This window comes from Cylas formicarius, unplaced genomic scaffold (genome assembly GCF_029955315.1).
Source record: "Cylas formicarius isolate icCylForm1 unplaced genomic scaffold, icCylForm1.1 PGA_scaffold_7__23_contigs__length_41026272, whole genome shotgun sequence".
NCBI lineage: Eukaryota > Metazoa > Arthropoda > Insecta > Coleoptera > Brentidae > Cylas > Cylas formicarius.
In genome coordinates, this window is record NW_026844352.1 from 5,407,585 (window position 1) to 5,685,355 (window position 277,771).

The 277,771-nt window shown below is 33.7% G+C and overlaps 9 protein-coding genes and 2 long non-coding RNA genes across 27 annotated transcripts; 6 read left to right on the top strand and 5 right to left on the bottom strand.

Annotated features, from left to right (window-relative positions):
• Positions 1–1,293: 1,293 nt before the first annotated feature.
• Positions 1,294–19,365, bottom strand: LOC132704791 (odorant receptor 22b-like). Of its 5 annotated transcripts, none has more exons than XM_060675043.1 (6): positions 19,266–19,309; positions 12,757–13,525; positions 7,791–7,890; positions 5,573–5,665; positions 4,675–4,830; positions 1,294–2,814 (listed from the first exon to the last, which is right to left on the bottom strand). In XM_060675043.1, exons 2-6 carry the CDS (start codon positions 13,503–13,505, stop codon positions 2,761–2,763), a joined length of 1,152 nt encoding a protein of 383 aa, XP_060531026.1. In that variant the 5' UTR covers positions 13,506–13,525; positions 19,266–19,309; the 3' UTR covers positions 1,294–2,760. The 5 variants fall into 5 exon arrangements, with proteins under 5 accessions (XP_060531026.1, XP_060531024.1, XP_060531027.1 ...); XM_060675041.1 differs by lacking the exon at positions 19,266–19,309 and adding an exon at positions 19,066–19,259; XM_060675042.1 differs by having other exon boundaries at positions 1,296–2,814; positions 19,280–19,365.
• Positions 19,366–19,518: 153 nt separating this feature from the next.
• On the top strand, positions 19,519–21,525 carry LOC132704793 (uncharacterized). Its single transcript, XR_009619321.1, has 3 exons — positions 19,519–20,492; positions 20,541–20,847; positions 20,927–21,525. It is a non-coding gene; the product is annotated as an uncharacterized LOC132704793 (long non-coding RNA).
• Positions 21,526–25,905: 4,380 nt separating this feature from the next.
• LOC132704762 (heat shock 70 kDa protein 4) lies at positions 25,906–52,440 on the top strand. 2 transcript variants are annotated; one of them, XM_060674990.1, is made up of 10 exons: positions 25,906–26,207; positions 26,378–26,576; positions 27,063–27,246; positions 29,273–29,564; positions 31,600–31,802; positions 34,811–35,019; positions 37,624–37,804; positions 40,655–40,980; positions 45,009–45,469; positions 49,782–52,440. In XM_060674990.1, the coding sequence occupies exons 1-10, from the start codon at positions 26,092–26,094 to the stop codon at positions 50,107–50,109; spliced, it is 2,499 nt and encodes an 832-aa protein (XP_060530973.1). In that variant the 5' UTR covers positions 25,906–26,091; the 3' UTR covers positions 50,110–52,440. The 2 variants fall into 2 exon arrangements, with proteins under 2 accessions (XP_060530973.1, XP_060530974.1); XM_060674991.1 differs by having other exon boundaries at positions 25,907–26,207; positions 40,655–40,929.
• A 304-nt stretch (positions 52,441–52,744) lies between these two features.
• Positions 52,745–81,145, bottom strand: LOC132705742 (sphingomyelin phosphodiesterase-like). 2 transcript variants are annotated; one of them, XM_060676591.1, is made up of 14 exons: positions 80,909–81,145; positions 75,491–75,624; positions 73,088–73,205; positions 72,867–73,037; positions 69,161–69,291; positions 63,981–64,129; positions 61,610–61,688; positions 61,381–61,553; positions 58,419–58,613; positions 58,259–58,359; positions 56,119–56,271; positions 55,937–56,046; positions 53,009–53,193; positions 52,745–52,952 (listed from the first exon to the last, which is right to left on the bottom strand). In XM_060676591.1, the coding sequence occupies exons 1-14, from the start codon at positions 80,961–80,963 to the stop codon at positions 52,817–52,819; spliced, it is 1,890 nt and encodes a 629-aa protein (XP_060532574.1). In that variant the 5' UTR covers positions 80,964–81,145; the 3' UTR covers positions 52,745–52,816. The 2 variants fall into 2 exon arrangements, with proteins under 2 accessions (XP_060532574.1, XP_060532575.1); XM_060676592.1 differs by lacking the exon at positions 52,745–52,952 and having other exon boundaries at positions 53,022–53,162.
• Positions 53,200–140,641, top strand: LOC132705740 (centrosomal protein of 135 kDa). 4 transcript variants are annotated; one of them, XM_060676588.1, is made up of 21 exons: positions 53,200–55,514; positions 82,574–82,763; positions 82,877–83,003; positions 83,056–83,169; positions 83,621–83,796; positions 83,850–84,187; positions 85,551–85,753; positions 85,807–85,922; positions 88,460–88,678; positions 88,733–88,831; positions 90,673–90,813; positions 92,927–93,022; positions 93,077–93,306; positions 98,583–98,793; positions 101,501–101,616; positions 128,166–128,291; positions 133,937–134,090; positions 137,566–137,763; positions 137,820–137,996; positions 140,104–140,306; positions 140,366–140,641. In XM_060676588.1, exons 2-21 carry the CDS (start codon positions 82,599–82,601, stop codon positions 140,505–140,507), a joined length of 3,351 nt encoding a protein of 1,116 aa, XP_060532571.1. In that variant the 5' UTR covers positions 53,200–55,514; positions 82,574–82,598; the 3' UTR covers positions 140,508–140,641. The 4 variants fall into 4 exon arrangements, with proteins under 4 accessions (XP_060532571.1, XP_060532570.1, XP_060532572.1 ...); XM_060676587.1 differs by lacking the exon at positions 53,200–55,514 and adding an exon at positions 82,378–82,463; XM_060676589.1 differs by lacking the exons at positions 53,200–55,514; positions 82,574–82,763 and having other exon boundaries at positions 82,875–83,003; positions 83,043–83,169.
• LOC132705743 (uncharacterized) lies at positions 101,714–122,726 on the bottom strand. 2 transcript variants are annotated; one of them, XM_060676594.1, is made up of 5 exons: positions 122,366–122,726; positions 116,947–117,111; positions 108,992–109,185; positions 105,639–105,970; positions 101,714–104,074 (listed from the first exon to the last, which is right to left on the bottom strand). In XM_060676594.1, the coding sequence occupies exons 1-5, from the start codon at positions 122,381–122,383 to the stop codon at positions 103,407–103,409; spliced, it is 1,377 nt and encodes a 458-aa protein (XP_060532577.1). In that variant the 5' UTR covers positions 122,384–122,726; the 3' UTR covers positions 101,714–103,406. The 2 variants fall into 2 exon arrangements, with proteins under 2 accessions (XP_060532577.1, XP_060532578.1); XM_060676595.1 differs by lacking the exon at positions 122,366–122,726 and adding an exon at positions 117,615–117,747.
• A 957-nt stretch (positions 140,642–141,598) lies between the features above and the next one.
• LOC132705016 (zinc finger CCCH domain-containing protein 11A-like) lies at positions 141,599–150,725 on the top strand. 5 transcript variants are annotated; one of them, XM_060675416.1, is made up of 7 exons: positions 141,599–141,698; positions 141,939–142,029; positions 142,090–142,209; positions 144,478–144,586; positions 144,643–144,738; positions 147,431–147,568; positions 150,038–150,723. In XM_060675416.1, the coding sequence occupies exons 2-7, from the start codon at positions 141,961–141,963 to the stop codon at positions 150,673–150,675; spliced, it is 1,170 nt and encodes a 389-aa protein (XP_060531399.1). In that variant the 5' UTR covers positions 141,599–141,698; positions 141,939–141,960; the 3' UTR covers positions 150,676–150,723. The 5 variants fall into 5 exon arrangements, with proteins under 5 accessions (XP_060531399.1, XP_060531400.1, XP_060531398.1 ...); XM_060675417.1 differs by having other exon boundaries at positions 141,612–141,661; positions 150,038–150,724; XM_060675415.1 differs by lacking the exon at positions 141,599–141,698 and adding an exon at positions 141,736–141,847 and having other exon boundaries at positions 150,038–150,725.
• A 2,227-nt stretch (positions 150,726–152,952) lies between these two features.
• LOC132705021 (ADP-ribosylation factor GTPase-activating protein 2) lies at positions 152,953–161,920 on the bottom strand. Of its 2 annotated transcripts, none has more exons than XM_060675424.1 (8): positions 161,763–161,920; positions 161,346–161,537; positions 161,159–161,287; positions 160,934–161,050; positions 160,541–160,675; positions 160,161–160,490; positions 156,929–157,264; positions 152,953–153,409 (listed from the first exon to the last, which is right to left on the bottom strand). In XM_060675424.1, exons 1-8 carry the CDS (start codon positions 161,832–161,834, stop codon positions 153,215–153,217), a joined length of 1,506 nt encoding a protein of 501 aa, XP_060531407.1. In that variant the 5' UTR covers positions 161,835–161,920; the 3' UTR covers positions 152,953–153,214. The 2 variants fall into 2 exon arrangements, with proteins under 2 accessions (XP_060531407.1, XP_060531408.1); XM_060675425.1 differs by lacking the exon at positions 161,763–161,920 and adding an exon at positions 161,619–161,732 and having other exon boundaries at positions 161,346–161,562.
• Positions 161,921–163,043: 1,123 nt separating this feature from the next.
• LOC132704736 (uncharacterized) lies at positions 163,044–233,830 on the bottom strand. 2 transcript variants are annotated; one of them, XM_060674944.1, is made up of 13 exons: positions 233,661–233,830; positions 208,217–208,428; positions 205,085–205,255; positions 185,226–185,643; positions 181,853–182,130; positions 181,625–181,796; positions 176,948–177,481; positions 175,008–175,230; positions 171,687–171,832; positions 171,401–171,635; positions 171,063–171,350; positions 165,787–165,925; positions 163,044–165,732 (listed from the first exon to the last, which is right to left on the bottom strand). In XM_060674944.1, the coding sequence occupies exons 2-13, from the start codon at positions 208,349–208,351 to the stop codon at positions 165,568–165,570; spliced, it is 2,904 nt and encodes a 967-aa protein (XP_060530927.1). In that variant the 5' UTR covers positions 208,352–208,428; positions 233,661–233,830; the 3' UTR covers positions 163,044–165,567. The 2 variants fall into 2 exon arrangements, with proteins under 2 accessions (XP_060530927.1, XP_060530926.1); XM_060674943.1 differs by having other exon boundaries at positions 176,948–177,487.
• On the top strand, positions 168,639–170,350 carry LOC132705396 (uncharacterized). Its single transcript, XR_009619419.1, has 3 exons — positions 168,639–169,371; positions 169,448–169,560; positions 169,617–170,350. It is a non-coding gene; the product is annotated as an uncharacterized LOC132705396 (long non-coding RNA).
• A 4,930-nt stretch (positions 233,831–238,760) lies between the features above and the next one.
• On the top strand, positions 238,761–243,391 carry LOC132705222 (uncharacterized). The gene is made up of 2 exons (XM_060675692.1): positions 238,761–238,821; positions 241,966–243,391. Exons 1-2 carry the CDS (start codon positions 238,765–238,767, stop codon positions 242,584–242,586), a joined length of 678 nt encoding a protein of 225 aa, XP_060531675.1. The 5' UTR covers positions 238,761–238,764; the 3' UTR covers positions 242,587–243,391.
• Positions 243,392–277,771: the final 34,380 nt, after the last annotated feature.

Here is a 277,771-nt window from a genome sequence, read left to right on the forward strand (position 1 = left end):
CTGTAAAGGGTTTTAATAAGGAAGATCGATATTTTGCTGGAGTATATGTTGGAGAACCAATGGTGCTGACAATAGGTCGAAGGGGTTATCCTGGTTTGTGAATCTTTGGGAGTCCATAAAGACGAGGAATTTTAGAGTCATGAGGGGTAACACATTTTTTAACGCAGTCTGATAGAGAAGAAGCCTTAATAACGACGACGTAGGATCCTTTTTGAGTTGACGATATGATCCATCTGTAAGAATTTGGCTTCATGGTCAGGAATCCCTAGTAGATTTTCTTAGACATTTAAACTCTATACAGCCTAACATACGTTTTATAACAATCTCCCATTCTTAGATATTCTTATCAATGGAAAATCAGATGAAATATTGGGTCATTGTGTTTACAGAAAACCTACGCACACAGACCGATACCTTAATGCATTGTCACATCACCATCCGGCCCAAAAATCATCGGTTATCAACTCTCTTGTTTACAGAGACGTAAAACTATCTCAGCCCGAGTCATTGAACCCGGAATAAAACACCTAACCTTTGCTCTTCTCTCTAATAATTTCCACATGAAAGATATTAAGCGTTCTATCACAAAATACACTTCACCACAACCTTCCAATAGCAATGAAACCGAAAGTAATCCCACACTTGCCCCTGTTGTCCTTCCTTACATTCAAAACATCAATGCCTCAAAATTCCAGGAGTTTACAGCATTCCATGCATATGCGACAAAGAATACATTGGAGAAACCGGACGATAAATATCAACTAGGCTCAACGTATATGAAAGAGCCTTAAGACTAAGACAAATAAACTCATCAGCATTTGCCGAACACAATCACGAAACCGGGCATAAAATGTTATTCGATAAAACTAAAATTCTTGCATGTTATCAATTCTACCAAAGAAATATCCGAGAGTTTAAGGAGACTCAGGTTTCTACCTGTCACCAATATGGGAATCAGTCATCTGAGACGGTATTTATGCCCCTCAAACAATATATAAGCAGGTACAGAGTAAAATGCGAGCCAGTGTCAGTCAAGCTCTGAAGAAGCCAACTGGATGATTGACTAAACGTGAGCAAGTTCGACTAAACAAAAACCGAAGCAGGAGGAATCCAGAAGTTTTATAAAAAGTTATTACAGTGGCCTGTGAAAGTTACTTGGAAAAATTAACCATGAAACTATCTGTATACAGACAACACTAGAATCTGACAGTCTGACCAAATAAATCAGGCCATTGAATAATATAACCTAAAAACGAACAATAGTAAAGCCAAATTCATGATAGACGGGGCATCTAAAACTGCCAGGAGAGATCAGTAAGATGAGTTTCTCCATTTTTGAGAACTATAATTGATCAGCAATGACAACAGATTAACTGTATATAATAGAAAAACAAGACATACTTTCATCAAAATTTCCCAGCTTTTTTAAAACCACAATTGGAGCCTAATTAGTAGTCAGATTTCTGATACATTACGTACTTCCTCTACGAGTTATGGTCACTGAAAGAGGTAACCCAGTACTAGAAAGAATGGACAAGGAACGAGAAGTAATAAACACAATAAAAAAGTATCTGGACATAAGGAGACAAGCTGGTGACTTGAATGAATTTAAGACACGCCTATTGTAAAGAAAGGGACAATTATTTTCAGCACCTGAAGCACAAGCCAGGGCCGCATTTAAGGTGTTAGCAGACAAGAACTGTGCCGTGGGAACTGTTGTATTTTAAGGGCAGGTAAATTTTCTTTGATTAAACTGTTATATTCATTCATATTAGTGGACTTTTTATTAATCTTCCTAAAAGAGTCCCTGCTTGAGGTAGCTCGATTTCAAGTTGAATTTGCCCATTAGATTAGATGATCTCCTAAGTTAGAAACACATTAGAAAGCTTAGACTGGTTTCCAATTTAACGGTTTAATATAATGTCTCTAAAATATTTTCCTAGGAATGCCATACAAAATCTTATGTAAACTGATTTATAATCTATGTTTTCAAAGTTTGTTTGGTTATAATTTCGAAAAAAATGTTTTTTTTCTGTAGGTAGGTTTTTGATGCCGGATAACTGTTGGAAGTAGAGTTCTCCAAACGATATACCGTATTTACAACCTTTTATGGTTTTGACTTCGGAATGACTTTAAGACCAGCATGCTGTAAAGCGGAAAGAACCATTGCTTTTATTACAGTTTATCCAATCAAATTTATTAAATAAATCAGCATAATTTCAGCATTTGTATGCAAGAAGTACCTAAGTACGGTTATGGAACGTCATGGTAGAATTGCGAATCTATACAGAGTGTTCGGAAACTTGGAAAAAAGATTTTACGTGGTAAAATGATGGTAGTAGATCATGTAACAAAAATTACAAATCTTGTCAAAATTCGTTTTTTTTAATTTTATTTTTAACGCAGTTGGCTTGATTCTCAACGGAATAGGCTGGTATTTTACACACAGCTCCGATTTAGTAAAACATCGTTACGAAATGCAAGTGTTTCAGAAATCTGTCACTAGAGGGCACCTTACCTAGAACGTTTATCGAGATATACTAGACACACTATTTAGATACTCTTTATATACGTCTAATAGTCCGGTTTAGCCTTTGTTTTGTATTAAATATAAATTTGTACTTACCTTTTTGCTCGTGCCTATTTCAATAAAACAAAAGCACTCGAGTTAATGGGTATATTTTTTTCGGACTAATTATGGCCTTGTGCTTTCGCAGGTGGTAGGAGCAATTAAAAAATATCTTTCGACTAGCTGAGTTTTCATTGATAGTTATTTAACATCAACGAAATATACGAATAAGATGCTTTAAGTATCTGAAATCAAAAATCAGTTTTATACTTGGTGTTACTTAAAAGATAAAAAGTTTCTACAAACAAGTGGCCTAAAATGCTTTTTTTTTGTGGGGATACAATGTGTCAAAGTTTTGATTCTTTAATAAGCTTGTTAACTAAACAATAAATTTTTTCCACTTAAAGCTTTGGCGTATTACTTTTTTGGAATGACATCAAGCTGGTTTCAAAAAACGTATGTCTTATATTATTTATATTTTACCAATGATTCCTAACCTCGACGTATACAGTGATGCGTACAGCGCTGACGAAAGCTAACCTAAAATTGCCATTTTCCCTGCAAAAAGTGCTGTAGTTTGTAGAAAATGACAAGTTTTTCAAAACCGAACCAGTTTTGAAAGATCTCGAAAACACCAACAGAATTGGTCCAAAACGATCTTGTAACGTCACAAGATAAAATTTTCTTGTAAAGAAGATCATAAAACTTTGCTTTACTAACATAAATTATTTAATCCTTGCTTTATTCATAAGGCTTGTACCATACCATTTCAATAGCATTGGAGGAAGTCTTAGTATTTTATTGCCCAAAGGTTTCACATATTTGTCCATGTGGAATTCTTTTTTCATTGTTACAATTTTTTTCTAAAATACTCTATATTTCATCCTTTATGTGGGAAGTCAATGTTCTTTTCTTTTAACCATCTAATCAATCTCTGCTTTGTCCATGATTTGCTTGGAATATCCCCTATGAAACTTTTCGGAGGAAGATTTAGTGCCAGCTGATTTTTAAGCCAATTTTTTACATTTCCCCCTTCATATTGTAATGATAATCTCCACTTTTTAGTTCATAAAATGTTTAATTGACTCCCTTAATATATGGAGACTACTTATCTACTGTGATTAAACTCAAATTGTGTCACTCTCTCATACTTTCTCTATCGGGAGGACGTTCTATACTAGCCAGCTTCTAAGTCGGAAAGATCAATGCAGCAGCATGTCCGCCTGAGATACATCTATGGTTTGTGTAAATTTGATTATATAACGAAGTCTGGAAGGTATTTTTTACATCTGTCTACTTTAGTGAATAAAATTGCAGTAACCAATAGTATGTTTCCAAGCATAGTACTGTTGCTTTTCAAATTCTATTAAAAAACTCACTTCTAATAGATGTTATTGCTTCTTCATCAACTTCTACATCCAAAAAGAAATTAAAAGAGTTGTTTGGATTAAGGAGAGGTTTAAATTGTTTTTTGTTTTTCTTTTAATCATTTTTGAATAGTATCCATGCTTTTTCCAATTTGTTTTTCCCCTTTTTTTAGTAATATAAAATATTGATATTCATCTTCTTTTGAAGTGAATTTAAGGGCTGCCATTTATATTTGTTAGGTTTTTTGTTTTTGTTAAATTCGGAATATTCAACATTGTGATTATCAAAAAACTGCGTTTTTTAAAATGAACTAAAAAAAGCTTTTAATATTTTCTGCTTTGCTCAACTCAGCCCAAGCAATATATTTTTTTAACTACTTTAATTTCTTTTTTCTGTGATCATGATTCGTTTCTCCACGTTTATACCATATCATTTTAATATTAGTTTATTATTTGTTGTGTAGAGGATGTACTATATTGTATTAGTGGCTAGGTGGAGTAGCCCTGCTAGACGTCACCATCTGTGTTACTTCTATTGTGATATATTCTTTCGTAGTAATTTAATAAAGGCTATTATTATTATTATCATCATTACTATAGAAAAATGACAACTATTTTTGAAAAAAAAGTTGTCTCTGTCAGTTGAGATAGATAATAACCAAAAATGACGTCACGCCAATAAATTCTTTCGGTGGTCCATTACTTAACGCTTATTCAGAAAACGAATTGTGAACGTACCCTTAAAGTCGATTCTGTAGTCATGGCGTCGAAAGGACCATTTGTCAACACCAGTGGTTTCTGTGCTCGCGTTATCATTGTAAGCAAAAGCTTCCTCACTTCTATGCGCTGATCGTACCATTGGGTGGCATACAAAGCATCAGCCAGAGTTAAACTCTTTAAAATGATAATTTTGTTTGAACTGTTGCTTCTTTACTCGAAATTTCTAAGATTTTAGAATTAGAATTTTAATTTTTTCATCATCAGTGAGAACAAACAATACAAGATGTCAAAAATCACTTATTAATATTAAATTATTAAGTTATTTCAAATATAAATTGCACGATTTGTTACAAAAAGTAAATTACTTGCGAAAATATACTAAAAACAAAACAATAATTCAATTTCTCATAATTGGACAACAGACACCTTCGCATAAAAACAATAAAATAATAATAGTTAATTATCAATTAATTAATTTAATTAATTAATTTCATGCTAACTGAGACGGTTAGTTTCAGTAGCTAGATAACCTTTTAAATTGAAATTTATATCTTACTATTACTTTTTCATCAAATGATGGATGATATCCTACCCAGTGCTAATTTTTTGAAACACAACAAAGCTGACAGTATCCATTGTTGTCAAGTCAGCAATCTGCCTACAAGTGGATAGAACGATATATATTTTTTTTAGAAATAGTTAAGTACAGAGAGGTTGTTTGTTAAAAGAGTGCATTTAACAAAAAATATAAAACATATATCTGTGGACGTGGAAAAACAATTTTAAAATTAAAAATAGATAAATGACTTAAAAGTAAGAGCTTCGAAGTTTTATAAAGGAATGGTTTATGTCAAATAAATGAGAGTAAGTTTTAAAATGATTCAATTAATAAGGAAAATAGTTCTAGTTTACGTACCTGAATTTTTATTTCGTTTGCCATCCAACCCAACGTGAAGGTCTGAACACATAGATAGCAGAAATAAAAAATCGGGGTAAATTCAAGATCCATCTAAAAAAAATAAATGTTCAATTATTCTGAGCGATAATATTGCTCAAATAGTGGACTTCAACAACAACAACGAAAGTGATATTAGTAATTGAATTAGTGGATAGTGGATATAATTACATTTTTGAACACACATAGGTGCCTTTTTGTGTATTTGTCCAAGACATTCGACATAGTTTGCCATACTATGTTGAGAAATTACAAAAATACGGCTTCAGAGATAAAGTTTTTAATTTACTAAAAAATTAATTATCAGAAAGAGAGAACAGTGCGTCAATATTAAAAACGTAAATAATGATTAGAGAGGGGTAGAGTACGATTACGATTACGATGTTCGTGGCATCCACGACTATAGATTTTTGCATCGTTCGATATGTTGACTGTGCAATATAAATGTCCTTGAGAGATCGGTTTCTTGGGAAGCAACCCCATACATGACAAAACAACCGGAATGATCTCGACTTCTTAGAGATTCCACAGCTCTTTTAATATTCTCCCTCTATATTTGTTTAGTTTTCATTATATTTGTTTTCAATATTAGAGTTATTTATTATAATATCTAGCCTGTTCTGTCTTACTGTTAGGTCTGTCATGAGGGTTTTATCCCAATAGTTTCCAACTTTGTTGTGCGGTTTTATATATTTATTTCTCTCTATATATATATTATCTCTCTTATCTCCTGGTTTTCATACCTAGATAATATATGCCCTATGGTTTCTTGGTTTTTGTCGCACTTTCTGCACCTATCTGGTGCTTCAAAGTCCAATTCTGTGCAGGTTCAATCTTATCGATATAAATCGAATAGAAGCTGCGGCAATATTATTATTATTATCGATCTCCGATTTCTTTGCTTTGCAGGTATTACTTCCTCCTATCGCACTACGTCGCTCTTCTTGAAATTTTTTGTAGTTGTTTTAGCTGGATAACCAGGTATTCATATTTTCGAATTTTCTCAGCTTTTTTTCCTATTTATTAATGAGGAGAATATCTGATCTGATGTGAGCGATCGTGGTATTTTGGTTCGTATTTGTAAAATGGTTATTTGTAAAAAGGCGTATCTTTGGACAAAAGTTGCCACTTGAAGCCCAGTTGCTGATGTATGATTGTACCTTCCTAAATAAGCATCATCTGTTAGTGCGCTACACCCTCCCATGATGTGTTGTATTGATTCCCCAGTATTATTATTATTATTATTATTACTGTTATGCATTTTCGTGAATAGATGTTCGTCCAAGTTCTTTAATATCCTTCAGCAAGTTCTTTGGTATAACAGAAGTTGTTCTAACTCTCTATACTTTGCAATCTTCTCAGCGGGTTTCTCAGTCAAGTTGTTAGTGTTTGGAATCACTACCTCTATAAGTGTTGTTGTCTTATCTCCACTATCGACTAAGCATATATCAGGACTGTTTACAGTTTGATCGGTTACGACGGTGCGCTCCCAGTAAAGTTGTTATTTTCTAGCATGGGCTCTGGACTGTAATTATAGCATATGACGCTTTCTTTTTGCAAAAGCTGTCGCGTCTTTGGCTATATATTTCAAACAGTTGCGAATTGGTATTACCTGATCCTGAATTGCAAGTAAGAAATCTTCTATTTCGGGAAACATCTGTCCAGATACTAGCGTAATCCCGTTTTGGTGTCTCTCGTGCAGTTGTTTTTCTCTCCAGTTTTGTATCTTTCCGATGTTCGTCTTATGGTGAACCCGGACCTGTTCTTCTTTTAGTCGTATTGGAGTGGAGTTACTATGAAGTTCTGAATCCTTAGATTTCCTGTAGAAGTAGCTTCGAAGATTTGCCACTAGTTAGTTTAGCTATTTATCTACTGTACGTCTACTAATCGTCTACCACCCTCGTGACGTTGGTTCTCTCGGGTCCACTAATAGGATGGTGGAATCCAAACTTAGTTAAAAGTGCTTAGTTTTGCTCCATTGCACTATTCCAAATGATAAGCCAAGCACTGTTGCCAGTTAGATTTTCTTTCATTCTCCATTCATTCTTCGTTCTTGCAATGCTTCGATGTTATCTCCTTTTTTTTACATTAGATTAGTTCTTTCTGCGGCCCAGTAAAAATATTTCCTCGCGATACGCTTACATTATCAAAACTATTCAAACTTACTAGTTAAACTTACCGATATAAATTGAATAGACACTGCGGCAATATTCATCGAATTCAGTAGATATTCTAACAAAATCAAGAACTTCATGGCCTCGTTTAACTTGTCAGCGAAACTGGAAATAAATAATTTTTCGAGAAAACTTCCACAGGCCGCTGTTATAATATTTACAAAACTTCTGCTGCGTCAGTTGTTTATAAATCAAAGTGTGCTGACGTTTCGAAAAATCATCCTGTTGGCTTCTTCAGAGCTTAACTGAGACGGGTTAAGATTGTTCGGTTACTTATAGATTTCCATTTCGGTGTGATATTAAGAAAGTAATAATTATCCAATTAAATAATGTCCAGTTCAAGAATCAAGCAACAGTGCCTTTTTCTCTGAGTGCATATATTTGTATATTCCACGTGTAGCCCCATCAGCATATTTGTGGGTTTTCTGTCTTCCACGAAAATGAATAAGCGACTCATGAAAACAAATGTGAGAAGTATCTTTTCCTGTGTTCTACATCCCGGGGGAGATTTTGAGATCGCAAATTTACCAACCCAAAAAAACAAAAAAAAATTGTTTGACCAGTCTACGAGAGATGTCGCACATTAAAAGCTCAGGCTTTGATCACCAGATGTCACCTTTAATAGGGGTAGGGGGTAGTTTTTGTGTTTGTGCCCGGCTGGCGGCGTTTATGTCGCGGAGCGAGAGACTCTCATATACAACTTTTTTTACGACTATCTTAAAGCCAAGGACGGCGACAAAGTTGTCTTACTCTACACCGATACAGACAACCTCGTTGTCCAATTTTTTTGCGAAAATTTCTGCAGAGATATGAAAGAAAATTTGGACAGATTCGATACGTTTAATTACTCGTAGAACAACCAACACGGCATTCCTGCAAGCAAGTCCGTTCTTGGCAAAATGAAGGACGTTTCTGACTCGGTTAGTCAGCGCGAACTTAGTCTCGACGACTATAAGTGCACTGTCGACGAGGAAGGCACGCTAATCTTGCGGCAAATGTCGTCGTTTCGCTCACATTTACTTGATATGTACGTCGAACTGACAAATAAGGGGCGTTGTCTTACGCGGATGACAAACAACATCTTATACCAGGATCAGATTACACGCTAACTTTGGGCCATCGAAAGTTGGCATAGTTCAAAGGACATCGGGAACATCACTGACCCATCCGACCACATACGAAACAGATATTTCTTTTGGAAAAATAATATGGTACGGTATACTTTTATATAATGTTTGTGTTTAATGTATGCATATCGTGCGCCTATATTTATTAATATTTGTCTGTCCTGATGGGGTTTTGTATATATTGCATGTTTAATAACACAATTTGTCCGATATAAGTGCCATTAGACGTCTTTTGCGCTGCAGCTTTCTATTTAATCTGCGAATAAGCAAACAAACCGCGAGTAGCATCCAGAGATAAGAAACATATTCGGCACGGGGATCCCGTCATTGCTATCGCAAAACATTAAGAACGTCTGGTTGTTTTATTCACATGAATTATGAGCGACCTCGGTGACGTAAAAATCTCGCTCCGCGACAGTACAGGGAGCGGAAAAAAATTGTTAAAAAAGCACAAACACAAAAACTACCCCCTACCCCCATTAAGGGTGACATCTGGTGATCAAAACCTGACTTATTAATGCGCGACATCTCTCGTAGACTGATCAAACTATTTTTTTTTTGTTTTTTTGGGGTTGGTTGGGAATTTGTAAATTTGCAATCTCAAAATCTCCCCCGGGAGACGGGGGATGTAGAACTTAGGAAAGATACTACTAATGTGTACACTTCTTGAGAATTTTATATCATCAACTCAAGCAAGCGACTGGACTTCTGGACAACTTTCGTTGTCGCTGACCAATAGTTGGACGATGTTGTCTGAGCTGTTTTGTGTGTTATCCAAAAAGCTACCAGCCAACAAATTATATGAAAAAAATAGATAAACGGGTGATCTGGTCACTAATTAATGACTCTTTATTCTGGCCGAGTAAGTACAGTCAAATATACATTTCTCAGAAGCGAAACATCTTATTCTGTGTTGAGGGTCAAAACAGAAATATTCAAATTTTCTAATCTCGGGACACAACTTTTTACCGAAAGATTCGGATTTCAGGGATATAGAATGCAAATTTTAAAAAAGTAAATATTGAAAAAATATTGCAATAGATCGATTCAATTACAAAAGAATGACCCGTTTATAGGCTTAGTTAAAGAATATAATTTCGCAAATGGATACCAGGCAATAAATATTTAAAAAAAATCTAAGAGGAAGACCATCCACAACCATTAGTCTACCTTTCACATCTCTAGTGCCTTTGTGGCTCATTGTTAAACCAATTTCTGGCAAGAATCTTAACGAAACGACGCATCTTATTGCTGTTTTACATTTTGCAAAATCCTACCAAGCCACAAAATTTTTGTTATTTTTGAAAAAATAATAATAATAAAAACCCGTTATACTGTAAAGTAAGATGACACTTGTACTATTGCTACAGTTTTTTTGTATTCAGTTTTGTATGCGTTGACCGCAGGTTTTCTTATTTAGAAAAAAGTTCATTTGCAAATATCTCGAATATTATTGATTTTAGAAGTCCAAGTTTTTTGCATAACAGGGCAAAACGTTCGCGATTGTGTTTTGGTCGTGGTCATTCTGAGGCATTTTATCTGACCAACGGTCATCGAATACGTTATCCCAAATTACAAAGGTCGCTGCCTTTCAAATCTGAGATAGATAGAAATCTATAAGCAACCAAACAACCTTCGCCCATATTGTCCCAAGCATAAAAAAAATAAAAAAATACTTTTTTGCTCTGCAACTATTTATTTTGTTGCACTTAAGAATACATGACATGTGTGAAAAAATAAATAAAAACTCGAAACATACAAAAAAATACTGGTGCGTAAACGAACCACTGGGAAAAAACATTAAATAATGTTTTGAGGCACATAAGATGTAACATATAATTTATACATAAATATACCAAAGAAAGTTTAAATTCGACAGAAAACAACTAAAAGTTTTCCAAATAGAACCTGATTTGATACAAAAAAAACGCATATTAGTTTATTGTGCGCGCCTCTCGTAACACCTGGTTTCATTTTTGGTGATATTTTACAAAGCATGAAGTATGTAAATGTACATTACACTTATTACAAACGTAAATTGTGTGGCTGTGGCAGATTCTACATCTCCTTCGAGCTTTATTAGCATGAACAATCTTGAGGTGACCTTGATTATCATAACGCACTTCATCTATGTTGTTTTATCAGTTTTTAAAAGTCGCAAGGCAATGTAAGATTTAAAATCTAACTGGGAAATCTTTTGTTCGTTGACAATATTATATAGACTCCCAGTCTACGTCCAACATCGGAGATGGAAGGACCTCTGAAGAAGCTCGCCACTCGTGCTAGCGAAACGTTAGGAAGTAATTCCAACCGACGACGGCCTTTAAACCCGAATCAAGATAATAGCTTATCAACGGGCCGCGAAAGCCTTAACCAATTTATTATCCAGTGAGTTACAAAATAAAGGCCACCACCATTTTTTTCCAAATACCTGGCACCTGTAATTAGCAATTCCGTTGTCATATATCTATTGTATTGGGCAATTACATAAGTTTGGGATATATTTACATGTTTACATTCTTGTCTATTATAGTGTTTTACATTTTGGACAGGATCTACACTAGAAACATTACTTGCCACAGTTACAACTGAATTGTAGTGCCAACGGACAATAGAAATTTTTGATTCAGATTGATATGCTGAAAGATAGGATCCGCGGTCTTTTTTTCCAAATGATTTACAGTTTTTACCCTTGAACATTTATATATACATATATTTTACCGAAATCAATCACTTCGTCATCAAAAAACGTAAAAAATATTTCAAGCGGAGTTTTTCCAGCAAGCCTATTTTTTAGTTCCTCACATGATCTAAATTCCTCGGATATAGGTGTGTGAATGTACTCAATCTGACCAATCTTCTATTTGACAGTAAAAGCAAGCCTGTCGTTTGCAGAAAGCATACGACTTCTCTTGAATTCCAGTGTTTCATCATCTGATGAGTCCGATTCAGGTTCAGTAGTTGATGAATTACAGGATTGTTGACAGCTGTATCATTCGGTATATGTAACTCGAAAGTTCCAACTATATCAGTTGGTTCCCCAAACTCTTGTAGGTTTATGTTATCGTTCATATCTTCTTCGTCAGTCAAGGTATCCACGTCGGGTAGAATATAGGCCGCGTCAATATGTTCTGTTCTATGTCAAATACCTCGGAAATGTCATATTTTACGAACTGTAACGTTTACTGCACAAGGCACAAATTAATACTAAAGAACACGCTAATTGTTGGATGTTTATTCTACATGCCCTGACTTGTCTAGACTTGCAATAACAAAGTTTTGTTTCACAGATAAAACCAGTAGTGCATTCACGCACCAGTAAATATTTTCAAAAAATAAAGCATAATCAATATAGTACTTCCAATGTATGTTTTATACGATGTAATCTAACTGGTATAGACTTAACAAAAATGGCAACACAAATCCAAAATATTTTTTTTACTATTTTGGATTTATTTGAAAATGTGATACAAATTTATGTACCGCTTTTGTTAACTTTTGAAATCATATGAGATCTTCCCTTTACACATAAATTAGCGATTTCTACGGTTTTATGTCCTTTAGTAGTGATAATAATAAAATTTCGAAATGGATATGCAAAAATATTTCCTGGATGTGACAAAAAAAATCATATTAACGCACCACTCGAACAAAATGGGTTAACCGCAATTCAGGTCTTTACCTTTCACCAGCATTTCGCCCCCTCAAACTATATGTAAGCAGAGAAGATTGCCAACCGGTAGTTCAATCCCAGAAGATTTGCAAATATTAAATAATAAAAATAAAATAAACTTAATTAAAATTAGCTTATTATTTAATTTATTGATATTCAAATATCACTTACGCTACGATCCGTTGATGTTCGAAGGCAAGTCTCTTTAGATAGTCCTCTGAAAATGCTACTTTCCTAAACCTAATCTGCAGGCCCGTGAGGGCTGACTGTACGAAAATAATGCAAGAAATGAATATCATCTTAGTCGAGGCAACCAGAAAACCAGTGACGACGATGGTAACGTAACTTATCGCTAGTAAAACTTTGTCGTACTTTTCCCGGTCCAGTTCAAAGTAATACAGTTCGTAAGGAAGCGGTTTCACCATGCGCTCGTAGTGATTTCTGTTGAATTTTTCCACCTGGAACCTACGATGCAGGTTGTCGAAGGCCATGGAAACGGCTACGCCAAACGACACGGCAAACAAGTATTTGTTCACTTTTTTGGCATAGTGCAACTGTTCATAGTGATGTTGCAAGAATTCTTCGTCCTCCGATCGAATTATCCGCTCTTCTTCTTCCATTATGTAACGTACGATATCTTTGACCCTTGCGCTTTGGCAGAGAATCGTCGTAACTTCCACGCACGCCAGCGTGATGAGGTAAGAAAAGTGCTTGAACAATTTCCCCGAACTTTTGTCGGCATTTTCATCGATAAATACTATCACGAACTGAATGCACATGGAACTTACAAGCAGCGGGAAATAAATGTTCACCACGGCCGAATAAAAGATATAAATTTTGTTAAAAATGGGGTTGTCCGTGGGCAGAGGCAACCGCCATATACCCGCCGAAATCATACAGTATTTCGAGAAGTTCAGCATCGGTCGAACAGTCAGTTTGCCTGAAAAAAAAATAGTGTTTAACGTAATTTTTCTGACGTTTCGCCAAACATCCTGTTGGCTTCTTAGGAGCTTGACTGGGACTGGCTCGCGTTCTATTCCGTACATTCTTATAAAGGGTGAATGTCATTAATTAGTAATAATATTAATATATTAAACAAATTTTGCCGCACATACACTATTTATCAAGAGGCAGACATTGATGGTACGCCACTGATTTCTCGTAAAATAAAAATTGTTCTTACAATCTCCAATCATTTCTAAAAAAATACTTTACTTTAATTAAATAATTGATTACATGCAAGAATTTCATGTTCTATGAGCTCTGCTCATTTCTTGTTTAACTATTCCGGTACACTCTAAAAAAACAACCTGTCGGGAAGAGTTTTTCTGCTTAATGATTTTTGCGATGCCAGAATTTGTCTCATGTCTTCTCGCGTTCCTTACACTGCCGGATCTCGAAGCAACGTTCGGTACAAAGGGCGTCTCTGTCACAACTTGTAAAACGCGCCGCTGATGTATCTTTATTATTATTATTATTATTACAAAGAATAAAGTGCAGAGGAGAACCTATTAGGCACATTGATAGTTAGTAGCATAATACATATAATAAATATTTAGTTATTGCTGTGAAACAATACACTGTCCAAGGGACATTTAAATACAGACAAGTTCGGCGCACACACAACATCTGGGGGTAAACTATTCCAATAATTGAAAATCCTGTAACTTATAAAATGCAGGCGACGTGAAGTTCTGAGTTGTTCCTTTCTTGTTTTAAATGGATGACCACGTAGGCGTTCATCATTGCTTAAGACCACAAGGGGCACGCACACCTAGATCCATCGAGAATCGACACTTGACACAAAGTTTCCATTGATATAATAATTCAAACCAGGATTGTTCTTGCCAACATGAAGCACAGAGCACTTTTGACCATTCAGCTGCAATAGCCAAGTTGAACACCACTTGGAAATAGGATTTTCAAATAATTTAGTGTCATCAGCATAAGCGCTCACATGAGAATCAATGCTGGAGAGCAAGTCCGTGGTGTACACTAAGAATAGCACTGGCCCCAGCACCGATCCCTGAGGAACACCACTAGGCACGTTTTGTGGCAGTGAAAACGCGTTACCAATTCGAACTCTGAACGACCGGTGGTTTAAGAACGCCGCTATCCACTCTAGCAGTTTGCCCCCACTCCGACCGTATCAAGTTTGAATAACAAGCGTCGACGTGGCACTTTGTCGAAGAATTTGCTGAAGTCGAGGTAAATAATATCCACCGGATCGCCTGAGTCAAGAGATAATGTAAAGTGATTCAAGCATGTCAATGTATTTGATAGGACAGATCTGCCGGGAACAACAGCAGTCGATCAAAAACGGTAACAGCTGATTTACTGTAAGGCGTTCAAGAACCTTATATTACATAAAATACACACTAGGCTGATATGGCGGTAATTTGAAACATCGAGCTTATCACCCTTTTTATAAATCGGTGTTATATTTTCGGATAACCAGTGGGTTGGGAGTATGGCAGAGTCCAAAGATTTTCTCAAAATAATATAAATAGGCTCTGCAAGCACAGGGGCACACGCTTTTAAGATTTTACTGAGAAAAAAAAAGGTAGGGGAGCAGATTTTTCCTTTAACTCACGTCCTCACGTCCTCTTGGTCAAAGCGAATGTCTTCTAATAAATCTAGATTCATAGGACCCTCATAGTGAGACGGTAGATTAGCTGGCTCATCAGCAAAGACACAAGCAAAATATAAAGCAAATTCATTTGAAATGAAGTCCGGGTTATAGGAGACCTCTCCCGAGGTATCTCTAATGACAGGAACGGATACCTTAGAATAAAACGCTTTGTGCAGATTGAGGAGGTCATTTTTGAATGACTGGGGAGGTCTCCATAGTTCAGCGTTTGATCCGTTGGATCGGCTTCAGAAGCGCACGCTCAAAATTATTGGAATAAAGGGACAAGATGCAGATAGACCACTGAGTATCAAACAAGCGTTTGTAGTGAATTCAATATTGTATCAACAGAGTGAATTAAAACCTGGATATATAATCAATCAAATGAACACACTTAATAAAAGCAGGTATATGTATTACGCAGTTAAATATTTTTTTTGAATTACTCAACGAACTAAAAAATCAAAATCAATGTCGAAAAAAAGGAGGTTAAAAAAAAGTTAAACAAAACTTTTGAAGTGTTACAATCGAATAAATAAAATGTTGGGATATATTTCACAATATCTATAATTATTTTTCAGTACATAAAATTCAATAGTAAGCAGTGGTAAGTTATGCTAAGCAGTTGTGAGTTATGTACGTCTAGTATTTGACCTATATAGGTCCTTTTCTGTAAAAAACAGTTTTTTAAAGAAATTTTTTGAGCATTGAACAATTTAAGACCATATCATTAGATCCACAGGATATTATGGTTAGTTTAGCCGTAGAATTCATCTTTAATAAAGTTCCTATTCCTGACACATTATTTAAGGAATATTATTATCTGGAGCGTACTCAAAAATGCTTGTCTGGAACATATTTTTCTTATAACGATCAAAAACGTCGGGAACAGCTATAGGTTCTCCATTATCACCAGCCATTCCGAAATATTAAATTTTATTCAACAAAGCTAACGTTCTTGCCTGTAATGAATCCTTCTACCAACCAACTGATAAGCAACCAAACAATCTCAACCTCGTCTCACAAATATGACATTCAGTCAGCCGAGAAAATGTTCATGCACTGTTTTAGCTCCGCCCTTCTCAAACGATATATAAGCAGGTACAGAGAGAATGGGAGTCAGTTTCAGTCAAGCTCTGAAAAAGCCAACAGGATGATTGACTAAACGTCAGCAAGTTCGATTCATCAACAAATTTGTAAATGGTAGTGTTTCAGGTAATAATTTTAATGCAAAAATGTATTTCGGTACGTTTTTATAAAACGTACGAGTGTTCCTTAATGGAATGTCAACTACTGAGCTCATTTTAAGAGAAAACTTCGTATATCCTACACTACCTAAATTAAACGTAAAGTTTTTAGGATTTTTTTTAATTTGAATTACGTTATCTGATAAAATTGTATAAAATACCAGATAGAAGTGATAATCATTGCATTTTTAAATTTTCCTTGAAATCTTCTGCAGATTATTTTAAATCTTTGTTGCAAGATGCCGAATGCATTTTCCGATATCAACGGTAATTATAAATTTTCTTTTCATTAGTTAAATTTCTTCCTGGATATGGCCTCATTAGGTGTGTTTGTGAAGGAAAGGCTTCATCGGCAATAATATAGGTATAATAAGGAAAAAATAGATTCCTACCACAAAATTGCTAAAAAATTAAAGATGAGTAACTAGTAGCAACTTTTTAAACTGTTTTCAGCAACTAAAGTTGATAGTTTGTATATTTGTTGTAATGTAGGACCTTTGGTATAATGAAATTTCGCGAAAACAATAGACTAGTATAAATATATCTCATTTTTATTCCTTTATTTAATCAAAGTTGATAAATCATGGTGTGGTCTGTTCATAGATATAAAAAAGTGACTAATTGCTTTTGAATGGCCTTATCCAAGGGTGGTCATTAACATACAATGCAACAAGATTATTACCTAAAGTTTCGGAATTTAAATTCAGGTAAAATTGTGGTCCGTAATAGAAAATAATTTTATACCTACCTGTGTTTAATATTCTTTGGTTTGGTATACTACTTAGTTCAAGTTTATTAGTAATCATTCTTATTTCGAGTGTAATACAGCGTGAATTGAATCGTGTGCATCTTTACAAGAAACGGCCACATTGACGAAAATTCCAACATCAACTGTATGGAAAATTGTGAATAATCCCATTTCTCTCGAGTGATCAAGATATAATACGGCGTAAAATTTACCAGTTATACGAGGAACAAAGCTGCCTACATTAGATATCTTAATTGGGAGGCTTGAAAAAGATGAAACCGGTGTTAAATGTGGCAGAACTACCTTATGGAAGTGTATTCAACACATTCATTTAAAAAATTGACAAAAGGCTAGTTTTAATGGAATCTTTTAGAATGCGGAAATGACGACTGGAATATCTAGAAAAAAATAGGATTTACAGAGAACAACAAAGGCCAATTATTTACTTGGATGAAACCTGCTTCGACACTTATGATACCCCGGAAAAGGGTTGGGTTCACTCAACTGATAACTGATGTAAAACAAACGCGCCATCAAAAAGAGGTAAAAGAATAATTATTTTGCATGCTGGCTCTAAGGATGGTTGGATTCCAAATGGACTTTCTCTGTCTGCGAAAAATATTAAAGATCCTTCTCTGGATTACCATGAAGACACCACCGCTGATTTATTTGAAAGTTGGTTTAAAAACAAAGTAATTCCAAACATTCCTCCTAATAGCGTAATTGTAATGGACAATGCAATTTATCACAGTAGACAGTTGACTAAAACCCCTTCCTCATGTGACACAAAAGCAACAATCCAAAACTACATGTATAATAACGACATTTATTTTCACGAAGGTTATACGAAAAAGCAATTAATTGAGGTTCTACAAAGTTTGAGCCTACAAAAGGAATACGTCTGTGATAATTATGCAAAAAAATCTAGGGCATACAGTTTTCCATTGTATATTTAATCCCATTGAACATGTTTGGCACCAACTGAAATCTGCCATTCGTCGTAACAATGTTTTTGCCCGTGTTAACTCCAATGTCCTCAAACTTATATAAAACCGAAGTTTTTAACATCCTTCCGCAAAGTTGGGCAAATTATGTTAAACATATAGAAGAAGCAGAACAATCGTATATCCATATTGCAAATAATATAGAACAAATAATAATTAAAATAGGCGATAGTGATACTGATATATTATATATATTATATCTATGAACAGACTTTAACTTTGATATAGGTGTATTTGAAGGGATCTTATGTTTCTTTTTGTAATTATTTACTATAAAACATTTACATTTCCACCCCCAATAGTACAATTTCAAATTTCAAAAAGTGAGAGTCTACTAATAACAGCAACTTTTCAATACTTTGTTTACTACGTAATTATAGCCAAAATTTTAATTCCTAGCCATAAGTAACTGCAAATTGAAATAATATAAACCATTTAGGTTAAATAATTTTTTGTTAACAGTATAAGATGACGTGCATGGGGCTATTGGAAACTGTAAGAGATACAGCGTCGCATAAAGGGAAGAAATCTAACAGAACTCAAACAGAATCTTAAAACAATTGACAAACATATTCGAATAAATGGATGACTATTCAAGAGAGCTGACATTTCATAAATATTCATTAGTATACACTGCTGGTTTCACAGAAAACCAATACGAATCTCAAGGCACTTTTTTTTTCAAAGTTTATAATAAAATGAAAAATGAAATTTGATCAGTTCCCTATTAAAAAACATTGTTTTCTAATAATAAGGAATTTAAATTACATGAATTACATATTCAAGAGATTTTTCTTTCTTTCTTTGTATTTGTGGATTCGCAAAACTTAAAATCTGTATTTATTTACATACCCAACATATGGGGGCGTCTTCATCTCAAATACGACATACTTTATGAAGGCTTTTTTCTTAAAACCACTTCCGAAGTTCCATTTGGATTCTATTTTGCGACAAAAGCAAATCGTGGCGATTCATTGAATAACATGTATCATTATTTTAGTTTATCAGTTATGTGTTCTAATTATTAATACTTTATTAGCAATGATATTTACTAGGCTTTACTCACGGCAATATTCCTCCGCTGTCTCACGAAAACTATTCTAACTTATTAAAGCTGACTCATTTGGTTCAAAGATTTTTATAAGCGACCTGCTTTGACACGCCCACTAAACTTCAGTGTAACTTCCCTATATTTTCTTCGTGCCCTGTAATTACTGAATCGAAAGGGACTACTTTACCGCATTGCGTGGAATAAAAACAAATAAGCGCCCAACTTTTGTCGACGATATTAACGTAGTGGCTCTTTGCGAAGGTAAAAACGCAAGCTGAGCTGAGGAATAAACGAATACAAAACCAATAGCAGCAGAGACAGTGACATTTTTGAACGATTAAGGCATATTTTTTGAGCGTGAGCGATGAGCTTTTTATTATTTTTATTCATTTACTATGCTATTTTAAGTGTAAATGCCAATTTTCAGAACAAACTGGCGGCATTAACACCGTGGTAGAACGACTTGAATATCCCGTGTGTGCGTATTCCAGTGTAACTTTGCAATTATTAAAAATATGAAAAAGCTGTAGCGACGTTTGTTGTGGGAAATTTAATTCTCTACAAAATCAGTCTCTTCGCATTTCTCATATCTCGCTTAGTTTCTGAGATATAGTGAAAATGAAAAAAACTTGCTAATGACTGAAAAAAATGTGGCGCACCAAGTATTAAGGATCAGGATCAAAAAACCAAGATTTGACGTAAGCAAAAACGAACAAACGACAGCAATAAGAAAAGTGTTAGTGAGCTCTTTCCCGCTCCTGATATATCAAACCAAGTTAGCACCTTCCTGGCAAAAGGGTAACTTTCAAACAACTTCCATCTAGTTCCGCTTTTCTAAAACTCAAAACCATCAATACTGAAAATGAAGAGCAAATTCTTTTCCGTTTGAAAGTTGACATTCGACCAGAAACGTAGAAAACATCAGAGTCGAAACGAGTCTAACTTTGTTAGACCTGTTACCCCTAAGTCAGGTCCTATACTCATATTCCAGATCTTATTGCACAGCTTATCACTCTTAAACCAGATGGAGAAATCTGTGTTAAAACATCATTAGCGAGAACCACGTCCAGCTATAGCTTGTGTAAGCAACTGGTTGCCCTAATTCGAGAAGCATGCAGAAGTATACGTTTTTCAACGAGGGATTTTAATTGTTGGTCAACGTTAGAAAATGTATTTTCAATTTCCCATTACACCAGTTATTGGGGGCGATCATCTTATCAGTCATTAGGTAAGGATGTAATTCGAACACTGGGGCACAGTTAAAAATGGATTTTAGACCCAAAATCAATCAGGAAAAGAGGCTTGGAGACGAGCGGATGTTATGACTATGGTTTCTCCTCTATTAACATGAAGGGATCACAGATAACCATCTGCCTCTGCTGTAAGTTTTTAGGTGCCCAAATATTGGCTCCCCTTTCAAGTAGCCGGTATGGTTAATTCATGTACCGAGTTTGAATAAATTTTAAGAAGCCAATCAGTTATTGATATGATGTCAAATTGCAAAAGGTCAATACAACAAACACCAGCGAATATTTTCCATGATGCTATTTGACATCAAACAAACAATGACATATTAAATAAAGGTTGGTTTACAATAAAGACGTGCACATTCAAATTAAGCTGTGTATGTAGCTATATCATTTATCATTATGTTTTTTTTAGGATCAAACTCATACTTAAGACCTCTTTATCCCTTAAGGCGTTCTTGGCATGAATTTCATTTAAAGGACTGTTTAAGCAATAGGTAAGGAAGCTTCAAGGAAGGGATGTAAATTTGACCCTCAAGTCTTTTATCAAAAATAAATTATAGTTATAATGGAAATGGGGCCACAAAACATTGCTAAATAGAAACTTTATTTAAAATAAACATTATTTATGTTCAAACAACCGTCCATCATCAACACTTACGCAATATCCTGGCTCTAAGGATGGTTGGATTCCAAATGGACTTTCTCTGTCTGCGAAAAATATTAAAGATTCTTCTCCGGAAGGGCTATAAATTTGACCCTCAAGTCTTTTATTAAAAATAAATTATAATTATAATGGAAATGGGGCCACAAAACATTGCCACCTTTATTTAAAGTAAACATTATTTATGTTCAAACAAAAATGTTACGGCATATTTTTATGCTGATGACACCCAGGTATTATATTCATTTGACCCCAGTACTTGGTGTACGGCTCAAAAATTGATCAATGCGGATTTAAAAGCACTAACAGATTCTTCAGCACGTCATGGATTGATAATTAATCCAAGTAAATCACCTGTTATGCTCTTTGGAAAGAATAGGGATCGGTTGTACTTAAAGTTGCTTTATCCGCATCGCCATTTATTTTCTGAGGTTCAAAAGATTAAATTAACGGATTCTCTAGTGTTAAGTTACTTTAACTATTGTGACATTTTATATGGTCCATGCCTAGATAAAACTGACATATATAGAATTAAGAGAGTACAAAAAAATTTGAGGGAGGGGGTGGGGGGAATTTATGGTATAAGAAAATATAAAAAACTACTAACAAACTACAGGATGCTAAGTGGTTGAATATGCAGAATATGAGTAGATTACACTCCTTGGTATTTTTTCACAACATTATTTTTAATAACAGTCCTCCTTACTTGACAAATAAAATAACATATCGGACAGATTGAACCTTAGATTTAGGGGTCTTCTCTCTCCACCACCACACAGGACGTCTCTTTTTCGAAGAAGCTTCTCCTACAACGTTTACAAACTTTACAATGCCGTTCCTCTCTCTTTAAAAGTCTTATCACTATTAAACTTCAAAAATAAAAAGAAGATAAGAAATGTTCAGCCAACAAGCAAATTGCAAGTGATTTTCGATTAAGTTCAGTCCTAAAATTTTCTATCCAATTTTTAATTTTTATATACACGTACACATTTTCTTTTTTTGCTATAGTTATCTCATGTGAACTAATAATTTTAAAATAGTTGCTATATATTATTTTATACTGGTTGAACTTGGAACAATTTTAATTGCTTTCATCTCCTTTTGAAATTGAACATTGCAGAATAAATGTATTATTATTATTATTTTTATTATTAAATGGCAATTATGGCTGGGAAAACCACCCATCTGGTACCAGATCTCCTGATCTCCGCGAACAACTTCTAGTGCTGGTTCAGTTGGATTTTGTAATAAATCCAAATAGGTTTCCGCCGTGAGGTTATAGTCCATAAAAATGGCCCAATTATATGATGTCCGCAAATTCCCACTATAACATTTATTTTTTGAGGATATTAACTTCGAGTATGAACAAAACGATATTCATTATCTTGGCTTATACTGACAGTTTTGAACATTTGGTTCGATGTTGAGTGTGAATGTATAGGGTGGGTCGTTTCTCTTGAGACACTACCTTATCCCAGAAACTATAGATGATGGAGCCAAATGTTAAATACAAAAGTTAATTATGATGTTACAAACATTCAATTTACTATGTGTTTCATTTTTCGTGGGCGAATATCGACTTTCTTATTTTAAATGGAATCGCTGGTATATTATATCATATCATTTTTGAATTCTATACAAAATTCCTATCACTAAGTCTAACCGTTTTTGACATTTTTAATATTTTATGCGAAAAATGACGAAGATGAAAAAAACTCCAAAAAACTTTTTTTTTTAATGGAGCTACCTATTTTTATATTCGTCATGTTTTCCATTAAAAATTAAGGCAATTTTATATAAGGTTGTGTATGCCTAAACTTTTTACTTTTTGAAATATTTCCGTTTAAATATATGCTGTCGCAATATAAGTTCAGTTAGTGTAAGGTGGCTATGACGGCTTTTGAACAAGACAATTGTTAGAAGGCTGACAGTTGACGGTTTGTGTCTGTAAACTAAATCTTTAAATGTACCGTATAGAAAAAATCTAGGGGAGTTGATTCGAGGCTCTATAGGTGCTATTTTCTTGACTTCTGATCCTAATGCCAAATTAAATTCCGCCGTTCACTTTCAGGCACTTGATTTTCAACAAAGGGATGCATAATATTTAAAAGCTCTAGGTAGCGTTGGGAATTTAAATTCTGATAAAAAAATACTGGACCTATTAGTCTGGCCCACCATACATTGACAGAAGTTCTTCCTGATCCTGTCACTTCCATATGTTTATTGTTATTCTTGTTGCTCTAGTAATGCGAGTAAATTAAATTTATAAACTATAAATAAATAAATAACGTGTCAAAAATTATTTGAATTATGATGGCAATCAACAACAAAACACGTTTTGTTTAAACGCCGTCATAGCCACCTTACTTATTTGTAAAAGGAAATATTTCAAAAAGTAAAAATTTTAGACATATACAAGCCTATATAAAATTGCTTTAATTTTTAATTCTAAATATGACAAGATTATAAAAACAGGTAGTTTCAAATATCAAAAACGGTTAGGCTTAGGTATAGGACATTATACACAAAGTATGTCTAGAATTTTGTATAGAAATCAAAAATATGCTAGGTGTTCCATTTAAAGTAAGAAAGTTGATATTCGCCGCCGAAAAATTAAACACCCGTATATACAAAATTAAAATAAATTAAAAGTTTTTAATATCTCAAGTAACTTTTGTATTTAACTTTTGGCTCCATCCCCTATAGCTTCTGAGATAAAGTATCGACACTTTCTGAACATTTGCAGTTATTTATTAAGGTCAATTTGTTTAATAGGGTATAATTTTAGAAGGGAAATAAACTGAAAATATTTCAGACACTGTTTCCTGCATAATACCTCAAAATTATGGTTACTCTCTCTTCAGCTGTCAAATGTATATTTACCTTTAATTAAAGCGCGTTTAATAACGTATAACAATCATGAATAAAAATACTGTAATATCATGTCAAGTTTTCATGTTGTCATTGTTAAAATGTATTTTACTGGTGTTTGATTTATTACCTAATTTAGCCGTCATATTTAATGTTCTGATAGTATAATTTTTTTTCTGTTCCTGTCAGTCTGTTAAAAAAAGAATCAATCGGACTGTACAGAGTCTGTAGCACCATATTTTTTCTTTGTTTGATATCAAACACTCTGGTTTCTCTGCTGTACCCACGTACAGTTGGTGTTATGCTAGTAGAAGTGAGCTTTCTAGCTTGACTTTATTCTATATTTAAAAGTTTTCTATTTGAAAATAGCACTAGCAGCAAAACCTTCCTCCACATTGTCATTTATTTCTAAGTTATCTGTATTTATATGTCTGATGTTTCATCTGTCTGAGGTTGGACAAGAAGCATTTTGCATTGTCTTTGTCGTTCTCTGACAAAATGTCGTAGTTTCTTTATATTTCCATGGTATGATGAATTTCGAACTTGGGCACTCGTTGTTTTCTTTTTGTTTAGTACCCCTCTCCACTGATTAGCATTTGAGTCAAGAGTTTATTTCGATCCTACTTCATAATGAGATAAAAAAAAGACGAAATAAAAACACGAAAAAAAAAAAGAAGTCTGCGAAGCCAAAATCTTCAAGTGCAAGCAGAACAGAAGAGAACAAGTTGCTGAACGAGAAATATGAGATGAGGTAGTATTAATTATAGTTATTTTTGAATAGCGTCATCTAACGTGAGCGCTTTTAAACCTTTATTCCATTCTTTTTGTTAGCGTTCCGGTGTAACGGCAGAGGGAAGGTAACTAGGGATTTTCCTGGTATAAGGTTTGGTTTTTTTTTGGGATTCTCCATTCGGGATGGGTTCCAATCCGCAATCAAATAGTTGTTAAAATAAAGTTCCCCAGAAGTAGGGGGAAAAAAAGGAACCGCAATTATTAAGAGATAAGGAATTATAAAATGTCTGAGCAAAGAAACTGCGAGGTCCAGCAAAACAAAGCAATTATGATGCAAGTGGAACAAATTTGGAAACATGCCGGGTACGAATGTTATTACGGAGACGGACTGTCCTATAAATTTGAAAAATTAACAAATTAAAACTACATAAATTAGCAAAGAGAAAAATCTGGAAATCATTTTTGAGTTTCTGAATTGGCCAGACACCACGAGGTATAATCACAATCAGCAAATTTAAAAACGACTTCTACCTGTCATCAAACAATAAAACAGGTCAAAAGTTCGTCCGAAAAGTGCAAAATTTTAGTTTTATCCCGGAAACATTTTCAAATTTTCGCCGGATATTTTAATTCAGGAGTAAAGCCGGCGATAGGCATTGTTTAAATGTTTGCACCAAATTTCTTATAATAGTTGAAGCAGTCCTAAACCAGAATTTACACTTATTTTCTATTGTGTTATTATTGTAATTGCTGTTTTTATTCTTTTTCATAATAAAAATAAATAATAATAAAAAAATAAAAAATATAATTTGTTGTTGTTTGTTATCTCGAATTAACTCAGTCAGCTACTATTTTTTACTTTTTTTTTATATTTGTCTTTCGAGAGTAATTTTAAACGGTTTTATGGTCCTTTAGAAAATAATGCCCGATACTAGTTTCAAATGGGCAAAGTGACGTCAAGCAAATGAATCGGAGATGTAACTAACCTGTTTCACTGTTATAAGTTATAACAATGTTGTAAAGGTTATAATATGCGATTCTGTGGCGATGATTTTATCTCTTTCTAACTCACTAAGTTTTGCAATGAGAGCACACCTTTCCAGAACGTTCCGGATACGTCGCCACTGTTCTCTGTTCGAAAGATAAAATCGGCACTGTCATTTTAATATCATTTGTCGTCAGTTAATTTTCGGCAGAAAAGTGTGGCCGCCCGGTGCGTTTCCAAACGTTTAGAAAGAAGTAAAAAGTTAGTGGGTTTGTGTTCTTACGGTTTGAAAATTAAAAACGCGGAATAGCTTGTTAAATATTAAGTCATGGCTGCAATGTCGGTTATTGGAATTGATCTAGGAAATGAATCCTGTTATATTGCCGTTGCAAAAGCAGGTGGCATAGAAACAATAGCTAACGATTATAGCTTAAGGTCCACTCCGTAAGTATTTCTGAATGTGATCATCTAGTGCAGGTAAAGTATCATTCCATATACCTCACCTTTTAGTTCATTTACCTTGGTATACCTTATTTGGATTTTTTCATTCATCTACATTAGTTTGGAGTAATTGGAGAACCATGCGTATTACAAATATTCATTTTTCCTTGTAGATCGTACATTGCGTTTTCCGGAAAGAATCGGATTCTCGGGGTCGCTGCCAAGAATCAACAAGTTACAAATATGAAAAATACAGTTTATGGCCTAAAGAGACTTATAGGAAGAAAATTTAGAGACCCTCACGTTCAAAGGGAAATTCAAATGCTACCTTATAACGTTTTGGAAGATAAAAATGGCAGCATTGGTATAAAGGTTCGCACTTAAAATTTATATTCATGTTTTGTGGGTTGAGTCGAGTCACCAATTGGGTCATTAACCATACAGAATCTGGCTTCTGAGAGCTTTCCACCAACAAAATAGAAAATGTCCTGTTGATAGTTTTATATTCTTTCATCTATTAAACTTCTTTACTGAGCACTTATTCGCTGTCATCTTGAGTATAGATTTTGGGTTTGGTTGCCTTATAACATACATATTCATAATATAGAAACAGTAAGGTACACATTTTTTGATGTACATTTCCTACAAGCTAAAGTATACAAAGGTGTAGTTCTTGAATACTGTCTCCAGCAACTCTGTAAACATAGAGATATATATTTTATAATTATTACTTAGTTCTTTTTGAATTTTCATTTTTGTTCTCATTTTTATTTGGTTTGTTTTTTGGAAGTGTGGTTGTGGTTAGTTAGTATATTGTTATATTATACTTAGCAATTCTTGTAACAACCTAAATTTTAGGTCCACTACTTAAATGAAGAACACACCTTCTCTCCCGAACAATGCCTAGCGATGTTACTGACAAAACTGAAAGACACTGCTACTACCGCCCTTCAGACGCCCGTTAACGATTGCGTCATATCGGTACCATCTTATTTTACGAACAATGAGAGGAAAGCCCTGCTGGATTCTGCAGCAATTTCTGGTAAGTCATTTGATGACTTTTTCGGACAATCTGTTGTGTAACACACTGATATTTTTAAAAATTTAAGCACAAACTCGGCATTTTTTTGAATTTGCAGAAGGCATTCTATACTGTGACTCAATTCTTGATTCTTGATCATTTAGCTAATATATCACTAAAACTTTAAAATTTATGAACCAAACTTGAAGGATTAAAATTTTGGATTGTGAATTACTGCAGATTCACAGGTAGCATATAATTAATGGATTTGTTTATATTAAATAAATAGTAATAATATTTATTTCTCAAACAATTCATCAAGTTTTCTACAGTTGGAAATAAAAATAGTCTATGAGGAAAAAACTGATTCTCTTTCGTTGACTAGACACAATCATTCTGGAGTACTCTCTATGGGGACGTTTAAATAAGTTTAGGCTTAAGTATTTTAATTGTTCCGGAACTCCATTGTACAACTTATAGATGTTATTAGAGAAAGATCTTCGAAAGGAGGTTAATTGATGTGGCGGAGGCGATATGTAGCCACAAAATGTCAAGTTCAGCTTATGAACGTCAGTACGAAAGCTAATGTTATTGTAAAAGTAGGGCTAGTTTCATAAAAAACTAATACGGCTTGAAAATTCACAATCAAATAAAGAGACTATTAGATACTATTGGAGAAAAACAACTAACTAATGTGGTTTGGACATGTGAGTCGAGTGAAGTCGAAAAGAGGCAGACCACGGAAAAGCTGGAAGGCAAGAAGCGAGTAAGTGAAAAATTTTATCTCTAGATGATAAAGTTCGTTTAATTCGGGAGATAGAACGGGGAGAAAAGAAAAGTGATGCGGCACGTCGAGACGGGCTTACACCGTCGACTGCATCCACGATTTGGAAGTGCAAAGAAAAAATCATTCAAAACTACGAAATCCAAAATTTAAAGATTTGGATGGGGCAATGTTGCAGTGGTTCCAACAGCAACCTCTTATAAATGTACCATTCTCTGGACCTATCGTAAAACTAAAAGCAGAAAAGTTTGCTGAATAGCTTGGCCTTATCGATTTTAAGGCTTTGGAAGGATGGTTGGGGAAGTTCAGAGATGTGGTATAAATTATGGACAGATAAGTGGCGAAGCCCGTGACGTCGATAGAAACATCACTAACGATTGGCTGAAGTAGACGTGGCCAAAACTAGCAGATAAGTACCCTGCTGACGACATTTTTAAAGCTGACGAAACTGCTATTTTTTACAAAATGACGCCAGATAAACCTCTTAAATTTTGAAGCTTAAAGTGTGTGGGCGGAAAACTTTCTAAAGAACGTATAACGGTGTTAGTATCTGCCAATATGAGTTGGAGAGAAAAAAGAAAACTATTCGTGATTGGAAAATCAACTAACCCACGATGTTTTGAGAACATCAAGCATTTGGAGGTCACTTACAAGGCAAACAAGTCTGCATGGATGGAAGAAATTGTTACTTCTCTTAGATAATTGCCCTGAACATCCCCATATTCCAAATCTACGAAATATTGAGTTGGCATTTCTTCCAGTCAAAACAACAAGTGTATTACAGCTGATGGACCAGAGCGCAATAAAGTCTTAAGAGTCGATACAGGAAAAACATTTTAATGGAAATGATCGAGTCCGAAGACAAATTTTCCATTAATATGCTAGATGCAGTCAACTTTATTAGTAAAGCTTGGAAAGAGATGACAGCAGAAACAATTCAACACTCTTATCGTCATGCAGAATTTGTAACGAAAAAAAAAAGCAGCCCCTTCAATTTCACTATATAGAGTTTCCACTGTATTTCAATAACTGTTTATTCAACGAAGAATGTCGAGCTGACGATAGCAAAAAACTTGTTTATTTTGTCAATAATTCAGGTGTTCTAGGTTTTGTTTCCTAGATATTCAGGTCCTTAAGTTTTGGAATTATTTAAATTACTATTCACGCAGTATATGCGTACGAGTTTCGGTCTACATCACTCTTGGTGTTTAAAAAATATCCCTGCCGTTTACCAGAAGCTAACATTCCGTTCACTTTTCTTAGGGTTGAATGTGCTGCGGCTTTTCAACGAGACGACCGCGACAGCTTTATCGTACGGTATTTACAAGCAGGACTTGCCAGGCACGGAGGAGCCGCCTCGCAATGTGGTCTTCGTCGATTGCGGTTACGCCTCGCTGCAGGTGTTTGCCTGCGCATTCAACAAGGGCAAGTTGAAGATGCTGACGTCATCCTCGGACCCGAACCTCGGCGGCAGAGACATAGACCGATTGTTGGCGGACCATTTCTCCAAAGATTTCCAACAAAAATACCACGTCGACGCTAAATCCAGCCCGAGGTACGAAGCGTAGAGGTTTATTTTATTACTTATTATTGTGAACCCTTACCCGACTGAAGGAAAATAAAGTGCTTATATTCAGAGTGGTCCGAATTATAACAGAGATAGCCTGACGGCGTATTCAGCTGGGAAGAATAAGTAAAAAACTTAAGTAACTTGACACTAAAATGTTTCATTCCAGATATACAGAGTGTTGAAATAATTTTTCAAAGAAACTACTGTAATATTTTTTTATAAAAGTTCTGGATTCCTCCTGCGTCGGTTTTTGTTGAGTCGAATTTGCTGACGTTTCGTCAATCATCCTGTTGGCTTTTTCCAAGCTTGACTGCACCTGGCTCGCATTTTACTCTGTACCTGCTTTTATATTGGTTGAGGAGGGCGGAGCTAAATTAGGGGCATAAACACCGTCTCGGATGACTGATTCCCATATTGGTGACATGTAGAGACCTGAGTCGTTTATAGCGAACTTAAAAAAAATTCTACTTGAAAGGGCTTTCTACAATATACAAGAATATATCGCGCTTGATTCTGAAAATATGAATTTTGGGTAGATAAGGTAGTGTTTGTGGCTGGGATTTTCATATTGTTATTTTAAATTTTGTAAACTTCGTTTTTATTAGTTTGTTTCGTACATTCTTGTGTTTTATACTTTTGATTAGTTGTATTTGCTTATTTATTAGTATTATAATATGTGATGCATAGACTGCGATATCTTTTGATATCTTATACTTTATAGTTGACGTGTGAAAACAGATCTTTTATTGTAAATATCACGAAATAAATTTGAAAATTTTAAATTTCAAAGTCGCGGTTAAGATTGTTAGGTTGCTTATAGATTTCTATAGACTCTCGGATTTTTCGTTGGTAGAAGAATTGATTATGTGCAAGAATTTTAGTATTATCGAATAAAATCTTGCGCGATTGTGTTCGGCAACTGCTGATGAGTTTATTTGTCTTAGTCTTAGTTGATAGTTTTCGTCCGGTCTCGCCAATGTATTCTTTGCCGCATGTGCATGGAATGCTGTAAACTCCTAGCATCTCAAATGGAGTTTTGTCTTTGACGGATCGAAGATGTTGAGACATTTTTGGACAAGCGGTAACCCTGCTTTACCTGTCCTCCGCCCCCCTCAAACAGTATAAAAGCAGGTACAGATCAAAATGCGGTCAAGCTCTGAAGAAGCCAACAGGATGATTGGCAAAAAGTTAGCAAGTTCGAGTCAACAAAAACCGTCTCAGTAAGAATCCAGAAGTTTTATAAAATTTAGAGTGTTGAAATATTGCAAAAAAAAAATGTTTTTTCCCCTATATCCAACTTGGTATTATAATGATTGTAATTAAATTAATAAAATTAATTTTTATTGCAGTTTAAAAGAAAAACAATTGCGATGTGTAATTTCTCATTATCGGAACTTTTTAAAATTGCTTTCCTAGTGAACAAGTTGCCCAAAAAATCGTTAAAAATAACAAAGTTGTATTTTTTAAACGGAAAAAAAATTAAGAATTATTCTATTCTAAGATGAAAATAAGTGTAAGTTTCAGTAACATTTATGATACCTAAACCTTAAGGATTTTTAAATAATTTGATTTTAGCAAAATTTAACCTAATTTTAATTTCTCAAATACATAAGAATAATTTATTTCTCAATCATAAAATGTTAAAAGTGCTTTTGTACTATACAAGTGGTCCCAAAAATCGTTAAAAATAATAAAGTTGTATTTTTCAAACGAAATATCCTGTATATTAAGAATATTTGGATTCCAGGATCAAAATAAGTGTATTATTCAGTAACATTTATGATACCTAAACCTTAAGGATTTTTAAATAATTTGAATTTTAGCAAAATTTATGTTCAATTTAATTTAATTTTTAAATTTGCTATACAAGCTACTTTTTACAAAACTTCTGTATTCCTCCTGCGTTGGTTTTTGCTGAGTCGAACTTGCTAACATTTATGATACCTTAACCTTGGGGATCTTTAAATAAGTAGAATTTTAGCAAAATTTAACATAATTTTAATTTAAATTCCGTTTATAGGGCGTACCTGAGGCTGTTAACCGAGGTTGAGAAATTAAAAAAGCAAATGTCTGCCAACTCGACTACGTTGCCTCTCGCCATCGAATGCTTCATGAACGACAAAGACGTCAAGAGTGAAATGAAGAGGGCGGATATGGAGGCGATCTGCGCTGGGTTGTTTCAGCGAGTGGAGAGTACAATGAGACAGTGTTTGCAAGCGTCCGGTAAGCGAAATTTTTTAATATGCTAACGAATGTTATCTTCTATTTTATTCTCACATTTATAAAAAATTTTGCCAGTGCAGATAAACTTTAATTATTGGAATTTCTGTTCGGACGTTTTCTCGTTCTGCTTCGATCTCGTAAATTATTTCATTTTTATTATTTGAGCCGTTCATTTCGAAAGTGACTTAAGTCCATTTATCTTTAATTTGAAATACCTAAGGTTTTGCGTTTTTACAGAATTAGAAATACATATACGTAAGATATATGGTTGACTTGCTATGTTAAATCGCATTTTTTATATTTTATACATCCTATTAAGAAGTCGCTATTATTAAGTGTATAATATGACCTTGCTTACCTTAAAAGGACTTAAGCCATTTTCAAAATAAAAATTTGTTTTGTTACAAAAAGTGAAAGAGCTTAAGTCCATTACATATAGCTTAAAAAATAGAAAAAAAATATTTAAATTATATTTTTAGATAATAGAAATAAATTTAGTAACAAGTTATTTGGAGGTGGCAATAAATCAAGAATTTTAAATTCTGCGTTCTCATCCATGGTTGTTTTGTATAAAATTTTATAAGTTTTTTTTTCTCCGTTGGTATTTTTCTATCTTTTGTAAACTGCTTCTTTCAAGAGTCCTGTTGATATAAAATCCTCTTATTTCATTTCATTTAGTATGAAAGTATTACCTTTTCTACATTTTTTAATTATATTATAATAATCTTGTGCCACATACAATAACTGATTTCTTTTTAACGACATTTCTATAACGCCAAAATTTCTGTCATTAGGTAAAAATGAATGCCCTGATATTAAATGATATTAAACATTTGTGGGGTCTATGATTTCAACATCATTTCCTATCGAGAGAATTTTTAACCACATTAAAGATATTTTGATGTTTCTGTTTTGTCGTCCACACATACCACTATATGCAATGATGTGTTTTTCACCTTTCAAGGTTTTTAGGTGTCTCAAGAGCCATGAACCTCTAAAAGCTTTTGTTTCATCCCAAACGTACATGTATACATTATCGTTGTGGAAATTGTGTATGCCTAAATTTAAAATATACGTGTTACATTTCTAATAGGCCACTGAAGTAGTTAACTGTGGGAATGGTAACGCTTTCTGCAAATCAAATGAAAAACCAAAATAATGAGGTGGTCTATTTGATACTCGCTCTTGATCATGTTTTAATGCATTTCTAGCCGATTCTGCTAGCTTCAAATGAATATCATGTTCTTCCATAATTTTTTTCTGTTCATGGTTTTCTGATGCTTTGACTTTAATGTTTATCAGATCACATCCTTGACATGTGTCTTTGCGTGGTTGGTGGAAATGTAGATTAAAATCCTTTTTGAATATTTGTCTAGAAGTCCATAAAAATATTAAACTTTTTTTTATAGTCAGTTCAGGATGAAGATATTTTCAGTCGGGATTATGGTCCCTAGTTTAATGGGATTCAAATTTCGGAAAACTGTTAATATGGTTTTAAACAATCATATTTGCTTCATCACATATTTTTCTCGACGATCCAGGCAAACGCCAACGTAAATCGTTACCGACGTTTTTAGATTTTAATACAGGTTTCAATAGTCCTTCGCTTATTTGAAAAGTATCTAAAAGGATTTTTGGTCAAACAGCAACTTTGCTTGTTTTAGAATTTAATCAATACGTAAAACCTTTATTTCTACATGCACCTTTTTCGTTTCTGACATCTTCTTTTTAAAACACTGCGTCCGGTCGCTTCGTATAGCATTATATTTTGCTTATTAAATTCTCCTAAGTTCCAAAATATTTCGAAAATACGTTTCCTTTGTGTTTCATTTAAATTTTTCAAGCAGTCTGCAACATTAGCAATCTTCATTGTGAAAAACTTTGGCAGGAATAATTTTTTTTCGATTGTGTATCGTATGTTTTCCCTGAATTCCTGAATTTTACGAATTTTCTAAATATAAGTACCATTTCCGTGTTCTCTGAATCCTTCTTTGAAGGTGCTGTTTTGTAAATTCTCATTCTTAATTACTTCCTCTTCCTCTGTTGAATATTGATTAAATATTATTTTTTAAATTTCATTTTAATATCAAAACGTAATTTAAATTACCTTCATCCCTGCTTTCAACATTTTGGGCCGCACTTTTTGACATCGTCAATAAAAGTGGACTTAGGTCACTTTCAAAATTAGAATTTTCCAAAAGATATTTCCGGTTTAAAATACTACATTTTCTTCAACAAAATTTCAACCTTGTGAAATATGAGCACCATCGATTTGGTTTAAATTTTTGCGTAGCGAATCTACTGCGACATGTTCACGTATGAGGGAGGAAATATAATTAATAAAGGGTATGAATTTTTTCGATCCAAAAACCACAAAAAAGTTATATAGATTTTCGAATTTACGCACAAAGAAAAGCAGTGGCAAAAGGGAAAGTTTCAAATTTTTTTCATACCTGTACTTTGTAAGGGGATGTTCCGTGTGTTGCGATATGACTGGTTCGAACTTTAACTTTATGTTCATGATTGGTTTTGATGCCTCTCGAAAAAAGCATATGCACCGATCTTAGACCCTTAATGCAGATTTTTTTAATCAATTTAGGTACAAAAAAACCTTTTTTTGCAAATAATTATTGATGCTTATTTTAACTAATTTATGCAAAAAAAATTTTATATTAATATTTTAATTGTGTAGGGTAAATTTTAAAACAAGATACTACTCATGGGCCCACGTCAGACTAACTCTACCAATATGTTGTTTATTTTCTGATTTTTTGGCCAGTGCTGTCTTTTCTCGAACAACATACTGCAAATTCCGGGAATGGTAATAATCTACCATCCAACGTGACAGATACGGACGAAAACACGCTAAATAAGACACAATAAGGACCCACCTGAATAAATAATTTCAAAATGAGGGAGAACTTCGTTTTCTAAAGTCGCATTGGTATCTGGAGCTTAAAAATACAAAGTGAAAATACAAAATGTGACATTTCGAATTTTATTTGCAGGTTTATCCCTCGACAATATATACGCCGTGGAAATAGTAGGCGGTTCGACTAGGATCCCGGCGATCAAGGCGCTCATAGAGAAGGTGTTCAATAAACACGCGAGCACCACCTTGAACCAAGACGAGGCCGTGAGTCGCGGCTGCGCATTGCAATGCGCAATGCTATCGCCGGCGGTTCGTGTCCGCGACTTTAACGTAACCGACGTTCAGGTAAAGAGATACGTATTTTAATGGTTCATGGGTCGGTTGCCATTTTTTCATATTGATAATAAACACTTTTAAACGGTTAGAGGGTAGTCCATTTAACGTGTATTATCTCTATGACACCGTGGAGATAAAGTTAAATACAAAAAGTTTTTGACCCCAACTATATACAGTAAAAACTCCCTATATGGAAACTCTGTATTATGAACAAACTTTGTTGTACTATTAGGCCTCCATACAAAGCTATCTATTAATCCACTCTGTATAATGAATTTTTCACTCTCTATAACGAAAGAAAAAAGGGCACATCAGGTAACCAAGTAAGGAATGTAGGCCGACTTGTAATTAATAGAGTCTCTTACCTTCTCAGAATTCCTTACCCTAATAATCTAATTACTGAGAACCTGGTCATCCTAAGTGTTTTCTCGTAATAAGCGATTATGTTGTTAATGCCTTTATCGAAGCGAAAAACTTTATCTCTAGATGATAAAAGTAGCTTTAATTCGGGAGATAGAACGGGGAGAAAAGAAAAGTGATGTGGGACATCGAACAGGACTTACACGATTTGGAAGTGCAAAGAAAAAATCATTCAGGCTGAAGCGCCAGACAGTTCTAGTAAAAAACTAAGAAATCTAAAATTTGAAGATTTGGATCGGGCAATGTTGCAGTGGTTCCAACAGCAACGTCTCTCTGGACCTATCGTACAACTAAAAGCAGAAAAATTAACTGAATAGCTTGACATTATCAATTTCAAAAAGAATGATTGGACAGAGACATGGTATAAATTATGGACAGATAAGTGGCGAAGCCCGTGATGTCGACAGAAACGTCACTAACGATTGGCTGGAGAAGATATGGCCAAAACTAGCAGAAAAGTACCCTGCTGACGATATTTTTAATGCTGACGATAGTGGTATTTTTTACAAAATGACACCAGATAAAACTCTTAAATTTCGAAAAGTGTGGGTGGAAACTTTCTAAAGAACGTATAACAGTGTTAGTAGCTGCCAATATGAGTGGAAGAGGAAAAAGAAAGCTAGTCGTGATTGGAAAATCAACTAACCCACGATGTTTTAAGAACATCAAGTATTTGCCGGTCACTTACAATCAAACAAGTTTGCATGGATGACATCGCAAATTTTTGTAGAGGAGATACGGAAATGGGATGCAGAATTAAAGGGGAGGAAAATATTACTTCTCTTAGATAACTGCCCTGCACATCCCCATATTCCAAATCTACGGAATATTGAAATGGCATTTCTTCCAGCCAAAACAACAAGTGTATTACAGCTGATGGACCAGACAGTAATAAAAAGTGTTAAGAGTCGATACAGGAAAGACATTTTAAGGGAAATGATCGAGTCCGATGACAAATGTTCCATTAATGTGATAGATGCAGTCAACATTATTCATAAAGCTTGGAATTTTGGAATTGGAATTACGTTTACAAGTCAGGAGTGGCAAGATTTCAGGGTGATAGATCAGGATTTGCCTACAACAGCAGACTTGACAGAGGAAGCCACATTACAACAAGCAAGAAAAGGTGAGGAAGAGCACCAAGAGGAAGAAGATGAAGAAGTTGATCTGGGACCACCACCAACCATTCAACAAGCCCTATATTCAATTATGAACGTTTCCACATTTTTTTGTGGAAAAACGAATCTTTGGAAAAATGTTTTTTATAGTTGAAAGCTAAAATCGGGAATTTTTATTATAGATCCCTAGAAGTGGTTAATATTTAATCCTTTTTGACTTATCTATGGCGAAAATATATTTTACAGGTTATCAAGCACTTTTATTGGGTTTGAGATTTAATTCTGTATCATTTCATTAATTAATTTATTAGTTTAAAATTTATGGCCAATTTAAATGTTTTAGATAATATCGTATTCTATTTTTTCTTAACATTATTAGTTAAATTCAATATAAAATCAACAAGTAGTGCAAGTAAATAGAATTTATTACTAATTACAATAAGAAACTTCGATGATGTCACTTTCAGAATAGTGGTCCATCATAAGGGAACAGTAGAAAATTTGAATGTCCTTACTAATATCCGGTAGATCTCGTTAGGCATCTCTAATTTTTCTAATTCTTCCGTTAGGACAAGTTTTGGACAGTGTTTTCAATTATTGACTACTGCATGGTCAAGATCACGAACAATTCGTGAAAAAAAAAAAGTTTCTAGGGTACCCGTCTAAAATTTCGACTTATCGACTTAGAACAAGAGTAACAATTTTCGAGGATTTGTGATTCTGCTTAAGGCAATCTGCTCTGTTTTGCAATATCAGTCTAAATAAATAAAATGCAAGGAAATTAAAAAAAATCTAGGTAAAGTGCCCTGTAGTGATAGGTTTTTGAGAAACTTTTATTATGTAACGATGATTTTTACTAAACAAGGGCTGTGTGTGTGTGTGTTCCTGTATGTCTCTGTAGGTCACCTGCTGATTTGGAATTAAAAAAAATATGCATTCAGTAAGGTAAAGCAAAATATTGATTAACTAAACGGGGAATACAAGGGTAGTTGAGTTACACTATATAGGAACCATATTACAGTCCTAAAAAACGGAAAAAAATGCTTTTTCCGCAAAACGTTTTATTACTTTTTAGAATTACCCGATTCATCTTTCGTGGGACTCGAGCCCTAGCGGGGAATCCGCTGGCGAGATGGAAGTATTCCCGGCGAACCACGCCGTACCGTTCTCCAAGCTGCTGACGTTTTATAGAACCGAAGCGTTTTCAGTGAAGGCCTTCTACGGCGGGGACATTCCGTATCCCGACAAGAACATAGGTAGGTATGGTCTGTTCATAGATATAAGAAAGTGACCAATTGCTTTTCAATGGGATTAATTATCCAAGGGTGGTCATTAATATACAATGCAACAAGATTTTTAAATAAAGTTTCGGAATTTAAATTCAGGTAAAATTGTGGTCTGTAATAGAAAATAATTTTAAACCTACCTGTGTTTAATATTCTTTGGTTTGGTATACTAGTTAGTTTAAGTTTATTAGTAATCATTCTTATTTCGTGTGTAATACAGCGTGTGTTGAATCGTGTGCGAATTATGCAAAATATGTGCGAGTCTAGTGTATCTCAGGAGATGCTCCCGCCCAAATGTAGAAAACACTAACGAAAAGACTAACGAAGTTATAAACAATGTTTATTTGACTCTCATTGAACGTGGTACCAACAAGCAAGCATCTTTAGAAGAACGGCCACATTGACGAAAATTCCAACACCAAATGTATGGAAAATTGTGTGAATTTTCTCGAATGTAGATGAAAGTGATCAAGATATAATACGGCATAAAATTTACCAGCTTTACCAGGAACAAAGCGTGCCTACATTAGATATCTTAATTAGCAGGCTTGAAAAAGATTAAACCGGTATTAAATGTGGCAGAACTATCTTATGGAAGTGTATTCAACACAAATGGGTTTTAGATTTAAAAAAAAATGGCAAAAGACAAGTTTTAATGGAATCTTTTAGAATTCGGAAATGGCGACTGGAATATTTGGAAAAAATTAGGATTTACGGAGAACAACAAAGGCCAATTATTTACTTGGATGAAACCTGGAAAAGGGTTGTGTTGACTCAACTGATAAGTGTAAAACAAACGCGCCATGAAAAAGAGGTAAAAGAATAACTATTTTGCATGCTGGCTCTAAAGATTGTTGGATTCCAAATGGACTCTCTCTGTCTGCGAAAAATATTAAAAATTCTTCTCTGGATTGCCATGAAGACACCACCGCTGATTGATTTGGAAGTTGATTTAAAAACAAACTAGTTCCAAACATTCCTCCTAACAGCGTCATTGTAATGGACAATGCAAGTTATCACAGTAGACAGTTGACTAAAACCCCTTCCTCATGTGACACAAAAGCAACAATCCAAAACTACATGTATAATAACGACATTTATTTTCACGAAGATAAGCAATTAATTGAGGTGCTACAAAGCTTGAACCTACCACTGTATATTTAATCCCGTTGAACATGTTTGGCACCAACTGAAATCTGCCATTCGTCGTAACAATGTTTTTCCCCGTGTTAACTCCAATGTCCTCAAACTTATAGAAACCGAAGTTTTTAACATCCCTCCACAAAGTGGGGCAAATTCTGTTAAACATATAGAAAAAGCAGAACAATCGTATATCCATATTGCAAATAATATGAAACAAATAATAATTAGAACAGGTAATAAAAATAATTTGTAATTTTATTTTAGATTTAAACATAAATACATACATAAATAAATAAATATTGTTTAGTATCTTTCCTAACAAATCCTGTTCGGCCATATTTCATTCTTACAACTTGCCCGGGTCTTTCTTTAATTCGTATCAGTTGTCACTTTTTTATATCTATGAACGGGCGGGAGATAATTTGGTTTCATCTAAAAATCACGTATTGGATTTTTAGCAAAACGCTCGCATATGTGCATCATAATTTCTTCTTGCCCTTGATAGGTATTTTAAAAAATTACTTGATACGTAATTATTACCTTTACTTTTAAGTTATTATCACTCTAAATTAGAGAGTTCGGATAATTAATGTAGTAACTATCACTACAAATGGAAATTTTATAATTTCGGTACTCCTAAGCAGAGACTAAGAACGGAACGATAACGACAACGAGAGAACGAAATTAAATGTATAATTTAAAAGAACGGAAACGAAAACGAGATTTTTATTTTTCGTTCATGATTCAAAACGAAATAAATAATTTCGGTGACCGGTTTTAACCGGTTTAATGATACAATATTTTTGTAACCGGTATCGGGGATGGGGAACACCACAAATGGTCGAATGTTCAAATGGCCGAAAATCCCGAATGGCGCTCGGTCCCGTTTCGGAAAATCTCGTCTGGCAAGGGATCTCGATGTAACAAACGGTCAAATGATATATTTTGTAATTTGACAGTCGATACAAGGACACGAATTCCTATGCATACGATCGATTATTATTTCCAAAAAAATATTGGCTAATTTTATCGAAGGGTGCTGCAACCCGCATTAAAAAAAATATTTTTTATTTACCCTCGAGTATCTTTTGAATATTTTGTTGTCATTTATAACAGCCACGGTTAAAGTAAAAGTTGACGTCTTTCAAATCAAATTTATGAATGTCAATGTCCAAAAGAAAATTCATTTTTTAGCAAAATAGGTAGGGTTTACACCTGATGATGGGAATAAAACTGATTATAAGCTGACTGAATTCACTGTGCAATTTGCCCTAGGCAGTTGCGAGTGTGCCTTGGGGTCACATACATTTCTGGGCCCGTACCCCTAGCCGACTTTATAATTAAGGTGGGACATTTCTTGGTGATACAAAAATACTTTAAATCTGCAGCGTCGTGGACCTGGCTTCTGGACTCACGACCAGAGCGGCTCAGAAATGTCCATGTTCTTTCTTTGTCGATTTGTCAGTAAAATATAAAGTGTGTTACATTATTGTAATTGGAATAAGATATTCTATTAAACATATATAATATACATGGTGTTCCATTTGAAAAAATATGATGTAGGCTTATATGCCAAAAAATTGATAGTGTTTTATACGTCACTGGGAAAAAAACTTGGCTACTAACCCGACATTTTGTTTTTTGTTTACATTGATATCTCTAACGTTCGTTCTGTAGGCACGTGGGTGGTGAAGGACATCAGGCCGAGTCGCGACGGTAAATCTCAAAAGGTGAAGGTGAAGGTGCGAATCAACCTCCACGGTATAATGACGGTCTCGAGCGCGTCGCTCTACGAAGCGAAAGAATCTCCCGAGCCGGAATCTCCGGACTCGAAGCAGCAGCAGCAAGACGGGGAGGCGGACCTGAAAGAAAATGGCGGCGCGGAACAACAGAACGTAGACGCGCCGATGGCGGACGAAACCGCCAACGGGGCGGCGGCGGCGGCACCAGAGGTAGGCTCCGGCAGCAGCTGGACGAAGAAAATATCAGCCTGGTTCAGCGGGGTACGCATTTATACAACGCTGGCCCGGCCCGGTTTTTATTTTTGTTCGTTCCACCTGTTTCGTTTTTTTTTCTTTTTCGTTTTTGCCTTCTCCGTGTCGTTTGTCGCTTTTAATAAGGGCCCTAGCACGAATTTTTATATTTACACGAACGCTTCTAAATAGGATAATACCGGAGTTGTCCTTGGGTTGAAGTTGTTTAGTAATAGCAAAATTTTGAGAAAAAAAAATTAACGTTTCGATCGCAATGTGGATCTTCAAAAAGAAACTACAGATAATTGACATTCATAATTTTTTACTTATTTATACATTACAATATATGAGGGTGGGGTGACGCTACTAGATCTACAGTACCATTCCTACCAAGCTTGTATGTACAGTACCCAATGTACCCAACATTTTGTGCGCATGCGTCTAATGTTGCTATGTCCAAAATGCACGAATTGACGTTTGAATTGATGCCGCAGCCTCCCTGTACTCCAGACTTAGCCCCAGCGACTATTACCTGTTGCCCAACCTCAAAAACGGGCTTGGCGGTAAAAGATTTAAGAGCAACGAAGAAGTAATCAAAGCTGTAAATCATTGTTTTGAGGAGCTTGACGAATCTACATTTAAAAGTAGTATGTTAATAGCACACCATTATTTCAATCAGTTCTAATTTGACTTAATGAATGCGGCGAGCATGGCGAGTAAGCGAAAAATTTTATCTCTAGATGATAAAGTTGCTTTAATTCGGGAGATAAAACGGGGAGAAAAGAAAAGTGATGTGGGACGTCAATACGGACTAACACCGTCGACTGTATTCACGATTTGGAGGTGCAAAGAAAAAATTATTCAGTCCGAAACGGTCGGCAGTTCTAGTTAAAAACTAAGAAATACAAAATTTAAAGATTTGGATGGGGCAATGTTGCAGTGGTTCCAACAGCAACCTCTTTAAAATGTACCATTCTCTGGACCTATCGTAAAACTAAAAGCAGAAAAGTTTGCTGAACAGCTTGGCATTATCGATTTCAAGGCATTGGAAGGATGGTTGGGGAAGTTCAGAGACATGCTATAAATTATGGCGAAGCCCGTGATGTCGACAGAAACGTCACTAACGATTGGCTGGAGAAGACGTGACCAAAACTAGCAGAAAAGTACCCTGCTGACTACATTTTTAATGCTGATGAAACTGGTAATTTTTACAAAATGACGCCAGATAAAACTCTTATATTTCGAAGGGAAAAGTGTATGAGTAGAAAACTTTCTAAAGAACGTATAACAGTGTTAGTAGCTGCCAATATGAGTGGGAGAGAAAAAAGGAAGCTAGTTGTGATTGGAAAAGCAACTAACCCACGATGTTGTAAGCACATCAAGAATTTGCCGGTCACTTACAAGGCAAACAAGTCTGCACGGATGGGGGGGAAAATATTACTTCTCTTAGATAACTGCCCTGCACATCCTCATATTCCAAATCTACGGCATTTCTTCCAGCCAAAACAAGTGTATTTATTACAGCCGATGGACCGGAGTGTAATAAAAAAAAATTTTTCAAATTATAATGATCTACGGACAATAAACTTACCATAAAACTATAGTTTAGAAACAGTTGCTGGTCATGTTATGTACCTAGTAATTCATACTCATACTCAGATCTAAATGGCAACTTCTATATCGAACAGTTAGCGAACAAGTTACGATCCTTAATGTATTTATTCCGACAACTTACTAAAATATCTCATAAGCAACTTCTTCTTTCTACTTATTTTTCACTGGTACAATCACTTATATCTTATTGAATAATTGATTGAGGTGTTGCCTATCACGCAACTCTTCAGCCCCGTTACGTAATACAAAAAAGAATCTCAATTTCAATTACTTCACACAAATAATTTATATTATTAATCATACCTTTTGTTCTTACTAAATAAATAACTTACTGGTTAATTCAAAAACTCACACGCTTTAAACTTGGAGAAAATTTAACTTATCTGTTGGACAAAATAATTACTTTTATACTGGTCAAAAAATTTACAACGCACTACCACTAGAACTGAAAAATAAAATAATCATAAAATCATTTATAAGAAAATTAATGAAAGGGGTTATTGATGCTAAATTATAATTAAGTTTCTAAGTGGCTATTAAGTCAAATTCACAGATTCATTAATATATTGCAACTATATAAAATCGATTCGTTTATTTTTCATAATATATAATAAATGGGAAACATAGTTAAATTAATCTGCGTTATGTTCAAGGATGGTTGTCAAGTTTTTAACTTAGTACTTTGAATATAATTTAATATTTATTTAATGTTTACATTGCAATAAGTCATTAAATTGTACATATATTTTAATGATTTAAATAAATATTATTATTATTAATACTGTGCGCCCGCCACTGGTGTACTTTTAAAAAAATGTGGTAAATAATGCCTTGAATTGAGGGGGCTTTTACTTGATGAAAATCCATCCATCCACAAAATAAATAAGAACTAAAAGTTCAGATTTTCACGAAATTATATATTTTCACATGACAATTGTTTGGAGAACACCGTGTTTTTATCAAATGTAATATTTGCAAACTACCTGCCACCATATATACCGAAAAATGACAATACAATCTTAATTAATGTTGTTATGAGAATTTAAGTTTAAAAATGGCGAGGTATTTAAATCTAATTGATCATTAAGCAATACATGTGAGACATTCAAATGTATTGCTTAATTTAATTTTCTACTTTTTGTGGCTGTATGTAAAATATCAAAATTGTCGTCAAAAATGTGTTTTTCTGTGTTTAAGTGTGTAACATAATTAGAATCTGGACTATTGTTTTCAAACGCTCTTTTATATTCGTTAATGCGTTTCTTGAAGGATCTACCTGTTTGTCCAATATAAATTTTAGGACAATATCCGCATTTCAACCTGTAGACACACGATTTTTGAGATTTTGGACATTTCGTTTTATTGTTTTTTAAAAATGTTCTTATTGTGTGTTAGTTCTGAAAGCTATTTTTAAACCACATTTTGACAAATGTTTTCAAATTTTTTCACTAATTTTAAATTATTTGTGTTCTGTATTAGGTTTCAGATAAATAGAGTTTACTGTGGTCTGGATTTGTTTTTTATTTGTAATTTTATCTATAATGGACGGATTGTAGCCGTTGTTCAGTGCAATTTGTTTAATGATATTAAGTTCTTTGTTGTAATTTCTGTTGGGAGTGGCCTATTAAGAAGTCTGTATATAAAAGAGTGAAATGCAGCCATTTTGTGTGGGTGATTTGAGCTGTTATATATGACTGTGTCCGTGTGTGAAGATTTATGGTAAATGGAAAAATCTAATTTGTTTTGCGTTTTCGTAATAGTTAAGTTTAAAAAATTAATAGAATTATCTTGTTCAATCTCGGTAGTGAATTTTATATGATTATGTAATGATGAACTCAATCGTCTGTCCATTCCAAACAAATCAAGCAAAGATATCCACGTATCTATACCACCATAGAAAACTTTTACTTAAAGGATGTTCTTGTATGATATTTTCCAAATTATGCATAAAAATCTCGGCTAACAAAGGACTAAGTGGACTTCCTATAATCAGATCAAAATATATAGTTGCAGGTAGTTTGTAAATATTACATTTGATAAAGACACGGTGTTGTCGAAACAATTGTTATGTGAATGTATATAATTTCGTGAAAATCTGAAATTTTAGTTCTTATTTATTTTGTTAAATAATGCCTTCATAGTTCATGTGTGCCAAATTTCATTAAAATATCTAAAGTGGTATTACAGATAATTTTAATTTTGAAAACTTTACCACCCAGTGTCTTAAAAGTTAATGCGTTTGGGGCGTATGTTCTTATAAAGTTTTCTTTTGAAAACGGACCCCAAAAATCTCCCCCGTAATTATTGACATTCGATGAGAAAAAACCTTGTATAATTTTCTGCTGCGGCATTTTTGACCTTCATCCAAAGCTCTCATCTCGATGCAACTTGTTAAGTTGACGGTTCGGATTGTCGAAAAACGGTATCGATAATCTTGTTTCCAGGACGGCGGGGACAACAAGAAAAAACTGGCCAAGTCGGTGGAGTTGCCGATCGAAGCGCTAACTTTCGGCTTTTCGAACGTCGAGATAAACAAGTTTACCGAGCAGGAGTACCAGATGATCGCGTCCGACAAGCAGGAGAAGGAGAGGGCGGACGCACGGAACGCCCTCGAGGAGTACGTCTACGAGCTGCGCAACAAGGTTTCGTCGAACGACGAGCTCGGCCAGTTCATTTTGGAATCCGATCGGGATGAGTTGGTGAGGCGGCTCGACGACATGGAAAACTGGCTCTACGAGGAGGGCGAGGACTGCAACAAGCAGGTGTACATCGATAAATTGGCCAACCTGAAGGTTATGGGGGAACCAGTTCAGCAGCGCAGGCTCGAGCACGAACTGCGACCCGCCATAGTCGAGGATTTCGCCAAGTCGCTGCAGCTTTGCATGAAAGCATTGGAGCTTATCAGGTGAGCTATATTTTCGCACGTGGCGATAGGTCACTCATAAAATAAGTGATTTTTATTTGTTAACACATACAAAACGTTACAGAATATTATAAGTTAGGGGCGAAGTCCATTATCTTGGTTTTTAATTTTTCAAAAAAACTTCCCCAGTCTACCGAAATACTATTTACGAATTTTCTGGATTGCACCTCAGCTGTCGATGCTTATATATGGTCTGAGGGGGGTGGAACTAAAGGGGAGGCATGAAAATCGCAGTTAAGATTGTTTGAGTTGCTTGTAGATTTCTATAGATTCTCGGGTTTTTCGTTGGTAATAGTATATTATGCACCGAGTGCGGTAAACGGCATTTGACTCACGTGTTTAATAAACGAGTGACTTATAGTATATTATGCAACAAGTGCTGTAAACTATTTGACTCGCGAGTTTATTTGATACGAGCGGAGCTAGTGTTTAATAAACGAGTGGATTAAAAAGTTTACCGAACGCGTTGCATACCATAATTTTTCCACGGCCGTTAGTTTTTGTTTACATTTTCGCAACACACGAATACATTCACTGACATGAATGTCAGAATTGATAAACGTCAAAACTCAAGGCGTGCTGTAAAATCTCCGAAAACATCCGATTGCTCCCAAACCCGTGCGGTAAATCGCAGAAATGTCCGAAGTGGCTCGGATCCGTGAGAAATGAAACTGACGTGGTAAAATGATGCTTCCCGCAGGCTAGATCGGTGTGTAATTAGGCATTTTACACACGGGAGTAGAAAATTAGTATTATGCAGCAAGTGCGGTAAACGGTATTTGACACGAGCGAAGCGAGTGTTGCATTCTATACTTTTTCTACGACCGTTCGTTTTTCGGTACATTTTCGCAAAACAACACGAATACATTCACTGATATGACCGTCAGAATTGACAAACGTCATAATTCAAATCGTGGGAAATATCTCCGAAACATCCGATTGCTCCCAAACCCGTGCGGTAAAATCCCGGAAATGTCCGAAGTGGCTCCGATCCGTGGGAAACGAAACTGATGTGGTAAAGTATCGCTTCCCGCACACTAGATCGATGAGTAATTAGGCATTTTACACACGGGAGTAGGAAAAAGTCGCAGAAATTTTTATTTTATGATTCGTGTCTTAGTCTTCGGTTATCGTAATCTTAAGGCTTTTTCATGTTCTTTGAGCCTAATTGATATTTTTCGTCCGGTCTATGTGCGAAGTTTAGTACCCTCTAATGTAGAAATTATTACATTGAGAGTGCAATAAGGTGCGCGTAGGTTTTCTGTAAACATTGTTAGGTCTGATTGTCTATTGATAAGAGTGTCTAAGAATGGGAGGTTGTTATTAGTTTCTAATTCAATGGTAAAACGTATGTTAGGGTGTATAGAGTTTAAATGGCTAAGAAAATCTCGAAGGGGTCCCTTGACCAGGAGGTCAAATAACAAAGGAATCATCGACGTAGCGTTTCCATAATTTTGATTGGTAACTTGATGTGTGCGGTGGAGTAAAACAGTCAAGAAGTTGATAACATTGAGATCCAAAAAATGTGGTTTCAGCAAGATGAAGCCATAATAATAAGTAAAAATAACATAAGTTAATTTGTTAATTGTTGAATTTAAAAATTAGGCGATTCTTTTCACCAACTGGCCCTCGCTTTATCCAACGCCTACAACAATATTATTTCACCTGTTCATTTTTTAACATTAAAAGGGCTAATAGTTTTGTCATGTTCAATCAGTATTATAGGAATAGTCTTGGATAGAACGAAGGGAAATAGGTAAATGACGTACCTAATAAAGTTGTAGGTTTTTGTAAGATCTTCCAGAAAATATAATGACGTATATGTGTGTCAGTTCATCTTCGAATAACGCTAATAACACTCTCATCTTTTTACAAAACTTCAGGATTCCTCCTGCGTCGGTTTTTGCTGAGTCGAACTTGCTGAAGTTTCGCCAATCATCCTGTTGGCTTCTTCAGAGCTTGACTGATGACTCGGATGACTGATTCCCAAATTGGTGACAGGTAGAGACTTGAGTCGCGGTTAAGATTTTCAGGTTGTTTATAGATTTCTATAATAGACTTTCGGATTCTTCGTTGGTAGAAGAACTGATTACGTGCAAGAATTTTAGTTTTATCAAATAAAATTGTATGTCCAGTTTCATGAGTGTGTTCGGCAACAGCTGATGAATTTATTTGCCTTTGTCGTAAAGCTCTTTCATGTTCTTTGAGCCTAGTGGATATTTTTCGTACGGTCTCTCCAATGTATTCTTTGCCGCATATGCATGGAATGCTGTAAACTCCTGGCATCTCAAATAGAATTTTGTATTTGATGGACCGAAGATGTTGAGAAATTTTTGGACAAGTGGTAAATCTGGTTTTGACGTTATACTTCTTTAGAACTTTTGATCTGTGGTCAGTGATGTTTTGAATGTAAGGAAGGACCACAGTGGCAAGTGTAGGATGCTTTCGGCCTCATTGCTATTGGAAGTATGTGTGTGTGCGTAGGTTTTCTGTAAACACAATGACCCATTGTTAGGTCCGATTTTCTATTGATAAGAATATCTAAGAATGGAAGGTTATTATTAGTTTCCAACTCAATGGTAAAACCTATGTTAGGGTATATAGAGTTTAAATGTCTATGAAAATCTACTACGGTTTCTTCACCATGAGGCCAAATAACAAAAGTATCATCGACGTAGCGTTTCCATAATTTTGGTTTTAGATGAAAGTTGTCAAGAGCTTTCTTTTCATATGCTTCCATAAATATATTCGCGATGACTGGTGATAGTGGAGAACCCATAGCTGTTCCCGATGTTTGTTCAAAAATTTGACCGTTACAAGAAAAATATGTTCCCGATAAGCATTTTTCAATTAAGGTGAGAAGGTTTGGTTCCAGATTTTCGGATTTTAATATATCTGAAATGATGTCGAGAGTTTCAGGAATAGGAATTTTTTCCTGTAAGGGGTTTTAATAAGAAAGCTAGATATTTTGCTAGAGAATATGTTAGATAGCGCTGACAATAGATCGAAGGGGTAATCCTGGTTTGTGAATCTTTGGGAATCCGTAGAGACGAGGAATTTTAGAGTCGTGAGGGGTAACAGATTTTTTCACTCACAGAGTCTGATAGAGAAGAAGCCTTAATAACAGATTTAAGGTTGCGATCCATAGATGACGTAGGATCTTTTTTCAAGTTGACGATATGATCAGTCTGTAAGAATATCTTGAATCTTTTCCTGATATTCATTTGTGTCCATGACTACCGTAGCATTTCCTTTATTTGCTTTTCAGTTGCTGATAGATTTGATTATAAATACAAATTTCAAAAAATTTTTAGACATTCCACCCTATTAAATTGGGTTATACGAGATGTATTCAAAAAGTGAGGTGACTTAAGATTTATCAAAAAGTATTTATTTCTTCATCAAATTTAATGTTGCAGTGTCTGGTATAGCCTTGGATTCTTCCAGTTATTTTTCATTTTCTCCTCAATTGTACCATACCTCCTTGCTTTCTTGGATTTGAGTTTTGGGAGCAGAAAAATGGCGCAGGGGGCCATATCTGGTTTTGTTTTGGCGAAACAGTTAGACTCAAGCAATGATGCGTGAGCAGGTGCACAATTCCGGACGTTTTCGTCGTATTGCCTCATATGATATATATATATATATATATATATATATATATATATATATATATATATATATATATATATATATATATATATATATATATATATATAATATCATTTACGTTTTTTAACGGCTATCCTTTTGTTCAAAATTTAGCAGCTTGGAAGAAATTTTGCTATATGTTTCATGCCCAAAATTTCGGAAGAAATTGCGTGGCATGTTCAGCCACTTCCCTAATAGTGATTCGACGATTTTTCAACACCATTTGTTTCATTTCTTCAACACTTTCATCAGTTGTGCTGGGGCGTCCAGTGCGAGGTTCGTTACCGGCGTCTTCTCAGCCATTTTGGAATAGATTTTACACATTTTTTTCCCTCAAAATAGACTCACCATATGCCGTGGTCAACATTTCAAGTGTTTTGTACCATTGTATTCCATTTTTTAGACAAAATTTTGTGCAAATTTTTTGTTACAGCAAAAAATCGCCAAGCACACAAAACACGTCTGACGTTGCTACGTAGGCAATTACAAAAGTCTCCTTACTGTTTGAACACATCACGTATGTACAGTTTCTATCTCCTCAGGCGATCTTACAACATGTTGGAAAGCAAAGGGCTGTTAACAATGCCCCACTGGGGGTTTTTCTCGTGATTGCTTAACCTGAATGTTTTTCTTTTTAATTTTGCAGGAAAAAAGATCCCAAATATGGGCACTTGACCGGCGACGAAGTCAACAGCGTGGAGCAAGCTTTCAACCGATATTACCAGTGGCTGGAGGACAGCAGGGGCAAGCTGCAAAGCGCGCCCAAACATCTGCCGCCACCAATCACGATCGCCCAAATACGACAGGAGAAGGGGAGTTTCGAATCGACGGTGAACGCAATCTTGAACAAGCCCGCGCCCAAGGCGCCCTCTCCCCCGAAAGAAACCCAAGAACAACAGCAGAACGCGGAACAGTCGGGCGACAAGCTGAGCAACCAGCAGCAGCAGGACAACATGGAGTGGTCGTCCACTTAACGCGTCCCGTTGTATACATATATAGGGTGGTAATGGTCGATGTGCAAAGATTTGCGACGTCCAGTATTGTCGGAGTAGTCCGATCGAAAGCGAATCTTTGCATCGCGAAATGTCGAGCCTTTTGCTTAGGTTAACGTGTTAATTATTAATTATATGGCTTTGGTCGTCGTCGTCCCTTAATAGAAAAAAAATAATATAATAAATAATATTTCGCAGTGGCGGCGAGTGGGAGGCGCGACGACCCTCTTAATCTTGGTCGAGCCCGTTTCTCGCCCTCAAAATGGCCGCCGTCTTTGTGGCGGGCATGCGCGGAATCGTAAAAACAGAACAACATTTTTTATTGGCTTTTCCTAATGAAAATTTGGCAATTGTCAGAAAATCGGAAAACTTTATTAAATGCGTCCCAAAATGCACACTTTTAATTTATATTTTTCCAAAATTGGGGGTCCTTGGTCTTTCCATTCCTGCTAACCCAGCAAGTTGTTTCCTTTAAAATTGGCCTCTGTTGATCGTTGAAGCTCGTTTTACGTGAGAGAAAAACTCGGTTAATAATCGAAATTACCGAAATTATAAAAGCACACTTTTTATTGCCTTTTTCTAAAAATAAACACATTTTAATAAATGTCGGAAACTGGTCATAAATCTGAGGTTTTTAAAGGAATAATTAGTACTGTAACATATAAAAATTTCATTAAATGAGGCCAGAGTGATTTTTCGCCCTTTTGAAGGGAAACTGTCTAATGGATTTAATGGTTTCTGTTTCTGTTTATTAGTTCTCGGCAAAAAAAAAGAGTTATAAATTATTGTTTTTCTTCCAACATTTTTCCAGGCACCCATCGTAGAGTTTTCTGAGGTTTCATCCCAAGCTGCTTTTACGTTTTCTACGGCATTTATGTGTTTTTTTTTTCAAAATTAACCAATTGAAGGATGGTCTCTCCATTCCAGCTAATTTAGCAAGTTGTTTGGAAGGACAAGCGAGGTAGTTTGCTTTAACATTGGTAATTATCCCTTGATCCATTGGTTAAATTATAGAAAACAAACTACCTCAACAGGTTTTCCGGGTTTCCAAATTTTCTGACTGACCTCTACCTCGACCTCGACCTTGTGCTTTATATAATAACAACCTTTTTAATTTTGATTTCTGTTACTCACAGTAAGGTTTTTGCAAAGGAACAGCAATGCTCAGTTTCGTCTTCACTCATTTCTCTTTCCTCTGCTTAATCAACTCGTACTTGCCAAAAATGTTCCCGAGATATATTTATAATTAAACTTGTTAAGCGGAGTTTGGTTCTCAATCCATTTATTCGAAGGTAATATAACATTTAGGCATGCTATAAAAAGACGTTTCACCTGAGAGAAAAATCTGCGTAATAAGTAAAAATAAATAAATTACAGATGGTTTTATGTAACTCTTGCTTGGCTTTAGCTTTGAAGAAAAAAAAAACGTCAAAAAAAAAACGTCCAAAAATGTTAGTTTTCCATTTCCACTTTTAAATATTTTTTTAAATGTTACTTTCTAAAAATAAATTAAATATAGTAATTAGCGACTTAATATAAATCGGACGAAGTTCTATAGCATAAGAAAATTTCATTAATTTTTGCACTTACATGGTGGCCAAAAAACCTTTTAAAGGGAAACCTCCTTGTTAAACAAAAACTGAATTGTAAAAACCGCACATGGATATCTGTTTGCGTTCCCCAGAGTGTTTTTTGAAAATTCGCGTTTTTAATAAAATCACTGTAACTAAGTTTTGTGTTTCCAACGCAATTTATTAGTTTCAATATAACATTCTTAAACCTAAATCATTCACGTTCTGATAGAAGTTGGACAGTGCGACCATATTACAGATGACAATTAGGTGGGCGTGGCCCAATTCCGATGTCCCATATACAAAATCCGTTGATAATCAATAAAATTAGTAGTTTTAAAAATATCGTATTGAAAGCATTAAATGTCGCGCAAAACGTTGTTTTCTTTTTAAATTGCTTATTTTTCAAAACCTTTTGACTCTGGAACGGAAACAGATACCATCAAGTATTTTAGGAGAATCGAGCTCCAAACCTTGACATTAGTTTTGGTTAGTTTTCAAAAATTGGATCATCTGTCTGTGCGCATGCCCCCAAATTAAAGTTGCGGCAATTCTTAAAAAAAATTGCGAAAGTGAGAAACGGGCTTATTAGTCAACGTGTTTTATTGAAATTTGTTCCGCCTTAGTCACACGTGCATTTAAACACAACACAATATTTTTTTTTTACTTAGCCCCGCCACATTGACGTATTAATCTTAGTTTTTGGTACGTTTCTTTTTGATTCAGTTTAATAAAAAACCGATGATCATTTGTTGTTTTTTTTTGGCATGACAAAATTTGAGCCCTTATTAATGGAAAGAGGTCAAAACAAATGTTGGGATTTCATAATATTTTGGAGCTTAGTACCTCCAGTTTAGAGGTTGCCCTGTCTTTATGAATCACCCCAATGTCCTTTAAGACTTGTTTTTTCAGAAATTCCGACTTATTCTTTAAAAAATTGCCAAGTTAACTGAAACTTATTTTTGGTGGCAGCGCGTATATATAATAAATATTGCCATAATGCGCGCAATCGTCATCTTCCCTAAATACTATTATATATTTTCAATGAGAGACGCGTAGTAACAAAACCTTTATTTAAATAAATCGACAGCGAGACAACCAACACAACACAAAAAATGTCATAACAGTCCAAAATTCAGCTTCCGACACAGGTCATCTTTACTTTGAGACTTTGCGCTTCTCAGGTTGCACAATATCTCCTTTTTGCACTTCAAGTCGCACACGGGCCTCATCGCACTGTCCCTATAGGAGTACCTAAAAATGTTTAACCATAGTAACGATCGGTTTGATCATTTTCTTCTTCGCGTTACCGGTAGAACTTATTAAAAAGGTTAGAGTCCGTCATCATACGCTCGATGAGGTTACTCCATTCGGTAGGTCGCAGGTTCTTCATCTGATAGGCTTCCCTGGCAGAATACAATTTGACCCAGGTGGGCTGCCCGTCGGCATTGGCCTTGTCTAAGTCTGCGGTCCAAGTTTCGTGGTCAAGAACTTCCTTTATAAACAAACTAAGTTATACGCGAGTGTAGAGGAAGGCAGTAGTAAACCTTGGGTTTGCTTACGTTTGAATCCCGCCCCTTATGATAGGTTTTCATAAAAACATAAATTCGGATATTTTCGAAGAATATTTTGGTGACAAAAAAAATCTTCCGACTGCTTCAGCAGTAGTTGTGACGTATGGAGAAGAGAAGACTTATCGGCTCGTTAAATTTGAAATAAAATAAGTTGATAAGAAAGAAATTGTTACATATATACATAAGAGGTGACTTTTAAGTTTATTCAAAAAGTATTTATCAAAAATTAATGTTGTCCCCTTCAAACGAAGATTTGAGACCTCGGATGGGACAAAAGATTCTTATTGATTTGGTCTATTTCTTTACGGGCATGATGAATTATTTCTCGAAGTAAAGCAAAACTAGATTTTTCCCATTGAGTTGGAAACTAATAATAACCTTCCATTCTTAGATATTCTTATCAATAGAAAATCAGACCTAACAGTCATTGTGTTTACAGAAAACCTACGCACACACACATACTTCCAATAGCAATGAGGCCGAAAGCAACCTACACTTGCCTCTGTGGTCCTTCCTTACATTCAAAACATCACTGACCACAGATCAAAAGTTCTAAAGAAGTATAACTAACCAAAACCAGATTTACCACTTATCCAAAAATCTCTCAACATCTTCGGTCCGTCAAAGATAGAATTCCGTTTGAGATGCCAGGAGTTTACAGCATTCCATGCATATGCGGTAAAAAATACATTGGAGAAACTGGACCAAAAATATCAACTAGGCTCAAAGAACAGGAAAGAGCCTTACGACTACGACAAATAAACTAATAAGCTGTCAGCCGAACACACACATGAAACCGGACATAAAATTTTATTCGATAAAACTAAAATTCTTGCATGTAATCAGTTCTTCTACCAACGAAAAATCCGAGAGTCTATAGAAATTTATAAACAACCTAACAATCTCAACCGCGACTCAGGTCTTTACCTGTCAGCAATTTGGGAATCAGTCATCCGAGTCATCAGTCAAGCTCTGAAGAAGCCAACAGGATGATTCGCGAAACGTCAGCAAGTTCGATTCAGCAAAAACAGGCGCAGGATTAATCCAGAGGTTTTGTAAAAAGTAAAACTAGATTTCTCAAGATTTTGAGCAGATGAGGTTTTTACAGAAAGGCAAAGCAAGTTGAAAGGCTATGATATACAATATGTCTACGGATGGAGTAGACAAGAGTAGAAATTGACTAAAATGCGAACGATACGGAAAAAAGTCATTCTTTATAAAAAAAAAGTTTCTGCTTCTTTAAATATAAGGTTCTTTTTTGTACAGGGCACGAAGAAAGTACAAAAATATAAAATTTGCTAAAGGGTGAAGTGGTCTTCTCTACAACTTAAATACTTAAATTCAAAACAATTCGAAATTTTCAAATTTCAATTTAAGAAAAATGTTGAGAGTCGAAAATATTTATAATCCAAAATGAGAGACTCATTGGGGTTGCAGAAAATCGCTGTAATATTAGATAATAATAATTTTATTTAACTAAAACATTGCCTATTGAAATAAGAAAAAAAGATAGGCGAATATAATTTTATATTTCAAAAACTTCTTCTCCTACTTTAAGCATTTTCTAAATGACTTTGAAATTTGCTAAAACTCCTGATTTTTTTAACAAAATAGATTCTACTGCTTCAAAACTTTTTGGTCATTTTCAATGGGTCTTTGATAATAGGTCAATTGTCACAAAATTCGACCATTGGCTGATAGCCCGCAACGTCATACATATTGGGATAATGGTGGCGTAAAACGAACCATACCAGAAGCCAATGTCAAAGATTTTAAAAACATATCACAATCCGGTCGACCTGGTTTTACTGTTTATATGTAACATATTTATCTTGTTTGTACTCTTCCTGATTTCAAAAATACGTTTTTGTATTTATAAGTGGTCAATAAACGATTATTTATTTATAGCGAATTTAGTCCGTGTATTTTATTTATTATATTACCGCCTAGAATTAATATGCACGCATACAATAAGAAGAATCGTTACTAACCAAAAACTAGTAGACCGGATTCTGTCGTGAGCATTGCACATAGCGGTTTCACCTGTGCTGACTCCCGATATAGTCCCATAAAGTTTTGATATTGGTTTCAATTGTGTGGTTTTTGTTTCCTAAGTGTTTTGTGAAGGTTTTAAAGTGTCTAATCGTTGTCGGCCCTCTTGTTTTCGCCATCCACGCCGGTTAAAGGCGGGATGGCCCCGGATGGACAGAGGATGGAGCGGGGAAGCCGTTTTTTGCTATGGGTAAGTACCTTTTTACAAGCATGCTTTGGGAATTTTGGCCAAATCGCTTAAGTTACTGGGCCAATAAACTAGTAAAAAAAAAAAATCAAGTGCTTAGGTTAACCTTAAAAATAATGGTATTTTGCCTTTATTAACTGCAGTCGTATTCGAGCACATTTCAACTAGTTTTGCAACTCCGAATGCTGAGTTTTGGTGGCGAAAACCATTAAGCACATTGAGAAATTATCTCATTTTTTAGAAAGCACACCTAGGTACTTTCAATTTTAAACACTAAGGCACAGGTAAGTCAAACTACCTGTCACTATCGGGATCTATGGAGTACAATTACAGACCAATATAGAATTCTCAAAACTGCAGGATACAGGATATTCTCATATTAAACTTTTCTGGCAGAGAGGTAATCGCCTAAACAGAGAACTCACCCTTGTGGTACCATTGTAATCACCGTCTATGTAGTAAATTCTGTAGGCCGGATTGAAATTTTCATAGGTGGTAACCGAGGGACCCAAATACGCAACATTTGTCGGTCTACCTATAAATTTTATCGGGTTTAGGTGTTTTATTCTTGATAACTTTGAGCGTTTTCCTAACGATTCGTTCTTACTGTATTCGGCCGTGTCGTAGAAAACCTCGAACTCGTCGTGATGACTGTGTCCGTAGAACTGGGCCACTATCGTGTACTCGTAGCGTTCGACTATGTCGTAGAAGTTGTTCGACCACATCTTCATGCAGTCGTAGCTCCCTGGCGCTATATGTCCTGAGTAACAACACGGAGTCAAATAAAACGATCGGTCTTAAGAAATAAACTTTAAAAAAGAATCAAATATATGTTATATTAATTATAAAATTATAAACTATAATACATATACTTATGAAACATATAATTATAAAACATTGTGAGGCACACTACTAAATCAACAACAATCAAGCGATCTTTTTATGCGGGAATTTATTAGACAGGAAAAAACTTTCCGTCTAGAGTTTGAAAAATATTTTCAAAATCAAATGGTCACTAGGAAAACTGGCATAATTCAAGAAGGTCATTTTTTACAACAGTATCACAAAGCGGTTAAATGCTACTACATTGACATGTTACTACATGACAACATAATCACGAATAATTATAAACAACTTCTCAAAGAGCCCAAGCTATTGCTAATGCAAAATTAAACAACACGAATAGTTTGATTGTAGTAATAGTTAACAAGTCAATCGAAGTGGTCACAAAAAAATTGAATTGATTAAGTAAAGGACTTATACCTCATATTGAGCAGTTAGTCTTATCGGCTTCTCTGGGTTTTGTAATAAGAAGTTGAAGACACTTCAATAATACGTCAACTATTCTTGAATTAGAATATGGGTCATCGGTGTGGCGTCCAATATGTCAATGTCATATTGATAACTTGGAGTTGATGATAGTCGGTGATAGAAGACTTGATCAGGTACTATTAGGCAAGGAATCATCTCTGGTGGTTAGGAGGGAGGAGGTTCTTTAATATTTCTGTATGGGCTTTTGCATGGTAAGGTGAAGTCTGAGTGGCTTTTAAGCAAAGTAAAATTTTACGTCCCTAGAATTGAAGCCACATTTAGGCCTACATCTCACATCCTCCACCTAGGATAAATATTTTATATCAGTCCTCAATTTTGTTTGTTGAAAATTTTCGCCGTTATTTCCAGTTTTATTGCGTAGGTAAACGAGTTGTTAGATTCTGCATCTTAAATTTAAGGCACAAACGCCTTCCAAATCTTTTAGAGTTTCGCCAGTGCATCTTCAACCATCAAGATATTTTGGACAGAATTTTGTGATCTGGCGAAGCAACAGTTTCAAGAGATAAAGCTTTTAACACTCACAACGCACACTTCTAGAGTTATTAAAATGAAAGGTTGGTCATAGAATCAACTTTAAACATAGGTTTTTGTATGAGTTAATGGGTCCATATTTTCCCTAACAGCTTCAATACTAATGCTTGCTTAAATTACTCATTTGGAGACGTGCTTTCAGCATTACGCAACACGTGTTAGAAACTGGTTAGATAATAATTTTGTAAACAAGTGGATAGGTCGAGATGGACCAGTACATTGATCAGCTTGGTCACAGAAGTAGATGACCCAGAAGAGTTACTAATGTTGCTAGAAATCAAATTGGGAACAATCAAGATAAAATTAATTAATTTTTTGAAATGCATTTTCCTAGTGAAATCATTTCAATTTTTCTAGTAACAAAACACAACTTTATTTTATCAGAAAAAAGTTTAAAGGTCAACCATCAGAAATTGTTATTTTTCGAAGAAATTTCCGCTGGCTATTACAAACTAACAAACCATTCCTCCTGCTTATATATTGTTTGAGGGGGCGGAGCTAGAGGATGTCTATGTCTACGACTGATCGAAGATCAAAGAGATTTTTCTTTAGCTGTTTTGAGTGCAAGGATAACAGTGGCAAATGTAGAGCAGCTTTCGGACTCATTGTCTGTTTTATTGGGACTAAGGAAGTTATAAACAATGTTTATTTGACTCTTTGACTCTCATTGAATGTGGTGCCAGCAAGCAAGCAACGGCCACATTGACGAAAATTCCAACATCAACTGTATGGAAAATTGTGAATAATCAATCCCATTCCAGCGAGCAAAAAAAAAGGAGCGATGCTGACATTTTCTCGAGTGTAGATGAAAGATATAATCCATATAAAAAGGTATAGATATTATGTTATTAAAAATAGTCAAAACAGATTTTGACATTATGTACCTATCAGATGAACTTTTTCCTTATTATTTTCGGCTTGCTGGAGCTCATGTACGAGCCACTTCAGTTCGCTGGCCGGATCTGTACTGTTCACTATAAGCCACCTGAAACGGATGTTTCAGTTCGAGAAGCGAACAAGCTTAAATCTATAATAAGAACTTACCAATTCAAAGAATGACAGTAATTCGTATTTATAGCGATAAGGCGAAACCCCGGTCGTAATAGAACCGAATAAAAGCCTCCATGCAGCACTGAATCTGCAGAACTAGCTGGTAACCATTTGCTCCAATGTTCGGCGATCTGATTGTAGATCCACGCGGACGAATGGTCGTCGTCCTTCATCCACGGAGGAGCGAAGCTCGAACGAGAATACAAGATATTTATTGTGATTCATTAACACCAAAATTTGACTCAGCTCAAAATCCCTCGTACAAATGTTACCAAAATTGTGATTGTTAAATATCGGGTATGGTCTATTCATAGATATAAGAAAGTGACCAATTGCATTTGAATAGGATTATCCAAGGGTGGTCATTAACATACAATGCAACAAGATTATTACCTAAAGTTTCGGAATTTAAATTCAGGTAAAATTGTGGTCCGTAATAGAATATAATTTTATACCTACCTGTGTTTAATATTCTTTGGTTTGGTATACTACTTAGTTTAAGTTTATTAGCAATCATTCTTATTTCGTGTGTAATACAGCGTGTGTTGAATCGTGTGCGAATTATGCAAAATATGTGCGAGTCTAGTGTATCTCATTAGATGCTCCCGCCCAAATGTAGAAAACACTATTCTATTGAGACTAAGGAAGTTATAAACAATGTTTATTTGACTCTCATTGAACGTGGTGCCAGCAAGCAAGCGTCTTTAGAAGAAACGGCCACATTGACGAAAATTCCAACATCCAACTGTATGGGAAATTGTGAATAATCCCATTTCAGCGAAGTAAAAAAAGAAGCGATGCTGACATTTTCTCGAGTGTAGATGAAAGTGATCAAGATATAATACGGCGTAAAATTTACCAGTTATACGAGGAACAAAGCGCGCCTACATTAGATATGTTAATTAGGAGGCTTGAAAAAGATGAAATCGGTGTTAAATGTGGCAGAACTACCTTATGGAAGTGTATTCAACACATGGGTTTTAGATTTAAAAAAATTGACAAAAGGCAAGTTTTAATGGAATATTTTAGAATTCGGAAATGGCGATTGGAATATCTAGAAAAAAATAGGATTTACAGAGAACAAAGGACAATTACTTACTCGGATGAAACCTATTAGGGTTGGGTTGACTCAACTGCAACACAAAAGCAACAATCCAAAACTACATGTATAATAACGACGTTTATTTTCACGAAGATTATACCAAAAAGCAATTAATTGAGTTGCTACAAAGCTTGAACCTACAAACGGAATACGTCTGTGATAATTATGCAAAAAATCTCGGGTATACAGTTTTAAGGCTTCCACCTTACCACTGTATATTTAATCCCAACTGAATCTGCCATTCGTCGTAACAATGTTTTTCCCCGTGTTAACTCCAATGTCCTCAAACTTATAGAAACCGAAGTTTTTAACATCCCTCCACAAAGTTGGACAAATTCTGTTAAACATATAGAAAAAGCAGAACAATCGTATATCCATATTGCAAATAATATAGAACAAATAATTATTAGAACAGGTGATGATAGCGATAGTGATACTGATGTGAATAATTTTAAGTAATTTAAGTAGGTAATAAAAATAATTTGTAATTTTATTTTAGATTTAAACATAAATACATAAATAAATAAATAAATATTGTTTAGTATCTTCCCTAACAAAACCCCAAATAATTAAATTCTAAGCAAAGTACGGACCTGTTCGGCCATATTTCATTGCTACTTGCTTCCTTAATTCATATCAGTTAGTCGCTTTCTTATATCTATGAACAGACCTTACTTTTTCATCTTTATTACCAAGGGATGAAGAAATTGTCTGTTCTAAATTTAAACATTTTTTTGGTCCGTGCTATTCTATGGTCCATGGATACGATCAGCGATACTTCAGTTCCTAATTGGTTTGGTTTGGTCTTTTATAATAATTATATTCAGCTTGTCACTTTCGAAAAATCGATGAAATCGAATTTTTCGAAAACGGTATGTATGTATGTATGTATGTATAACGCGCAAGATCCGGACCAAAAACCATTATTCTTGATGATTTTTTAAAAATGTACAGGGTGCTGCGTCGGTAATTTACAAAAAACTGAAAATTGGGTTCCCCTTATAAAGATAATTGCCGTAACTAGCAAGCTGTGATCCAGCTGTGAGTTTCTTTTACACGGTTATTTAGCCCACATAAACATCTAAAACTTTTGTATTTAAGGTTTTTACATATTGTACAGGGTGTTCAAGATATTAAGTGCTATATTACGAAATGTGGAAGGTGACCTAAATAAGCAGCTTTCCACTTTAAGTTAGGCAGAGAGGTAGTACTTCACACCGTCATTTAAACTGTTGAAACCGGACGTCATCAAATGCCTCGAACCATTTTTGAAAACATTTTTTTGGTAATTTTGACTCTCAGAATGAAATTATTTTCTCGAAAACTGTATACCCGATTTCCAAAATTCTTTAACCAAAAGACGGGGAAAATCCGGTACTATAACTTTTATTTCAAGCATTTTTTCGCTAATGTACAGGGTTTTTGGACTATACACAAAAATATAAAGGACCCTGAAAATTGTTGTTTTCCAGAATAAATAATTAGCCCTAAATCAAAATTCGTAAAAAATATGGCTAAGCGGTTCGAACCGTGTCAAGAGCTATAATTTTTGTATTTGCGGTTTTCATCCATCTCACACGGTTGCTCGAGATATTTGAAAAAATCCACTTGAAAATCACTATTCCTGGGGTTATTACGGTGCACTGCATGGTTTCAGAAAAAACTGATTTTCTCGAAAACCGTTTACCATTTTGAAAAAATTCTTTAACGTGGAAAAGTGGGAGATCTAGGGTTATAACCTCCATTTCCGGATTTTTTTCAATTATGTACAGGGTGTGTCGATTATGCCGTGAGAAATCAACGTTTACAACTGTGCAAAGTTTTCTCTTCAAACAAGGGTTGTGCTTTTCTTACCTTCCCGAGGGACAAGCCTCGTGATTTCCGATCACGGGAAATATGGCGACGTTGGGAAACACCTCTAGGAACAAATTGACAGTTTCAGAAATCACTTCCAAATTTTTTTTCTTGGTCTGATTCCATATGTCGTGGGGTGGTAAATCTCCGGTCCACATTATGTAATCGATATCCTAAAACCCAGAGAATCGGTTACATTCTATACTGCCTCGATAGAAAAGGTTCGTACGGGATGTTCCTCTGCAATATGCCTCAAAGTGTTCTCTATTAGTACTCTGGGAGCGTCGCATTTCTGATAAGAACCCCATCTAAGCAACATGAAATAGATATTAGAATTCCAATTTTAATTTACCCGGATGCAAGGAATCCGACTGATCAATACTACAATTGGATAACTCAAAAAATTACACTTTTTAGTACAAAAATTATCTAAAAATCACCTTTATGTCGCGACACACACGAAAATATCAAAAGCACTAGTTCTATCTGTTAGCAAAATCAGCAGAAAAATACGTCAATAATAATTAAAATAAAATATTTATGCAGCTTAATGTCTTACAAAATAAACATGTGTAGCTGTCTGGTATAAAAATATTTATATTTTGTTATGTCAGTTACCAGTTATTATTTTTAAGTCCACGTTGTAGTTGGTTGGTTAGATACGAGGTCTTTTTTTTTCAGAAATATGAGTTCTAGATCCAAAAAAAAATTCGGTTTTGGAAAGCAATGACACTAAAACAAATCAAATAACAACACACGAAGTTCCGAAACATTGTAAAACTGATCCACTTTCAAATGACGCAGAAGAAGATACAGAAGACGAGGGACAAGAAGAAGAAATAGAGGAGGAATAGGAAACAGAAGTTTTATAGAGAAATGATAAACTAAATCTGAACAAAAAACAAGAAGAATGCTTGATCAGAACTAACTAGTGCTGGTCAAGTCAACACTTTTCATAATACACTTAGAGGAGGGAGAATTATTAAGAACAGGTGACGTGGTGTGTATGCTTCTTTTTTAATTAATTTGCTAGAAGAAAAATATTTATCTGACCAACATCTGAAATAGTCAGTAACCACCCAAGCCAGAAAGAACCATCGTTATTTAGCCAAAAAGTCACCGCATATAAACTACTTTTTATGCATGACTCAATTCGCTTTGGAAAAATGGGTTTTGATCCAACTGTAGCCGATTTACGAGTTTTGCAGTAACAGATGGATAATATTTTATATAATTTGCCATTGTCAATAACAGAACGCAAATTTAAAGATTTACAAAACATAAAATCAGTAACTCTCCAAGATTTCTGAAGCCTGCACTGTCTGCCATTTACTTTTACCTTGCTTGCTCAGAATTTTTTACGAGATCTAGAGATATTTTAGGAAACTTATGGGTGATCTGCCAGCGGCCATATTGGTTATTGGCGCAAGGCCATTGGTTAAAAACAAGGTTTCTATTTTATCGGCATCAAGCATTAGGTGGAAGTATTTCTTGATCTGTGGCATCTTTTAATTAAGATGGCAAGCTACCAGCAGGAAACGAATACTTTACAAGAACGGTAATGGCCACAAAAAATATAACAGAGATAAATCAGGTGAACGTGGTTGTTACCACGACCAAGCAAGTGGACCATCACCAAGTTTCCCACTGAATATGTCCGCCTCTTGAAAGCTTGCCAAGATTTAGTCGTATAATTGCCAAATATTTTCCTTCATGAACGGTAAACAAAGTTCAATAAAAAAAGACACATTAATTCCGTGTGGTTGACCTTCAGCGCACGTATTGAACTATAAATCTTTAAGCATGAGCTGCAATTTACTCGTAGCTGTTGATGATTTCATTACAACACAAGTGCTTAAAGAAAGTTATGGGTTTATTTTTATTTATTGGCAGCAGAAATACAAAGATTTCCTCTCGTGGCCTGCTTTCTGTAAGATGTTATTTTTAAGTGAATTAGTGTGAGATACACTGTAAATGATTGCTAATTTGCTAAGTCATCGCTTATATATAATGGGCCGCTATATATTGCTCGAAATGCAGATAGTGCTGCAAGGATAATTTTAACTTAAACCATCTTTCTTGCATGCAATCAATTCTTCTACCAACGAAAAAGTCGAGAATCTATAGGATTCTACATGCAAACAAACAATCTTAACAGTCAGGTCTTTACGTTTGTCCAATATGGGAATCAGTCATCCGAGACAACGTTCATGCACGCCTTTAGCTTTGCCCCTCCTCAAACAATATATAAGCAGGTACAGAGTAAAATGCGAGCCAGTTTCAGTGAAGCTCTAAAGAAGCCAACAGGACGATTGGCGAAACGTCAGAAAGTTCCATTCATCGACAACCAGAGGAATGAAGGAAGAATCCAATAGTGTTGTAAATAGTATTACATAATTTATCATTTCAGATCTATCCTTTCGGTATTCCTGCATATGTTTTTATTAGTATTAGTATTAGTTCAATTTGTTTAAAAAACCTGAAAGGTCTGGAAATTATTGCTTTTATCGATTTCAACGTTAGGAACACTTTTGTGCAAAATAATGAATGTTCCTCGTCTGTTATTTTTTCTTGTGACATAAACTGAATCTTCAACTCACTTCCCTGCCGGTATTATCGGTTCCTTTCCGGCCGTGCTGTACGGCCTACAGCACAGAGGTTCTTGGCAGTTGGCTATTGCACCTTCCACGTATTCCGGGTCGTAATGGGTATCCGATATGTGCAGTACTTTGAAATACGGGGTACCTGCCTGAGGATGATACCTACACGTCATTTTTCATGATTAGTCAATTACGTAGTATACCACATACGGGGTGGCCCGTTTATTATCAAAGTAAGTAAGGACAAACAATTCAAAAGTTCGAATTAATAAATAACACTGATGCGACAATATCTACCCTTCTTTCTGTCTAAGACTATTGCTATAAAAGTACATTATTACCTGACAACTGAGTAAACAAATTCTTAAAATTAATTATGGAGCCAGTAAATTAAAACTAAAAATCACAAACCAAGTATGGATTTTTCTAAAGCTGAATTAATTAATGTGATTTATTTATTGGGTGTGGCGGGAAAAATATTTTGTTTTACAAGGCGAAGTACCCTAATAGATGTATACCAACTAGATAATGGAACTGTTTGATATTAGTAGTAGTATTGAATATGAAAAACGGAAAGTGGTAAACCGGAATGCTAACAATGAACAATTGAAAATTGTAATTCAAGTTCAAGATAATCCCTAGCCTTTAAGTTCGTTAAGCGGGCCACTAGAAAACACAAATATTCCAAGAACTTGAAGATTTTGGACAAAGGGTGAACCTCTGCACCGCTATAAATGAGGCAATAGGGGCCGATCGAAATTTTGTGTTTAAAATATAGTTTTTCTACTCCCGTCCGTAAAATACCTAATTACGCACCGATCTAGCGTGCGGGAAGCGTCACTTTACCACGTCAGTTTCGTTTCCCACGAATCCGAGTCACTTCGGACGTTTCCGGGATTTTACCGCACGGATTTGGTAGCAATCGGAGATATTTCCCACGCTTTGAATTTTGACGTTTGTCAATTCTGACGGTCATGTCAGTGAATGTATTTTTATTGTTTTGCGAAAATGTACCCAAAAACTAACGGTCGTAGAAAAAGTATAGTATGCAACACGTTCGGTAAACTTTTTAACTCACTCGTTTATTAAAAACTCGCTCCGCTGCGCTTCGGTCGTGTCAAATAAACGCGTGAGTCAAATGCCGTTTATCGCACAGTGGAATAATAGTATATTATGCAACAAGTGCAGTAAACGGCATTTGACTCACGAGTTTATAACGTTAAGTTAATAAACGAGTGATTTAAAAAGTTTACCAAACGAGTTGCATACTATACTTTTTCTACGACCGTTACTTTTTGGGTGCATTTTCGCAAACCACCACGAATACATTCACAGACATGACTGTCAGAATTGAGAAATGTCAAAATTGAAAGCGTTGAAAATATGTCCGAAAACATCCGATTGCTCCCAAACCCGTGCGGTAAAATCTCGGAAATGGCCGAACTGGCTCGGATTCGTGGAAAACGTAACTGACATGGTACAGTGACGCTACCCGCACGCTAGATCGGTGCATAATTTTTTTTTCTACTCCCGTCTGTAAAATACCTAATTACACACCGATCTAGAGTGCGGGAAGCGTAACTGTACCACGTCAGTTTTGTTTCCCATGAGAAATTCGAGAATTATCATTATCCACAGAAATGAATGGATCCAAGAGGAATTTGTAGTAATAGGTATTTAATATTATTTTTCTACTCCCGTCTGTAAAATGCCTAATTACACACCGATCTAACGTGCGGGAAGCGTCACCACGACAGCTTCGTTTCCCACTAATTCGAACCACTTCGGACATTTCCGAGATTTTACAGCACCGGTTTGGGAGGAATCGGATGTTTTCGGAGATATTTCCCACGCTTTGAATTTTGACGTTTGTCAATTCTGACACTCATGTCAGTGAATGTATTAGTGTTGTTTTACTAAAATATACCCAAAAACTATTACTTTTTCTATGAATTTAAAATTTGTCCGTTATTTTCACTAAAATTGTTATTAATTGTCTGTTCCTTTAGCTATGGCTCTTTCTCCCGTTCATTTTTTAATCTTAACTAATTGTTTTGTCAGAGCCAAGGTTATAGCAATTAGACAGAAAAAATGGTAAGTTTTGGACAAATTAAAATAAATCTGAAAGGATTAAAAATTTAACGTACTTAATAAAATTTGTAGATATTTGCAAGATCGGAAAAATAATAATTTATGTGGTGTGCCATTTAAGAACATCGTGATTTTTTAATTTAAATTGATCCAAATATATTCATTTATTTCGAACATTCTGTAGTATATAATTCAAACTCCGATGCATATGTCTTTTACGTCACCTTCGAATAAATCGTCAGCGGGAAAACTAGTATTTTAGAAAAATTAAAATACTAGATAAACTATTAGGTTTACGAATGTATTATTATTGATAAAAAAAATTGAAGATTTTCAAAAGGAAGTCAGAACAAAATTTTAAAATAAATAAAAAATGTATGTCATATTCGTCGCCCCTTTTTTGCGCCACCCTGTATACTTTGAAATAACTTTAAATTGTGCATCCTATAATGAACTTTACTCTATCGTTGACTCGCCCTGTATGCTTATTAGGTTTTGCGTTTAATTATAAATGGGATCGGTCGGTCCCACGTCTCAAAAGTGTTATTTATTACTTTGAATCGAATCACGGGAAAAATGACGGATGCGAATTCATTAATTTAAAAATTACCTACCTACTAATGCCGTACAACGCCAAACACCGTAAAATTACGGTGTAGTTAGTCTCCGTAATTCAAAAGGTTTACAAGTACTAATTCTATTGTCTGTCGATATACTAATTTGTGCTTTCAAATCGTTACTTGTGTCCGGTAAATCGCGTTTAGACAATACGACAATGGATCATTGAGGGCCGCTGTTCTCTACGTGGATGCATTTATTTTTGACAAATTATAGAACATCACGTTGTAAATGTTCAATTAAATTTCGTCACATCGTAAAGTCATAAAAATAAAAAACTGTACACCCTTTTAAAATCTGTTGTTCGATTATGATAAACATTTTTTTGTTGGATGGGTCTCTGAAAAATGCACTAAAACCTTGTTTTGCTTATTGCTTCACGGCCAACTGAGACTATTGAACAAGAGAGAAGTACTATTATGGATTTAAAAATAAATAAATTGGCAACGAATTCTTATTCAGCTGTACTTAAAACCTACCCACAATATCCCCACTATATCCGGTCAATGTCCCATTTAAGTCGCATGTCCCGAGACATGTGGAGGATATTCTTAGGATATACGTTAGCATATATACTGTAAAATACATCCCAGGGATATCCTCTAACTGGATAGCTTGCGGATTTACTGTACACGATATACCACAGTTATTCTCTAAATAGATGGCCTGAGGATATCCCCTTGCGGCATAATGGGAACATTAGAATACAAACCTAAAGAGTTAAATTTTGAACAACTGAGAAGGAAAATACAGTCGAAACTCTATATAGCGAAATTTTTTTTTCGTTATAAAGAGTTATAGGCGCTTGAAAAATAACAATACGCATATGTGTTCTGTAATATTTAATTATATTATATACATATTTTAACATCTACTTAGGAACATTTTATATAAATATTTAATATACATAAAATTTTTCTTTAGCAGCTTAACTAAATATAGGGCTTTTTGAATGGTTGATGGTGGTCCCAGATCAATTTCTTCATCTTCTTCTTCCTCCTGGTGCTCTTCCGCACCCTTTCTTGCTTGTTGTAATTGGCTTCCTCTGTCAAGCCTACTGTGGTAGGCAAATCCTGATCTATCACCATAAAATCTTGCAACTCCTCACTTGTAAACGTAATTTTTTTTTGAAAATGCTTTATCCACTCGCTTAGTGGCTGATCATATTCCAAGTCCTGTTCGCATTGTGTTTGAATTATTTCTGCTGCCACCTCTTTCCAAGCTTTACGAATAAAGTTGACTGCATCTAGCATATTAATGGAACATTTGTCATCGGACTCGATCATTTCCATTAAAATGTTTTTCCTGTATCAACTCTTAAGGCTTTTTATTACTCTCTAGTCCATCGGCTGTACTCCACTTGTTGTTTTGGCTAGAAGAAATGCCAATTCAATATTCCGCAGATTTGGAATATGGGGATATGCAGGGCAGTTATCTAAGAGAAGTAACATTTTCTTCCATCCATGCAGACTTGTTTGCCTTGTAAGTGACCTCCAAATGCTTGATGTTCTCAAAACATCGTGGGTTAGTTGATTTTCCAATCACGACTAGCTTTCTTTTTCCTCTCCCACCCATATTGGCAGCTACTAACACTTTTATACGTTCTTTAGAAAGTTTCCACCCACTTTACACTTCCAAATCGTGGATACAGTCGACGGTGTAAGTACGTATCGACGTCCCACATCACTTTTCTTTTCTCCTCGTTCTATCTCCCGAATTAAAGCAACTTTATCATCCAGAAATAAAATTTTTCGCTCGCCGTATTCACTAAGTCAAATTAGAACTGATTGAAACAATGGTGTGCTTTTATACATACCGATAAAGGCATTAACGTAATCGCTTTTTAGGAGAAAAATACTTAGGACGACCAGGTTCTCGGTAATCAGATTATTATTGTAAGGAATTCTGAGAAGGTAAGAGACTCTATTAATTCAAGTCGACCTACATTCCTTACTTTGTTGCCTGATGTGCGCTTTTTTCTTTGGGTATGGAGGGTAAGAAATTCGTTATATATAGTGGATTAATATATAGCTTTGTATGGAGACCTAATAGTACAACAAATTTTGTTGGTAATATAGAGTTTTACGTTATACAGAGTTTCGCTATATTATATACCTCTAACCCTCTCCAAGGAATATCGGAATACGATACTAAGCGATTCCAAGAATCCCAATAATAACATTGGGTTCATTTGGTCCCACAATATAAATACGCACAACATAAATAAATATAAATTTCATGGTCTTAAAATTATGGACACTTGACAAAACAAAGCAACTAAATGTCAAATTACTGAACCAAAATGGCCGACAATCAGAGTTTCGTTTTGTCGGATACGATCACAGCTAACTCGATAAAGAAATACATCGCGGTATTGAAAACTCGATCTCCTGGTTTTGTAAAATATCGCGAATTTTTTCATTGTTTGATTCGCTGCAATACTTATGAAAGGGAAAAACAAATGAGATTACCGGTAGAGGTTGATCTGTCTCTCGAACTTCCGGTTTGGGTGTGTCCGGAAGAGCAACGCTCCATTCGTGTTCCGGGATGTTTGTGTGTCCGCAAGCGTCACCGAATAACAAACCGCATATGTCATTTATATCTAAAACAGACCGATCACCCTAATTCCACAAACAAAAGTATAGTCAATGAAAGCAAGATTTTCTTTTGATACAGCAAAAAATGCATCCAGTGTTGTTCGCGGTAGAAAATTGTGTAAAATTCACTGCTGCTCCTTAGAACAAAATTATCACTACAACAGTAGATAAACATTAGATAGATAAAGCAACAAGAGCAACAGAAGATTAGTGTGTAAATTTTACACTAATCTTAATACCTACGTAGTGTAGTTTTACACTAATCCACACTAAAAATTAAAGTAAAGTAGTGCATTCGCAGTAGAATGCTTAACTACTGTTTCAGAGCTAGTGCTGCGTAAAAGCGAAGAAAGTCGGACTTTAGTTAGCAAAAGAACAATGATATACATATTTGAAAGTAAGTTAGTTAAAGTATAGTGCTTCTACGTAGAGTTGTGATAATATATTCTTAGAAGGGTGCTGAATTTAACGTTTAGTCTAATACACGATCTAACCAATCACACCGAAAGCCGTTTAACCTCAATAAACCAATAATATTACCGAAAGATTGAACACAGTGTTTATACGCATTTAAATATTAAAAAACGTGTCTAACTTCCAAACGGTTTGAGTTAAAGTTAGACACATAAATCGAAAAATTGGGTTCCTCTTTTAATGAAAATTTGTCATAACTAGACTGCTAAGACTAAGGCTACGTTTCAGTTGTGAATTTATTTTACATAACAATATAGTCCGTATGGACCGCTGAAACTTTTGTATTTAAAGTTGTCACCTATTGTACAGGGTTATTTTTTATATTTGCGTAGCTGCCTACAGCGGTTAACGAAAGTCACCGCGAAAAACTTTTAATACAAAAGTTAGTATTATCTTTTCAGGGTTTATTGGATTTTTGTTCATAACTGGAACACCCTGTATTTAATCGAAAAAATGCTTGAAAAAAAGTTATAGCCTTGCATATTCTGCGTTTTCTGATTCAAGAATTTTTCGGATAAGGTAAATGCTTTCGGAAAAACAATTATTTTCTGGAAGCACAAATAACCCAAAAAAAAAATTGATCTTTTTTTAAATACTTGGGTATATACGATTGCAACCTAGTTTATACAGTGTAGATGTTAGTATAGTTTTGTAGCTCTCTACCAAATTTGAAGTCGGTAGCTGCAAATTTAGGACACTTAATACATTTTTAATATACAATTCTGCACAATAGGTGAAAACCTTAAATATAAAAGTTTTAAATGTCTATACAGGCTATAACATTGTATAAAATAAATGGACAAATAAATCAGTCTTCTAGTTATTGCAATTATCAGTTTTTTGCGAATAAAAGGCACACTCCGTATATTTTTAAAAATTACCACCCAGCTTTCGACACATTTTACGACACTGTTTAAACAAAATTATCCCGTCTTTAAACATTTTTTATTTACAACCAACTATTAACCGGAAATTTTCAGAATTTTTGCCCAAAAAAAAAAACACCTTGTATATAATTCCACAAATTTTCAATAGGTTCCGTTAGAGAGTTAAGCTTTATACGTCCAAAATTTTTTAATTCGATAGCTTCAAATTTCGGATCTTTCGAAAAATTCGCTTTATCGATCTTTCGAAAGCGACAAGTAGAGTTCTCCAAACAATATACAGTGTTTACAACCTTTTGTGTTTTTGTAAAGCGCAAAGGACCCTTCTTTTCAGCAGGTGTACCACAAGCCAGGGCCGCATTTAAGATGTCAGCCGACAAGGACTGTGTCATGCGGACTGTTGTATTTTAAGAGTAGGGAAATTTTCGTTGATTAAACTGTTAATTCATATTAGTGTGCTTGTTATAAATCTTCCTACCTATTTGAGGCAGCTCGATTTCAAGTGGAATTTGTCCGTTAGATAAATTGATCTCCTACATAAACTGATTTCCAATTTAAGGGTGTAGCATAATGTGATTCTAAAATAAACAAAGTAGAGTAACAATTTTTTTATTATTTTTCAATATAATCCCCCTTAACTTCAATACACTTATTACATCTCTTTATTAACAATTCAATCCCTTTAAACAAATATTCTTTTGGTTTGTCTAACCAAAACTAACCAAAGTCCACGTAAGTCCTTTTTCAAATATCCAAACAAATAATAGTCGCTGGGGGCCATATCTGGACTATAGGGAGGATGATCTATCTTTTGAAAGCCACACTCTAAAATGGCAGCTTGGGCAACACTAGCAGTATGGACAGGTGCATTATCGTGCAAACGACGCACGCCTCTGGTCAGTTTTCGTCGACGTTTTACACGTATGCAGTCTCGCAATTTATGTAATAATGTTGCGTAATATTTACCATTGACAGTGGTATTAGTTTCTTTAAAATCTATCAAAAGAATTCCTTCACAATCTCAAAAGATCGTGGCCATCACCTTTTTTGTTGACTGGCAGACTCTGAATTTTCTGGAGGTGCTTCACCCTTTCGACGCCACTCCATTGATTCTTTTTTCGATAGAGGGTCATAATAGAGAACCATCTCCCGTCACAATAGTTTCTATCACAGGCTTCGGTTCCGACCCACAGAGTTCCAAAAAAGACCGCGCACACTCGATACGGCTTTGTTTTTGAATAGCCGAAAGGTTTTTAGGAACCCATCTTGCACTAACCTTATGCGTACCTAAATGATCATGCAGAATTCGACGAACATTTGTATCAGAAAGCTTAGTAATTTCTGAGATTTCCTTGACCTTTAAACGTCGATCACTCAATACCACCTCTTCCACAATCGCAACAATATCTTCTGTTATGACCTCCACTGGTCGACCAGTTCTTGAATCATCAATCAAACTAACCAAAAACCTTTTGCCCATCCTTTCACTACAGAATACGAAGGAGAACTTTGGCCGTACACACCATCCAGCTTTTCTTTAATAATTTTAGGTGCTAACCCTTCTTTTGTCAAAACCTTTATGACTACTCTATACTCAATTTGCGTTATGTGCGACATTTTTTCGAATACGTCTTGTGCAAAATGCTGTCAATAAAAAACTATTCGACGCAAGACTTCAATTTTTTTTTTCGCAGCCTACTAAGATACATATTTAAAAGAAGACAAAGTTTTATCGTGACACTGGAGCTGCATCTATGTCAGGCCGGGAAATTTTGGCGCTAACCTCGTATTTAGGGTAGATAACGCTTTGTTGCCTTCTGTAAAAGATGTCAAAGAAACAAAGGTTGACTACCACGAAAACATGACAGGAGACATCTTTGAAAAAAAGAAACAATACCTCGCCGAAACTTAATTCTGAGGCAATAGAATTAATTAGAGTGAAGTACAAAAAATATCTGCTTCCAATGTGTAGAACATGTCATCGAAGAAGAAAATGTTAACAGAAGTCCATTAGTACCAGAATTAATTATTAATATGGGTGTGTGATTATTTTGATGTAAAATAACTTTTTTTTAATAAATATTGTAACATTATTTTAGAGCTAAATTTACTCCTTCAATTATAATTATAATAAACATTTATTATGTCATAAAAACGGTATATCATTTGGAAAACTCTACCAGTAAAATTGTATTAGTTCCATTCAACAATCAAGTACAAACCTATGGGAGAAACTTGCAGGACGGGCAGGATTTCCGGCGCGTACGTGTCGAATATTCCCTGGCAAACCGGCAAAGTTTCAATGCGGAACGTCACGCATAGCGAAACGAATTTTTCTCCGATCGAGTCGAAACTACTGCCCGATCTTATTTCCGCGTTTAGCAAACCCACGCCTAAGTTATTAAAAAAGGTTCGATACGGAAATATTTATATACTTTTTTACCTAATTTGCAAACTCCGCAGGTGATTTTAGACGACACGGTATCCCTTATCCCTTTGGAGTTCCTGCTCGCGGAATATTGGATGTGGGCCCCGCCCTTCAAGCCCTGAACCTTCAAGTCCTAAAAGGAATATTTATGGCAGCTTTTGCGTTAATCGATAAAAAATGTTGGAGAAATATGTGTTACTCTACCCCAAAAAGTGTCTTCCTTCGCAATACGAAATTTAAATATACTAAATGTAAAAAAAAAAATTAAATCCGTCTTTGTATAAACCGAAGGCACTGAGTGATAAGAATAATCTTCTAATTCCTTCCGTAAAAATGAAATAGTAAAATCCCATTTGTTTTTTAATTTTTACGGTAAAATAGAAGAATAATATGCATAAAAAAATTAAAAAGTCTAGTTTTCGGAGCTTAGAAATCACCCATGTCACACAGTCAAACAGTCAAACAGTGACCTTGAACGAATAGAATTTTTGTGGTTTGCTCTTGAACCCAAAAAAATCTACAGTAATGTGAAGTATTCATAAATATAAGCACTATTACTCATGGGGTTCCCTTTAGACATGAAACATTGCTTTGAGAGACACATCTTACAATAGCTTTTTTATTATATTTTTATTATAGTTTAAATCATCAGACAAACAATTTTGTTTAAATTGAAGAAAATAAATAAGAACTAAAAGTTAAGATTTTCACGAAATTATATATTTTCACATGACAATTGTTTCGACAACACTGTGTCATTATCAAATGTAATATTTACAAACTACCTGCTACTATATATACCGAAAAATGGCAATTAAACCGTAATTAATGTTGTTGTGAGAATTTAAGTTTAATAATGGAGATATATTTAAATCTAATTGATCGTTAAGCAATACATTTCAATGTCTCATTTTGTTAATCTCCATGGCTTCCAAAAATTTTCTACTTTTTGTGGCTGTAGGTAAAATATCAAAATTGTCGTCAAACATGTGTTTTTCTGTGTTTAAATGTGCAGCATAATAATGGATAATTTGGAAAATATCATACTAGAACATCCTTTAAGTGAAAGTTTTTATGATGGTATAGATACGTGGATGATGTCTTTGTTGGAACGGACAGACAATTGATTTTTTTTTAAATTACATTAACTTATATAATCGTATAAAATTCACTATGGAGATAACTCGATTAATTATTTAGATTCAACTATTACGAAAACGCAAAACAAATTAGATTTTTCCAGTCACCATAAACCTTCACACACGGATACAGTGATACATAACATCTCAAATCACCCTTATACCCTTATACCCCTTATACACAGACTTCTTAATACGCCACTCTCAACAGAACATTACAACAAAGAACTTAATATCGTTAAACATATTGCACTGAACAACGACTACAATCCGTCCATTATCGATAAAATGATAAATAAAAAACAAATCCAGGTAACAGTAAACTCTATTTATCCGAAACTTAATACAGAACACGAACAATTGAAAACAATTACATATATAGGATAACCCAGTGAAAAAGTTTCAAAACATTTGTCAAAATGTGGTTTAAAAATAGCTTTCAGAACTAACAACACAATAGGAATTTTTTTAAAAAACAATAAAACGAAATGTCCAAAATCTCAAAAATCAGATGTCTACAAGTTGAAATGCGGATGTAGTCCTAAAATTTATATCGGACAAACAGGTACATCCTTCAAGAAATGCATTAACGAACATAAACGAGCGTTTAAAAAGAATAGTCTAGATTCTAATTATGCTACACACTTAAACACAGAAAAACGCATTTTTGACGATAATTTTGATATTTTACATACAGCCACAAAAAGTAGAAAATTAAATTTATTGGAAGCCATGGAGATTAACAAATTGAGACATTCAAATTTATTGCTTAACGATCAATTAGATTTCAATACCTCTTTTTTATTAAACTTAAATTCTCACAACATTAATTAATTTAATGCCATTTTTCGGTATATATATATATATATATATATATATATATATATATATATATATATATATATATATATATATATATATATATATATATATATATATATATATATATATATATATATATATATATATATATATATATATATATATATATATATATATATATATATATATATATATATATAGTAGCAGGTAATTTGTAAATATTACATTTGATAATGACACGATGTCAAAATATTTACTTTCGTGAAAATCTGAACTTTTAATTCTTATTTATTTTGTTAAATGGATTTTCATCAAGTAAAAGCCAGTTCAATTTTTAAATTGTTAAAGTTTCTAAATTTATTGTGGACGTATTTTTTCTGTCAGAGTATTGAGAGGATGATAAAGATCCAGACTCTGCTAAACCTTGTTTATGCGTTTAACCGAACATAAAACTTACCCGTCCGTACGTGTAAACAGGCAACGTATCATGATCCAGTGAACCATTGAGCAGTGGAACATTATGGCGGGCTTTCGTATAATCCCAATCGTCGTCGAAATTGAATTTGGATTGGCTGTGAAAGGGTGCGGAATCTGCAAAGATAACGGCCCCTTAAGAGCGTATCATATATTTTAGTCTAAGAACTAGCAACGTTTTCGAGAGAGAGTTTCAGGTGGGCCAGCTTTTGGATATGTTATCTCTCTCACTCTCCCGGATGTCATACCATATACCATATATCAATTTTTCAAATCATTTTAAGAAGGTTTTTTTTTTAAAATTATTTTAATTGAACTTTTTGACACATGAATTCATTATCATTATCAATCAATATCATGCTAATTCCCGTAAAGCCATAACCGAAAAAATAAACGTTAAAAAAATAAAACAAAATATTATTTAGTAGAAGTGGGAGTAAAATAATTACGATGATTTGATAAATAGACTAAAATAACACCAAAGCAAATACTTCTTGTCCGTGAGAATTAAACTTATAGGTCTTATATAATTATGGAAAGTAAAAAATGTTAATGAAAGATAACGAATACCTACCTTAATTATGCATGCAATTAAATACGAAAAAATCAGTACAAATTGGAAAAGTCAAAAGGGTAATGAAAAATCGAACGGTCACAAATTGAATGCAAAATTAAAATGAAAATGAAACTGAAGACGTAGTTTAATAAGCTAGCGAAGGAGTGATAAAATTATGTTGTAATAACAAGCTTGTTTTGGAATGTAATTATATTAAATTTATTAGCCATTGGTTTGTCCTGATCAGATCAGGTACAGTTTAGTCTAGTTCTGGATACGTTTTCTTGGTTAAGTGTTTTTATCATTGTTGGGGATAGCTTGACACATTCGAGAAATTATTTTTTTTGTCGTACTTTCTAACCTAGCCATATTTTTTCATTAGCAGTGAATGAATTCCCGATCTCTCTTGACTTAGCAGCCATTTGTTTAGTCCAGATTTAAACAAAGTTAAAGAATTTATATCTTTGATTTCAATCTCACTGAATATTTTGGCTTAAGTACAAAAAGAATCCTTGTCCTAGTGAGGTGTTGGTTTGAGGAAGGTAACCTGTTACTACTTTGTGTCTGTTGTTATAATTATGCTTTATGGTTTGTAACGTGTCTTTTTTCTTATATTGTCGCATTGCTATACTTTGCACAAAAAGTTGACGAATATCTAAAATTTCACTCTCACTCTGAGTGATTTCTAACGTTCTAAGATGAGCAGCACTCTTCCCCACACTAATTTTCCATAAGCTAAATGTGGTTGAACAAGTGCGAAATATAAGACATTTCAAAATAGGTTTTCAATTCGTTAAATTTTCTGATTAAAGATCTTAAGCAGTTACTTCTATATTTTACATGTTCACCCCACTGTAAATGCGAATCAAGTATAATCCCAAAATATTTAATTGTGATTTTATATTTTATGGACACAGAATGATTAGCATTTATTTTGATATTCAGTACTTGGAAGTCTGGGAGAGAGTCGGAATAACATCCAAAAGGCATAAAATTAGTCTTTTCGTAATTGACAGTTAAGAGATGGTTACTCAACCATATAAATATATGCTGTAGGTCATGTTCGGCTTTGTTTTTAAGTGCTTGCCAGGATTTATCTCTGTACATTATGGCAGAGTCGTCAGCAAAACATATTAGTTCTCCAAGAGATTTTATGTTAAATAAATTATTAATATAAAGTATAAACAATACCAGGCCCAAAACTGTCCCTTGGGGAACGCCAAACTCTACATTTGCTTCTTCACTAACCACATTTCCTACTTCAACTGTCTGTGTTCTTTCAGAAAGGTAACTTTTTAAAAAAATTAGGGCAACATCCATGACACCGGCTCTTTCCAAGATTTCAATTAATTTGTGATGATCAACCGTATCAAACGCCTTAGCCAAATCAACAAAAACGCATTTTGTTGCTTATACTTGTTATAAGTTTGATTAAGGCATCCTCTGTTGAAAGTCCATCCTGAAATCTAAATTGATTTTCACACAAAATATTCAATTTTTTAAAAAAAATTCATTAACCTATTTTTAATTTTTTTTTCTATAATTTAATTACTTTTACTTTTAATTTTTTTCAATTACCGTTTAAAATTGAGATGGCTCTATAATTGAAGACTAACTTTTTATTTCCGGATTTATATATGGGTTTGATAATGGCCTTTTTAAGAATTTTTGGAAATTTTCCCGTTTCAAAACATTTATTTATAAGGTAGACTAGAGAAATTAGAAATTCTTTGTATTCTTTAAAAGTTTCGCTTTTGATTTGGTCGTCGCCAAGAGTTTTGCCACTTTTTAGAGTTGTTAAAATTTGAATGATTTCTTCGATATTTGTGGTCGTTAAAAAGAGTGTTCATAGTTTTTCCAACAGTGCTAAAATATTTGTTAAAACATTCTGCTATGTCTTCTCGTTTGAAAACACTTCGAAGTGTTTTCGGAGCGCGAGCATTGAAGATGCCAAGTGAGATCTTGGCGAAACGTCTGCAGGATTCCTGTCGGAGTTCAACAAACGAACGGATGATATCCCGAAATATATTGTCATCACATTTTTCCATCCGTGAATATATATATATATATATATATATATATATATATATATATATATATATATATATATATATATATATATATATATATATATATATATATATATATATATATATATATATATATATATATATATATATATATATATATATATATATATATATATATATATATGTGATGACACTATATTCCGGGATATCATCCGTTCGCTCGTTGAACTCCGACTGGAATCCTGCATCCGACTGGAATCCTGCAAATCTTGCATCCGACTGGAATCCTGCAGACGTTTCGCCAAAATCTCACTTGGCATCTTCAATGCTCGCGCTCCGAAAACACTTCGAACAGTGTTCGAAGTGTTTTCGGAGCGCGAGCATTGAAGATGCCAAGTGAGATTTTGGCGAAACGTCTGCAGGATTCCAGTCGGATGCAAGATTTGCAGGATTCCAGTCGGATGCAGGATTCCAGTCGGAGTTCAACGAGCGAACGGATGATATCCCGGAATATAGTGTCATCACATTTTTCCATCCGTGAATCAATACGTGAGAATATATATATATATATATATATATATATATATATATATATATATATATATATATATATATATATATATATATATATATATATATATATATATATATATATATATATATATATATATATATATTAAAATTATTACATTAAAAAATTGTAAAAATGTCTATACAATTTTGGTCAAAAGGCTGTCAAATGGACAAGAACTTATCAGCCAGCCCTCGTATTTCATTGAACTCTTAACGAGCACACCGGCTGAATATCTACGCTGCGTATTGCGCAACTGAAATTAATTGCACTACACAAGGTGATAATTAACCTCACTGTCTTCGAAATTTAAATAATCGCCTTTCAAGGCAAACGTCTTCATTTTACGTACGCAGCCGTAGGGCGATGTTATTAAAACACTATACAGGGGGGTCCAGAAATGTTGAGCAAAAAATTTAAGGGCTGAAAACAATTAGGTAATATCTCATTTTATACAGCAAAATAACGGACAGGCTGTTGAAATTTTTTTTTTAAAAACTTATTTTCCAATTTGCGAATTTGGGGGTAAATAACTTAAAACTATTAACAAATCATTAATTAAAATTAAAAACAGCAAAAGCCAAATTAATAAGCTTTTAAAATTTTTAAAAAATCTGTAAATATCAAAGTGTCTAAATAACCATCAGTATGGCTTTCAAAAAGAGAAAAATACGGTTGATGCAATGTTTGCACTAATTAAACAAATTTGAATTGGCGAAGACTTAATCGGTATGTGTTGCCAGTTTTTACTAGTTATCTAGATAGAAAACAGCACTTTAGAGTAAATGATCTCCTCAGTGAACCGATGAAAGTGACTTTGGGAGTCTCACAGGGGACTATGCTTTTTCTGCTTTATATTAATGAAATGTCATTAATTCCACTTGAGTAGTTTGATCACGGTTAGGGACTGGTTAAACGAACATCACCTGTCCTTAAATACTGAAAAATAGACCAGATTTTGACTATATAAAAATTGCCAACACTAATGACATAATTGAAGAAAGTGCTGAAGACAAATATTTAGGAATAAGATAAGGAAGTTGATCTTTATCACAGACAGAAATGTCAATAAACCCTAAAATATGGTATGCAGGAAGACGCTTTAAATCAATAGGCCAATTAAAAGTACTGAGAGAGTCAGAAAATAAATCAATACGCTAGTTATTTGAGAGTAAAATATTTGTCAGCTTGCACATTCGATTCAAAGGCGAGTTAACGCCATGGTTGGTCCTATGAAAATCAATGTTAAAAAGAGCCTTATTTCTTGCATTAATAGGAAAAATATGAAAATCAACAGATGCCAGAAGATCTGGTGCATCCATCAAGTTATTAAGGATTTTGTACAATGTAGAGATGTCAAAAAATATGAGCCTACTCTCCAAAGATGTCAGATTCAAAAGCTTCATAATCTCCTCGTGGTTTGTTTCCTCAAATGACATTCCCAATTTAGAACCTATCCATTTAAGGAACTTACGCTGCACACGCTCTATTTTTTCCTTGTGAATTGCATAGTGTGGTTGCAAGACACAGCTAGCGTACTCTAAAATTGAACGCACAAGCGCACAGTACAGCTTCCTATACGTAAAGATGTTTTCAAAACCCTTCAAAGTCCGAAAAACGAATCCAAGCAATCGAATAGCGCTGTTAGTCATAAAATCAATGTGATATGTAAATGTGGGCTCCGAATCGAGCCAAACTCCAAGATCTTTAACTAGATTCAAATGATAGATGAAAGATACTGGATTTTTGGATCTGCTAAAGCTTACAATTTTGCACTTGTTTATATTTAGAGTTAAATTGTTCTGTCTGCACCACAAAGAAAACCTATGAAGATCCTCCTGTAATCGGTGACAGTCAAAAAAGCTTTAAATCGTCCGCAAATGCAAGAAATTGGCAAAAGCGAAAAATACTTTTGAAGTCATTAATGAAAACATTGAAAAGGAATGTGGAAAGAGGTCCCCCTTGTGGGACAGCAGACGTCACAACAGTCTCTGACGAAATGTAATTTTTAACTTTAACTGATTGCTTGATGATAGTGATGTAGGCTTATATTCCAGAAAATTGATAGTGTTTTGTCTTATAAGTCACTTCGAAAAAACTTGGCTACTAAGCCTACATTTTGTTTAGCTTGATATCTCTAAAAACAAAAACAGTTACAGCCAATTAAAACGTTATCAAGATAAATTGAACTCACGGTACAGATCACTTAGATCGTCTTCAATAGTCAACGAAAAGAAAGCTTACCGCCTATACGAAACAAACCAAGGACGGCAACGACATTCACTAATAACTTCGACATCTTCAAACAATGAATTTCCGCGTTAATCGATTTTTATCGGGGCCCGACTGGTCGTTTTCGTTGCGAAAAGCGTTTCGAATAAGTCTGAATTTTTTTTAACCCGTTTGCTGTTTTTGTGCGGTGCAATATCCAAGGTTGTCAGCTTAACACACACGTCGAGAATCTGCACGGTCAACAGACGAACAAAAACAAATAAATAGGAACTAACGAAAAGTGCACAAATTGTATATCCCATTTTAAATAGTCGGTGCGTGTATTTTTTGTTCGAGGAACGTGCCCTGCTTCCGTTTTATCTTGATAACGTCACGACCCGCTGTAACTTTGTCCTTTTTAAAGATAGAATTAAATAAACAATAAATCGACGAAGTTTTAGCCAAAACGTGTACAACAAAGCACCGATTGATTTTTTTTTTAAATTGAACACCCCGTATTCAATAGAACAGGTTATTCTGATTGGTAAACGTACCGAAAGATGGATCTAATAGAAACAGTTTGGCATATGTTTTGTTGTATCAAATTTTAACAATTAATTCTTGGATTAAAACTTGAGTCTTGAGTCTTGATAACGACATTTTTATTATAACAATAACAACTAATTGTAAGCAGTTATCAAAAATTATAATGTCAAAATTAAGCTATGTCAGACATTAGGTTAAAATAAATGAAGTCAGATTTTTGAGAAGACTTTTTTCTCAACATTCAGGCTTTATTGTTCAGTTCTGGTAACAAAATTTTGGAAATGTCATTTTTTTTGTGGACAATGTGAGAAATTTAACTAAATTGATATTTTTGTAGAGAAGGAAATGAATTCTCCGGTATAACTAACCTGCATTTTTGTGCCATTTTCTTTCTAAACAGTGTTTTTCACACACTTAACTCGTTGCCTCGGGAATATTTACGCATAATTTGAGTAAATAGTGCCGCAAAAATGCCACATCCAAACTTATTCACCATCTGTCAGCGGCCATGTTGGTTGTTGAATATCGCATGGCCATTGGTTAGTTTGGGTTGGTTTGGTAAGGTAAGAGATTTTAAATCTCACGCTAGGAATGGGCCTTCTCAATTTTTTTTTTCATAGCTGCATCGTAAGTTCCTGTGCTACCGGCCTTTATATCTCTAGTAGCTATATAGGTTGAAGCGATACTTATATTGAAAACCACAAAAGATTAGATCTATATGGTTATATTGAATACCACAAAACTATATAGACCTAATCTCCTATTTCCGGAATATATTCTGGGTTACATCGGAAGTCCGTAATGGCCGAGTGCCCTGGATGACCTCCGACTGCAAAATTAGAATAGTGAAGTTAGAGAAACTACTTTGGTTAGTTTTGGTAAGTTGGTTGTAGATTTTACTTTACTCATGGAGGAAGAAAAATGTAAACTGAAAGGTTTTGTTAGATTTGTTCATTGGTGGAATGATCCTGGCATAGTTGGCCCATATGCGTAAAAGATGAAGTCCAATTCAAAAACCAACAACATTTGTGTGATCGCAAGGGTATGGGGGGTTTTGTTTGTATCAATTTTGTGGAGTGTATTTTGTATGCAAAAGTGCCAAATACTACATAATGGTTAAGTAAAGCGCGTTTTGAATTCATCTACCAATAGGAATCTGATGTGGTAATTAGTCAAAATGGGAAGCAAGTTTGAAACGCTCCAAGAGGAACTACAACAATTGGGATACCATCAGCGCCTTCATCCGGAATGCCTTCTTTTGGTTGAAAAACTTTTGGCTGACCTAAAACTGACCACTGCCAATTTAGAAAAATACATGAAATTATCGCAGCGCGCTTTGGAGGTATGTGCTCATAAGGAAATTGCAAAATTTTTTGATTTTTAAAGTTTGTGTTGTGTGTCAAGTAGGCAGATGTCGATTATGATGCAGAATTATTCAATTTGTCATTTTTTAAGGAAAGAGATGCACTGGAAATAGCAGTTGAGCCTTATAAATGTGACAATGCCAAGCTCATACATGAGTGTAATGATTTGCATTTAGCATTCATACATTTTAGAGAACAGCAAGAAAAAAATCAACAAGGTGAATGATTAGAACTAGCTTCATGAAACATTTGTGTAGGTTTATTTTCTAGATTTGAAGTCCCAGTTATCACATGTGCAGTCCCATCTTGACAAGTGCCTTTTGGAGAAAAAAAGATTGATTAAGCAAATGCAAGAGAACTCAGAAAGGAGTAGTAGAAAAAAAGGTAATTGGAACTTATTTTAAGTTACTAGTTTGTCAAATTAAATTAAATGTAACAATTTGAAATTTATCGAACATAAGGGAATAGTACTTTTTATCTAATACACTATACACTAATATACTATTATCCATTAACTAAATGAAGAAAAAAATAAATAAAACACATCAGTTGATAAAATTACTTATATATAACCTTAAATAGTAATGCTTTTTCCTATTCTTAGTTTTGCTGCTAGTCTTGTTTTTTAACTTACATATCCAACAAAAAATTCTTAAACAATAATTTAGGGCACCTGATCTTCAATCATATTGTTCTGTAAATTTGCATATGTCAATCTTCTTTCTAATGGATCTTCTCGTGCTCTTGATCGTAATTTAATTTAAACATTTATTTCCGATATTTATTCATAATCAAATAATGGAAAATTTCTTCAGACTTTAGTTTAAATTTTCAGGATTTATAAATAAGCAGGGGCAGACGAATCTGTCAAAGCAAAGCAAGATAGGTAGTGACCTAGTGACTACCAAAGCAGTCTTTGACGAAAAAATTGCAGATCTTAGCACACAGTTGCTGGAAACTAAAGAGAAACATCACAAACTTGTCGATGAAGTTCATCACCTACAAAACAAGGTGAATTAATCTTTATTTTTTAGTAAATATCAAGTTTCCTAAGTCACTTGCAGGTTAGAGTTAGGGAAGACGAAATAGCAAGATTGAAATCTTTGCTCGAAGGAGGCAGACCGTACAAAAGCGTTAGCGATGAGTGTTGCTTTAAAAATGTGGATACTAAAATTAGTGTTCTTCAAGATGAAATAAGATCGCTAGAAAAAGATAAGAAAGAATTGCATATCCAGTTAAAGGAAGCTTTGTCAAAGCAGCACGAAGCGATGCGCAGGGCAATTCATTTGGCGGAGAGGAACAAACAACTTGAGAAGGAAATGAAAGATATTGACGCCATCGCATTGGATGTTGAAGCAAATTGTAATAGTACAGTGCAAGACAATGCCAAAAAAGTGACCAGGTTTGTTTCCATTACTGTGATTTTTTGGTTTTTATTTTTTATTTTATTAAGTTGGTTTGTTATTTACTTTATAAAGCTTGCTTTTTGGTAATTTCTGGATACATTACATTGGATAGGTTGAGTCATCTGTCATATTAAAGGAAGGCATTTTAATATTCCTAGAAACGTCTAATCGATTGAAATGTTTCTTAAATCCATAAGTTTAAAACAAATATGCTAGACGGCATTTTCTATTGCAAATTGTGGATTTTGGAAAACAATTAAATGGCGCTATTTTTCTTACAAAATTATAACTACTCTGAGAATTACGAAAATGTTAGATCAAAACGTTTACCAGTGTCTCCCGTTTTACATTAATATTCGAAAATGTTAAAAATCTCAATGGGTTTAAGTTACCTAAGCGAAAGAAAACACCTTGAGCGTTCTTTTATACTTTATCTATGGTTCAAGACGGTTTTGAAACCTGTTTAAAAAATATAAAAAAAACATTACTCCAAGTTGAGCCCCAAAAAACTAATTTTCAAAATATTTTTGGTCATTGTGGATTCTAATTTCGGTATAAAGAACCACGGCTGCTGCAGAGCATATCCCGAGTGATTGGTATGTTAGAAGTTTTTCGAGAATCGAAAACAAATCAAAAATTTGGGAATTTGTGTCGTTTTTAACAACAATATATGGCAGAACCTTTATTTTAAATGGCATAGGGTATTTTATTACATTCCTCAACAACTTTACAACTTTAGTTGATCTGTCGTACACGCTGCATATTATTTCAAATCCTACACAGTGTTGCCACAGTTAGTGTTCAAGTTTTAAATTTTTATGAGCTTCGCTTTTTATTATTTAATTATTTATTAATAAATTAGAACTGTTTAAAATGTAAAAATACTCGGTCATTATTATCATCATACATTTTGCTTTGCATAAAACTCGATACAAAGATATTTTACAAAATCAAATTTTATTAGTCTTTTTGTTGTGGAAATAAATCGGACGAATAATTTATCAAACAATCTATTAAATAATTTTATGTTAATTTGCTGCAGCGAATGCATATTCAACAAAACAAACCAAATGCTGGCTTCTGTAACATTGCAATTTTTTTTTTTTTGAAAATTTATACTTGTCATTTCAAATAACTGTTTTTAAAAGTTTTTTGATATTTTATATAATAAAATGCAAAATATACCAAAAACGGCAAGACTTTGGCTTAGGCTATTATATTTGAGGCTGCCTAGAGAGTCGTGAGGAATTAAAAAATGGCTTATTATGCAGGGTGTACGATTTAAAATAAGGAAGTGTACTCGACAATCTATACTTGCAAAGTAAAAAATCTGAGACATTTAGTAATTTAAAAAATTAGATTGCAGGACAGAATAAACGAGTCTCTGGTGTCCATACAAAATTTGCAACGGGAGAATGCGAAATTAAAGCATTTAAAAGTTGAATTGACGGCTGATTTGAATTCGGCGAAATCGGAAATATCACAGATCAAGAGGCAATTGAACGAAGAAGCTGAGGATAAAAAGCGACTGATGGCTAAATTAAAAGATTGCTCTACCATAGGTACCAGGAATGCGTGCTGGGTTAAATATTAATTTTATTCGGGGCACTTTCAGAGCACGACCTAAACATGGAAATCGATAGACTGACAAAGCTGACTGCCCAACAGAGGTTTACGATAGAAGAGTTGGAAACTCAAGTAACTGGAGACGTTCGAAGTGCTCGAAAGATGGTTAGTACTTTTTGTCATGATGTCTTCATCAAAAAATCGTCCATACCCGGGAGTAAAAAGCTTCTGGAGTGTGTGTGTTAAGACATTATGCCTTACTTTTTTCATATTACATGTATGTCTTATTATTTAGCTGTTTGCATCTCATAGAAATCACATACTGCCCAAAATATTTGTGAAAAAAATCTAAAAATCCGTTGCCAATTATTCAAATTAAAAAATTGTTAAAACACAATTCCATTTTCTTTAAAAAAAATCACTTCTTCATATTTATTTGACTCGATAGTGTACTCTGTGAAAACCTTTCATTAGTAGTAACAAAAAATACCACAAAAATTATGAAAAAAGACTACAATTTTGTTACCTGTGTCACAAAAAATTTAAAAATAAGACGCATGATCTTGTTGCTATTTACTATTTCAATTCGACTTAGAAACTAAGCAGATACAAATAAAAAATATCTTTTGAAGATTATTAAAACTGTCCTCCATATTTTGTTTTATAGATAATTTTATTTATGAAATTATGAATTATGAAATACATGACTTCAGAGCTATGAACTATAACTTTCTAGTCTCAAGATAATTTTTATTTGTTTATTTCCAAATCACTTTATCAATTTTTTTAGCTTGCGGGAATTTTTCCTAGCTTTCTTTAATTTTTCGCTAATACAAATCATTTGGAAAAAGTGGCAAATAACTTAAATTTCGTTTATTATCCCAAAGTTTTGTTTTCTGAACAAAATTATACAAAAAAGTTGCAGAAGAAAAAATGCGGATTTTATTTTATGGCAAGCCAATTATTTTGGAAAAATATTTCAAGCACACCCACAAATCCAATCTTTGTTAAATAAAAATATTAATATAGTTTGAAAGCAGAAATGCGCATAATTAAAACATTCCCAAAGAGAGAGTGAAAAGCCACTTTTTGAAAAATGCTGTAACTTTATTAATATCAATGAAACTTCCGGTCAAGCTCCGAAGAAGCCAACAGCGAAACGTCAGCAATTTCGACTAAGCAAAAGCCGACGCAGGAGGAATCCAGAAGTTTTGTAAAAAACATATAATTACCTTTTCATCGTACTAGACTTAGGGTTATTCTATATTCTTCTATTCCTATATTTTAACGTAACTCACAATAAACTATTGCCATATGCATGGAATGCTGTAAACTCCTGGCATCTCAAATGAAATTTTGTCTTTGACGGATCGAACATGTTGAGAGATTTTTGGACCAGTGGTAAATCTGGTTTTGACGTTATATTTCTTTAAAACTTTTAATATGTGGTCAGCGATGTTTTGAATATAAGGAGTGCTTTCGGCCTCATTGCTATTGGAAGGTTGTGGTGAAGTGTATTTTGTTATGGAACGCTTAATATCTTTAATGTGGAAATTATTAGAGAAAAGCGCAAAGGTTAGGTGTTTTAATTCTGGGTTCAGTGACTCGGACTGAGATAGTTTTACGTCTCTGTAAACAAGAGGGTTGATAACCGATGATTTTTGGGCAGTATGGTAATGTGACAATGCATTAATGTATCAATCTGTGTGCGTAGGTTTTCTGTAGACACAATGACACAATGCTAGGTCTGATTTTCTATTGATAAGAATATCTAAGAATGGAAGGTTGTTATTAGTTTCTATTTCAATGGTAAAACGTATGTTAGGGTGTATATAGTTTAAATGTCTAAGAAAATCTACTAGGGATTCCTGACCATGAGGCCAAATAACAAAAGTATCATCGACGTAGGGTTTCCATAATTTAGGTGTTAGAGGGAAGGTGTTGAGAGCTTTCTTCTCAAAGGCTTCCATAAATATATTCGCGATGATTGGTGATAGTGGAGAACCCATAGTTGTTCCCGACGTTTGTTCAAAAATTTGACCGTTATAAGAAAAATATGTTCCCGACAAGCATTTTTCAATTATGGTGAGAAGTTTGGTTTCAGATTGTCGGATTTCAATATATCTGAAATGACGGTGAGAGTTTCAGGAATAGGGATCTTAATAAAGAGGGATTCTACGTCGAAACTAACCAGAATATCTTGTGTATCTAATGTAATGCAATGGGTTTTATTTGTTCAATGAAGTGAAAGGAATTAAGTACGAAACTGTCAGTTCGCCCTGTATAGGGTTTTAATAAGGCAGCTAGATATTTTGGTAGAGAATATGTTGGAGAACTAAGACAAATAAACTCAGCAGTTGCTGAACACAATCACGAAACCGGACATAAAATTTTATTCGATAAAACTAAAATTCTTGCATGTAATCAATTCTTCACCAGGTCTTCACCTGTCACCAATGTAGGTATCAGTCATCCGAGACAGTGTTTATGCTCCTCATTTAGCTCCGCCCCCCTCAAACAATATATAAGCAGGTACAGAGTAAAATGCGAGCCAGTTTCAGTCAAGCTATCAAGAAGCCGACAGGATAGTTTTATAAAAAAAATTTTTGAGACTTTGATTTGAATGTCACGATGTCAAAATATGTGTCAATGTCATATGTTTTGAAAACAAGCTTCTTATATATCTAACTTATCACGTTTAGGAGTCTCATGATAATGAAATGAAGGAAACGGACAAACAACCGAAATCCAAACCCAGCTCCCGGAAAGTTTCGAAAAAATCGACAAAGTCAAAATCGCCCCCGAAAAGTTTGCCTCCTATCAAATGCGAAACGGATCAAAAATGTTGCTGCGATCCCGACAATTGTGTGAAGCATTTAAAGGAACTCCTGAATAAGGAGATGGAATATAGGCAAGCGAGTGTAAATACCAAATCCTTGTCAGTCGGGTATCGGTCAATCACTATATGTTTTCAGACGTTGCAATCTGTGGAGTTATTGAAACAAGAAAAGGACTATTATATGAAAGAGTACCATAAAGTTCTGGAACAGATGAAGCCGGAGAAGCCGAATAATGTAAGCCATGCTTAACAAAGAGTTAAATTTAAATTGAGGTTCGAATTAAGTAATCAGAATAGACTGTTCAGGTTTTGGGTAATGTTTGATTTTCTATATTTTTGATTTTTTAATCTTTTTAGTGGTCGGTAATTATTTTCACCAATATCTATCATTAAGTAAATTTTTTGTTTCTGAGCGGACAACAAAGTTCGAGCGGACTCTCTTAATCTAGAATTCAAAGAAGGTAGGTCTAGAATTTTAAGTTCGAGGGTTTGTTTCGTGGTGTTTTAATTCCTGTGAACGAAGACTATTATTCCATCGGCGACTTCCAAAAGTCCAGGAAACATTGAGTGTCTCACATATGGTCCTTCGTGCCGGATTTTTAAAGAAAATTTTTTTTTTTCCTAATAGCATTTTCTAAATTCAATTTTCGTTAAAGAATTGGTGGAAATAATAGTTAAAATAAATACGACCTTGCATAAATTGCGCGAAGTATTCGCAAAACGGGTAAGGAATTAAAAGGTTTAGAGTTTTTTCTGGTCTTCTAATTTATTTACAAATAAGATTTCGTCTTTCTTTTTTTTTATTATCAGTTGTTATTTTGGCGGGGTTTACGAGACTCGTTTGCAGGTTTTAAAATACTTAAGTGGTGTTTTGGCGTCACATAACTTTATTTTTTGTCACTTTTAAGCTACATTTTTTTGAACAAGACTCAAAAGTATAGAAGTGTCTTCATAAAAAGATTTAAACAAATTTACGACAAGATCCAGCTAGAATTAGCGACTTTACAGTACGATATAGAATTAACGTATAATGAGTTTGACAAGGTACATTTGGACATATGTAATCCTTGAGCAGCAGGAACTAATTCGAATCGAAGTTGATGACCAATACTTTCCAATTAAAAGCATTTATAACGAACTTTGTATAAAATCAGCACCACCTGATCGCGATCATAATTCGCCTCCGTATATAAATTTTAATTTTCCGTGATTGGATATCCTTGTTTTTCCAGGTAATCTAAAACAATGGAAGACAGTTTTTTTTTTCTAAAAATTAAAAAAAAATGTGCTGCATAAGCGGTACCCAGTAAACATGTTAACAATGCATACAAAAAAAATGTATATAGGGTATAGGTACTGCAATAAAAAATAATTAAAATAAAATATATTTGATAAAATTAGGGCAAAAAATGCCAGATTGCCAGATTGTCTGTATCCAAAATAAATGGAAAAACCTACCTTGATCAAAAAGTTTTTCATCTAACTCTATATTGTCAGTATAATCCAGCGCTTGATGCAATCCTCAAACCATTTTTTATATTCGTTCCATTAAACACTGAAGAGATTACCGCCTTCGTATACGTCTATTAGACTACTTCACCTTACTCAGTTGCCAGGTAACGTTATTTTGTCATGGCCCATTAATGTTATAGCAATAGTCTTAGAAAAAATGGTAAATATTGAAAAAGTTAAAATATAGCGCAAGTTATTGAAATCAAAAAAAAATTTTGTCCCATTTCAATTTAAACTTATCTAAATATTATTCATTTTGTCCTTTTTGTTTTCCTTCTTCTGACGTCAATGGTTTGCGATATATCAACCACCCGCGGAGATAAGCTTCCATTTTGAAAAAAGAAAGATAACTTTCAACATGTTCTAAACAAATTAAAATTGAAAAAGGTTAATAAACAAGGCTCAATTTAGGGTAACACATTTGATAGTTTCCTATTAAAAATATTTATACCACGATTTTCTATTTAATTAATTAAATAGAAAATTAAATTTAAAAATCCAGTGGTATCGCCATTTAAGGACACCCCTAATGGAGGAACACTTCTAAAATTAACCGTTTTTTAGTGTTCTGATCTGTTACAAAAGTTAGAAGAGCGAGAGAAGCTTATTAAACATCTTCAGAGCGAAGTAACGGAGCTATCAAAAGAAAAGTCTGCTTTGGTTTCGAAAGATCCCGGCTTCGATACAAACGGTTCCTGTAATAAGGTAAGGTTTTTATTTGTTATTTTTTTATCCGTTTGACTTTGATTTAACGCGATTATTGCTAACTAATAAATATTTCCCTGTAATTTAAGCTTGCATGACTTAAATAATTCTTAACTATTCACACCATAAGTATTGTCCAACTTATTGAGACAATTGTCTTCTGAAACAGAATTAATTTTAAAAGTATACTCTAGATTCTATTGTTCTAGATCTGTTCGAAGTCTTTCTTCATCATTTCAATAAATACTTATTTATCACCCATTGTGCGTAAAATTTGCGGAAACTTCAAAATTATTTCTTCCAAAAATACCCAAATCGCCAACTACCTAGGCACTACTCTTCACTACACACCACTAATAATTTATATAATGTACGCGCTCCGGTTTCACTTTTCTAACTGACTGGTCAGGGAGCGGCGCAGTACAATGTTTACACAATTTAAGGACATTAAATGTTTGTAATTTCAAGAGAAAAAAAAACAATGTCTGGAACATTACTAATAGGCTTGAAATGATCTACATTTAGAATGAACTATGTTAATTATTTTAACAAAGTAAAAAGTTAAAAATATAATATTTATAATGGAGTCTTAAAGGAAGATTCGTTTGGATGTTTTATAGGTTTTGTTTATTTATTGAAAAATTTTGCAGTCTAAGAAGCTATAGTAATATACATACATACATGTAATAATATGTAAACCACTCTACGAAGTTCTTCAAAAATAATTGATGATTAAAATATTTCACAAACTTAGGACGGAGACGAATTACAATCTTTGAAACTAAAAAAAAATTGTTGCCGCCTGTAGTGAAAACTCAACCAGCCAAACTCACCAAAAGTTTTATTTAAATTTAATAACTATTTTTTTAGTAACTAAATAGGGATGACAAGAGTAATGTGGGAAGAAGTAAAGCAGCCGACATAGTGGGTCCAGAACTTAATAGCTCCACCTTATGTGAGCTAGCTACCTCATCAGCCAATTAAGAATGTTCAAAGTCCCCAAAAATAAATTCAGAGCATTTTTCAAAGAAACTTCGACGACTCTTAATGAATTTAACCTACAGACTGAAATTTGGTTAACATTCTACCCTGTACCTCATTATAAACTATTTGAAAATTTGAGAATCATGTGAATCATCCATGTACCTGATTTAGTTCTGCCTCCCTCAAACAGTTTATAAGCAAGTACTGAGTCAAATGCTAACCAGTGGGCGTGGTCCCCGTCATCAGTTAAGCTCTAGAGAAGTCAATAGGATCAATAGAATATTTGTAACAATTATTTAAAAAAAAGCACTTTAATGAATAATGTTTATATACTGGGACTTACACACAAGCAAAAACGGTAGTAGTAAGCATCACGAAATATTAAATATTAAAATATACGGGGAAAACAGTGCCTTTCAAAGATACGTTGACTCCATATGCCCGACATTTCTTGTTAGTCAGACGTATGACAAGGAATATCATCGTATTGTAGGTGTTGCACTAATAATATAAATTATAGCATTAAATTATAATTTGATTTTTGTTAAGAAAAAAAAAGATATAGTAATACTAAGCTTTTTTGTCACCTTCCGTATACTTTCCGTTTTCTTTTAACCATTTTTCCTAATAAAAAGACAGCACAACAAAGTCACAACTTTTCAAAGGAACTTCCAAGGGCTACTGTGATACTATTTACAAAACTTCTGGATTTTTCCTGCGTCGGTTGTGAATGAATCAAACTTGCTGACGTTTCGTCAATCATCCTGTTGGCTTCTTCAGATCTTAACTAACTATTCGCCTTCTACTCTATATCTGCTTATATATTGTTTGAGGGGGCGGAGCTAAAGGAATGGCAGGATGTCTGAGACCGAGACAATGTTCATGCCCTTCCCTTAGCTCCGCCCCCCTCAAACAATATATAAGCAGGTACACAGTAAAATGCGAGCCAGTTTCAGTTAAGCCCTGAAGAAGCCATCAATAACCGACTCAGGAGGAATCCAGAAGTTTCGTAAAAGTGTAAGTTTAATTGTTAAATAATCTAAATATATAAAAAAATTAAAATAGTAAGCAAACTAGAAAAAAATCGAAGCAAAGTCTTGTGGGATAAATTATGCATAATATTTTCCAGCCCTTGTGCAAGAGGAAAGAACGTGAACTTGACATCCTGAGGCGCGATCTTCAGCAAGCCGAACTTGAAAGCGCCACCATAAAATCCAAGCTGCAGGTATAGGACGTTTTTGAAAGTGACGTTTAAATCCACGTTTCCGACTTATTGTAGGCGTTAAATGAAACGACCCTGTTTAATGAAGAACGAATGAAGATAGCCTTTCAGGACATGGAAGAGCACATCAGGAAGCTGGAGAATGAAAGAAGGGACCTGGTGCAGACTGATGTAACTCAACGATCCAATCTGACGCAGCTTGAAGAAAACTACAAAGTGATCAAAGAGCAGCTACGGACGACTCAAAGCGAGTTGAACAACCAGAGAGCGAACTATACCCAACTCAAGTGAGTGATGTGATTTTCATTGTTTTATTTAAATAGTAGGGCAGGTGACTAAAATACCTTTCAAAGATGTATTAAACCACCCACTTAGATAGATACTGATACATAGATACGTAAACATCTACAAGTTTGAAGATTTTTTTGATTGGTCCACTAAAAACAAACATCAACTCATTGATGATGATGATAATTGATCAAGATTTACTGGATGCCCTTGCTGTCCTCTTCCCTATTTAGGGCAAAAACTAGCATGGTAAGCTTATGATATGTTAGGGGTGTGGCTCTCCGTCTAGTTTAATGCTATCTGAATGACAGACAACAGTGTTTGACAGATTGTTGTATATAGTTTATGTTAATGACCTTCCTCAACACATAAGATGGAGAGTGTTCTAGCAAAATAAAAAACTCACTTGATGTCGTGAAGGATAATTTGAAAATAAACTGATCAAAACACAAATTGTATCGTTTAGAAGACAACCTGGTGGGGTTTTTACATTTACAATGGTGACCAACTATTTTCCAGGCCCAAGCGGTATTCCTCGGAGTACACCTGGATAGTAGGTTGAATAGAAAAATTTGTCAAATAACCTTTTTCCCTACAGTTGTGCACTGAGGATGTTCATGTCATTGAGCGTGGATCATGAGAATTGTAGCATCACGCCTACACAAAATTGAGCCTTACCTATGGAATTATCTTTTAGGGTAACTCTGTGGACTTTGATCGGGGTATTTGTCTGAGGGGCATATTTCGGCGGACGTCTTACCTCAATAATACAACTACACGAAAAAAAAACAATTTAAATAGTAAACCTTCTAATTTTTTTGAGGAGAAGGAGCTGCTCTTTCGTACATAGGGTCCAAGAGTTCCTATATTTTGGTTTTTGATTTTTATTATTAGTTTTCTGGTCTCCTGTTTAACTTTGTCCATAGTCAGTTTGGTTTTGGGGTTCTGTGTGATTTCTTTTTATGTTAGAGGTGAAAAAAAAGCAAAACATTATTGTATAAATGTTTGGGATTATCGTAATTGTTGTGTTTGATTATTCTTCTGTAATGACAAGTCCTACCCATGTGGAACACTAATAAAATAATATGTCTCAAATAACCTACATTTCATATCTAATCTATCTAATTCAACTGGCAAAATAGCACTACGGCTCACAACTAAAAGAGTCATATTTGGTAAAATTACATTCTTTTTCCTTTCCCTTTTTTGCCGTGCAAAATACATTTCACTCTTAATTTACATTTATACATTTTTGTAAAGTTAAGTTTAGTAGTCGTTAACTTAAATCTCGAGACGTAATATGGTGCGGCAATCTACTGGCAACATTTAGTCAAAAATGTTATATTTAATAATAATACATTTAGTATGCTGTATTCAATATACAATACAATAAGATATAACTAGGTATTAGAGGCATATCTTGTCAAGTACTTTCAAACATGAATCTATATATTTTATTATTTTTTAATTTATTTTTATATTATATATATATATATATATATATATATATATATATATATATATATATATATATATATATATATATATATATATATATATATATATATATATATATATATATATATATAAATAATAAAAAAAAATTAAAAAAAATTATATATATATATATATATATATATATATATATATATATATATATAATTTTTTTTAATTTTTTTTGATTATTTTTTGGAAGTGCAGTAATGCGTGCAACTTGTAAACACTAATTCTAGGAGGCACGAGCTTACTATATTAGTGAGAAATGGAAACACAGCATTTATATATTTATTAAGTCTCAACCAGACGCCCATCACTAAATGCTAACCAACCGTAGAAAATGAGAATTTGAATGAGAATGAGAATATGGAATCTACTTGTTGTTTATTGTTTGAAAACTGTAAAGAAACACTGGTTTATATCTGAAGGTCTATTGAAGCCATCGGAGAGGCATGTATTTGTAATTTTAGATGATATATTTAAGTTTCTTAACTTTTTCCAAAGAATTTGATTGTTGTTTTCATTAGAAACAGATTCGAAGTGCCTTTTCTTTTCATTTTTCGATGTTAATTTGGTTGCTTAGCTTATAGCTATCCCATTGACTTTTATTTATTGTAATTTTGTACTTTTTAAAAGTTTTATCTCTCATAATTTTCACAGTATCTGTTAACCATAGTGGTCTTTGCCTATTTATTTTTAAAGTCTCTAATGGAGCCATAACGTCAAAGATATTCCCGATTCGATTATTAAAGTGCGATACTTTCTGATTAATGTTAGAAAGCTGTACTATGTCTTCAAAGGGTGTTTTTTTCAAAAATTCCGCCAATAAGTCTTCGTCGAAGCATCTTAGATTTCGCATTTAAACATATCCATTTCGCGGTTTCTTGTGCTAGAGGAACGCATTGTTTTGCTATCATGCTCCTCCACTATGGAACTTTCGCAAAATCGATGTAAATATATTGTGCATACACCCTGTATATAGCGTCTTTCACGTATCGCCGAATTTCAAAGTCACTAGCAACTTTGACAAATATAAAAAATTGTACAAGTAATAACGATTTCCAATGATATTATTCTCTCGATACAGTTCACGATACTGTGTAAACCAAATCAGCCCATGTTTTGTAGTTTTCAATTTACGACCAATAATTTATCCACAAAAGCGGCAATTTTCAGGGTCTTTTAGAATTTTTTTTACCCATAATCTACACACCCTGTAAATATTTGAAAAAATCCGGAAAGGGAGGTTATAGCTGTGAATCTTCAACGTTTCCGGGTCCAAGAACTTTTCCAAAATAGTAAATGGTTTTCGAGAAAATAAGTTTTTTCTGGAAGTATGCAGTGCATCGTAATAATCAATGACGTCATCGCTTCGTGACTGAGCCCCCGGAATAGTGATTTTCATATGGATTTTTTCACATTTCTCGGGCAGCGTGTGTGTATCTTCCGCGTTTTCTGGTTAAATAATTTTGCCGATCGGGGAATGGTTATGGAGAAAAACATGTTTTTCTGGAAGCCAAAATAACCAAAAAAAAAAAATAAATAAAAAATCAACATTTTTTAGAAAATACTTGGTGAAATTTGATTGGCCCCAATTGCTACGGTTTAAATGTGGACAAGGACTTTTAATTCTCTCCTAAATTTGAAGTCGATATCTGCAAACTTACGACACTTAACGCATTTATTATATTGCACGGAATATTGGGAACATCCTGTACAATAGGTGAAAACCTTAAATACAATTTTTTTTTTGCTGTCTATATGGGCTATATCGTCATGTAAAAGAAACTAACATCTGAGATACAGCCTTTTAGTTATATCCGATTTTCAATATTAAGGGGACCCATTTTTCAGTTTTTTTGAATATGCGGCCCACTCGGTACATTCCCGAAAAATTATCAAGAATAAAAGTTCATGGAGCCATATCTTGTGCGTCCTCTCGTTCAAACATTTTTTTAGGTGCATTAACGGTATTGGAGAAATGATTTTTTTCTTAGACCCTGGCAAACTCGATTTTTTGTTTTTTTTTTAAATACTTCCTGACTTCCCAGCCCTCCCAATTTCAATAGGTTCCGTTAGGTGACCAAGCGCTGTTGCCTACTAAATTTGAAATCGGTAGCTTCAAATTTCGAACACTTATCGTGTTTTATAGTAACGTTAAAAAAACAGTCGAAAATCGAAAAAAAAAATGGGCACAGCCTTTTTTACATATCTTATGCACCCCATGGACTGTTAAAAACGAGCAAAATTTGGAGCATGTTGCTCAAACCGTTCGGAAATTATCGTCGAAAAACTCTGGAACAGAGAACAGACAGACAAAAAAAATTTTTTTTTCGCCGCTGATCATTTCTGTACCATTGGCCGCCCTCTAGGACCTGCCGTTACCGAGATCTAGTGAGGAGGAAAGTAATAAATGTGTTAATACGTGATGTGAAATTTGGGGAACATTTTTTTTATTGAAAAAGTATAGTTTGCTTATGGTTAAGTGGTAGATTTTTTTTTAATGATTTTTCAAAGAAACTTGCACTGACTCTCTTCTGGATTCTAGCTGAGATTTCGCCAATCATCCTGTTGGCGTCTTCAGAGGTAAAGTGAACTTTTCAACCAGTTTAGTTTATAAACAATGGATGCAGGAGGAATCTAGAAGATTTGTAAATAGTGCCCGCCCTTTTGAAATTTGAACTGAGGTGGCTTTTACTTGATGAAAATCCATTTATCAAAATAAATGAGAACTAAAAGTTCAGATTTTTACAAAATTAATTTTTTTTGTATTGTATTATAATATTTACAAAATATTTACAATTGTATATTTACAAACTTTTAAGAAAGTGCAAAACAAATTAGATTTTTCAATTTATCATAAACCTTCACACACGGACACAGTCATACATAACAGCCCAAGATTTTATAAACAGACTTCTTAATACGCCAGTCTCAACAGAAAATTACAATAAAGAACTTAATATATTTAAACAAATTGCACTGAGCAACGGCTACAATCCGTCCATTATAGATAAAATTATAAATAAAAAACAAATCCAGACAACAGTAAACTTTATTTATCCGAAACCTAATACAGAATACGAACAATTTAAAACAATTACGTATATAGCAGAACCAAGTGAAAAAGTTTCAAAACATTTGTGAAAATGTGGTTTAAAAATAGCTTTCAGAACTAACAACACAATAGGAAAATTTTAAAAAAACAATAAAACGAAATGTCCAAAATCTCAAAAATCAGGTTGAAATGTGGATCTTGTCCTAAAATTTATATTGGACAAAACGCAACAAGAAACGCATTAACGAACATAAAAGAGCGTTTAAAAACAATAGTCTAGATTCTAATTATGCTACACTCTTAAACACAGAAAAATTCATTTTTGACAACAATTTTGATATTTTACATACAGCCACAAAAATTAGAAAATTAAATTTATTGGAAGCCGTGAAGATGAACAAAATGAGATATTCAAATGTATTGCTTAACGATGAGTTAGATTTAAATACTTCTCCTTTATTAAACTGAAATTCTCACAACATTAAATGGTTTTATGGTCATTTTTCGGTATATATAGTAGCAGGTAGTTTGTAAATATTACATTTGATGAAGACACGGTATTGTCGAAACAATTGTCATGTAAAAATATATAATTTCGTGAAAATCTGAAGTTTTAGTTCTTATTTATATTTTCATGCCCTTTTGCATTGTCCGTACCCTTGTAATAAACTTTTTGATATTTGCTGCTTTCTAGCCTATTTTTTTAAACTCTTTTGACAGAACACTTCATGAGCAGACGGATAAGGCGTTGTCAGAAGCGCAGAATCAGGTGATTCGCGCGCAAACCGAATTGGCAGAGTATCAATCGAAGGCCAAAAGTAGTAGTCACGATACTCAGGCGTACGACAGAGAAATAATCAGACTCACCGAGGACGTCCAGATTATGAAGAACCAACTCACTCAAATGGATAAGGAGAAGGATGAGTTATTGGTCAGTGTTTTTAATACGTTGCGATAAAAATTTCAGCATAAATAGTTATTTCTTCACGACCGTTAAGTATAGATATGACGGGTTTAATATATATACGATGGCAGCACCAAAATTTCCCGGCCTGAATATGAAAGAAACAAAATAGAGTAACATTTTTTTATTATTTTTCAATAATAATAACTTCAATACACTTATTACATCTCTTTATTAACAACTCAATCCCTTTAAAAATATATTCTTTTTGTTTGTCTGCAAAATGAGCTAAAACAGCCTCTTTTAACTCAACTTCGTCGTTAAACCCACGTTCACGTAAGTTCTTTTTCAAATATCCAAATAAATAATAGTCGCTGGGTGGCATATCTGGAATATAGGGAGGATGATCTATCTGTTGGAACCCACACTCAAAAATGGCAGCTTGTGCAACACCAGCAGTATGGAGGGGTGCATTATTGTGCAAAAGACGCACGCCTCTGGTCAGTTTTCATCGACGTTTTACACATATGCAGTCTCGCAATTTATGTATTAATAATATTTACCATTGACAGTGGTATTAGTTTCTTTAAAATCTATCAAAAGAATTCTTTCACAATCCCAAAAGATTGTGGCCATCACCTTTTTCGTTGACTGGCAGACTCAGAATTTTCTTGGAGGTACTTCACCCTTACGATGGCACTCCATTGATTCTTTTTTCGATAGAGGGTCATAATAGAGAACCATAGTTTCATCTCCCATCACAATAGTTTCTATCACAGGCTTTGGTTCCTACCCACAGAGTTCCAAAAAAGACCGCGCACAGTCGACACGGCGCTGTTTTTGAATAGACGAAAGGTTTTTAGGAACCCATCTTGCACTAACGTCGATTACTCAATACCACCTCTGCCACAATCGCAATAATATCTTCCGTTATGACCTCCACTGGTCAACCAGTTCTTGAATCATCTTCAAGGGACTCCTGCCCCATTCAAAAACGTTCTGCCCATTCTTTCACTACAGAATACGAAGGAGAACTTTAGCCGTACGCACCATCCAGCCTTTCTTTAATAATTTTAGGTGCTAACCCTTCTTTTGTCGAAAACTTTATGACTGCTCTGTACTCAATTTGCGTTATTTGTAACATTTTTTCAGACACGTCTTGTTTAAAATGCTGTCAATAAAAAACTATTTGACGCAAGACTTCAATTTTGTTTTCGCAGCCTACTAAGATATATATTTAAAAGAAGATAAAGTTTTATCGTAATACTGAAGCTGTGTATTTATGTCAGGCCGGGAAATTTTGGCGCAAACCTCGTATATCTAATAAGTGAATGTGGGCACCTTGCTGATGCCAGATCGATATTTTATTAGGCCCAGATCGGACAAAAAAGCGTTGCTATGACTTGACATAGAATTACGAAAAAAGTTTATTCAATCGATGCTACAATACGACTTTGTTTTAATATAATACTAAAACTGATTAATAAACGATTTTTAAAACGCTGACGATCAAGGCGTAATTATAATGGGCTACATTCAGTGACGTCACATAACTATATACAATGAAAGCTCCCGTAAGCGGACACCCACGGTTCCATAGCTTTTATCAACTTATGTGAGGTGTCCGCTTAAAGGATATAAGGTATAAATACGTACAATGTATAATGTAATGATAAGAGGTAAAGGAAACAGAAACTGGCAACATTTTTAAACTAGTTATGTATTTATCGTCAACTTATATAAAATTTAAAAAAAAATATCATTCCGTAGGTTTTTGAAAAAAGTCTAAAATGCAATTTCGACATATTTTGCTGAAGGAGACAATTTTCGTAATAACTTTCTATGTCTCTTGCGCCACCTTTGAAGCCACTCAAAACATCTTTTGTCTATAGCAAAACCTTCCTTTTTCAAAAAATCCTTCTTTTGATTTATATTAGTTTCAGATTGCCATTTACTTCTGACGTCTTCCTTTTTTTTGGCTATTTCAGCTGCTTGCGTTTTCCCAATATTAAACCTCTTTGCCAGACGACGAACTGAAACACTTTCTAAAACGTTAACAACTTGCATCTTTTCCTTAAACGAGAGCATCCTTTTTTCGGTGCCTTTTTACGTAAAATCTGAAGACAAAACGCAAGACTAAATGCAGGCTAGCAAACGAAATGTATATATATATATATATATATATATATATATATATATATATATATATATATATATATATATATATATATATATAATATTTTCGTGAAAAAATCTAATTAATTACCTTAATTACTACTATTAATGCTTTTTCAATTTTATTAAGCGTTTCTCATACCTACACTTAGTATTTTTTGAGATAGGCAAATTTTTACGAGCATTTGCATTTAACGTTTTTCATTAAAACAAATATTAAGCGAATTGTATTACTTTGACTCACTCTTTGGACACCCTGTATAAATTACAGAAAGAATATGAAATTGTTGCTTGAAAAAACCCAAAATTTGAAACAATTTAATTACAAAACAAAACAATGGATAATTGCTTATTCACTTAAGTACTCAAAATAGATAGGTCCAAATTTATATCTGTGCCTAGTGATTCCACTCACAAGCATGCTTCCGTAGGTGTCCTAACGTTTATTGTAGTATTGATTTTTCGAAGATAAACCTTATTATAAATTGTGCGATGACGTGTCAACAGTGCCCTCTACAAATTTTTTCGGAATTAATCGTTCACCTTTTTATTTTTGTAGAACGCGCTGGATACGAAAACGGAGAAGATTGCGTCATTGGAGAATCAGCTGAGAACGAAAACTAGTATCGTGGAACGATTGGAAGACGAGATGAAAGAGTTGCGCAGAAAGATGAGGTGAGTGATTTAAGGCTATTCGGATGATTATGTGCCGTACTAAGTGTCTGCCTCAACAGTTTTTTTCAGATTGCAGTGGAAACTATGGTTTGTTTATTTCTTCTTCCTTTGTCAATTTTTTTTTGTGAAAATTTAACACCGGCAGTTTTTAACCATAGATATACATACAACAGAGGTAGACGTTGCAATGTTGCCAAGTATTGAGCACCGCCTCAGTTGTCAGTTCCATTCAGTTTATTTCCATAAGACAAATTTACAGTTTGTGTAAGAAGTGTCATCTAACAAAGTCCGGTGTAAACCAACTTTGTAAAAACATTTTTCAACTAAGTGATTCTGTAGTTTTGGCTTAGTTTCTCCAATTCACATTTTTTAATTTCTGTAGGTAGCTTGTTGAAAATTACTCTATTTTTTGGCGATTCCGATAAAATGCTGATATTTACAGAAATTTTAAATTTACGTAAGTTTGAGTTTCTCAAGAATTTGTTTTTATTTTTGAACAGATACAGACATATGTCTAAGATATACAGACATGGTAGGCTCAAAATTTTGAATTTTTTAAAACAAAGCTTGCAGCTGTCTCTTGATTAGATTGGTAAATTTGGATTGCTTCTGAATGTATTTTTGAGACTAGACGATGGCAGTGGCATTTGAAGTTTAGAAACTTAGTTTTTTCGGTGATCATAATTTCTGGTATTGTGTATGTTTTTTGGGGGTGATAAAATCTCAAACCAACCGATTTTGAGGAATTGAGACACAAGCTATATGTCAAGTGATCTGCGAACTTTGCAAAACACACGGTTCATAGAAGCTTGGGCAATCCCAAAATTTTCACGGTGTTTGAGTTAAAATTTCGTATGTAATTTTGATTGTCAACATTTTTTATACTTACGTATTGTTGAGAAGATTAAATCCATTCTAAGGGCCTTTTAACTACTCCATACGATCTAGGGGTATCCACCATGACATGCAGAATTGACGGGTCAATTTTTTTTTGTGTCAGTTGACCGAAATAATACTATTAATACTATTAAATGAAATACTATTAAATTAAAAATTATTTATTTATATTGTGCGTTACGTCGCCATCGCGTCGTTCTAGGAACGAAATTATTGGGATTGCCCGAATCGCTAAGTACCGTATTCGGATATTGGTAAATTGGACATCGCAAACGCATAATAATTTAATATAAAATACATATTATTATTAAATAATGAATGATAACACTCTATAATTGTATGGTGTTATTTAAAATAGTTTTTGACTAGTCAATTAAAAAGTAGAAATTTTATTAGATGTAGATTAACAAAATGTCGGGCTACTATAAAAATGTTTGGTTTGTTTTTGTGGGAATGGTGAGTTTTCAAAAGTGATGAACGGTATGAAGGTGAATTTTTCAAAGCAACTGCTATAGGTTACTGTAATACCATTTGCAAATCTTCTGGATTTCTCCTGCGTCGGTTTTTGTTGAGTCAAACTAGTTAACGTTTCGGCAATCATCTTGTTGGTTTCTTCAGAGTTTAACTGAAACTGGCCCGCGTTCTGACATTCTTATATATCAAATCTTAATTTGACTATGGAATGCTAAGTGTTTCGTTTGAAGAATGTGTACGTACGTGCGGTTTCGTTGAGCTCCTAATTTTTCCACAAATTCCAAAAAAGAAATAATTGTTTGTAAACAGATTGTGAACTCGATATTTGTGTTTTAACGAAGTTACTTCATTTAATATTTGAAAGTTTCTCCTCTCTCACCTTACACAGTTACAATGGCAAAAATATCACAGCAGTTTTATCACATTTGATTCAGTTCGACACCGGCCGTATAGTTATTGTTTAAATAATCTGCTATGTGGAAGGCGGGCGACACGCACTCGCTCACTGGGCCGTCGTCGATCCTCCTCACTAGTCTCGAGTGACCCGGCACGCATTCACATACACCGTCACTACTTTGTCCTTCGTCGTCGAACAGTTCTTTTCCCTGACGTCTCGGAACTAACCACGCCCCTTTCTCGCACGGACCTCGACTATACAATTTATAACATCTGACGCCGTAGCGAATGAGACCTTCGGCCCGGTCGCACACCAACTCCGCCTCTTCGTCGACGTCACAGTCTTTGTGCTGACACACGCATACGCCGTTGTAGGAGACGCCGTCTACTGAGGGCCGGGTGTCGAAGTCGTAGGAGAAGACATGCCCTTTGGGGCAGGTACCTCTAGTGCCGATTTTAAAGCACGCGTTTTCGGAGGGATGTAGTAGCTCGCCCCGTTTGCAAGGCTGCGGCACACAGGTGGTGGCGTTGATTAGAATCTCGTCCTTAGCGCAAGGACCTCGAGTGAACGGTCGATAGCACGCTGGGGAATCGTTGTAGCGGATGTTTCCAGGTTTGCACACGCAGCCTCCCGTACTGGTTTTCGGGAGGACCGTGAAGATCTCGCCTTTGCTACATGGCCCTACGGTACCTAAAAATGATGGCGTGTCACAAAGTCGTCTTGGCTTTTGACTGGCCCTTCCTCAAAAAACTGTGCCGACGTTTCCCCAATAATCCTGTTAATCTATTCAGAGCTTAACTGAACCGGGCTAGCATTTTACTCTATACCAGCTCATATATTGTTTGAGGGTGCCGGAGGTGAAAGCTAAAGACCTGAGTTGCGGTTAAGATTGTTTGGTTACTTATAAGTTGGTTGATAGAAGAATTATCATCGTCTCAAGACTCTTTCATGTCCTTTGAGTCTATTTGATATTTTTCGTCCTCTCTCTCTCTCTCTCTTGCTATTTCAAATAGAATTGTGTCCTTTAGGAACGTAGATGTTGAGAGATCTTTGGACAAGTGGTAAATTTGGGGTTAGCGTTATATTTCTTAAGAACTTTTGGTGGTATAACTGTTGGATTCCTTTCAGACTCGTTGGGTTGTGGTGCAGTGTATTTTGTGTTGGTCCGCTTAATATCTTTAATGTGGTAAGGTGTTTTAATTCTGGTTCAGAGTTCAGAGAAACTATTGCGGTGAATATGGGAATCAGTCATCGGAGCCGGTGTTCATTTAGCTCCGCCCCCCTCAAACAATATATAAGTAGGTACAGAGTAGAACACAAACTAGTTTTAGGAGGAATTTGTGGCATATAGAAGTTTCTTTGAACAATATTTTCGTACCTATTTTTGATATCAAAATTAAGTAATTTAAAATTAAATTTCAAGAAGCATTTGAAAAAGCATTACCGGACCTTTTTAATTGTGGCATTGTTTTGCATGGAGACTTCAATAATAATAATAATAATAATAATAACGAAGGTTTTTAGTTTAATTATAAACAATATAACAATAACAAGTTAACAGTTTGATAACCAGGCCAGACTCAGTCTGCAAAAGTTAAGTATCCAGTTTTATCCGAACCTAGAAACGAGAAAAAAAAAGTCCACAAATTTCTACTTTTTAATTTGTAATTTATATCAAACAAAAATTATTCAGTTAGCACACAGTTACAGAAATTCCTTTAATTTGTTCAAGAAGTTTCGTTCAAAATGAAGAAATATTCTATTTTTCATATCAATTAATTAACTCTTCATCCCCGTAACTTACTTGAGAAAACACTAGAGATTCGCAGAGCCTTGTATTATGTTTGCCGGTTAAGAATTTTAATTTAATAAATTTTATGAAACGAGAGAATGAACTGCTGAGGTTATGAATGAAGAAGTTAAACCATTATATGTTACTGAGTGAGATCGTTGCTGTATGTATGGTGTTGAAAGATTAATTGCGTTTTCTGAAGAACCAATAAAACTCCGATCTCGAAACTGCGACAAGATTTCTATGGACTTTATGTTCTTCCCATGAAGTAGAATTTTTTAGTTTTGGTTAGTTTGTTAGTCGCATCATATATTTTATATTAGAAGTTATCTATGGTGAAGCTTGACTGAATTTGTAAAAAATCGAACCATATCATCTATACCACTGTATGAGTAAAGTTGCTTGAGGTCATTAAAAAAATGGTTGTACTCAAAATTTGAGTAATCACTATTTTGTGGTTACCTAATTCATAACAATTGCCGTCGGAGAAGTGAGGCAGGAAACTGTGGCAGCCGCACGTGCGGTCCGGTAGAAACAAATGGCCCCTTTCTTTGCACGGCCCTTTGGTGAAGTGCTGGTAGCAATTCCCGTCCTCCGCGTGATAATCCCGGAACTCTTTCTTCTTGGTGCACGCGCAGACGGGGATTCGGTTCGCGTCCACCGTCAATAGTTGCCCTTTGGGGCAGGGTCCTCGAGTAAGCCGTTGGTAACACTTTTCGTCTTTCGGCCAATGGATGGCGCTCGAACTTGAGCAGGTGGCAATCTGTTTGCAAGTGCCCCACGCGCGCTTTGATCTGCAATAGTCGAGATTTCAGACATAGGTAGATATAAAGATCGATAAATTATTCTGATGTCAAGGCTAAAATTGTGGAAACTAGCCTATAGGAGATAATGAAGAGATATTTGGAAAAATGCCACTAAGTTTACTATTTGCAAATCTTCGGAATTCATCCGAGCTTAACTGGCTTGAAGGAGGCGGAGCAAAGGGAGGTGCTGAACATTGTCTCGAATGACTGATTCCTATATTGTTGAAAGCAATTAGATATAAAGCTCGACAGATCATTCTGATTTTAAGAAGGCAATCGAGTTTTACTAATTTTGTTCTTCGGTCTTCGATTGGACAGTATCGGCTAGCATATCATGATTAACACTTTGAAAGGCTTCTCTTATCCTCTGTTTCCTGTCCTCTTTTGTTGTGGGTCAGTTTCATACACCATCTAATAAATTTAAGTAGTCCGTAACCTGGCATTTCTCATAATTTGTATAAAATGTGTATACCTTACAAAACACGTAAGTTTAGGGATAAGGAATGCTAAAAAAAATTGGAGTAATTAACGGAAGTATGTCATACAGAGCGTTCCATTTGATTTTTTTACAAAATTTAATATTTTTCATTTCGAACTGACTTCGAGATAAATGTGGGATGAATTATATATAAAAAAAAATTATATAAAACCACTGTATAAAATTGTTGCCATAGTAAAATTGCAGCACCGATTTAAATATATTAAATATATAAGTTTGATTTCCCACATATTTATGAAGTGTGGACGCTAACAATTCGGATGCATTCTTTGGACGAAGCAAATCTCTAATTAAATCATTTAATTCGCTCTGGTTAAACACTTCGGATTCTCTGAAATCTGAGTAATCTGGGTCGGAATTAGATTGCTCTGATTCTGACGCTATGATGTTTTCTAGTTCTTTTGTTTTTTCGTTTCTGTTGAATGCTTGACCATTATACGAAAAAAAATAGCCAGTTTCTTAATGCTTCGACGCAAACGGAACAAATAGTATGAGGAGCCCAGCACTTGTCTTGGTCGCCAATTTTTACACCAAAATAAGCGTGGTATACATTTTTCACAAAAGAAGTTATAGTTTTCCTTTACTTTACTACGACATAACTACCACAGATATAACAAAAGTTATTTATACGTTCTAGAACACTAGAAATACGCAACAACGAAGACAACAGACAACACTAGCACGACGACGAATACATCCAAACGCTGGATTGATGCTTCTGCAGCAACTCTGTTGCCAGTGTTGCCAAATCACATTTAATTTCATAAAAATCATGCCTAACATGGGACGAACATATTCATGTCATAATTATGTATATCAATAAATTAACATTTAACAAAAAAATAACGTGAGAGAGCAAAAATATGGCGTTTTTTGGAAAAACGGCCCCAAAAATATACAATAAGCCTTCAAACATCATCATCACTGTAGATCTGTATTACCATCAAACTTCGATTTGCTTTTTTTGTTAACATATGTTAAAACATTAGGCCCCGAATGGATAGATATGTTAAAGTCTGTTCATAGATATAAGAAAGTGACTTACTGATACAAATTAAGGAAAGACCCGGGCAAGCTGTAAGAATGATATATGGCCGAACAGGTCCGTACTTTGCTTAGAATTTAATTATTTGGGGTTTTGTTAGGAAAGATACTAAACAATATTTATTTATTTATATATGTATTTTTGTTTACATCTAAAATAAAATTACAAATTATTTTATTACCTACTTAAATTACTTAAAATTATTCACATAATATATCAGTATCACTATCGCTATCATCGCCTGTTCTAATTATTATTTGTTCTATATTATTTGCAATATGGATATACGATTGTTCTGCTTTTTTTATATGTTTAACAGAACTTGCCCAACTTTGTGGAGGGATGTTAAAAACTTCGGTTTCTATAGGTTTGAGGACATTGGAGTTAACACGGGGAAAAACATTGTTACGACGAATGGGAGATTTCAGTTGGTGCCAAACATGTTCAATGGCCTTAAAACTGTATGCCCTAGATTTTTTGCATAATTATCACAGACGTATTCCTTTTGTAGGTTCAAGCTTTGTAGAACCTCAATTCATTGCTTTTTGGTATAATCTTCGTGAAAATAAATGTCGTTATTATAGATGTAGTTTTGGATTGTTGCTTTTGTGTCACATGAGGAAGGGGTTTTAGTCAACTGTCTACTGTGATAACTTGCATTATCCATTACAATGACGCTGTTAGGAGGAATGTTTGGAACTAGTTTGTTTTTAAACCAACTTTCAAATAAATCAGCGGTGGTGTCTTCATGGTAATCCAGAGAAGAATCTTTAATATTTTTCGCTGACAGAGAAAGTCCATTTGGAATCCAACCATCTTTAGAGCCAGCATGCAAAATAGTTATTCTTTTACCTCTTTTTGATGGCGCGTTTGTTTTACACTTATCAGTTGAGTCAACACAACCTTTTTCCGGGGTATCATAAGCGTCGAACCAGGTTTCATCCAAGTAAATAATTGGCCTTAGTTGTTCTCTGTAAATCCTAATTTTTTCTAGATATTCCAGTCGCCATTTCAGAATTCTAAAAGATTCCGTTTATCCATACAGTTGATGTTGGAATTTTCGTCAATGTGGCCGTTTCTTCTAAAGATGCTTGTTTGCTGGCACCACGTTCAATGAGAGTCAAATTGACATTGTCTATAACTTCCTTATACTCAATAGAATAGTGTTTTCTACATTTGGGCGGGAGCATCTCCTGAGATACACTAGGCTCGCACATATTTTGCATAATTCGCACACGATTAAACACACGCTGTATTACACATGAAATAAGAATGATTACTAATAAACTTAAACTAAGTAGTATACCAAACCAAAGAATATTAAACAATTTTACCTGAATTTAAATTCCGAAACTTTAGGTAATAATCTTGTTGCATTGTATGTTAATAACCACCCATTCAAAAGCAATTGGTCACTTTATTATATCTATGAACAGACCATACTCTAAAATTATAGATTTCATACGTGTTGGTTTTGAGGGCGATCTCCGGTGCAAAATAATACCCTTCTTGGCAGGGACCTCGGGTGAACAGTTGGTAACATTCGTCGCCATCGCGAGTTTGAGCGGTTTTGGGTGGGCAACGGCATTCCGCGAGCAGTTTACCCGATTTGGTGGGGAGAGGACTAAGTTCCATTCCGTCCGGGCACGGGTAACCCATCTGAAATTTACAAGGTGTTAGGTGCAGAGGTTGTTTTTTTGCAACCATACAGTTTTTAAAATATCCGATTTTAGAGCGAAGCTTTTTTTCCTACCGTTTTCGTTATCAATATTCCTGCTTAAATTTATGTACCGGGCGATCATTTATAATTTTAAAATTTTTATACAGCGTATGGGAAAAAACATCAAATTCAAAAGTTGTTCAAAAAACAGTAAGCTATTTGCAAGATATATTTTTATATGTATACGGTGTTGCAGAAATCCCCCACAGATAAAAGTTATATATTTTTTTATGGAAATGAATAATAATAATAAATAAATAAGAACTCAAAGTTCAGATTTTCACGAATTTCTTGAAAATCTGAACTTTTAGTTCTTATTTATTTTGTTAAATGGATTTTCATAAAGTAAAAGTTCAATTTTTATTGGATACTCTGTATATTATACTCTTAATAACATCCCCTAAAAATTCTGCACATTTCTTGTATAATATATGCTATCTCCAAGTCCAATAGTTTTTGAGATATAAATAAATAATATTCTAGAATTCTAGAGGAAAAATAGGTCGACACCAAAAAACAAAATGTTTCTTTCTAACTGACAGTGACAGTTACCAGTTACAGATTTAGCAAAATTATGCTCCTTTTTCATATATTTGCAAAGAGAAAAACAACGAATTTTAGAAACTTTTTTTCAATCAGCTAAATTTTCTCCAAGGGAACTACGATTGCATGTTCCAGTAAAAAGAATGTTTATCGAATCTGTAACGTCCAGCCTATCCAGAAAGAAGAGAACATTTCGTATAGTATTATATCCTAATTCCTAATTATATCCAAACACCTGTATCCTATCCCTAAATTCAATAGTTAACTTAAACGCAATATTAAAAAATGTTCTAGAACTTATAATTTAGGTAGGTATAATATAATATGTATCTATACTTCGACCAGAAATATAGTGCGTTTAAAACCGACCTCGTGATTATCTTTGCCTACTGTTTATTACTCCAAAACTGCCGAGCAGATCCTTACCCGTAACCATTCCAGGACCGTCTTAGGAATTTATCCACCTACACTAACAAGAGGGATATAAGAAATTTCATTACATTTCTACATAGTATCATTATTAATATACAAAATATTAAATATAATAATAATATAATAAAGCTTTGTACTGATATTTTAGCTACCTCTTGCCTAATTACGTTTATAGTCCTATCACTAAATTGTGGTGCAGTGTTATTTCTTCTTATATGCGCATTCAAGTAAGACCAAATCATCTCAATCGGGTTAAATATACCACGATACGTGGGCAATCTCATGATTTAATGTCCGTTTTGTTGTGCTATGAATCATTTTCCAGAGGTTGTTTTTCCGTGTAGCTATCCTCAAAATATAAATTATTTTCCTCTTTAATTTCTTCCTTATTTGAAGAAATATTTGGATTTTTTCTCATTTGGGTTGAATGATACGAGGTATTATCCAACAGCGTAACAGTATTTGTCTATAGTCTTGTTATTTTCTTGGTATTTTCAAACCAGCCCTCAAATATTTCCGTCGCCATGTTTTCATCGTAATTCACACTTGAATCTTTAACGTTTTCGGGCATTCAGGCATTTTCCACCCAACCATTTTTGGACCCAGCATGAAGAATTATTATGCACACTTGTTACTGTTATCACATCATTTTTTTGAATTTGAATTTCCGTTCTAATCAGGTGTTTTAGATGTTCTCTGTTTTCGATGGTATTTGCGTTTACACGATTTTTTAGATTTCCCCATAAAAATGCATCCATCGGCGTCAGGTGAGGACTGTTGGGTGGCCATTTATACATTTGATCTAAATATTCTCTAACAAATACTACGCTATTTTTCCGATTTATCATACCGCCGATATGATAAATCATGTGGAGTTTTTGAAGCTACGACGAAAAAGAATATTTTGATTTACTCTGTGTGACACTGCCCGAAACTAAATAACTAAAATAACAAAAAAAAAACAATTAAAATAAATGGATTTTCTGACTGTTAACAAATCGTTTTTCCTAGATTCGATGAAATTACACATAGTGAGCCAATAAACAAGCGTTTCCAAAATTAAAACTCTTTCAGAATAAGGAATTTTATAAATAAAGATTATTAATTCTTGACAGATATTTTATTTTTGAATGCCGCTTTATGTTTGAAATGTGCAGAATGTTTTGGGTATTTTATTATATATATACTATTAAAAAAATAAATAACTCATCTGTGGCTGATAAAAATATATCTTGCAAGTACCTTACCATTCTTGGGTGGGAACGTTATAAATGATCACCCTGTACAGTTTGGCTATCTAAATAAATACAGATTTGAGGTTTTGCACTGTCATACAGGTTGAGGGTGACCCGGGAGGCCATGGTTCAAAGGGACTGTTTCTTCTTATCCAGTACGAAATTTTTGATTTAAAGTATTAGTTTTCGTATACCTCTTCAAGTTAAAAAAATCGATAAAAAAAAAATAAGAAAATAATTTTTTGCTCTGAAATTATTTATTTGTTGCACTTAAGAATACATTACATATGTCAAAAAAAAAAATAAAAACTCGAAACATACAAAAAAGTACTGGTCCGTAAACGAACCAATGGGAAAAAACATTAAATAATGTTTTGGGGCGCATAAGATGTAACATATAATTTATACATAAATATACAAAATTAAGTTCAAATTCGACAGAAAACAACTAAAAGTAGATTTTTTCCAAATAGAACCTGATTTCATAAAAAAAAACGCATAATATTTTATGGTGCGTGAGCGCACCACTGGTAACACCCGGTTTCATTTTTGGTGATGTTTTACAAAGCATGAAGTATATTACACTTATTACAAACGTAAACAGATTCTACATCTCCCGGGCTTTATTAGCATGAACAATCATGAGGTGACCTTGATTATCATAACGCACTCCATCTATGGCAGGTGCAAGATTTCTTTGCGTAATTGTTTTATCAGTTTTTAAAAGTCGCAAAGCTATGTAAGTTTTAAAATCAAATCAATCACTTCGTCATCAAAAAGCATAAAAAATATTTCAAGCGAAGTTTTTCCATAAAGCCTTTATTTTAGTTCCTCACATGATCTAAATTCATTGGATATAGGTGTGTGAGTGTACTCAATCTGACCTTTCTTCCATTTGACAGTAGAAGCAAGCCTGTCGTTTTCAGAAAACATAGGTCTTCTTTTGAATTCTAGGGTTCCATCATCTGATGGAACATTCAGGTTCAGTAGTTGATGAATTATAGGACTGTTGAAGGACAGCTGTATCATTCGGTATATGTAATTCGAAAGTTCCGACTATATCAGTTGGTTCCTCAAACTCTTGTAGATTTATGTTATCGTCCATAACTTCTTCGTCAGTCAAGGTATCCACATCGGGTGGAATATGGTCCGCGTCAATATGTTCTGTAAATATTTTTTTACGTTTTTTTTAGTCTAAATTTACAAGGAATGGAATGCTACAATACATAAGAATACGTAAATCCAAATAATACTTATGACTTTCATTGTTATTGTCCTCATCCATCACGATCGCCTCTATAGCCGCCTCTAATTCATTTTGAGTCATATACTTCAGAAATGCCACATTTTACGAACTGTAACGTTCACTGCACAAGGCACAAACTAATACTAAAGAACACGCTAATTGTTGGATGTTTATTCTATTTGTCTAGACTTGCAATGACAGTTTTGTTCCACAGATAAAACCAGTGGTGCATTCACGCACCAGTAAATATTTTTAAAAAATGAAGCATAATAAGTATAGTATTTTCAATGTATGTTTTCTGCGATGTAATCTACATACTATAGACTTAACAAAAATAGCAATACAAATCCAAAATATTTTTTTTTCCTATTTTGGATTTACTTGAAAAAGTGATATAAATTTATGTCCCGCTTGTGTTAACTTTGGAAGTCATATATAAGATGTTTCCTTTACACATAAATTAACGATTTCTACGGTTTTATGTCAATTAGTGGAGATAATGATAAAATTTCTAAATGGATGTGCAAAAATATTTCCTGGATGTGACAAAAAAAAAATCATAGACGAAAAATAGAATAGACAAAATGTGTTAATAATCTACAAAGGACGCAAATTTTTCTTAATTTTATTATAGGTCCCGAGTTTCCCACCCATACTTAGGATCCTTTTCTTGGGCACACTGTATAACAATTCTTAGGTCATCCTGTATATAATGTGTGCCGTAACAATTATGTAATGTTATTGGTACTTTCACGCTTGACCTTGAATTGAGTAAAAACTTCCCATTTGCATTCAGCGATTTATTCTAAGTACGAATACCGCATATATTTTCATATAAAATTACATAACCGACTGAGTATGAAAGGCGATACGTAAAATTGCTAATTGCTTTTCGAATTAAATGCTTCCGTGCAAAAGTGGAAATTCAAGAAAATAACTACCAACCGTCGGCCATATCTTGAGAATTATTGACTTGAATATTACCAAAGAATTCAAGTTCCCAGAATGGCCGCCAGGGGTTGCGAATAAAAAATGTGGAATTTTTACAAAAATTTCATTTTAATTTATCTGCTAAAATAAAGTGCTGGGTAAAAGTTATATTTATTTATTTATAAATCTCACCGAAGTTGAGGCTAAGATCTATATGGATGCACACATACGGGGGCTACCTTTTATATTTCGGGATTTGTAATAAAAGAGGCGCTTTTCGAACTCCAAGTCTTAATACAAAACTGTCTAGATGTTAATAAGGACATATTTCTATGTTTCGTCGACTATGAAAAAGCTTTCGATCGTGTACAGCATTCAAAACTCATGCAGATTTTGAGAAAAACCGACGTCGACGACAAGGACATAAGGTGTATCGAGAGATTGTACTGGGGTCAAACAGCTAATATTACCATACAAAACATTATTACTGAAGATATTGATATCCGGAGAGGAGTTAGACAGGGATGCGTCCTGTCTCCATTGCTTTTTAATTTATACTCCGAAGCGATATTCAACGAAGCTTTTGAAGAACAAGAGTTGGGAGTGAAAGTGAACGGAATACCAATTTCGAATATCCGATATGCGGATGACACTGTCCTCATTGCCAATGATGTTGAGGAACTACAGAGAATGTGTACTAGGTTATGTGGCAGCAGCAACGAATACGGGATAAACATTAACGCCGACAAAACCAAATTTATGATAATCAGTAGGAAAAAACCAATGTATACAGATGCCACAATTCAGATAGAAAACCGAAATATAGAACGAGTAACACAGTTCAAATACTGAGGATGTTGGCTGCATGCAGGATGGAACTCGGAAAAAGAGATTAGGTGCAGAACAGAGATGGCACGTGCGGCATTCATGAGATATGAAAAAATCCTTAGAAATGGAGACCTGCACCTGTCTCTTCGAGTCCGATATGCAAAATGCTATGTTTGGTCGGTACTTTTGTACGGAGTGGAGGCATGGACTGTGAATGCAAAAATGAACAACAGAGTGGAAGCCTTCGAAATGTGGACCTACCGACGTCTTCTGAGAGTCCCGTGGACGGACAGAGTAACTAACGACGAAGTACTAAGAAGAGTTCATAAGAACAGAGAACTACTTACAGCCGTAAAACGCAGGAAAACGGCCTACCTCGGACACATTTTTAGACATGATAGGTATCAGCTGTTTCAACTCATATTAGAGGGTAAAATAGATGGCAAGAGAGGAATAGGAAGGAAACAGATGTCATGGGCAAGGAACATTAGACAATGGACAGGTCTAAAAACAATTGGGGAACTTGTCAACGCGGCAAGAGATAGAGACCAATTTCAGCGTGTGGTCGCCAACATCCATTAAGTGGATAGGCAGTGTGATGATGATGAATAAAAGAGCTACCAACAAATATGACTTTGCTTCTCAAAATATTCACCCTGATGGTCAATACACTTTTGCATTAGATAAAAGCACTTTTCCCACATCGATTCGGGCACCTCCAAAACATGCCTTTTAAACGCATCAATTGCTTCTTCTGGTGTCAAAAATCGTTGCCCACGTAATTTATTCTTAATGTCTGGGAATAAAAAGAAGTTGTTAGGTGCTAAATCCGGACTATATGGCGGATGGCTCATCAACTCAACGGTTTTAATGCACAAAACAGTTCTTTGTTTGCTAGCATTGTCGTCGTGGAAAGTGATTCGTCTTCGACGGTTGGTTTTTCTAATTTCTCCGAACCATTCAGAATTGACTGTTTTACCTTTCACCAAAGAAACAGTTGCAACGTGGATAGTTTTCTTGAAAAAAACAGGCTACCATTTGTTTCGAGGTGCTTCGCGCACAAACAATTTTTGTGGGCTTTGTCTCATTCTGAAATACCCACACAGTCGACTGCTGCTTACTTTCAGGTTCATATGCATAGATCCATGATTCATCAGCTGTCACAATATCATAGCCTTTTTTTGAGCTGACGTCAAATTGTGTGGAATCCAACGCGAACAATTTTTTTAGCGGCCAAATGTTCATGCAAAATTGTAGGTATGCTGCTCCCACTAATGACCAATCTCATGGTAAGTCATATAACAATCCTGCAAAATCAGTTTCCGCACTGCATAAGAAAACTACGAACATGGTGCTTTAAATCCAAATGTCGAATTAGTCGAGCTAGTCCACACCTAAAGTTGTAAAAATTTATTGCGCGAAAATGCTACCGATTAAGTTCCATTTTTAACCTAACCTCAAAATGTCAAACTTCCCTATAAGTCGCTAGATGGCAGGACTAGTTTAAGAAAATCCCGAAATATAAAAGGCAGTAGATAGATGTATAGAGGTAAACGCTTTTGACATTAAACTCTAGAATACGTTTTTTAAATGTAACAGTATGTGTAAATTTAGCTAATAGTAAAGAGGAATAAAAAAAAACATTGATACCTATTTTTGCTAAAATCGAAGAAGTTTGCGCAAATATTATTTAATAGTAATAACCCGTAACCTATCATTTCTAAAAGATGACGAGAAACAGAGGGTATGTAAAATTACCCACCTCAACTGTCCTATCGGGTGTTTTGAAGTGACGATCAATAACAACAATTTGATTTACTTTTGCAGAATAAATCAAAAAGTGCCACCTTATATATTGTTTTTTATCTTTTTTATCTGTTTTTATATTATTCTTACTTCAATATACATGTTTATTATCTGCCCATTTGTATAAACACACCCACAGCTTTTAATTTATTTTGATAGGTAATCATATATCTTTAGTTTTTTTAAATATCTTCGGGGTACCCCAGGCATCTCAATTGCGCCCCTTGTTTTCCGTAATTCTTTTAGTTTCTTCTTTGCGGTAAATTTTTAACTATACAAGGGTCGCTTGAAAAGTTTCCGATCTCACTAAAAGCTAGTGGTGGTTGTTGTGCACCTCTTGATATTTACTCGCCAAAGTTTCAACCATTTTAGACCTACGCGAACAACTATTTTGCCTAGAAAAACGCTGGATTTTCGAGAAACAATGTTTGGTATGATTGTTAGGTCGGAAATTGTTCAAGTGTCTCTCGTAGAATTCTTTTTTTCTCTCGTCTCGCAGCAACTGTGAATAAATTCAAGTCAAAGCCGCATTCTAAGGTACTGAGTCCACATTTACGTCTAAATTCCACCTTCGAATAGGTTTACTCCTAGTTTCCGAAATAACTCGTATCACTAACCAATCACTTAAGCTAAACTAAAATAATAGGCGGCGTTGATGTTGATGTGGGTGGGTGAATTACCTTGAAAATTTTGTAGCACTTTCCATCCGGGAGCCAGAATAGCAACTGCCATCCGTGAGGTTCAGATGCGCACGGGTTTAGTTTGGGGTTGGCCCAGGGCGGTGGCATGACTGCCGCCTCCGACACCATCCGTGCGAACCAAACCGCCTTAAGTAATATCCATAGCTGAAACAAACATAGTACAGTCCCGATTATCCGAAATAATTTGAAAAGTAGGAGCTATTATATATATATATATATATATATATATATATATATATATATATATATATATATATATATATATATATATATATATATATATATATATATATATATATATATATATATATATATATATATATATGTTTAGCTTTTGGTTCTTGGGTTATAGGTCTTTGTATTAAAAGCGATTAAAATTTTTTGTCCATATATTGACGTTTCGGTCTTCTATGACCTTCTTCAGAAAGGGGTACAGTCTAAAATTATGTTATAGTACAGTTCTTTTTTTTTACATATACACAACGGAATTACAAAGAACCTTACCAAAAAGAGACAAACACAAATCTTAAAATTGAAGAGGTAGCGTCATATGGAAGTTTATACTTTAAAAGCGTTTGGTTTTGTCATAGTGCCTAGAAATATTATTGTTTTGGTTTTTTTCAACTATGAGAATAAAAAAGTCATACCCTTGATAAAAGATAAAAGTCCAACAAAAAATGATTTGTATACGGCACTCACACACATAATACACACAACTTTAACGAAACAGTTAAAATATATATAAGAGAAGATTAAAAAAATAATAATAACAATAATACCGATACGCGAGGTTTGCTCGCGTCGACGTTACTGTAAAAACATCGTACGATGCACGATTGTTTTGGTGCAAGGTTCAGAGGATATACAGAGTGTTTTTGTTAATTTATAATTTTTTCTTTTATTTATTTTAAATTATTTTTATATATTATAATTTTATATTAATATATTCCTATGTTGTATCTTTCATTGTTGTTTTATTTCAGAATGTTGTAATGTAACTTACTGAACTTCTGAAATTCTGAACATTCTGAAATAAAACAACATATATATATATATATATATATATATATATATATATATATATATATATATATATATATATATATATATATATATATAACAAATTTTAGTTAATTGGGGTATCGGTCCTGATGAGGGCTCAAATAAAAGGCTTTTGTGCTACACCAAGCTTTCGAAAATGTTTATTTTCTTCTTCAGGGGCTACAATATGAAAGCGGCTCTTAGTTATTTAATACTAAAGTCTTATAGTTAAAGTACTTACTGCTACAGTGCCATTATAGGCCAACACCAAACTCATCCGGATAACAGAAAGAATCAAATACGACCGTTAATTATTATAACCGAGGGCAGCCATCTAGACGAAATTGTTATTACATTTTATTTAAACGAATTTTACTTCAAACGCAAAACGCAAATGATGGAAAGGTTTTATTAGTATGACCACCACTAATAAAACCTTTCCATCATTTGCGTTTTGCGTTTGAAGTAAAATTCGTTTAAATAAAATGTAATAACAATTTCGTCTAGATGGCTGCCCTCGGTTATAATAATTAACGGTCGTATTTGATTCTTTCTGTTATCCGGATGAGTTTGGTGTTGGCCTATAATGGCACTGTAGCAGTAAGTACTTTAACTATAAGACTTTAGTATTAAATAACTAAGAGCCGCTTTCATATTGTAGCCCCTGAAGAAGAAAATAAACATTTTCGAAAGCTTGGTGTAGCACAAAAGCCTTTTATTTGAGCCCTCATCAGGACCGATACCCCAATTAACTAAAATTTGTTGTTCAACTAGCCGGTCACGACTACCGTTTTGTGTATATATATATATATATATATATATATATATATATATATATATATATATGTGGAAGTTTCTTTGAAAAAAAAAATACATAGCTGCGTTAAAAATATTTTTTCTACTCCCATCGGTAAAATACCTAGTTACCCATCGATCTAGCGTGCGGGAAGCGTCACTTTACCACGTCAGTTTCGTTTCCCATGATTTGGGAGCAATCGGATGTTTTCGGAGATATTTTGAATTTTGACGTTTGTTAATTCTGACGGTCATATCAGTGAATGTATTCGTGTTCTTTTGCGAAAATGTACCCAAAAACTAACGGTCGTAGAAAAAGCATAGTATGCAACACGTTCGGTAAACTTTTTAACTCACTCGTTTATTAAAAATTCGCTCCGCTGCGCTCCGCTCGTGTCAAATAAACTAGTGAGTCAAATGCCGTTTACCGCACTTGTTGCATAATATACTTTTAACATCGCGGTTTATGAAACCCGCCGAATTTTGAGAACAATTACAATGTATAACTCACGACTTGGAAGGTCCGCCCAAAAAATTACGTCTAATATGCAACTGTGATGTAACTTTCAAGTCTGTAGTAAACCGAATTAAAATGCCATTCATTTCGACGATCGGTCGGTCATTCGAATTACGCGAGCACTTTACGTAATGGCTGACCTACTTTTGCCTGCTGGGGGGCCAAGTGCGAATCAGTCTTTAGCCGCCACCGCATTTTAACCAAAAACCAATAATAGATTATTAATGATGACCTGGAAGTGTTACAAAACTTATTTTAATATACGTTTAATTTTGGACTTTCACTATTTTTTTTTCGTAAATTTGAATGGTCGGTTTTTAATAAATCGCATTTTTTTAAAAACTTGCAGCGTTGCCACTTGAACTAGACACTTATCTCATATTATTTGCAAACTTTATACTCCTCCGTATATTTAGAGAAGTCGTAAACATAAATCAACGTAAACCTGAAAACTTTATAAAAACGATATTTATATTGCTCATTAAAAAAAGTAAAATTGTTATTGTTGAGTTGATCGAGTTTTAAGTAGTTAAACCAAAGTTATTTTTTTAAGATTTTACAACTTAAACTAACATTTAGAAACGTTAACACAAATGCAGATGAACTGCCACACGCTTATTCGCCTCGGAATTATATGGTTAGGTGCGAAATTATTAAGAACATCTACAAGTACAATGCATATCACAACGATTTTGAGTTGACAAAAATAGTTGTGGATATTTTTAACAATTCTTGCTAAATAACAGTATTTGTGCCCAATTTAGTACGCTTGAGTGGATCTAATTTCCACCAGGTATGCAAAAGCCACGCTCTGTCAGGAATTTTGTTTACAATATAGACTTATACAGGGTGTCAATCAATATAATATGTTTTTATTCGTTTTAAAACAATGCTGAATCCAAAGAAACAATCTAAAATTATTTTCATAAATATTTAGGGAACCAAACTTACGTTTGTTTAAATGGAACACTCTGTTATTATGATTATTGCATTAGTTATGGGCTATACTGAGTGTTTTCTTATTTATTCCCATTTTTTCGTCAAAAATGTCCTGTGCTTAGTACCCTATATTTGTGAAGCCGTTTCCGACGGCTGTAATTTTACTATGCCAAAAATTTTATAAAGTGCTACAGTCATTTATCCTGTACTTGTCCTGAATTTACTTGGACTCGTTTATGCTTGGTGAATCAAAATGAAAAATATTAATTTTCGTGAAAACATCAAATGGAACACCCTGTATATTCCAAACTTCGATTAATTTTTCCTTTTAATTTTATTAACTATACGTAAACTTTTTTGTACATATTTTTACGAACAAATCTCCGAAAATTTGTCAAATTATGAGAAAATATCCCAATAAGTAAAAAAAAAGATAAATTTTTAGTTTTATGAAATTAAATTTTGCCTTTCATACATTCAGAGAAAAAACGATTTGATAAAAATCAAATATGATTTTGCTTTTTTGGTGCTTTTTTATAAATCACTAAGACGGACAAAAGTATTGTTTGCTTTTGGATTTTAAATGTTTAAAATAACAATTTGTACATGGTATTTAAAAAAAAAATTGTAAGAAAAGTCCTTTTTTTCCTGTTAACGCTATCCTTAGACTAGAAAGTTTTTTGGAAATAAATTTGAACCGACTTATTACTTACACTAAAACGAACAGATTTTTTTAAGATCGTATCTAATTTACTTAGGTTTTGGTAATGAAGTGACAGAAAATTATTAAGAATATTCAGATGCGAACTTTACCCCCAAAGCTAATCTAATATTAAAACAAATTCCGCTTTCTCAAATAATGTGAATGTTTTTGGAAGAGGAAGCGTTTGAAATAAAATTTGTTAATAATCAAACAATTAATATTTGACAATAACAATCAATGTCATCAGACTGTCCTAATGTTTACTCATCTCTATATTTCTCTATTGTTTTTATTGGATTTTATGTTTGTGTATTAATAATAATTTATACACACTACAGCTTTCTATCAAAAATCTTTAAAAAAAAAACAAAACAATTCAAAATGCTAATTATTTTAAAAATAAGGTGGAATTAGAACAAACATTTGCTAAATTGATTTGATTTTAAATAATTTGCGACGAATTTAAAATTATCGAAAAAAAAGGGAGTTATTAATATTTTTCGAACCAGAAACTTTTTTTATCTTAGTGTTTTGGTATTAATCACACTTTGCCCAATTGTTTGAAATAACGATGTTTGGCTTGCAGATATTTTAAGTTAAATTGTTTTACTAGTTTAAATATAAATAAATTTTAATAATTAAGGAGGCGTCTTTTGGGTCTATTTTAAAAAGAAAACTTCGCATGAACATACATCCTAAACGTCTTAACTTTTGAGATACAGGGTGGCAATTTTTTCAGAAATAAAACATATTCTTTTAATATCTGTAGTATAACTTTAGATATTCTAATGAAATTTTGTCCACATGTATCAAGAGCACCACAGTAGTGTACCACAATTTTGAAAAAATACACCAGTGGCGCGTGTACGGAATTTCACGTGTGTGATGTACGGTTTTCTCTCTGCATGCAGAGAAGAGGTTTTTATTTTTAATTTCATTAGAAATGATTGGAGATTGTAATTGTGTAATTTTTATTTTAAGAGAAATCGGTGGCGTACCATAAAATGTCTGCCAAAATAGACATGTGAAATTCTGTTCGATCGCCACTGGTGTACTTTAAAAAAATTGGGGTACATACGTGTAAAATTTCATCAAATATAGTTTATTTTTGAAAACCTTACCACCCTGTATCTTAAAAGTTATGACGTTTAGGACATATGTTCATATGAATTTTTTTTAAATGTTTTGTTTGTTTTTCTTTTTTGTATTGTATTTGGTTTCTTTTATTCTCGATTCTTATTTTGTTATTTTAAGTATTTCTTGTAACAGTGGTAAGTATAAAGTTAGCCATTTGCTTTTTTGCAATAAAAATATTAGAATTAAATGTACAATTTTAGATAAAAATACATGTAAAAGGGCATACTTTTTAATTGTTTTCGGTTAATAAAATTGCAGTGTCGTACCTTTAATGTCGACGTCATTGCGTTCTGTGGTCTTAGTTTATCACCATATTTCACTTCGTATCACCCAGGTTCGGGCCGGTACTAAACTGCTTATTCAGCCGCAAATGGTGTGGCGGAACAAAAAGTACCTGTCAAGGTCGTCGGAGTAAGCGAGTCGGGACTCGCCTTTCTCGATGGATTTTCCAAAATTTCTCAACCCTTTTGGCACGGCAGACGCTTCTTACATAGTTCGTTGTGGCATTGAAAATCTTGATTTGCCTAAATGGCACACCCTATATATTATTATTTTTTCTGAAAAATCTTACAAAAACCTACAACTTTTGTTAAGTGTGTCATATATTTATTTAATATTTTGCGATTTATTTTAACTTTTCCAATATTTACCCTTCTCAATGTCTAGGACTATTGCCACAACGGTACATTTTTACGTGACAACTGAGTAAATAAATTCTTAAAATTTATTGTGGTGTCAGTATATTAAAGAATTGAATACTACAGGGTGTGCAAAATAAACATATATATTTGGATCATTTTAAATTCAAAAGTTGTATGTTTTTGTAAGGTCTTTCAGAAAAACTAATAATATATATGCTGTGTCATTTAAGAAAATCGACATTTTTCAATTTTATTCTGAACACTCTGTAGCATCCAATTCAAATTCCGTTGCATATGTCTTTTGCGTCATCTTTTAATAACGCTAGTAACAGATTTGAGTGATCTACCTTTAAAAACAATGACGCTATCGAATTTTTTTTTCAAGTTTCTTCTTCTCTTCTTCTTCTTACGTTAGGACTAGGTCCTGTGTTTTTATCAGGGGTTTGCCAGGAGTGTTTGAGATGCTGATCTTTATAGGTGGTCGTCAAGAAGGTCGGGTTGTGTCTGGCTTCCCTTCCTTTTGCAATTTTTGCTAATCGTTCATTTGGCATTCTGTCAACATGGCCTCTTTCATTTCTCTTCCGATCGAATAACGTATGTCCTGTTATTGGTCCGTTCTTCTTAAGAGCCGTTAATGACCGGTCTTACGCAAGTTTTATATATTCTAACTTTACTTATCGTCCTGATATTAATGCCGGCTTTGGCTTTTACTTCATTCTTTAGGTTTCTGTCACTTGTTACTTTCGAAAATCGATGAAATCGAATTTTTCGAAAGTATCTACGCTCGTGTAAAAAAATTATATCTCGGTAACGGTAGGTCCTATGGGATCGCCGTTGGTACAGGAATGTTCCCGTCTGCTTGTCCGTTCTCCGTTCTCCTCGTCTTTGATTTTAACTCTCCACGAGGCACATAAGCTAAGAAATAATAATGAATAAGAAATGGCGACGCCGGTATCCATCTTTTTTTGGCGATTTTCGACTGTTTTTGGATATTGCTATGAAACACGATAAGTGTCTGAAATTTTAAGCAATCGACTTCATGTTTGGCTTTGCCCCGTGAAGGAACCTATTGAAAAGGGGGGGGGGGGGGTCGTGAAGTATTCTAAAAAAATTAAAAATCGCGTGTGCAGGGGTCGACAAAAAACATCATTTGTCAAAATCCGTTTACGAGACCAAAAAAATTCTTGAACCAGAAGACGTAGAAGATACGGCTCCATAAACTTTTATTCTTGACAATTTTTCAAAAATATACAGGATGTAAATGGGTCTCCTTATTTTTATATTCTTTTATATTGCGATATAGCCGGTATGGACAGCAAAAACTTTTGTATTTAAGGTTTTCAACTATTGTACAGAGTGTTCCCGATATTCCGTGCTAAATGAGAAATGTGTTAAGTGTCCTAAATTTGCAGATATCAACTTCAAATTTACCAGAGAAGTAAAAGTCCGTGTCCACATTTAAGCGGTAGAAATTGAGTGCAATCAAATTTTTTCAAGTATTTTTTTTATTGAATTTTTTTTTCTTTTCTTCTTTTTTTCTTTCTTTCTTTGGCCAGCAAACGCGGAAGATCCATTGCAATAACCTTTTTTTTAGGAATTTTTTCGATTATATACAGGGTTTTCAAATTATAGGCAAAAATCTAAAATCCCCTAGAAAATTGTTCTTTTACATAGTAAATTATTAGCCGCAAACGAAAAATCATAAAAAAATGTGGCTAATTGGTTGAAACAGCGTCATAGGCCTCATCAAGAACTACAATTTTTGTATTTGCGCTTTTCGTCTATCACATAAGCTGCTCGGGATATTTGAAAAAATCCATATTGAAATAACTATTTCGGGGGCTGTCAAGACATTGCATGGTTTCAGAAAAAAAAATATTTTCTCGAAAACCATTTACCATTTTCAAAAAATTCTTGGACCAGGAAACGTGGAAAATCCAGGGCTATAACCTCTACTTCGAACATTGTTTAAATCAAGTACAGGGTGTGTCGTTTATGGGCAAAAAATCTAAAAGATTCTAAAAAAAAGCGTTAAAGATGGCATAATTTTATTTGAAAAGTATCGTAAACTGTGTCGAGAGAGAGTTTCAGGTTTCGTCAATTATACAGGGCGCGAGATATTTGAAAAAATATCATTCGACAACGCTATTATTTAACTTTGAAGTTCGACGAGACACTTTGTACAAGAGCATGATTGAAAAACATTACGTCCCTTTACCACACGAAACCGCGAAGTTCCGTCCTTTTATAATAAAAGCTAGACGTTACTAACTTGCCCCGCCCAGCGACGATTTTTCGAAAGCAATCTTGTTACTTTCGAAAATCGATGAAATCGAATTTTCGAAAGTATCTGCGCTCGTATAAAAATTTTATATCTCGGTAACGGTAGGTCCTATGGGATCGACTTCATATTTGGTACATATATACGAGAGCAAAAAAATTCTTGAACCAGAAGAAGCAGAAGATACGGCTCTATAAACTTTTATTCGTGACAATTTTTCAAGAATATACAGGGTGCGCAAATTCAAAAAAACTGATTTTTTTTTAATTGAAAATTGTCATTTTCTTTTACATGACGATATAGCCCATAAAGACAGCTTAAACTTTTGTATTTACGGTTTTTAAGTATTGTACAGGGTGTTCGCGATATTCCATGTAATATTAAAAACATAATAAGTACTCCAAATTTGCAGCTACCGACTTCAGACTCGGGAGAGAAGTACCCGCATTTAGACTCTTTAAATTGGGAGCAATAAAATAACGCGAAGTTTTTTTTTTATTTTTGATTTTTTTTCTGGTTATTTTGGCATCCAGAAAAACATCTTTTCCTCCAAAGTCATTCATCCGATCGGAAAAATTTTACATCCGTAACATGTGCGAGATCCGGCGCTATAACTTTGGTGTTTTAGTTATGTACAAAAATCTGAAATCTGAAAATTGTTCTTTTAGAGAATTAACTAACGAACCCTTTTTAGTGAATTTTTTTTATAGATTTATTTATTCAATTTTGTTACCTTGGTTAGCTAGTCTATAAACTTTATTTATTTATTTTTGTTATTAGATATTTTCAATCGAGGTAGAAAATTAAGTAATTAATATTTCTTTAAATATAAATTCCGAAGTTTTATTAAATATGAATTGTTAGCAATAGAATTTATACGAGGGTTATCTTAAACCTCGAATATCTCAAAAACTAAGGAAAATTTAAATATAAGATAAATTACAAACTGACCTTTTTCTGTCCTAGAATCGATATTTGAATAAAAATATAGGGATTATTGGAAATCTTGAAATTTTGTTACTTGAAATCGTCAAAACGGCACCGCCTATTTGGGACACCCTGTATAAGTTAAGGCGCATCCGTCAAACTGATTAAGTAGTTAATCTGTGGTTAAATTTTCGTTGCAATACCTGTGTCAGTAGCGTCACAACACAATTTTGTATGGGGTAATCAAAATATGAAAAAAAAAAAACACATAACCTCAATTTCTGTTTAAACTATGCAAAATTCGAATAGGAATTTCTTAAGAAAATGAGCTTTATTTTAACCAAGGATTTAGCAAATGTCGAGATATGTAGGATGTTCCGTTTAAAAGAACAAAGATGATGTCGGCGGGGGGTACTTTTGTTTTGTACGAAAGTTTTTTCGTATCTACTATGGGTTTCTGGTTCGTATAGTGGATTATTTTATTTGGCACACGGTGTAGATACTAAATTGTGCCACTTATGTAAAAAGCTCCAAACTTATACGGATTTCAGTACAATTTAATACCGAATCTTAACATACAAAACCTACACACCGACTGTCTCAAATGGTCCTTTTGTTTTGACCTTAAAAATTTATAATAAATTACCTATCGAACTGTCAACAAAATTCGAATACACCCTTAAAAGTAAATTTGCTACTCCTCGCCTATTACAATATTAAGGATATTCTTTCTTGCGATCCCTTTTAATACTTATTCGTTGCTTCTTATTATTTATATGTTTGTTGTATATCTAACATTATTAATTATTATTATTAATTTATTAACTGTACTAAGATACTTTTATATTTTTATATTCTTATTGTACTGACACCTGTAACTCAAGTCTTATGGAAATAAAGCTATCTTTATCTTTATAGTAGACACGTTCGGATATACTATGCTGAAAACTTGTACAATTCTATTTTTTAGGGGTTTTGACAACGTGGATGTTAGTCATCGTGTTATAAATGGTAGAGCCCACTAGAAACACGGTACATAAAACGGTTATTCGCGAAAAATGCCATGTACTTGGGTACTTTTTATTTTGTTATAATGAGATTATGGCATCCTGACTCAGCAGCACTTGTGCATTCTTAAAAGATTAGATTTTGAAATAATTTTATATTTAAAGAAAAATACCTATGAACTACCTATGCAATTTTTCTGGCGGGGGTTGTTTTACTAACATTCATAGCTGATCTTTCACTGGCTGAAATGGAATATATTCATCCTGATGATCAATACGCTTTTGCGTTGGATAAAACCAATCATCAAATCACTTTTCCCACATCGATTCGGTCACCTGCAAAACATGTTTTTAAACGCATCAATCGCTTCTTCTGGTGCCAAAAATCGTTGCCCACGTAATGTATTCTTAATGTATGGGAATCAAAAGAAGTGCTAAATCAGGACTATATGCTGGATGGCTTATCAAATATCAACGTGTTTAATGTACAAAAAGTTCTTTGTCTGCTTGCATTGTCGTCGTAGAGAGTTATTCGTTTTCGACGGTTGCTTTTTCTAATTTCTTCGAAGACTTTCGCAAAACATAATGGTTGTTTACCATTCAGAATTGACTGTTTTACTTTTCACCAAAGACACAGTTGCTACTTGATAAGTCACATGACGATCCTGCAAAATCAGTTTCCGCACTGCATCAATATTTTCTTGGACGATCTTCATGAAATTCATCCTTAAGAAAACTACGAACACGACTGAAGCCCGAAAACCAGCTATAAACAGTAGTCCTAGATGATGCTTTAACTCCAAAAGTCGAATTAAGTTCATCGATGTATTGTTGTTGGGTTAGTCTACTTCTAAAGTTGTAAAAAATTATGGCACGAAAATGCTCCCCATTAAATTCCATTTTTAACCGTCACAATTTTTTAAATTTATCACAAAAGACAAAAAACACTCTTTCGCCAAATCCGAACCTCAAAGTGTCAAACTTCCCTATAAAAACGTTAGTCCCCAGATGGCAGGAATAGTTGAAGAAAATCTCGAAATATAAAAGGCCTTACCTTACCTTATTAATAATTTTCCAAACATAAATTACTCGTTCCTAAAAATGAGTTAGTTTTCGTACATTAACTGAAATTCCATTACATTTCATTAATTCAAAATCAGCCGCGAAAAGAGTTTCGTCAGCACACCCAAAAACACAATCTCGATTACAGTAAATACGCAGACGAAACTACGTCCCAAGGTCAGGTGGTGCGTTCCAAACAGCAAGAATTAGCGATCCTGGAGCAAAACTACGAAAGGGAGAAGCAACTTAGAGAGGCGGCGCTACTGGAAAACAAGTAAGCTGTCGTATATCATCTATCTGTAAATAACTGCATGTTACACTTGCCAAAAAACATTGAAGATATAAAAAATTACAGGGTAGCTCGGTTAGATCATTCGGTCCATTTTGTGTTTCCAATTTTCAGTCTTTTTATCACGAAGGCATCTAAAATATAGTTTGCATTCTGTTAGAAGTTGTTAAATGTTAATAAAGCATGTCGTTTTGGTTTTAAACTCCTGTCAAAATTTAGATCGTTTTCAACAAATTGATCCATGATTTCAGTTGCTCCTTTTTTACAAACGTCATCGAAAGTTCTTTTTGCTCTTCTCCGACATCACTACTATCGTTATATTTTTTTGCTTCGTCCTCAGTTAATTTCTAGAGCTCATCATGTTTCTCGAAAATCGAGCCCTTTATCTAGTTCGGAAATAGGTTTTTGCTGTTAAAACACTCCAATTACGACCAAAAGACTCTAACTTTTGCCAAAGTTGGAGCTATTGACATAGACTCTAGATGGCGTTTAACGATGTCATTTTCAAAAATCAAACTGCGGTGTGGTTTTTGTCACGGACCATATGAAAAAATAAAGTTGATGGTGATTTTCGCCGAAACGAAAAGTCGTACTCAAAATCACTCAAGGCTATCTTGTGGAGCTCAAAAAGTGGGAACTAAAATGTGACGTTTATTTTTTATATCTCGTTGAATAACACCAGAAAAAAATAAATACGAAACCGGCAACTTATCTTGGACACACTGTATATTTTCCGAGAACCGCTCGAACTGTTTGCCGTTTTCACCTATACGTGTTTTGTCCACTTGCAGTTCTGTGTAACTCCATTGTAAAAACCATCAAAAACGGGACACGCTGTACATTTGAAATTGGTATTGAGAATTGCTTTATCGCTTACAGGACACCTTGTGTGTTCTTGTGCCTATAGGGTTTCTTTTAAATAATAATAATAAAGGCCTTTATAAAAAAAAAAGCGAGATTCAGTACAACCAAGTTAAATAAATAACTGGAAGTCAGTTCTTACATCTAACCTAATCAAGAAGATGAACGTAACAGCCAAATTATCATATAAGTTTTAACAAATTAAAAAAAGAAATAATAACACGAAAGACAAAAGATAGTAACTAAAATAATAATAAAGTGACACATACAAACAACAAAGTTTATGGTTACATAATCTGGCGGCAGTAGACAATTATTCAATAAATATATAAACATAAGGAAAATAAGAAATTTGACAACAACAAAAAAATCACACGACTTAACGTGGTTATTAAACAGCCCTATTTTAATTGTTCTGAATATAGTTTCTGGGACACTTTTTTCTTAAATGCTTGTTTTGAAACTGATTCTTTAACTTCAAGGTGCAATTTGTTAGGTACTTTTGAGATCTGGTAGGAGAAAGACCGTCAATATAATTCTGTGTTGTGGAGAGGGGTGCTAGTGTTCTCTTAAATCGAATATTTAAGTTGTGAACATCATTCATGAAGCGAATCTTGCGATACAAATCCAAAGGTGTTTTACTAGTCAAAATAAAAAGGGTAGAAAGTTGCTCTATGTAGGTAAAGTCTGTTCATAGATATAAGAAAGTGACTAACATACGAATTAGGAAAGACCCGGGCAAGCTGTAAGAATGAAATATGGCCGAACAGGTTGCTTAGAATTTAATTATTAAAGATACTAACCGATATTTATTTATTTATTTATTTATGTATTTATGTTTAAATCTAAATAAAATTACAAATTATTTTTATTACCTACTTAAATTAGATATATATCAGTATCACTATCGCTATCATCGCCTGTTCTAATTATTATTTGTTCTATATTATTTGCAATATGGATATACGATTGTTCTGCTTTTTCTATATGTTTAACAGAATTTGCCCAATTTTGTAGAGGGATGTTAAAAACTTCGGTTTCTATAAGTTTGAGGACATTGGAGCTAACACGGGGAAAAACATTGTTACGACGAATGGCAGATTTCAGTTGGTGCCAAACATGTTCAATGGGATTAAATATACAGTGGTAAGGTGGAAGGAAGCCTTAAAACTGTATGCCCAAGATTTTTTGCACAATTATCACAGGCGCATTCCTTTTGTAGGTTCAAGCTTTGTAGAACCTCAGTTAATTGTTTTTTGGTATAATCTTCGTGAAAATAAATGTCGTTTTATACATGTAGTTTTGGATTGTTGCTTTTGTGTCACATGAGGGAGGGGTTTTAGTCAACTGTCCACTGTGATAACTTGCATTGTCCATTGCAATTACGCTATTAGGAGGAATGTTTGAAACTAGTTTGTTTTTAAACCAAGTTTCAAATAAATCAGCAGTGGTGTCTTCATGGTAATTCAGAGAAGAATCTTTAATATTTTTCGCAGACAGAGAAAGTCCATTTGAAATCCAACCATCTTTAGAGCCAGCATGCAAAATAGCTATTCTTTTACCTCTTTTGATGGCGCGTTTGTTTTGCACTTATCAGTTGAGTCAACCCAACCCTTTTCCGGGGTATCATAAGTGTCGAACCAGGTTTCATCCAAGTAAATAAATGGCCTTTGTTGTTCTCTGTAAATCCTTTTTTTCTAGATATTCCGGTCGCCATTTCCGAATTCTAAAAGATTCCATTAAAACTTGCCTTTTGTCAATTTTTTTAAATCTAAAACCCATGTGTTGAATACACTTCCATAAGGTAGTTGTGCCACATTTAACACCGGTTTCATCTTTCAAGCCTCCTAATTAAGATATCTAATGTAGGCACGCTTTGTTCCTCGTATAACTGGTGAATTTTTCCCCGTATTATATCTTGATCACTTTCATCTACACTCGAGAAAATGTCAGCATCGCTTCTTTTTTTCCTCGCTGAAATGGGATTATTCACAATTTTCCATACATTTGATGTTGGAATTTACGTCAAGGTGGGCGTTTCTTCTAAAGGTGCTTGCTTGCTGGCACCACGTTCAACGAGAGTCTAATAAACATTGTTTATAACTTCCTTAATCTCTATAGAATAGTGTTTTCTACATTTGGGCGGAAGCATCTCCTGAGATACATTAGACTCGCACATATTTTGCATAATTCGCACACGATTCAACACACGAAATAAGAATTACTAATAAATTTAAAGTAAGTAGTATACCAAACCAAAGAATATTACACAGGTAGGTATAAAAGTGTTTTCTCTTACGGACCACAATTTTACCTGAATTTAAGTTCCGAAACTTTAGGTAATAATTTTGTTGCACTGTTTGTTAATGACCACCCTTGGATAATCCCATTCAAAAGCAATTGGTCACTTTTTTATACCTACGAACAGACCATGTCTTCTATTTTACATATTTATCCAACCATTCAACGTATGACTGACCGGATTGCGCTTTTTTATTCCATAAATTCAGCGCAAACACGTATTTTGAAGTTTCTGTATTCGTCCTACATCTGTGCTTTTTAGACACCGAGCATAAACAATATCACAATAATTAATCTGCGAAAGGACCAGCGAGTCACACATCATTGATTTTACGTCTCTGGTTAGGACATTTCTGTATTGATATATCCGTTTTAAGTTCATATATCATTTCTGGAGGCAACGACTTACATGCTTTGTGAATCGCATATCCTGGTCTAAGGTCAGGCCTGGATTTTTAAAAGTTTCATAGAATTTAACTGGCTCACCCTGTACTAAAATATCGAGTTTGTGCGTACTTTCAAAATCTGTTATCTCAATCTCCCTGCTAAATATCATAACAGCCCATTTATTTGGCTTGAGTTGCAAGCGGGATTTTTTGGAGAATTCGTTTAAATTTTCAAGATCATAATTAGGGGCAGCAAGAGCTTGAATAATTTCGTCGGGACTAAACGACAGGTAATAATGATGTAATAATAATGTAATAATGCGTAATAATGTTGGGTGCATGACTGAAAAATAGAAGGGAAGTCCGACACATAGATTGGAAAAAGGACGGTTCCTAGAATAGAACCTTGAGGTACACCGGTTGTAATATTTAATGAAAGAGAAGTTTTTCCTGCGTAAGTCACAACCTGTGATCTATCATCGAGATAATTTGCTATCAAAACGCGTGCATTCTGCGTCAGTCCTACATAGTTCAATATTAAATTCAAAATACTATAATTAAGAGTGTCAAATGCCTTACTATAATCTAACATAATAAGTTTTAGTTTATATATAAGTTATTTTATCTGTAGCCGATAGTATCATCATCATTGTTGCCAGAGCTGTGGAGCAGCTATGACCTTTCCTAAACCCGGATTGCGTAGAAGGGGGAATGTGATTTTTCAAGAATTTTGGACAATGTGGGAAGAATACTAATTGGGCGTAGGTCATTATATGACAGCGGCTTAGATATTTTTGCTAGCGGTAATATCCTAGCTTTTTTCCACTCTGCAGGGAAAAGAGAGGTTTTTAAAAAAAATTCACGACACGAGTAATATAGGGCAGGAGAAAAGGTGGACACAATTTGATTGTTAAAATATTAATATTATCTAATCCAATGGAAGTAGTCTTGACACTTGAAATTATGTTAAGAACGTCAATTTCTGAGATTTCCTTTAAGCCATTATTATAGAAGCTTACTAAGTTATCGTCAACTACAAGTTTTTGAACACAATTAATGAAATATTGATTTATTTAATATTGATCTATTTTGCGTTTTGGTAATATTCAATGTTTATAGGTCGGACCATGTGTTTTTTTGGCGTTTTACTTGAAAATTAAAATAACTTTCTTTTCTGTACGAATGACTATTGTTATTATATTTCTTAGCCGCTCGTACTGACCTAAATCGGTCTTTTTTTTGTATTTTTTATATCTAGCCATGAATTTTTCCCTGTCATACATCATGGTGTCAGTTAGCCATGGGGCATATGGTTTAGTGATTCGATAGGTTTTAAGAGGAACATGAATATTGAGTAAGGTGGTAATGTTACCATTAATAATTGTAACTTTACTATCTACATCTAACAATTGATAAATGTTGTTCCAAGTAATAGACCGAAGATCTCGGCTAAACTGCTCATATTTTTAAAATTTCTTGTTGTTTTAAAAACTTTTAAATTTGCTGTAATTTCAATATTGACGTCACAATATGTTCATGGTCACTTACCTCATCTACCAGCCCCAAAACTTCAAACACATCGTTGAAGTATTTTGTATCGCAACCGTCGACATTTAAAAGGTTGATGTTAAAATCTCCTACGCAGTAGGCTGCCTCAGATTCTGTGATTAACGTGGTTAATGTGTTATCGAAATATTTAAAAAAATCTAAATATGGGTTCATAAACCGCTCCTAGTGCCAAATTTGACCCAGGCTTTTTCAATATTTTTATCTAACGATATTGTATTAAATTTTAAAATGGATCTAATATAGATACCATTACTCAATTCTAATTATCTCACTTCCAACTGAGCTATTTAACCGTGTTTTACTCTCTCTTACTCTAAGCTGCGTGTTATCAGTGTGTGTGTGACTGACATGAAGGAGGGGGCCTAGAATCGAACCTTGAGGTACACCGGTTGTAATATTTAATGAAAGAGAAGTGAACGCCTAGTTTTCGCCATTTAATCTCAAGTAACGGATATGAAACTTTAAGACTCTGCCATAGAGATTCGGATATGGCTTATATGTGCTATTGTGCAGGCGACTACAAAATGAGCTGTCCAGTGTGGCGTGTGATTGTCGTGATGCTCGTCACGAATTAGAACTAATGAGGCGACAGGTGGACGACTTGAAAAGGCAGTTACAGCATTATGTCGCCGAAGTGAAGAGGACGGAGGATCTCATCTCGCAAAAGGTAACCGCTAAGTCTACTTTTCTAAATATTAATAATAATTATTATTATTATTTCCAAGGACATTGATTACAGCAACAATAATATCGTACACTATGCACTTCATAGTCTGTCTGTGGTGCTTCAAATATTTTTGTAAATTTTCGCAGATGACAAAATCTAACAGATTACAAAAAAATACAATACACTAGAATATACATTAAGTATTCGTCATTGGTAACTTAGTTATAAGTAACGATAGCATTTTTCCACCGATAACGACGATGAAAACAGAAAAACAATTGAACGTAGAGTTTAAGGAAAAATGGGGAAAATGGTACTCTTTTCAAATGGAACGTGCTGTAATTTTCGTAAATCAGCAACAGAACAAAAAAGGTCATATGCAATATTATCCTCAAATTGAAAATATACCAGGTGACACAATAGACACAGATAGCGATTTGAAATTTGGAAGGGTTTTTTTGACAATATGTGAGAACCTATATTTTTTTGTATTTTTGGTTTCAGGAGATAATTCTGAGTAGCATAGGACGGTTTTTCTCATTTGTTATTGTTTTTTTTTAATTTTTTAAAATTGTGTCTAGGAAGCTGTGACCATCATAAATACTATTGACCGGGTCACCTGATTATGTGAAAAAATTTAAATGACCCTCTTCTTTGCTTTTCTAATGGCAAATAGCATTTAATGTAATAAACTATTATTTTTTTGGATAACCTAGTTTTTTCAAATAGCACCCTAGTGGGAACAAAAACTTTTTAAAACACGTACTTTTTTGCAACATTTTGACACCAAATGTTTCAAAATCCGTTAAAAAATAATTTCACAGGAAGGAAAAAACCAGATAAGTGAACACTTTTGTATAAAAACAAAATATTACTTAGTTGGCTTCTATTCATGATCAAGTCGGCATGATTGAAAATTTTGACAGCTTGTACATTTTTATCTGATTATCGATTTTGTCGTGTTATGGATTTGGATTATCATGGGAAACAATAATCAATTTATAATATATCACAATCAATGGAGAAAAAGTCGATATGCTTCTGATATACGGGGGATGCAGAAAAAACTCTCGACTTTCTATCTCTACTCATTTTTTATTTTAAATATTGTAACATTTAACAATAATATGCAGAGAGTATACCCATCGCGGTTATACAATTCGTACTAAGCACAAAACCAAGTTTTTTATTATTTATTTGCCACTGCTTGAGTTTATTTTTGATTTTGTGAAACGGTTTATTCTTAAATTCAACGGTAACATGTTAACTATTTTTGATTAATTTTGGTTAGTGAAAAAAAAATATATTTTTAGCATCAAAATAGTCTCGCATTTGAAATAATACAGTTATTGTTTTGTGTGTGTCTCTTGATATTTCGTGTTGTTTTGTAGAAGTATTTTTGATCTTTTTAGGCAAATCTTACCGCTGATTTTATATACAATTTATTAATTTGTAATACTCGGGCATCATTAAATAAATAGAATAAAACTTGTTTTTACGCAGCATCACCTTCGAGGCATATTTTTGAGTGACAATCAAAGGTTCAATTATGATTTTAGTGGCAGTAATTAAATTGTGATTTAACTAACGAACAGTGTACCTTTTTTAGCATAACCTAGTCTAAATTAAATTTGATTCTATAATAACTCCAAGATATTTGATTTTATTAGTTTTATTTATTTTAAGTTTAGAATTGCAATGGGGCTATTTTAACACTCAAAGCTATGAACAGTGACATCAGTAATAGTGGGATCATTCAGTTTTCACCTTTCTCCACTAATGACTATGACTGCGTCATCTGCAAAACGGCCACGTCTCTCTATTCGTTGGATATTTTGGATAATTTGTTAATAAGATAGGTCCGATCTAATGAAAAGCCACACAATGGGCGCCGACGCAGCATACTCGTTATACACTAGGAGACATTTCAGACCTGTTTACATAAGAAAAACTCACTGTTTATTTTATTATTATTAAATTAAATAGTATGGATCGAGACCTAAATAAAACGATCATGTAATTTTTTTAATATTTGATAGGTATTATCATTGATACATTTACTTTGTAACTTCATAAAATTGATAAATCTTACATAGTTAAATATTACAGTGTTTGATTGTAGAAAGCAATTTTAAGCATTCGGCTTTAATTTAAATAAGATAAGTCATGTTTCCTAATCTGAATTAGAAGTGAATAATTTATAAATATAATTGATAATTTTTTTCTACTCCCGTCTGAAAAATACCTAATTAATCACCGATCTAGCGTGCGGGAAGCGTCACTTTACCACGTCAGTTTCTTGTCCCACGGATCCGAGCCACTTCGGACATTTCCGGGATTTTACCGCACGGGTTTGGGAGCAATCGGATGTTTTCGGAGATATTTCCCACGATTTGAATTTTGACGTTTGTCAGTTCTGACGGTCATGTCAGTCAACGTATTCTTGTTGTTTTGCGAACATGTACCCAAAAACTAACAGTGGTAGAAAAAGTATAGTATGCAATACGTTTGGTAAACTTTTTAAGTCACTCGTTTATTAAACAGTCGCTCCGCTCGTGTCAAATAAACTCGTGAGTCAAATGTCGTTTGCCGCACTTGTTGCATAATATACTATTTTTTTCTTAGGCCACCAGATATATTTTCATTTCTTTGTGCGCTTTAAAGTTGGTTTAGTTTCTGCTGGAGGCTTCACCTATATCTAAATGAAAGCATTTTGCACTGGTGAAGATTCTCTTCGGTAAAAAATGAAACATTATATAATTTAAAAAAAAGACCCCCTCACTGATAAGGACACTATAACATACAACCGAACTGACGCTTTATAATATTGTACAGGGTTAAGGTGCTCCTATACCTTATCCCAATAAGTACGTCACGTATATATTTCATTTATATTTTTATGTATACATTATTTATCATTTTAAATGGCATTCTACGAATATTTTTAAAAATTCAAATTATTCGCTTTTCCATTTTTGTTTTTCGAAAAAGCAGGTCTTTGGGTGAATGTGTTTTTTTACACTTGAAAACTAAAATCGGGAGTTTTCGTTATACCTATATCTTATACAGGGTGTCCACAAATGAATATCAACAAAATGTGTTTTCCAATTTAAAATAAAAGCTTCTTTTGTTTTATTTTCGCCATAGATAGGTCAAGCGTTAAATATTAACCACGACCTTCAAGCAATCATAAAAATTTCAAATTTTAGTTTTCAAGTGTAAAAAATACCCTACGCAAAAACCTGGAAATGGTCATTTTTCTCAAAAACTATGTAACTATGTATTGACAAAAAATACTCAAAACCAAGCCAATATTTAGAATTTAATATAATATATACTTAGGGTGAAACACCGTGTACCATATCTGTCTGACAAGGATATAAGGATGCGTTCTCGTTGTCTAGATTCACAAATTTCATTATTTTCCATAACGCGACTGAAGTACCCGAGTAGTACCAGCAAATCTGTTGCACAGGAAATAGAAAGGGGCGAACTGTTGGACCAGTTCAAGTGTCTCTCCCAAGAGGCCAACGTGTTGGAGAACACTAACCACACCCTGGAAAATGAAGCGACCCAGTCGAAAATTCAGTTGTCGGTGGCTCTCGATCACACCGCCGATCTCGAAAAGAAGATCGAAGATCAGGAGTCCGCCATTCGTTGTTACGAGAGACAAGTTTGTTGGTCCGTATGGATTCTGATAGGTTTCTATTACCATCGTTTTCGTTCCAGATGACAGAGATGACCGGTCAAATTGCCAGTCTGGAAATGCAGCTGAGACGAAGCGACGCGGAAAAAGAACAATGCATCACCGAGCTTAAACAGATGAGGGACTTGTGCACGAAATTGGACAAGGAGAAGGACAATTTCAAGCAGGATCGGTACAGTAAGGAAGACTATCATATACAGGTAACGTTGACGGGAAGTATTGTACTTGACATAGGCGAGATCACAAGTGATGTCTTTGTTTAATATATTCCAAATATGGGTGACAATTAAGTTTTGAAAAAAATGAATGTCACACAAAAACTTCAAAGATTTTAAAACCACACTTTTGGAAATTTTTTTTTGCATATTATGGGTCTATTTTACCGTAAAAATAAAATCCTGAAAGGCTTTTACTACGAGGACTACCTTTTATAGTTCGGGATTTGTCATAAAACACTATAAGCGACCAACAAATATGACTTTGTTTCTCAAAATATTCACCCTGATGATCAATACGCTTTTGCATTGGATAAAACCAATCATCAAAGCACTTTTCCCCATCGATTCGGGCACCTCCAAAACATGCTTTTTAAAGGCATAAATCGCTTCTACTGGTGTCAAAAATCGTTGCCCACGTAATTTATTCTTAATGTCTAGGAATAAAAGGAAGTCATTAGATGCTAAATCAGGATTATTGCACGAAAATGCTCCCGATTAAGTTCCATTTTTAACCGTAACAATGTTTTTAACTTATCACAAAAAACCCAAACAACACTCTTTCGTCAAAACTTAACTGAGTAAACCTAACCTCAAAATGTCAAACTTCCCTATAAAAACGTTAGTCGCGAGATGGCAGGAATAGTTTAAGAACTTCAAAACGTTAAAAACGATACTAATATAAAATAAATTTGAGTTCTAAAAATATATTAACTCTTTACACTATTTAATCAACTCCTTTTTTATAAACAGTACTTGAGGTACTTTCTGCATGATTCACTTGATGTTTCATCAATCTCAAGGTAGATGGCGCTCGAGTCATATAAATTAAAATATTCCTTAAATTTTGAAGACCGTAATTCGGTGTTAACTGAAAAAATTAGCAAACAAAGTGTTTTTTTTAGGTTTGATCATATAAATAATAATTTATGAGGTAATTAGTTTAAATCACATTTCCACGGAGTGGATAGGATAATAATAATGAGGAGGCTATATGAAGTTAATGTAAACTATGTCACGACTCAAGTGAGTTTAAGATAAGGCGGTGAAGTTATTCATTGCATTCATGGACAATATCATTAAGAGGTGTTACAGATAAATTTTAAAAATGAAATATTTATATTATGCAAAAAATTGGATGATAATGAAAATGATCATCTAATTAATAAAAAAAAATTATTAGATTATTTATCAAGCATCGGTGAGAACAAACAATACAGGACATAAAAAATGGCATAATTTAAAAAAAAAACAATAAAACGAAATGTCCAAAATCTCAAAAATCAGGTGTCTACAGGTTGAAATGCGGATCTTGTCCTAAAATTTCTATTGGACAAACAGGTAGATCCTTCAAGAAACGCATTAACAAAGATAAGAGAGCGTTTAAAAACAATAGTCTAGATTCTAATTATGCTACACACTTAAACACAGAAAAACACATTTTTGACGACAATTTTGATATTTTACATACAGCCACAAAAAGTAGAAATTAAATTTATTGGAAGCCATGGAGATCAACAAAATGAGACATTCAAATGTATTGCTTAACGATCAATAATTAGATTTAAATAACTCTCCTCTATTGAACTTAAATTCTCACAACATTAATTAAGGTTTTATGGTCATTTTTCGGTATATATAGTAGCAGGTAATTTGTAAATATTACATTTGATAGAGACACGGTGTCGAAACAATTGTCATGTAAAAATATATAATTTCGTGAAAATCTGAACTTTTAGTTCTTATTTATTTTGATGAAAACACTTCGACTAGACTTAATACTTTAAATTTGTTAGTCGATGCAATGTTAGTTTTGGTTTTAATATTCTGAAACTAAATGAGTTTAGTTGATTTTTTCGCTATAGAAGACTTAACAATACAATAAAACAGATATTATTATTATTAGCGGCCTTTATTTATAATAAACTGTCTGAGCCGATAAAATTTTTGACCTGGAAGCTCGTGCTATTGCTCAGTTCATTCATAGAACTATAACCATTAAATATAATAGTTCATAAAGAAAATTGGCTAATCGATTATCGAAAGAAAACGTCACGAAGTGGCTTTTATAAAATTCTACCAATTGACGTAGATATCGAGGAACGTGGACACGCTCAGAAGTGACAAAGAAGAACTGGCAGCCGCGTTAGAAAAGGAGCGTAATAATCTGCATTCGGTAGAGAAATTATTGACAGAAGCAAGACAAGAAATTATCGATCAGAGGCTGCTCAATCAGGATCTCCACGGTGAAATCGAAAAACTGAAACGCGGCATAAACGATCTACGCGAAAAATTGTAAGTAGAATTACCAATCAAAAATTGCCCTGTGGAGACTTAAAGCTTATTTGTTTTAGACAAACCAATAGAGAACAATTGAACCTCTACCAGGAAAAGGCGGCCGAATATGGTCGGCAAAATAACCAACTGCTTAGAGATTTAGCTAATGAAAGATTTTCGAAGTCTCAATCTGACAAACAAACGTATCCGTCCTTGTAAATATTTCTGGTTTTTAAATTCATCGTATTTCTTGTGTCTCATATCAATGTCAATAAATTGCGATTTTTTTATTTATATCATTTTATTAACACCAATCCATCCCTTCCTCTAATGTAATTAGGAAATCTGGACCACATCCTAGGTTTAAATCACAACCCTCACCATGTTTCCAAATAATTGAGACATGTTTGAGGCAAATATTTCATATTAATTTCCATAAATAAGCTGGAAAACAAATTTATATTTAGTTAGCTTAGCAATTGTAAAGTTGAGATCAATGCCAAGGATTGTTTTTTGAAAAAAATTTTAAAACCCACACACCTCAAATTGTTTCCAAGTTATAGTCACACTAACATGCCTACTATAGAATGAGAGTAATGTGGCTACTACTACTACACAACTTCAATTATAAATTTTGGTTCCTCATGTACCCTCTCGGTAGTCGAGTAGTCTGGCATGTTATTAGCTTCCTACATTGTTCTATTTTTTAATCATATGTTCCACTCACTCCATTTTTCACTATCTTTAATCTTTATAGAAGAGAGTTTCTTCAACATTTTTCGTTTTAAAAGTTTGGTTAATGTTTAATTGATATCGTCATATATCCCTCGTGATATAGACTAATAATTAACATTGTAATTATGGAATAATTGGAGTGTTCTAACTTTTACGACTCTAACAAACATAGACAAAAGACAAAATATTTAACTAAATAACCTTTCCATTGGACATGTATCATATGTCAACACCAAGTACAAGTATAATAATGCGTTTCACAATAACTGATGTTAACAACAAACACAAAGGAGCACTTCTATTCCGCCTTTTATTGGACAAATGTACTATGGACACTCGCTCACAAACCGAAGCAAAATTGCTATGGTTTTGACACACTAATACAAAAAATTGTGCCCGTCTAATTGTAAGCGTTCGTTGGTTGCTTAATATCCCCTATCCATCCTTTTTTTAGAATTATTTGCGCTCAACGGGGCACGATTACGTATGTACAATACCGGTAATAAACGTTTCGACGTTCAGCTTATTACTGCTATCCATGGTATAGAATCACGTAAAACCGTGTATAGTACAAATTTGAAGGTTCATGTTAATGACATTTGTGGGGACCACTATCAAATTAGTGTGAAAAAATTCACGTACGCAGCGGAAAAAAACTTTTTTTTCTGCCAGCGAGTAAGTTTTTTGTTTTATAAAATTTGTTCCGAAATTATTCGAGGTATTGGTAGTTTACGAATACGACGCGGCAGGTTTTCCGTTGTCTTTTTAATTGTGGTATATTTCCATGAAATAATCCCAAAAATGCCAGAAGAGCACGCTTACTGGTATTAAAAAAATGTTCCGTATATCTTATTCTTTGAAGCAAGTTACTTTGTTTATATTGCATATGGAGCAAAAGCATTATTTTTGTTTCAGCACCGATAACTTCTTCCAAAAAATGACCGATTTGGAATCTCCCAAGAAAAACAACGACTGCTATTTTTACTATTACTCCACTTGCTCCAAGGTAGTAATACCCGCACTGCATATTTTATTGTTTTTTTTTTAAATCGACCATATGTTGTAGGGCGATAGTTGCAATTTTAGGCATGAGCCGTCTGCTTTGGGGTGTGAGACAGTATGCTCCTTCTGGAAAGAGGGAAAGTGCTTGAATGTTCATTGCAATTTTAGGCACATGGAATTGCGGGTGAGCCATATTTTTATATTAGCACAAAAATAGCCAATAATGGTGTGTGTTTTTAATCTTACTGGTCTAACCTAAACTGCTTTCGATAGTACAACGAAACCAATAACTTTTTTGGTATTAAGTTCAGCAGCCCATATTGAAGTTTTGGAGGTATTGGAGAAACAAGAAAAATTAAATTAGAAATGTGCGCAGGTGAGCGAGACATGAACATGTATCTCGAGTCGAAAAGATCAAAGATTCTCTTTGTTATCTGCATATTTTACAACAATTGTTATGGGACCCTGACAATATCTTGAAGCTCAAAAAAAGAATTATGTTATACATTACCACTAAAAGTGTTAATTAAAGCTTCAGATACCTCAGGTATTAGAGATATTGATTGCTTTAATATTTTTGAAAGACACAATACATACAATTGTACTTACATTTCTGTAGCAAATGCAGGACAAACGGGGCATATATGGAAGAGCTTTTCCGTTCTTTTAAGCTTGATCTCATGCAAAAAATTTTGTGGTTCACTTTTTCACCACTGGGTAAACGGAGACAGCAATGAATATTCATTTTTAAAATTTTCTTCCTGGTGGAATCAATTTAATTTGGTTGTACATTTGTCCTTGTGGTGTGGACAGTTTTGGTTAGTTTTAGTTTTTTTGCGCTGCTCTTAGACAATTTGCCACCACATTAGTTTTTAATCGTTAAAGTCAGGACAAACACAAACACCCAGGCTTCCGGTGGAAATCGCACCTACAACCTCCGACAAGTTCGGGTTGGCAGGTTAATGCCTTACCAGCCGAACCATCCTCGGTCCCAAATTTTAGTTAGTTGTGGTGTCGACAATTCGTTTCAATTTAGTCTTGTTTCAAAATCCTGTTCACTTTTTGTATATATATATATATATATATATATATATATATATATATATATATATATATATATATATATATATATATATATATATATATATATATATATATATATATATATATATATATATATATATATATATATATTATATATTTTTTTTTTTTTTTTATTCAACCTCCTACATATTTCTACATAATTCTTTTTTAATTGTAAACACATTTTGTATGTTGTGCTATGGCTAAACTTCGTCAATTTTGCAAAAAGTGCAAATTAATTGTTTTTTGGAAAATATCAGGGATTTGCTTTTTGATGCGGAAAGATTGCCAAAAGTACGATTTAACTATTTAAATTTATATTATTGGTCAGCGTTACACAGGGTGTCTTAAATATTGGAGAGAAATGGAATTTTAAAACATTTTTTAATTTAATTTCACAATTATGATCAATATAAAGGAGTTCTACATTTATTGTGTCATAATCTCCATATATCTCCATTTATTTTTTTACCATTCACAAATCTTCTGGATTCTTCGTGTGCAGGTTGCAAAGTTTAAAGGCGTTTTGATGTTTCTTGAAATTTTTTGCATCGTTTCTTTCTTCCAACTATGCGGTGGCCTGCACACGCTTTTCCTTCTTTCTGGCTGAACCAACTTTCAAATCTGATTTGACCAGTGATTTTCTTCCATTCATTCAAGGTCATTGCTGACTTCTATAATCTGGAAATTTGCTTGTCGGTGTGATTCAATTCTTTCTTTCATACTTACAGTTAATCCCCATATCCAAAAGCTTTTATGAAGTAAAGCAAAAATAAAAATTAATGCCAAAGATGGCGTCACCAAAATGTGCGAGATCACCGAGGGTATTCTTCCTCCCGTTTCTCCCTCTTTCTTGCAGATATTAATGACTTTATTGAGAAGTTGTGTGTTAGTAAGTCCCCTTCAGCTACCCAGCAAAGCTCTTTTAGGATGATTCAAGACTTGATGTGGTTAAAAGGTTACGCGAATTTGTACTGAAGCTATTTTCCATGTCCATTTTAAGAATTCCACCATAAACTTCATTAAACCAGATCAGATTTGTTGTAACGCTAATCAATTTGAACCAATTGATTACTAGTATATTGATTTCCATACTGTAGAGCAGTTTTCAATTGGCAATACTTTTATTACCGGTTTAAGAACCTAAGATATCTTGCAATAATTTTCCTGTTTACTATTTTGTTTTTTTAGGTTTATAGTAATGTCTGATGCTCTTGTCTTGTTTTAGAGATGTAATTTCCATATTCTTCCTCATATCCTATCTGTAAGCTCACCCCGCTACACTTCCTCCTTCATGTCTTAAGGGCGCTTTGCAAAAAAATAAAAAAATCCGTCTTTTTTTTTTCACTGGTTAAATATTTGCTTTTAGAAAAATCGGAAAGCCATACCCTGTTACTGGGAGACTAAACCGGGTGGTTGTTTGAAGCCCCATTGCCCCTTCATGCACCAAAACGCCGCATCACCGGACGCACAAGCCGGTGAGTAGTTTTCATTTTCTAAAACTTTCCCGCACTCGGGCATCGAATATTTTTAGGAAAACCAGATTCCGGACTGGCCGAGGATCGCAGCCAAGGTGGCGCTTACAAAAACGTCCCTACCGTCGATAGTCTGGTAGTGAATTTCGAGGAAGGTATGCAACTCGTGAACTAGCTCAATTTTCCGCACTTTTGGTTCCTAATGTTCGAGTTGAATTCTGATTTTGAAAAATATGTAATATATATATTTTTGTTAACGGCGGGTTTGTCAAGGTTTTAAATTAGGACAATGTCGAATAGCTCCGTTAGTTTTACTTGATCTATTAATTTCTTTTGCTGCATTAATGCGACAAAGTAGAAAAATTGCCCAAAAATTGTTTTGAAGTTCCATAATATGGCGTTGCTTAATAGTCTGCTACCAATTTCGATTTTTTTTTCTTTTGAACAATTTTGCTGTATCAGATAAGGTGGTAACTTATTCTGTGTACTACATTATAAACAATTATAATATTCATTTGACAGTAGACACTTGGCGGCGCTTTCAACTTTAATAACGCATATGTAAATTTGTTATATGATAAATAATACATATTGGGTGTTTCACCCACCCCGTTCGTTAAAAGTTTATCTAGATGTAATTTAGAAACGCTATTGAGGTTAAGTGCAAAGTGTACTTGTTTTTCAAAAAATATTTGCATATTTTTGTCTGAAATTATATTATGTTAATGTGACATTTTTCAACTCTGTTGCCAGTTTTATAGCCTCAAAAGCACTCGGCGTATATATATGAATATTAACCAACCAAGAATTTTCTGTATAGACCGGTTTCAGTTTACAATCGTTGCTAGTGTTAGTTTTCATTAAAGGTTTTTTTCTTTTCTTTGCAGATAACTATAACTCGAAATAAAATTCAAGAAAATGTTTTAATATCCATGAATGGTTATGAAACAATGGAACACGCTGTATATTATTACATTTTAAGATTCCTTGTGAAATTCTAAACATATTTTGTGTATAATATTCTATACATATGCTTTATAAATATACTCGTTCCTATACCTATACCAACCGTTTTTAAAGCGTTTGACCTTGAAAAATGAGAGTGCCACCAGGTGAACTAACTTTGAAAATGCATATTGTTGTACTTTTCGAAAATTTGATACCCATATTTGGCAAAAATGTTAAAAGAGAAGAGAAGTGTTTAAAATTAGTTAAAGTTGGTTAAGCTGCTGCTTTTTTTTTTTCAAGGTCAAATATTTCAAAAATGTTAAATTATGTAGATAACATATGTTTAGAATTGAACACAGAATCGCAAATAAAAGAAAAAATCTTTACTTAATTAGGACTAGTTCTAGAAACGCCTGTAAGCTAAACTGAAAGTAATAATAAGTGCTTTTAAGGTTAGAAGACTTATGGAGTTGAAAAATGAATAACATAATAAAATTTTTGCTTCTCTTACGTACACTTGAGCCGCATGTTGGTGTGATATAAGACATTCGGAATAAATACCGAGGAAAAAGTGAATTTTAGTAAATCGAAAAAAAATATTTGTTTGAATTTTGGGGATGTGAAACTTCATTCGTTGTCTGTGTGTCCAGTACTACTGGTTTTAGTGTTAAAATGCTACTACTGAGTGACAATTCCAAGAGCTTATGGAAAGGTCAATGGGTTGGGCACAGTGGCACTCATCCTAACCCCAAAAATTGTCACTTTGTACTTTGTTTCTCTTTCTATAAACTTTTATTGGATGTTTTGAGTGAAATACCGTGTATAAGGATGCAAGCTATACATAATTTTTGTGTTATATAGATTTTTTTTGAAAGGAAAGTTTTAGTTTTAGGCTACTAAAACTACAAATTTCATCTATTTTTGGGAAATTTTAAAATCTTGGATTGGATGTTAGGCCAGGTAAACTTCCAAAAAAAAAAGTGATTTGTGAACTATTAATCCCATATGTATCAATAAGTCAGACGTTAAAGCAGGTAGGCTTTTCAAATAAAAGTTAAAACGTCAAAGTGCCATTAGAATAGAATTTTGATAGTCTCAGCAGAGCGTTTTATATAATGCCTTATATAAAATTAATCGATAGTAATGCTTAATAGTAATTTTTTCCAGCGTCTATCCACTCTGCCATCCTAATTATTATGTACTAGTTACGTCATTAGAAAGAAATGGGACGTCAATGAACTCAAACTGCTAGCGAAATGATTCAAGCGAAAAAAAATCGAAAAATAATTATTACGGCCTCTTTAATTGGTGATACGTTAATCTTAGTGTGGTACTCTCCTGTTATATCAGGTAACGCTATGACGTTGATGTGACGTAGCGTTCGTCACAGTTGGCGGTCCTGTCAGTTTTGCGCCTTGACATGCCTAACGCGAGTCGAGCCTGGCTATTGTGATATAAATTTTTGTAGTACGGTATTAGGGCGACATGTTACGTAAACCAGAGTATAATAATTAGGTTTTTTCATTTTATCCGAGGTGCATTCTTGGATTAACCTATTAAACCCCCAGCATTGGTATGTAAGCCAAACATTGTAGTATTTATTCCTAGTTTAAGACCTACGAATGTTTTGTTTTTGTTTTTCTCTCGTTTTACTACGAAGAAAGTGTTTTACGTATTGTTGGCGATAATATATTTTTTTTTTCGGGAAATTATGATATAGTAACCCTACATTTTTTAAAAAAAATTTGTGTTGGATTGTTTTTCGAATTAAAGTTGATTTTTCTACGCCAGTGTCTTCTTTTCGCCCCGTTCCCGCGCAAGTTTCTGCAAGAATGCACCTTTTCGTTTTAATTTGTTTCATTTTTATCGTTCTCGTCATTCAGAGGTGTGTTCTTGCAGAATCGGACAACGAATACGGGACGGCCACGTCGCCGCCCAAACTCAGCGTAAAAAATAGAATCAGCGACGAAAAAACCAGCGAGGAAATCCAGTTAGAAAAAATACAAGCGGCCAGTGCCGCTTACTATGCTTACCCGAGTAAGTGAACTTCCAAGATATTAAGAAAACATCAATTTCTTTAGTGGTAATTTTTGCGAAGTAGTGAATGTAGTGAAGTAGTGTTGTCCTTATCCAACTATAATGTTCTCTTTGGTTTCAAAAGTGATGAGAAAATGGCAAATAGAAAAGTTGTAAAGATTGTTAGGCTGCACAATTTGAAATTATTTTCAACTATACAAGGCGTCCCAAAAAAGTGCTGTTTTGAACTATTTTTAAAACCCTTCAAATTTTAATCCTAGCATTTGCAATATTTTGATGCAAAATTTAAAAATATTTGAAAGTATACAGGGAGACTGAACAAACGGTGACTAATAAAACATGCATTTTAAAAATCGAACACCCCATTTTTAAATTTATTTTGAATTATTTTTAAAACAATTTCAACTTTTAAACACAATAGTTTCTCCAATATTTGAATGCTCATTTTTTTAAGTATACAGGGTGGCTCAACAAAGCGTGAAGAATAAAACATACATTTTTAAAAAATAAAACACGCTATTTTTAAATTTTGTTTTGAATTCTTTTTAAAACCCTTCAACTTGTAGACCTAATAGTTTTTCCAATATTTTAATCCACAATTTAAATTTATTTTAAAGTATACAGGGAGACTTAACCAAGGATGACGAATAAAACATGCATTTTAAAAATCATATACCCAATTTTTAAATTTTATTTTGATTTATTTTTAAAACCTTTCAACTTTTAAACCTAATAGTTTTTCCAATATTTCAATTCACAATTTAAAATTATTTTAAAGTATACAGTGTGGCTCAACAAAGCATTACGAATAAAATATGCGTTTTTAAAAAATAAAACAGGCTATCTTTAAATTTTGTTTTGAATTCCTTTGAAAACCCCTCAGCTTTTTAATCTTTTTTTATATTTTAATGCATAATTTAATTTTTCTAAAGTATACGGGGTGGTTTAACAAAGCGCGAAGAATAAAACATGCATTTTTTAAAAATAAAATACGCTAAATTTAAATTTTGTTTTGAATTCCTTTTAAATAGTTTTTCCAATATTTTAATTCACAATTTAACGGAGTCACTTTATTTACTTTAAATCCACCCGCCTATGAAAATATAAAATAAGAAAGATGTACACATTTGCGAGAAAACAGAGAACTGTAGAAAAAATCTGAGCACGCTGCAATTTGAGTGGCAAAAATACTCTAATAATGTTTTTATCCGAGTCGAAAATTTTCATAAATAAATAAGTTATGGGCAATTTTCAAAAGGCACGAAATTTGAAAAACGTCCTATATCTCAGTTGGTAGTGCATATATCGCAATGCGGGTTTAACCATTAAATGTTTCTCAAAAATCGAGCCTTTGACACGTAAGTCGCTTTTGCTATATCTAGTTTAGAAATAGGTTTCATTTCATTTGCGACGGCCCTGTATGTCATTTAGGAAAATCGAACAAAAAAAAACCAAATTGAACATTTCACTTTTTTCACCAGTTCGTTTGGTTCGTAAGATAATATAGTGCCCTGCGACGGCAAAAATTTTCGTAGAGAAGGTGTGAATCTTTTGCGTATGCATCTCAACATCAATCTCTGAAATCCGAACATCGCACAACACTCTGTGCCCTGTACCATTGTTGTTTTCATTTTTGATGTCACAAACTTGTATAATTTGTGCTTTTAATACTTTATTCTTTTACAAAATTACAACAAATGTGGCAAATATGTGGAAAATGGATTTACAGAAATTACTAAACAGAATTCCCTACATTTTTAGGTACACTTAAATAGCTACCAAGAATGTTTGGTTAGTATGTTTTGGTGTACAAGAATTACAGGAAATATAAGAAAACAATTAAGCTACAAGTTGATTTTTTACTAGAACGAGTATAAGAAATACCCATTGTCAACTACTGTCCATGGGAAGTGCTTCTTGAACACTTTTTCCACTTGAATGTTTCTCGTGCGATATCTAGCGTCTCAAAGTTATGTCAAAATGAGTTTATGAAAACTAACGCTTTGCGCCGAATTTACAAGCAAAAAAGTCTCGGAAAAATTAGCTTACATGATTTAGAAATTGTATCGTAGCTACGCAGACTCAATTCTGTACTGCTTTTCCACACCTTAACTCCTTTTTTGCTTGAAAATTTAATAGGATTCCTACATTTCGCCGTAAAAATGCCGCATCCAAACATGGATGACCTGTCAGCCGCCATATCGTTTGTCGAAAGCCGCAAGGTCTTATAAGTCGAACGTCAGAATTCGCCATTAGAGCTGTCATTGATTAAAAACTAAATTTTAAATCTTCTCAAAAAAAATCCTTGTTGCTTCAATATAGGCAGGGCCTCTATATGTGTAGTAGTTATACGGTCACCCTCCTCTTTACCTCACATTATCACGTTATCACTATCTGCTCTCTCAGTACGGAGGGAGCTTCTTCCTGTATACTTGCCTCTATCCAATGCAATAGCGTTATAATTTTCAGATCACGGAGACGTGATCGGATTGCAGGAGCATAACGATGACCTGCGCCAGAGGATATTGGAAAAACTGAGGTCCAAGAGGAAACAACACCCGGCCAAAATTCATGCCGCGTACAAGAGACCAAAACTGGCCGGAAACGACGTGGAAAACATTAAAATTAAAACGTTGGATGAGATTCGCCAGCAGAGAAGCCTCAAAAAAGAGAAAATGTCGGACGTCGAGGGACCCACGTACAAAAGGAAACACTCTCCTATAAGGATCGCGGAGGATAAGGGGAAACCGGCTGTTGAGGATAAACTGGGCACGGAAGAAACTGAAGTTACTAGTACGAGCAAAGATGAGACTACCGAAGACGTGAACCCTGTAGTAAAACTTAAAGTGAGAAGACTGAATATACAGAAGTTGAAGAGTCTGGCGGAGGATTGCGTATCTAGTAACGAAATTAAAGGATTAAAGGACGAAGAGAAAAGGAAAAGTGATTGTCCGGAAACGTTAGAGGAGCAGAAAATCAAATTGGACTCGGCGCGCTTGAGTTTGGACGAATCGGATCTACTGGACGACGTCGAAGATGGTTTCAACGTTACCTTAAAGGCGGAAGACGACCTTCTCAACGAAATAGACGATCTATTAAACGATTAGTGTACCTAATGTTGTTATTTTCGAAAAGAAAAGGTTGTTTTACTGAAAGTCTATTTTTACCACATCTTGTGAAAATACCTACGCCCTCTATTTGCGAAAGTTGGCGATTCAAACGGCTATTGTGGTGATGAGCGGTGACTTGACTTCTGACGTCTTCCTATCGATCTTTTTGCATGTACTTTGCCTTCCATTATCATTATTATTTAACCCAAATACCGAATCGTTCTCTGTTTTATTGTGTCCAATAACTCGCGAGACTTGTACATACGATTTAGAACTTCAATGTTCAGTAGTGCTACAGCGTTTGAATGATGACGGCAAAAGCGGCTTCTATGAATTTTCTCTTCTTCCAGTGGGTTTCATTTTGTAGAATTCTGGCGTCTGTCCATTTAATTGGGTGATGTTCTGTCCATGGGTGCTCTGCGAGACCAGATAAATTTGTTCCTCTACATTGGGTATGTTTCTTGTGTTCTGCTGTCAGAAAGAACCAATTGTGGGGTTGCTTTCGGACTCATTATCTTTGGAAGCTTGTGGTGGAGTGTATTTTGTGACGGGACGCTTAATATCTTTAATGTGAAAATCATGAGTGACAAGAGCAGAGGTAAGGTGTTTTAATTCTGAGTTCAGTGACTTGGGTTAAGATAGTCTTACGGCTCTGTAAACAAGAGTTTATCAACTCATTGCTATTAATATCTGTAATGTGGAAATTATTAGAGAGAAGAGCAGAGGTAAGGTGTTTTAATTGTGGGTTCAGTGCCTCAGGCTGAGATAGTATTACGGCTCTGTAAACAAGAGTTGATAACTGATGATCTTTGGGCCGGATGGTGATGGGACATTGCATTAAGGTATCGGTCTGTGTGCGTAGGTTTTTTGTAAACACAATGACCCAATGTTAGGTCTGATTTTCTATTGATAAAGAGTATAAGAATGGGAGATTATTAGTTTCTAATGGTAAAATGTACATTGGGATGTATAGAGCTTAAATAGAAAAGAAAATCTCCATGAGCTAAAATAATAAAAGCATCAACGTAGTGTTTCTATAATTTTGATTTTAGATGGAAGATGTGAAGGACCTTCTTCTCAAAGGCTTCCATAAATATATTCGCGATTACTGGTGATAATGGGAAACCGATAGTTGTTCCCGCTGACAAATTTGATTCGTTACAAGAAAAATATGTTCTAGACAATAATTTTTCAATTAAAATGAGAAGGTTTGGTTCCAGATTCTCGGTTTTCAATATATCTGAAGTAAAGAGGATTTCTACGTCGAAATTGTTCAATAAACTGAAGCGAATTAAGTACGAAACTGTCAGTTTTCCTTGTAAAAGATTTCGACACAGAAGCTAGGTATTTTGCTAGAGAAGAATATATTACGGAAGGTCGAAAGGGTAATCCTGGTTTGTGAATCTTATGGAGTTCGCAGAGACGAGGATGTTAGAGTCATGAGGGCCGACGGACTTTTTCTGATAGAGAAGAACCCTTATTAACATATTTTAAGTTGACGATAGGATCCGTCACTAAGAATATTTTGAATTTTTTCCTGATATTCACTTGTGTTCATGACAACCGTAGCATTTCCTTCATCTGCTTTTAGAATGATGATGTCGAATTAGTCTTTAGAAGATTTTAGTATGCAGGCTTTGGAATATTAGATTTAGCTTGGGATAATACGTTAGGCAAGGACGAGGTTTGGAACCTTTGGCGAGAATGGATTTTCCCGAAGACTTTGATGGTTTCACTAATGTTGACGTTGAATGTGATTCTGTGATTAGTTAAACTAAGTTGTTCAGCTTTGTCATGACTCATGTTTATTATTCATTTGGTCTATTTCTTTACTTCGCGAAGTAAAGTACTATTTAATATTTTAAGAAAATTAGGGATAACATATTGCCACAACATAACAACAGAATCAGTGCAATGAGTAATCTTACCAGTTTCAATAGGTAATCTTATAACTTTCTGCTTTTGCATTTGATGTCCTCCCCATAGAGGCTTGTTAATTTTTCAAAGAAACTCCCACAGGCTACTGTAATACTATTTACAAGTCTCCTGATTTCTCCTGATTTTTCCAACAAGACAATTGAACAAAACGTCAGAAAGTTTGATTTATAAACAGCTGACGTAGGAGAAATCCGAAAGATTTGTAAACAGTATTACAGCAGGCTGTGGAATATTCTTGGAAAAATGTAAAATTATTACTCTTGTCTCACCTAAGATCAAGATAAATGGCAAACGTCATCTCGGCAAACTACCAAAACCGTGCAAAGAAAGTCGACGTTTAAAATAAAATTGCAGAGGCTTTATTTTACAAATACAGAGAATACAAATTCGTTCGAACATGCAATAACTAACCGAAAGAGAATATTCTATGGACACCGACCCTTACAGAAGCTGCTGAACGCTGGCTCAAGTAAAATTAAATACAAATGATAATTATCGTAGAATTGATTTTACCTATATATTTATACAAAATCGAGCAGCTACGAACGTCGAAAGTGTCAGCCGTGAGGCTATCGGGCAGCCGCCGTTTCGATTTCTGCTAGTAACCGTAACGATCTTGAATGGACGACATGAGACCGTTGGCCAGCGAGCCAATTTTACCGGCCACCCTGGTGACCCCCTGGCGAACGCTTTCCTTGACGTCTTCGATGTCGTAGGCGGGCAAATTGTGAGCCCCCCGGGCGGCATCTTCGTTTCTTCCGAAGAAATCGGCCGACGATATACTGCTCGAGCCCTAGTAGAAGAATCGCGATTATCGCATGCGATTACTTAACCTCTTCAACCACAAACACAGGAAATCCCATGTAAATTTTTAGGTGCCCAAATATTGGCTCCCCTGTACATTTTATAGCAAAATTGAAATACAACTAACATAAATTTTAGTAAGTCAATCCACCGTTATTGAATTAAACAAACACAAATAATTAATAATTATTATAAAAATACGGCTACAAAATATTCGATATTCATTGTCTTGGCTTCAAAACCGAGAGTTGGTCCATTGTTAGGTATGAATGGACGTTCATCAGTGAAACAAATATTTTTCCAAAAAAATCAGTATTATAATTTGCTTTTTCCATGATTTCAAAACCAATGCTACTCTTCATTCTTCATCGCCGTCCCTGTATCTTGGTGCTTTTCGTATTTATAGGAAAAATATTTGTGCCACACTGTGGTTTGATGTTTATTTACACCTTGTCGAAGAATCTTCATATCAACCATTGCGTTTTCCTCCACAAGTGTTTCTTCTGCTCTATTATCGACATTTGCAATTATTTATTACGATGCCTTTGGACTCGAACTGAATATGTTTAATTGTTGAAGTCGAAGGTATAGTTTTAGCAGGAAAATAAACTGAAAACGTTCCAGACTGTTTCCTGCATAATACCACTTAATTATGGTTACTTTTTCTTCATTTGAATAACGCACAGTTAGCTTTAATTAAAGCGCGTTTAATAACGTATAACAATCACGATTTTTCGTGCAGTCATTGTCAAAATATATTTTACTGGTGTTCGATTTATTATCTAAACTATACAAATTTTCCAATTTTGCCATTATATTCAATTCGACAACTGAAGATGGGCCTATTAAAATTTATTCAAATTGGAATATGAGTAAATCACATCAGCCCCTTCGAAAAGTTATATTACAACTTTGCTATAAAATGTACAGGGGAGCCAATATATGACCACCCAAAAATTTGCATGGGATTTCCCAAGAATCGTAAACCTAATAGGATTGCCCAATCCCATAAGATATACGTTCGCCAAAATTATCGATCGCACGTGGTCGCTTCTGACGTAAGCGAAGTCCTCTAACCTTGTGTATTCAGTCAAAGCATTTGACGGCGTATTAAACCGTTGCATTTTGTGTTTTTTGATCAATTAAAATAATTTAAGCAAGTGAGTAGTGCGCTTATGTTTGTGTTAATTGTATTTCTGTAAACAAAACTTGAACAAAACAGCGTTTTTAAGCTTTAACAAATACTTTAAAATTGTATGTGCATGAGTGGCGAGAACTGAGAAAAACAGTATTTTTAACCTTAAACAAAGACTTAAAAGTTTTGTGTTCGTGTTGCTTATTAGCGGCGTTATTAGTTAGGAAGTAAGCTCAAGGTAAAGGTAAGAAATACATTTCTTTTACCTTTTTCAGTGGGATAAGTTACATCAAAAAATAGTTAGGTATGCCTGGAACGAGATGTGCCATGTGTGGGTGCAATAACAACTATTTTGATGAAATAGCAAGTTCTCGAAAATGTAGTTTTCATCGCTTTCCGAAAGGGAAAGATCTAGTATCCCGAACTATTCGGAACGAGTGGATAGTTCGATGTAGAAGAGAGGACAAACTTAATCCAGATACAAGCTATGTCTGCTCAGTTCATTTTACTGAAAATGATTACGAAAGAGACTTAAAAAATGAGTCATTAGGTCTTTTTGTCTTGAGTAACACATTAAATTCAACACAACACTTAAATTTTAGGTTTACATTTAAAAAAGATTCTAAAAAAACTGCTGCCCCCACCCGATTATTATTTAACCAGAAGTCTCCAACAAAAGCAGAAGCAAAAAGACTTTATTCCAAAAATGCCAAAAAAGAAGCTCAGCAGGTATTGTCTGAACTTTTAGCAACAACATCGAATACCACAAGTGAAATTCTAGAGAAAAATCCATCTCCAAAATCCATGCCAGAACCCGTCTCCGAACCCCAAATAATAAATTATAAAGTATGATAACCGCAGAAAAAAATTAGAAAGTATGGTAAAATTGTAAAATAAAGATTTAAGTATATGTATTAATATGTATTTTTTATATTATGTACATACGATGGTACATATAAATACATATTATTATTTACCTACCACCTATAAATAGTTGTTATGTATGCCTAATATATTTTTTGTTTTTTAATATGTTCTTTGATATATCCAAAAATAGGGATTTCTAGTTAAAATGGTAGAATGCCGTAAAACACAAAGTTTTACAAGTAAATCGTTTTGTTCGCTAGTTTTATGTATTTATGTGTAACCATATTTAATTAATATATGTATTTCAAGGTAATACTTAAAAGCCAAACTTGATTGCAATAATATTATTTTTACCCTACCTGAGACCCTACCCTACACTATTTCCACATAATTATTAAATAAGTACTAAAACGATTTAATGTTGATATTAAATGAAAATAACAAGTGATTATCCAAACAAAATGCAATATTAGTTACTCAAAATACTCAAAATCTTGCGGACAGATTTGGCGTATTAGGCAATTCTACTAGGTTTACGATTCTTGGGGATTTCCTATGTTTCGTTCGGCAATGCGTCACCCGGTATATGTACAGCTAGTTTCGTCAAAAACTGATAAAGCTTGAAAATTCCGTGTGGATATCGAATGATTTAGGTCAGCTGTTTCGTCGAAGGCGCAGTACTGCACGACTTCACTTCGCTTCATAAAAACAAGAAAAGTATATCCACCTCTTACAACAAAATGTATTATTAAATCTATTCTTGTTACTAAAAACTCTTGCGTTTATCAGCGTTTACTGTTTGTTTGAACACGAAATTATTGTAAGCAATAAGAGAAATCCTCTTTGGTAAATTTGTGAAGTGTTTATAATGGTCATAGTATATAGGCACTAGAGTATTCAGTACTTTGTTCGATGTCATTTTTTTATTGTTGGTTGTTTTATCATCTAAACGAAACAGACTCAATTTATTTATTTTAAAAAGAAAGACATAATTTTTATCTTTCAAATAAACAACTCAAAAATAATTAGGTTTAGGAAAATGTAAGAATTGCACCAAATTAGAAAATGGTTGATCATTATTAGCAGGGGCCCAACAATTTAACATGAACAGGACAAGAAGAAACACGTGGAAGGAATTTAATATAAATTAATATTAAGCTAGCTTTATCATTATTATAAAAATTGGACGCACTCAGCAGAAAAACAACCCCCCTAACAATTAAATATCTTTTCCCTTTTAGAATCTATGAAGTACTAGTGATGATTATATTTTTTGCTAATTCTAATATGCTAATAAATATGTTTGTAATCAGCATAAAAAGACCTTTCTGTTTATACGGCGCTTTCAATTTTAACAAGAACATAAATCTGATATGCTATGCTATGTAATATTAAATCTACACATTAAACCCTACAGCTTGTGTATAAAATTTTTAAATAAAAATTATAAATGACTTCTGTTCATTCATTCTTAGTACATACATCATCGTTTAATTTTATACTTACTTGAAATCGATTAAGGTTAGCCTTGGCCTCGCTATCGGCACTGTTGTCTCCGAAGAATTGGTCCGACGATATGGCTTTGGCATTGCCAAATTTTCTTTGGGCTTCGTCCGTGCTAGGGGTAAACTCAACCGGATACCGACTACTACTTTTTTCGCGAGTCGGAGCCCTTTCCGGCTCGGCGGGCCTTGATGGCGACTCCTCTACCACAACCCAGCTAGACTCTTTCGAGTAAATACCAACCCCATTGACGTAATCTTCGAATGGGTCCGAGCTCTCGCTCAAATTTAACCGACCTAGGGTATCCAACGTTTTTATGGACGCGGGCACAGGTTTTTCCTAAACAAAAAATTAAGGTGTTAATTTTTCTCCTAATCTCAAAAGTGATCATATTAATTTAGTTACAGTTTCAAACTTCCATTTTCATGAACATCGAAAATAGTCTCCATCCATCCATCACAGAGGTCACTGATGGTAACTGGCAGCTTTACATATTTTAATTATTGTTTTAAAGTTGTATTTTAAGGCTCACCTAGATGTTTATAAATATTTCATATCTATTATTACAAAGTATATTAACCCATTTTGTCCCAGTGGTGCGTTAATGCACCACCTATTCTATGATTTTTTTTGTCACATCCAGGAAATATTTTGGCACATCCATTTAGAAAATTTATTATTATCACTTCTAAAGGACATAAAACGGTAGAAATCGCTAATTTATGTATAAAGGAAAGATCTTATATATGACTTCAAAAGTTAACAAAAGCGGGAAATAAATTTGTATCACATTTTCAAGTAAATCCAAAATAGTAAAAAAAAAAAATTTTTGTTAAGTCTATAGCATGCATAAGTCTATAGCATGTAGATTACATCGCAGAAAACATATATTGAAAATTCTATACTGATTATGCTTTATTTTTTGAAAATATTTACTGGTGCGTGAATGCACCACTGGTTTTATCTATGAAACAAAACTTTGTTATTGCAAGTCTAGACAAGTCAGCCCATGTAGAATAAACATCCAACAATTAGCGTGTTCTTTAGTATTAATTTGTGCCTTGTGCAGTGAACATTACAGTTCGTAAAATATGACATTTCCGAGGTATTTGGAGGAGATCGTGATGGATGAGTTCAATAACAATGAAAGTCGTAAGTATTATTTGGATTTACCTATTCGTATGTATTGTAGCATTCCATTCCTTGTAAATTTATGCTAAAAATAACGTGAAAAAATATTTACAGAACATACTGACGCGGTCTATATTCCACCCGACGTGGATACCTTGACTGACGAAGAAGATATGAACGATAACATAAATCCTACAAGACTTTGAGGAACCAACTGATATAGTTGGAACTTTCGAGTTACATACACCGAATGATACAGCTGTCCTTCAACAGTCCTTTAATTCATCAACTACTGAACTGAGTACACTCACACACCCATATCCGATGAATTTAGATCATGTGAGGAACTAAAAAATAGACTTTCTGGAAAAACTCCGCTTGATATATTATTTATGTTTTTTGATAACGAAGTTATTGATTTGATTTTAAATCTTACATTGCTTTTCGACTTTTAAAAACTGATAAAACAATTACTCAAAGAAGTCTTGCACCTGCCATAGAGGACATGTGACATATGACATATGACAATCAAGGTCACTTCATGATTGTTCATGCTAATAAAGCTCGAAGGAGATGTAGAATCTGCCATAGCCACACAATTTACGTTTGTAATAAGTGTAATGTGCATTTACATAGTTTATGCTCTGTAAAATATCACCAAAAATGAAACTGGGTGTTACCAGTGGTGCGTTCACGCACCATAAAATATTATGCGTTTTTTTGTATCAAATCAGGCTCCATTTTGGAAAACAATCAACTTTTAGTTGTTTTCTGTCGTATGTTTATGTATGTATGTAGATTATATGTTATATCTTATGTGCCCAAAAACATTACTTAATGTTTTTTCCCAGTGGTTCGTTTACGCACCAGTATTTTTTTTGTATGTTTCGAGTTTTTTTGACACATGTAATGTATTCTTAAATGCAACAAAATAAATAATTTCACAGCAAAAAAGTATTTTTTTTATGCTTGGGACAATATAGGGTAAGTAAATGGTTTATATATTTCTAGGTGTTAGACGCAAATACATGTTTCAAAATTTATTCTTATAAGGTAATAATAATGTTAACCATTTTAATTCATTGAATTATATTTGACGAATAAGGTGTTTTATTTCTATCTAATTCAAAAATAAAATGTTTTTAATGTACATATGTAGAAAAAACGCAATATTAACCAGATACCAAACTATCTAAAAAATTATGTTCTGCTGTATACAGTTATTCATCATAATTTTCAGAATCGCAACAAGTTTAATGTCATGTAAAGAACTTGCAATTTTTGAAACAACTATAAGGAATAAATTTTATAAATTATATTCATTTCATGTCCATAGTTTTACAATTTTCAATTTTTTTCAAATAAGAAGCTATTATGATTAACTACACTTGGAAAAACCTATATAGGGATCCTCCTCATTTGAAAATTGTATATTCATAGCCCAAAAGCGCATTATTAGATTCATTTACAACTTGGATCCATGCTTACCCTATTTTAAAAAATTTGATGTGCTTGCAGCTGCTTTGTTCTCTTTCATTGGTTAAATTTGTTAAAAAAAAGAAACACAATTATTTCAAAGCAACTATAGCCTATATGAAAATATCCACATTAATATTAGAATCAGAGAAAATATGCAAAAGTGGTTACTCAAAGTAATCATAAATTAAATGTCTTATTTTCTAAGTTTAAGTTCTAACCCAAAATTTTACAAAAATTTAAATATTTTTTAGCGCAATTTCAATAACTTCCTCCTGAAAAGTGTTAATAAGATTAGGGATGTTGAAGTTAAATAAGGAACAATGTCGTTTAAATATTTTACATAATATACAGGGTGTGACAGCCAAATTTACAATTTTTGAAATAACTATAAGAAATAAACTTGGATTTTTAAAATTTTTATTGATTTCATGTTTATCTATTTGTAAAAAACTCGTGGCAACCTACTAGGGAATCTTTCTCATTTCCAAATTGTACATTCATAGCCCAAAAGCACATTATTAGTTCTTTTAACAATTTGCAACAGCAATCAGGTCCTCCTTTAGAGTGTTGTGCATCACTTTTTTAGACAATAAAGAAAAACGAATGAAAAAAAAAAAATACATACCTGTTCAATTACTTTCATGTCGCTCAATGCGGAATGAGAAACACCTTTACCGACTCCCCTACTAGAAACGCCCATTCCGAGTCGTTCGATCTGGTTAACTTTAGAAGGCGGACCGCCCTGACGTTTTACTTCTTCAGTTGCATCTCGGTAAGCCAATCTGAGAGCGGCTTCTGCCCGCTCGGCGTTTTCAGTGGCTAGACGAGCTATGCTTGCCGCTTCCTCACGATCCCGACGACCTGCCTCGGCCGCTCTTTCAGCTTCTCGCTCGATGGAAGCAAAATCGGCTTTAACCTTGGTGGCGCCTAAGCCTCCCGCCCTTTTAGCGCCCATCTGAAACTTAAATATGAAGACACGAATCGAAGATAATGGAAGAACCATACCATCGTTTTCTTCGCAGCCGGTTTTCTGCTTGTAATGTTCGATTTTGTTGATTCACTTTTGATATGACTGCCAAAATCTACTTTTGGACCTTCACCCTCTGGAATTTTTATCTCTTCCTTGGATTGAGATTTTTCCTTTAAGAATTATAGCTTAAATATCACATACTGAAAAATTTGCATTCAACAAATAAATACAATGAAAGCTTTCTATAGCGAAACTCTTAAAAAATACTATAAAGCTATAAATATGCACAAGATACACAATGGCACATTAAAGAAACCGAAGATAGAACTAATGGGCTATTTAAAATGTAAAAACATTCAGTCCCTTTAGCTTCGCTATAGTTTTCTCACTGCTCATTAAAGCAATATAACACATGAATGTTAACCTACAAGACTTTGGGCACTCAGACTTTCACTTTCTGTTATATCAAAATTTTCATGCTCGGCGAAAAAATCGGGTGTCTCTTTTTCAACGAACTTCTCTTCTTTGTCCTCATGGAAATGAAGCTACACAAAAAAAAAAGCGAAATCTAATGTTAAAATTAATTCACACAGTTAAAAAAACATCCAATTTCAAATATTATTAGATAATTAATATTTAGCAAAGAGCGTCACCTTGTCGTCGGCTCTGAGCGCTGCTTGCGCTGCAAAGCTTAATTTTTCCCTATATAACTGGGCAGCTCTTGAGTTGTATTTTTTCTGGGCATCGTTTGTATTGCAGTTGTGTTGCGAAAAGAACTGCATCTGGGAAAAAATAGAAATTGGGAATTTTAAAAACAACCAGATTTTTAATCAAACTCACAGCATTCGCATTACCACCTAGTTGCATTTGTTTTAACTGCTGCATGGTCCAGTTTGTATCAAGTTGTGTTGATCTGACAAATGTTAAATGAACACCTAAACTTCGATGGACTGCGGAGCAATCAATGCATATGAATATACCATATGTTACACTGGCCCAGGTGGGGTTCTTTGCTCCACAATCGAAACACGACTGTAAGTATACCCTACGTTATTACCTGTTTAAACATATTGGATAAAATTGATTCCTAATGCGCCCAATAGATTAACAGACCTTAGACTTATGTAACTGCAAGTATGAAATATGCAAAATGTGTAATAAGAATTAAACTGAATTTATTTTATCATTATTAAAGCAAAAGACACGTCATCGAAATTATAACCTGTAATTACAACATACAATTATTCATTAACATACTTTATTAGCAGGCAGAGCTTTTAATCTGTGAAAAATCAGTTCCATATCGGCCTTCGACGGCAATGAATCCATAATTTTTTCTAATAAATTACACTATAATTTCAAATCTAGTTCTACACACTCTTAACATTCATTTTCTTCACAGAATACTAGTTTCATTTAGGCAGAGAACAATGGAGAAGAAATGTAAAGCAGAGAATCACTTCATTTATTTTGGTAAGTTCAGAAAATTCTGTTCACGGTAAACATTAGCCCGTGGAGCTGGTAAAGTTTCCTAACTTGTTTCTGTAATGCATTACTGTGTTTTTCTATAAACAGATTTATCCAATGTAGTACTTACCAAATCTTTGTACAATGATCTCGCAACTTTAGAAATATCGTATTCAACGACGATAACTAAAAATGTTGAAAACTTAGATTAACCATGATTAGGTCAATTATAATCTCATGACATTTGAAACCAACCAATAAGAGCAAGTAGCATTCAATAACCAACATGGCTGCTGACAATTCGTCAATTCGACAGGTTCCAGTATGGTTTTAATGTTTTTGCGGTGGTATTTTCTAAAAATAAGTGTTTAGAAAGAATTTAGAGCAAAATGCAGGTGTGTGTATGGTGTTTAAAGGCGTACTCTGGAAAGCATCTATAGTGCTTTTAGTTTATCGAATACAATAAAATTGTGTCGGTCCTGTTGTACTATGCCAAAAGATGTAGTGCAGGGTCGGGCGAATAATACTGGCATAAAAGTTTTATAATTTATTGAAGTCAAAGACACATTTTCAAAGGCTAATAATTCCACAAGGGTGTCCTAGCCAAATCAAATAATTCATTGACAGCAGCACTATTGTTATTTTATAATTTTTGTGTTACAAAGTGTGGCGTATCATTTCAATCAATCAAGTTACAGTGCCATTTGAAGTTTTTATCAGTTGTTATTGTGTGAAACGGGAAGTTTTTTATAACCGGGATATAACATATCGTCTATTAGTTACACATGTAAATTTCGCTATCATTTCAATATTTTTTATGCATTTGAGAAATCAAAAATTTAAAGTTTAGTTTAAGTTTAAGGTTTAGTTATTATAACAGTTATTAAAGCATAGTTATTTGGGCTTTGGAATTTAAAAGTCCTATAATTGTAATACAATAAAATAAACACAACTTTGATACTTAGCATCTAATTAAATAAATTACCCTGACCTTGTATTTTGACCAAAATATTCCCTATCGAATAGAATGAATAGGTATTAGGCGTTTTTATTAAAATTACAATGCAGTTTTCATTATTTTTTTTATTAAAAATATAAAATTACATAAGATACATATAATTTTTGAACATTACAAAGAATCTATCTTTGGTATTTAAAGGCGAAATATAAATTGTCTTTTATTTACATTCATGATATTTACAATTTTTTATCTTTTCTGTATTAGGCAAAGTTTATTTTTGTTATTTACTTTCTGTTTCGATTTTAACCTTCGTCGTACAGTATTCAATTTTTCTTATATCTTTTTAGAAACTTTACACAAGTGTTCCGCAATTTTATTTATTGTCATTTAGTATTTACAGATTCATTTTCTGTATATTTTAGTTATCACGTGCATCAAAAAAGTCAAAAACAAATTTTTTTTAATGTGGGGTACACTTGTTCCCCGTATGGTATGCCAAGATACTCATTTTGATTATTCACGGTTATGCGCAATACAGTAAACATCAGCTGGTGTCAGACATTTTTGATTTTTTAAATCATAACGCTAGCGTGAAATGTTACACAATGCCTGATAAAATAAATATTCGCAATCCAAATAAATTAACCGATTTAGAGTTAGATCAATTACTGAATGACGATCTCGATCACGCTGAAATAGAACTGTGTGATAGTGAAGTAGATAGTGATGATGTTCTGGAAATGATAGATTCTGAAGATGATATAATAGAAGGAATAAATAACGGTTGTGCTCTAATGAGTGAAATAGTGCCTGAAAATGTGGTTATAGAAGAAGAAAATGACAGTGAGCAGTGTAATAGAGACTGACGATAATGAAGAAATCCTAGAAGAAGGTAGACTATTTTAGCGAACCAAAGATACCACAAAATGGTATAAAATGCCACTTAGACAAAAACGACGAACAGTTGCAAATATAATTAGGAAAAAGCCTGGACTAAATCAACATAGTATCAATATTGCTTCAAAACGTGATTCATTTAGACTGTTTCAGATAGACGAAATTATAGAAATAATTGTCCGGCATACTAACGATTATAATAATAATACCTATCCCTGTAAAATTTTTCAGACTTACAAACTTTGGAATGAAAAACACCCAAATCAAACACAACCTCTACAAAGAATATGGAAACCAACAGATGCTGTTCAAATAAAGGCATACATTGGCCTCATTTTGATCTTAGGTGCCCTTCAAGCTTCAAAATAACCGATAGTAATGTTGTGGTGTACCAAGAGAGGTTACACTAGACCAGTTATGTCTATGCAACTATGTCTCGCTCAAGTTTTTAATTCTTGACGAGTTTTTTTCGTTTTGACGATCCAAAAACAAGGGAAGTCAGAAAGAAAACTGATAAGCTTGCATCGGTAAGAGAAGTTTTGGTTAATTTCAAAAAGTGTTATAATCCCGAAAGCCATATTACAGTAGATGAGCAACTAGTTGGATTTAGAGATAAATGAGGTCTGAAAATTTGGGCGGCAGCAGATAGTGAAAATTCATATACTATAAATATGCAACTATACTTGGGAAAAATTAATAATGCAGCAGAAAAGAATCAAGGCGAAAGAGACGTCTTAAATCTTGTCGGAGATCTAGGAACCGGGTATGGCATAACCACAGATAATTTCTATACTATGTCCCTCTTTGCGGAACATTACGAAAGAATAAATCATATATTCCCGAAGAACTCTTGCCAAAACCTTATAAACCCATTTTTTCGTCAACCTTTGGTTTTCGGAAACAACATACAATTGTGTCCTATGTGCCTAGCATTCTTATGTAGTCTACGGAGCATCATGATGATTCTGTTGCGGGAGAAAATGTGAAGTACAAGTCTGACATAATACTTGATTATAATAAAACAAAAGGTGCTGTAGACACTACCCATAAAATGGTAAAAGAATATTCAGCTCGTCGAATTAGTAATAGATGGCCGATGGCAATTTTTGGACAGCTATTAGACGTCGCGGCACTAAACGCATTTATTTTATGGAGTGCAAAATTTCCAGACGAAAAATCAAAGAGCAAAGAGAGCACAAGAAAATTTCTTTTGGACTTAGGAGAGTCATTGATTATGGAAAACGCCATAAGAAGATTTAAAACAGAACCAAGAATTCTCAACAGTGTCAAATTATATGTGCCAGAAATGGAAAAGCACCATGATATCCATTCCGAAGAACCTGAACGACCTGTTTCTGGACGATATTATTTGTGCAATAGAAAGAAAGATCGCAAGTCCAAGCAACAATGTCGCGACTGCAAAAAATTTACATGCACTGACCATAGTGTAAAACAGATAATTTGCAGATTGTGTATGAAAAAACGTAAGAATTAATATGAGTAGAGGAATTCGTCTAACTTTTTTTTTTAATTTTTGAGAATTGTTTATTTTGTTGAATTAAAGTGGGGTACAATTGTACCCCACATGGTGTTCCGCGTAACTTTTTGACCGCGGTACGACGAAGGTTAAGTAAACAAAGCCTTACCCACATGACCAAGGTATGTTTTGATGAGCCGCCATCCACCAAGAAATATCGACAACATTGCCTACCTCCTAAATAATCGGTAGCACCATTTCTATACGATACACAAAGTATTATCCTTGCAGACCGAGATTTGAGCTTCCTGCATAATCCTTAACCGTGGTCCCAGAGGAACTCCCATCTTCTGGAGTCGCTCTTCGCTCAAATACGGCAATTCCACCATTCCCACGCGTTCCGTCTCAAACACGTTTGCGTATTTCTAGAACAAGCCAAATGTACGACTGCTAACGCAAAAAGTCATCGGATTTATTACTTCGTATCCCAGTTTTCTCAAAAATAATCTAAGTAGTGGCGGCTCGTCTCCAAAAAACTTCGTCAATTTCTTTACTCTGGTCGGATTGGCCAACGTCGGCAGGTCTCTGCTGCTCACTGCCCTTGATGTCGATTGCGATCTAGACATTAGATTTACACATATAGTTATAAGACAATATGGTGGCCCTGCTACGGTAAAAAGTGATGCGCCGCAGATGGCCATGATATTTTCGTAGGGGAGGTTGTCTGAGTTGCAGTAATTTTTCTGAAAAAACTGACTAATTTTCATAGGAACGCAAAATCAGTCTCTGAAATACTAATATAATTGGCAACGCCGAGCTAGGAGTTGCTATTGCCAGAGAATACTAACAGGCTGCGGCATTGTTGTTTACATTTTTGGTGGTTACGAATCTCTCTGCACTTTTTTCGTGTTTTTGTGAAAACCTTGTGTTTGTGATCAAAACTGTAAGGAAAAGAATGTACCTGTTTCTATAGGGCTCCCACTCACACACTTGTGTAATTTGTGCTTTCAATATTTACTCCTTCGCACGAAATTATAACAAGTTTGGCAAATATAAGGACCTAATAGGACCTTAGACAAACCCCAATGATTTAACATGATTTAACTGCAAGGTAACTATTAAGAAACTATATAAGAAAAGATATTTGGGTAATATAAGAATAATAACAATTACAGGAAATATAAGAAAACAATTAAGATGCAAGTTTTACTACAACAATCACAAGAAATACTGCTTGTTAATTACAAAACCTTGTAAACCTCAATGTGGGAAAGTTTTTGTTTGTCATCATGCTTAGTGAAAACGAAATTTCTTTTCAGTTGGTCAAAAATTATAGAAGTTATTAACGCAGAAAGTGGAGAATTACCAGAATCAGTTCATCTGCAACAATCAGAATTTAAATGATAAATCTACACGATATTTTTGGGATGTCCGAAGGTATTACTATTGCAGTACGTACAGACACAATTTGACACTGATTAAATAGGAACAGTTCTGCTTCTTGGATTCAGGACAACTTGAGTAGAAAAAATATTATATGCACCACTTGGGAAGAAGAGATATTCTCCGACTATTTTCCCAACGTGAACATTTTGCCAAATATGAGGATCAAATTTTGAAAATATTTCAAAAACTGTTAGATATGGGTACAGGACATTATGCACAAAATATGTGTAATAGGGTGCTTCAAAAAATTTTTTAATTTTAGCTCTTACCCTCTCAACTGTTTCTTTTTGATATAAAAAAAATTCTCACCAAAGGTGAGCCCTGCAGCTCAACTCTAAGGGGTCGCTATTTTTATTTTAGTTTCTCATTTAATTAACCAGGAAAACAATCTTTTTTCACTAAAATTAAATTTACGTATAATGTTCGCGATTTTTTGCAAAAAAGTTGAGTCTTTAAGCTTTCCAAAACCGTTTAATAACGTATGATTATCATTAAAAGAAGAGTAATTACAGCCATTTAAAAATTACTACATTTTGAACTTTTCAGAAATAGCTTCTAATAATTTTTTATCTACATAACTTCTCAAAATTTTTATCCTAACTAACCCTGATAAGAAAAATGAATTTAAAAAAAAAATTGACAATTTCAATTCTGCATAAGAGAAGGAATTTAAAAGTATTTCAATGTCGTTATTTTCAATACTTTTCAATTCATTTTTTAAATAAGTCAGTATTATTATTTTTATGGATTACAAATTTCAAAAATGGTTGTCGTTTTTTTTTTGAAAATTTAAATTAGAAAATTGGAAAAATATTTAAAAAAATAAAGAAAAAATATAAATAAATGTATATAAGGAACACTCAGTAAAGCAACGAGCAGGTCGTAACGGATGTCTAGATGTGTGCAAATATATGCCCTAGCTCGACGACAATCAAAGTACATTAAGTTAACCGGAGAGTAGGGGTGAGTTATTGGCCGCCACTGGTCTGTGACGGAATGTACCAGAATTCCCCATGTGTGGTATTGGGTTTCCGTTACACACCTGGACCCTACTTACTATAATCTCTAATAAAAAAAAGACAAGACAAAAATAAAATAATAAAAAAAAAAAATATATATATATATATATATATATATATATATATATATATATATATATATATTTGTAAATTAAGCCCAATAATATTATTCGGGGATAGAATTTATATATATATATATATATATATATATATATATATATATATATATATATATATATATATATATATATATATATATATATATATATATATATATATATATATATATATATATATATATATATATATATATATATATATATATATATATATATTCTCACGTATTGATTCACGGATGGAAAAATATGATGACACTATATTCCGGGATATCATCCGTTCGCTCGTTGAACTCCGACTGGAATCCTGCATCCGACTGGAATCCTGCAAATCCTGCATCCGACTGGAATCCTGCAGACGTTTCGCCAAAATCTCACTTGGCATCTTCAATGCTCGCGCTCCGAAAACACTTCGAACACTCAGCAGGATTCCAGTCGGAGTTCAACGAGCGAACGGATGATATCCCGGAATATAGTGTCATCATATATATATATATATATATATATATATATATATATATATATATATATATATATATATATATATATATATATATATATATATATATATATATATATATATATATATATATATATATATATATAGCCTACATCCGATTAATCGAGAAACCGGCCCGTGGCTTAACGAAGAGAAATTATTTGACTTCAATCTTTGTCGGGCTGAATATTCCTTTACGTGAGGTTGTAGTGCCGAAAGGAAAGGTAAAGCAAACCCAAAACGCAAGATAAGGCACAACGACCAAATTAAAAGCAGCATACAGGTTCCAAATTCCTAAAATAGGTAAAACATCCACAAAATTACGCGCCTGTTGCTTGCAGAACGTCGACCAACGGAAAAGAGAAGCCGGAAAAACGCGCGATTTGCGTGGTTAGATCAAAGAACAAAACAGATAGGGTTGGGCTCTTCTAACGAATCGCACATGGCTAATAGGGGCTGTATGTAACTGGAAAATTTTATAATAAATTGATGTATCTGGATAACAATCGTCGAGATTTTCTACATAAAATTTTAAGAAAACTAGTAGGTGCTGGAAATTTTCCCAGTCGAGGTATCGATACTGCGAATAAAATTGATAGTCAATATATAGCTCAACCCTACAGATAACCAAAGTATCCTATCGGGTGGTACCATCGATCGCAGAATAGTTGCGCACTTTGCCGTGTGATTCGAATGTATTTATTAGTAAAAAAAAAGGAATGCGAAGAAATATTAAATTATGAGCTGCTATTAAATGGCATGAAAACAGTGACGGTATTTAGGGAGCGAAATAAAACTCCTCTGAACATGCAAAAATGCGAAACTTAACGCGCTTTACTAGTTGCCTACTAGACGTAGTGGTGATCAACGAACCACCAACGCATATCGGCTGATAGACGTATGAATAAATAACCTCTCGGTCAGATCAATATTATTCAATATTATTTACTTCGCAAAGATTGACTTTAAAACAAACAGCCGTATGTAAGTAAACAATTTTGATTTTAACTGCCAATGAAGCTTCAAGAATAATTGCTGATTCTACCGTATTTCATTACAGCTCGAACAATAGCAAAACAACAATACCGTGAAAGGAGTCTTTTCGATATCCTGCCGCTATACCATTACATACTTATACATTCGAACACAGAGGAAAAGGATAACATTCGCAAGGTATAATCACTAACAAAAAGCAGTATCTGTAAGTAACAACTGATTTATCTTCCTAGAGAGAAAGAAGAAAGCAATCAGAAACATAAAGTAATATTAATTTGAAGGAAAGTACCAAACACACTAGAAGGCAATTAGCACGAGAAGCGTGATTTAATTAATAAAACCCAAATACACAAGTAATTCTTTACTTTACTGAAACTATGACCTAAGGTCGAACTTGGAACGTAACATGATAATTGAAAAAATGAATTATATGTATTATTACCGATTACAATTTTTTGACGATTTTTGACGATTTGACGTTTACCATTGTTCATTTAAATATTTAGACTGAGCTTCTGTTAAATAATGTGTTGGGTTATGATTAGATATATCAAACAAATTCTCAAGGCGATTTTTAAATGTATGCTACTTAATTTTTTGTTTGAGTTGTCTTTTTTATTTTTTTTGAAAAGTTCCCACTCTCGATAAGCTTTCATAATTTTAGTAATAGCGCTATATAGTTGATAGACAGGAATACCAGTAGGTTTCCAAACTTTCATAAATCACGAATCACTTCATCAAAACACTGTCGAATTGTGAGGTTAGAATCTGTATGCTTGTAGAAAAATAATTGTAAAACTTTTCTTTTCTCGGTGATTTTCATTTACTTAATTTTCTACAAGAAAAAGCAACCAAATACATTTTCTTTTCAGCCATTTTACTGATAATAATTGAAATTACTGAGAGCTTTAAACAACGACAATACACAATATTTTTTTAATATGTGTTGCAGACACTGATAATTTGACAACTGTACCGTATGATCTAAAATAATTAGTGCTGCCACCTGTACTACGTACTGACAACCATTTTAAAATTTGATATCCCTAAAACACAGTCTATTAATTAGGATAAAAATTTTGAGAAATTATCTAGAAAAATAATTATTAGAATCTATTTCTGAAAATTTCAAAATTTTATAATTTTTAAATGGCTGTAATTAATCTTCTTTTATGATAATCATATTTTCTTATACGGTTATGGAAAGCTTATAGACTCAACTTTAACAATATTAATTGTTTTTTTGTAAAAAATCGCGAACATTATACGTAAATTTAATTTTAGTGAAAAAAGAATTTTTCCCATGTTAATTAAATGGGAAACTAAAATAAAAACAGCCACCCTTTAGAGTTGAGCTACAGGGCTCATCTTTGGTTAGGATTTTTTTTTTATATATCAAAAAGAAACATTTGAGAGGGTAAGAGCTCAAAAAAAAATTAATTTTTTTTTGAAGCACCCTAATGTGTAACATTCACACAGCATGTCAAAACGTAATAACACACTGGGCGTTTCATTTGAAGTCAGCAAGTTGACAGCAAGTTTCGGTTGAACCCCAAGGGACAGAGCGTTGAAAATATTTAAAAAAACACCTTGTTGAACTTGGTTGGTTGAAAAACCCTGTACATGATTTACGATTGTAATGTGAAAGTTAATGCGAAACTACTAACTCCCATTCTTACCGGATGTTGAGCATATTCGTCTGAGTTCTTAGCGTTGCGATTTCTTGTCTTATCGTTTCCATCTCCTGGATCATTAAGTGTTGGGTGCGCATTTCGGAAGACAAGTGGGCTACACTGCGGGCTAACGTGACCACGTGAGCCTCTAGCCTCTGAAATCTTCGATTGATTCCCCTCAGATCTCTAACCTTCTTGCGTTCTTCCGCTGCGTTGCCTCGAATCCCTCTTCTATCTCGAACTGCGACCCTGCTGCTCACCGATGATGATGGCAGCGAAGACATACTTCCGTACCTGTGGTTTTTTAGATTTACCATGTGTAGTACTAGATGCATTGAGTCTACCTTCTCTTGCTCAGTTTAGGATCGGACGGCTGGTACCTTCCGTGTTTTTTATTGGCACTGAGAAGCTTTAAGACTTCAGAGTACATGCCCTCTAAACCTTCCAATTGCTTGCGAATTGCTCTCGCGTCCGTGGTGCTCAAGTCACCTTCCGAATCTGTTTGACCGTCAAGCATCGATTCCAGGTCTAAGGACCTGGTGGTGGTCGAGGTTAGGTCCGTGGTATCCAGTCCGAATACTGAAAATTACCTATCGGCCTCAACAAATTTCGGAGTGCTTGAATGCTTACTTTGCTTTCCGCGCAGCAGAGGGTGGTCCATTTTGTTACTCGACCGGTGCTTTTGAGGAGGACCTCCGTTATATCTGCCCAAATATTCTCTGGGGTGCGTTTTTCCCTTGTAACTTTCGTAATCGGGCTTGCTTCCATACGGTAAACTGCCAAGTCATCCAAATTGTCAATATTAATGTTAATGTTAACATTCGATTTTCGATATATTTTTTTATATGTTGGTATGATATTGGAGGAAGAAAATGCTCAGAAGTGGTTAAAACACTACAAAGACCTACTTCAGGCATCTAGACCAGAATATTTAACTGAATCTCCAAGACACTTCAATGTACAAAGAGAAGAAGTTGAAATACCTGAGGAAAAGAAAAGCTGTTATGAATGTTAAACGATGTAAATCTAGTGGCCTGGAAGGAATATACTCCGAAAAGTTAAAATATTGAACTCACAACCTTTTCAGAAATCTGACAATTGTAATTAATAAAAGCATGGATGGGCATCCCGTTCCCAAGGAATGGAAAGTGGTTCTTGTCTCCTCTATTCACAAAAAAGGAAATAAACTGGACTGCAATGACTATCGGGCATTTCGGTTACAAGCACAATGAGCAGACTGTACGGCAGAATTTTACGTGATCTCATTGAGGAAGACTATAAAGAGAAAAAGGACGAAGAACAATGTGGTTTCAGAGCAGGAAGATCATGTACTGATAATGTGTTTACCCTAAAACAAGTTATAGAAAAGAGAAGTGCCAGGAACTTGGAAACGCACCTAACATTTGTTGACCTACAAAAAGCATACGACGCAGTCCCAGTAATAAAGCTATGGGGGGTCTTAGAGCAATCCAACATTAAGCACACCTATATAGTGGTCCTTAAAGAATTATATGGGGAATCAAAATCAGGAATAAATGTCGGCCAATGCATTACGGAGGAGTTCATGGTGAATAAAGGACTACGTCAGGGATGCTGTGTCTCCCCCACCCAAAATATATGTGGCAATGGCACTAAAAAAATGGAAAAGAAAGGTCCAGGGCATGGGAATAGAAATTGATGGTGGATGCTTGTTTACTCTTCAGTTCGCAGACGACCAAGTCATAGTGGCCAATGATAAAGATGATATGCAATATAGGATTCGAAAACTAATAGAGGAGTATAAAGAATGGGGCTTGATAGTCAACATAGCAAAGACAAAGTATCTATGTGTGGGAACTCAGGACAGAAATTTGGAATTAGGCAATGGCCAAGAAGTCCTTCAATGTCAGGAATATGAATATCTGGACATCACATTCGACAACACTGGAACAGATGCAAAAGAAATAGAAAAACGAATAGTCAAAGCCAAAAAAGTAATAGGAGAAATATTAAAGAAACGGAAATTTAATATCTAATGGTAAAAAGCACCCTTCTATATGGATCAGAGATATGGAGAATTTCCGATAGATATTAGAAAATGGTTAAGGTTGTCGAGATGGATGCAATTAGAAGATCAATGCGCATTTCATGAAGAGAAAGAATAAGAAACGATACCATAAAACAACGGATGGGATTAGAAGGCACAATAACACAGGATATAGAGAAAAACCAACTTACTTGGTACGGACACGTGGAAAGAATGTCAATGAAAAAAAAGACCGGCAACCAACAGGTAGAAGAAAACGAGGCAGGCCAAAACTAAAGTGGTAAAAAACTGGTGACGAATCAATGGTCCCAATTGAAGAATCCATAATCGCCAATAACGAATAAGCACGTCCAGTTTGGTCAAATGTCAAGGTTTTGCTTACCGTTATCTTTGAAGTTATGCGCCGTTTACGAGAAGCAATACTAAGAAAAACTCCGGAATTGTGGGAAAGCAATTCAAGGATTTTGCATTGTTATTACTTTGGAGGGAACAACATTAATTTCGATTTTGATAAAACTGAAATGTCACCTTACTTTTTGAACACATCTCGTATTTCATGGGTTAACACAAAATTTGACTTTGATTTGTAAGCATAGAATTTCGACAATTTGGGTCGTCATTAGATGAAAAAAAAATGACATAAAAAGCTTGCTTTTGTATTTAGTAAACCGTAGTAGTAATTATGTTTATAAGTTTTATCATCAAAATAATTTGGAAAGAATAATTCAAAAGTGTGCGCTTTTACTGTTTCTTTTGTGTTTTTGTTCGAAGCTCATAATGCCCTTATGAAAATGTTATCCTTGCTCTTTTGGACCATATTGTTTTTAAATTTATCTAGATGAGCATACAACATATGTAGTTTTAATGACATCCTGCAGTCCAGAACCTTATTTTTTTAGCATGTTTTCAACTAACTTTTCGTAGTTTTCAGCTTTGTTATTTTCTAAAAATCCAACTTGCTTTTTGAAATTTGTCTAATTTGCAGACTAATAACCAACTGCTTCTGATAACTTCGGAAAAAACTTTTTTAAGTTGAAAAAAGCTTCGGAAGTTTCATCCAATTGCTTAACAAATTGTTTCATCGATCCTAACTTAATGTGCAGGGTCGGGATTAATACTTTTTCCGCTTCAACAATGGGTTCAAATTTTACGTCCTATTAAAAGTTCCACCATCTTAAAATCTCCAGTTAGCTGCCGGTTATACTCGCGATGCTTACATATTCAGGCAAGATTTTTACATTTTCATCATTTTCGTTAATGTGTACTGAGTGACGGATTGGAAGTGATGTAAGAGTTGTGTAATAAAGCAACCTTTAACTGTGAATAAATAAACACATACTCGTTACGAACACAATTTCTTCGAACATACCATTTATGTGATTGCAAAAACAAAGTGCATCTTTTGTCAAAAACGTTGAGAATATTTCAAGTCTACTGCGCTGATCTGTGATATTAGCGTCATCAAGCAAATGACATTGTTTTAAGCGAGAGACTAAAAGCTCTGCATCATTTTTTGGAAGGTTTAAATCCCTTATCAAGTCGTTAACATCATCTGCAGTAATAAGATGGTGTTGTGGTTATTTTGGTGCAGGTCGGGACATTCAACAGGTTATGCATTTGTACTTTCACGATCCTAGGTATTGCAAATATCATTTATATTATATTTGAAAGAAGTCTTTAGTTCGAATTTTTTGTCTCGAACTGCATGCATCAGCATCATATTTATACTTTCGCGAAGACATTTTAAGTTTTTCTAGACTTGCACAAAACGCCTGATCATTGTTTACCGCCATCTAGCTGCACCATGCCAATCTAAAAACCCCACTTTGTTATAACTATCACAAAAGCAAACTTTATGTAAAAAAAAGACATTTTCTCTTCGTTTTTCTGTATTTTGTAGATTGATGATTTTTGCTTATTATTACCTTGAATGTTTATAACGGCCCATATTTTTGGGCGTCATTGTAGGCGAAGAATTATCACCGGCTGACAGTGGTGGCAGCGGAGGAGTCATGGATGATATGCTTTCGCTCACTGTCGAGTTTGCGATCCCGGCATTGTTTCCGTGCAAAGATAGCTCGTGCAGTTTTGGCTCCAAAATATGCCTGAGTTCGTTTTCCACTATGTCAACCCATTCCGATTCGTGACCTGTGACAGTAATTGTTGAAAATGTGTTACCTACTTAAAGTCGTCTTCTTTTTTCTCCCACTATACTATTTATAAATCTTACGATGGTTCGCCAATCGTTCTGTTGGGTTCTTCAGAACTAAACTGAATTTGTTTCATGATTAGGGACCCAGAAGAATTGTAAATAGTATTCTGGTGACCTATTTCAATTTTGTTAGAGTGCGCTAAAATTAGAAGAAGAAGAGGAAGAAGAGTATAGTACGCAAACTGTCGGTAGGTAGCACTGTATTAAAATGTACCATAGAATTTACATTTACAGTGTTCGTCTTAACCTATGCTTTTTTTTCTTGAATATTTTTCATCAACAATGGCTTTTATTAGTTGATACAAAATAATTATTGAGAAAAACAATTTTTTTTCAACATTACATTAAACTGTGCTTGTCTTTCCTAAGGTGTGTGTTTCGTATGCCACCATATCGTCCCGACTTAAATCCTATAGAAGTGATATGGGTGCAAGTAGCAGCAGGACACAACGCGATATTGAAACTCACTAGCTCTTGTTTGATCAAGTCGAGGGAAGATGGCGAAAAATATATGATAAAAATGTACAATACACGGGGGGTGGGGCGATAAAAATATTGTGAGATTTAACGATGATACTTATAATTCTGATGATCTTTCACTGATACACTTCAAAAGGTTCTTATGTTTAATAGACTCTAAAATTCCGAAATCTTAAGAATTTTTTTTATAAACAGCTTTGGAAGTTTTGACAGACTACTTGAATTTTTCCCATATCTTTCTTCGTTTACGACATAACAAATATTTCATTGCATGTCCATTTATCGTATAGTATATTATGCAACAAGTGCGGTACTTATTAGTTTATTTGACACGAATGAAGCGAGTGTTTAATAAACTAGTGATTTCAAAAGTGTTGCATACTACACTTTTTCTGCGACCGTTGGCTTTTGGGTACGTTCTCGCAAAACAACACGAATACATTCACTGACATGACCGCCAGAATTGACAAACGTCAAAATTTAAGGCGTGGGAAATATCTCCGAAAACATCCGATTGCTCCCAAACCCGTGCGGTAAAATCCCGGCAATGTCCGAAATGGCTCGGATCCGTGGGAAACGAAACTGAAGTGGTAAAGTGACGCTTCCCGCACGCTAGATCGGTGTGCAAAACGGCAGTAGGAAAACGGCATGTGATTCACGAGTTTATTTGACACGAGCGGAGCGAGTGTTTAATAAACGAGTGACTTATAGTATATTATGCAACAAGTGCGGTAAACGGAATTTGACTCACGAGTTTATTTGACACCAGCGGAACGCAACGGAGCGAGTGATTGCACACTATACTTTTTCTACGACCGTTAGTTTTTGGGTACATTTTCGCAAAACAACACGAATACATTCACTGACATGACCGTCAGAATTGATAAACGTCAAAATTCAAGGAGTGGGAAATATCTCCGAAAACATCCGATTGCTCCCGTGCGGTAAAATCTCGGAAATGTCCGAAGTGGCTCGGATCTGTGGGAAACGAAAGTGACGTGGTAAAGTGACGCTTCCCGCACGCTAGATCGGTGTGTAATTGGGTATTTTAGAGACGGGAGTAGTAAAAAATCTTTTTCAACGTTCCATTTCTGTCTTTGCGTTTGAATGCATGTATTTTTTATCTGTCAAAGAGTTGGCATTTCTATTACTTAGACTACAGGAAAGACTTACCTTGATCATGGGCATCCTTGTAGTGTCTTCCGGCGCCAGTCGAAGGTCCCGAATCCAAAGAGTTGCCGCCGTTGATATCCGATAAAGCTCGGGCTCGACCGCTACTGTAGGCCGCACTCCCACGTCCTGAGTCTACATTGGAAGACGAATGTTCCCCTCCCGCTTTGTCATAGTCCGAACTAGCAGCGGAACTCGGCAGATTTCCCTTCTTAACACTGCCCCTGATTTCGTTCACGTCCTGTTTAGTCCTTTGGTTTACGTTGTAGACACCTTCGATTTTTCCAATTTCCACCTCCAGTTTTTTCCTCGGCGTGCCCTGCAGTATTTCCGTCACCTCTTTCGTCGGTGTCTGCGGGACGTTACTCAGATAACGCTCCTTGGAGCCCGTTCTTTTCAAAAATCCACCGTCGTCGCTGTCCTTTTCGTTGTCGTTCGTTTTGGACTTTCCTCCCTCCTGCGTCTCCACTATATTGCCATGGGAACCTCTCCTCGTGGAAATGGACGCTGCCTGCGGTTGCGGTCTGTTGTCATGAACTACAACTAGGAGGCGTTGGTTAATTTTTGCATGTCTAAAATTTGTTTTGGTAATCCTGCAGTTTACTTATACAGGGTGTGTCGCCGATGTGTTATGGGAAAACTATAAATAGCAAGAAGAACAAGGTTGCTTTCGAAAAATCGTCACTGGGCGGGGCAAGTTCGTAGCGCGTAGCGCGAAGCGGCTTTTTATTATAAAAATCGATGTAATTTAATTGTGCATGTACTCTGTATAAAATGTCCTTCACATCTCGTCGAACTTCAAAGTTACAGCAAACATCGGTAAATATTAAAATTTGCACTAATAATAGCGTGGTTGAATGATATTTCTTCAAATATCTCGCGCTCCGTATAACTGACGAAACCTGAAACTCTCTCACGACAGGGTTTACGATACTGTTCAAATAAAATTATCCCATCTTTAACGGTCTTTTATTTATCGCCAATAATTTACCCACAACAACAGAAATTTTTAGGATATTTTAGACACACCCTGTATATGATACAATCATTGTTCGAAGTAGAGGTTATAGCCCTGGATTTTCCACGCGTCCTGGTGCAAGAATTTTTTGAAAATAATAAATGGTTTTCGAGAAAATAAGTTTTTTCTGAAACCATGCAGCGCGCCATAATAATCAATGACGTCATCGCGTCTTGACAGCTCCGGAAGTAACAATTTCAATATGGATATCCCGAGCTGCGTATGTATACACTGACACTGTTTTAACCAATTAGCCATATATTTTACGATTTTTGATTTGCGACATAATTTACTCTGTAAAAGAACAATTTTCTAGGTCTTTTAGATTTTTGGCTATAAATTGGAAACCCTGTATATAATCGAAAAAATGCCTGAAATAAATGTTATTGCACTGGATCTTCTGCATCTGCCGGTTAAAGAATTTTGCCAATCGGATGAACGATTATGGAGGAAAACATTTTTATGGGAGCTAAAATTACTAAAAAAAATGTTCAAACATTTTAAAAAAATACTTGGTGCAACTGGATTGCGGCCAATTTCTACCGTTTAAATGTGGACACGGACTTTTACTTCTCTGCTAAATTTGAAGTTGATATCTGCAAATTTAGGACATCTAACATATTTTTCATAGGTGAAAATCTTAAATACAAAAGTTTTTGCTGTCTATGCGGGCTATATCGCAATATAAAAGAAAGTGAGTGATAGTCTTTCAATTTGCGGCGCACTATGTATATTTTTCAAAAATTGTCAAAAATATAAGTTTATAGAGCCGTATCTTCTGCGTCTTCTGGTTCAAGAATTTTTTCGATCTCGTAAACAGTTTTTGAAAAATGTTTTTTGTAGACCCTTGCGCATGCGATTTTTTATTTTTTTAGAATACTTACCGACCCACTCCCCCCCCCCCCCCCCCCCGGCCAACTATTTTCAAAAGGTTCCGTCAAGGGGCAAAGTTGCATATATGTGCCAAATATGAAGTCAATTGCTTCAAATTTCGGACACTTATCGTGTTTCATAGCAAGGTCCGAAAAACAGTCGAAAATCGCGAAGAAAAGATGGATACCGGCGTCGGATCAGGGCCATTTCTTATAAGCTTATGTGTCTCGTGGAGAGTTGGAAAGGAGGCAAATTTCAATTTTGTAGCTCCAACGGTTCAAAAGGTATTCAGGAAAAACCAAAAGACGAGAACGGAGAACGGACAGACAAAAAAAATATTTTTTTTTTCGACGATGATCATTTCTAAACGAAAACCGCAAATACAAAAATTCTACCTCTTGATGCGGACTATGACACTGCTTGAACTGATTAGCCATATTTTTTACGATTTTTGATTTGCGGTCAATAATTTTCTTTGGAAAAGAACAATTTTCTGGGTTTTTTAGATTTTTGCCTATAATTGAAAAACCCTGTATATAATCGAAAAAATGCCTAAAATAAATGTTATGGAACTGTATCTTCCGCGTTTGCTTGTTAATTAATTTTGCCGATCGGGTGAATGGTTATGGAGAAAAACATGTTTTTCTGGAAGCCACAATAACAAAAAAAAAAAATTCAAAAATTAAAAAAATATATTTAGTGAAATTTGATTGCCCCCAACTTCTACTGTTTAAATGTGGGCACGGACTTTTACTTCTCTGCATATCTGCAAATTTATTCGATAAAACTAAACTTCTTGCATGTAATCAGTGACTAAAAGTAATAAGTGACTAAAAGACCCGGGCAAACTGTAAGAATGAAATGTGGCCGAACAGGTCCGTACTTTGCTTAGAATTTAATTATTTGGGGTTTTGTTAGGAAAGATACTAAACAATATTTATTTATTTATGTATGTATTTATGTTTAAATCAAAATAAAATTACAAATTATTTTTATTACCAACTTAAATTACTTAAAATTATTTACATAATATATCAGTATCGCTATCGCTATCATCGCCTGTTCTAATTATTATTTGTTCTATATGTTTAACAGAATTTGCCCAACTTTGTGGAGGGATGTCAAAAACTTCGCTTGCTATAAGTTTGAGGATATTGGAGTTAACATGGGGAAAAACATTGTTAGGACGAATGGCAGATTTCAGTTGGTGCCAAACATGTTCAATGGGATTAAATATACAGTGATAAGCTGGAAGCCTTAAAACTATATGCCCTAGATTTTTTGCATAATTGTCACAGATGTATTCCTTTTGTAGGTTCAAGCTTTGTAGAACCTCAATTAATTACTTTTTGGTATAGTCTTCGTAAAAATAAATGTCGTTATTATACATGTAGTTTTGGATTGTTGCTTTTGTGTCACATGAGGAAGGGGTTTTAGTCAACTGTCTACTGTGATAACTTGCATTGCCCATTACAATGATGCTATTAGGGGGAATGTTTGGAACTAGTTTGTTTTTAAGCCAACTTTCAAATAAATCAGCGGTGGTGTCTTCATGGTAATCCAGAGAAGAATCTTTAATATTTTTCGCAGACAGAGAAAGTCTATTTGAAATCCAACCATCTTTAGAGCCAGCATACAAAATAGTTATTCTTTTATCTCTTTTTGATGGCGCGTTTGTTTTACACTTATAGTTGAGTCAACCCAACCCTTTTCCGGGGTATCATAAGTGTCGAACCAGGTTTCATCCAAGTAAATAATTGGCCTTTGTTGTTCTCTGTAAATCCTAATTTTTTCCAGATATTCCAGTCGCCATTTCCGAATTCTAAAAGATTCCATTAAAACTTGCCTTTTGTCAATTTTTTTAAATCTTAAATCCATGTGTGAATACACTTCCCTAAGGTAGTTCTGCCATATTTAACACCGGTTTCATCTTTTTCAAGCCTCCTAATTAAGATATCTAATGTAGACACGCTTTGTTCCTCGTATAACTGGTAAATTTTACGACGTATTATATCTTGCTCACTTTCATCTACACTCGAGAAAATGTCAGCATCGCTTCTTTTTTTCCTAGCTGAAATAGGATTATTCACAATTTTCCATACAGTTGATGTTGGAATTTTCGTCAATGTCGCCGTTTCTTCTAAAGATGCTTGCTTGCTGGCACCACGTTCAATGAGAGTCAAAATAAACATTGTTTTATAACTTCCTTAGTCTCAATAGAATAGTGTTTTCTACACTAGACTCGCACATATTTTGCATAATTCGCACACGATTCAACAAACGCTGTATTACACACGAAATAAGAATGATTACTAATAAACTTAAACTAAGTAGTATACCAAACCAAAGAGTATTAAACACAGGTAGTTATAAAGTTATTTTCTATTACGGACCACAATTTTACCTGAATTTAAATTCCGAAACTTTAGGTAATAATCTTGTTGCATTGTATGATAATGACCACCCTTGGATAATCCCATTCAAAAGCAATTGGTCACTTTCTTATATCTATGAACAGACCAGAGTAAAATGCGAGCCAGTTTCAGTCAAGCTCTGAAGAAGCCAACAGGATGATTGGAATCCAGAAGTTTTATAAAAAGTATTACAGTAGCCTGTCGAAGTTTCTTTGAAAAATATTAAATGGGTGATAAATACATGTATGGTTATTTGACATTTGTCAACAAATTACAAAAATTTGCTATGGAACACTACGGGCGTGCCAACTGACACTTCCGTTACCAATAACTATTGTAGAAGTAAACTGCAATATCATCTTGGACTAAACTCACTTGTCTCATTTATGTGCTCGTCATCCAAAGACAATTGTGGCTGGGATGCCGCTCTTCTGGTTTCGAAAGTTTTTTGCCGCAAGTTGTCCCTTTCCAATTGTTGGGCGCTTCGTCTCTCAAAAGCTGTGATGGCGGATTGTCTGTCGAGAGGTATGTCCTTCCCAGCTACGTACTAAATCAAACGAGTTAACCGCAACGTTGGTCAAGCTGAGTTTTGCGCTAGCATACTTGTAGGTGGTTTTGCACTTGTTCTCGACCCTGCTGGTGTTGCTGTGAAAACTTTTGCGGCGTCCTCTGATTTCCCGTCACCCCGTACCCTTGGTAATACGCATGCTCATCTGGTCGGCCTACCAGCATTTCTTGCGATCTAGCTTGAGCCAGTTGCGAGTATTGCTGTTGAACTCTGAGGTGTTGCTGTTGATAGTGCTGGGCGTGGTGAGCAAGAATGTGTTGTTGCAGGACGTGCTGATTATACTGAAGTTGTACCGGGGGCTGATTGTACATGGCTAAATGATGAAGCAAAATTGTAAATATTTTCCATTTTTGTAATCTACTGGTAAATGCAAGCAGGAAATACTCTTAACAGGGTTCAAAAATTTCAATATGTCTACTATAAAGTCAAAATTTGTGTCCAAGTATAAAATTGGCAGTGGTTTAATACAAAATCAGAGGATAATAAAAAACTATATATAATGAAGAAAAAGCGGGTATTAATAATAACGCCTAAAAATGAAGGAATTGAAAATCCAGAGAATACCAGCAGAGCTGGAGAGAAACTCCAGTGGATGCTCAGCACGGTCTTCAATGGTTATCTAAATAATTACTCGCTACCGCATAAAGGCGACCCAAAATAATTTGGAAACCACCGTAGAATGTCGGTGACAAATACCCTAAGGCCACGAATAGATAGCGGCTGCTCTGACAACCTGATTCAAAGCAGAATAACATATGGGAAACGAGCTATATCATGCCAGAAATCTTATAGAGTAACGTTTTTTAATTTACTTTCCTGTGATATTTTAACAAACATTTTTCTTTAAAAACCTGTTCTCAATGTCCCAATAGGAAATCATGTGTTTCCGTGTGAGTAAAGAGTTCTAGCGAACATCTAAAAAAATTAAATAGTTTGCACAAAAAAGGAGAAAAATATAAATATGAGAAAATAACACATAAAAAATTAATAAATTTATCGAAAAAAGGCTACTATCAGCCAAAAATTTTAGAGTCAGATAATTAAAATAAAATTGCTTGGTCTATTGTGTCTGAGAGAAGTGGAATGAATAAACGGCCAAAGAATTTTGAGATTAAGAATAATGTTAATATTATTAAGGAACCGGTAGCATTCTCCAATTTTATGAACAACTATTTTATAGAAGCTCCTAATAAAATAGTGGACAAAATTAAAAAAGTCATCTAACATGCACAAAAATTCATTTCTAGATGTAATTGGAAGCTTCCCTGAAAGTATGTACATTAGACCTTTCTCTCAAGAGGAAATATCGAACTTAATAAAAAATAAACAAAAAAAAAATCTTATGGTCCTGATAGTGTGCCTTTTGTAATATTCAAAAAGTGTGCCGACTATATCCTGAGCCCATTGACCTCCCTGATAAATGCATCATTAACAGAGGGAGTTTTTCCTACAGCCCTGAAAGTTTTGTGTGCGCCCCCATCTTTAAAAAGGGCGGTAGACATTCTGCAGAAAATTATTGTCCAATAGCAATCACATCATGATTTGCTAAAATATTTGAATACGCCATGCTTGACCGTTCGACCGATTATTTAAGTAAAAACAAAATTTTATCTGAAAGTCAGCACGGTTTCAGAACAGGTAGATCAACCCAAACAGCGATACATTCATTTTTGGAGCACGCTATCAACTATATTGAGTCTGGAGAGCACCCTGCTGTAATATTTTGTGATCTTAGCAGGGCGCTTGACTGTATGAACCACAAAATTCCTTTGAATAGGATGGAACAATACGGAATTCGTGGAATAGCTCTGAACTGGTTCATATTGTTCTTAACAAATCGTAGGCAGTATGTTGAAATAAGGCACTATAGTACACGTAACAAACACTGTTTCTCCATTAAACAAATACACTGGAATTAAAAAAAAAATGTTTTACGAACACCGGTATTAGAGCCTACAATAGACTGTACCCAGAGCTAAAGAGCAGTATAAGTAAGCATTTTTAAATCCAAATTAAAGATTTTCCTCCTAGAAAACTGTTTTTATAATTTAAACGAGTATTTTACCTATCAATATTTGTCATCACTGTATTGTTGTGCTCTGTCATATATTTTTATTATATAGATTTTTAATGTAATTTTCTGCCTCATTTGCATGATCTACTTGACGAAATCTATTATACACTAATTGTATTCTAAATATCTGGGATGATGAAGATATTATTATTATTGTTATTATTATAAAGAGATTAATAAAAAATGGAAATTTAATATATATGAAGCGTTGATCAAGAGCAGCCTGTTGTACGGTGAAGAAAAATGGATAATTAAAGAGAGCAGAAGCCGTAGAAATGGCAGCCTTGAAGGTCTCTGAGAATATCAAGAGACAGTAATTAGAGATCAATAAAATGGAACAATAACAGAACACATAGAAAGAAAGACTCCCTAAGTAAGCGAAGAACTCTCTAGTAATCTAATCTAATCTTTCATGTCTCTGGTTTAAATAGTCAAGAGTTTAATTTTAAGAGTCAAGAGTTTAAATTTGTCTAACCTTTGAGTTTTTTTATTGCAATTGTGTAGGTATTGCATTAAAGATGTCGAATAAACCGAAGCATACGACATGTGGGTCATGTTTTCCCAGTGTCATCAAAATGCAATTGTGTGGATTGGTATTTCGTCATTTAAATAAATATTTACGCGAAACATGATGAGTTTATTCTAATCCAGTGCCTAGAAGAAATACTTATTTAAGCTTAAGAAGAATAAATTTGGACTTGAATATTAGTAAAACATCGGTACGCCGAAAAAGACATCGACTTTTATATCCAAAATTAAGGAGCGATGAAGCTACTTTTGTATTGGCCAGTGGAGTGGTGTTTGATCGAATTACAGGACCATTTTTTTTTTAATGGTAAAGTTAATGGCCAAATTTATTTGAACTTGAAGTTAAGAATTATAGACCAAGCAGATCCAAACCGTTGGATAGGAAGGGACTGTTTGTTTGCTTGGCCTACCATATCTCCAGACTTTACTGCCGTGGACTTCTACCTTTGGGGTGGAATAACAAATACTGTTTATCAAACTCGCCCTACTACCTCTGAAAATATGGTTGTCAGTATCCGTGATGCTGCAACAAATCTTTCAAGAGCTGAAATTAGCACGGCCGTATTAAATACATGACGCAATCAATTTTGTCGTGTTTTATGGTTATCAATATTTTAGTGTCTGTAATGTGCCGAGGATTTTCCGCGAAAACCCGAACATTCACGGAAATTCAAAATTTACTATTTAATAGAGTTGTTAATTTATACGCGTTGCGTTAGGTTAGGATACAGTTAGTTATTAAAATTTGCTGTTACAACATTAACTGAACCAGGAAATCCTGAGGGGTTAAAATCTACGGGGCTTACCTTGGTCGTTAACCGTCTTCTTCTCAACATCTTCAACGACATTTCCCTGGCTCCTTCTCAACTCCTCTGCGACGTTATTCAAACTCGAACCGTCCTCCTTCTTGTCGGAACTGTCCTTTTCGCCCCTGAATTTACTGGAAATAATGTCTTTGATGGTGTGGTACGTCTTGGCGACCCCATTGGCGACTTGTTTCTGTTGGGTATCCTTCTGGTGCTGTTCGATTTGAACCGAGACACATTGCTGGTTCTGATCCTCACCGTGGGGCGGCGCATAAGGGCGGGACGCGATTTTGGACGAATCCCAGCCAACTCTAGGTGCGGCGTTGCCGCTGTTGTAGTAATCTGTGGTGGGATGAAACGCCGCCCTGTACGTGGTGTCCGACGTTTGCTGGATAGTTTGAATTATTCCCGGATGGGTCTGCAATGAACGTAAATGATTATTCGTTACATATTTGCAACGCAAACGCAAATCTTCATTAGCTACCTTTATTTTTCATTAAATAATATACACACATTAAATTATAAAAATTCATAATATTCTTCGGTATCTGAGGAACCGCCATGTTCTCCTTTAGGTTCGGTATACCCATCTTTCCTTCATCACATCGACAATCAACACCTTTCTATAGAATGTGTGGAATTCAATAATGATTTCATATTTTTTAAAGTTATACGGAATGAGCTAACAGAAACACAACCTTTACTATTTTAAACAAAACATTCATACATACATAACATACTAAAAATTCAAATTGCTACGCCACTGGCATACATTTCTGGGATCCCCAAATATGTAGTCAATATGTAGACAAGACATGTAAAAACTGCCAGAGTCTGTTCTGGACATTTCGATGAATCTTCTTACGGACGTACTCTGCGTTTCGAATTAGAACAAAATTAGTTTTTATAGGTCTAGGATGTACTTTCCAATATAAAAATGAATGCGGTTTTATCCAAAAAACGAAAAATGTCAAAAACAGTTTCCTAATTGATCTTATGTTCTATTTAAATAATATAGTTGTCATAGTTAGTTAGTTATAGAAACAAACTGTGCATTATTTGCTTGTATAGACCACCCCTAGATGACTATAATTTATTTTTAAACCAGCTCGATGATGTAATGCAATATTCTACCACAAAATACGAATTGATAATGCTGTGTGGAGATCTTAACCTCGACAGTGAAGAAAATGATTATAAAACAAAAAAATTACTTGATATGTTTAATTTATTTGGTGTCTTCACTCACAAGAACTCAGACTACTAGCACTAGTCATATGAGTTCAATAACAATTGATTAAATAGTAACAAATGTCAAAAATTCCACTTTTAATCAAATTAACTTATTAATATCAGATCATTTATTTTAAAAATTAAGCTTCAAATTCCACTCCAATAAAATAAGCTCCGAAATAACAACTAGTCTCAAAAGGAATCTATAATACTTACGGGGTATACGAACACTTATAATAGGTTCTGGGATCATTTGTTATGGTGCTTTGAAGTTTCACATCCAGTACGCAAAATTCAGAATAAAACCTTAAATCAAAAAATTTCTGTACCTTTCGCTGAAAAACTTGAAAATGATATGTATATATTAAAAGAGCTGAATTGGAGTCGAAAATTCTCTAATGATGAAAAAAATCTAGTAAATAAGCAGGTCGCTGAAGAAAAAAAAAAGCTTTCTTTTCAAACTTCATAAATCTCGAAGAACTGGTCAACGATCAATTAGGTACAAAAATAAACAGGAATATTAATTAACTAAATATTAACAATGTTATTTTTAACAACGATAAAGTAATAGCAGACGAATTCGAAAATTTTTTGCTACTCACGTGCAATTAAAAGTGGATTCGATGTTCACAAATAATAAAAGTGGCACTTTTTCGCCTACTTCTGGTATTGACGAAATTGATATACGACTTATAAAGGCATGTTGTGATATTCTAGTTCCGTACTTAACAACAATCATTAATGAGTCAATTTCGTTCGGGCAATCTCCCTCAGCGTTGAAAAACTCGAAAATGATCCCGGTATTCAAAGAAGGGGACTCCACGTTAAGCGATAATTGTAGACCTATAACAATAGCAAGTTGCTTATCTAAAATATTAGAGAAGGCAGTGTACAACCGAATTCAGCATTTCTTGAAACAAGAAAAAATAATTTCAACATGGTTCCCGCTAAGGGTGCTCCACGGAAACGGGCACAATCGAGCTTGTCCAACATATTAATGATAAACTCGATGTCGGAGAGAAATTTGGATATAATGTCAGAAAAGCTGGAATCTTTACGCATAAGAGAACATTAATAATGTCGTATATGAATCAAAGAAAAAAGTGTATAATTAAACAAAACATATTCGGATCTGTATGATATTAACTTAAAGAACACCTCAAGGGGGCATTTTGGGGCATTACTTTTTCTTCTATACGTGAACGAATGTCTCTGTTGCTGTTGAACAGTTTAATAAATTTTGCAAGCAAAATCATCTAATCATAAATTTAGAGAAAACAGTTGTGGTTAGATTTACAGTACATTAGACCTTTACAGTTTTTAGTTTCTCTGGAACATCCTTAGAAAAAAGTCAGAGCACAAGATTTCTTGTGGTGGGATCAAAACATAAATAGTGTTTGTATTAAACTAAATAAAACTTTCTTTGCCATATTAACAATTAGAGACTCATTTCTTGAGAGATCACTATTAGTCTTTTATTATGCTTCGGCATGCGCCTCAATTCCTTACAACATTGTGAACTGGGGGCAAGCTAGTGATGCTAAAAGGATGTTTGTACAGCAGAAAGGAATACTTAAGCTAATTTTTAAACTTTCTCCGAGACAGTCTTGCAAAGAAATATTTCAACAACACAAAATAATGACGGTTCCTTGTATATACCTACTGAAAATACTGCTAGTTACATACAAAAATAAACAATTACATAAGAAACACACTGATAACCATTGTCACTACACTCGTAATAGAGAAAATCTCTTAAAGCCTAAACTGAATCACATATTTTGTAGATGATCTTTAGGCTATGCAGGGTCACACTATTATAATATGCTCTCGTCAAGCTTAAAGAACCTTTCTACCAAGCAACTTGAGAAACATATCAAGAAGCATCTGACAACCAATGCTTTTTATACCCTAAGTGAATTCGAAGCGCATGTTCTAAATAAATGTTTGTAATGTTATATCGATGTATTTGTATTGTTTGTTATATACACATCTTATTTGATTGTCTTATATGTATAACTTTATTGTAAGACATACACATTTTCAACTTCATTTATTTTAAAACATTTGATTGTTATTTTTTGTAACGAAACATCCATTGTAATGATTTTGTGAATAAATGATCTATCTATTTATATCGAGTCATTTGTATGTTTGCATCTAGATCGAATGGGCAGATCAAAATAAAAACTATTTCAAATATAATTCTAAAATAATGAACTAGTTTTTTTGGTCTCCTGAAAAATTATGTATGTGTCAGTTACGATATATTTAATTCGTAAATTATATCAAAGCTTTACTCGATGTGAGGGATACTGAACATTGTTTTTTTTATTTTAGTCCTTTATTGGAATAAGTAGTTTCTAAACACGATTACTTAACGCCTCAATTTTTAAGTTTTAGAGAAAAAGGCATTTCAAAAATAATATATCTCAGCTCAAAACCTATTTCTGAATTATGAAAAACTGGTTTCCTTTATTGATAGTTTGTAAATTTGACAACTTTTTGTTATTGGTTTTTTATGAGATTACTGATCCTTCTGTGGTAAGGGTTGGACAATGAAATGTGAGAAATACATTATCGTTAATCCAAATGCCATAAAAGTCGTTTGATTTCTGCCCAGTCGTAATCACGATACGCGTTTGTTGAATACCTTGGCATATTGCAAACAGCTGTCTTTCCTCTTTGCAATAACCACCAAGATTCATTTTAGCCCATACACTTTCTATTTTAGCAAAAAAAATGGGTTTATTTTAAAGACTTTTGTTCATATTTCCCATTTTATTCCCTTTTCAACCTGTAGATTTATAATTAATCTAAAGAATTATACAGAAAAATACAGTGATTTATACTAAAATCATTTAAAAAAGGAAATTAAATCAAAACAAATTTCCCTAACATTCACAGATCATCTTAAAAGCACCTAGATTTTTTTTATTAATCGTTAATAAAATCAAAACTTTATTTTAAATACCTACTCCAAAAATCAATTTTTAAACGATTTAATTTACAGTGACCTATTTATTTTTTTCATACTATAACAAATGTTACCGTTTTCTTTTCAGTTTTATTTTTTTGCATATTTGGTTCTCATAAAATTATTATTTTCTCTTCCTGGTATTCTACGTCGAATATATATTTTTGTTGCTATAACCGTCGTAACATATTATATTATATTTATGCCTTATTTATTTTGCATCTCGCTATACATTTAATGGTTATTAAAGTCTCTCATTACTTTCACGTTAGTCGGTAATAACATCGTTTAAAAATGTTTATAAATTTTTTTACCAATATGTAACAAGATATAATTCACTAATTTGCACATTCACAAACAGAAATTATGAATTAATGAATTAATCAAACTTCAATTTAAATATAATTTTTAATAATAACAGTATTCCTTTTACCCATATACCACATCTTGCCGTCACATCTGAAAATAGTTTAAGTGTTTCCAAGTTTTTATATAGAGTTTGCACTTCTGAACCTGTGCTGGTAAGTTTTGGTTAGTTTGGAGCGTTTGGAGCGTTGGAGAAAGAGAGAGACGCAAATTGGGTGACCTTAAATTAGGAACGCTTCCAGATGGGTGAGCCTCAAAAACTGATCACTGTCTCTGCAAATTCACATTTTATGAGAGAGCATAAGCTACTTATAAGAAACACCCTGTATAGTCAGTCAACTGAACTTCATCGCTGCGAAATGAATGAACTTCCCACAATATTTCTTTAACCGTTCACCGGATGCGTCAGAGTATAATCACGCGATTTCCGCTCGGGCCCGTGTCGGCTTTTCGAATAAAATGAAAAAAAAAAACCCCATTACCTTATACGAAGTCGGCGCTATTTAAAAACCCGTAGGAACAATTGAAGAAACACCAATGCATTGTGTTTATTAGAAGATGAAACATATCCACAGTGAGTTTGAGTCTTCCAACTTTCTTTTCTCGCAATGTAACAAGGATAGACTCGATTGCAGTTTTATATATTTTATTATTTGAAAGTAGAGATGCCGATGTCTTCAACCACTTCTCTAATGGTGATTTGACGATTTTTCAACACCAGTAGTAGATTTATCAAATGCCGTTGTCAATATTTCAAGTGTTTTGCAGCACTGTATTCCATTTTTTTCGCAAAATTCTATGCAAATTCTCTATTCCACTTTTTTTTTGACATCAGAAAACGCCGAGCACACAAAACACATCTAGCGGATTTTATGTAAATTAATTGAGTGACCACGCGTATAGAAATGTACAACATGCTACAATTGCAAATCGAGTGATGCCAGGAAAATCACTGTTTAAATGTAAAAGTTGTGCGATTTCTACAAAAAATACCCCAAGAAGAATGATTTGTGCATTTGCAGTAGTAGTAATAATGACCTGAAAACACAAAACGACATAAAGTCCCTGACGCTCTTCTACAGTACCGACTGGAGGCAAAAGTCAAGACGATATACTTTGAGACCAAGTATACAAGAATATTGCACACTCAAATTATCAAAAAATTTCCATCTATAAAAAATACAGAAGGGAGTATCAAAACGAAATAAAAATACAAAAAAACTGACTTATACAAACTATTTACAGTTATCCAAAAATAAGAGCAAACATTCTTGGCAATTCATTCACACCCAGAGGTGTAGTACAGGAACTCAACATATTTTTTACTACAGTAGCGCATAAAATATTAAAAACCTTAGATGAAACTCCTGCTAGGCAATCTGTATCAATTATCCATTTATCCAATTATGAGTCAAATAATTTGATAAATCCAAACCAGTTTGGATTTAAAAAGGGGCGCTCCACCACCCAAGCACTATTACATATAGTCGCTGGCATAGTTGAGGGCTTTGAGCTGTGTCACCTCGCTAATGCCTTTGGCTGTATGAGTCATTCAATATTACTGTTTGGAACCCATAGCGCTATTAGGTGTTATCCTTTTATCTCCCTAATAGAAAGCAAGCAGTTTTTTGCAGTAATAAAATGTCAATTATACGAAAAGTAATGCACGGAGTTCCACAGGGTTCTATTATGGGTCCATCATTGTTTCTAATTTATATTAATGATTTCTTTGGCCATATGGACTCTGTGGCTACGGTTAATTTTAGGTCAGGCTCTCTTGGAAGGATCATATTGCCTCTTTAGTAAAGCGCCTCTCCAGTGTCAACTTTTTGTTACGACGATTGAAGAATTTAATCGGAATGGATTATCTAGTTTCGAGCTACTATGCACTCTATCATTCATTTTTGTTGTATTGTGCTATACTGTGGGAAAAATTTTTGTATGCAAAAAACAGCGATCAGAATTATATCCAACGCAGGATATAGAGACCATTGTCAACCGCTGCTTCAGAATCATATATCACACGGTATTAGAAATTCATCACTCAAAAAATGTTTTATCAGTTCAGTCAGATAATCAAAAATACCCCACTTAATTCTCAAATTTGCTTCGATCTATTAAGTTTAAATACACTGGAAGCATGAAAAATTCTCTTGACCTAAGTTTATACAACCCAATTCCAAAACAAGTCACAAACTTGCCATTTAAAAATTTTAAAACCGAAATAAAATCTGTTTTTTTTGTAGCATTGTTTTTACTCTGTAGAGGAATATAAACAGAAGATAAAAGATATTGCCTCATTACGCCATCCTTGATGGTGGTCACTGTTTGGTTGTGCTCGGTATCTTCTTTTTTTTTCATTTTTATTCCTGTTTGTTTTTATATGGTACGTATTACATCGTTATACCTATTATTATTGTAGATTTTATCTAATCGTATATGCGTATATGTAGATGTGTATATGAATGTATGTGTATGTATATGTATATATATGTATATAATAGATTTTGGTACTTAGACGTGCTGTATTGTATTTCAGTCAAATAAAATAATCTCTCCATCTATTTATCTATCTATTTCAGCGGCTATTTCCGTGTAAGGCATAAAATTAGGAGCCTAATATTCCTGCTTCATGCTGCTAATTGGCTGCCCTCCCAGACAAACGACAAATGAGACTTTCCCCCCAAAAAAAGCACTTTGGTCACTCACCGAGTCGACGCTTAAAGCAAACTCCACCATCTTAGCACGAAACTTCCGTCTGCGAAACTATTAAAACGATTAAAATGCCGCTGGTTCGATGCCGAGTATTATATTGTTTCCACGCAATATCACACGAACGTAACGTCCATCACCAACGCTTCGGCTACACTGAAGAACTCTTTCGTGTGCCCTGGAGGCATAGTTGGAATACCAAATCATCGGTTCAGTGCCGTAGGCTAAGGACGTCAGCACGTTGTCCCTATTTTAAGGCCGGTAGACGCGATTCAATATCTACGTGTGTGTACAGGGCGGTCCAACTCAAACTTGTTTTATAGTCAATTACCGGACACGCTGAATTTAGTGCATGAATCCCCAACAGCGAACGCTAATAGCTCAGGAGGTTCGAAACAGTTGACCTTCCATTAACAAAACCATGCTAGTTTATGTTTATGTCGACAATAATTTACTAAATAATATACGGCATGGGTACCAGGCTGGATAACTTACCTTTGTACTTGGATACTTGACCTTTTTGATACGTTGTAGAGACCACAACGTTATGTCGAATTTTCTTAAAATATCCCTTCATGTCAAAACCTCGTCCGCCTATAAAATTCTTCGAAAATCTAGTTTCACTTTACTTCGAGAAAGAATTCATTATACCCGTAAGGAAATAGACTTAATCAATAACACTCTTCTGTCTCTACATCTTAAAACTGCTTCCATTTTGTCCCCATCCAAGTTCGACACCCTTTCAAACATTCATGACAAAGCTTTAAATCTTCGTTTATCTTCTACCCAAAATCACATTCAGAAATTTGAAAAACTAACTTCAATACTAGGAAGACCATCAAACCCTTCTCAACTACCAAACACTGTGATAAATGTATCATCAACTTTCGGAAACGGAAAAATCAGTTCTTCCAAAAGGTTCCAACTTTTTCTTTGCCCCATGTAACCAACTAACCGAAAAAGGAAATCATTTCAAATGTCGAGTCTAAACAAACTGCCATCTCAAACCGCCAATGAAATTCGATTTGAAACCGCAAAAATCCTTAAAAATCAGAACCCCCTAAATCTAATATTGCAAAGCCTGAACACATTGCCTTAAAATCTCTAAAATCTAATCCCGACATCGTAATCCTAAAAGCAGATAAAGGAAATGCTACGGTGGTTACGAACACAAAAGAATATCAGGAAAAAATTCAAGATATTGTTATAGACGAATCATATCATCAAATTAAAAAAGATCTTAAGTCATCCATGGAACGCACTCCTAAATCTATTATTAAAGCTTCTTCTCTAAAAAAATCTGTCACCTCTCATGACTCTAAAATTCCTCGTCTCTACGGACTCCCAAAGATTCACAAACCAGGATTACCCCTTCGACCTATTGTCAGCACATATGCTCTAGCAAAAGATCTAGCTTCCTTATTAAAACCCTTTACAGGGAAAACTGATAGCTTCGTGCTTAATTCCTTTCACTTCATTGAACAAATAAAAAGAATTATATTCGATTACACAAGATATTCTGGTTAGTTTCGACGTAGGATCCCTCTTTACTAGAGTTCCTATTCTTGAAACTCTCACCATTATTTCAGATACATTAAAATCCGAGAATCTGGAACCAAATCTTCTCACCTCAATTAAAAAATGCTTGTTTTGAATATACTTTTCTTATAACTGTCAAATTTTTGAACAAACGTCGAGAACAGCTATGGGTTCTCCACTAGCACCGGTAATCGCGAACATATTTATGGAAGCCTTTGAGAAAGAAGCCCAATTCACTGAACCCAGAATTACATCACCTTACCTCTGCTCTTCTCTCTAATAATTTCCACATTAAAGATATTAAGCGTTCCATCACAAATACGCTTCACCACAACCTTCCAATAGTAATGAAACCGAAAGCAATCCCACAGTTGCCACTGTTGTCCTTCCTTACATTCAAAACATTACTGACCCCATAACAAAAGTTCTAATGAACTATAACGTCAAAACCAGATTTACCACTTGTCCAAAAATCTCTCAGCATCTTCCATCTGTCAAAGACATTTGAGATGTCAGGAGTATACAGCATTCTATGCATATGCTGCAAAGAATACATTGAAGAGAAAAACCAAAATCCTTCTACCAACGAAAAATCCGAGAGTATTATAAGCAACCTAGCAATCTTAAGCGCGACTCAGGCCTTTACCTGTCAACAATATGGGAATCAGTCATCCAAGACGATGTTTATGCCCCTCATTTAGCTCCGCTTGCTAACTCAAACAATATAAAAGCAAGTACAGAGTAAAATGCGAGCTAGTTTCAGTAAAGCTCTGGAGAAGCCAACATCATAATTGGCGAAACGTTAGCTAGTTCTGTAAGCCATAGTATATTTTTGAATAAACTACATATGTATGGAATAAGATGAGTGACTTTAAGGTGGATGGAATCGCACCTTTCAAAAAGAAAGCAGCAAGTTGTGATGGGCAAGGGTGAGAATCGTGTAGTATATTCATTGTCGACTTTCACTGATTTTATTTAAAACTAATATTTTTAATAATAATTATGTACAAAAAGAATGTTATGATATTTTGGCAAAAAAAATGTCTGCAAGTCCTGACTTTAGGACATAGGCTTATTTATCAAATCGAATTGGTCTATTCATTTCTCTCTTATTCGTATAAAGTTTGGCCTTAAGAACTTGAAGATGTTGTAAAGATTATATTTTTCAACCACAAATCTTGATGACTTGGTTGGTTCCGTACACCCCGTGAAATGGGTGCAGCCATAATTATACACGATGCATATTTCGTTATAATCACAGGTTTTTCGAGAATTTTACGATGAAGCGTGAAATGATTGGCATCTAAAAAATCGTTGCTATTTCGTCTCAGTCCGTCGGCTGGGTTTCGTGTTCTGGTCTACCATTAAGCGAACACACGTGGGTAAATAACCTCAATCCTTTTGCATTTCTAGCGTAATTTAAAATGTTAATATCGACGGACTAATTTGCATCTCAAAATACCTAAGCGGGTTTGTTATTACAAGCCACGAGTGAGTTGGGATGGATTGGTTTTATTTTTTGCGTTTTGTCTGGAACATTCGGAACACAAACCAGACTGACGATTCGCGTAGTGGGCCAGGGTTGCTTCGAAACTTTGAAAAATTATTTCCCCTAAATAAAACTGAGACAAAAGTAATGGTAATAGGAAATAGACAGGAAGAAATACATGGTGTTTTATAATTGGCCTCTAAAGGTCTTAACTTTTGAGATACAGGCTGGTAAAGTATTCTGAAATAACTGTGGTTGCTGAGAAACACTCATTATATCACCAATATAGCTAAGGGTATCTTCATCTAACTCAGGATCAGAAAAATTGGCTAGATTCTCAAGTATTGCGACATCTGGGCGATGTGGCACTGGCCTAATTGCAGACCGTAGGTTCGTATAAACAATGTTTCTCAAATTTTCAGTAATATATGCACGAAATTGCAGTCATCATGGTGATTTGTCCACATACCACACACATAACAAAACGTATATAGAATATTAGTTGTGCCGTGCGTTCAATTTATCTTAATAACATTTTGATTGCCTGTAACTTTTTTGAACTGAGGTGGCTTTTACTTGATGAAAATCCATTTATCAAAATAAATAAGAACTAAAAGTTTATATTTGCAACAAATTATATATTTTGACATGAAAATTGTTTCGATAACACCGTGTATTTATCAAATGTAATATTTACAAACTACCTGCTACTATATATAACGAAAAATAACCATAAACCCTTAATTAATGTTGTTGCGAGAATTTAAGTTCAATAAAGGAGAGGTATTGAAATCTAATTGATCAAGCAATACATTTGAATGTCTCATTTTGTTAATCTCTATGGCTTCCAATAAATTTAAATGGCTATGTTTAAGTGTGTAGCATAATTAGAATCCAGACTATTGTTTTTAAACGCTCTTTTATGTTCGTTAATGCGTTTCTTGAAGGATCTACCTGCTTGTCCAATAGAAATTTTAGGACAAGATCGGCATTTCAACCTGTAGAGACCTGATTTTTGAGATTTTGGACATTTCATTTTATTGCTTTTTAAAAATTTTCCTATTGTGTTGTTAGTTCTGAAAGCTATTTTTAAACCTCATTTTGGTAAATTTTTTGAAACTTCTTCACTGAGTTCTTTTATGTATGTAATTGTTTTAAATCATCCGTGTTCTGTATTAGGTTTCGGATAAATAGAGTTTACTGTTGTCTGGATTTGTTTTTTATTTACAATTTTATCTATAATAGACGGATTGTAGCCGTTGTTCAGTGCAATTTATTTAATGATATTAAGTTCTTTGTTGAAATGTTCTGTTAAAATGCAGCCAATTTGTGTGTATAAGGTTGATTTGAGCTGTTATGTATGACTGTGTCCGTGTGTGAAGGTTTATGATCAATGGAAAAATCTAATTTGTTTTGCGTTTTCGTAATAGTTAAGCCTAAAAAATTAATAGAGTTATCCTGTTCAATCTCGATACTGAATTTTTTACGATTATGTAATGAGTTAATGTAATTTTAAAAAGAATTCAATTGTCTGTCCGTTCCAACACAGCAAGCAAAGACCTCATCCACGTTCTATACCACCATAGAAAAATTTTACTTAACAGATGTTCTAGTATGATATTTTACAAATTATCCATAAAAATCTCGGATAACAAAGGACTAACTGGATCTAATAATCAAACCTTCCTTAGAGATGTAAATTTGTCCATTAAATTAAAAATAATTTTGGTCTAAAGATACTATTAAGCAATCTAATAAATCTTGTTTCACCAATGGGATAACCTGTTTCCGAGTTAGGGTGAAATCTACTAAATCTATCACATCCATAGGTGGAATACTGGGAAATAAGTTTTGTACATCAAAAGACAATAGCATTGCGTTAGAAGGGATTTTGATATCTTTAATTTTGTTGATTAATTCAAAAGAATTTTTTATTGCAAAATTTGGTTTAAAGTCTGTGTGGAACTTTAAAATATTTACTAATTTTGTTGAGAGTTTCACTGCTGGAGCTGTTACATAAGACACGACTGGTCTAATGGGCATATCTTGTTTGTCTAATTTAACTAAAGAATATAATTTCGGCGGTTGTGGATTCATAATTGTTAAAAAATATTTGTCTCTTTCAAAATAGCGTGGAGTTAGTAATTACTTGCCTTTGATTTAACTCGTTAGGATCGAGTTTGATACATTGAAAAAGTTCTGGTTTAAGAAAATTGTTGGTTTTTGAAATATATTCTGGGAGATCGATAGCTATGACTATCTTCCCTTTATCTGCACGTGTAAATATTATGTTATTTTCAGAAGCTTTGTTTTTGATAGTTTTTACTAGTGACATTTGAGAAATTTCTTTGTGATTGTTACCTATTTATTGAGAGTTTATTATATTCGCTAATACATATTTGTTTAAATTAACCAAAACTAACCAAAATCTCAAAAATCAGGTGCCTACAGGTTGAAATGCGGATCTTGTTCTAAATTTTATATTGGACCAACAGGTAGTTATTCAAGAAACGCATTAACGAACATAAAAGAGCGTTTAAAAACAATAGTCTATATTCTAATTATGCTACACACTTAAACACAGAAAAACACATTTTTGACGACAATTTTGATAGCCACAAAAAGTAGAAAATTAAATTAATTGAAAGACATGGAGATTAACAAAATGAGACATTCAAATGTAATGTTTACCGATCAATTAGATTTAAATACCTGTCCTTTATTGAACTTAAATTCTCACAACATTAATTAAGGTTTTATGGTCATTTTTCGGTATATATAGTAACAGGTATTTTGTAAATATTACATTAAATATAATTTGGTGAAAATCTGAACTTTTAGTTCTTATTTATTTTGTAACTTTTTTGTTTTTAGAGATATCCAGGTAAACAAAAAAAAACAAAATGTAAGGTTAGTAGCCCAGTTTTTTCCAAGTGACGTATGAAACGAAACACTATCAAACACCCTATATATTATATATATGCTTAATAGAATATCTAATTCCGGTTACAATGATGTAACATACTTAGTATTTTATATTTTGACAAATCACCAAAAATAGGATATTTTTATATAATTTCAAAGGAAGCTCTGACTGGCAAATAAACATATGTTTAAGTTTGACATATTAGTAAACCACGTTGATGCTTGAATTATTGTCCATGTCATTATTGTTAAAATGGTTTTTCGAGAATTTAGCATCCGTGATAGGAGTCATATGCTTCAAGCATACTCTCTGAATAAGTAAATATTCAACCGCAGCTCATCGTCAGAGCGCCCAGTTGTTTCAAAATAAATATTTCCAAGGCTGGTAAAGAAATTTGCAGAAAAAGCACATCCAGTCTCCTCAATTACTAGAGTATATGAAGAGACGGGTATTTCTCGGGGATCAATGTTTTGAAAGAATATAACTACAATGCATTTAAACTTCGTAAAACTTAAAATGTAAGTGCCGAACAATGTCAAAAGAGGATGCAATTTTGTTTGGATTTCTTAAATGGGAATAATAATTTTTTGAAAAACATTTTATGGACTTCGTTTGTTCGTTCGTTCACTACAAGAAAGGATAGTAATAGACACGCGATATTGGTCTTTAAATAATCCTAGACAAATGCACGAAATAAAATCCCAGGTGTAATAATAATTAGAACAGACGATGATAGCGATAGTGATACTGATATATTATGTGAATAATTTTAAGTAATTTAAGTAGGTAATCAAAATAATTGGTACTTTTTTTTAGTTTTAAACATAAATACATACATAAATAAATATTGTTTAGTATCTTTCCTAACAAGACCTCAAATAATTAAATTCTAAGGAAAGTACGGACCTGTTCGGCCATATTTCATTCTTACCGCTTGCCCGGGTCTTTCATTAATTCATTTCAGTTAGTCAATTTCTTATATCTATGAACAGACTTTACCAATCAATTAATGTATGGTATGGATGGGCATATTTTGGGTCCAATATTTATAGATCAAAAGTTAACTGAAAATCAATATTTGCGGTTCTTAGAGCACCAAATATAGAAGATTTACCTCTAAATGTATCAGCGCTGATTATATGGAAGCAAGACGGTGCCCCTCCTCACAATGATGTGCAAAATTTTCTTAACATGGAGTATCCTAGTGGTTGGATAGGGAACGGCGGAACTATGGATTGGCCAGCCAACAGCTCCGACTTAACTTAAATCGATTTTTTCTTTTGGGAACACATAAAAAATCATGTGCTCAGAACTACTTGTATTAATGTCGTCGGTAGAGGATATCAGAGGTAATCAATCAGTTAAGAGATAATCCGGAAACATTACTAAATGCAAGACATCATACAATTAGAGTGTATGAAAAATGTGTTCAGGAAAATGGTGGTCAGCAGGATTTAGAATAGTTAAAAATTTTTTTTACTTTAGTGTGTCTTATCATTTTTAGTGTTTTTGTTCTATTTTAATTTGTAAATAATTATTGTTTTTGCAGTCAGTCACGGCTTTCTTTGAAAAAAGCGGGTTTGTTAAAATATAAAGTGTGTTACATCATGTAAAAAAATATGTTGTAGGCTTATATGTCAGGAAATTGATATTTATAAATGTATAAAAAAATTGTTTTATACTTTATTTGGAAAAAACTTGGCTACTAACCCTACATTTTGTTTTTAAATGTGTTAATTGTTAATTTGTTTTTATTAATTAAAATGTTGTCAAGAAAAATTGAACGCACGGTACAAAGTCTTGACATTTCAAAAAGAAATTGAACGGCACATCCCATGGAAATAAAAAACGGTATAGTGACCCAAAAAATTAGACATTTTAGCGAAGTTTTTCGAATCTCCTTTTTGGCAGGCGGCAAAATAACTCGAACGGCCGTTTTGCCGAAATTAATTTATAACGTTATTCGTACGCTCGAGGATGTGGCTATGCGTATTTGATGAGACGGCATTTTCCAGTAACTGCTGGCGGACGACACCTTGCGTCTGGCCTAGCATTTCAATTGCATCGGGTCTTCGATCTCTTCGACGGTATATGAATATACTACTAGGAAGACCGAAGCTAACCAACAAAATGCTATATATGACGCGAGGTTGTTAACAACGGGTCTGTGGCTGGACGAATTTGAGGTTAGGAAGTATATAGTAAACTATATAAGAACTATAAGTTCAGATTTTCATGAAAAAGTTTCGTGAAAATCGGAACTTTTAGTTCTTATTTATTTTCTCGTAAAATGACTTTTTCGAAACGCACAGTAAAAACGATTATTCAATACTGCCACAAATGGTCAACACTCAAGAAATATATCAGGAAGAAAGAAATATGCCTGCTCACACTGCCTTGTCACTGAAGTAATAATACATTTTTTGTTAACGGCTTTACCCAATGACACGATGAAGATTGAGACATAAACATAAACGAACATAAAACAATGTGAAGGGGATATTTTTAAACAAATTAGATTTAAATAAAAAAATCAAAATGCAGGCAGTCCGTAAAGGTAAGTTTTGATACTAATTTTATGGCAAGTAAAGCCAATTATCCTTAAAAAATTCTACATTCTTTTGAGTCATATTAAAAAAATAGCCCACAAAAGTATGTTTGTAATTTATTAATCCATTTTGTCGCAATGGTGCGTTAATGCACCAACTATTTTATGTTTTTTTGTCACATCCGGGAAATATTTTTGCACATCCATTTAGAAATTTTATTATTATCACTACTAAAGGATATAAAACCGTAGAAATCGCTAATGTATGTGTAAAAGTTAACAAAAGCGGTACATAAATTTGTATCACATTTTCAAGTAAATTCAAAATAATAAAAAAAAATTGGGTTTGTATTATTACATATTTACATATTACATGTTTGTATGTAGATTACATCGCAGAAAACATACATTGGAAATTAATTATGCTTTATTTTTTGATAATATTGACTGGTGCGTGAATGCACCACTGGTTTTATCTGTGAAATTAAACTTTGTTATTGCAAGTCTAGACAAGTCAGCGCATGTAGAATAAACATCCAACAAGTAGCGTGTTCTTTAGTATTAGTTTGTGCCTTGTGCAGTGAACCTTACAGTTCGTAAAATTTCCGACGTACCACTCAATCGACTCAATCATGGTTGAGGACAATAACATTGAAAGTCGAGAGTATTATTTGGATTTACGTATTCTTATGTATTGTAGCGTTCCATTCCTTGTACATTTATGCTAAAGTGAAGAGACATTTACAGAACATATTGACGCGGTCTATATTCCACCCGACGTGGATACCTTGACTGACGAAGAAGATGTGAACGATAACATAAATCCTACAAGACTTTGAGGAACCAACTGATATAGTTGGAACTTTCGAGTTACATACACCGAATGATACAGTTGTCCTTCAACAGTCCTCTAATTCATCAACTACTGCACCTAAATGGCACTCATCAGATGATAAAACCCTGGAATTCAAAAAATTGAAGAAAGGTCAGATTGAGTACACTCACATCCGATGAATTTAGGTCATGCGAAGAACTAAAAAATTGGCATTCTTTAAAAACTCCACTTGAATTTTTTTTTAAGTAATGCTTCTAGTGTAGATCCTGTCCATAATGTAAAACGCTGTAATAGAAAAAAACGGAAAGATGTAAATATACCCCAACCTTATGTAATTGCCCAATACAATAGATATATGGATATATGACAACGAAATTGCTAATTACAGGTGCCAGATATTTAGAAAGAAATGGTGCTGGCCTTTATTTTATAACTCACTGGATAGTTTAGTAGTGAATGAATGGAAATTATATAATATTGTCAGCGAACAAAAGATTTCCCAGGTCCATTTTAAATCTTACATTGCTGTGCAACTTTTAAAAACTGATAAAACCGTTACTGAAAGAAATCTTGCACCTGCCATAGATGAAGTGCGTTATGATAATCAAGGTCACCTCATGATTGTTCATGCTAATAAAGCCCGAAGGAGATGTAGAATCTGTCACAGCCGCACAATTTACGTTTGTAATAAGTGTAATCTGCATTTACATACTTCATTCTTTGTAAAATATCACCAAAAATGAAACTGGGTGTTACCAGTGGTGCCCTCACGCACCATAAAATCAGGTTCTATTTGGACAACAATCTGCTTTTAGTTGTTTTCTGTCGAATTTGAACTTTCTTTTGTATATTTATGTATAAATTATATGTTACATCTTATGTTCCCCAAAACATTATTTAATGTTTTTTCCCAGTGGTTCGTTTACGCACCAGTATTTTTTTGTATGTTTCGAGTTTTTTTTTTGACACATGTAATGTATTCTCAAGTGCAACAAAATAAATAATTTCAGAGCAAAAAAATTTTTTTTTATTTTTTTTATGATTGGGATTATATGGGTTAAGCCATATGTAACAATTTTAGCCTAATTTAGGGATGCTGTTGATACTGTGTATTAAAGTAACATCTTGTGTTGTTACGTGTAAGGTACAATCTTGCTCCCATCTGCTCCATTTCATAAAAATAATTTTTAAAGAACTTACCGGGTGGGCAAAAAAACGGAGAAAAACTGTTTTTCGTTATAAGTTTTGACCTATTAATATATAAATTTGTTTTCTTTTTTTTATAGAGCGATAGTGTAACTTAAGTCATGTAAAGATGTCATGCTGCTTTAACACTAAGACTAACTATAAATCAAAACCTTGAATGAACGCTCTTATTGCAAAGCAATGGTTTAATTTTTTTAGAGCTATGACTAATGCAAAAATTGAGCAAAGTGTTTATCTGAATGATACTTTAGATGTATAAAAATCCTATTATTGTTTTATTTCGTTTCTTTCAAGCAAACAAACTTAAACATATTTAAAAAATTATATAACAATATTTTGTTTGAATTTATTGTAATAATAATAATAATAATTATTATTATTATTATTTCCAAACGACTTACATTGTAAATGTAGGACAATGTCAAAATACATAACCAATAAAGATCATCATCATCATCAATCATTTTTAAAATAACACAGAGTTATAAAAAAAAGCACAAGCTTAAATGGACAAATGGACAAATGGTTAAAACACGAATTGAAAAGTGCACTGCAGGTACTCTTGTACAGAATAGAATGCCTTCTGGACAAGCAATCGTGTCACCACAGCCTTAAACTGACCGTAGCCCGAAATCCGTCTCATCCCAGGTGGTAATTTATTAAAAAGTTTTATGGGAAGGACGATTGAGCTATTTGCTTCCGAATGTTTTGGAATATATAGGTTATAATTCTGTCTGAAACTATAATGTTCATTGGTTGCACGCGTACATATATACTCAATGAATATGTATACACTGGGAACTGTCAAAATTTGCGTTTCAATGAATATATTTCTTCAGGAATAATGTTTAGGTTTAAAGTGCATTGTACGAATAATCCTTTTTTGGAACAACACAACAACAAATGACAAAACAGTGTGTGGATAATTTTCTGAGAATATAGTCCACCTGATGAGACCAAGAAAGACCAGAATCCAAATAAACCCACAGAAATTTCGCAACTCTCCTAGATCGTTTTATTATTACACTTAACTAAGATGCTCTTATCTATGCCTCTTAGTGAGAAATGAATCAATTCAGTTTTATCAAGATTTAATATAAGACTATTTCTGTTACAATAATCAACAATATCTGCCACCGTCTCACTAGAGTTTTTAGAGAGATCCTCCATGTCGGCAACGCAGGAAACCATAGCTGTATCATCAGCAAATCGTGATAGATAATTTTTATCTGATCCACAGGAAACTATGTCATTAATAAAGACAATAAATAATAGAGGCCTTAATATATTTCCTGCGGAACGCCACTGGAGGTCATCTCATCACTAGAAAAAAAATTCTCATCGTTTTGTTCGAAGACAACTTTTTGCACACGATCCCTTAGGAAACTCTCTAACCATTCTAGAGCGTTGCCACGAATACCATAATGATTTATCTTAAGAAGCAACAAATCAATGTTTATTACGTCAAAAGCTCTTTTTTGATCGAAAAGAAGACAAGTTGTTGGTTTATTATTATCTAAATTACTTATTATTTTATTGTATAGAGCAACAATTGCATTATGTGTTGATACTCCCCTACACAACCCAAACTGGTTATTACTGAAAAAGTCTACTTTCTCTAAAAATATATAATATATAATAAATAACTTTTTTTTTTGTTTATTTTTATTTTTGTTAATTTTCTTAGACGTCTTGTATTATTATTTTTTTATTTACTTAAATATACGTATTTCTATATTAAACCGTTTCCATGATTTAATTAAAAACTCTTTGTAAATACAGAGTTTTTTTGTGTAATAATTATATTGTATTAAAGTTTGATGTTCGTAATAATTTTTCTTTTTATTTATGTGTTTTTATAAATATTAAATAAAATTTATTGGCATTACAAAAAAATTTGTGCGACATCCAGTAGTGAACTAGATTAAGATGTCATGCTATGACCTAACTGCACAATCGCTTTGACTGAAATTGATGTCGAAATGGTCAACGGAATTCGACTAATCATCTAAACCAACCAAAACTAACCTGGTCCGGCAGAATTTGCTGGGATGACATCTGAGTCTGACTCGTCCAGGCGGCCATTTGTTTCGGAGGAATGTCCGGAGCAATAGCGCCCTTAGATCGCTTCTTGCAGTCCGGAATTATAGGAATTTTCGAATTTTTATCTGCATTGGACAGTATAACTTCCCGTTCAATCTGAAAAAGGAAAAACGCGCCGTAAACCTGAGCGTGAGAACGTTCTCATTAGTTTAATTACTTCAATAATTAAATAAGAAACGTTACTATTTCGTCATTTGTTTAAATGCGACTAATGTCGAAGAACAATGGCAGTAAACAATGAATGGGCGACCGCTGGTCCATTTTACAGTTTACAATGTGTTTTAACGAACGATTAAATGCTGTGAAAGTCCTAATGATTGATGTGGCCCAGTTCGACTATTGTCCCCCTTTCTACACTATCGTTCAACGTGAATTTCTAGTTACATTCGAAAAATCGAATCGAATCACCATTGGTATAGAAGTGATCAGCGTCGAAAAAAATTTTTTTTCCCTGTTTGTCCGTTCTCCGTTCTCGATTTTGGTTTTTACTGAATAACTTTCGAAGCGTTGGAGGTACAAAATTAAAATTTACGTCCTTTTTAACCTTCCACGAGACACATAACCTTATGAGAAATGGCCTTCAACCGATGCCGGCATCCATCTTTTTTTCGCGATTTTCGATTTGTTTTTGGACATTGCTATGAAACAAGTGTCCGAAATTTGAAGCAATCGGTTTCATATTTGGCAAATATATGCAGCTTTGCCCTGTGACGGAACTCACTGAAAATGGGGGGGCCGATCTTTCATTTTTTTAAAATTTTCTTAGTCAGAGATACCAAATGGTAGTTATGGGAAATACTCATTCAGATGCCATTGTTTTGGAGAAGGGTGTTCCCCAGAGTAGTATTTTGGGACCTATTCTGTTCTCAGTTTAGACTTATCTTTTGTTGCTAGTGAAGCTTTAAATGCCGCTACTAAAATAAATTTAGATTTGCTGAGGTATCTGCGGCTCACAACCTCTTATTGAATACTAAAAAAACGCAGATTTTATTATTTGGAAATAAAAGATATTGTAAAAAACGCCTCTTTTAAGATTACACTAAATGATGAGATTGTCTCTCCTTCTTCAGACGGGTGTAAAAATTTGGGATTATGGTTTGACGGTGACTTGCGGTTTTCTAAGCATGTTGGCTTGGTGTTACAAGACTCCTTCTATAAGTTGAGAACATTGTATATTCATAAACTTTTCTCATTAAAGAAGTCAAACTTAAACTCTGTGATATGTTAGTTTTATCCTATGTCGCTTTTTGTCTATTGGCCAGCTATACGAGTAATCGAGATAAAGAGAGACTCCGACGACTTCAGAATGCTTGTATTCGTTTTAGTTACAATCTCAGAAAGTATGACCATATTTCACAGTGCCTCTCTGATTTGGATTGGCTCAAACTGGAGGATCGATATAAAGTCCATTTAGTCACTTTTGTTTTTTTACTAAACTCCAATAATACCCCGTCGTACTTGTTTGATAAACTTTGCAGTGGAAATGATATTCATAATCGATACACCAGTCATTGTTTAAGATATTGCGTTGCTGGACACACTTCGTTAACTTTCCAGAGATCTTTTAGCTATAGCGCAGTTAAATTATTTAATTAAATTCCTTATGCTATGATATCCCTCTCCACAATAAAGCCCTTCAAAAATGCGTTAATATTCTTTATTAGACCCGCCCATAATTAGCAAAAGTGTATGAGTTTATGATGTGCATCTATTTCTTGTGTTTACGATGCATATACGGGTGTGTATTTTGTTGACAATTATGGTGTTGGTGCTGTTGTTCTTGTGGTTACATGGAAGGGCGCAAATTGCGAATGTCGCCACTCTTATATATTTTGAATTTCAATAAAGACAGTTTATTATTATTATTATTATTATTATTATTATTAATTCGCCAAACTCAAAAAGCCATAGAGTTTAATAAGGCAGCCTTTGTGTGCTTCATTGATTTCACCCAAGCATGCGTTAGGGTACGCTGAAATGATGTCATAACTCTACTAACAAAAAGAAACATTCACTCCAATATAATAAGAGTTATCGAAAAACTGAACACCCAAAATTATACCTTTGTGAGAACGGCAAACAAAGGGGATACCCAAAGCCCAATTTTTTTCAATATCATTTATAAAACTGTAGGTTTCTTTCATAGGAATGTTAGTGTCTGTCTCTATTACATCTAAAATCAATGTTTCTAAAAGGCTTTTTTTGGACACTCTCTACCCGACCGACGTACTGATTTGCGGTTGCTAAAGTCATTGGTGTTACGTAATACAAAACCAATATTTCTCACGCCCATCTTTACAATATTTTCCACATATGCTTCAAATGTCAACTTCAGTACGATTCCTAAATCTTTAACTTGAATAACTCTCTGAAGTTTTATATTATCTAATTTGGAGTCAATATTAATAGGTTGTTTTTTCTTGTAAACTGTATTATCTGGCGTTTATCGAAATTTCACTAAGTCTGTGATTTTTATAGTACGTAGTAAACCTATCGAAATCATTCTGGAGTTCCAAAATGTCTGATTGGGAATGAATATCAAATAATAAAAAATAATTAAGCGAATTTTCACCGTCCAGAACCACAAACTTGCAAGAAACGGAGTAAGTTGCCTTGCACAGAGAAATTTCCAAGGTTCTTTACTAGAGTATGATGATGAACCCTGTCTAAAGTCAGTTTACAAGGCACAGGTCTCAAAACTCATGGTGCATAAAAAGGTTAACATTATGGATAAAAGGAATGGGCTTTCTTGCGAAATCCATGTTGATCCGCGTGTATGGCGAAATGACATAGGAGCGACATAGGCCTATAATTACTACTTCTGTAGCATGCCCAGACTTCAGGATTGGTACAATTTGTGCAACTTTAGAAAAAATGCATGTTTAATATATATATAAAAGTCCAGCAGAATTCCCAAAAATTGATTTAATAAAATTTACATTAGGGTGTCTTCGAAAACATTACTGGAATTAACAATTTCCGCCTGATCAGATCTGAAACCAGCAACGATTCTAAGTACTGGTAACTTCTTATGTAAGTATTTAGAACGTGGCTTACTGGAAATTTGCTAGAATGGGTATGTAATTGTCCCTGAGATTGAACGGTCGGACTGGAACTTGCGACTGGTTGATCTATTTGCGATTGGGCAGCTCCCGGGATACTGGGCTCGTTGTACAAGGGATAAGGGGGCATCCTGTAGGGCGGAGGTGTTTGTGCCACTGGCTTCGGAGGCGACACCGGCTTGCACGGCCCATGTCCTTCCTCTGAAACTGAAAAAAGTATTTCAATTCAATTCAAAATATTTTTATTATTACTCAAAGGATACGTTATACAATAAATATCGACATAGCTTTTGAACTTATTTATAAACAACTTAGCAGGATTCAATAGTGGCAGAGACATCATTATAACCTTTAATAGAGTTATAAGTGAAAGATCTCTTGTCACACTTGTATAACAAGTAAAACTTGTGCCTGCATTTTGAATGTATCTTTGAACTTATTTATAAACGACTTAGCAAATGCACAAGCTTTAACAGTAGCAGGAATATCATTATAAATTGCATTATAAGTGAAAGATCCCTAACCCCACTTGTATAAGAAGTAAATTTGGTACCTGAATTGATATATATATATATATATATATATATATATATATATATATATATATATATATATATATATATATATATATATATATATATATATATATATATATATATATATATATATATATATATATCTTTGAACTTACTTATAAGTTGCACAGGCTTTAAGAGTAGCAGGGACATCATTATTAACTTAAATAGCGTTATAAGTGAAAGATCTCTAGTGACACTAGTATAACAATTAAAACAGGTGCCTGCATTTTAATATATCTTTGAAATCATTTCTAATCGACTTAGCAGATGCACAGGCTTTTAGCAGTAACAGGGACATCATTATAAATAGCGTTATAAGTGAAAGAACCCTAGCCACACTCGTATAAGAAGAAAAACTGGTACCTGCATTCATATATATCTTTGAACTTATTTATAAACGACTTAACAGATGCACAGGGTTTAACAGCGGAAGAGATATCATTATAAACTTTAATAGTTTTATAAGTGAAAGATGTCTAGTCACGCTCGTATAACAAGTAAAACTGATATGCATCTTTGAACATATTTATATACGACTTAGCAGATGCACAGGCTTTAACAGTAGCGAGGACATCATTATAAACTTTAATAGCGTTATAAGTGAAAAATCTCTAGTGACACTAGTATAACAAGTAAAACTGGCGCCTGCATTTTGAATATATTTTTGAACTTATTTTTAAACGACTTAGCAGATCCACAGGCTTTAACAGTAGCAGGCACATCATTATAAATAGCGTTATAAGCGAAAGATCCCCAGCCACATTCGTATAAGAAGTAAAACTGGATCTGTATTGATATATATTTTTAGCCTACTTATAAACGACTTAGCAGATGTACAGGGTTTATCAGTAGCAGAGACATTATTAAAAACTTTAATAGCGTTATAAGTGAAATATCTCTAGTCGCACTCGTATAACAAGCAGTGCCTGCATTGATACTTTGAACTTTTTATAAACGACACAGGCTTTAATAGTAGCAGGGAGCGATATAAGTGAAAGATCTCTCGTCACACACATAACAAGTAAAACTGGTGCCTGCCATGATGATATATTAACAAATTTCGACGGCAACATAACATAAAGAGTTACACACACAAACTGAAATCCAGAGGCCTGACTAAGTATAAAAAAAGTAGTTTTAATACAGCCAATAAAATAGAATTTAAAACAGCATTGCAAGAAAGAAATAGGCAATACACTGCATAACCACCTGGTTAAAAATCAGTAGTCGTCTTATATGAATTATTTCTTAGACATAAAACATCCTCAAACCAATGAGTGTTAAATACAATTGGATGTTCTTGAAGTGATGCAAAATGTAGGAACTAGATATATTTATAGATTTATAAAAAGTAGATATAAGGAGCTATACACACAAAACAAAAAAGGATTATGATAGCCTTCTAAAAAGATATAAAAAAACCGAATTAAGCATACATAATACATTATATGTAATACATTAAAAAAACTCAGATAACAAAAACAAACGTGCCTGGTCGATAGTAAATGAAATTAAAGGGAACATGGTAATAACGAGAAGAAATTGAAGGTAATTAAAGAGATTTTAGTTATTAATTTAAATTAATTCTTAATTAATGTTGTACCACACTTGTTAAAAGAATTACCAAATACACCTTTTAGTTCGAACCACGCATTCAATCCAACCGCGATAGTTCTACAACCGGTGGATGAAAAAGAAATAAGATTAGTTCTGCGTAACATTGATATTTCTACTGGTCTCGTAAAGTTTGTGTTGCCTGTGATTCTTAAAACCGTTGGTATTTATAATAAGCAATGCCCTGGTTGTCCCGATCTTTAAAAATGGTTATTAGAACGAGATGCAAAATTATCGCCCAATAAATCTGTTTCCGTGGTTCTCTAAAATTTCCGAAAAAGTGATGTGTCATCGAATTTTAAAATTTATGCTCGACAATAATTTACTAAACAATATACAGCATGGATACCCACCAGGCAGAACAACTCAAACAGTATTTTTGCACAACATATATTGTTCCTTGATTTGTCAAAAGCGTCTGATACTGTAAGCGATAGTAAACTTTTGAATAAACTACATATGTATGGATGAGAGGAATCGTACCTTTCAAATGGTGAAAATCGGGGGAAAGTAAGAGTACCGCAGGGCAGTGTAATATGGCCCATATTACGTAAAACAATAAACATACAACACTTAAAAATTGTATGGAATTGGTTAAAATTGTAAAATAACTAACTATGCCGATAATACCAATGTTCTAATAAATTAAAAACAACTAGAGATTTAGTAATGTTAAAGAGAACAATCCTTAATGTATTCCTACAAATAGAACCATATGGACGAGGACCCTTTTTAATTAGCACCTCCGCACATAATGCGTAATAAAATCTTTCCTTCTCACGTTATTCAAAGGCAAAATCCATAAATTGACCAAAACGGGAAGAGAAAATAGAAATTGCAATGAAATCCGTGGCAAACAATGAAAGCGGCTTAATGATACGTCGTTGCTGTTTCTTTGCATAAAGTGAAGTTTTATTGTTACTCTGCACTGTTCTGAAATAGACTGTAGCAGCTAAAGCCGAAATTACGGCCTAATAATCGATAAGTAACTAAAATATTGAATATTGAATCAGTAAGCGGCAAACACATATGGTCTGTTCATAGATATAAGAAAGTGACCAATTGCTTTTGAATGGGATTATCCAAGGGTGGTCATTAACATACATTGCAACAAGATTATTACCTAAACTTTCGGAATTTAAATTCAGGTAAAATTGTGGTCCGTAATAAAAAATAATTTTATACCTACCTGTGTTTAATATTATTTGGTTTGGTATACTACTTACTTTAAGTGTATTAGTAATCATTTTTATTTCGTGTGTAGTACAGCGTGTGTTGAATCGAGTGCTAATTATGCAAAATATGTGCGAGTTTATTGTATCTCAGGAGGTGCTCCCGCCTCACTATTCTATTGAGACTAAGGAAGTTATAAACCATGTTTATTTGACTCTCATTGAACGTGGTGCCAGCAAGCAAGCATTTTTAGAAGAAACGGCCACATTGACGAAAATTCCAACATCAACTGTATGGAAAATTGTGCATAATCCCACTTCAGCGAGGAAAAAAAGAAGGGATGCTGACATTTTCTGGAGTGTAGATGACAGTGATCAAGATATAATACGGCGTAAAATTTACCAGTTATGCGAGGAACAAAGCGTGCCTACATTAAAAATATTATTGAGGAGGCTTGAAAAAGATGAAACCGGTGTTAAATGTAGCAGAACTACCTTATGGAAGTGTGTTCAACACATGGGTTTTAGATTAAAAAAAATGACAAAAAGCAAGTTTTAGTGGAATCTTTTAGAATTCGGAAATGGCGACTGTTATATCTAGAAAAAATTAGTATTTACAGAGAACAACAAAGGTCAATTATTTACTTGGATGAAACCTGGTTCGACACTTATGATGCCCCGGAAAATGGTTGGGTTGACTCAACTGATAAGTGTAAAACAAACGCGCCATCAAAAAGAGGTAAAAGAATAACTATTTTGCATGCTGGCTCTAAAGATGGTTGGCTCCAAATGAACTTTCTCTCTCTGTGAAAAATATTAAAGATTCTTCTCTGGATTACCATGAAAACACCACCGCTGATTTATTTGAAAGTTGGTTTAAAAACAAACTAGTTCCAAACATTCCTCCTAATAACGTAATTATAATGGACAATGCAAGTTATCACAGTAGACAGTTGACTAAAACCCCTTCCTTATGTGACACAAAAGCAACAATCCAAAACTACATGTATAATGATGACATATATTTTCACGAAGATTATACCAAAAAGCAGTTAATAATAATAATAATAATCATACATTTATTGTTATAACGATCAAAGTTACATAGAAATAATTACATAACCAAAGTTAAATAAGTGAAAAAATGGTCAACAATAGGCCTTGTTAGGGCAGCCATCTAGAAGTTCTACATACTGTTCAGGCCTCAATTTAACAGCGAAAATATAATAATAAAAAATTTCATAGAATTTATTTGAAAGCGCCAAGCGTAGATACACATAATTCTAAAGAAAAGAAAAGAGAAGAAATGGAGGGGGACGGAAAGGAAAGGAAAGGGGCACATGTTTTGTAGAAGAGCTTAATATTAGTGCCTACGTAACAACTGCTTTTTGAAATTATTCCTAAACGTCGAGTTGGACTGATTAATATCAAAATTAGTAATAGAGTTAATGCAAATGGCTATATTATAGGAATATGATCTTTTAAATAATTCTTTGCGGTGACGGGGTATAACTAGTCGGTGTCTTCCACGCAGATTCAAATTGTGTATTGATATGTTAAGAGTAATTTTTCTGTAAAGATAAAAAGGTAATTTTGTTTTAAGAATGTTGAAATAAAGGGAACTCATTCGTAATTTGCATCGAAGGTGCATATTAAGCCACCCTGACGCAGCAAGGTACGGGGAGATATGATCTCTCCTCCTTACCCCATAAATTAGCCTTAGACAAGAGTTTTGAACCTTCTGGACACGGTAACGATCGGACGCATCCAGGCACGGTCCGTACACAGCACTGCAGTGATTAAATTGTGACAGAACAAGTGATTCACACAGCAACTTACGAGTTCCCTGACGAAGTACATGTCTATTGCCATAAATTAATTTTAAATTAGCATAGGCCCTTAGTTTATTAGTAATATGTTCTCTGAAACGCAACTGCGAATCAAGAGTGAGACATCAGAGAGTGGCAATTTTATGTTATTAAGTTTAATTGTTATGTTATACTTTGCATGGGTTAAATGATTATCATTTCCAAAGAGTATTACTGAAGATTTATTAGATTTAAGCTTTAGGAGGTGATCTGTTGCAATGTTAAAAAAATTTGATAAATCAGTATTGATGACATCCGCTGCGGTAGCTATTTCTTGAGGAAAAAATGAGTAGTAAATTTGAGTGTCATCCGCATAAAAATGACAGTTGCTTTGGTGGAGGGCTCCAATTTTTTTTTTTTACAAAAACACTAAGTATCATTTCAATTCGAATAAAATATGTCACGTAATTTTTAAAGAAATATTATTATAAATAAATAGCTATTAGATAAACCAGCCAATGAAAGATTTTATTTTGTTACTTATTTAACATAGTTATTACAATTTAACATTTATATTGCATTTCGTAAATATAATAGTAAATATAATTCAAAAAAGAAAAGAAAAACATCAAACGTTAAAATAAATATTTAAAGTTAATGCGAAACGTGAAATCTCGAATGTTCATCTGACATTATTTCTTCAAAATTGGGTTCCAAATCACTTGTAGCAATCCTTAATACCGAGTGTAGATTTTCGTCAGTAATTTGTGATCGATATTTATTTTTCGTAGAAACCATTAAAGAAAAAGTTCTTTCACAAATATATGTCGAACCAAATAAAACAAGGTATTTTTGAACATAGTTCAAAAAATGTTTGAAATGTTCGTTATTCAAAGCGCCATAGAAAGCACTCAATTCGTTTGAGTGAAAATTTTCTTTTAGTAAATTATTTGATTGTAAGTCAATTAGTTCTAGTTGAATTTCAACAGGAGCTTCTTGCACGTCGAAATTGAAAGGTTGGCTAATTAATGATAAAGCTTTTTCAATCGCTTTGAAATCTTGAAATCTTCTTTGGAACTCAGAATGCAGGTCTTGTGTTATTGCACTATATTTAAAAAAATCTGTATTTTTCAATGATTCTCGCCGTGCTTGCAATGAGGGGAAATGATTTATTAATTTATTATTAAAGTTTTCAGCAAATAAATTGAGTTTTGTCATAAATGCTTTGACGTTTGAGTGCATATTGAAAGCGGATTGGTTTTTCCCTTGTAGATTTAGGATACTATTTCATCAAGCAAATATTGAAATCTGTCCAAAACTTTACCAATGCTAAGCCATCTCACTTCAGTGTAATAAGGAATTTCGTAGAAGTCACTTTCAATTACTTTCAAAAATTCAACAAACTGTCGATGATTTACGGCACGTCCTCGGATAAAATTCACAACTTTGGTCACAACAGTAACGACGTGATTCAATTTCAAAACTTTTCTGCATAGCACTTCTTGATGAATAATGCAGTGCAAAAATAATATATCGTGTTCTGGTTGTAACTCTTTTACTTTGTCGCGAATTCGTTTAAGTAAGCCTACATTTTTCCCTGTTAAACTAGGACAACCATCCGTAGTGACGCTTACTATTTTATTCCAAGTTAAACTTACTTTAACTAAACACTCTTCAACAGCGAGAAAGAAGTCTTCACCAGTAGTTGCATCTTTCATTGGATGCACACTAAGAAGTTCCTCGCTAATTTCACATTTCTTGTTAATGCCGCGAATAAATATTAATAATTGACTTGTATCAGTAATATCGCAGGACTCATCTAAAGCCAGAGAACAATAGGTAAAATCAGCAATTTTTGTTCTTAGCTGGTCAAGTAAGTTTCCTGAAATATTTTCAATCCGTCATACTATTGTTCTTCTCGAAAGGCTTACATTTTAAAAAATATGTTTCTTTTCAGGACAACATATCTCCGACACTTGTACCATGCATTGTTTAACAAATTCTGCTTCAGAAAACGACTTACAGAACTTAGCAATTTTGTGTGCGACAACATAACTTGCTCTTGTGGTAGATTTCTCTATATTACTTTGTTTGGTAAAAATATTTTGTTGCTTATTCAAGTTTTTTGCTAAGTTTTCTGCTACAGTTTGAAGTTCTTTTAAAGGAAGTGATGCATATGTTGGATGTTTTGTTGTAAAGTGCCTGTTTAAATTGTATTCTTTGAAAACAGCAATTGTTTCCTGACAAACTAAACAAATCGCTTTCTTATTAATGTTTGTAAAAAGATATTTTACCGTCCAAGCTTCATTGAAGTTTCTGCATTCAAAATCAACTATTCTTTTTTTAGATTGACTCATTTTACAAAGGTCTACAAATAAATAATTTAATTAATACAATAAAATAAAACCAATGTTTTAAAATTTTACTTAGAAAAAGTCCACTTTTTCAATTTTATATTTGCAAACTAATATTAGACTCGAACAAAAAAGAGTATGCGATCAGTGCTAAATCAAAATTAACAATACGCGTGGTGCGACCTGTCGTCCCTCGAAAAGTGAGAGGAGTGCAGCATAGGCCGTCCACGCATGCATTTCGAACCTAGTGCGATCTCGAACGAAAAAACCGCCCTGAGAGCGATCGTCGCGAGCGACCCGCATGAGACACACTAGTGTAGTCAGCCGACCGCCCATTTTATTACGCCTATTATATATACAGTACGCACACTAATAATGTTGATGTCAACAAAATCTCATAAAAGAGTTTAAAAAAATTTGCGTGCGGAATTTTTCAACGGGCCGGATAAAATCAGCAAAAGGGCCGGATCCGGCCCGCGGGCCGACTTTTGCCCACCCATGCAGTACAATGCCTTGTTGCACGCCAATTTTTACTTCTTTGATCTAACTAAGATTATTTCCAACCTTGACGCATTGCTCAAACTTGTGATTGTGCTTAATGTAAAAACAATAAATATACATCGTAACAGTAGTAACAATGATGTAATATTTGGAAAATTGAACTCAGGTGGGTGAAAATCCATTTTACACAGTAAGTAAAAAGTAAAAGTTCAGATTTTCACGGAATTATATATGTTTCGGTAAACACACGGTGTTGTCGAAACAATTGTCAAGTGTATATATACAATTTCGTGAAAATCTGAGCTTTTAGTTCTAATTTATTGTAATAATTGGTATACATTTCAATCACGAAAAGAAGTTTATGAAATTAAATCAAGGAATATATTAATATATCTATAATATAGTCTGAAGGACCCCCTACATGTCTTAATTTCACATCGATGAGGGTTTGAAGGGTACGTACATACGACAGCCCGGACATCACACTCCCTAACGGAGTGAGGTTGAGGTACGTTGGTCCTTCGCCGTCTCTCGTCTTGTTTCACCTGGCGAACTGTAATTCTCGCATTTCCAGAGTTCCTGGATGCCATCAACGCGACTCGTGTTGTAGCACAGCATTTTAGTTCGTGTCGCACTTTACACTGTCGTCACATCATTATTAAGTTGCTCTTTATAAAGTGATAACCAAAGCTAACCAGCAATTACGAAGTTTGTTCGAAAACGAAAGTTAACTGAAACTTAAAATCCAACTGACACTAAAACTAAGACTCCGTATCAATCTACAGGGTGAGAATTTCATAGAATATTAGAATATATGAATTTTAGTTGAATCAATTTTATCCTATGGCATATGCGTTTGGGGTGCGTGTTTTGATAATAATATTATTCAAAAACAAATTATATCCTTTTAAAGTATTGTTTACTTAAGGGAAAGTGCTAAGTATTAACAAAATCTATATTAAAACAGTCATCATGCTATCAAGTCTTGACAAAGTTCGTAGAGGAACAATTACCTATTCAGTACAAAATTGTAAAATTTACCACGGTGCAGAGAAACCTTTGGTTTGTAGCGTCTGAAATATACGGGGTGTGTTCTAATTGAATGGCAATAATTAAGGCAGCGATGTTTGGGTTTATTTTGGAAAGAAAACTTCATATGAACATATGTCCTGAGAAGTGGTGAAGTTTTCAAAAATAAAATATATTGCTTTTAATATCTGTAACGTCAATTTAGATATTTTAATGAATTATTTGGCACGCATATACTATGTATCAAGAGGCATTATTTAACCCATTTTGACCCAGTGACGCGTTAATGCACGACGTATTCTATGGTTTTCTTTTGTCACATCCAGGAAATATTTTTGCACATCCATTTGGAAATTTTATTATTATCACTACTAAAGGACATAAAACCATAGAAATCGCTAATTTATGTGTAAAGGAAAGATCTATATGACTTCAAAGGTTAACAAAAACGGTACATAAATTTGTATCACATCGTAGATTACATCGCAGAAAACATACATTGGAAATACTATATTGATTAAGCTTTATTTTTTTAAAATATTTAATGGTGCGTGAATGCACCACTGGTTTTATCTGTGAAACAAAACTTTGTTACTGCAACTCTAGGCAAGTCAGCGCAAGTAGAATAAACATCCAACAATTAGCGTGTTCTTTAGTATTAGTTACAGTTACAGTTCATAAAATTTCCGAGGAATTTGACACAAAAGGAATAGAGGGAGATCGTGATGGATGAGGACAATAACAATAACAACGAAAGTCGTTTGGATTTACGTATTCTTATGTATTATAGCATTCCATTCTTTGTAAATTTATGCGAAAAATAACGTGAAAACATAGTTACAGAACATTGACCTTGACTTGACTGACGAAGAAGATATGAACGATAACATAAATCTAGAAGAGTTTGGGGAACCAACTGATATAGTTGGAACTTTCGAGTTACATACACCGAATGATACAGCTGTCCTTCAACAGTCCTGTAATTCATCAACGACTGAACCTGAATGGGAGTCATCAGATGATGAAACCCTGGAATTCAAAAGAAGACGTATGCTTTCTGCAAACGACAGGCTTGCTTCTACTGTCAAATGGAAGAAAGGTCAGCTTGAGTACACTCACACATCTATATCCGATGAATTTAGATCATGTGAGGAACTAAAAAATAGGTTTTCTGAAAAAACTCCGCTTGAAATATTTTTTATGTTTTTTGATGACGAAGTGATTGATTTCATTTTAAAATTTTAGGTAAAATATGCTCCAGAAAATAACCGCCATGAATTCTCGTTGTTAAAAAATGAACTTTTAAATTTTGTAGGCATTTTATTGTTTTCGGGTTATCATTCATTGCCAGAGATTTAGCCTAACTAGAACGAACCAAACAGTACTGTACGATTACATACTATGATGGAGAGTATATTTTAAATGCATTTTCAAATTGAGAATGTCAAATTTATTACATCAAGAGACAATTAGCAGTACATTTCAAAATACTATATTGTTTCTCCTTCTAAACTTATATATCATCATTTTAAGGATTCAACGCCTTCCAAATAAAGAGATGATGCAATCTCCAAAAGTAGAATTTACAATTTTGAAATATAAATTTGAAAAATTTTGAAAAAGCCACACTGGCCCAGGGAGATCGCAAAGAAATAAGCGAATCGGATTGTTGTACCAGTACTTTTAGTCAAACTTTCACGTTGCTCGTAAACCTATGTTGCGCAATTTGATTTTACAACCTCAGGAAAGACCGACGAGAGCGTACGCATTAATTATTTTTTCTGCGGTTAGACGTGGGCGCCTTGTACATTCCTGATTAAGTGCACCGTGTGCCAAATAAAAAAAGTTTCCCACAAAAGTTTCTTGGACTCTCCTCCATATTTAAAATGTTATAATTTTGTTGATACAGGGTGTCCCAAAAGTGTCCCCCCTCACATTAACTTTGTTATTTTAAAGAAAACATCCTGTATATATATATATATATATATATATATATATATATATATATATATATATATATATATATATATATATATATATATATATATATATATATATATATATATATATATATATATATATATATATATATATATATATATATATATATATATATATATATATATATATATATATATATATATATATATATATATATATATATCAACATTTTTCAAATCCTTGCTTAAAATAAAGGTCACTTCCTTAAGAAACTCCTATTCGAATTTTGCATAGTTTAGGCAGAAATTAAGGTTATGTGTTTTTTTTTCTTACTTTGATTGTCCCATATAAAATTCTGTTGTGACGCTGCTGACACAGGTATTGCAACGAAAATTTAACCACAGACTAAGGAGGTGATGCACTCCTCAATCAGTTTGACAGATGCGCCTCAGCCTATACAGGGTGTCCCAAATAGCCGGTGCCGTTTTGGCGAATTTAATTAACAAAATCTCTAGATTCTCAACACCCTATATTTTTATTCAGATATCAATTCTAGGACAAAAAACAAAGTAATTTATCTTATATATAAATTTTACTAACTTTTTGAGATATTCGAGGTTTAAGATAATAACCATAGAAATTCTTGTTGAATTTGCTCACATTAGGTCACTTTGTTGGCAATATTAGGTATTTTTCAAATTGCAAAGATGCGATACTACTTCATTTAAAGATATAATACTCCAGATTTACGACTCTATGCTACACACTTTAACAGATTTAATAAAACTTCAGAATTCATATTTATAGAAACAAACAAAACACAAAAATACCTAATAACAAAAATAAATAATTAAAGTTTTTAGATTAAGCAAAAAACTATAACTTATTTAAAATAAAATATTTAAAATAAATACTAACAATAAACTTCTTAAATACAAATGTGAAAAACAACAAAAACAAACAGAATTGTCAAAGTTTGTTTATACCTTAATACGTTAAACGAAAAGATTGTGATGTCATAGCCAACTACATTTTTTAATATTTTGATATTTCTTTATTGTTTTAATGCCAGATGAAACGAGCATTTTAAGAGGAACATTTAGAATTAAACTTTATGGCCCGAATTAACGTTAATTAATTAATTAGTTAAACTTTTCTTAATAGATTTATTTATTCAAATTTGTTGCCTTGGTTAGTTAGCCTATAAACGTTAATCACTTATTTTTGTTATTTTGAATTTTGAATCAAGCTAGATAATTAACGATTAAATGTTTATTTAAATATAAATTCTGAAGTTTTATTAAATCTGTATTGTTAGCAATGGGTTTTATTCATATATCTGGAGTATCACAGCTTTAAAAGAAGTAGGATTATGTCTTTACGATATAAAAAATAGCTAATATTGGCAACTAAAATGGGCAGCTTTAAATTCAACAAGAATTTATACGGGTGTTATCTTAAACCTCGAATATCTCAAAATGTAAGAAAAATTTAAATATAAGACAAACTGCAAACTTATTTTTTTATCCTAGAATTGATATCTGAATAAAAACTTTGGGTGTTCCAGTTGAAAATCTTGGGATTTTGTTAATTGAATTGGCTAAAACGGCACCACCTATTTCGGACACCCTGTATAAAGTCAGGAGTATCTGTCAAACTGATTGAGTAGTGTATTATCTCCTTAGCTTGTGATTAAATTTTTGTTGCAATAGCTATAACAGTGGCGTCATAACATAATTTTATATGGAGCAATCAAAATATGAAAAAAAAACACATAACGTCAATTTCTGCCTAAACTATGCAAAATTCGAATAGAAATTTCTTAAGACAGTGAACTTTATTCTAACCCAGGATTAAAAAAAATGTCGATATGTACAGGGTGTTCCATTTAAAATAACAAAGTTGATGTCGGCGGGGACACTTTTGGGACACCCTGCATCAACAACATTATAATATTTTAAATCTTCAGGGGAGTATAAGAAACTTTTGTACGAAACGTTTTTTCGTATCTCCTATGGGTTTCCAGATCATATACCGGGACGTTTAATTTGGCACACGCTGTACCTATTTCTCTTTCCGCAATACGAGGTGTATTCAAAAAGTAAGGTGACTTTTGCAATCGGTCGACCTAGGTACATTCGTTCTTCGATGTTTTCTTTTTGTTATGTTGGTACACATGTCCCTCACAACAAAGAATTTGCATAATTTTTTTTGTAAGAAATGAAATACAGTGTTGCAAAACACTTGAAATACGCACAACGGTATATGATATGATAAGAGAAAAACTTCATATCGTTTTACAGGATCTAACCAGAGAAAACCCTGATTATATTGTCCGATGTATAGAAAATAATGGGAGGTTATATGGAAAATGTTGATTGATACTTTTATTGTTTGAATTATATAATTTTATTTTTTTGCGTTTTTCTTCGTCAGTATTCGAAATATATTAAGTGAAAAGTAGAACATTGTTAAAACAATTGCAAATATAGATAATACGGTTGCTATCAGGGCAAACTTGACCATTTTTAAGCAATCAAATGATAATTATTTTTAAACTGAAATATCTCAAAAATGGCTAAATGAATTGTCAATAAACTATATGTTTTTGAAATGAGGAAAAAAAGATCCACGATATAAACTAATAAAAAATGATTAGAAAATATTTTTTCCCACATTTGCATAAGATAATAGAGCAAAAATCTTCAAACTTTTGTATTAACACTTTTTCAAAATTAACCCTGTAGTTGGGTCTCAAAATATAATGAATATCCCGGTAAAGTCTGTTCACAGATATAAGAAAGTGACTAACTGATAGGAATTAAGGAAAGACCCGGACAAGCTGTAAGAATGAAATATGGCCGAACAGGTCCGTACTTTGCTTAGAAGGAAAGATACTAAACAATATTTATTAATTTATGTTCTAAGATTACAAATTATTTTCATTACCTACTTAAATTGCTTATTATTTATTATTTATTTGTTCTATATTATTTGCAATATGGAGATACGATTGTTCTGCTTTTTCTATATATTTAACAGAATTTTCTCAACATTGTGGAGGGACTTCCATAAGGTAGTTCTGCCACATTTAACATCGGTTTTATGTCGTATTATATCTTGATCACTTTCATCTATACTCGAGAAAATGTCAGCATCGCTTCTTTTTTTCCTAGCTGAAATAGGATTATTCACAATTTTCCATACAGTTGATGATGGAATTTTCGTCAATGTGGCCGTCTCTTCTAAAAATGCTTGCTTACTGGCACCACGTTCAATGAGAGTCAAATAAACATTGTTTATAACTTCCTTAGTCTCAATGGAAGTGTTTTCTACATTTAGGCGGGAGCATCTCCTGAGATACACTAGACTCGCACATATTTTGCATAATTCGCACACGATTCAACACACGCTTTATTACACAAGAAATAAGAATGATTACTAATAAACTTAAACTAAGTAGTCTAGCAAACCAAAGAATATTAAACACAGGTAGGTATAAAATTATTTTCTATTACGGACCACAATTTTACCTGAATTTAAATTCCGAAACTTTAGGTAAAAATTTTGTTGCATTGTATATGGATAATCCCATTCAAAGGCAATTGGTCACTTTCTTATATCTATGAACGGACCATACTGATATTTTACTAATATGCAAGTCCAAATTTATTCTTCTTCAACTGAAATGGGTACTAATGTGAAACGCCCCTTATACATATTGCTTTTTATACTCCATGTGGATTTTTCAATGAATAAGACGTAATTTTGAACGGTCCCTTCTTTCACATTTGCCACGGAATTCAAATTTTAAATAAAAAATAAAAGTGTATTTCCGAACATCCGGAGAGAATCTCTGTCCTAACCACCTAGCGTTACTTTTCTAACCAGTTCCACTGGCGAGGAAAGGTTTTTGCTGAAACGTCAGGAAGAGCGGGTTACGGCAATTAACTAATATGGCGCGTTACGTTCCTCGAAAAATTTCCCAGCGCCTCGAGGGATCACAACGACGGTACCGAAACACATTCACTACTAAGAAGTGTGCTCTTTTACACCCGTTTCGTATTCTTTTTAGTGGGGAAAACGTGCGAAGATAAAGAGCGGAAGACGAGTCCATTCAACGAAGCGCAAAGAGACACGGTCGGCTGCGGAACGTATCATAATGAGCGTACGGAAAAACGAAGAAGTTACATTGTTCAAATAGTGGCTAACGATTTTATAGCATTAATAATAATAATAATAATAATAATAATAATAATAATAATGTTTATTTCCATTGACTTTTAACAAAAGTATCGGATAATGTCAAAAAGTAAAGGAAAAACGTTACTAAACACACTTTAAAAACAGAGACGTACAAACACACAAAGTACGAGGGCAGCACCAAAATTTCCCGGTCTGAATATGAAAGAAACAAAGTAGAGTAACAATTTTTTATTATTTTTCCATATAATCAAATAATAGTCGCTGAGGGCCATATCTGGACTATAGGGAGAATGATCTATCTGTTGGAACCCACACTCTAAAATGGCAGCTTGTTCAACACCAGCAGGATGGACAGGTGCATTATCGTGCAAAAGACGCACGCCTCTGGTCAGTTTTCCTCGACGTTTTGCACGTATGCAGTCTCGCAATTTATGTAATAATGTTTCGTAATATTTACCATTGACAGTTTCTTTAAAATCGATCAAAAGAATTCCTTCATAATCCCAAAAGATCTTGGCCATCACCTTTTTTGTTGACTGGCAGACTCTGAATTTTCTTGGAGGTGTTTCACCCTTACGAAGCCACTCCATTCAATAGAGGATCATAATAGAGAACCATAGTTTCATCTCCCGTCACAATAGTTTCTATCACAGGCTTCGGTTCCGACCCACAGAGTTCCAAAAAAGACCGCGCACACGCGACGCGGCGTTGTTTTCGAATAGCCGAAAGGTTTTTAGGAACCCATTTTGCACTAACCTTATGCATACCGAAATTATCATGCAGGATTCGACAAACACTTGTATCACAAAGCTTAGTAATTTCTGAGATTTCCTTAATCTTTAAATGTCGATCACTCAATACCACCTCTTCCACAATCTCAACAATATCTTCCTTTATGACCTCCACTGGTCTACCAGTTCTTGAATCATCTTTTCCTGCCCCATTCGAAAACGTTTTGCTAATTCTTTCACTACAGAATACGAAGGAGAACTTTGGCGGTACACACCATCCAGCCTTTCTTTAGTAATTTTAGATGCTAACCCTTCTTTTGTCAAAAACTTTATGACTGCTCTATACTCAATTTGCGTTATTTGCGAAATTTTTTCGGACACGTCTTGTTTAAAATGCTGTCAATAAAAAACTATTTGACGCAAGGCTTCTATTTTTTTTTCGCAGCCTACTAAGACATATATTTAAAAGAAGACACAGTTTTATCGTGATACTCGAGCTGTATCTATGTCAGGCCGTATATACCTCGTATATCAGACTGAGAGATCAGCATTACTACAATCAAAGTATTCATCGATAGAATAAAAAACATTCTTATTCAAAATGAGCTTTATGTTTTGCTTAAATAAATGGACAGGCAATATCTGTCTGACGGACAAAGGCAGCTTATTATATAGTTTTATTGGTAAAATCATAGGGCTGTTAGCTACTTTGGCTAACTTATGACTTGGCACCTGCAAAAGATTAGCTCTAAAATGCAATGATCATGCAATGATTAGATAGATTACTTTTTATGTAAGTTATGCTATTTAATATAAAGAGAGAGGAAAACGTTAAAATATTTCATTTTTGGAACAGGGTTCTATAAGAGTGACCACGAGACTTCCCCCACATTGTTCGAACAATTCGTTTTTACTGGACCAAAACTTCACTAGCTCTGAAAGAGTTTCCCCAGCATATAATGGCGTAAGATAAGCAAGATTGTAAGTATGCAAAGTCATTTTGTTTAATACGTAGTCAATTTGACCTGTCCAGGACAAATTACTGTCTATGAACAAACCCAAATACTTGACAACGTTAGTTTGATTAATCGATTTATCCTGCATTCTAACCAATAAGCTTTTGTTCAAATCCCTAAGCAAAAACAACATCATCTCAGTCTTTGTCCCGTTCAAAGAAATACCGCTACACTCACAATATCGATTCATACCACTTACTGCCCTAGCGGCCAAGAACGTGAGATCTTCCAAAATCCTAGATGGCACTGCCACAGCAGTATCATCTGCATATAAAGAAACATAATGGGAAAGAATGGAAAAGAATCAGATATATCATCAATAAATATTATAAATAATAAACGTCCCAGTATGCTTCCCTGTGGGACACCGCTGGTGAGTTCTTTAAATGAGGATCTAATCATAAAAATATCACTTCTAAGCACAACTCTTTGGTCACGACCCTTCAAAAACGACTCAATCCAGGCGTAACCATTGAAAGCCCGATTAGACGCGATGCAATTTCTGCAGGTATTTTTGCAACATTTTTTCCCGAACTTGTGGGCGTAGATGAGATGCAAGCAAATGGTCGGATGTGCAAATTGTCGAAAATCCCGAACAGCCTTCGGGTTCGATCGGCGGGGTGGTTTGTAACAGCCGATCCGCCAACCGCTGAGACGTGACGTATACGTGATCCAGTGACCAGAATGTTTAGGTTAGAACCAGCGAATTTTATCGGGATATCAAGTTTGAAACTTATTTAAAGTGATTTGTCTTACTAAGTTAACATTTTATTACTTTTTTTAAACAGCAATTCAGTTAATTGTGGGTAGTAAATTCACAGGGTAATGCAGAACAGGATCAGAACCCCTTAACAAATGGTTTTTCTCGACGACTTTATGTAGAAGGTGTAACGGAACGATGTAAAATTGATTTAATATTTTACAGTAGCTCACAAAAAAGGCATTTTGCATGTTTAGTGCAAAAACGTCGTATTTTATAACATTATTCAACCCTTTATAGGTTTAAAGGTTAGTAAATATATGTGTATTCGAGTTATTGCAAAAAGATATCTCAGAAGCACGGAAACAGAATATCAAGCATTCGGAAAAGTTGAAGAGAATGGTGTACATAAGACAGGAGTTGCAACCATGTGTAAGAAAGAACACCGAAAAAATATATCCAGTAGACTTATGACAAGGTAAAGAAGTTATTAATATTAAAAATATTTGTAGAAATGTGTAGTACATAACACTGTACCACTGAAACTATATAAGTATTAATAAATTTCAATTATGCTAATGTAATTTTAGAAATGCCTTACTTCCTTCAACTCAGTATGTACCTCTATGCAGAGGTGGAGGCAATCAAATGTACTTATAGAACTGAAAGACTTGACTAAAGTTCTGGGAGCAAGCGAGTGACCTATATATTAATCAATTTGTTGGACTTACCCTTCATCAAATTTGAGCATAAATTTTGTTTTTTCTTTTCTGGGATTAGCAAGTAGTAGTACCTTTGTATAAGTTAATAGGAATATATAACCTTTCTCGGTAATTTTTTAAGTCCTAAATAAATATATTTGACGTCTATTAAAAAAATTACTGGTAACTCCTAATAAATACAATACGTGAGTCCAGAAGCCAGGTCCACGATGCTGTAGATTTTAAAGTATTTTTGTATCACCATGTAACTATGCCCTTATTTGTAAAGTAGGCTAGGGGTAAGGGCCCATAAATGTGTGTTACCCCAAGGCTCACTCGTAACCGGCTAGGACAAATTGCACAGTGAATTCAGTCAGCTTATAATCAGTTTTATTCCCATCATCAGGTGTAAACTCTAACTATTTTGCTAAAAAATGAATTTTGTTGTGGACGTTTATAAGACTACGATAAAATTGATTTGATTGAGGTCAACTTTTACGTTAGCCGGTGGCTGTAATAAATAGAGGGCGATAATGACAACAAAATATTCAGAAGATACTCACGGGTTAATAAAAAATATTCTTATGAATACGGATTGCGGCACCTTTCGAGAAAATTAACCTATATTTTTTTGGAAACAATAATTGATCCTATGCATAGAGTAAGATCGCATCACGTGGACCCCCCATTTACCACTTGATCATAAAAATTTAATCTATATATATTTTTTATAAGTACTTATGATGGAAAATTGATCCCCCAAACGATTTTTTAAAATTTTGATTTTAACAACTCTTTTTTTTATAACGAAAATTTTAAGCACTTTTAATTAAAAAATGGATTAAAAATCAACCGTAAAAGATAAATTTATGAAATTTTCAGCATCCATGGTCGAATGTCTATTCTTTAAGAATGTATTAACGACTTAAAATTATTTGTTTATTTTCGTATTATTAACTAACTTTTAAGTTAACAAATGAAAATTTAACTGATTTCTTGGTAAAAAAAATCATTTTTTTTTTCAGTCACATGCTTTATCCATTTAAGTTTAAGATTCCGGAACAAAATTTCACTGCTCGTCATTAGTTCAAACAAAATGTATTTATTTATGACAGCGCGCCGGGCGCCGAGCGCTGTGGAAGCGCCGCGCTGCCGAGCGCCTCGAACTGCATTGAAGGTTTTATCAGTGATAATTTAAAATCACTTGACGTGATCTTACTCATAGGAATTCAGGTGTCCTTCCTATGCGGTTTAGCAGCTGATGTACGTCCTGTATCTTTAAAACAAGCACCCTTTTCCTAATTTGTATTCGGATTACACTTATCTAGTATCGACTGTCAAGTTACAAAGTCTGCCAATTTGACCGTCTGCTACATCGAGATCCCTTGCGAGGCGAGATTCACCGAGACTTTCCGAAAGGGGCCGAACGCCCATCGGGATTTTCGACCATTTGTGGTACAGGGTGTTCTCTAATCGAATGTCAATAATTAAAAACACAATTGAAATTTGGCACACATTTATCAAACAGCAGAACTTTTTAAAATGCACCAGTGGAAACCTTCGGAATTTTACCTGTCTATATGGACAGACCCTGTACTTATAGCAGTGGCTTCTCGTGGGTAAAACTTTAAGGTGCAAAAAACTTAACCAAAACCGGAAAATTATTAATTTCTTCAATTACACAGGTCTACAGTAATGTTGATGTTTGAAAGCTGTTTGCTTATTTGTATATTTTTTAGGGTCCTTTCTCCAAAAATACATACCTATGACCTGTTTGTTTGTTCCATGTTTTTGAATGAATTGCTGTAAAAATTGGCGACGAAGACAAGTCCTGGGCTCATACTATTTGTTCTGCTTACGTTGAAGCATCAAGAAACTATCAAAAAGGTAGGAAGAAATGGTTAAGTTTTGATGTTCCTATGGTATGGCGCGTACCTAGGAATGGCAGTGATGATTATTATTTATGTTCGTGTAATGTCCAAGGAGTCAAAAGAAAAAATAAGGAACAAACTATCTATCCCAATCTTGCCTCTGCTATTCGATCAGTTCCTCATTATAATGAACTAGAAAATGTCATATCGTCAGAATCAGATCAATCAAGTTCCGACCCAGATGACTCAGAGATTTCAGAGAGCCCGAAATGTTTAAAAAATCCGAATTGTTAGCCTCCAGACATCGTGACAAGCATTTACTGGCACCTGGGTCACATCAAGCTTTTAACGGGATCGTGAAAAAGAGTTATGTCAAAATTTTACTAGTGTATTGCAACAATATTCCTTACTTAGTTTCAAAATTACTATATGTATAAATGTATTAAGACGTATGCTTAGTTTTACTGCTTCCTCTTCATATCAAACTTGACTTGATGAAGCACTTTATTACAGCTCTAGATAAAACAGCATTTTAAATATTTGTGCTAGAAATTTCCACCCATATCTGATGGGAAGATAAAAGAATGACCAATGTCGATGTCAATATGTTACAACACTTTCATCGTCTAGGTTGTAATATGAGTTTGAAAGTGCATTTGCCGACAACGCAGCTTCCTGGCGAAAAGACGAAGATTTCACTCAAAAAAGTCTGAGTAATTTTTTTTCACTTTTTTTAAACTAGGATTCCCCTTTTCTACGGAATAAAAAAAATAAATTAATTTAGAATTTTTTTCTTTTAATATTTGAAAAAAAAACCTTGTAATATATTTTCCATCTGGCCATCTGTGTATATATTTTCGTCAAACCATTAAATATTAACTATAATACAATTTCCTAATTTTAGTTTTCATGTGTAACAAAATACATTTTTACAGAGACCTGTTTTTTCGAAAAAAAAAGGAAAATTTCATTTTTCTCAAGAATTACTGAAAATTCCGTACGCAACTTAATGACAAAAAATACCGAAAATCAAGGGGATAATTAGAACTTTTTTAAAATACTAAGCGTCGTACTTATTGAGATAAGGTACAGGAGCGTCTTTAATGGACCACCCTGTACATTCACGAAAATGTTCAACGACGGCCTTAGGTATGTTTTTCAAAACCGTATAACTGTATTTCTTTTTCTGCGTTTCTTATCACTGATTATTTTCCCAACAGCAATTTTATGGATATATTTTTTTGTTTTGAAAAATTTTTATTTCCGGCATTTTTTCCATTATATGCAGGGTTTTTCAATTATAGACAAAAATCTAAAAGACCCTGAAAATTTTTCTTTTCGCTATTAAATCACAAGTGAAAAGTATGGCTAATTGGTATAAACAGTGTTATAGGCCACATCGAGAGCTACAATTTTTGTGTTGAATTAAATACAGGGTGTGTCGTTTCCGTTTATGTGTGTAAATTATTGGCGATAAATGAAAAACCGTTGAAGATGGGGTAATTTTATTTGAACAGTATTGTAAACTATGTCGAGAGAGAGTTTTAGGTTTCGTCAAATATACAGGGCGAGCGACGACATTATTTGTACAAATTTTAATATTTAACAAAGTTTGCCGTAACTTTGAGGTCCGGCGAGACTTGAAAGACACTTTATACGGGGTGCATGCACAATTAATTTATACCGATTTTGCGAAAGTTCCCTTGTGACGCGCTACGAACGTGCCCCGCCTAGTAACTATTTTTCGAAACCAATCTGGTTAGTAACTATGCTGAGTGGTGAAATATGAATAGCTGTAAGCCAGACTTGTGTAATTACACTTTTTTTCTAAAACATCTAATGCTCCATCGACCCTGTTTAAAACTCAATTAAAACACGAACTAGGGACATTTTGTTTTCAATAGAATCTAAAACGTGTGATTCAGATGAAAGAAATGTTATATCCGAACAACAAATTTTTTGTATAGTTTATTGCCGTAGCAGCATAGAAACGAAGGAATGTCTCTCTGAATACGAGCTTTGACAAGAAACTGCGCAACAAACGGGCAATTATGCCAAGCAAAGTCAATGTCTCCTACTAGGTTGAGGGGCTCTTGACCGTATAATCGATATCTACAGAGAACAACGCCGTCGATCTATGAGATCGTGAGGCCGAAGAATCCGCAAAATTAATATCAGCTCGCTAAATGGGTTGCCAGTTTCACAAACCTCGTTTTCCGAAGATAAGAAGTTTTTCGAAGTTGCAAAATCTAAGTCCGGTATTACTTTTCAAATCCTCAATGTTTCTATTATTTATTTTTAAAATATCAACACAGACCACTAAAGCAGGGTTCGTTTGCAAGAAGATCAAAGCCTCGCTTGATTTATTTAGACAAGCAAAAGCATAGACAAATATTATATTGGTAACTTTACTTTTGGAGAATAGAAACAGCATCGCCAGCGCCATCTACTGCCATGTAAGAAACTGATGGCGAACTTCAGAACCAAATTCCTTGTTCTTTTTCCTATTTTTAAATTCTGCAATAATTTGAATAATTTATGCGTAAATCTACAGGAAAATAAGATTCAGGCAATTTTTTTGTTGAGGACCTCGTTCCTGTCGAATTTAAAGGATAAGTCTACCGAAAAAAGGAAATTATTATATGATTAACAAAATAAAAATAACATTTTTTCGGTGTATTGTTAAAAAAATTAATAATAAAATATAATACTATTACTGTAGAATAACAATAATACCCAAGTCAAACCTGTATGACGCCTTAACATTTTTAAGGAAATTTCAGCAAACAAAGTTTTACAATTTTTGGCCATCAAATTAAGTAATTATCTTTTTTATATATTTTTTAATATTTATATGTTACTATAGAAGTTTTGAAGACAGTTTTTTATGCAAAGGCATATGCATACAATTAGAAAATGTTGTATTTTCTATTTAATATTTATGTAATAAATTGTTATACCATTTTATGGCTTTTTACAGAATGATCCATGTCCTGTATAGCTGGAGTGAAAAACTATTAAAATAATATAAAAGTTAGAAATGTGTATTTTGAATAGTTTAGGCTCAAACAACCCTCCATTAACAATCAAACAATATACTAAGCGATCATATAATTAAAATTTCTAACATGGGAAATCTTGTCAAACCCCTTTCAAGTGACGGTACAGAAACTTGGCCCAATAATGTTCCAGTTGAAAGTATTTCCCAAATCCCCCCTAACCATACGGGAATTATGGGCTGCACACCAACCACAAAATCTTTGTTGGCCTGTACAATCAATCATCTTAACAGCAGTAAAAAATAAAAACTCAGTTGGTCTGGATACTGATTTAACGTTTAAACAAACGTAAACGCAAAGTATTATTTTTTGGAGTTGCAGATTTTATCATTGATATGCAAAAGTAGAAAATTCATTTTTAAAGTTTATTTGCCAAAGTACACAGCCTCCACATTTTAAAATATTCTTTCTTCTCTTGCAGCGGGTTCTTTTATATCTTGGTCTCCCTTTATTAATATTATCAGTTTTGAATGAATGTTTCTATTGCGATATAAAGACGTCGCCCTTAATCTGCATTTCCATTTGCTCTTCCGTAGCAAAAAAGCATATCGCGATAGTAGCAGTTGAATAATAAGCTCTTTTGATAGAAACGACTTTTTCAAATTTCATTAAGTCCTTTTAGATAAAATCACATTTGCTTGCAAAATTCGAGCCGAGTCAAAACGAGATTAACAATTTTTGAGGATTTGTGATTCTGCTTAAGACAAATAAATAAAATACAGTGAAAATAAAAAAAATGTTATAGATAAAGTGCCCTCTAGTCACAGATTTCTGAAACGCGTATGTAAAATATCAGCTAATTCCATTGAAAATAAAGTCCAATGAGTTAAAATAAAATTAAAAGAAAGAATTTTGACAAGCTGCAACTTCTAAAATATTCTAAGTTTCTGAACTTTATTTCCGAACACCCTGTATATTCTAAGAAGGGTCCTACCTCTCTCGTTCACCATAAACGTCCCAAGCTTCCATCTACCGTAAATCATCTTGTGGAGGCATTGTTCTATACGCGTACCGCTATAATTAACGTGTATAATAAAAATCGCGATTGACTGTGACGGTATGAATGCAGCCTCAGAACGGAGGTTCCTGACGAAATAAATTGCCCGTGCAACAGGTTTAATGGTTTTTGAGACTGGCTGCGTTTAATGTTATCGAAACATAAACATCTAAATAAATGTTATTTGCCTTTCCGCAACCGGTATAGCCGTATACCCGGGACGTTTCGTTTCGATAGGTGCGACCGCTGTAATTGCTTAATCTTCTTCGGATACTCTTGTAAGCTGCTCGTATCGTATTCACAACAATGTTAAGTTCTGACCAATAAAAATGAAAATACTGCTCTACATACAACCCCATGCCGTGATGGAATCTTTACAGTCTTTTCGGATGATCCTTAAGGAATGTATCTATGTTTTTCCCCAATCACACGCTCAGTTCGCCATATTTTTTTCACGCAGTAAACAGAAAATATACAGGAATATTAGGCAACATTGTTCCCTATACACTTTGGATTTTAAATATCATCGGAAGAAAAAATCCAGTGGAGTAATGTCTGCAGATCGTGCAGGCGATTCTGCTGATCCCCATAAAAACCACAAAATTTAGAATCAGATACGGCCAATTAGTGAGCATACCCTGCTTATTGTTAGATAATGGTGGGCACTTTCTACACCTAATAAAATAATTTTTTCTATAAATTTTAGTCAATTTCCTCTTGTAACGGAACTTTCCCGATATTTTGCATATAACAATTTCATATTCACTTTCTCTAACAGTTTTAGAAATTGCTGGTCCTGGCTACTCACCTCACGTTAGAAATAACACCAATATTTATTTCGGAACAAAATGACACAGAAAGTATCACAAAATTATAGCCTCATGCTTGAAAAAAAGCAGTTGGAAACAATTATAAAAAGTTCCAGTAACCAGCGTATAGTTTTGGGACCCTTATGAACAAAACTAAAGTCTTTTAAAAATCAAAAGATTTTACTTTTTATAAAACGGCTGGATTCCTCCTAGCAGAAGTTTTATAAAAAGCATTACAGTAGTCTGTTTAAGTTTCTTTGAAAAATGAAAAAATTATCAAAAGATTTTTTCCGTTGAAACCATGCACCGCGAAAGCAGCGATGCAATTACCTTAAATAATTGTTTGACTTACCGGTGTGTGAGAGAAACCTATAATCCAGGATTGTTGCACAAAATCCACTCGCGGCAGGGAGAGTGCATAAAACTACTGATCTTTTCAATCAAAACTCAAATAAGGTGCCCCTCAATCGAGCACATGCCTAACCGTATTCAACAAAGACGCACCATACTGCCGTGAAACAGTTGAACATCGCACCTGGCGTTTAACAACAGGTCGCGAGGCCGACGACGCGGTCGGCAGCATTCGTAAATCCTTTCGGAAAGGCATTTCCGTGACCTCCGATTTGGCGGATGCGCTAGGCGGCGAGATAAACAGTCGATCAACAAACGAACCTTTCCATTTAAATTATTTGTTCTCTACAAGGTGTGCAAATAATATAATATTTCTATTTGAAAAAAAAAAGGTAAATACAAAAATTATAGATAAGGCTAATAGAAACGTCTTGAAATTATTTTCAAATGTACAGGGTGATGTATAAATGTGTGGAAAATCAATATTACATTTTTTTGAAGGGAATATCCTCTATATTAATGCATTAGTAGATACTCCCTTCTATACTCAAGCAAACGATGAAGGGTTTTTATGGTCCACCTTTAGTGTTTTCGGATTTATGGTCATATTTTCGTCAAAACTACTTTGTATTTAACACTTTATATTCTTAACGCCATTTGCATTGAAGCTGGTTCGAATCATTTATAGTGGGTTACTCCTATTAATGTTCTTTCAAATTTATAAGCATTCCCTCCCTATACCTTATAATTTAGTATTTTTTGAGGTACACACATTTGCAAACCACTCAGTATAGAAGATAATAACAACCCTATAATAAGGTGGTTGACTATAAAAGGCAGTACCTACTAATGCAATAAATCGTCGGGAAATATTTTTTCATTTTTTGAAAATGTACAGAGTGAGCCGGCAATTTGCGAAAAACTTTTTTATTTAACGTTTTCACATATTGTACAGGGTGTTCGAGATATTTTGGCTATATTAAATTATGTATTAGTTATTTTAAATTTTGTTAACAAACTCAAGTCAAAATTCCTCTGTAGTCAGAATGGTCAGGGTTTATATCAAGCACCGTAGTGATATAGATGTATTAAACTTTAGTCAAATTTGTTTTAAAATGCAAATGACATTAATTTGCCAATGTTTTTTTTCCTTTTTCGTTGTATTTGTATTGCAGCCAATAGCGAATACTCTTTATGGATTTCGATTAATTATTTAAATAAATTCCTGTTACCTGCAAATTTCGCAGCAGTAAAGATGACAGCAGATCTAGGCGGTAACGGTGGCACAACAAACAGCTTCGTGACGTCGGGGAGTTCGTGGATATTGCCACTTTGACTTAACACCAGATTCTTCTGCGAAACAAAACTAATAATTATAACGTTTATTTAGTGATCAGTGATAGAGTGATAGCGTTTACAGAATAGTGAGAAGGAATAAAAGATACGCGTGAAAATCCACTGAAGCATCAATAAATTCAATTTATCCAAATATATATATATATATATATATATATATATATATATATATATATATATATATATATATAAATATATATATATATATATATATATATATATATATATATATATATATATATATATATATATATATATATATATATATATATATATATTCTCACGTATTGATTCACGGCTGGAAAAATGTGATGACACTATACACTAACACTATAACACTTCGAGTGTTCGAAGTGTTTTCGGAGCGCGAGCATTGAAGATGCCAAGTGAGATTTTGGCGAAACGTCTGCAGGATTCCAGTCGGAGTTCAACGAGCGAACGGATGATATCCCGGAATATAGTGTCATCATTATATATATATATATATATATATATATATATATATATATATATATATATATATATATATATATATATATATATATATATATATATATATATATATATATATATATATATATATATATATATATATATATATATATATATATATATATATATAGGCTCTGAAGAAGCCTTGCCTTTCAAATTTATTAAGCCTTCTTTATAAACTAAATTTCTTTTCAGGCATACACATGTTTAAGAACAAAACTCCGATACTTACATTTTGTATTAACAAGTAACGAATACAATTATCGGAAAATATTATGCTTAATTCGTCTTTGTAGGCTTTTCACGCTCAGGTAATATTTATTTCGTTCTCAATCTTTTGTGATATTTTCGCACGATTTAAAAAATTTTAGTATTTTGTTGGTAGAAATGTGTAATCCTCAAAAAATACTGAGCTATAGGGAATGGCTAATAAAATTGAAAGAGCATTCATACCAGTAGTTAATTACAGGGTGTTCTATTTTATTTTTGGACAATAATTAATATTTTTCATTTTGACAAGTATGACCGTATTTATAAAGTTGTTGTCATAAAGAAATTACAGCTGTCACAAATATATGGTATTAAATTGGCATTTTTGACGAAAAAATCAGGGTGATTGAGTATAAACTCAAATAATTATGTTTTCCTTCAAATGCGTCTCAAATAATGTGCAATCCATTAGATTGCTTGGTATTGGGATTGGTGATAATTGGAAACACCATATTTCGGAACTCTCCAGCAACTGGTTTTTGTACTACGACTTATGTTATGGGGCGACGGTTACCCCTCACCTACTGCTCAGACGTTTAGAATTCAGAAGAAAGCCATTCGTGTCGTTACCAATATAGGTTATAGATATCATTGTCAACTTTATTTTCTAAACACAGAGGGAAAGAATACTTTGCAGCTAATTCCGATCATCATACTTATTCGACAAAACGGCACCACCTATTTGGGACAACCTTCATATGGGACTATCCAAATATAAAAAATATTTGAATAGGAATCTCTTAAGAAAGTGACCTTTATTTTAACCAAGGATTCAAAAAATGGCGAAATATATAGGGTGTTGCCTTTAAAATAACAAAGCTAATGTCGGCAGGGGCAGTTTTGGGACACCCTGTGTCAACAAAATGATAATATTTTAAATCTTCAGAAGAGTTCAAGAAAATATGGGTTTCGACATCGTATAGTGGATCGATCGTTTTATTTGTCACAAGGTATACATTTTATGTATGAAAAGTGGTTAATGAATAAATCTAATCTAATCTAATCTAAAAGGGAGTATCTATTATTGCCATAATATACATGGTGTTCCATTTAAAAGTATATATGTTTAAATTCTCAGGTAATCACTCTGTATATTTAAAAATAGTTTAAAATTTTTTCTTTTAATTTCATTTATAACATGTTATTTGGACACCATCTATTACCGACTTCGTATCTCTATACTGCAAAGGCACTTGCCTTCAATTTTCTAGAAAAGTTTCGTCAAAAAGGACATTAACATCCAATTATTTCTTTAGTATCGCTGTTTGTTTAGAATGCTTAGAATAACATATTTAGAAAATTTAAAACTTTTAAAACTGAAAGATATGCTCTTATACGAACTAAGGAAGCTCTTACCCCAGGAACGGAGCTCAGTACTCCATCCTCTTCTTGTGATGCCCTGTCCAAGTTAATATTTTTCGTCTGCATTTTCGTGTAATTGTTACGTTGTTTTTATAAGTCTTTATCTGAAAATAAACACACGTTACAAAAAGACAAAGACGTACCCGAATTTTCTCGTCCACAGTGATAAAATAAGGGCGTATATAGAGTGGTTTAGAAAACGAAATATTGAATGGTTCTGCTTATAGATATGCAGCGTGTCCATGATCAGTATATCATCATAATTTGCGAAATTTAAAGGTTAATGACGTGTTAGTAGGTACTTCATTTTTTTTTATCTTATTAAATGACATACAAATAGTACAGTCATTGGTTTCAAATGTTGTAAAGATTTTTAAGTATACAGGGTGGCCCAAAATGTATGACCAATAAAACACGTTTTTTTAAAGGAATATTTAAATTTTATTTTGAATTCGCCTTGCAATATTTTATTTTTTATAAAAAATTGCTAGTTCCCACACATGCAAAAAAAAAATGCAATAACGCCAATGTTTTTGAAGGTGGATCATTCGTTTCTGATATTAGTTTAGTTTAGTTTTTTTTTATTGGCTACATTTTACAAAGATTAATTGTAGCAAATCATAATTTCACAAAAAATATCACAAAAAATGTTGTGATATTCCATTAAAACTGTAAAATTAAAAAAAAGTCCTTTAATATTTCTTTTCCTGAAAGACACTAATTGGTAACTAAAAACTAGATATTTTGTTTTAGATGGATATTTTATGTTTCATGAAAACATTGTCGATTTAACCAGTTCAGTGACGACCTAATTAACATAAATATTATAAATATTATTTGTTTGTTAATTTTGGTTTTGTTGCAGGTTTGGAGGATTCCGTGTATCTTTTACGTAATTTTCGAATAACGTTAACTTCGAATATGAGCGCTCCAACATTAAAATTTTTAGAAAAAATAAAATACTGGTAGGTTAATTTAGGCATGATTGTTAATAGAAAATTCGCAGCATTTTAAAATATATTGTTTGATTTTAAAAAAATGTGTGTTGTATTCGTCACGCTTTTTCAAGCCACCCCATATATATTTAAAATAAGTTTAAATTGAAGTTGACTCACCCTGTACATAAAAACGGTTCCAAAGCAACAAACACCGAGATTTCAAACATCAAATGCTAATTAATTCTAAATAATATCAATAATTCAGAAAATGTGTGTCACCTATTCTGGAACACAATTAAAAGCGCCTTTAAATGATAAGTCACGTTACTAAAGCAGCTGCGCAATGCTTTGCGCTGAAATAGTCGATCATTTCTAATGAACGTTAAGAAAATTGACAGTTAGTGGATTACTGTGAATAGCGAAAAAGTCATAACTATTCCACTAAAGTTCGCCATAGACGTATTTGTACGGAACGAGGCTGCGTCTGCGAATATTTTTAAAACTTCAATAGTTGTTTTAGACTCATTGCGGTATGTTGCAGATATTAGGCGTTCCGCCTAGCAGTAAAATTTACTTTGTGGATCATTTTAACAAAAGCGATTGTTTACCTTCGTTATCGTGACAATCCGTTTTTGTTTTCGTATTCGATGCGTTCGCCCGAAAGTTGAGTTTATTTAGACGGTCGTTATGTCGAAGCTAACGCGAATTTTGTGTATCTCTGTTATCGGTGCGATACTATTTCAGGTAAGAATTGGGGACTGTCGGAGTCTAGAAACAAAATCTCAATTAAGGTAATTAACGTGTTATTATTATATTAGCGTCAAAAATAGAATAGGATAATAGGCCAAGTATCACCCAAAGGGCGCTGATAAACCCTTTTATACCAAGAAAACAAAGAAACAAACATTCCTTTATAAATATTTTAGGTTCCTCCTGAACTGAACCGCACCTTAAATCTGTTTTTATTCTCTATTAAAATCCTTGAAAAAATCTGGGGCCTCCTATAACTCTACAGAGTCCTTAAGATTCACAAACCAGGATTGCCAGCACCATTGGTTCTCCAACATATTCTCTATCAAAATATCTAGCTCCTATGTTTACATTTTACATTTTACAGGGACAGCTCATAGGTTTGTACTCCTTTGTTCCTTTCATTACATACCATTAAAAAGTTTTACATTAGATCCACAGGATATTTTTTGGTTAATTTCGACTTAGAACCCTCTTCACTAAAGTCCCTATTCCTGATACTCTCACAATACAAATAACATCGACAGAAAAGAGGATAGAAAATTTGAGAGAACTAAACGATTTTTTTCACAGGCTATTGTAATACTTTTTACAAAACTTCAGAATTCCTCCTGCGTGGGTTATTGCTGAGTCGAACTTGCTGACGTTTCGCCAATCATCCTGTTGGCTTCTCCAGAGCTTGACTGAAACTGGCTCGCATTTTACTCTGTACCTGCTTATATATTATTTGAGGGGGGCGGAGCTAAATGACGAGCATAAACACCGTCTCGGATGACTGATTACCATATTGGTTACAGGCCAAGAATTCCTCCTAGATATTTTTAGCTATTTAAACTCTACACCTAAACATACGTTTTACCATTGAATTAGAAACCTCTCTCACTCTGATTACAGAAAACCTACACACCAAGCCGATACCTTAATGCATTGTCACATCACCGTCTGGCCCAAAAATCATCAGTTATCGACTCTCTTCTTTACAGAGTCGTAAAACTATCTCGAGTCACTGAACTATACCTCTGCTCTTCTATCTAATAATTTCCACGTTAAAGATATTAAGCGTTCCATCACAAAATGCACTTCACCACAACCTTCCAATTGCAATGCGCCCGAAAGCAATCCCACACTTGCCCTTCCTTACGTTCAAAACATCACTGACCACATATCAAAAGTTCTAAAGAAATGTAACTTGAAACCCAGATTGACCACTTTCCAATTCTCAAAATTCCGAAAAACAAGAATTAGTCCTTAGTCAGAAACTTCAGTATTTGTGATTAAGTAAGAGTAAATCCATTAGAAAATCTGCTGGTAATTTATTGTTTAATTATATAAAAAGCACCTTTGAAATAATGCTCCGTTACACTCTGCGACACATATGAATACTAGACCTATTTCCATTAATGTTAAGGGTTCAGACTTTAACGATATTTTTTTTTTGACGTTCCGAGTAGTTTTGTCGATATATTTTGCAAAAAAAAACTACTACTACGCTGTAGTCTAAACTAACCAAAACTAGATCACAGACGTAGTTGTGTTTCCTTACGAAACTAGTTCCTAAAGTTATTTGAAATCCCTGATTGGTGATACATTTAAAGTAGATAGATAGATATAAGAAAGTGACTAACTGATACGAATTAAAGAAAGACCCGGGCAAGCTGTAAGAATGAAATATGGCCAAACAGGTCCGTACTTTGCTTAGAATTTAATAATTTGGGGTTTTGTTAGAAAAGATACTAAACAATATTTATTTATTTATGTATGTATTTATGTTTAAATTTAAAATAAAATTACAATTTTTTTTTATTATCTACTTAAATTACTTAAAATTATTCACATAATATATAAGTATCACTATCGCCTGTTCTAATTGTTATTTGTTCTATATTATTTGTAATATGGATATACAATATGCTTTTTATATATGTTTAACAGAATTTGCCCAATTTTGTGCAGGGATGTTAAAAACTTCGGTTTCTATAACTTTGAGGGCATTGGAGTTAACATGGGGAAAAACATTGTTACGACGAATGGCAGATTTCAGTTGGTGCCAAACATGTTCACTGGGATTAAATATACAGTGGTAAGGTGGAAGCCTTAAAACTGTATGCCCTAGATTTTTTGCATAATTATAACAGACGTATTCCTTTTGTAGGTTCAAGCTTTGTAGAACCTCAATTAATTGCTTTTTGGTATAATCTACTTTCAACTAAAACAGCGGTGGTGTCTTTATGGTAATCCAGAAAAGAATCTTTAATATTTTTCGCAAACAGAAAAAGTCCATTTGGAGCCAACCATCTTTAGAGCCAGCATGCAAAATAGTTATTGTGTTGAACCAGGTTTCATCTAAGTAAATAATTGGCCTTTGTTGTTCTCTGTAAATCCTAATTTTTTCTAGATATTCCAGTCGTCATTTCCGAATTCTAAAAGATTCCATTAAAACTTGCCTTTTGTCAATTTTTTAAAATCTAAAACCCATGTGTTGAATACACTTCCATAAGGTAGTTCTGTCACATTTAACATGGGTTTCACCTTTTTCAAGCGTCCTAATTAAGATATCTAATATGGCACGCTTTGTTACTCGTATGACTAGTCAATTTTATGCCGTATTATATCTTGATCACTTTCATCTACACTCGAGAAAATGATAGCATCGCTTCTTTTTTTCCTAGCTGAAATGGGATTATTCACAATTTTCCATACAGTTGATGTTGGAATTTTCGTCAATGTGGCCGTTTTTTCTAAAGATGCTTGCTTGCTGGCACCACGTTCAATGAGAGGCAAAATAAACATTGTTTATAACTTCCTTAATCTCAATAGAATAGTGTTTTCTACACTAGACACGCACATATTTTGCATAATTCGCACACGATTTAACACACGCTGTATTACACACGAAATAAGAATGATTACTAATGAACTTAAACTAAGTAGTATACCAAACCAAAGAATATTAAACACAGGAAGGTATAAAATTATTTTCTATTACGGACCACAATTTTGCCTGAATTTAAATTCCGAAACTTTAGGTAATAATCTTGTTGCATTGTATGTTAATGACCACCCTTGGATAATCCCATTCAAAAGCAATTGGTCACTTTCTTATATCTATGAACAGACCATACCTTTATACCTTTTCAGCCCGGCAATTTGAAACCGACACCTGTCAAAAGCCCAACCGAGTACCTGGTTCAGTTAGAAGACAAAGTTTTCTTGACCGTGAGAGACGCCAGGGTCAAGCTGGCTTCTGCAAAAGAGAGGATCGATTACGTCGTGGAGGTTGCCCAAAGTTCACTAGATAGACAGGTGACGCAATTACAACAACTCGAGAATTTGGCCAAATTCGAAGTAGACAAAACGGGCGTGAAAATCAACGACTGTCTTAAGGCACTTCACGACTCGTTGAGCAATCTGGAGTTGAAAGGGGTGGAACAATGCGACTCATCTGTGGCAGTGGCCCGCTTAAATGCGGAGCTCCAAACGTTGATCGTCCTCGCGCAATTTACAAAAGAAAAAATGGAAAAATGCTTGTCGTCCGAAAGCGAGAGGTTTTGTTCCGAAAGCTTAAACTCAGATATCCGGAACAAGTTGACCGTGTTCAAGAAAAAACTCAACTCCGAGTTAGGAATTATAGAGGGGGACAGTTTTTCCTGCGTGAGGGGAAACTTACTGCTGGCTGATTCCAAATTGGACCTTATCGGCCATAAGTTTAAGAATTGCTTCATTCGGAAAAACGAGGCCAAGATGGGAGCTTACTATTAATTGTTAATTAAGTGTTCTGAAAGAGCGAAATTAGGTCCTGATTTTTTATTTTTGGAACAAAATTTTTAAACTGTCAATTAACAATAATAATAATTATATTAATAATTTATTCAATTTATCAAATTCACAACAATGTTGACCCCTAAGGAAGGTACATTCGCAAAAAGGCCTACAAACAAATGAAAATATGCGCGATACAAAAATAAAACATTTGTTGGATGCACAATTTGAAGCTATTTTAAAGCATACAGCGTCACTTAAAAAGCGTGACGACAAAAACATACTTTTTTTAATGGTCCTCCTTATTTTCTTCAATTATTCAAGTTCTTATTTAATGATAATGCAATGCATTTAAATTTTCCCATAAAACACTAGTTTTCAAACTTGCACGATTGAATTTTGAATTTTGATTTTTTTTTTAATTCACATTTTATGCTAAAGTGTGCAGTAAAATAAACGAATGTATTTGGATAATTGAGTTTATATTTTCCTAAATAAATACTATAATTTTTTCGAAAAAATCTTACAACTTAAATTATGTCGTATTTCATTTTTTTAACTTTTCCAATATTTACCTTTTTTTTGCTTCTAAATATTGTTAACAAGGCTCTGCTACAATTGAAATATGAACAGGGGAATACCCTTTTTTGGAGCGGAAAATAAAGCACCAGACAGTAATTAGCAATATTGGTTAAAATAAGGTCCAAACTACAAAAAAAAAGCAAATAATTCGCTGGTCAACACAAAATTTGACATTAATTTCTATGTAGTTCTATATTTTAATTAAAAATAAACCCATCCAAATAAATATGATTATAAGTTTTATTACCCATGTATCTTACGACTTTTATCTTATTGCAAAGAAAAAGGCAACATACGAATACAGAATTATTAAAATAAATATTAGCATAAAAAAAAGAAAAACTTGAATTTTTGTTGAAATTAAAATTACCGAATAAAAGAAGTGAGCAAGCAGATATTCTTTCATTGCTTTGTTAGAGCGGTTTTTGGCCGTCTATTGTACAGGGTTATTCATTATATTTCGACACCCACCTACAGGGTTGAACGATAAAAAAAAAAATTAAATACAAAAGTTTCAAGATTTTTGCTCTATTATGTTATGCAAATGTTAGGAAAATCGCACGCTGCCAAAACACCATTTTTTAAAAATGGAATGCTCTATATATGATTATCTTAAATCGTAGATCTTTTTTTCTGATTTGAAAAATATATGGTTCATTGACATTTCATTTAGCCGTTTTTGAGATATTTCAGTTAGAGTATAATTATCCTTGGATTGCTGGACAATAGTATGAAATGGTCAAGTCTGCCTTAATAGGAACCATATTATCTATGTTTGCAATTGTTTTAATAATGTTCTACTTTTGACAACTAATCAAAACTGAAGATCTGCAGCGTCAGTTAAATATCTTAAGTTAAATACCTTAAGAAAAACGCCAAATAATAAAATTATATTATTCAAGCAATAAAAATATCAATAAGTAATGCTAAACACTTTCCACATAACCTCCATTATTTTCTATATGCATATACGTTTCCTATTAATACAAGCGGTGATAAAATCACTCTGTTTAGATCTTGTAAAACGATATTAAATCATTCTTTTAAGTATCCCCACAAAAATGTAGCAAGGATTCAGATCGGGGCTGTTGGCAGTCTATTTGATAATTCATTGGCAACCTATCTACTATTACAAACTAACCGCTGTGATCATATAAAAAAAAAAAAAAAAACAATGTCAGACTTAAAACAGCTTTTGTTTGAAAATGATGTGTTTAATTCCAAAAGAGCCTTATTATGTCCAAAAGTTTATGTTATGTAAAAGTTCTGATTGATGGTTGATTGAAATGGAAATTAAAGTCACTCAAAATTATTACAGTTTTTGTCTTAAATCTATTGTAAATTTATCAAAATCCAAGAGTTTGAATTTGATACTATTTTTTGTAAAGCTTCACATACCACCCCTTTGTCTCACCGATCTGCAGTCAGTTTAAATTGCAGTATATAAATCTGTTCTAAAAAGTTCCGTCTTGGAAAGTGCTCCTGAAGATACACCACGTCGAATGGATATTATTAAAGATAACTGGTCAATCTTTTCAGAAATAACTTCAAAATTAATATGAAATACATTAAAATTGTTTTTAAAATCTTTCTCATAAATTATCTTAAGCTTTGGAAATTTAGATTCCATTTGTCAAAGTCTATGTGAATGCTGATCTGATCTGATGACTTATAAACATGGGGAGACGACAGAGAGTCTGACGTTTTCAGCTAACAAATTGTCGCCCTATAACTCTTTTATCTAATATAGCAATTATGTTTTAACTGCTAGATTAAGCGCACACGTAAAGGAAATCTTTGGGAAATCTTATAGATTTTGCAGCATTTGTTACAAATGGCATTTATGGTGCAGTTGGATACTATGCAGATTTTGAAAAGCCGTTTAACAGGATTTGTCATATGACTAGAATATGAACACTATTTCAGGTCTCCTTATCTAAGAACTGATGCCTTTTATTGGAGTCTTATTTATCAAATAGAATGCACTATGAGTTAAAAATAATAATTCTGATCCATTTCTTGTTACTTTAGAAAATCGATGAAATCGAATTTTTCGAAAGTATCTACGTTGGTATAAAAATTTTATATCTCGGTAACCGTTTACGAGACCAAAAAAATTCTTGAACCGAATGACGCAGAAGATACGGTTCCATAAACTTTTATTCTGCACAATTTTTCTAAAATATGCAGGGTGCGCCGCAAATTCAAAAAAACTGAAAAATGGGTCCGCTATTATTGAAAATTGGTTATAACTGAAAGACTGTGAATGAGATCTCACTTTCTTTTATATTGCGATATAGCCCGTATAGAAAGCAAAAACTTTTGTATTTAAGGTTTTCACCTATTGCACAGGGTGTTCCTCATATTCGGTGCTAAATGAGAAATGTGTTAAGTGTCCTAAAGTTGCAGGTATCAACTCTAAATTTAGCAGAGAAGTAAATACCAGTGTCCACATTTAAACGGTAGAAATTGAAATTTACAATCAAATTTTCAGAAATATTTTTTAAAAATTTTTGAATTTTTTTTTTGGTAATTCTTGCCTCCAGAAAAATATGTTTTCTTTCATAATCGTTCACCTGATCGGCAAAATTCTTTAGCCAGCAGACGCGGAAGATCCAGTGCAATAAAATTTATTTAAGGCACTTTTCGATTATATACAGGGTTTTCAAATTATAGGTAAAAATCTAAAAGATCTAGAAAATTTTTCTTTTACAGAGTAAATTATTAGTCGCAAATAAAAAATCGTAAAAAATATGGCTACTACAGTTTTTGTATTTGCGGTTTGAAATCGCTATTTCGGGGGCTGTCAAGACGCGATGACGTCATTGATTATTACGGCGCACTGCATGGTTTCAGAAAAAACTTATTTTCTCGAAAACCATTTACTATTTTCCAAAAATTCTTCGACCAGGAAACGCGGAAGATCCAGGGCTATAACCTCTATTGTTTGAATCATGTACAGAGTGTGTCGTTTATGGGCAAAATATCCAAAAGTTCCTAAAAATTTCCGTTTTTCTGAGTAAACTATTTAATTTGATTTAAGTTAATTTGAACAGTATCGTAAACTGTGTCGAGAGAGAGTTTCAGGATTCGTCAATTATACAGGGCGCGAGATATTTGAAAAAATATCATTCGACAACGCTATTATTTGTGCAAATTTTAATATTTACTGTAACTTTGAAGTTCGACGAGATGTGAAGGACACTTTGTACAGGGTGTATACACAATATAATTATAGATATTTTTCGAAAGTTCGATAGTGGTCCGCAGGAGCACGATAGAAAAACATTGCGTCCTTTTACCACACGAAACCGCTAAGCTGTTTCGCGCTACGCGCTACGAACTTGTCCCGCTCAGCGACGATTTTTTGAAAGTAATCTTGTTACGTTTGATATTGAACAAAATATTAAGCATCCAAATATCTTGCTGCATGCTATGCAGAAAATGGTGAATGAAAATAATTGTACGTCGATGCAAGAAGATGTTAATAATATGTTAAAGAAGTCAAAAAATAATTTGTGAGGTTTTGTGGTCAAACAAATCCGCTTTTCTTTTAATATAAATTGAATAAAGTTACCATAAAATCAGTTACCACAAAAGATGACTTTGGCGTTATATTTGATGCGAAAGTAACATATTTTGAAAATAATAAGATTGGAATATATCTTGCGTTCGTAATTAGAAATGAAAAAAAATTCAAATCGGAAAAAAATTCTTAAAATTCTTTATTATAGTACAGTTGAAGCTTCAATGCATTAGCATAATTTGGTTTTATTTTTATACTAAATATATATATAGAGGATGGAAAAAACTAAAAAGAAATTCCTTAATTTGGTCAATGATAAAAAGAGAAGTTGATATTTATGTCAACAACTTGGAACGTATCTTTTTAAAATAATAAATAAACTTTGACGTTTGATAACGCAACATTGAGTTCGGTATACTTAAGTGTCCCAAATAAAATCCTCTTAAAAGGCTCTACCGTCAAAGATACACCTGGAATACCTTACCATCAATACCAAAATAAAATAGATATCTTCAGTAATTCAAAAGCATTGTTAGCAAAATTACTACAGAATGCTACGAATGTTGTAGATCTATTTTAACTAATGGATCTCCTGGGTCTCTGATCTCCGTCGTACTTAATTTTTTAAACTAGTTTTTAAGTTACTTTATTAAGTAAATTGCAACTTGTTATTTTGATCAGCCTGTAAGTTGAACTGTTAAATAAATAATTTTGGAAAAAATGTAATTAATAAAGGACTTTTTTTATTATTTTTTATTCGTATTAATAGTTTTAAATTGTGCATTCTAACAATCTTTACAACTTTTGTGTTTATGATTTTCTCAAAACTTTTGATTATTTATGAAATGTAATTTTGAAAAAAAATGTAACAAATAATTTTTATTTTATTAATATTATTATTGTTAATATTATTTTAGGGCTAGCACAACACTCTGTAACTTTTTATATGTTAACTAATTAGGACTAATTATTATTATTACCCGACAGACTTCGTACTGCCTCAATCGATAAATAAAAGACCCAAACTTTTGTATCATCTTAAAACAAACAAAACTAATCCGTATTTAATAAAAAACGCATTTTTCGAATGAAGCATGTAGTTTTATTATATATATAGTTATATAGTTATATATATATATATATATATATATATATATATATATATATATATATATATATATATATATATATATATATATATATATATATATATGTATATAATATTATAAGGTATAACTTCGATATTGGCACACACACATTGTTACGCGCATAAATATGTCTTGTTTTTCCAAGTAATATGTCAAATATATGCTTTTTTTTACTATCTATGTACTCTTGTGCCCTTTTTTTACACATATTGTTTACTGAAAATCAAGGAAAGAATATTCAAACAACGAAAAAATTACAACATTATGTTTACAGTTTTTATACATAAAAATAATAATACTTAATGAGGAGTATTTATTAACTTTAGCTAATAAAAAATTAGTGGTTTATATCTATATACTTATTAGCTAACCTATATTTAAACATTATGGTAAAAACTATTTAGTTTTACAATCAGATTTATTATTATTATTGTACCAATTGACAATTAAATGCTGTTCACAATTTTCTACGTTTAATTGTTATCTTTTATCGCTTAATATGCTTTTGTACTAAGTAATTGGCGCGAATTTAAATGATGTAAGATGTTATGGTTCCGAAAAATGTAAATCATTATCAACCGTCGCATCTAATTTTCCCTATTCTGCTTGGGACTTTTTTCGCACTCTTCTACTATTGAAATTAACTCAAAGAAATTTGCTCGGTAATTTTTTAATAAAGCCACTTAAAAAAGTAAAATTAGCTTTGATATACTTTTTTCATACAAATTTTTAGTTTTTTTAATTGAATCAGCTGAATCTGAAAAGTCTTATACAATGTTTTTTGTTTGATTAAAGTGATTCGCGTGAAATAAGGCTGCGTCTAATCACTTTCCCCATGGAGTAATTACGGGTTCAGGAGGTAAAGGAATATTTGGCAATGTTTCTCTATAGACTTGAACTCGAAGAGGTGCTTTAACAAATATTTTTTTTACGTTCGAAATTAAAAAATTGACTAATGGAAACTGACATCTCATTTAATCGGCAACTTTATTTATTCTATGCGCTAAGCAAATCACGTGGATGAAAATTTTATATAAAAAAATTAAATTTAACCCTGTTTTGGCCATATACGTCGGTGACTAAGAGAAGTATTTTATCAATGGGTAGTATATCAGGAGCAAAAAAAGCCATGAAGCTTCCATTTACAAATGGAACAATCTCTATACTGTTAGTTTTTTCCAACTGTTTTGTACTTATTAAAAAAGATTTTGGTCAAACATTTTCATTCAAAATACCAACTAATAAATTCGCAACATAGCGACCGCAAGCATCTGTTGTCTGGTCTGCAATAATGTAAAGATGCTGATTTTTAATATGATTTCTGATGTCTAGAATTACAATTTTGTAAATAGAACTTATATTATTATTTCTTAACGTACTTTCATGAGGTACATTTTTAATCTTACCTGTTTGGAAAATCCCAGTAATAAACTAATGAATGAGTCAAAAATATGTTATTTTATGCCCGAAAATTAGAAAATCTTCACCTTATGTACAACAACTAAAAATATGTACTCGAACTTCATTTTACGCGGAATATGTAATTTTTTTATATCGTTAATCTAATTGTTTCATTCAATAACGGGTATATCCAAATTAAAAAAGATGTTTTTTACATTAAATCCTAACTCTAGTTACGATAGAGTCTGTCAATCATTTTGAAGCTTTCTCATTAACTATATTTTTTGTTTTGTTTTGCGGTACGCAAATAAACAACCTTTTAAACCTTGCCCAGACCTCCACGAATATTTCAAGACCAAGATAAGATAAATCCGTTTTGCCTTTCTCGGGTTTTCGCGAGACTAACGGACAGCAATTGATTTTTATGTACAGGGTGCGGCAAAATGATAGGTACTATTTGGGATGTTAATAAAAACCAAACTACATAAAGCAAACATTTTTTTTAACTATTTTTGAAATGTACATTTTATGCCATTTAGGATCGTTATTTAAAAAAAAATTATATCCTTTAAATGATTGCCATTATTGTCGATGCACTCTTGTAGATTCTCGCGGAAGCGCATCATTACCCGATGGATCATTTCTTGAGGAATTGAGGCAATTTCTTGTCTTATGGCTGCCTTTAATTCTCCCAAAGCCAGCGGACGATGTGTGATAACTCTCGCTTTCAGGTAACCCCAAAGAAAAAAATCGCAAGGCGACAAATCAGACGAACGTGGCGGTCAGCCAAGATCACCCCGTAAACACGCCACTTTTTTTAGGAACATTTCTTGAAGAAGATTTGGTGAACGACGCGTTGTGTGCGATGTAGCACCATCCTGCTGGAACCAAAGATGTTCTCTTTTGTCGTTGTTCAACTCGTTCACTTTTGGACGCAGGAAATTGTTAAGCATATCAAAATATCGATCTCCGTTGACTGTTACCGTTATTCCATCTTCTTCGAAAAAGTAAGGACCCCACACGCCGAACTTCGAGATTGCACACCAGATGGTGAATTTTGGACTGTGAAGAGGTCGCTCATGAAGTTGCTGTGGACTATTTGCTGACCAATTACGGAAATTTTGCTTATTTACGGTATCCGAGAGGTGAAAGTGAGCTTCATCGCTAGACATGAATACAGCGCCTCCGGGAAAGTTTTGAAGTATATCCCGGCATAAATTTGTACGGGTTTCAAAATCTCTTGCGCTTAATTCCTGCACTACCATCATTTTGTACGGATGCATTTGGAGTGAGTTGTGTAAAATTATTCGAACACTTTTATCGGGAATTCCCAAAGCAGCTGCATGCTTACGAGCTGAACGCCTTTGAGACTCTTGTACGGAAACTCTTACTGCATTCACATTTTCCGTTGTTCTTACTGTCCATGGTCGGCCAGTAGATTTTCGGTTAAGCGCAGAACCTGTTTCCCTGAAGTGTAAAACCCACTGATGAATTATTCTTCCATCCGGAACCGCGCCATGCCGACCAACATCAAACTGATTACGAAAGGCGCTCTGCGTCGCTATTACAGATTCCCCATTTCTAATAAACTCCTCGACAACGAAAGCACGATGCACTCCGCTCCAAGCCATGTCGATAACTGAAAATTGCATACTTTTGTCTGCCTAACGCGAGTGCGTACACAGTGTTGCCGGTTTTACAAACCGAACAACCATTTGCATTTGAAATACTACCTACCTTTTTGCCGCACCCTGTATATAGATTTAGCATAATGTACCCTTACGAATTAAGACGCAATTCTATATTTGTACGTCCCCTTTTGCCTTTTACGCATTGCGGGAATGCAAGGCGATAAGTTTTCGAGACACTCACCCCCTCAAAGTATCGAAGTTAATCCGAATCCTATCGCTCTCGTTGAATTGCGACCGACCGGCATTTAGGTTTCACTACCAACGAACGACGTTCCTCTTAAGGAGGCTATAATCATCGTGAGTCGTTTGGCGCTACTGCTCATCCACTTCTTTCATGGCTGCGTGCTTCGTAGTCTACGCCCCCGCACCCCTCCCCTACTTCCGTTTCGTCCGACACACGCGATGAATGAAATAAATGTTCGAGGGCCAGGTATAGTGCCTTGAGGTAATGCGAGCGCGAATGGAGAATCGTACACTTTTATCTCATACGGGAATAGCGCGGTGTTGAGGAAACTAAAAAAAGGGCCATTTGCAGATTTGATTTTTGGTTTTTTCTGTGGTTATTTAAAGAGATATGAAAAAATAAAGGTTACTTTCTTGTCGCCACATATTGAGCTTAGGGAGATTTTATGTGCGACGTTTCTACTGCTCCACGATTAACCCATATTATCCCAAGCATAAAAAAATAAAAAAATACTTTTTGCTCTGAAATTATTTATTTTGTTGCACTTAAGAATACATTACATGTGTAAAAAAACACACACAAAAAAATACTGGTGTGTAAACGAACCACTTGGAAAAAACATTAAATAATATTTTTGGGGCACATAAGATGTAACATATAAATTATACATAAATGTACAAAAGAAAGTTCCAATTCTACAGAAAATAACTAGAAGTAGATTTTTTTCCAAATAGAACTTGATTTGATACAAAAAGAAGCATAATATTTTATGGTGCGTGAGCGCACCTCTGGTAACACCCGGTTTTTGGTGATATTTTACAAAGCACGTAGTATGTAAATGCACATTACACACCTAGATATTCCAAAACATAAATTAAGTTCGGTAGCAAATAGCTCAATCGTCCTTCCTATAGAATTTTTTAATAAATTACTACCTGGGATGAGAGGAATTTCGGGCTACGGTCACTTTAAGGCTGAGGTAACACGATTGGTTATCCAGAAGGCGTTTTATTCTGTACAAGAGTATCTGCAGTGCACTTTTTAGTTCTTGTTTTAACCAACGTTTGTCCATTTCAGCTTGTGCTTGTATTTTATAACTCTATGTGTTATTTTAAAAATGCTGTGTATTTTTATTGGTTGTGTATTATGACATTGTCCTACATTTACAATGTAAGTCGAATGGAAATAAACTATATTATTATTATTATTATTATTAATATTACTATAAATTCAAACAATATATTGTTATGGGATTTTTTAAATATATTTAAGTTTGTTTGCTTGAAAGAAACGAAATAAAACTATAATAGGGTTTTTATACATCTAAATTATCATTCAGTTAAACACTTTACTCAATTTTTGTATTATTCAAAGCTCTGAAAAAGTTAAACCATTGCTTTGCAATAAGGGCGTTCATTCAAGGTTTTGATTTATAGTTAGTCATAGTAAACAAAAGTTGCGAAATACTTTTCACTATTGAAATGCCAAAAATTATAACGAAAAACAGTTCCGCTTTTTTTTTACCCACCCGGCAAGTTCTTTAAAAATTATTTTTATGAAATGGAGCAGGTGGGCCCAAGATTGCACCTTACACGTAACACCACAACATGTTACTGTAATACATAGTATCAACAGCATCCCTAAATTAGTCTAAAATTGTAATATATTGCTTAACCCATATTGTTATTATTAAAAAATAAAAAAATACTTTTTTGCTCTGAAATTATTTATTTTGTTGCACTTAAGAATACATTACATGTGTAAAAAAACACACACAAAAAAATACTGGTGTGTAAACGAACCACTTGGAAAAAACATTAAATAATATTTTTGGGGCACATAAGATGTAACATATAAATTATACATAAATGTACAAAAGAAAGTTCCAATTCTACAGAAAATAACTAGAAGTAGATTTTTTTCCAAATAGAACTTGATTTGATACAAAAAGAAGCATAATATTTTATGGTGCGTGAGCGCACCTCTGGTAACACCCGGTTTTTGGTGATATTTTACAAAGCACGTAGTATGTAAATGCACATTACACACCTAGATATTCCAAAACATAAATTAAGTTCGGTAGCAAATAGCTCAATCGTCCTTCCTATAGAATTTTTTAATAAATTACTACCTGGGATGAGAGGAATTTCGGGCTACGGTCACTTTAAGGCTGAGGTAACACGATTGGTTATCCAGAAGGCGTTTTATTCTGTACAAGAGTATCTGCAGTGCACTTTTTAGTTCTTGTTTTAACCAACGTTTGTCCATTTCAGCTTGTGCTTGTATTTTATAACTCTATGTGTTATTTTAAAAATGCTGTGTATTTTTATTGGTTGTGTATTATGACATTGTCCTACATTTACAATGTAAGTCGAATGGAAATAAACTATATTATTATTATTATTATTATTAATATTACTATAAATTCAAACAATATATTGTTATGGGATTTTTTAAATATATTTAAGTTTGTTTGCTTGAAAGAAACGAAATAAAACTATAATAGGGTTTTTATACATCTAAATTATCATTCAGTTAAACACTTTACTCAATTTTTGTATTATTCAAAGCTCTGAAAAAGTTAAACCATTGCTTTGCAATAAGGGCGTTCATTCAAGGTTTTGATTTATAGTTAGTCATAGTAAACAAAAGTTGCGAAATACTTTTCACTATTGAAATGCCAAAAATTATAACGAAAAACAGTTCCGCTTTTTTTTTACCCACCCGGCAAGTTCTTTAAAAATTATTTTTATGAAATGGAGCAGGTGGGCCCAAGATTGCACCTTACACGTAACACCACAACATGTTACTGTAATACATAGTATCAACAGCATCCCTAAATTAGTCTAAAATTGTAATATATTGCTTAACCCATATTGTTATTATTAAAAAATAAAAAAATACTTTTTTGCTCTGAAATTATTTATTTTGTTGCACTTAAGAATACATTAAATGTGTCAAAATAATACAGTTGCGTAAACGAAACACTAAACACTAAATAATGTTTTGAGGCACATAAGATGTAACATACAATTTATACATAAATATACAAAAGAAAGTTCAAATTCGACAGAAAACAACTAAAAGTAGATTGTTTTCCAAATAGAACCTGATTTGATACAAAAAATAATATTTTATTGTGCATGAGGGCACCACCTATAACACCCGGTTTCATTTTTGGTGAAATTTTACAAAGCATGAAGTGTGTAAATGCACATTACACTTATTACAAACGTAAATTGTGTGGCTGTGGCAGATTCTACATCTCCTTCGGGTTTTGTTAGCATGAACAATCATGAGGTGACCTTGATTATCATAACGCACTTCATCTGTGGCAGGTGCAAAATTTCTTTGAGTATTTGTTTTATCAGTTTTTAAAAGTCTCAAAGCATTGTAAGATTTAAAATCTACCTGGGAAATCTTTTGTTCGTTGACGATATTATAAGATCGATTTCTTTGTCGTCATCAGTAGACCAATAATGCTAAATATGTGGCAATGAATGATAAAATTTAAAAGTTCATTTTTTGACAACGAGAATTCGTGGCGGCTGTTGTCTTGAGCATATTTTACCGAAAATTTTAAAATCAAATCAATCACTTCGTCATCAAAAAACACAAAATATTTTTCTAAATTCATCGGATATAGATGTGTGTGTACTCAAGCTGACCTTTCTTCCATTTGACAGTAGAAGCAAGCCTGTCGCATACGTCTTCTTTTGAATTCCAGGGTTTCATCATCTGATGACTCTCATTCAGGTTCAGTCGTTGATGAATTACAGGACTGTTGAAGGACAGCTGTATCAATCAGTGTATGTAACTCGAAATTTTTAACTATATCAGTTGGTTCCTCAAACTCTTGTAGGTTTATGTTATCGTTTATATCTTCTTCGTCAGTCAAGGTATCCACGGATGGAATATAGACCGCGTCAATTTCTTCGGTAAATATTTTTTCCCATTATTTTTAGCATAAATTTACATGGAATTTATTGCTACAATACATAAGAATACGTAAGTCCAAATAATACTTACGATTTTCATTTTTTTCATTTTCATTTTATTGTCTACAACCGTCACGATCCCCTCCATAGCTGCCTCTAATTCCTTTTGAGTCAAATACCTCGGAAATGCCATATTTTACGATCTGTAACGTTCACTGCGTAAGGCACAAAGTAATGCTAAAGAATACGCTAATTGTTGGATGTTTATTCTACATGCGCTGACTTGTCAAGACTTGCAATAACAAAGTGTGTTTCACAGATAAAACCAGTGGTGCATTCACGCACCAGTAAATATTTTCAAAAAATAAAGCATAATCAATATAGTATTTCCAATGTATGTTTTCTGCGATGTAGTCTACATCCAAAATATTTTTTTTTACTATTTTGGATTTACTTGAAAATGTGATACAAATTTATATACCGCTTTTGTTAACTTTTGAAGTCCTTTATAAGATCTTTCCTTTACACATAAATTACCGATTTTGCGGTAATAATAAAATATCTAAATTTAGTTGATCTTCAATGTTTTGGTGTAGTAGGTGCTGACATCATGGCGTTGAAAAAATGTGAAAACAATTTTATTGACATATTGGCACAACTGTGATTTTCTATGTCTTGTATTGTGTGTTGTCACTGGTAATTTCTAATAATCTAAATATTAAAATCTAATAATGAAGTTTTTGTATTAATTAGATGACCATTATACAACCCAATTTGTCATTCACAGGGAACCTACAGTATATCAGCCAGATGTCAGTACCGTGTCATGTCCATTTGTCAAACTTGTCTTTAAATTACCTCAAAAATTCGTATTTCTATGATCAAGCTGAAAAAGAAATATGCTCTTTTGGTTAATGTCTTCAATTAACATTGAATTCGTGTTCAAGAACTTAAGTGTTTCAAATTTAACGAATTTTTGAATTTGAATTTTTACGACTCGAGCGCCTTCTACCCTGATATTTATGCAACGTCTAGTGAATCATGTACGACATGTAAATTCCAAATTCTTGAAAAAGCGATTGAATTAGAATTACAAAACCATGTAAAGTAAAATCACATTCTCCCTTCTACGCAATCCGGATTTAGGAAAATTCTGATGACATACTATCGGCTACAGATAAAAATAAACTAACAACTCTTAATATGTTAGATTCTAGTAAGGCATTTGACACTCTCAATCATAGTATGTTGAATTCTATATTGAACTACGTAGAACTGACGCATTTTGATAGCAAATTATCTCGATGATAGATCACAGGTTGTGATTTGTGCAGGAAAAACTTCTCTTTCGTTAAATATTACGACCGGTGTACCTCAAGGTTCTATTCCGGGTCCCCTCCTTTTTTCAATCTATGTGTCGGACTTCCCTTCTATTTTTCAGTCATGCACCCAACATTATTACGCTGATGACACGCAGCTTTACCTGTCGTTCAGTCCCGATGAAAGCATGCAAGCTCTCGCTGCCCTTAATTATAATCTTGAAAATTTAAACGAATTCTCCAAAAAACACTGCTTGCAATTCAATCCAAATAAATCGGCTGTTATGATATTTGGCAGAAGATTGAGATAAAAGATTTTGAAAATACGCGCAAACTTGATAATTTAATTCAGGGTCAGCCAGTTAAATTCTATGAAACCTTTAAAAATATTGGACTGACCTTAGATCAGGATATGCGATTCACAAAGCTTGTTGCCTCCAGAAAGGTTATATGAACTTAAAACGGATATATCAACACAGAAATGTCCTAACCAGAGACGTAAAATCAATGCTGTGTGACTCGCTGGTCCTTTAACTATTGTGATATTGTTCATGCTCCGTGTCAAAATGGCACAGATATAGGACGAATACAGAATACAAAATTCGTGTTTGCGATTAATTTATGAAATAAAAAGTTAAAATTGAATGGTTTGTTAAATATGCAAAATAGAAGATACTCGTACCTACATAGAGCAACTTTCTACCTTTGTATTTTGACTAGTACAACACCCATGTATTTTTATCGCAAGATTCCCTTCAGGACTGATGTTCACAACTTAAATATTCGATTTAAGGGAACACTAGCACCCCCTCTCCACAAAACAGAATTATATAAACGGCATTCTCCTACCAGATCTCAAAAGTACTTAACAAATTGCATCTTAAAGTTAAAGAATCAGTTTCAAAACAAACATTTAAGAAAAAAGTGTCCCAGAAACTATATTAAGAACAATGAAAATAGGGCTGTTGTTTTTGGTGTCAAATTTCTTATTTTCCTTATGTTTATATAATTACTGAATAATTGTCTTCTGCCGCCAGATTATGTAACCATAAACTTTGCTGTTCGTGTGTGTCACTTTATTATTATTTTAGTTTATTAGTATCTTTTATCTTTTGAATACTTTAATATATTATCAACATTTTCTTGTATCAGCCGACATTCACTTTCATTCACTATTTGGCTGTATATTTTTATGTCATCGGCATACAGCAAGCTATTTTAATAAATTTTGCGTTTATGAAGCCAGTTTGATTGAAAAAATAAACAATGGTACACTCGTGCCATGGCACATTGATTGCGTATCAACCATATTCATCTCGATAATATCAGGCGGGAAAATTTGTCGCTCCGGAGCGTCGTGGGTTTTATTGGTTTTCGAAACTTTTATTTTTACGGATCCCGCTGCGGGATTCAGGCGAGAACATAATTGCCAGGAGTTTCTACAATGGGAAACTTCTCTAATCTAGATATGTAATGAAATTTTAAATTAGATAAGTTCGGATATTTTTGTATCGGGTTGGATTCAGGCCGCTATTATTAATTTATTAGTTAGTTATTAGTTTATTGATAATGATAAAGATTAATATAGCTTTATTTCCACAAGACTTGAGCTACAAGTATTGTCAGTAAATATATAAACAATAACAAATAAATAAAAGGTATCACAAGAAAGAAAGCTAGTTCCTTCAATTGGAGACATAATTTATTAAAAAATTTTACAGTCAAAACAAAGGGACTATTTGATGTGAGAGACAGTCGGCATTCTTTATATAAAGATTCAGTCTTAAATTGTACTGAGTATCTGAGTTTCTTAAGAGCATATAAAGATTAGAGTTACTTTTTACATAAGTGGCATAATTTAGTATGTCCATACTAGGAAGTGTGTCCGTAAAATACGTTTCTGCATCCTAAAGACTTGCTCCACACGTGGGGAACCTCCCCAACAAACCAAGGGGTAGTTGAGGTAGGAATAGACATAGGAAGTATAGTACATTTTTAAGATTGCTAGGCGGGGCAAGTTCGTAGCGCATAGCGCGAAGCAGTTTTTTATTATAAAAGGATTTCATGTGGTAAAGGGACGTATAGTTTTTCTATCGTGCTTCTGAGGACCACTATGGAACTTTCGCAAAATCGATGTAATTTAATTGCACATGCACCCCGTATAAAATTCGATTTCATCGATTTTCGAAAGTAACAAGGGGAAAGAAACCTAATAGCGGAGCAAAGCAGTTTGTTGGATTGTGCTTTCATTGAAGCGTACTAATAAACTCTTATTAAAATCAATGGCAAATGGCTTAAAATAAGTACACGGTTGAAGCCTCATTTGAATAGACAAATCATTGTTACAGATAGTAAAGAATAAGCCTCATATGCAGGAATAAAAGGAGAATAATAGGAAAAGCTGAACGAAAATGAACGACTATAGCAAGGCACTAGTCCTTACGTTGGAGAAGACCGGTCCAGAGAGTTTAGTGAAGCAACGTCGTTTAAAATATGAACTTTTAAATACCTCCTTTCTGGGTTGGGGAACAGTCAACCCCTTTATAAATCAACCTCAACCACGAGTATTGAAGTTTTTGGATTCACCTATTACCGGCTGCGTCGGCTGTAAACTCTAAAACAGTGGTTCAGCTGGGACAACACCATAGAGTCGCAAAGCAGCCTCGTGGTCTCTTGTGATACGTAGTATTTATAAGAATAGATTAGTTTTAAATTACCATAAACTTTTTTAAGTTTTTGGGTTACTTGCCGAGTGGAACGAATGTAAATAAAATAATTAGGGTGCAATATTTGGGATTATTTTTTTACTAACTGCACAACTATAATACTAATATTGAAACAAATTTGACAGTTGACAAGAAAATATAACTCTGATATACGATGTCTTTTGGGCACACCATGTTTATAAATAATTATGCAAACCACATAGGAATTTGTGGTATATCTGTATATATTATTTCATGTTTGATGCAGAATGATGACTGTCACCTGAAACTTAGGGCTAAGAAAAGTACGGACCTGTTCGGCCATATTTCATTCTTCTTTCCTTCCTTCCTTAATTCGTATCACTTAGTCACTTTCTTATATCTATGAACAGACTTTAACTGCTTTAGTCAATAATCACAAGAATCATAAAATGTTCAAAAACACATTGTTCCAAACAAATTCTAAAGAAATATAGAAGGTGAGACTCTTATGAGATATCTTGTATCATCATTACCATTTCGATTGCATTCATCACCTTTACACAAAAAACTGTAGCATTTCAAACGTTTAGCTACAGTTCTTAAAATTTCTTTGTATTCTGTGGGGCATAAAGAACAGGTAAAGTAACGGGTAAACAAAAAAATGGCTATCGCCAACGTGAGAAAAACAAACCCTCATTTACTTTTATACTTTTTAAATTGACCTGTATATTTTGTATCCGCTTAACAGAACTTTTACCCGTGGTATTTAGTAAAGTCTGTTCCTAGATATAAGAAAGTCCAAGCTGTAAAAATGAAATATGGCCGAACAGGTCCGTACTTTGCTTAGAATTTAATTATTTGAGGTTGTGTTAGGAAAGATATTAAACAATATTTATTTATTTATTTATGTATTTATGTTTAAATCTAAAATAAAATTTCAAATTATTTTTATTACCTACTTAAGTTACTTAAAATTATTCACATAATATATCAGTATCACTATCGCTATCATCGCCTGTTCTAATTATTATTTGTATTTTGCATCCGCTTAACAGAACTTTTACCCGTGGTATTTGGTAAAGTCTGTCCATAGATATAAGACAGTGACTAACTGATACGAATTAAGGAAAGACCCGGGCAAGCTGTAAAAATGAAATATGGCCGAACAGGTCCGTACTTTGCTTAGAATTTAATTATTTGAGGTTGTGTTAGGAAAGATATTAAACAATATTTATTTATTTATTTATGTATTTATGTTTAAATCTAAAATAAAATTTCAAATTATTTTTATTACCTACTTAAATTACTTAAAATTATTCACATAATATATAAGTATCACTATCGCTATCATCGCCTGTTCTAATTATTATCTGTTCTATATTATTTGCAATATGGATATACGATTGTTCTGTTTTTTCTATATGTTTAACAGAATTTGCCCAACTTCGGTTTCTATAAATTTGAGGACATTGGAGTTAACACGGGGAAAAACATTGTTACGACGAATGGCAGATTTCAGTTGGTGCCAAACATGTTCAATGAGATTAAATAAATATACAGTGGTAAGGTGGGAAGCTTTAAAACTCTATGCCCTAGATTTTTTGTATAATTGTCACAGACGTATTCCTTTTGTAGGTTCAAGCTTAAACACAGGAAGCTATAAAATTATTTTCTATTACGGACCACAATTTTACCTGAATTTAAATTCGGAAACTTTAGGTATTAATATTCTTGCATTGTATGTTAATGACCACCCTTTTATAATCCCATTCAAAAACATTTGGTCTTATATCTATGAACAGACCATACCAACGTTTTAACGCTTATTTTGAACAAAACGGTATTTTAAAATTTCCCACAGAATAAATTCTTTTAGAGATAAAACAGGACCATGCAATAAGTGAGCTACCCCTTATAAAGTTTGAGAAGTCAAATATGCGACTTTATGAAGCCAAAATGCAAACAGGAAGTGGAGACGTCATAAGGCTTGTATTTTAAACCAGAGGGTCTTCTGCGTGGGAATTTTAAGATCTACGAGTAATGTGGGCGTCTGAGATAAAGATACACGCCGTAGGTATGTGGGTAACTAACGAAAAAGTTTACTTTGGGCTATTATATATGCCGTTGTCAGACCTCATTTTCTGAAAAATTATTTGAAAAGATTAGATTAAATTTTTCCCTCTGCTTTTTCCTACCTAAGCTGCACGTAAATTTTGTTATTCCACAAAGTAGATTTTGCTTTATTTGCTTTATTGTTACTTGCGACAAATAGTTCGACTATTTGCTCTTAAAGTAATTGAGTAAAGCTCGTCAATATCGTATGCTTTAGAAACATATTTTTTATTAAAGTGCCTTATAGTGTGCCAAATGTGTTTATGGTTGTGAACCAATATTTATAAAACTGTTAATGCTTGAGCTAAATTTATTTTATATATTGTTATTGTAAATTATAAAATGATTTTATTGCGGGTGCGGGATATAATTAAAACTAAAATTTTATTTTTTGTAAGAGTTTCATAACAGGATTTTATAATTGTTCTCGAGATTTACCTTTAAAATCAGTGATCCTTAATGATATGCGAATATTTAAGTAGGTGAATCTACATGAAAATTTTATGGTAATTTGAGTAGTGTCTTTATCTCAGTTATTTATATATATTCCAAGTGTTATATATATATATATATATATATATATATATATATATATATATATATATATATATATATATATATATATATATATATATATATATATATATATATATATATATATATATATATAACACTTGGAATTTCTTCTTATATCGACCGTACTAAACTTATTTGAATTGAAAGGATATCGGGTAGCGGTCCGTGGTTAAGAGAAAAAAAAACAAAGAAGTAGAAAGCTCCTTTTTTTCTTTAACACTCAATATTTCGTCAATTTATTTGTTGACTTCTTCAGGAGTGAACTAAAATTTAATGAAAACAACAGGTCAAACTATATAACAGACAATTAAAACAATCGTGAGAAATACTTACAAAATTAGAGTCTACCACATAGTTCCTCAAAAACCATACTTTACAGTTAAGGTAAATGAACGAAGCGACATAATGAAACAAACGGATAAACACTTAGTATACAATTCTTAATAATGGTAGGCAAAAGTTGCGCTAACGGGGATAGCGAAAAAAAAAAAAAAAGAACAATTAAAAAAACAAAAACAATCGATCCAAATAATGACAAAAAAAGGCATCAAAATAACCTACTCCGTGGATCAACAACGCAACGCGAATACGCTACTCGGTGGCCGAACATTACATTATCTGTGGTTTAACTGAAAAATGTTACAGTATATATTGCTTATTTGTTGTGTATCAGACTTGTAATTAATTGAATCTTTGTCTTTGTTAATATGGCACATTTCAAGAAACAATCGGGCTTTATAATTATTGACACATTGCAAAATTTTTGGATTGCTGTAGTCAAATTCATGTCCTGTTTTTATGTAATGCTCAACCACTGCACAAGTATTCTTATGAATACGGCAATCACTTTTGTGCTGTGTTAAACGTTGTTTTAACCACTGTGAGGTCTGTCCAATATAACAGCCTTGACAACCCAAACACGACAATCGATATATGACATTACAGTTATATAGTAGCGGAGTTGGATCTTTCACTCTAGAAAAAAGTTTAGAGACTTTTTCAGTATTATATTTAGCAATTTTTATTTCCTTGAATTCCCTGAAAATATTTATGATAGATTCTGTGAGGTTTTTAATATAGGGTATCTTTATGTAACACATCCGAGCGTCTGGTTCCTCTGTTGGACCGTCAAATGTGTTGGAGTTATAGATTAATCTCTTAAGTATATGTTTTGGATATCCGTTATTGACAAAAACGTTGAAAATTTTTTTCAGGTTATTTTGAACAAAACTGTCATGGCTCAAATGTGTAACTCTGTTTTTTATGCCTATAATCGTGTTATATTTTTGGTTCTGTGGATGAGAGGAATAATAATTAATAAATCTACCTGAGGCAGTTTCTTTCTGGTACCAATCCAAAATAATTTCATTTTTGTTAGTTCTAATAACCTTGGTATCTAAGAAGGGGACATAGGACATATATATATATATATATATATATATATATATATATATATATATATATATATATATATATATATATATATATATATATATATATATATATATATATATATATATATATATATATATATATACTTAAGAAATGGTTCTTGGGTTTTTTTTGGTCCTTTTTTAGTGAAATTAAAATAAGTTTCCGTTACTTGTGAAACATTTTATTTTTTGTGACGTTTCGGCCTTCAAGATCTTCTTCAGACATTTAATTTTAACCTTAAGCCAAAAATCAACGGTTCACTATACAGTTTATTGGTAATTTACAGTTTTACAACATTCACAACAGACATATTGAATATGTAAATCGACAAGCCACATTGATAAGACGACGAACCAAAACAATAATTGTTTCACAAGTGTTCGAAGTGTTTTCGGAGCGCGAGCATTGAAGATGCCAAGTGAGATTTTGGCGAAACGTCTGCAGGATTCCAGTCGGATGCAAGATTTGCAGGATTCCAGTCGGATGCAGGATTCCAGTCGGAGTTCAACGAGCGAACGGATGATATCCCGGAATATAGTGTCATCATATATATATATATATATATATATATATATATATATATATATATATATATATATATATATATATATATATATATATATATATATATATATATATATATATATATATATATATATATATATATATATATATAATTTCCCCGCCTGACATTGATGCAGCTCCAGTATCACGATAAAACTTTATCTTCGTTTAAATATATATCTTAGTAGGCTGCGAAAAAAAAATAAAGTCTTGCATCAAATAGTTTTTTATTGACAGCATGTAAAACAAGAAGTGTCCGAAAAAATGTCGCAAATAACGCAAATTGAGTATATAGCAGTCATAAACTTTTTGACAAAAGAAGTGTTAGCACCTGAAATCATTAAATAAAGGCTAGATGGTGTGTACTTCCAAAGTTCTCCTTCGTATTCTGTAGTGAAAGAATGGGCAAAACGTTTTCGAATGGGACAGGAGTCTCTTGAAGATGACTCAAGAACTGGTCGACCAGTGGAGGTCATAATGGTAGATATTATTGCGATTGTGGAAGAGGTGGTATTGAGTGATCGACGATCGAAAATTCAGCAATTACTAATCTTTCTGATACAAGTGTTCATCGATTTCTGCATTTAGGTATGCATAAGGTTAGTGCAAGATGCGGTTCCTAAAAACCTTTCGGCTATTCAAAAACAACGCCGTGTCGAGTGTGCGTGGTGTTTTTTGAAATTATCTCGGTCGGAACCGAAGCCTGTGATAGAAACTATTGTGACGGGAGATGAAACTATGGTTCTCTATTATGACCCTCTAAAAAAAGAATCAATGGAGTGGCGTCGTAAGGGTGAAGCACCTCCAAGAAAATTCAACAAAAAAGGTGATGGTCACGATTTTTTGGGATTGTGAAGCAATTCTTTTGATAGATGTTAAAGAAACTAATACCACTGTCAATGGTAAATATTACGCAACATTATTACATAAATTGCGAGACTGGATACGTGTAAAACGTCGAGGAAAACTGACCAGAGGCGTGCGTCTTTTGCACGATAATGCATCTGTCCATACTGCTGGTGTTGCACAAGCTGCCATTTTAGTGTGTGTGTTCCAACAGATAAATCATTCTCCCTATAATCCAGATATGGCCCTCAGCGACTATTATTTGTTTGGATATTTGAAAAAGGACTTACGTGGACGTCGGTTTAATGACGAAGTTGGGTTAAGAGAGGCTGTTTTAGCTTATTTCGCAGACAAACCAAAAGAATATTTTTTTAAACGGATTGAGTTGTTAATAAAGAGATGTAATAAGTGTATTGAAGTTAAGGGGGATTATATTGAAAAATAATAAAAAATTGCTACTCTACTTTGTTTCTTTCATATTCAGGCCGGAAAATGTTGGCGCTGCCCTCGTATATACATATATTTCTCGAGTGTGCTTGGGTATAACTTCATTAAAAAAAAATCACCATTTATTAGTGTCTAGAAACAAGGACTCTCTCTGAATGCCTTAATAATCTGACACCTTATTTATGTCTCTTTAAAAATGCTGCACTTACACAACCACGACAATATTCTTCCTACGGTCAGTGTGTCACCATGGGATGGTTGCATGGGTTAGTCAGTTAGTGTTTTTAAGCTTTTTTTACATATTATCAAGGCAGATGGTGAAGGCAACATGGTCTTTATTGCAGACGGTAGATGCTTGTTGCTTGGCCCTGCACTGTCAAAGATGCTTTAAAAGTGTAGGACAAGTGATAAATTTGATTCTAACATTATGTTTCTTAAGAATTTTTGAAATATGAGTGATGTTTTGAATGTAAGGAAGCATCGCAGTTCTGAAGAAGGCACCAGATGATTGTAACTTTATTTCATAGTTGTTTTCCTATCTCCTACCGTTTAAAATTTGGCTTAAACCAAACAATTGCTTAAACTACCTAAGAAATCATATTGAATTCGACAAAGAATTTATTTACACGATGTGACCGGACTATCGTTTGACGTGCCAGTCGGTATCATATTTCCTTTAGGAATTTTACCATTGATATAATTCCAGTTTCAAGCGGCCATTTCTATAATTAATACGTGCATATTTTCGTCATTTATGCATCTAAGGTAAGTGTTCCTTAAGAAAATCGGTTCATTGAGTGTTAATTGTATTTTTACTTTTACAAAAAATTGCCCATGCAAAATTAACAGTTAATTATTAACGTCATAAGCCGCGGAAGCTTATAAGATAAATGCGAAATAATCACTTTAAATTGGCTTTAAATTAATAATTATTCGCTGCATAGAAGGGAATAAGTAGCCTGTTTTGCTTGTTGTATTGTTAGAACGTAACATATTTGAAACAACGTTAATGTCAAGTACTATAGGGGAACGTTTAAATATCTCTAAAGTTTCCGAAGCTGAAACGATAAAATTCAATACCTGGGGGTTTGTGAAGAAGCAGAAGTTAAAAATGATGCTGTTAGCATTTTTTAGTTCTGTATTGAATATAATAATAATAATAATAATAATAATAATAATAAAAATAATAATAATAAAAATAAATTTTATAATAATTTTATAATAACAATAATAATAATGAATTTTATAATAATAATAATAATAATGATAATAATATGTCTTTCTACAAATAACCGTTTTCTTTTACAAAATGAATGTATATATGTACATACACATAAATGGTCGAAATCCACATATGGGTAATCTTAGTATTTCCTAGGTAAAGTCTGTTCGTAGATATAAGAAAGTGACTAACTGATACGAATTAAGGAAAGACCCGGGCAAGCGGTAAAAATGAAATATGGTCGAACAGGTCCGTACTTTGCTTAGAATTTAATTATTTGAGGTCTTGTTAGGAAAGATACTAAACAATATTTATTTATTTATATATGTATTTATGTTTAAATCCAAAATAAAATTACAAATTACTTTTATTACCTTTTGTAAGTTCAAGCTTTGTAGACCCTCAATTAATTGATTTTTGGTATAATCTTCGTGAAAATAAATGTCGTTATTATACATGTCGTTTTGGATTGTTGCTATTGTGTCACATAAGGAAGGGGTTTTAGCAACTGTCTACTGTGATAATTTGCATTGTCCATTACAATGACGCTATTAGGAGGAATGTTTGGAACTAGTTTGTTTTTAAACCAACTTTCAAATAAATCAGCGGTGGTGTCTTTATGGTAATCCAGAGAAGAATCTTTAATATTTTTCGCAGACAGAAAAAGTCCATTTGGAATCCAACCATCATAAGTGTCGAACCAGCTTTCACCCAAGTAAATAATTGGCTTTGTCTGTAAATCTTAATTTTTTCTAAATATTCCAATCGCCATTTCCGAATTCTAAAACTTGCCTTTTGTCAATTTTTTTAAATCTAAAACCCATGTTTCGTCTTCTTCAAGCCTCCTTCCTAATTAAGATATCTAATGTAGGCACGCCTTGTTCCTCGTATAACTGGTAAATTTTACGCCGTATTGCATCTTGATACCTTTCATCTACACTCGAGGAAATGTCAGCACCGCTTCTTTTTTTCCTCGCTGAAATGGGATTATTCACAATTTTCCATACAGTTGATGTTAGAATTTTCGTCAATGTGGCCGTTTCTTCTAAAGATGCTTGCTTGCTGGCATCACGTTCAATGAGAGTCGAAAGTCAAATAAACATTGTTTATAATTTCCTTACTCTCAATAGAATGGTGTTTTCTACATTTGGGCGGGAGCATCTCATGAGATGCACTAGACTCGCACATATTTTGAATAATTCGCACACGATTCAACACACGCTGTATTATACACGAAATAAGAATGATTACTAATAAACTTAAACTAAGTAGTATACCAAATCAAAGAATGTTTAACACAGGTAGGTATAAAAGAACCACCCTTGGATAATCCCATTCAAAAGCAATTGGTCACTTTCTGGTATCTATGAACAGATCATACCTCTTTCCGAATTACGTTTATGGTACTATCACTAAATTTTGGTGCGGTGTTATTTCTTCTTATATGCGCTTTCCACTCAGACCAAATCATCTCAATCGAGTTAACTTGTGTAACTTTCTTCAAAATGTAAATCATTTTCGTACATAAATTCTTTAATTTCTCCTTTATTCGAATAAGTTTGAAGCATGAAGTTTTGCCAACAGTTTATTTTCAAACCAATCTTCAAAAATTTCCGCGTTTATATTTTCATTGTAATTTACACTTGAATCTTTGACGTTTTTGGCAGACAAAAATAAGGCATCTAGTACACAGTTGTTACTGCTATCCCACCATCATCTTTTTATTGAGTCGTGAGTGTCAAACCACGTTTCATCTAAATACACTATTGGCCTATTTTGCTCACGAAATTTTTCAATTGCGTTTAAATAATCCACCTTCCATTGCGAAATTCTTTGAGATTTCATTAGTACTTGACGTCTATAAATTGTTTGGAACTGAAAATCCATTTTCTTGGAAAAAGTACGCAACGATTCTATGGCACAACTAGTTTTCTTCTCCTTTCCCCTCTGAATTTCTTATAAAGTTTTAAACGTTCAGAACAATTTGTTTAGCGTTCGAAAGCAAATTGATCCGTTTTTTTATTTGCAGAGTTAGTTCATCTTCTATATTGTCATTAGGTTCGACTACGGTCTCCACTACGTCTTCAATTTCTGCGTTGTTTTCCATGTCTACTTCTAACAGGAGAACATTTGCTTCATTCCACGGTCTCCACATGTTAAAGTGTCAAAAAACAGGGACCTTCGAAAAATGTTTAATAGTAAGATTCTAATAAACATTTATCTGCATTCTTATGACGTACCTTTATCTACCACGAATATAATCTATAGTCTTAAAAGAGACTATTGTTGTTTACAAATCGAAGAACTTTGTAGAAGACAGAAAAATACAAGAAGACGAATGTTGTTAACCACAAAATTGAGTATTTTCAAACTTATCTCTAAGATAAATAGAGTTCTGATCTTACCTTTACCTTTTGTGCTATCTAGTGAAAACAGCAGCATAGGGTTAAAACTCGAGAATCAGGTTCACAAATATCTACTTACTGGAAGCATGACAGTCAAATACATCCGTAATATATAGGAACATATTGCAATTTAGATTAAACTCTTCAGAACGATACATATCACCTGATGTCAAAATAAACGCTTCTGCGTCATTTACGTTTCAAATAAATATTTCAAGTTGTCAGGCAAGACCTACTTAATGCAGAATAAACATTTGTTAGGATGGCTTTCACCACGGTCCTGCGAAGGTCTGCGATTAAAGTACTGTAAAATACTTAAAACGCCAAAACAATTAATGCACTATATTTTATATATATAGTAATCAGAATGTGCGGTGACGAAACATGGCTACACTCAAAAATTTATTGATAAAACATTGGCAAATTGTAAATGTGAGGTAGATACTCTCTCCCTCACTTGACGGTCCCATACGTGAAGGAAAGCTACAAAGTTAAGACTCTGAGACGACATTAACTAGCAGACCATTAAACGAAGAACACAGGAAACATGCAATCTCCTCAATGGTTCGAAAAAATGGCAGGAGTCCCTATCCGGTGAATATGTTAGGGACATGTGTATGGTTTGTTCATAGATATAAGAAAGTGACCAATTGCTTTTGAATGGGATTATCCAAGGGTGGTCATTAACATACAATTCAACAAGATTATTACCTAAAGCTTTCGAATTTAAATTCAGGTAAAATTGTTGTCCGTAATAAAAATTAATTTTATACCTACCTGTGTTTAATATTTTTTGGTTTGGTATACTACTTAGTTTAAGTTTATTAGTAATCATTCTTATTTCGTGTATAATACAGCGTGTGTTGAATCGTGTGCAAATTATTCAAAATATGTGCGAGTCTAGTGTATCTCAGGAGAAGCTCCCGCCCAAATGAAGAAAACACTATTCTACTGATACTAAGGAAGTTATAAACAATGTTTATTGACTCTCATTGAACGTGGTGCCAGCAAGCAATCTTCTTTAGAAGAAACGGCCACATCGACGAAAATTCCAACATCAACTGTATGGAAAATTGTAAATAATCCCATTTCTGCGAGGAAAAAAAGAAGCGATGCTGACATGAGTGTAGATGAAAGTGATTAAGATATAATATGGCGTAAAATTTACCAGTTATACGAGGAACAAAGCGTGCCTACATTAGATATCTTAAATAGGAGGCTTGAAAAAGATGAAACCGGTGTTAAATGTGGCAGAACTACCTTATGGAAGTGTATTCAACACATGGGTTTTAGATTTAAAAAAATTGACAAAAGGCAAGTTTTAGAATTCGGAAATGGCGATTGGAATATTTAGAAAAAATTAGGATTTACAGGGAACAACAAAGGCCAATTATTTACTTGAAACAAACGCCCCATCAAAAAGAGGTAAAAGAATAATAATTTTGCATGCTGGCTCTAAAGATGGTTGGATTCCAAATGGACTTTCTCTGTCTGCGAAAAATATTAAAGATTCTTCTCTGGAATACCATGAAGACACTACCTCTGATTTATTTGAAAGTTGGTTTAAAAACAAACTAGTTTCAAACATTTCTCCTAATAGCGTCATTGTAATGAACAATGCAAGTTATCACAGTAGACAGTTGACTAAAACCCCTTCCTTATATGACACAAAAGCAACAATCCAAAACTACATGTATAATAACGGTACATTTATTTTCACGAAGATTATACCGAAAAGCAATTAATTGAGGTTCTACAAAGCTTGAACCTACAAAAGGAATACGTCTGTGATAATTATGCAAAAAATCTAGGGCATATAGTTTTGCCACTGTATAGTTTTAGTATAGTATACCACTAAAGTATAGTTTTACCACTGTATATTTAATTCCATCGAACATTTTGGCATCAACTGAAATCTGCCATTCGTCGAAACAATGTTTTTCCCGTGTTATCTCCAATGTCCTCAAATTTATAGAGACCCAAGTTTTTAACATCCTTCCACCAAGTTGGGTAAATTCTGTTAAACATATAGAAAAAGCAGAACAATCGTATATCCATATTGCAAATAATATAGAACAAATAATAATTAGATGATAGCGATAGCGATACTGATATATTATGTGAATAATTTTAAGTAATTTAAGTAGGTAATAAAAATAATTTGTAATTTTATTTTATATTTAAACATAAATACATATATAAGTAAATCAATATTGTTTACTATCTTTCCTAACAAAACCCTAAATAATGAAATTCTATGCAAAGTATCGACCTGTTCGGCCACATTTCATTCTTACAGCTTGCCCGGTTCTTTCCTGAATTCGTATCAGTTAGTCACTTTCTTATATCTATGATCAGAGTAACTAACAAAAAAATATCGAAGACTGAATGTACGTACTTTTTGAACACTCCTCGTATAAGAATTAAAATTAGTCCGCAATTGTGGTAATTCGAGAATCTCTTGGTATTTCTACTGATCATTATCTACCACCTATAAGCACAGCATTCTTAACAAAACGACTGTATATTTAAAAGGGGCGCTTTAGATCCACACACTCAAAATTACACCAACAGTACAGCTCAATATTGCCAGCAGATATCTGTGTATTTTCGGCGTTATTTTAGGGTGTATTCTCGCCTGGTTCCACCGTCAAACGCGAATTAACACGCTCTAGGTAATATCAAAGCTCCCCGTTTCCTTCATCTTCCTATTGGATGGGCCCGCGTTTTTCATATCCCTAACGAAGGTGGTTTCAAGTCGTTATTTAAATCTTCTCACCGCAGGGGATCGATGATTCGACCACCACTGAAGTCTGACGTGGCCAGAAAAATATGTACTTGAATAAAAGTTATAATTATAATAACATTGTCAAGCAATGAAGTTAAATGAAAAATGAAATTGTTAGAGTAATTTTTTCCGTGTATGTATACCGGGTGACACAAACAAATGGGAACACTCTATAACTTTTAAACAGCTAATGCGAATTTTAAATGGCACAAACTATATTTGTTGGCATTTTTGGATTCAGGAGATCATTCTATGTAGGATGGGATGGTTAGTTTTGGTTGGTTTTTTCATTTTTTATTACTTTTTTTTATTTTTATTTAATTTTTGAAAATTGTGCCTAGAAAGCTGTGACAATCATAAGTACTATTAATGATACTATTGTAAATGAAACTTTTCTTTACTTGTCGAATGGCAAATAGCATTTAATAAACTGTTTTTTAGGATAACCTTGTTTTCTCAAATAGCACCCTAGTGGGAACAAAAGCCTTTAAAAACGGGTTCTTTCTTCCTTTGTTTGCAGCATTTTGATACCAAAATCTTCAAAATTCATTAAAAAATTGGCTAACAGAAAGGAAAAATCAGATAAGTATATAAATTTTTATAAGAACAAAACACTACTTAGGTGGCTTTGCTTCTATTCATTATTAATTGTCAATTCGGTAAGATTAAAAATGCAGAAAAAACTCTCGACAAGCTCATTAGTATTCTCGTCATGTTTATCTAATAGCCAATTACAATATCAAAGTCAGCTTTATAAAAATGTTGATGAAGGTTATAATTAAAACAATGATAGCCGTGTTTTTTTTTAAATTCACCTCACAGATTCTTTTGAGATGTTTAATTCTAATGACATTTCTCTTAGCGACGCAGCTGGATTTACGCTGACGTATCCCACAACATTGATTTCCATTTCTTCGCTTCTAATAGAATTATCGAGTCGATTATTTTCTAGATTTCTCGTTTTCAATTCCAGCTTTCTAAAGGAATAATGCGCCGGAAGGCGACGTCGAGAGTTTTTCCTACATTCCCCGTATATCAGATAAAAATGTACAAACTGTCAGAATTTTCAATCATGCCAGTTGATGATGAATAGAAGCAAAGTCACCTAAGTAATATTTTGTTTTTATAAAAATGCATTTTCCTTCCCTGGTTTTTTTTCTTAGTGGGAGCTTATTTTTTAACGGATTCTGAAAATTTGTCAAAAATGTGTCAAAATGTTGCAAAAAAATACTGGTTTTAAAAAGTTTTTGTTCCCACTGGAGTGCTATTTGAAAAAACTAGGTTATCCTAAAAAATTAATAGTTCATTACATTAAAGCAATTTGCCATTAGACAAGTAAAGAAAGGTTTCATTTACAATTTTTCCCATTATCAGGTGACACACACACACACACACTAGACACGATTTTGAAAAATTAAATAAAAACTTTAAAAACAAAATAAAATGAGAAAAACCGCCCCCATCCTACGTAAAATGATCTCCTGGATCCAAAAATGCAAAAAATATAGGTTGTCTTTTAGAAGTTTATAAGTCGTTTCAGAAACTTTGATTCAGAAATATTTATTAATAAATTATTTTTGAAACGTACAGATTGAGTGAACGATAGTGTAAAAAAAATACTAGTTTTCACACTTTCAAAAACATCATTATTTTTGAAGGTCATATTTGATAGCGTTATTCGATGATGACGTAAAAGATATGCAACGGAATTTGGATTGGATGCTACGGGGTGTTCAAAATAAACGAAATATTTGGATCATTCTTCATTGAGGAATCTCGATTTTTACGAAGAAATCACCTTTGTGATGGCCGTGGGAAATATTAGTACTAGGAGATCAACATTTTTTCTTTGAAGAGGGTGAATGAGAAACTACCTCTCTAACAACGGTATTCGGACTGATATTGATTTAAAAGTTAAAAAATATCTTACAAGACGTTTCGGTCCAAAAGTGATCTTCCTCAGAAAAATATAATCTAAAAATTTGAGAAAAGAGGGAAAAAGGAAAAATATATTATATATTTTATATTATATAAATATATAATATAAAAAAAAAACAAAACAAAACAAAACAACTTTATTTATTTGAATTCGATGGGTTTCTACTCCCCTTGTGTTCATTTTAGTATTGTGAACCACTGTTCCATGTGCGTGAGTCGTTTTATATACATTTTATTTTGGATTGTGTCACACAAGGGTGAGTTGTCATATATAAAAAATAATTTTTTCAATTAATAAAAAGTAATGAGGAAAAAAAAAACAAAATTCTAGGTACATGACCCACGATTTTAATAATTGGACAGTAATATAATGCTCCGTCACTTTGACTCTAACTGTCTAGGTAAGATTTATCCTATACAGACTGATCTCCTTCTTAAATGTAATTTTTGGGTTATTTTTTTCTGAGGAAGGTCGCTTCTGTACCGAAACGTCAAATAAAAAATATTGTATTCTAATTTTGCATCCCAAGAAACCTAACATATGCATATATATAAATACATTTTATGGTCTATATATGCGTATTGTTATTTTTCAAGTGCCTACAACCCATTATAAGGAAAACTCTTTATAACGAAAAAAAAAAGCAGTCCCTCCAATTTCGCAATATAGAGTTTCGACTGTATATAACTTTTATTTAGAATTCGATTTTTTTTCTAGCTGAAATGAATTGCCTTCTCGAACATCAAAACGATTTTTTTTGTGCAAATGCACTACACTTTTATTTCAAAATAGTTTCAGTTGTACAGAAAGTTTAACTAACCAAAACTATTTCCAGCTAAAAACTTCATTACTTCATTATTCAAGGCTTCCAAATACTAACATAAAAAGATAAATGGTAAATGCGTACTGCTATAAAATAATAAGGATATAAATAATTTTTACATAACTGATCTCAGCTAAACGAAAGTTAAGCCTAATTATACAGGGTGTCTAAATTCTCATGGGCCCCTGTGGCTATCTTGGTAACTATAAGAAGTACAAAGTTGGTCAAATTAAAAAATACTAACTACAACAATTAATGTGTTATTTGTCATTATTGTCAATTCAATTTGAATTATTTGTCAAAATTATACTTTTTTAGATTTACTGTACGTTTTATCTCATTTGACCAACCGAGATAGCAATAGTAGCCCATGGCATGGCAATTGGGACCCCCTATATAATATAGTGCCCGCGTTAAAGTTTACACCATATGGCAAATATGTCTATTTTAAGATAATTTTGTGAAAAAAATTTTGGTGAAATTTCTAATATGAAAAAAATTGTTTTAAAGTTGAAAAAAAATTTATGCTCAACTTTTGTTAATTCCATAGCTACCTTGGAAGCAAATCGTAGCAGATAAATGTTATATGTTCGTGATTAATACTCCAACAATTATATTGAGATTATCAGTAGAGCGAATCCTGTCGAATATCAAATTTTGTAAAAACAAAACTTAGATGTTGACATATTTTTACCAAATTAGTTCATTTTGTTATTATATTTTTGATAAAAAGAATATTTATTTGTGTAAAAGTTGCAAAAAAACCCAGTATTAGGAAATTATATTATATAACAAAAAGATTTACTGATATTAACTACATTTTTTTATATTTTCATTGGCATTTCATTTAATTAGTACTAAAATTACTATAAAATGATAATAAATAAACTTCTTTTTAAACAATTGTGTGAACTTATTTCTAAAAATATATTTAAAAAAATTGACACGTTGAATGGACCTTCTCAAATAAATTTTACGTAGCTTCGTAGTTTCTGTACTGTCAGTATAGGCAGTGCCTATGGTATTAATTTAACAAAAATTTCACCACGAGGGGCACAACTACCGGCCTGCCTCAGGGCCGTTCAAGTTGTTCAAGTCGTGGTAACTCGACCACCCAGTTGGCAAAAGGTGAGGAAAACAAAGGATTTTCCTCGGGAATCGAAAACTCCGCGATAATGAAGCCACTTGCCTAAAGCCGTACGAAACGCGATATTTTCGCGAGCTTTCGAAGGAGACCGCCGCCTCGCTCCGTATTTTGAGTTCGTAAAGCAAAACCGAACTAATTTAAAGAGGTGCTGAAAGAAATGTCGAACCGCTGAATATGTATACGCCCGAGTCTCCTCCAGAGAGCCCTGATTATTAAATCGCGAAAGCAGTAACTTCAATTGCAGTTGAAGAAAATTTAATTCGTTTTCGACGAAGGAATTTTTTCATTGTCGAAATTAACTTTCGACTAAAACGCGAGAAGAACTTCTCCTTTCTCGTTCTAATATACAGGATGTTTTTTCTTTGTCCAACTAAGACGTAGTTAATAAACAACTCTCTATTATCTTATACAACTGTCAGAAAAAACAAACGATGATCGCAAGCTATCAAAATGACAGCAACATCATTTTTTTTATATTATTAGCTTAAATCGTAGATCTTATTTTCTTGATTTCATAAACATTTAGCTTATTGACATTTCATTGAGCCGTTTTTGAGATATTTCAGTTTAAAAATAATTATCATTCGATTTTTGGACAATAGCCATATTGTTTAAAAATGGTAAAGTCTGCCTTGATGGCAACCATATTATCTATGTTTGCAATTGTTTTAACAATTTTCTATTTTTGATAGCTAATCAAAACTAAAGATCTGCAACTTAAGATATTTCAAATGATACTGAGGAAGAAAAACGCCAAATAATAAAATTATATTATTACAAATATCAATAACTAATTAATGCTAAACATTTTCCACATAACCTCCATCATTTTCTTTCTTTAGGTCTTGTAAAACGATGTTAAGTCTTTCTCTTATCACTTGTAAACTTCCTATTATAATAAATTTTATTTTTTAACTATCCCCTCAAAAAAATGTCACAAATATTCAGGTAACCGGTTGGACATTATGCGGAGGTACGCCATCTTGATGCTGGCGATTCACATCGACCAAAATTTATCTTTAACATATTCTCACAAAAAGCAATCTAGTAGTCTTAAGTCACATGAACGAACTGGCCATCCAATGAATCCACTTCTACCGATACAATTCTGTGGGTAATGATTATTTAAAAATTCTCAATAAGTTTAAAGTGTTTTATTCCACATTACTTGTACTTCTCGTACCCAGAATAGATTAACTGTTGAATAATTATGCATGTTATGACGATTAACTGAAGAAGTGGCCCAGTGGCCCATGAGAATTTAGACACCCTGTATAATTAGGCTTAACTTTCGTTTAGCTGAGATCAGTTATGTAAAATTATTTATATCATTATTATTTTATAGCAGTACGCATTTACCATTTATCTTATTATGTTAGTAATTGGAAGCCTTGAATAACAGAAAGTAATGAAGTTTTTATGTGGAAATGGTTTTTAATAATTTTCATTTGCGTTGGATGTTATGGTTTCGCAAATCTATTTTTTATACGAATATTTAGAATGTAAAATTAGTTAAACTTTCTGCGCAACTGAAACGATTTTGAAATGAAAGTGCAGTGCATTTGACCAAAAAAAATCGTTTTGATGTTCGAGAAGGCAATTCATTTCAGCTAGAAAAAAAACTGTAATTCTAAATAAAAGATATATACAGTCGAAACTTTATATTGCGAAATTGGAGGGACTGTTTTTTTTTTTCATTATAAAGAGTTTTCCTTATAAAGGATTGTAGACACTTGAAAAATAACAATACACATGTTGCATGTTTTCTGTAATGCAAAAGCGGAAAAATTCTTGAATTTTAGACATGTAATGTCATGTAAAAGTTTCAAACAACATGTCTGACTAAATTAAAGTTCCAGGTATCTAATTAACTATTCCAACCGACGTTAAACTGACGATAAAGGCATTTGTCGATTAGGACATTTAATTATTTTCCAAGACCACTATGTTTCTAGCAATAATTTGACTATCACAATTTGTATTTTATTAGGACTGCCAAAAATTGTTTTTTCGAATGCCAGTGTACATCATAAGTACTGCATTTTTTTGCGTAAATTTTAATAGGATTAAAATAGATTTTTTTAAATTACAAAACAATTGCCATGTAATATTCCGAAATTTATTTTGTATAAATTAACCATATATACTTTAAAATCAATTAGCATTTTATTTTGAAAATCCAATCCAAAAATTGTTTTTTCTTTTCTGAAAAAGAAATATATTTTTTTAAAAATTAATGTGAATTTTTCGTATTTAACAGAAACAAAATCCGTATCGACGTCCCACATCACTTTACATAGAGTGAGAAATTCGTTTTACACAGTGTATGGAGTGTATGGAGACCTAATAGTACAACAAATTTTGTTCGTAATACAGAGTTTCGCTATGGGAGTTTTCACTGTAATC

What these genes read in the sequence shown, in the direction of transcription:
- LOC132704791 (XM_060675041.1), bottom strand. An exon ending in GAACATCAACGGATCGTAGC is followed by an intron (nt 7,891 to 12,756) that starts GTAAGTGATATT and finishes ATTTATTTCCAG; the next exon opens with TTTCGCTGACAAGTTAAACG. An exon ending in CTACAGAATCGACTTTAAGG is followed by an intron (nt 2,815 to 4,674) that starts GTACGTTCACAA and finishes TTTTGATTTCAG; the next exon opens with ATACTTAAAGCATCTTATTC.
- LOC132704762 (XM_060674990.1), top strand. Translation starts at nt 26,092, where the DNA reads ATGGCTGCAATGTCGGTTATTGGAATTGATCTAGGAAATGAATCCTGT. An exon ending in GGATTCTGCAGCAATTTCTG is followed by an intron (nt 27,247 to 29,272) that starts GTAAGTCATTTG and finishes CACTTTTCTTAG; the next exon opens with GGTTGAATGTGCTGCGGCTT. An exon ending in GTATCCCGACAAGAACATAG is followed by an intron (nt 37,805 to 40,654) that starts GTAGGTATGGTC and finishes TTCGTTCTGTAG; the next exon opens with GCACGTGGGTGGTGAAGGAC.
- LOC132705742 (XM_060676591.1), bottom strand. Translation starts at nt 80,963, where the DNA reads ATGTCGAAGTTATTAGTGAATGTCGTTGCCGTCCTTGGTTTGTTTCGT. An exon ending in ATATTGCAGAGGAACATCCC is followed by an intron (nt 61,554 to 61,609) that starts GTACGAACCTTT and finishes TCTGGGTTTTAG; the next exon opens with GATATCGATTACATAATGTG. An exon ending in GAGGCTTGTCCCTCGGGAAG is followed by an intron (nt 58,614 to 61,380) that starts GTAAGAAAAGCA and finishes TTCTCGTTCGAG; the next exon opens with CTTCGCTCCTCCGTGGATGA.
- LOC132705740 (XM_060676588.1), top strand. Translation starts at nt 82,599, where the DNA reads ATGGGAAGCAAGTTTGAAACGCTCCAAGAGGAACTACAACAATTGGGA. An exon ending in TTCGAAGTGCTCGAAAGATG is followed by an intron (nt 85,923 to 88,459) that starts GTTAGTACTTTT and finishes TATCACGTTTAG; the next exon opens with GAGTCTCATGATAATGAAAT. An exon ending in GCGAACTATACCCAACTCAA is followed by an intron (nt 93,307 to 98,582) that starts GTGAGTGATGTG and finishes CTCTTTTGACAG; the next exon opens with AACACTTCATGAGCAGACGG.
- LOC132705743 (XM_060676594.1), bottom strand. An exon ending in AGTGCTACAAAATTTTCAAG is followed by an intron (nt 109,186 to 116,946) that starts GTAATTCACCCA and finishes TGTAAATTTCAG; the next exon opens with ATGGGTTACCCGTGCCCGGA. An exon ending in ATCGCCCTCAAAACCAACAC is followed by an intron (nt 105,971 to 108,991) that starts GTATGAAATCTA and finishes CGACTATTGCAG; the next exon opens with ATCAAAGCGCGCGTGGGGCA.
- LOC132705016 (XM_060675413.1), top strand. Translation starts at nt 141,910, where the DNA reads ATGGAGCAAAAGCATTATTTTTGTTTCAGCACCGATAACTTCTTCCAA. An exon ending in ATTACTCCACTTGCTCCAAG is followed by an intron (nt 142,030 to 142,089) that starts GTAGTAATACCC and finishes CATATGTTGTAG; the next exon opens with GGCGATAGTTGCAATTTTAG. An exon ending in TTAGGCACATGGAATTGCGG is followed by an intron (nt 142,210 to 144,477) that starts GTGAGCCATATT and finishes ATTTGCTTTTAG; the next exon opens with AAAAATCGGAAAGCCATACC.
- LOC132705021 (XM_060675424.1), bottom strand. Translation starts at nt 161,834, where the DNA reads ATGGATTCATTGCCGTCGAAGGCCGATATGGAACTGATTTTTCACAGA. An exon ending in CGCTCAGAGCCGACGACAAG is followed by an intron (nt 161,051 to 161,158) that starts GTGACGCTCTTT and finishes TTTTTTGTGTAG; the next exon opens with CTTCATTTCCATGAGGACAA. An exon ending in GTCTGAGTGCCCAAAGTCTT is followed by an intron (nt 160,676 to 160,933) that starts GTAGGTTAACAT and finishes TAATTCTTAAAG; the next exon opens with GAAAAATCTCAATCCAAGGA.
- LOC132704736 (XM_060674943.1), bottom strand. Translation starts at nt 208,351, where the DNA reads ATGCCCCCTTATCCCTTGTACAACGAGCCCAGTATCCCGGGAGCTGCC. An exon ending in ACGAATATGCTCAACATCCG is followed by an intron (nt 165,926 to 171,062) that starts GTAAGAATGGGA and finishes TCTAATGTCTAG; the next exon opens with ATCGCAATCGACATCAAGGG. An exon ending in TGAGAAAACTGGGATACGAA is followed by an intron (nt 165,733 to 165,786) that starts GTAATAAATCCG and finishes GGCTTGTTCTAG; the next exon opens with AAATACGCAAACGTGTTTGA.
- LOC132705222 (XM_060675692.1), top strand. Translation starts at nt 238,765, where the DNA reads ATGTCGAAGCTAACGCGAATTTTGTGTATCTCTGTTATCGGTGCGATA. An exon ending in TCGGTGCGATACTATTTCAG is followed by an intron (nt 238,822 to 241,965) that starts GTAAGAATTGGG and finishes ATACCTTTTCAG; the next exon opens with CCCGGCAATTTGAAACCGAC.